The sequence below is a fragment of the Onychomys torridus genome, chromosome 22, assembly GCF_903995425.1.
Source record: "Onychomys torridus chromosome 22, mOncTor1.1, whole genome shotgun sequence".
NCBI lineage: Eukaryota > Metazoa > Chordata > Mammalia > Rodentia > Cricetidae > Onychomys > Onychomys torridus.
The window spans coordinates 42,639,897-42,844,653 of NC_050464.1; the positions used below are offsets into that span (position 1 = coordinate 42,639,897).

Below are 204,757 nucleotides of genomic sequence, written 5' to 3' on the forward strand. Positions count from 1 at the left end.
CTCATAAGAAAACATTAGAATGAAGTACAGCACAACCCCCAAGATGACCATACTAATTGTTAGAGACTTCTGAAACACTGATCAAGTGGTGGAATGGTGTGCCACTGATTCTTCTTGACTATTGTGTTCAACTTCATCCCAATGTTTTCCTATGAGACAAATGAGAAATACTAATATAATTTTTTAAAGTTGGAAAATGACTAGATCTTGACATAACAAGTGTGTGTGTCAACAGCTCAGCAAGCAAGGCCCAACTCAGGAAGACAAAGTACCAACCATTTCCTCTGAAAGCAGTAAAGATCTAACTATTCAATAGCATCTGGCACTAATTTTCAACACTACTCTGCTCTTCTCTAGAAATGAACAATGGGGACTTCTGTTGTCTCTATTATAAAGTTCAATAAAGTTCATCCATACCATGGCACTTCAGGAAGGATGCCTTACATACCCCTATCACATTACAAACTAATGGTTGTTAAAAGAGACCTTCCACTGATGTATAACTGAATATCAACTGTGTTAGAATAAACCAAAGACTAGCCAGTAATCTATCCAGTTCAAGGCCATTGAGGCAACATAGTAAGACTACCTCACAAATATCAATGTGATACACAAATTAATGTACTTTTCCATGAAAATACTGCTTACAGTTTTACTAAAAAGGGAGTTCTGTCTGTTAAGTGATCTGAAAGCACTGTGTAAAAAAACGACTCATTAAACAGTAGAGTATCATACTCTACACACTAGTGATAAAGGTGGCTGAAAGAGAAATGGGCTAACAAGATGAGTCAGCAGATAAAACTCACATCCAATGACTTGAGTTGGATCCCTGTGACCTACAGGCAATAAAAACCAGTTCCTAAAAGTTGTCCTCTGATTTCCACTCAGATGTAAAACTGTAGTCTGTGAAGCTAGCACAAAACTAGCACTTCAATTTTTATTTGAGTATTGACAACCCCCCCCCCAAAAAAAAAACCAAACAGGCAAACAGGTAAGAAAACAAGATCATAGCTGAATATAATGTGTGAATTTTGGTTTCTTTTGAGAACAAAGGTAATCCTTTTAGTATGGCATTGTTTTCAGGTCACTATATTGGCTGTCTTGTACTTATTTGCTTACCGGGAATGAAAACTTTGAATGTAAAGTCCTAAATCTCAATTTCTGATCCATTTATCACATTAAAATAAGCTTTAAAAAACTCTTCAACTCAGAATTTTTATTATTATTATTATTATTATTAATTTTTTTTTTTTTTTTTTGAGAGAAGGTCTCTCTATGTAGTCCTGGCTGTTCTTAAACTTCAGAGATCTACCTGCTTCTGCTTCCTGAGTCTGGGATTAAAGGTGTGTGCCACCATGCCCAGCCAAAATTTTTATGAACAAAAATGAATCTAACACCCATTTTGTAAGCACTGTATGATCTCAAAATCTAAGTTCAGGAAAATTAAAAATGACTCACAAAAGGCACTGAAGTTGGCAAAATCAGTGAATCTAACACCCATTTTGTAAGCACTGTATGATCTCAAAATCTAAGTTCAGGAAAATTAAAAATGACTCACAAAAGGCACTGAAGTTGGCAAAATCAGTGGTATAGTTTTCAATTGGGATTAAGAATGTAAGTAAGTGTCCACAGAATACTACTGCCTGTGAGCAAGCAGGTGCAACAGAGAGCCAGGACCTACCTTCAGCAAGGTGGTTTTACCTTTGTACCTTAGGGTGTGCAGCACACTGTACAGACCTCTTGGGGCTAATAACAAGGGATGGGGGAACGCAAATATTGTAAGCAACTGAAATGACCTCAAATTTCAAGCTTTAAATTGTAGTGTAATGCTCTTTAAGTGGATTCTATGAGATATATTTGTCACGTAATCATGCTCAATGAAGTCTCAGGAAAAATTTTAAGACTAGGAAACTTCTATATTACTTAATTATCATTACACTGACAACTAAAAGCACATGAAGTTCTGAGAAATAACGTTTTAGTTATTGCTGGTGAGTTGTCTGTGATGTGACTGGTGTGACTCCCAATGGCTTTAATAAACTTTTTGCCCCCACAAGAAAGTGTAATTTTTTTAAATCTAGCAGTGTTTTGAGCATTGCTACTGAAGCCTGAGATTGTCAGGCCCATTTGCTTCCTGCAGTCTCACTGTTGGACCGACTAGGATTAAGATTTTTGCCACTGCATATAAGACTGCTCCCACCGAAAGAATGAGACAACACACAATGTATCTGTTTCAGAAACAGTGGCTATACATACAGGTATTTTAGAGCTGCTGCTAATACCACAGGTAGCCAGCCTCAATTAGAGCAACACCTCACTTGCCTATCAACTGACTGTATCTTTGCTCTATTCTAAAACCAGAAATTTTCTCCTGAAGTCTGAATCATTACTACAGCCACACTTTTCAAACAACTTGGATTTGAGTTTGCTTTCATTAACTTCTTCCAAAATAGCAGAAATTTAAATTTTACTCATAACATTGTATATTCTAAAATTCTGGTACCCTCAAAGTGAGGATTAAGAAGTTATTCAGAATACACTTTTTTCATAGAATTTTTACCAATAAACATATCACCCTTCTTTTAAAAACAAAGAAGTAAATGAGACCTAGGAATGAGCATCCTGGCTGCTCTACAGAGCTGCAAGCCGGGCCATGTGGGCCATTCTTTGGAAGTGGCTCCCATGTGCTGGACTGTACCGACCGGGACTGTGAAGGCCAGGGGAGGAGGTGATGTGGCCAGGCTTGCTGGGGCTGCTACCAGCTGGACTGCTTCGCCCTGAACTACAGCTGTGAGAGCAACCAAGATCCATCAGCTCAGTTGTGAATTTCCCCTTCAGTGCAGGACTTGGCCAACTACAGAAACCAAAAAGAGATTTGTTAACACAGAAAAGCACATCTACAGAGTAGAGATTTAAGAACAGAACATAGGCAGGACACCCATCTTACAGAGAGGAGAGGTACTTCTGCATCTCAAACATGAGCATTTTCCAGACAACACCCATGTGACTCCAGCTACAAATCTTGGGCGCTGCCACTCCTGGTGCAGTTTGCCAGGAGCAAGCCTGGCCTCCTTTTCCACTCAATGAACACCCGCCTTTCTGACCACATCTAAATGAACATATAGGCCAGGCTTGCTTTGGGAAGCTGCACAGCTTAGCTTTGACACTATGAGAAAGCCACCCATGCATGATAACCCTGTCAGTCTCTACGTGTTGATGTTCTGATAGTACCTTTGTCTGTCTGAGGGCGAGTAACACAGGACGTTGCTTTTCCATCTGTGGACAGCTGGGTACAGGCCAGGGTCAATAGAGGCACACTCAAGAGCTGCTAAAACATCCCGATCTAGTTTTGATGGCTCTTCTCTAGAATGCAGAACATATAAGATGTAAGAAAAAGTAGAAACACTGAATGAAAAAGCCTGGAGATTTTTAAGGTATCATTCATTGTATATTTAACTCAAGAACCAATCTGGAGGGGCTAGAGAGATGGCTCATCAGCTAGGGGTGCTTGCTGGTCTTACAGAGGACTGGAATCTGGCTTGTAGCACCTGTACTGCAAGGCTTACAACTGCCTGTAACTTTCAGCTCCAGGGAATCTAACACCCTCTTCTGGCCTACACAGGCACTAGCAATCATGTGCACACATACACAAAATAAGTGGAAAAAAGAAAAAGAACTAATCTGGGCTGAGTATATTAATCACCAAACCACCTGTGTTCCAGAAAGCCTAAACTGGAGGGAGGAATGCTGGTATGCAGGGCCAGGGCTGGTCAAGGTAAGTGCTATATGGAAGGGTCAAGACAAGTTGGGTCTTCCATTGCAGTATCATGTGCCCTCATTATTAACATGATTTTGAGTCTTAAATTAAACACAGGACAAATCAAATCATTCTGTTGGTATACCCTCACTGGCACTGGATCAGCAGAGTCCATATAGAAGACCTCGGAAGAATATTCAGAAACTACACATTCATTACAGTGCTACAAGCTTTAACTTACCCAGAAAGGAAGAGCCTCCTGGTGGGATCTCCCGTGGCAGATGAGAACACAGGTTCCAGACTAGCCTGAACTCCAAGCTGGGGGCTGTTGGGATCCAAAGACATTTCAGCCATTGCCTCTGATACTTCACTGTTGGTCCTGACTTGGTTATTTTCAAGTCTCGATATTGCAGGAGGAGGTACCAGTGAGTCACTTCCTACTACATCCTTACTTGAATCCAGTACCTTATTTTTATTTGGTGTCTCAATAAGACTATCTCCTAGGGTCTGCAAATTCAGTTTATCAAACTCTAGAGTCAAAGCAGAAACAGGTAGTGGAAGGGCCTCTTCCCCACAGGTGGCCTCTGGTCCCCCGCTTCCACCTGTGGTCTTGTGGTTCAGAGGATGACAAAACCCATTTCTGTTGTTATGGGAGCAAGATCCAACTGAGGCTTCTCCAGTGTCCACCTTCTGTCCCAAGGGAAGGGAACTACATTCAGAGTTTTGGAATTTATTGGTTGTGGGCTGACTCTGACTTTGAGCTGTATTTTGCTGATTTTTAATTTCTTCCACGCTAATGTCATCATCCCCATTTAGAAATGCTCCTACAGAGATGGAATTGCTGTACTTCTTCTCACTGCCTGTGAGGGCAATAAAGCAGCATATCAGAGATAGAACTGGAAGGAGTCTTCACTCAATGTAAACCCTTCAACTCAAGCGAGAAACGACTAATTCAAAACCTGGTGAGGTTTTAAGACAAGGGCCCTGTGGCCAGTTTACCACAAGGTGACTTGATAAGGCTCTAGAAATATTGTGTAGGTCAAACCCATGAAAAACTGCTTCATGTCTCTATTCTGCAAAAGAAATATATCAACAACTTGAGACTAACACTGTAGTTGCTGTTCCTATGGTACATGGGTGGGACTCTTGACATTAACTAAGTGCTTATAGTCTCATGAACAGTAGGTTCAGAGCTTATGAAGCCACACCCTGGCACTGACTCCCAGGCTTGTATAGCTTCTTCTATAGCCCATGTGCATAGCCTTCACTCCAGCACTATTCTCCAGATTCAAGGTTGTTTCTTAAACTCATTGTGAGTACATATGTACATAATCCATGTGCTGTGGGTGTATGTGTGTGAACAAAGTGGCATGAGACTAGAAGTCAAACCATTTTATGGAGTTATCTCCTTCTACCTATATGTGAATTCTAAGGATTGAACCCGGGTCACCAGGCTTCTGTAGCAAGCACCTCTATCTACTAAGCCATCTTGTTTCTTTCTACATGGTATAGATCATGTTCTTCCTCTTTCCCCACACTGTTCCAGGACATTTAATTTACAAAGTAAATGCTTCATAGGCCCATGGTTCAATTTTAATTTAGAAAGCTTTAAAATACATTTTTTAACTTCTATTTTGGGGGCCCATAGCTCTAGTTATTACAAAGCTTCTACTTGACTTTTCTTTTTAAGACAGGGTCTCCCTACTTTATTCTTAGATTGCCTCTTCTTGTGTCGCTTAAGCTGGCCTCCAACTCACTATACTCTTCCTGCCTCTTGCCTTCAAAATTCCAGTATAGGCATTAACTGCCACACCCAGTAAAATTTATTTATTTGAGACAGAATTTCACACAGCCTGCCAGCCTGGCCTCAAACTTACTGTGTAGCTGAGGTTTGCCTTGAACTTCTAATCCTTTCTCCCTCTCAGACACTAACATTATAGACACTAATACACTCTGTTAGTGTATAATATGTTTCGTTTGATTCATTTTAATACTTAAGTTTTATTTCTGATTCAGTGAAAGTTTTTCTGAGGTAAAAGTAAAGTGGTACTGTACCAACAACAACTCTAAGCCAGCTCTTCTCCAGGGAGCGTGGCGCTCTCTATGGGAACAGCAGCAGCACCAGGGAGTGGAGGGAAGAACTCAGCTGGAGGACGTTTGTGAAGACTCTTCTTCTAGCTCCCTTCTAGGGCACTGTCAAATTAAAGGCTGGAGAGATGGCTTGGTGGTTAAGAGCCTGACTGCTCTTCCAAAGGACCCTAGTTCAATTCCCAACACTCACATGGAAATTAAAATAAAAAAAAAAATGGGGGTTGGGGATTTAGCTCAGTGATAGAGCACTTGCCTAGCAAGCGCAAGGCTCTGGGTTCGGTCCTCAGCTCTGGGGGGGGAAAAAAAAAGAAAGAAAAAAAAAAGATATATGCTAGTTGTAAAACGTCTGGAAAACTTTCAAGTGAGGTGCAACTAATGTTGCTATAGTCATCTTAATATTTTGAAAATTAATATTATGTGAATATATTGAATTATATAGTTTTCTTCCCCATTAACTGTACACATTGTTGTACACCACTCATTATAATTGTTCACATCATTCACCATTCTTTAAAACATATTTTTTTTTTCCTTTCTTTCTTTTTTTTTTTAAAGATTTATTTATTTATGCTGGGCGGCGGCAGTGGCGCACGCCTTTAATACCAGCACTCGGGAGGGAGAGCCAGGCAGATCTCTGTGAGTTCCAGGGCAGCCTGGGCTACCAAGTGAATTCCAGGAAAAGTGCAAAGCTACACAGAGAAACCCTGTCTCGAAAAACAAAACAAAAAACAAACAAACAAAAAAGATTTATTTATTTATGTATACAGCATGTATTCACCAGAGAAGAGGGCACCAGATGTCATTATAGATGGCTGTAAGCCACCATGTGGTTGCTGGGAATTGAACTCAGGACCTCTGGAAGAGCAGTCAGTGCTCTTAACCTCTGAACCATCTCTCTAGCCCTAAAACATACTTTTTAAAAGCATGATTTTTCTAGCTAAGGATAGAACTACTTCCTCAGCCAATCCTCAACTGTAGGGTGAAGTAAGCTACACTGAGGTTTCCAGTTATGTTGAATAAACTCCCAGCCCAGTCTGTACAGCACCTTTACTTTGGTAAGGTGGGAACCTTTCTACACTAGGATCTTATAATCATGGCTTAGGGTGTTTTAAGGTACTTCTCCCCACCCCCTTCCCTCCCTCTCCTCCTCTTTTTTTTTTTTTTTCCCCCGAGACAGGGTTTCTCTGCCCTGGCTGTCCTGGAACTCACTCCGTAGACTAGGTTGGCCTCAAATTCAGATCCACCTGGCTCTGCCTCCTTAGTGCTGGTATTAAAGGTGTGCACCACCACTGCCCAGCTTGTTTTTACTTCTTTTAAAGAGCATTTTTCTTTTCCCACTTCATTTTGGGGTATTTTTGCCTTTTTCCTTACAATATTAAAAACTTTAATATCTCCTTGCACTGAGTATTGAACTCATGGCTTTACTCATGGTAAGCACATGTTCTACCACTGAGTTATATACAACACACCAATTTTCCCTTTTTTAATGGTGCTGGTGAGTTATGACCTATTTTATGGTTTTTTTTTGTACTCAGTTTAACCTTTTCCAAGCATTCCATTAACTTGCTCAAGGCACCCTAGTGACTGACAAAATACAGTGCCCAGGATTGTGGAACCTATCTTGTCCTTTTCCTGACATTACACATTGTATTCAACTATAAAGTATATCTAGGTCAGGAAACAAAGCCAAAAGCATCAAACTGCTTGCCAGGATGCCACATTTTTCATTTATACCTGTATACACACTTTGCTTGCTGTGATTCTGTATTTTTATGTACTTTATAAGCATACAACACAGTTCATATAGCTGGTGCTCAGACACACGTAGCTTTCTGTGATGCCTTTTTGTTTTTTTTTTAACACAACTATATGCACATTTTCTGACATGACTTGGAGGAAAAGATGTGCTTTACAGTAAAAGCACACTAAAAAAGAAAAGGAAAGCCCACAGACACCTCAGACCTGCACTTGCTTACCAAAAACCAAGGCTCTGTCCTGAAGGCAGTCTTCATTTTCTCCTATTTCTTGTTGAGACTTTTTGTTTATTTCCTGTTGGGTAAGGTATTCTTCTAGTCTTTGCAAGCCTTCCTGGGAAGACAGATCAACAAAACATCCCAGAAACTCCCAGTATTCAACCCAGGGGTACCCCAGCTCATGAGCTAGCTCCCTGTAAGAAATAAAACACAATTAACCAGTTGAGAAAACAGGAAAAAAAAAAAAAAACCAAAAAAATACCCCCCCCCCCAAAAAAAAACTGAGTATACAGAAAATAGCACTTAATCTTTGAAGTACCAAAACTAATTTTTGAGTATTTTATTTTACCCTAAACTTGGGACATTTTCTAGCGCTCCCCTATTGCTAAGACCCTGCTATGTCCTTTGAGGAGCGACTCTATGATATATCAAGTGACTTTCACTCATGGAAGCCTACTGTATACTCATACCAACTTCACAGCAAAAAGTGACATGCAAAGCCTAATACATGTCCTTGTTTTGGCAAGGTCTGTGGCAGGGTCAAACTGGTACATACTTTGAAAAAAGGTTCTAACAGCTCCCAGTAAATCCATCTGGGAACTGTTACATTTCAGTATTCACAGTTAATATTTTTCTATCATCTATCCACAACCACACAGCACACTTTGCTCAGCTGATCAGTCATGGTCCAGCAAATACCTTCCCACTCTCTCAATGCCTCGTTCTGGGTCAGACTTTCTGATGTTGTGGAAGAAGCCTGCTTTCTTTCGAGGTGGAGTTTTCCATTGCTTTCGAAAATCTTCAGCCTAGAAAAAAAAAAAAAAAAGTGGAAGACAGGCTGTTTCATGTAGCTCACCTGAGACTCAGAACCACCACTACAGACTCAATGGCTTTCTACCACTTTACAGATTCTACAGCTATTTCTACTATATAGCCAAGAGGGAGCATGACCTAACAGGATCAGGGGAAGGAGAGTTGGTTGTGTGACTTTTCCTAGGTAGATGTTTGTTTACAACTATCCAGGAAAAGTGATACAAAGGAGAGGTGCCTTTCTGTACTGGCCCACGTTGAGGTATTGTCTACCTCCACCTCACTGGTACATGTCCCATTTCCTCTACATATAGAAGAGAAGCTGACATCAATCTGTCATGAATAATCCTTCTTGGAGTTGTATGTTTACTGTAGCTCATTTATGAGACTGACACATCACCTATTACACTAAGAAGGCATAGAATAATGCTTTAACCCAACTGTCTGACATCACCTACCATGCTAACAAGGCACAGAACACAGCTCTGATCCCAACAGTCTGACATCATTTGGAACGGCTCCATTCTTGTGAACTATTTAGAAAGTTGTTTTGTGACAAGGTCTGACTATATGTATAACCCAGGCTGGTTTTCAAATTGTGGTACTCCTGTCTCAGCCTCCCAAGAAGCTGGGATTATAGCCTGTGCCACCATGACCAGTTTATTTAGAGTTTTAAATAATAGTTTACACATTGTTAGTGAGGTATTTCACTGGAGAAAGCCATCAATTTTAAATCTGGCATAAAAGCATGTATAATCTGTGATCCAGAAACATCATCATTATAAACTTCCTGACCATCTTATGTGTGAACAGAGCTCAACTGGCTGTGGCCTCAAAGAAATACAGGTATATCACAGGAACTCAGGAACATGAAGGAAGGAGTAGAAGTTCCAAGTGTAGGAAGCTCAGTCTGGAATTTGAATTTGTAAATGTGGAGCTCCCCAACTCACAACAGACTGGTAAGGGACAAAAGGGGCTTGCCCAGGAAAACACCACTATGTTGGGAGACCTGGGCTTCCAATACACCTTCCCTGGCTACATCAACAACAAAAAAACACTCCTTATCACTTCATCAGAGGTAGTCTCAGATAAAGATGGCCTTAGCCTTTCATGAGTTGATCTCCAAAACTAAAACAAAACGACACGGCTGGAGCACCAAATCCTAAAATGTAGAGATAGCCAGGACAGTCCCAAAGCTTTCTTCCCTGACCACTCACCTTGGATGGACTTAGAGGCCCCACGAAAGCTCTCAGTGTCATCACAGGATCTCTGGGGCTACTTCTACAGTGGTCAGCATTAGAGGCTTCAGCTCTCTGGTCTGAGGACCACAGCTCCCCAATGACAGGAGAAGAAGTGTCTTCTGCTCTCAGAAGTGGCACATAGTAGTGACCTGAAGAGGAGATAAATGTTAGCCACAAGCTTCTACTTGTGTGATCTGAGTGTGGGTCTGGGGGAACAACAAGGCAAACAAAGACAGAAGAGACCAGGTAATACTATAGGTTTGGGCGCCAAGACCAATTTGTGCCAGCAACTACTTAGCCTCATCTCCATTCTCTACTAAAACAGGTTTTTGTTTTTTTATTTTTCCCCTGATCCTTGTTTTCATAATGGAGATGATGACACATCTTGCAAGGCTTTGAGATTACTAGTGAAGATGCATACTTAATGGTAGGTATTCAAGCTCTCACTTCTACATGAGCCGCCAAGAGTACATGTTTGTAAAAAGAACTATGAGCAAACAAATAGGTCAGTAAGACTTAGACCCATCCCACATTGCCTCTAATTAATGTTCAATTTCCTGTTTTGTTCAATTATTTACCAATGTTATTTTGCCAAGACTTCAAATCTAGAAGGCATTATGTAATTCTTTAAAAATTATCCAATCTATCACTACTTTTAGACAACCCTACTTTGTGGTAAAACTTTTGGAGTCAAACTATCTTTTCTTTCTCCTACTGTTATCCTATGGTCTTCATCTCTCTTACCACAAAAAAAAAAAAAAAAAAAAAAAAAAAAAAAAAACAACAACAACAACAACAAAAAACCCTCTTTTTTGTATATCCATCTATAAAATATACCATTGAATTTTTGTCCTGAAACACACTGAATATAAATAAAACAAAAAAACACTTAACAACAAAAGTAAGGAGAGAAGGGGCAAGCAGCAGACGCCCAAGGAAGCTAGAAGTCTGGAGCCAGGAGTCTGATTAGGACAAAGAAGGAACTTAGTACACACAGAGGTCACATTTCTTTCTGCCCTGATTCCGTTTCTCATGTGTAGAAGAGGTAAGAGGTGTGCTGGAATATCAGCCTGTCATGCTGCTCACCATTACCTGGGAATTTTTTATTTCAAGTGCTTTATAATAGCTTTTATATCTTTATTTTTCTACTTAAAGGAATGTTAACAGAGCATAGTAAAAACCACAGCATTAAAATATGTCTAACATTTCTTACTTGCCTAGCATGCCTGAAGCCCCAGGTTTAATCCCGAGCATTACCTAACACTGGGTATGGTGGTTTATGCCTATAATCCCAATTCTTGTGAGGCCAAGGGAAGAAGATCAGAAACCAAGGTCATCTTGAGTTTAGTGAGTCTGAGACCAGCGTGGTGGGCTACAGGAAATTCTATATCAAAAAGCCAAAGTGGGTGATAGAGATAGAAATCAGCAGTTAAGAGAATTTGCTGCTTTGGCAGAGTACAAGGGTTTGGTTCCCAGTATCTACATGAAGACTTCCAACTGTCTAGTTCCAGTTGCACTGAGTTTAACACCATCTTCTTACTCTCTGTGGGCACCAGGCAACTGATAAGGCATGCACACACATGCACACAAAACACTCATGAACATAAAATGAAAATAATTTTTTAAAAACAGGCCTTTAATCCCAGCACTCTGGAGGCAGAGGCAGGCTGATCTCTGTGAGTTTGAAGCCAGCCTGGTCTACATAGTGAGTTCCAGGACAGCCAGGACTACATAGTGTGATGCTGTCTCAAAACAAACAAAATCAACCAGAGAAATGTATTTATTAACATTTCAATATCTGAAATTGTGACTAATACCACATACCTATGAGATAAGATTTTTATAAATGACAGATTTCTAGCTGTTTCCCATTTCATGGATTTTGAAATAATGGTTGTCTTTTAGAAAGGGAGTGAATGCCAGGTGGTGGTGGTGCACGCCTGTAATCCCAGCACTCGGGAGAAGAGGCAGGCGGATTTCTGTGAGTTTGAGGCCAGCCTGGTCTACAGAGCTAGTCCAGGACAGGCTCCAAAGCTACAAAGAAACCCTGTCTCGGGGGGTGGGGGGGGGACGGGGGGGACGGACACGGGACGACGACAAACCAAAAAACCAACAAAACAAAACCACCCAAAAAGAAAAAAAAAAGAAAAAAGAAAAAAGAAAGGGAGTGAATGGGAAGAAGGGGAGGAAGGGAGAACTGTGGTTGGTATTAAAATGGAAAAAGAAAACTTTTAAATAAAGAAAAAAATTAATGTATAACCTACCTCCTCATAAAATATGGTTTATTTTTCTTTTGAATATTCAAATTCTTAAATGTTTTGGTGTGTGTGTGTGTGTGTGTGTATAACGCCTAGGGCTTTGTATACTAAAACGTCCCAGGAATATACTCTTGCTTGTCTGTAGAGGGCTGTGGGTAGACCAAAGTAGAGGTGTCCAGCATGCCTGAGGCCCTGAGTTCAGTCCCCAGCGCTTTGGAGAAAAACACAACACTTCATCAACAAAACTGGATTCATGCCCTTGATGGGCTTGTGTCTAGTTTTTTTACCCTATTGATCTCCTTAGGATCTTGTGTATTCCTTCCCTCTATTTATCCAAGTGTGGGTCTCTTCTGAATGATGGGGCAGCATGCAGTAATGTAGTCAGTCTCCTTGAAGCATTAAGCCTAGAGTGTGAACGCCACCACGAGACAACTCCTGAAGCTCTTGCCTGGGCTTGAATCACCCTCAGCAGCAAACAAGGAAGGTGTGCAAGACATCACAAGGCTGAGTAACAAAAAGGAACAAGGATGCAGAAATACCATGCTTACCCCCCAAAAAGCTAGGGGACCTGATCTTAGCAGCAATTAAGCTATATGATCACATGCTCGGCGGCGGTGGAGCATGCCTTTAATCCCAGCACTTGGAATGCAGAGCCAGGTGTCTGTGAATTTGAGACCAGCCTGGTCTACAGAGTGAGTTCCAGGAAAGGCACAAAGCTACACAGAGAAACCCTGTCTCAAAAACTACAAAAAGAAAAGTGTTTATCAGCAAGACAGCAGCTTCACTGATTGTCCCGATCCCCATGTGACCTCAGGCCTTTCTTAGGGTGAGCTTTTGAGCACAAAGAAACATATCCTTGGTTGACATTCTTCAGTTAGCAAGTACAGTTGGCCAGATACAGAACTACAGACACCAAAAGGCAAGGTTAGTATATTTAGAAACCTTCCTAGAACTATAAATTTGGATGAATTGGTCTTTGGCAGGTGGTGCTATGTGCTGAGTTTTATGGCCTGAATGGTACTTCCATCAGTCGGGGGCCTGTTACACTTCTCTCCCTTCCTTTCTTCTGGTCAGGAGCTCCTCATTGTGGCTTCTATGCTTTTTTTTTTTAGTTTTTATGAGACAGGGTTTCTCTGTGTAGCTTTGCACCTTTCCTGGATCTTGCTCTGTAGACCAGGCTGGCCTCCAACTCACAGAGATCTGCCTGGCTCTGCCTCCCGGAGTGCTGGGATTAAAGGCGTGTGCCACTGCCTCCCGGCTTAATAAACACTTTCTATTGGCTTAAACCCATGTATGAGTAGTTTTCTCTGGTAGATACCCCACAATTGAAGGAATAAGGAAAGGAGAGAGGGATGGAGGGGGTAGAAGGGAGGTTAAGGGAGAGAGGACAGAGTAGGAGAAAGAGAACGAGGAGAGCAGAGTGATGGAGAGAGAGAATGAATATAAATGAGTATCATAACTCCACAATTCCAGGGGGATAATGGCCCAGACGGGGTCCCCAGTTTTAAAAGGCTGAGCTAAGTTAGCTAGCCTCAGAAGGGCAGAAGAGGGAGGCAGACCCAAAATACACCTTCTTAGAAACAAACTAAAAACAAAAGCCAAATAACCAACCACAAGGGGCTCTGTGTTTCCTCCCTCTCTAACAAAAGTGATCAGAGAAACCTGTCTCAAGGATGTCCCTGAACAGTAATTAAGTAAAAAGAGAGCCTAAAATTAGAACAAGAACGGGCAGTATGAAATGAGGCAAGGAGGTACAGTATTCAGGGAAAAAAAACAATCGATAATTTCAACAGGCTCTGAGGGGAGTTAATAGCTACTTTTTTAGAACTTGGGAAAGCAGACAAACCTCTGCTGTACTGCCCCAAGTTCACTCTTACAAAGGGCTTTCCATGCCAGGTATTGAGTCCACAACTCACCCATTAAGTATTCTCTAATCCTTTCTTTCAGTTCTACAGATTTGTTTTTGCTTCTTTCACAAATTACCTATTTAAACAAAACAGACAAATTGAACATTCTAAATATTACTATATTACATTTCTCGTCAAATAAAATCTTTTTAAAGTTTAAATCCAGTAAAATAGGATAGTATCTTTAAATTTTTTATTATTTATTATGTGTATAGGTATATGTTGTGTGTGTGTGTGTGTGTGTGTGTGATGTAAGTATAGATGCCCCAGAGGTCAGAAGAGGGTGTTGGTTCTGCTGGAGCTGGAGTTGCAGGTAGCTGTGAGTCATCCAACCTGGGTTCTGGGAATAAAGAACTCCAATCTTCTGCAAGAGTTCTTAACCACTGAACTACCTCTCCAGCCCTAGGATTATCTTAACACTAAAAATTTCACCAATCTCATACTCAGAAAACCTGTGCTGGGGGACTAGAGAAATGGCTCAGTTGTTAAGAGCACTGTGGATGCTCTTTCACAGGACTTGGGTTTAATTTCCAGCATCAACATGGCAGTTTAAAACTGTAATTCCAATTTCAGGGGATCTGACAACCTCTCGTGGCCTCCACAGGCATAGACTTAAATGCAGGCAAAACACCCGCACACATAAAAATAAAGAAGCAAACAACAGAAAAAGAGAAACAAAAAGAAAACCTGTGTTCAATAGCACAGCCTATTCTATAAAATCACTGTAAAAGCCCATTGGAACAGGGCAAGAAAACACTCTAGGAACATGGTAAACTTTATCTTTTTCTTCATACAACTTTTGTTTCTGCAAGAAAAAAAAAAAAAAAAACCTTAAAAGTATAAATATCACCAGGTGGTGGCGGCGCATGCCTGTAATCCCAGCACTCGGGAGGCAGAGGCAGGTGGATCTCTGTGAGTTCAAGGCCAGCCTGGTCTACAAAGCCAGTTCCAGGTCAGCCTCCAAAGCTACAGAGAAACCCTGTCTCGAAAAACCAAAAAAAAAAAAAAAAAAAAAAAAAAAAAAGTACACCCTCTCTCTCTCTATTTTTACTGTTGGGTATCTGAACTCAAATAGAGCTACTACATCATATAGAATTTGTGGCTACTGGAATCAACTTTCTGAGCCCCTGGGTAATTACAACAATAACAATACATAAAAGCAATTACTTTCAAATTAAAAAAATAACAAGAAACCCATAAATTTCCACCTTGAGAAAGAACTAAAATTGTGGGCTCAGTTGTAGAGGGCTTGCCTTGCATATTGAGACCCTAGGTGCTGTTTCCAACATTGCATATAAACACACACACACAATAGTCATGAGTTTTAGGCTGGTTATCAGAAAATCATTTTATAAAAATACAGATTAAAAAACTATTTTTCTGTAGTAATTTTTATTATTATTATTATTACTTTCCTTCTCCCTTCCACTCCTTAATACCAGGCCTTATGCATGTCAGGGAAGTTTTCTACCAACTGGGGTACGTGAGTGTCACAAAATGTAGTAACAGCTAAGGGGCCTGAGCCTAAGGAAGACACTCTCACCAGAAGGGTCCTTTAGATTTTATTTCTGAGAGTAGTAGATCTAGGTCAGCCAGCAGCATTTAATGCTTGATCCTTAAATTAGCATTTTGGTTCTTATTAGAGCTAGGTCTGTCTTTATATCACAAGCATAAGATGCAACATAGCACATTTCATTCTCCCGCTCAGGAACACAAAAAGGCTTGCTTCACTAGGCATGAATGCAGCAGTAGGTATCTGGGCTAGCTCCCTACTGTTATATAATGAATTGAACACATCAGCTGAGCAGCAGTATCATCATCATCACTACTACCACTATAACCATCATTCATACCAGTGTGATTACTACGACCACCACCACCGACTGCCATCGTCATGACCACCACCCCTGCATCCTTTTCAATTTGGTTGGCTAATGTGTTTAGAAGGAACATGATAAGACTAAGTTGCTCAGAACACTGATGGCCAGTTTCGGTAAAATCAGCAAGACTAGGTTAGCTCATTCCTTCTTGGCTCTACAGATACGCTGCTTTCACAGAGTACATCATGCTCAGCAGCCAGCATTCTAAATATACCCACAACATAAACACAACTCAGTTACTTGTGATTTCACTAGCTACAATCACAGAATGCAAGTTCATATATTTTAATTTTTAGCAAAACACAGTAATTGCAATTTAAAAGTTACTTACGTCTTCAGGTGTTTTACCATATTTATTCTTTGGATTTTTCACAATCAAAGGGTGTGAAGAAAGCACATTGACTACATCCACATTCCCAAATTTACAGGCAAAATGCAATGGTGTATCAAAGCCCTAGAAAAGGTAGAAAAGAAGCACAATTGTTTACTCAAACTATTAACATGGTTGCTCTATAGTGAAAGTAGGTATTTATTTTAAAAAGAGCTTCTTAACCTTCCTATATTACCCTATAATATAGTTCCTCATGTTGTGGTGGCCCCCAACCATAAAATTACTTTCGTTGCTACTTCATAACTGTACTTTTGCTACTGTTACGCATCATAATGTAAATATTTGCATTTTCTGATAGTTTTAGGTGACTCTGGGGTCAAGACCACAGGTTGAGAACCACTCACTGATTTAAAATAAAACCACAAAGCTGGATACCAAGCCTGACAACCTGAGTTCAATCCCCAGGTGGAGAAAGGGAACTGTGTCCTGTGACATCCACATGCCAGGGCCCCTTCTCACCAGCCCCCCTCTCTGCCACTAAATAAATAAATATGTAATAAAAAATGTGCTTTGAGCCAGGGTCTCACCATGTAGTCCTAGCTAGCCTAGAATTCCCTATGTAGACCACACTGGCCCTCAAACTCAGATCCTGACTGCCTCTGCCACCTGAGTGTTGGAATTAAAGGTATGAGTAACCACATCTGGCAATAAAAATTTTTTTTAACAAAAAAATTAAAAAGCCTCAGGCCTATGTGACAACACTTGACAAGTGAAGGCAGAAGAATCTGGAACTGAAAGTCATTCTTTGCTATATAGTAAGTTTGCGGCCAGCCTGGATTACATAAAATTCTGTCCAAAAAAAAAAAAAAAAAAAAAAACCCAAAAAAACAAAAACCCAAAACCACTGTTTTTATAGTTGGCAAAAGGACGAGGCACGCTAGCATACACTCATTGTATGCCAGGCCCTGCGCCTGGCACAGTAACATGTCACTATTTATTTGATGTTAAGTGACAGGTCCCAAGGAGGGCACATAAAATAAAAGGTATGCAGTCAACCTTAACTTTAATAATTTGGGACCCTTTATACAGTCATGGAACCAATGATCTAAAGTGAGTAAATCAGTTGGGCATGGTGGAACTTGCCTATAACTCCAACATTTCAGAAGTCGAAACATAAAACAGACAAATGGGGCTTATGCCTGATATCTAAGGTGAGGCTAATCTTTTGTGACTAAGCCCTGATTCTGTGGGATCTCAGTACCACCAGAACTGAGCTAGAGACCATCCAGCTGGAGTATCCTACACAATTCTGGTATCAGATGTGTTTGAGAATATGGTGGAAGAAATTTGACTTTATTTATTCCTATAGTTGTTTTTAAATCTATTTCTATAATTTTTTCTTAGCTATCTCTTTAGTTTCCCAATTTACTTCTTCTATCTTAAGTTATCTTTAATTTCACTGGGCCATGGTGGTGCACACCTTTAATCCCAGCACTCAGGAGGCAGAGCCAGGCGGATCTCTGTGAGTTCGAGGCCAGCCTGGGCTACAGTGAAATCCAGGACAGGCACCAAAACTACATAGAGAAACCCAGTCTTGAAAAGCAAAAACAAACTAACAAAAAAGTTATCTTTAATTTCTTTTCCTATTTATTGTTTGAGACAGAGGTTGTATTTTGCTGCTACTGGACTCAACTTTCTGAGTCTCTGGATAATTATAACAGTAATATGTTAAAACAGTAACTTTCAAATAAAAACAAAATAAGAATAGTAACAAAAACTCCCATAAATTTCCACCTTGTGAAAGAAACTAAAGCTGTGGGCTCAGTGGTAGAGAGCTTGCCTAGCGTATCTGAGACCCTAGGGTCTGTTTCCAGCATCGTGTATATGCATGCATGCACGTGAGTCTTAGGCTGGCTACCAGAAATCACTTAAAAACATACATATCAAACTGTATTTTTCTGTTGTAAAATTTTACTCCTTTCTTCTCATTTTGTAGACCAGGCTGGTCTCGAACTTACAATTCTCCTGCCTCTACCTCTCTAGTGCTTTCTTTTATTCCTTCCCCTGGTTTCCTAAACTCCTAGATTTCTGAGAGATTAGTTCTTGGTTCTAACCTATCATTGCATTCTCCTTCATATAAACAAATTACTGAAGACTCACACAACAACTAAAAGCCACGCCTTTGAAATTTTTTCAAAAACATCTTTTATTTAAAATTTTATTTACTTATTTAATGCATATACTGTGTGCACAGGTGCTTATGGAGCTCAGCAGATAACCTGTAGGATTCTTTCCTTTTATCATACAGGTCCCAGGGGTTAAACTAAGGTTGTAGGTCTGCAGGCACAAGCTCCTTTCCTGGTTGAACCATCTCCCTAGTCTAGTATTTTTTTTCTTAGTGGTGTCAGGGATCAAACAAAGCCCTATGCATGCTAGGTAAGCACTCTTAACAAACCTCTTTGGCATTCTTTCTAGTCACAGCCTCGCTGACACCTTTCTTGAAAGAACCCAGGCCACCTCCTAGAGAACTCCACCCACCTACATTCTGACTGTAAGTCTGGCTGACAGCAGCCAGAGGCTCTTTCACTCTTTTCCTATGGGATCTCTTTATTGAGTGTCACTTTCATAACCACAAATTTCTTGTATTTTTGTTGTTACTTTAATTATTTTATGTGTGTGGGTATTTTGCCTGCAATTATGTCTGTGCACAACCTGTGACATGTATTCCTGGTGTCCATGGGAGTCGTCAGATCCCATGGAACCAGTTACAGATGCCATATAGATGCTGGACTTGAACCCAGGTCCTCTGGAAGAACAGCCAATGCTCTCAACTTCGGAGCCATGTGTTGTTTGTTTTAATATACAGTCTCATATAGCACAAACTAGCCTTAAACTCAAAATAGCTTTAGGAAGTCCCTGAAACTGACCAGATTCATTAGGCTCCTTCCTGCCAGAGTAAACAATAAAAGCAGAGAACAGCCCTCAGACGGAAGGAAACTGAGCACAAAGAAAACTTGGAGACAGACCATGTGGTGGTTTGAGTAGGAATGGCCCCTCAAAAGTGCATAGACTTGACTGCTTGGTCACCAGGGAGAGGCATTCACTATTAGGTTTGCCCATGCTGGAGTAAGTATGGCCTTGATGTCACTAGGGGTGGGATTTGGGGGTTTCAGTAGCCCTAGCCAGGCCCACTGCTTGTGGATGGAGATGTAGAACTCTCAAGCTATTTTTCTAGCACCACGTCTACCCGCAAGCTGCCATGTTACCTGCCATGAAGACAATGGACTAAACCTCTGAACTGTAAGCAAGCACCAATTAAGTGCTTTCCTTTATGTGCGTTGCTATGGTCATGGTGTCTCTTCAGAGCAATAGAATACTAGGACAGAAGTTGGTACCATGGACTGGGGTACTGCTGTGATAGGCCTGACCATGCTTCCCCCGCCCCTCAAGACACAGTAGCCTTGGCTTTCAAGGCACCCACCCTGTAGACCAGGCTGGCCTCAAATGCAAGAGATTCTTCTTCCTCCACCTTCCAAGTGCTGGGGTTAAAGCCGTGTGCCATCATCACCCCTGAGCATGCTTTTTTGGGGTGTCTTTTAAGCTTAAAGGGGCTGTCCTAGTTAGGAGCATGGAAGACAGAGGTGCTGAGAGGAAGAACATCATATATGGATGGCCCAGAAACCATTCTTGTGATATTTTGGCAAAAATGTGGCTGCTTTTTGCCCTTGTCCAAATAATCTGCCTGAAGAGTTTTGGATTAATGACATTGGCAGAGAAGATTTCAGGGCAGCCTAGCTGACTCCATTGTCTTATTAATGGTGACTCTTATGCAGATCTATAATGAAAAAGAATTAAATTGATTGAGGAAAACTACAAAATATACCGTTTGAGGAGAAATGGAGCACCAAGAAGTGTAACAGAGCTAAGTCCAGCATGCAAGGAGATAAAAGGTTTAAAGAAAAGCCTGATCCTAAATGAACTAAAGGGAGTGGTAACCTCACAGAAAGACCCCACCCAACTAAGTTTCCAACTTGTGAAAAAGAATTAAAGAAAAGCTTTAATCCCTGCATTCTGGAGGCAGAGGCAGATGGATCTCTGGGTTTGAGGCCAGCCTGTTATACAGAGTGAGTTCCAGGAGAGCCAACCTTAGGCAGAGAAGGAAACCACCAAAAACAGAAAGCTGGTGGAAATGTATTTTAACTAGGGGGCCATGTCTCAGCCCTAGCAAGCAGAAGAACCTGGCAGCTTTGACCATGTGTTCTGGCTTTAGAGTCAGGGATGTAAGAAAGGAGTTGTGGAATCTCCCTCTATGGCTAAGCTGCTAAGTTCAGGCAGATGTCAGGCATGTCTCCCTGCATGGAGACCCAAAAGGCTATTGTGTGAAGCTGTGAAGGTGAAGCCTGGATTTCCTTGGGAATCTTAAGATGTTTCCTGTCAAGGAAAGCTGCAGCCCAGGTATGACTAGCCCAAGAAAGAGAAGTTTGTTACAACCAACAAAATTTAATGGAACTGGACATCTGAGGAGCACTTTGACATCAGACACGGAGATGCAGAATTTGGAGTTTGCCCTGCTCGTTTCTGGTCTTGTTTCAGTCCCATATTCCTCTCTATGCTCCCTTTCCTCCTCTTTGGAATGGTAATGTATATTTTGTGCCCTTGTATGTTGGAAGTATGTGATCTGCTTTTGTTTTTTATTTTACAGAGACTACAGTTAAGCCATAGCCCTGAGTCTCCAAAAACTTTGAACTTTGGACTTTTGAACAGTGTTGAGAATGTTATAGGCTATGGGGATTTTTGAAATTGGACTAAATGAATTTTTGCATTATGATATGGCTACAAGTCTATGGGGGCCAGGGAGTGAAATGTAGTTTGAATAGGAAAAGCTCCCTATATATAAGAGTTGCCACAGTCATGGTGTCTCTTAACAGTGATAGACCAGCTGCCTGAAGAAGCAGAAACCAACAGAGCTGCCTGGAAGAAGTTTAGATTAACAGAGGTACCCAGAAAGGATACTCTCTAACCTGTTGAGCTGCCTGCAGGCTGTGCAGTGTGTTCCAGATTCCCAGCTTTGTGAGCTGTCAGTTATGTTAGGGTGGTCCTTGGTGATGCAACTGTCTTTGAGTCATTTCTGCTCCTGTAAGTAACCTCTTACCTCTATACCTATAAGTAACCCTAATAAAACTCGTTGGTTCACCAAGTTGGACTTTGGTGGTATCTGTACTTTGGTCTGTCATGAGTTCCCTATCTAGAGTTCCCAACATATGTGTTGCATCTCCTGAAGAAAAGTTTTGTTGTGGAACACCTCCATAACCATCTTTCTCTCTAAGTCAATAAGCATTTGTGTCTTCCTAATATTCCACAAGCCTTGCACACTGATGTAGCATAGAGAAATAAGAAATACTTCTACATATCAGGAACCTAAACCTCCAGCAGACAGACTAATGAGGAACACTCACCACTTTGTCAGGAGTATTCAGATAAAGGTCAACAATGTAGAGGATGCGCTTCAGCAGCATGTCCATGTTATCATCTGGGTACATCAGACGCATAAACTCAGGGTTCTCCAGAGTCTCTAACATCATCTGGCACATAGAAGCCTGATTCTCTTTGGCAGCAACATGCATGACATTGTACCTACATCCCTCCTAAAAGAAAGGATGAGTTTTGTGTTTGTTAAAACACCGAACTTCATGATTATTAAAACACAGGGTCACTGGTCAGGAACAGTGACTAGGAGTGATGCTGAAGGCATACTTACTTGTACAATCGTTGGGTTGTCCCCAGAACCAATTAGATATCGGGGATTATTCCAGATAAGATCAGAAAAGGTGTGTTCTTCCCCTTTCTCAACAGCTTTCCGAAGCTTGGCAGTGAGGTCCTGTGTACGGGGATTTTTATAACTGTTTGCTCGTTCTTTGTTTACTGTTTCTGATTCAGCCAGGCACAAACCATCTGCTATTAAGAGACAGAATTGAAGAGCACCATCTCATGAATATCTTCTTCTCACTTAGTCTGCTGTGGTGAAAGGCTTAGGAGCTCTTGGGAGTGATGGGTAAGGAATGACAATGGTACAAAGCACACTACAGTACTAATGCAGTGCTGAGCTCAATTAGATGGCTGAAGACTGAAATTAAGACATCATTTTGTGTGCTTTTTTTTTTTTTTTTTTGAAACAGGGTCAAAATGTGTAGCTCAGGCTGGCTCCAAACTCAGAGCACATCCACCTACATGTGCTTCCCAAGTGCTGGCAGTAAGAGCATGTTCTACCATGCCTAGCCATTTAGTGTACTTTGAAGATAAGTCAAGAAACTGAGTGTGGTGGTTCAAACCTAGAATCCTGGTACATACTCAGGGGGTTGAGACAGAAGGACTACAAGTTCAAGGTCAGCCTGGCTTGACATGATTAAGACCTTTTCTCAAAAACCTAAAAATGTCAATTCTGTTAAGTGGACAAGAGATTAACAGCCACTACAATTCTCTCTCAGAAAAAAAAAGGAGTTCTACTCATAGCTTCTAAAGGTTTAATCAAAACCCGAGAGCTTCTTGAAAAAATTTCCTGCATGGGCACTTTCCCAAGCTGGAAGGAGAGACACCTAAGTAAAGGAAGAGTAGAGGGCAGTAGACAGCAGTCCACCTCAAACAACTGTAGGGAAAAAGGATGTGAATCATGGTCAAGCCTCTCCAAACGGGCTTCTGGCTCTGAGTCATATAGTGCATGTAGATTTCTAGCTCCCACAGAGAGACTGATTCTTGCAGATCCTACAAGTAGGTGGACCTTCAGGTGGAAACACAGATTGTTGTCAGCATCAAAATATCCACACTCAAGCAACAGCTAGAGCCACAAGATGACAGAAGGTATTCCCTTTGCTGCTTCAGTGGTCCACATGCTAAGACTCGGCTCATCAGCTTCAGGGCCTACTAGCACCAGACTCCATTCACCTTTATGTCCTCAAACCTTCCCAGGGCAGCTCCCTAGTCCTTTTCTCTTTTGTTGGTCTACTGTAGGGCCCCTCAGCTCTCCACCTCCTCCTACACCAGATTTATCTCATAGATGAAGAAATATCAAAGAAAGAGAATAATAGTGGTAAATAACAGTAATGACAAGCCAGCATGGCTTACCTTTCAACCCATCACTGCCAAAGACTGGCACTGCCTTCACAGGAGACAGTGAGGACACATTTTTGTTAGGAGAAGGGAAATAATCACATACTCCTCTAGCAAATCTCTCAGCATCTTCTCTTGTTGTAAAAGCTTTAAACCGGGACCCTTTGATCAATTTGACAGCTTGCAGTGCTTCCTTTTTATCTTCATAAACATGGATCCTTTCTGGGTATGAAAGTAACAAGGGCATGAAATTAAGAGATGAATGGTTCGAATGCTGTATTAATAATTGTGCCCAGAGTTCAACAGTCAATTTAAATTTGTTAACAAATCTCTTGGTTTCACCTTTATGTTCACAGTTCAGATTTTCAATCTTTTATAAGAAATACCTTTTAGGATTAAAAAAGTGTGTATGTATGAGTGTTTATTTTTGTGACTGTATGCACATAATGTATGAGTATCCTTGGAGGCCAAAAGAGGATCAGATCTCCTGGACCTGGTGTTATAGGTAGATTATGAACCATCTAACATGTGAACTGGGATAAGTGCTTTTAATCACTGAGCCATCTTTCCACCCACTCCTCATATTTTATCCTTTTTTTTTTTTTTTTTTTTTTTTTTTTGGTTTTTCGAGACAGAGTTTCTCTGTGAAGCTCTGGAGCCTGTCCTGGAACTCACTCTGTAGACTATGCTGGCCTTGAGCTCACAGAGATCTGTGGTGATATTGTGTTCCCCAAATATTGTGCACCCTAATAACCTTATCTGGGGTCAGAGAACAGAACAGCTACTAGATATAGAGGCCAGAAAATGGTGGCACACACACCTTTAATCCTATCACTTGCAAGGCAGAGATCCATCTGGATCTCTGAGTTTAAAGCCACACTGGAAACAGCCAGGCATGGTGACACACACCTTTAATCCCAGGAAGTGATGGCAGAAAGCAGAAAGGTATATACGGCACAAAGACCAGAAATTAGAAGCTATTGGCTGGTTAAGCATTCAGGCTTTTGAGCAGCAGTTCAGCTGAGAGCCATTGGGATGAGGACACAGAAGCTTCCAGTCTGAGGAAACAGGATCAGCTGAAGAACTGTTGAGGTGAGGAAGCTGTGGCTTATTCTGCTTTTCTGATCACCCAGTGTTCACCCCAATAACTGGTCCAGGTTTGATTTATTAATAAGTACTCTTTAAGATCCATGCTACAGAGATCCACTTGCCTCGGCATCCACCCCTCCCCCAGTGCTGAGATTAAAGGCATGTGCTACCACGGTCCAGCCCTATTTTTATCTTAAAGAGGTCCTGGGCTATGCAGGAGAATCAAATGAATACATTGACGATGTATGTGTGTACATATATATAAGCAATGATACCATATACACCTGCATGTTAACTTCATATCCCAAGATACAATAACTTACTAAAAATGTATTTAAAACGGATTAAATAAAGATCTAAATAAAAATAATTCAAAACTAAATTATTATTCTTGTACTGGATATAATAGCTTATACCTATTATCCTAACAGTCATAAGGAAAAGTCAGAGCTGTTAAGAGTTGAAGCCCACCCTAGGCTACACAGCAAGATCTAGGCTAGTCCAAGTACACAATATAATCCTGACTAAAATAAAATAAAATTGTAATTTTCTTTCATTCTTTTTTTGGGGACAGAGTTTCATGTAGCCCAGGCTAGCATCCACTCAAGTGCTGGGGTAATAGTTACATTCTACCACATCAGGTTTTATGGTGCTAGGGACTGAACACAGGGCTCCATGAATAATAACAGGCAAATGCTCTACCAACTAAAACAGACTTCTAGCCCCAAAATATGACTCCTTGAGATTGAAAATTATTCATTGCTATATTTATATTTATTAACCTAAAACTGTTCAGGTTGTAATGAATTTAAGAGGGGAAGGGAACGCTGGGCAGTGGTTGTCGTACTTGCCTTTAGTCCCAGCACTTGGGAAGCAGAGGCAGCAGGTCTCTGAGTTCCAAGAACAGCCTGATTTACAGAGCAAGTGCCAGGAGAGCCAAGGCTACACAGAGGAACTCTATCTTGAAAAACAAACAAACAAAGAAACAAACAAACAAACAAAAGATATGCATAAGCATAATTTTCCAGGATAGCCAGGGCTACACAGAGAAACTGGGGTGGGGTGGGGTGGGGAGAAGGAAGACGATTAATCAGCAAAATTACTAACAAATGGAAGCGAGCCAATCATTTCCAAGTCAAATCTATCTGACAGAATATTTTCCTAGTAACAAAAACAAAAACAAAAAACAAAGAAAGAAAGAAAGAGAGAAAGAAAAAAGTATTGCTTAGATTTACCAAATTAAAAAAAAAAAAATCAGAGGGTAACAAGTATAAATACTGAAATTAATCTTGGGCGATAAGATTATAGTTTCCCAGTCTGTATGAAGAGACACCACACAGCACATTACCATTTCTCACAAGGCCGTCCTCATATACTGGACACACTCCATAGTACAGAAGTGGCTCCTTAGCAGCTGTCACTCCAGCCTTGTGGCTGTCATTCCTGAGGGGTATTGGGTAGGACTTGGATGTCACAGCTTCATCTTCTGGAGGGTTCAAGCCCACACTGTAACCAAAATCTTTGTCTTCAGAAGAACTGGCCTGCTGAGTTCGTTTCCCTTCCATAGACGCAGGAGTCCTTGGGGTGCTCTGGATAAATGCTGTGGCAGTTACCTCACTGTGATTGGGAAGAGAGGAAGTCAGAAATCCACCTTGCTCTAGTAAAGCCTGAGCTAATTTCTTCTCAAAAACAAATCTTGTGGTTGATGTAATGGGTCCACATTTCAATCCAGCTTTTATAACTTCTTTTCTAAGGTCATCTGGATTCAGGAGTTTCAATCGCGCCAACATGGCATCCATTGTCACTTCACCTAAGTTCAAGAAAGCAAAAATCAACTTGAACCATGGGACAGTAGCTCAGCAAAGCACATGCTTAAGTAGGTGATCAGTTGCCTCACAGGATCCTACCTTAGATACAATATGTGTTCTTATCTTAAAGCTACCCTTTTACCTTTAGTTGTTCAAAGGTTTTGTCTCTGCAACTTAAACATAAACAGAACTTCATACATTACTAACTTCAATCCTAGGATAATTATTGATACTCTAAGCCTCAGTTTCCTCACCTAGATCCACTTGGGTTATAATGAAAAGTAGAAAAAATAATAAATACAAATTTTGTCCCACTGGGTCTGACACTGATAAAATATCCATAAACGTCTGCTACAGCCATTGAGCTGTTGAGGAACAAAGGCTCATTAACCTTTAGAATGAGTAACAGCACACTGGAAAGTCAATTAAAATTAACAAACAAGCAGACAAAAAACTGTTACATACTCAAGGGCAGCCACCTCTGACATATAAGAAACCACAGCTGCTCTCCAAAGAGTCCCTACTAACAAGACAGATGATGGCCATAACTCACCAACTGCACTGGAACTGGAAGTATTAGCACAACCTTTGCAGCCTTAGAAAGATGGATAGATTGATAGAGACATGAGAAATTGAAGTAGGTCTGCAGATTAGACAACAGTGTTCTATCACTGTTCATTTCCTTGTCATACTTGTGGTGTGATTATGTAGCACAGAAAATCTAGAGAATCTAAGCTAATAATATACAGAATTTTTGTTTTGTTTTTTGTTTTTAGAGGCAGGGTTTCTCTGTGTAGCTTCTGTAGCCCAGGCTGGCCTCGAACTCACAAAGATCCACCTGGCTCTGCCTCCCGAGTGCTGGGATTAAAGGTGTGTGCCACCACACCTGGCTCAGGTGTCTTGAGGGGATGAGAGAATGTAAAACCCAAAGGACAAGGTGTTAGACCTGTTGTCATGACTCATACATTTCATCTCTCCACAGCTGTGTACAACAACAGCATTATCTTGACCTTCCTGTTCTGTTTCTTTAGCAAAAATGGAGAAATCAATGACTGCCAAGGAAGGGTTGAGATGTACTTCAACGGTAGAACACTTGCCAATATGTGCCAGACCTCTTGTTTTTCTTCCCAGTACTGCTAAATAATTAAAAAGTGAGGTTGTATATAAGTTCAAAGAGGCAAGTGAAGCCTCAGTCACCCCTAAGATTTTCTTTGGCCCTAGGGTCCTAAGGTGCAGTCAACGGTTTGAAACTTCAGCTTTCTTCTAGAATACCTAGGGGAATTACTGTTTATCTTCCACTAGGAACTAGACTCAAAGAGCAAGAAAGTGTGAGTGAAACATGACTTCTGATAAACACACCCTGGTAAGCACTGGATTACAGTTCAGGGAGGTGGAGTGCTGGGAAGAAAAGAGCTAACTAAGCACAGGGGTGTGGGCTTACATCAGGAGTTCCCAAAACAAGCAAAAAGGACCACAGAACCTGTGGAGGGGCCCCAAAATAGCCTGACCACACAGCAGCCATGACAGGTTTAGGGGCCTAGACACAGCCTCCGTGACAGGCTTACACTGGCAGGCAACACCCAGATCCAGGAAAAGCCTTAAGCTGATACCACCCACGGATCCACCCAGGAGTGAGGAAGTACCCGACATCCCAAACATTCCAACCATCAGATAAGAAGGTGGCCAGATATCCTAGAGTCTAGCACACACCCATTTTTTGTTTTACAGATCCCCCCAGACAATTGTCAGCCAATCTGGGTCCTGGACCCTGGAAATCCCCTCACCCCAACCTCTGCTATGATAAAACCTGCCCCACCTGAGCTCAGGGCTCTCTGCTCTCACAGCTGTGTCGGGCAGACAGAGGATCCAAGCTCCAGAGCTTGAAATAAAGGCTCTTTGCTTTTACATGCGGGGTTCGGTCTCCGTGGTGGTCTTTTGGGGGTCCCCGTGATCTGGGCATAACAAACCCTACAAAATTGCCAACCCCACAGCGCATCAATGAACTCCTTGAAGACTCTTGGGTTTTATTTACCAGACCTTTCCCCAAAACTGGGACATGCATCAATCACCTCAGCAGCTCTTACATGGATGATGCCAGCAGGTAGTAGGGCTCAATTTCCAGCACTGAACGTATTACTCTCAAAAAAACCACAGTAAGAACTACTATTATTCGCATCCTGCTAATGGCGGGGCGGAAAACAGTGGGTGAATGGAATGACCCGCCCAATACTGAGAAGTCCCACAGCAGTAGCGGCAGAGCCAGGAGCAGGTGTGACATGCTTTCACTCCAGACACCAGGCTGCTGCTTAACGCTCACCTCGATCTTAAAGTGACCAGCAACCACCCTCCCATCTCTACTCTCCCAGACCCGACAGTCCAGTCAAAAGCAAAAAACCGAGAACGACATCCCTCCGTTTCCCCTGTCCCGAAATCATGGAGCTACACCTAACTCCATTGTCTCATCCTACCACTTAGTTAAGTTTCACATTCAAACCACTGCGGGAACCAGCTTCCCCTTCTTGGACTCCGACTAAGTCCGGCTCCAGTCTACCGTCCACCCTTTCCGCAGCCCTTGAAAAGCCGCGCCCGGGCAGCCGGGTCTCTCCCCCACAGTGTCAGGAATGCTCCCGCAAGGGAACGAGTTCCGCCTCTCCGTCAGTCAGGTCCCCGCCGGTGGACCCGGGCCGTGACAGGACCCTGCTGTGTCCACAGGCAGAGCAGAGTGAGGCTTCCCTCCCTTACCTGGCTGAGGCGCCACGGCTGCAGACGCGCTGGCCGTGGCAGGCGAGGAGGGGGTCCCGCAACGGTTCCGGTCCCGCGGCCGCTTCTCTAGCCGCCGGACCAGCCAGCGCACGGCGATGAGCAGCACCGAGGCACCGAGGAGCTCCCAGGCCAGCGCCGCCCACTCAACCACAGCCAACCGCTGCCACAGCATCGCCACGGCCGACGCCGAGGCCTAGAGCGGGGCGCCCGAGCGATAGTCCGCGCCGCGCACGCCTCAGGCCCTCCCGGGGCCGCTCGCTTCGCTGCCGGAGCCGCGCAGGCCTTAGGCCTCCGCCCCGCCGCGGGGTTACAGAAGTTACAGCCTGACCGGAGACGACGAGGCGGGGTGCGCGTGCGGTCCGGTGCCTTCCGTTTCCCAACGATCAAGCCAGAACGCCGCCAGGAACCCAGCCTCTGGCGGCTTCGGAGGCAACCGGGGTCCTGACTCAAGCGAGACGCCGTCTGGCAGTGGCGCGGGCAGCATGTCGGGGGCCTGAGTCGGGCTCGGCGCTCTGGCTGGGCGCGGCTTGCTCTTGAGTGCTGTGGGCGCTTCGCCTGGAGTTGTTTCTTCGCCACGGGTCTGCGGACCGGAGAGCCAAGAGCTGGCACCCGGGCCACCCGGGCTGTGGCCAGAGGAGGGGTCAGAGTCCTGGACAGGTAGGTGCTGGGGACGGAAACGGTGGCCGAGTTCAGAAACCCTGCTCTGTAGCCCTGCCCAGTGTTGTAAATGGAGCTGTTTCTCTGCAACACAACGGACCCTCCTGGCAAAATGCCGGTGCCGTCCTGACGGATAACGTGAAAGCCTCCCCAGCACTGGGATCAAAGTTGTGCGCCGCCATGACCGGCTTCTAATTGTAATTTCTTGAAGTCCTTTTCTAACCTCTGTTTTTCTTTTCGAGTCTTGCTGTATACCCTAAACTGGCCTCATGCTGGAGATCTCCCTGCTTGAGCTTGCAGAATGTTGAGGTTTACAAGCATGTGTCACCATAATTTCACTTGTGACTACAAATCACGAGGGCACCGAAGACCATGAGAGCCCGTGATGGTGTAGAGGCTTCTCACATGTACTTTGAACGGTCTTCAGCAAGAAAGGTGTGGGTTGCTTGTTGGTGGAATTACAAGAAGGCAGAGTGGAAGGTTGAGGCTGGGATGCCTCTTCTGTCCAAATGTGCATCCTGCTTTACTGCCAATGAGAACTTGACGGTATGACCAATTCTCTATCAGAAAATGGTGGCCTGAGGCATGTCCTAGGAAGACCTGAGTGGAGGCTTGCAGGTTATGATGCAGACTCAATTTACAAGCTGGACAAGTGTCGGGTGTACACCATTTAAGTCATGTCCTCAGTTAAAGATGTTATTCCTCAAGACAGATTCAGGGAAGCCTGCTGAACTAGATACAAAACAAATACCCAACCAGGTGACTGAGAAATGCTAAGATGAATTTCCAATGATTAAAAAAAATTTTTTTTTTGTTATGTATAGTGTTCTGCCTGCACATATGCCTGCAGGTCAGAAGAGGGCACCAGATCTCATTACAGATGGCTGTGAGCCACCATATGCGTGCTGGGAATCGAACTCGGGACCTCTGGATGAACAACCAGTGTTCTTAACCGCTGAGCCATCTCTCCAGCCCCTCCAGTGATTTTTTTTTTTTTTTAACAGCCCCAAGATATATAAGGCAAATTTAGATATATTTGTTTAGCCGGGCATGGTGGTGCACATTCCAGCACTTGAGAAGCAGAAGCAAACAGATCTCTGAGTTCGAGGCCACTCTAGTCTACAGAGTGAGTTCAAAGACAGTCAGGACTACACAGAGAACCCTTGTCTTAAAAACCAAAATAAACAAAAAATTCAGTTTAATTGTAGACTGAGGCAGATGGGTAAAGTAGTATTAATTCCTTCAAGAAACAAGCCCAGCAATATGTCCTAGAGCATCGGAGAGCAACTTTTGATGTTTTGTCTTTTGCTTCATTATTGTGTTTATTTAAAAAGACCATTGTTCATTACGACTGTTAGAAGCTGGGCGTAGTGGCTAACTCATTTACTTGAAACCCAGGCAGCTGAGGATGGTCTTGAGTTCAAGGTCAGCCTTTCTCAAAGACTTACCAGAAGTGTACTGTACTTGTAGAGATCCAGCCATATCTATACATAGAGAAGAGCCCATGGCAGAGAATTCAGTAGAAAAAAATGGGAACAGCAACAGTGGGGAGCCTGAGATTCTCAGGTGGAGACATGCTAGTTCCATAAAACTGAACTGGGAAAAGCAGCAGGCCAGGAATCCTGGGTCAATGCTCATAGCTAGGCCAACAACAGGCTGGCCTAGCAGGTGAAGGAAGGTTTGGACTTATTTTCAGAATGATGAGGCATTAAGTGTTGAGAAAGTACACTTTGATCAGCCTGATGGAGATAGTACAGTTACGAGAAGGTTAAAGGGTAGTAGAGTACATATGGAAATGCATATTTAATGCTCAGAGAACTTCATGTGAGGGGTGTAAGTCAAGGCTGCCCCTCCATAGAGTTATACTACTGTAGGATATTCATATAGAAGACATAAGACTATTTTACTATGAAAGTAATTCTTGACCCAGATACGTGTAAGAAAAGTCTACAAATCATCTCCTGCAGGCACCTATCTTAAAGGAGGATAAAAGTTGTTTCTCCATGGTTCTACTCAGCTGTCCCCATCCTAGGAGTGCTGGAGCTCCGACTCTAGGGAAGAAGCAGCACTTCCTTAATCTGGGCTGTTGAAACTGCAGCCTAGTAGGTGCCATTTTCAACTCTAACTCTCGTTCAACTATGGAAGAACACAAAAGCCTTGTAAAGGTGGTATAAGTGTCCTCATAGCACATTAGGGAGTCCAGCTGTGCCCCTTGTAAAAGGGTTATCCCAGCTGTGTTTCCTGCCCATTTATATCCCCTCATGAAACCCTCACCTGAATATCTAGCTGCTCCCTACCATCTGTTGTATTTGGAGAGGCTAGAGTATGTAGGCTGGGGAAGACTACTAGGGGTGCTCTATCTATGCTGCTACAGAGAAGCCCTCATCTTTGCAGGGTAAAGGCTTTCTAGGTGTACCCACATTCCTGTAAGTACCCCCTCACCTGTGCTCTGTAAAGAACCCCAATAAACTCATTAATTCCCCAGAATGAACTTCCGTTGTTGTTTACATCTTCCCAGGAAGAAACTTTAGCAATAGGTCACCATTCAGTGTGTTTTGGGAGCCAGGTTCATGCCATTGTAAGGGCCATGGGGATGGAGATAGTGCAAATATACAGAGGAAGACAAAGGGTAGTGAATGGCATAGATTCTAAGAATTCTTCCATATTTAGACCTGGGGACTCTGTAAGACTATCATGGTTACCCATTGTGGTGATCTGAATGAAAATGGCCCCCACAGACTCAGGGAGTGGCATTATTGGAGATGTGGCCTTGTTTGAGGAAGTATGTTACATGGCTTTGAGGTTTCAGATGCTCAAGCAAGGCCCAGTGTCACTCTGCTGTCTGCTGATCCAGATGTAGAACTCTCAGCTACCTCTCCAGCACCATGTCTGCCTATGTGCTGCTATGCTTCTCACCATGACAATAATGGACTAAACCTCTGAACTGTAATTAAGCCACCCCAATTAAATATTTTCCTTTACAAGAGTTGCCACAGTCATGGTGTCTCTTCACAGCAATAGAAACCCAAACTAAGACATCTATCATGGATGGCAGGGGTGTTATATAGCCCATTTTATAGTTCCCTCATAACTTACTTCCTAACACTGCATGAACTATCAGGTTTCAGAGTACCTTAGTGACTTAAATATTGAGCTTTCCAAGTCCTTCTTTTCCATCTTAATTTTAACTATGTGGCTTATTAGTAACATTTAGCTGAAATAGACTTGGGTGATTCGTTGATCAAAAATAAAGGGTGAATAAAAACGACAAGAAATTGCTTGGGATACAAAAATTAACCCAGCAGAGACTAGTCAACTCAAGAGCATTGAGTAGACAGGCCCCCAACATCTCTGATCCCTGCACATGCTTTTGCATGTGTGCTGCTTCCTTATGGTGATGGTAGATGAAGGTCAACATGCTACTTCTGTTGGTCTAACACAACAAGGAGTGAATCTTCCTTTCCTATCTCAAGCTCTGGTAGGACACAATTACATTTTAAAATGGTGTGAGGGCTGGAGAGATGGCTCAGAGGTTAAGAGCACTGACTGCTCTTCCAAAGGTCCTGAGTTCAATTCCCAGCAACCACATGGTGGCTCACAACCATCTGTAATGAGATCTGGTGCCCTCTACTGGCCTGCAGTCATACATACTGTATACATAATAATAATAAATAAATAAATCTTAAAATGGTGTGAAACATGAGATTAAAAAAAGCTACTCCCAAATATGACAAAATGCTTTTACTAAAATAAGCCCTCCCCAATGAAATACGAAAACCTTTACCAAAAATAGTTTATTGCATAAAATGTAAGGAATTCCCAAGCACTCTTATATTTAAAAAAAGCAAAACAAATCAACATGCCTTTTAAAGTTACAGTCTGTTAACTGTGATAACAGTTTTCCTTGGAAAAGAGCCAACATGAAGATTGACTCTTGTGAATAAATTTTTTTATAGAAATGAGAAACTCAAAAACTGAAATTTTGGACCCTCTAAATTAGACATCAACCCAAGGTTCCTGTCAGAACCTAAGACTACTATAGAGTAGATTTGGCTAGAATTCCAAACCACTGAGCATGTTAGGGTAAGACTCAGGATATCTCATACCATAGCATTATTCTTAACATTGAGGTCCTTGGAAGGCTCCACAACTTTTTCTTTTCAAATATGACAGTCCCTTTCACTCCCATAATCTTCACCTGTTAATTTTTGTTTCAAGATACATGAAAATGTTATGGTGAGCCTATAGGCCTATGGCTTTTACAGTATCCAAACACTGGGACAAATTACAGTTTGAAATGGAGAAAGAATTTAACATAAGCTTTCTGATATATAACACTAAGACTACTTTCTGAGAGGGCCAGTCCTGTTCCCTGTACTCCAAACCCAAGTAAACTCAAGTCTCACATCTCAAAATTACTGCCTGCTACAACAGTATAAAAACCTAAGATCATGGAATCAATCTGACATGTACAATAAAAAAAAAAAAAGGAAATCTCATGTTTTTTTGGACATAAGAGAAATAAGTAATATTATAAATATGCAAGCCAAGGTGTCAGCTATAGGACATGATATAGCATATGTGATATATGCACAAATGTTATGCAATGGTAAGCCTCCCTTAGAAAACAATCCTCCAGTTGCCTACAGCTTTTCATGAGTAAACCTAAAATTCGTAGTTTTCCCTACACAAGCAACAGTCATTCAAGCTGTATTTACCCAAGAATAAGCTCTGGAAGGTAAAGTACAATGGAATCCCTTGGAAATAGGAGGAAAAAAAGCAAAAACAACCAACTAAACAAACAAACAAAACAATACCTTAATTGACAGCAAATTTGAAAATTCAACTTCAAGGTGACTTAAGGGACCCTAAGAGGATGCCATCTCCAGTCTAAGAGTCCTCTGAACCACAAATGTGAGAAAAATTACATTGGTGCACAAAGATGGACAGTGAATGGAGCCAAGACATGCCAGACCCAAGGACCTGCAAGGTAGATAACAAAGCCTAGAGGAAGTGCCATTTCTGAGGGTGTACATGCACATGGGACAGCGAAACAATGGAAGAAATATGTTAAGACATGAAAGCAACTTTCACTTGAGTTCAGAATTAGCTTATCCTTTCCTAAGTCAACACAACACAACCCATTTAAAGACCTCTCCACACAGGAGAAAGCAGCTTTGCTGCAGAATAAGCCCAATCCAAGTATTATTTCTTGGTTTTGAAATTTAAAATACAAAATAAATAATGTAAATTACCATCCTTTTCCTAATTTCTAACTTAGAGATAAAGAGGGAACCGGGCGGTGGTGGCACACGCCTGTAATCCCAGCACTCGGGAGGCAGAGGCAGGTGGATCTCTGTGAGTTCAAGGCCAGCCTGGACTACAGAGTGAGATCCAGGACAAGCACCAAAGCTAAAGAGAAACCCTGTCTCAAAAAAACAAAACAAAACAAACAAAAAAGATGACAGTATATTAATATATAATGAAGTTTTCAAGTTGTTACTTTTTTAAAGATTAACCCTGTACAAATGCTATATACATTGTAAAAGTTCCAATAGTTACTAGGGAATATTTTTCAAACACCAGACATCGTTGTGATTACTGTATCTACTTTAACCATATCAGTCAGTCTCCTAATAGGATATTAGAAGAGAACAACGGATTCTCCACAAAATAGACAAATCCACTCAAAGACACCTACCTGGGCTGAGCACTAATATTCAGAACTTACTTTTTCAGGCCTTTCTCTCCCTTCTAACTTAATATTTCAGATCTTTTTTTTGTTTCACCTTTGTCTTTTTAAATCATGGTTTCATGTAACCAAGCCTCAAACTTGCCATGTAGCTGAAAACTGGTTTTGAACTGATCCTCCTCCTGATTCTACCTCCCAAGTGCTGGGATTACAGTCATGAATTACAAAACCCACCTCATTTTAAATTTTCTTCACAGTCTTTCACAAAGGTTAAAGACCTTAACTCCTTTAGTCAGTATATGAAGTATTAGTATATGATTTGGGAAGCAGATTGCAATAAATCCCATATTTAGCGCCAACTTTAAACAAGGTTTCTGCCTCTGGACCTCCTGTCTTTCAAACCACCTTCTCCTAGGTATTCTGGCTCCTAGTAATACCAGCGTTTAATAGAGGTCCAGGGTAGTTCCAGATGGCCACACAGACATTCACAGTGCCCCATTAATACCATCTTTGGGACACAAAGGATACAGCCTATACCTCACACACAGACTAAGGCTGCCTCCTCTCCTGCTCCTTTCTTCTTCCTCTGCTCTCCAAATGTCAGGTCAGCATTAGGAGACCTTGGAGATCTTCCATCCCCTGCTAGATGCCTGACTGGCCCTGCCTGTTGGTAATCCAAAGTGAGTAGAACCACATAAGGCCACAGACCTGAGAAGTCAATGTTAAGAATTCATGAGATGCTGGCAGAAAAGACCCTCAGAAATAAAATGACTAAAACAACTCTTTCTGTGCAAGACTATTTGGTTTTAGGATGCATAGAAAATAAATTATATTTCTTAAAATACATTTTTTTACTGACATCCCTAAAGCTACATGTACACTTTTTCAATATTCAAAAGGCAATCAGTAAGACAATTAGGTCTTTAAATAATATAGGTATATAGTTTTTTTAAAGACTTTCAATATTTATATATACATTCTATATAGGTAGAATAGTTTGAAAAACAAATGAAATAAAAACAAAAGGTGCAAATAAAAGTTCATTTTTGTAGAAAAGTAAAGGTCTTAATGAGTAAAACAGTAAAGACTTCTAGGTGCTGATGCCTACTGCGCCTACTCTGTAGTGCCTGATAGGAACAGGTTCCTGGCAACACCCTTAAATCTGTTTATAGCCACACATAAGATCCTTCCTTCTGCAGGAAACTGTTCAGACAACTTTGAGATTACACTAGTGATCCAAACTCTGATATTTATTTATTTATTTTATTCGATTATTTATTTATTTATTTATTTTTTCCCCCCGCGCCGGTCTCCCCCAAACTCTGATATTTTTAAGATTTGGTTATTTCATGGGAAAAACTAGTTGTTTAAAATGACTTATTTCTTTAATCCTTGCCTCATTCAGTTATTTTAATCCTCAATAAAAGGTAGAGGGAAATTTAAATCTCACCTCTCCAAAACCAAAAAACAACCAGAAGCACACAATCAAATAAATAATATTAACAAAAGAATATTCCTTCAGCAGTCACAAATACTTGGTGATGAGGACAACAGTAGTCATTGGCCCAGCTCTTCTCTGGAAACATTATTTTGACTATGTGGTTTTGTGTCTCCCCTGGGGTGGGCATGCTCTGCAGAGGCAGCTTCCACCTGAGCCCATGAGGACAGGGATTCATGCACAGTGATGGTATGCTCCTCCATCTGGCGCTGCAGACTGTCCATTTCCTGCCTGGGGAGATGAGTGAAGACAGAAGAAGAAACCCTAAGTCATACAAGGACCAGATAGAACCACTAGCCATACCTCTTTCTAACAAGCCACAGAGGTGGGCTTACCACCATATGTAGTTCCCTCAGAGACCAATAAATGTATTTTGCCCAGCAAAATCAGCTGGAGTCAAAGAAGGCAAAAGCTCCTGGCATCTTTTCCCTACTCTGGGCAGAAGCCAGCAAACAATCTAGCATAGGTTTCTTTTTTCTGAGAAGTGCTTCTATCAGAAACATGAGAAAGATATGAAAGCCTGATGCTAATCAAGTTGCTGTCTGGAAACTAACTGAGGCCACTGCCACATGTGACTTCCCCTCATAAGGTCACCTGACAGTCAGGGTCCTCTGTGCTGGCTAAGTCCTAAAGCTAGAAGGCTCAGCCTATAGGGGACAGGTATAACACCTGACCTTTTAAGGGCCCACCAAGATAGATAGTTTACTTAGCTATTTTCACCTTACAACATGGACCTTAGAAGCTCTGCCAATAAAAAGCCTTTACTTCATAAGAGCTTCAAAGGCATAGGCACCCTACAAACAACAGAAGAGATGCCCCTAGGAAAAACATGTCATGTCTAAAGGCTGAACAAAATGGGGCCATAGAAAACAGATCATACTTGAGCTGCTGCAAACAGCTGTTGAGATTCTTGAGGGGTTCCTTGCTCACAGCAGGTGGAGGCCTCAGCAGCTCCTCTAGCAGTGAGGCTGGGACAGGACAGTCTGGTATCTTGATGGGTGTTGCAGGGCTGGATGAGTTGGACTCACTTTTTGGCTCTTTCTTCTGTTGGTAAAAGCACATCATTAGCCTCTCTCCAGCCCTCCTCACCACCCCCATGTCCTCCTGCTGAAAAGGAGACTGACTGAATTGCCAGGTCTATAAAAGTCTGACAGTAAGTCAGTTAAGAAATACTAGCTGGTCCAGCAATCCTAAGCACAAACCACTTGTGCCCTACCCTCAGGAAAAATAGCTAAACACTGCATTGGAGCTCTCTTGTGGGAGTTTCCTGAGATACAAGCCTTGAGCTTCCCTAAGAGATTAGTCAATATTTACATAGATTGTGCAAATAAATAAATAAATAAATCTGCCAGGTATTTGACCCCTCCAACAGGGTGGTTAATAGCATGAAGTTCCCACCTGAGCCCATCCTGAGCCAGTGTCCCACAATGACAGCACAGCAAGGCTGTGTGCTCATTAATTTAAAATAGTATTAAAACAAGATATGTGTATTCAAGAAGAAAAAAATTTGTTGGAAAAGTTACCAAAATGTTTTGGCCCACTTTCCAAGCATAGTTCTCTATGATCTTTGTGCACAGCAATATTCAATGTTGGTTAAATGTATTAGTTGAGCTGTGAATGACTAGAAAACCTGCCAATCTCCTGCTCCAACAAATCTAAATGAAATAGACAGTTAACCTGTAAGGGATGTAACCTTAATCCTACCTTGGCTGCACCACGGCGGAGATCCAGTTTGAGCTGTTGGTTCTGCTGCAGTAGAGTTTTCATGTTGTTCTTCAGTTCAGACACTTTTGCTTGAAGCATAAACTTATCCTTCTGGGTCTCAGACAGATCTTCCTGTACCATTTCCAACTCAGACTTGATAGTCTAAGGAAAGTGATTAGATTTTTTTTTTTTAAAGCTAAAAGATCCTAAATACCTGGCATAGCAAGTGGCACATGCCAATAACCTCAGCAATGGTGAGGCTCAGGAACTCAGGGCCAGTCTTAGGTACATAGCAAGTTTGACATCAGCATGGGATTCATAAGAGCCTGTCTCAAAAAACAAGCACTGTAGCCTGGTGGTGGTGGTGGTGGCGGCAGTGGCAGGTAGATCTCTGAGTTCAAGGCCAGCCTGGTCTACAGAGTGAGAAGGCTACACAAAGGAACCCCATCTCGAAAAACAAAACAAAACAAAAATCTTAAAACACATGTATGTCAGTTTTGAGGACTTGTTTTTTGTTAGGATGAGGCCAAAAGAGGGTGTTGACTTTCCTAGAGCTGCAATTATAGGAAGTTAAGCTGCTATGTGAGTGCTGGAAAACAAACCTAGGTCCTCTGCAAGAGCAGGTAAGTGCTCTTAATTGTTGAACACCACTGCAGCACCCCTGACACTGAACATAGAGCCTTTTCCAAACAGCAGTATCTTCATAGCCACAGTTAACCCCAAGAATCTTTAAAATCCTACAGTTAGCTATTAGACTAAGTCAAACCATTCCTAAGAAATGGTATAACCCAGTCTAATGCCTTGAGCCTTTTTTTGGGGGGGTGGGGGAAGGGCAGTGTTGAGACAGGGTTCTCTGTAGCCCTGGCTGTCCTGGAACTCACTCTGTGGACCAGACTCAGAGATCCACCTGCTTCTGCCTCCCAAGTGCTGGGATTAAAGGCGTGTGCCATCATACTAGGCCATGCCATTTTCCTTTCCTTTCTTTCTTTCTTCCTCCTTTCCTTTCCTTTCCTTTTTCCCTTTCCCTTTCCTCTTCCCTTTTTCCTTTCCCTTCCCTTCCCTTCTCCCCCTTCCTTCCTTCCTTCCTTCCTTCCTTCCTTTCTTTACAAATAGGGAGTATTAGCAAGTATGTCTCTGGCCCTTTCCCTGAGCAGAAAAGACTATTCATTTGAGCCTTCATGGAGAAGTTAATCATAAACTAAGCACTAGACCTAAAACAGCATGCTCCTGGTATACTTCATACAGCTTAACAGAGGGGTAGTGCTTGAGTTTGTCTCAGTTTCTCTTCCATCTAGCTGTATAACCTGAACCAGATAACCATGCTGAACTTCATTGTAAAATGCAGACAGTGTCTTCAGATCATTGAGGTATGATGTGGGAGCCCAGAGGGTAATCCAATTCAATGAGTACTCTTCTAACCCTCAGCCTGTCAGGTATTCAGTAGCCAGGGACTGCACCCCTTCCATTCAGATCCAGGGCTTGGGATAGAGATACTACCAACCTGCAATGTCTGTTGTGTACTCTCTAGTTCTTTCTTGCCATGTTGCTCTGTCAAGTCAAGCTGCTGCTTCAGGGACTGAATTTCTCGTTCTTTCTGATCCAATTCCCATTTGAGATCTTCCATCTAAAAGAAGAAGACATATGACTAACACAATTTTAAAATGGTACCTTATAGTATAAAACAGTTCTAAGGTATTTTAATTCATATTTTAGTATTACATTTAGAAAAAATATAATTTCTGTTTGAACAGACAGGGCAGCAGGGACCTAGCTATCACCTCTTGGCTCCCTTTGGGCTGCTGGCTCATCTGCTCATCCAGCTGCTTCTGTAGGAGCTGGAGCTGGGTTCTAGCTTCTGCCAGCTCAGTCTGGAATTGTGCTATTTCTTGAGAATGCTTTCTCTCTCGAATCCTGGCATTTAAACAAACAAAAAGGTTAAAAATAAAACGACAAAATTCTCTCAATTTGTCCTCCAAGGCTGTCCACGGTGAAGACCTTTTACCATTGGCTGGAGACAGTATAGAGTACTTCCAATGTTCTACTTCCACTAACGCTGCAAAGACAGCCCTCTGTACTCTGGGAGACACAGTCTATTCACAAAACTCAGATTGGGTGTTGTCAGACACTTCCGTAACACAATAAAAAACCTCTGGGGCTGCAGTAGAGGTATGTGGACATCCCTAGGTTTACCCTACCCCTTTCCACATGTCTGAGTTGATGTTGCATTAGTGTGAAGCTACAATGAATCTCTGAATACTCAGGATATCCCTGGATTGAGTGCTTAAATGGAGGTTCTTCCTATTCCAGGAAGAAGTCAAGGAAGAGCTAGGTTAAGGTTAAGCTCAGGCTTCCTGAAACAGAGTCAGTCAGATGACTCTGTTCTTTTGACTTACCCCTAAAGTACTTGGCACCTTAGGGAAAGACAGATGACTCTTTCTGTGAGATTCAAAATGAATTAAAGATGAAAGAAAATCCCAATAGCGCTGATGTGTTCTATGGAAAATGGACATTAAGGTCACCATGGCCAGCCCTGGGGTGTCCTTGTATGCAAGCATCAGGTACTCACTGAAGCTCATCTGCCTCGGCCTGCAGTGTCTGTACCAGGTGTTCCTTTGCCTGCAGTTCCTTCTTCACCTCACTCAGCTCCAATGTAGCTGCCTTAAAGTGGCGGCGGTTGTGTCCAGCTTCTACCCTGACGGCAGCCATCTAGAAGAACGTTGAGTAAATTGACATTACTCACACACAAGTTGTGCCGTGATGAATACTACGAGTCTAATGGAATACCAAGTACCAACACTGAAGCCCCCCAAACCCCCACAGAGCTGGTCTCTCATGTATTTCCTTTCAAGACCAACTTAAAGATGAAGACACTTGGCTCTATGCTCAGCACACAGTGACTAGTGACATACAGGTGACAGACTCTGCTGAATGACAAACTTTACTCACAGTTTTCTTAGGTTTTTGTTTGTTTGTTTGTTTGTGTTTGGTTTTTCCAGACAAGGTTTCTCTGTGTAGCTTTGCACCTTTCCTGGATCTCGCTCTGTAGACCAGGCTGGCCTCGAACTCACAGAGATCCACCTGGCTCTGCCTCCCCAGTGCTGGGATTAAAGGTGTGCGCCGCCACCACCTGTCAGTTTTCTTAGTTTTAAGAGGTTGTTTACTCCTCAACTTTATTTATTATTAGTTAAGTTTATTCCTAATTCTTATATTTCCACCTAATTGTAATAAGATTTAATTCTATGTAATTGGCCTCCTCTGAACATTTGTTGATTTTCAGAGTCAATAATAGATTCTCTCAAGATTTCCAAGCAAACTCCTGAATGCATAAGAAAAAGAATTCCATTTTCTTTTCTAATAATTTAGCAATATCAGTTAGAGAAATAACTACAGCTGGTATCTGGCTGAGTGGTAGAGTTATTGCCTAGCACTTTAGAGGCCTAGGGTTCACTACAAAAGAGAAAAAAAAAAAGAAGGTATCAACAGTATCATCATTAGTTATTCAATTTACTCTATACTTGTATTTTAATGGGCCTTAAAATTGTGTCACAGATTTTTTTTGTTCAAATTGTTTCCATTTGAAAATAACTGCTTTTAAGATGAGAACTAGCTGGGTGGTGGTATCTCATGCCTTTAATCCCAGCACTTAGGAGGCAGAAACAGATGGATCTCTGTGAGTTTGAGGCCAGCTTTAAAATTATTTTTATTTAAAAAATTTTTATTGGGCCAGTGAGGTGTCTCACTAAGGTGCTTGTCACACAAGCCTGACCATCTGAGTTCAATCCCTGGAACCCAGATAAAGGAGAAAACAGAACTGACACCACATGTGTGCCATGACTCACACACACCATGACTCACACACATCATGTACATATGTACACATAATTAAAAAAAATTTTTAAGTTACAATTATTTTTACTGTCTCAGGTGGGCAGTGAGGCATATACCTGTAATCCTGGTACTGTGGTAGTATTGTGTTCCCCAAGATATTGTGCACCCTAATAAACTTATCTAGGGTCAGAGAACAGAACAGCCACTAGATACAGAGGCTAGAAAATAGTGGCACACACACCTTTAATCCTAGCATTCCAGAGGCAGAAATCTGTCTGGATCTCTGTGAGTTCAAGGCCACATTGGAAACAGCCAGGCATGGTGACACACGACTTTAATCCCAGGAAGTGAGGGCAGAAAGCAGAAAGGTATATAAGGCGTGAAAACCAGGAACTAGAGCTGGTTAAGCTTTTAGGCTTTGAGCAGCACAATTCAGCTGAGATCCATTTGGATGAGGACTCAGAAGCTTCCAGTCTGAGGAAACAGAATCAGCTGAGGAACTGGCGAGGTGAGGTGGCTGTGGCTTGTTCTGCTTCTCTGATATTCCAGCATTCACCCCAATAACTGGCCTCAGGTTTAATTTTATTAATAAGCACCTTTAAGATTCATGCTACACAGTACTTTGAAGGTGGGGGAAGATCATGAGTTCACAGTTTCCAGGCATGATGGTACACACCTTTAACCCCAGCATTCAGGAAGCAGAGGCATGTGGATCTCTGAAATAGAGTCCAGCCTGGTCTACACAGCCAGTGTCAGGCCAGCCAGGGCTACATCATGAGACTGTCTCAAAATACAGCAACAAAAAGTAAAAGTTCAAGGTTATCCTCAGCTACACAGCAAGTGCAAGGACATCCTGTGCTACAAGAGACCCTGTCTCAGGGGGAATAAAAAGAAAAAAGAAGTTTGTGTATATAAATTACAGATTGTACACCCACACAACAGTGGCCCCGATTATCTGCTCTGTGCCGGCAGGTGTGTTAGTAGGCAGCTCACATTCTAAAACAGGGGAGTGTATAATAGCCACCATAGGCCTCTGCTGCAGTGATTTACCTGACAGATCAGCAAAACTGGAATATGGAAAGGAGCCAGTCACAAAGACAAGTCTGTATACTTTAAGGCAACATACAGCCATATTTCTTGACTGTTTTTAGACAAGGTCTTGCCATAGAGCTTAGGCTAGCCTCAAATTCACTACATAGAGCTCAAGCTGGCTTTAAAGTCAGGATCCTCTTGCCTCAGTCTTCTAAATGCTGGGATTATAGGAGTGTGCACAAATGGGAAGTGTGTTTATTTAAATCCTACAGTTCTTTTCCTAGCAAAGACTAATGTGCATATATATGGGTGCCTCAGTCTGACCTTCTCAGTCCTTCATTGTTAAAGTCTCTTAATGCCATTTTCTACAAAGAAACAATGTCCTCTGCAGTCTCTGTCATAACAACCCAGTCCTTAGAAACAAACTCAACACGGAAATGGTATCCCCACAGTCTACATCCTGGAAGGCCCTATGAATTTGAAGCTGACTACATACCTGTTCCTTCATGCTGTTTACTTTCATCTTTTCTTTCTCCAATGAGGCTTGTAAGGCTTGGACAAGTTGCTTCATCTGGCGATCCTCCTCCTCTTTGCGCTGTAAAACTGCCTGCACCTATATCACATTATGAAAGGATGAATAAGGAATGATATCAATCCCAAGCATCTATACAACCTGCAGTACAATTTGGGATCTTCTACAGTCAGCCATCATGTGGAGCCCAGTAGGATGGTGTGGTGGTTTGAAAGAAAATGCCCCCCCAAATGGAGTACTATTAGGAGGTGTGGCCTTGATGGAAGAAGTGTGTCACTGTGGGGATGGGCTTTGAGGTCTCTTTTTCTCAAGCTTCCTTCAGTGTGACAGTCAACTTCCTAATGCCTGCAAGATACAGCACTCTCCACTCCAGCACCATGTCTGCCTGCACGCTGCCATGCTCCCCTCTTCATGATCATAATGAACTGAACCTCTGAAACTATATGTGAGCCACCCTCAATTAAATGTTTTCTTTATAAGAGTTGCCATGGTCATAGTGTCTCTTCACAGCAATAAAAACCTAAGACCGATGGTATACATAGTGATGACATCACAGGAAGGGAAACAAGGTATGGGTTAGAAGCCCCTCTCTGGGGCTGGCGATGTAGCTCGGTTGGTAGACTGCTTGCCTAATAGGCACAAAGCCCTGGATTTGATTCCCAGCACTTATGTATAAAACAACAACTGGTATGGCTATAATCCTATGACACAAGGCAGAAGTATTAGAAATTTAAAGTCATCCTTAGCTACCTACTGTGTTTAGGGATAGCCGAGATGTATAATCCCTGCCTCACAAATGAATTAAGTGCTGAAGTCTGATCTCACAAATTGTGTCACATGGCTGTGTTCAAGAACATAGCTAAGAACCAAAAAGAAAGAGACAAATGTATCATACAAGCAAGGCAGCCCAGCAAGAACAGGAGTGGTAGGAACTAGAGCAAAATAATGTAAGTTCAGCTACCTCTAAAGCACTGTAGAACCTAAGGAGCTGAGAACAGAACCTAAAATAAGACACCAAGTTGGGGTTCAAATCCCAGTTCTAAACGATATCAGAACTTATCAAGTGTCTTTTGCACAGGGCTTGGCCTGTCCCACCAAGAGCCTACTATGTAAAAGGGACTCATGTACTTGATACAATGACCACAGGCTCTTATAGCTGAGACATCCATGTTTGTGCCATGGCCAGGCTCCTCTGAGCCTCTGAGCCAGGTGTGGTGGTCCCCTGAAAGTAGCTATGACTCGGTATGGTGAGACACTGACATAAGTATGGTCCACATAACTCTCATGCTGCTCCTGGCAGATAGGTCTCAGCACCTGGAGATTCAGCTGCACCAGGTCAGCTTCCCTCTTGGCTAGTGCGGTCTCTAATATACTGTTGTGCTCCCGCAAAGCTGCATTAGACTGTCCGAGGCCGGTGACCTTCCCTCGCTCATGTTCTAACTCCAGAGCCAGTTTCTTATTTGACTCTTCAAGACGTTTTATCTTCCTTCTGAAGCCTCTGGATTCTTGAAGCTGAAACATATAGGTACATGTAAAAATTTCATGCTCTGGGCAGGTGTAGTGATTCATGCCCATAACCCCAGTACTTGGGAGGCAGAGCCATAAGGATCAGTTCAAGGCCAGCCTGGCTATATCCAAAGCAACACCACCCCCACCCCAGACACACAGATCATATTCTGTTAGATGGAATTATTACACTCAACTAACAGTTGAGCAGTTTTTAACAAGAGCTAACACTAAAGCACAAACTGTCCTTGATTTATCACCTCTGAAGACACTGCTCTTTGGGGTTCACAGATATTGCAAAGGGCCTTGCTAAGCTACTCACTCACAAATGGGCATGGGGCTGGGTTGATCTCAGCATACCCATTTGAGGACAGGATAGAGATGGCTGAATAAAACACCCATCCCTAAAAGTTATGTAATATTCCTGGAGACCCTGCTGTAGCAGCATGGTAGGCAGTGGGGTACGACGGGCTGGTGACAAGGCCCTTAGTGACAGTGATAACACTGCCTGAATATGGCCAATAAACTGCTTCCGAGTCTTCAGTTCTTTGGCAAATTTAATTTGGGTTTGTTATTTACAATCAAAGCATTTTAAATGGGAAAAGAACAGGATTATCTAACCTTTGGACACTGAAATATGATAAATCTGTTAGGACAGATTCATCACTATCCTGGGACTTATGTGGCATACAAGCTATAGGCTAGACATAACCTGCCTTAGAATGTAAGTCTCAGTAGCCATTTTGTAACTGTAAAGTGGTAACTATTGTCATCCTCCCTAGAGTACTGGCAACAATCTGGTCCACCAACAATCACAAGGTGACCAAGTGCCAAGGAGCAAGGCTGAGCATACAGCAGATACAGGTGTTACCTCATCTTCCAGCTCCAGCACCTTCTCCCGGGACTCTTCCAGTTCCTGGCTAGTCATTGTGATCACCTCCTGTAACTCCTTCTCCAACAATATCTTGCTTTGGCCAACATTCTGCAGTTCCACCTCCAGAGCCCGAATCTTCTCCTGAGAGCCAAAATGGGAGTCATGTTTATTCAATGGCCCTTCTCTCCTGCAACTTTCATGGACACATAACTGACTACAGCCTAGATTTTGTAGTCGTTGTTTTAAAATTTTTATTAAATTTTTAATTTATTTTGTGTGTGTACATGTGTGCAAGCACGTGTGTAGGTGCCCTTGTGTGCATGTAGAGCTCAGAGGACAACTTGTGGGAGTCAGGTCTTTCCTTCTACAATATGACCAGGGATCAAACTCAAGTTATTAGGCATGGTGAAAGGGGCCTTTATCCACTGAACCATTTAACCAGCCCGGTTGTTTTGTTTTGTTTTTGAGACAGAACCTCCCTTACTAAAAAGCCCAGACTGGCTTTGAACTAGTGAACCTATTCCCTCAGCCTCACAAGTGTTGGGATTACATCACTAAACCCAACTCGGGAGGCTCTATTCTTTTGTTTATTTGTGATAAGGTCTTGTGTAGCTCATGCTGGCCTAGAACTTGCAACAGCCAAGATTAGCCTTGAAATCCTGATCATCCTGCTTCAGTCCCCTGTATACTGGGATTATAGATTAGAGCCATCATTCCTGGCTGCAGGTTCTATTGTTGACTCTTGTGTATGACTGAGATAAAAGGGTATACAGTAAGTCAAAGTCATTTCCTTACTCCAGCCTACCATAAACAAAACCACAGCTAAAGCTGCTGGGAATATTCTTTTCCTCAGTTGCAGATTCTAAACTCCAGAGCACTCTACTTGCAGGGCAGTGGTGGCACATGCCTTTAATCCTAGTACTCAGGAGGCAGAGCCAGGCGGATCTCTGTGAGTTTGAGGCCAGCCTGGTCTACAGAGTGAGATCCAGGACAGGCACCAAAACTACACAGAGAAACCCTGTCATGAAGAAAACCAAAACAATAAAATAAAATAAAAACACAAAAAACAAACAAACAAACAAACAAAAAAACCCAGAGCACTCCACACCTTGCTGCCTTTACTAGGTGATCCAAAAGATTTAAAATGACAAACAGTGGTCATGGTGACACCACTCAATAGTTTATAAAATAACAGAGTATTTACTTATTCAACTGGATAAGCACATACCCATATAATCTTCTAACTTATAATGATACATCTATAATCTAAGAATTTGGGAGGCTAAGGTTGGAAGATCAAGTCTAAGACCAGCTTAAGATACAAGGAAAGACCTTGTTTCAAAAAGAAAAACACAAGTTTGGCATTGTACTATACATCTGTAATCCAAGTATTTGGGAGGTGGAGGTATGAGGAATAGAAACAAAGTAATCCTTACCTACACAGTGAGTTCAGGGCCAGCCTGGATTACTCTAAAACATCAAGAACAAAAACCATACAAACAGGGAGCTGCAAAGATGGCTCAGTGCTTAAGAGTACTTTTCACTCTTTCAGAAGACCACAGCTTGATTCCTAGCAAGGTGGCACATACCTTTAATTCCAGCACTCGGCAGGCAGGCGGATCTTTTTGAGTTCGAGACCAGCCTGGTCTACCAAGCAAGATCCAGGAAAGGCGCAAAGCTACACAGAGAAACCCTGTCTCAAAAAAACCAAAAAAACAAACAAACAAACAAAAGAAATCCAACACCCTCTCCTGGCCTCCCATGGCATCTGCACACATGTGTACACACACACACACACACACACACACACACACACACACACACACACCTCTTTCCGTGCTGGCACCTGAATCAATGTCCTCGCTGATGCTCTCTAAGAGCATCAACAATGCTGAGAAGAGAGGCAAATGCCAGGTCCTCATCAGGCCCTGCTCCAAAGTCATCGTTAGGTTCCTAACTGTGATGACGAAGCATGGTTACATTGGTGAGTTTGAAATCATTGATGACCACAGAGCTGGGAAAATTGTCATGAACCTCACAGGCAGGTTGAACAAGTGTGGAATGATAAGCCCTAGATTTGATGTGCAACTCAAAGACCTAGAAAAATGGCAGAACAATCGGCTCCCATCCTGTCAGTTTGGCTTTATTGTACTGACAACCTCAGCTGGCATCATGGGCCATAAAGAAGAAAGATGAAAACACACAGGAGGAAAAATCCTGGAATTCTTTTTCTAGAGATGTAAAACATACTAATAAAAAGCCTCCATGGACTGTGAAAAACAAACAAACAAACAAAAACACCCTAGAGAACAGAACTTTCCTAATGAAGTGACATTTGGATGACCTGGATACACATACTCTGTTGCCCCCATCAGAGCTGTGTGGTTTACTGATCTGTTGCCCTCATTCTGTCACCTCTCAGCCACTGCAGCAAATACAACCTGTCTACCTGTCAGAGCTCCCAACTTCACGGTCCTAACGTACAACTATCTACATGAAAGGCAGGAAAGTGACAAGGCTCACTTTCCACATTTACTGTGAGCAAGGCCAAACAGACCCTCTTCCCACTCAACTCCCAGCCTCATGCTTGTCCCCCTAGTACCTCCTGCAATTCTATTTTATTTTTTTCTACTTTATCAGATATTACCTCCTGTACCTTCCTCTCTCACTGCATATCACACCATACTGTCTGTCTGTACCTCTTCCCATGAGTCCTAGGGTTATACAGAGAAGATTATAGGACAGAAATAAGTTATGCCTCTGCTCCTCAGCCAAGAGCCCAATTTCTACAGGTCAGGGAAGCTTTCCAAAGGCACATGAGATAGTACATATATATAAGTCACTAAAAGTTCAATGGCAGACCAAGTCACCAGTTAAAGAAATGTTGTCTATGCCAGATGTAGTGCTGCCTACTTATGCTCCCAGTTACTTAGTAAGCTGCAGAAGAAGAACTACAAATTTTAAGGCCAGCCTGAAGATAACTTAGATTGTCTCCAAATGAAAATTAAAAATTAAAAAGTAGAGGAGGGCTGGCAGTGTTCTCAGTGACATAAGAATTTTAGAGCAAGAAAATGTTGACAGACTGCACTTTTCCTATTTTCAAAAGAATCTTAAGGACTCTAGCCAGATATAGTGGCACATGCCTTTAATCTCAGCACTCCAGAGGCAGAAGCAGGTGGATCTCTGTGAGTTCAAGGCCAGCCTAGTCTACAAATCGAGTTCCAGGACAGCCAGGGCTATTACACGGAGAAACCCTGTCTCAAAAAACAAACAAACAGGGGATGGAGAGATGGCTCAGAGGTTAAGAGCACTGGCTGTTCTTCCAGAGGTCAATTCCCAGCAACAACATGGTGGCTCACAACCACCTGTAATGAGAGATGGCCTGCATGGATACACGCAAACAGAACACTGTATATATAATAAATAAAACTTAAAAAAAAAAAAAAAGACCACAAATAAACAAAAACAAACAAAGCCAAAAGAGTCATAAGGACTTTGACAGGGAGAAATGTGTTTACCTACATGTAGAACAGGGTCACTGCTGCCACCAGTGTTCTGAGCTCTGAGCTGGCTAAGCTCTGCATCTGTGGCCTCCTTGGTAGCCAGGGCCTCCTGCAGGCGGCGGCTAAGAATGCTCACGGCATTCTCATAAGCCTTGTGCTTAGTCTTCATCTCCTTCTGGGCACTGGTCAGATCCGAGCCCAGCCGCTTCATCTTCTGCTTCTGTTCTGTGATGGCCCTGAGACATGAGTGAAAAAGCTGAGTTACCCTCCAGTGCAACCAGCCAGCTCCCTGGCCTGAAACATCAAGGGCACACACTGTAGTTCACCCTCCAGGGCTGGATAGTATCTTTTTTGTTGTTGTTATTATTGTTATTGTTTTTGAGACAGGGTTTCTCTGTGTAGCCCTGGCTGTCTTAGAACTTGCTCTATAGACCAGGCTGGCTTTATACTCAAGAGATGTGCCTACCACCACACCTGGCTCAGAGCAATGGACCCTATTCTGTCTTGCCAGAATCTGGCTGACCCTCAGGAGAACTTGGGCAAGTGTGTTCTTGTTCTAGTTTGGTTGCTGAAGGAGACAAGTTATCCATCAGGAGTCCATGCTAGAGAGACAAGAAAAGCATTGTGAATCCACTAAGTCACATCCACCATCTTCAGGACCTGCCCTTAAAAATGATTCTGTGATGGGTATGGTGGTATACACCTGTAATGCCAGCATCTGAGAGGCTGAGGCAGGAAGATAGCTACAAGCAAGAGGCTATGCTGGACATAGGACAGCTAGGGCTACACAGTGAGATCTTTTTTTCAACAAAACACAATGAATAATCTTAGGAGGGCAGGGAAACAGCACACTCCAACCAAAAAATATCCCCAACATTCTTCCTGAAGGTCAAAAGCAAACTCTCATTAGATTTATGAAGATACTACTAGATGATAAAACACAAACAGCATAGAATATACCATGGAGTAATGAGGTCCCAAAAGGCTGTAATCTCAGCATTTAAGAAGGTGAAGCTGGGCCGGGCAGTGGTGGCGCACGCCTTTAATCCCAGCACTCCGGAGGCAGAGACAGGCGGATCTCTGTGAGTTTGAGGCCAGCCTGGGCTACTGGGCTACCAAGTGAATTCCAGGAAAGGCGCAAAGCTACACAGAGAAACCCTCTCTCAAAAAACAAAACAAACAAACAAACAAAAAACAACAAAAACAAAACAAACAAACAAAAAACCCCCAAAAAAGAAGGTGAAGCTGGAATATCAAAAGTTTGAGGTCAATCTAGGTTATAAAGAGAAATATTGGGAGCTGGAGAGATGGCTCAGAGGTTAAGAGCACTGACTATTCTCCCAGAGGTCCTGAGTTCAATTCCCAGCAACCACATAGTGGCTAATAACCATCTGTAGTGAGATGTGGTGCCCTCTTCTGGCCTCCAGGCATACATGCAGACAGAACACTGTGTTCATAATAAATAAATAAATCTTTAAAAAAAAAAATTTGTCTCAAAAAAACAGCTATTTCAGCACTATTTGTAATCACTAGAACCTGGAAACAACCTAGATGCCCGTCAACTGAAGAATGGATTAAGAAAATGTGGTGCATATACACAGTGGAGTACTACTCAGCAGAGAAAAACAATGACAGCATGAAATCTGCTGGCAAATGGATGGAACTAGAAAATATCATCCTGAGTGAGGTAACCCAAATCCAGAAGGACAAACATGGTATGTACTCACTCATAAATGGTTACTAGATATAAAGCAAAGAACAATCAGACTGCAACCCACAGAACCAGGGAGGCTACATAGCAGGGGAAACCCTAGGATGACTGTGGCTTATAGTAAGTTTTGGTTTTACTCAATCACTGGGCAAGGCTCAATCAAACATTTCACTATTAGGATAAGAATTTGTACTGTATCAAGCTGATAATATAAATAAATAGATAGATAGATAGATAGATAAGAGAAAAAACAGCTATTCTGTCTCAAAAATAAGTAAATATATGAATAAATGAATGAATAAATAAATAAATGGCCCAAAATGGTGTTTGCATGCATGTGTATTCATGTTTATCAGTAGTTTCTGTTAAGGGTCATATTTTAGATTTATGTGAGCATAAAAGGATAAGATGGATGGATATCAAAGTGTCAACCTAGTGAGAGAGCAGGAATGTGAGGATACTAACACCAGTGTGTGTGTGATTATATAAAAGAAGATTATATAAAAGGAGAAGGAGATTTTAGGGATAGGGATGGAGCTCATTGGTAGAGCACCTGCTTAGTATACTCAACGTCCTGGGTTTCAGCCCCAGCTTGGGAAAGGGGGGTGCTTCTGTAAAGGATGCTTGAGCAAGCCAACTTATAAACTCAGGTATGTAGGAAAAAAGTAACTGCCAAATCATGCTGGAATTTTGAGAACCTGTGCTCCAGGCTACCTTTTCATAAGCCTGAGTACAAAAAGAATCTGCTAAGGAACCCAGCAACATCAAGGACTGTACAGACTGTTCCGCTCTCTGCAGAACTGGTGCCCTCACAGGTAAGTGAATGCTTCTCAGACTTACTTCTTGGCCTCTTGCTGCAGCTCTTCTATTTGTTTCTTTAGTGTCTCATTGGCCTCAGTAAGAGCTACCATCTGCTCTTTGTCAAACTGCAAAGACTTTAAAAAGAACAAAGAACAGCCAGTAAGTAAAAAGCCACCTACTTCAGATATTTGTCACTGATGAACCATACTTCAGAGAGGTCAAAAGCTTTTCTCAGGGTTGAAGAGATGAATCAACAGTTAATAATAAGCCCGTTAACTGGCTGCTGTCCTAGAGGACCCATGTTTAATTCCCAGAACCCACATAGCAGTTTATAATCATTTGTAACTCCAGTTCTAAGTGCTTCAATGCCCTCTTCTGGCTTCCATGGTTGGCATGCACTTGGTACACAGATATACACGCATCCAAAATACTTATATACATTAAAAATATTTCTGGCCACTGTGTCCAAACCATTGATACCTTCAGGGCAAGAAAGACAAGCTCAGGTTAGCCCAGACCTTACCTGATACTTTATAGTGATATTTTATTTGTATTGAAATGTGATTTTATTTATATGTTAATAAAGTTGCCTTGAGGTCAGAGCAAGCCAGAGCAGAAACTGGGCGGCAGTGGTGCACGCCTTTAATCCCAGCACTTGGGAGGCAGAGCTAGGTAGATCTCTGTGTGTTCAAGGACACAGCCAGCATGGCAGACACACGCCTTTAATCTCAATACCAACCATAGAAGACCTGGAGGTCTGTACAAACAGGCAGTGACGAGGAGGTCATGTGGCTGGGTTTACAACCAATGAGAAAACAGAACAGAAAACCTGTAAAAAAAGATAGGACACACAGAGGTAGCTCTCTTGCGGAGAGGAAGAACAGCAGAAGCAGTGAAGGGTAAGGTTTTCTGCTCTTGCTCTGACCTCATGGTTTTTAATTCTGCAATTGGTTCTGTGTTTCTTATTTAACAAGCCAGTTACATCTACAATACCTCATGAAAGGAATAAGCAAGGTGCTTCTGGATGAACACTGGACATACCATCTTTATATAAACATGCTGGCCACTTGTCTACCTGAATTTTGCCCTGGACCTCTTAGAGACTTTCAGCATGTCATGTGTAAAATGGAGCCTTTTTTTGTTCTAGCATCCTGCATATCAACTCTCCAAATTCCTCACCCCAGGAAGTGTTCCCTATTTGGGACAGATATCTCTACCCATAAGTCATCCCTTACCCTACCTGGTCTGATCACCAAGCCAGTCACCACACTCATTAAAACAGCAAGACTCAGGGGCAGTATGGCTGTCCAAAGGGCATGGGCAGCTACCTGATTCTCTCAGTGACTGCACCCTGCCTAAACTCAGGCTATCTGCAGAGCACTCTCTCCTTTCTGTCTGCTGCCAACCTGCAGACTTCAAGGCTCAACAATTAGCTCCAAAGACCCTGTCACAGGTGGCATGTTCAGATGCTCACTCTTCTTTGTTTCTTTCATATAGCATCATAACCTGGACTTATCTGATTATTAGCTTTTGGGAAGGCCTTGTCTCTAGATTGTTTTAAAAGCCTTTCTTGGCCAGTGCTCCCTGTTCCATCTTGTACACAGTAAGCCCTCAGCACAATTGGCTGAACCTTCACAATTCAAAAGAACTTATGTATTATATCCCACCTGCAGGTGAGTCTCCATTTCATCTCGTTCTTTCTGCACTGACTGAAGATGCCCCTCAAGATCTGCCATCTGCTGGTGAACCAGGGACATCTCCTTCTGCAGTCGTGAGTGTTCTACTTCCACAGTCTTCTTCTCTCCATGCACTTTTATTAGCTCCTGCCTCAGTTCCTTCATCTCTGAGTCCAGCCGTTTTTTTGTGGCTTTCAGCTCACTAATGAGTTGGTCTTTGGAAGTAGCATCTCGCCGGTAGGCCTCTACCATTACCTTCAGGACAAGACAAAAGTAATAAGCCAGTGCCAGTCAGCATCTTACCCAGGGAATAAGGCTGGCTTAAATAAAAATGTTTACCAACAATTCAAGGTATAACCTCCCTCACCCACGTTCTAGGCATGGAATCCAAGGCTTAGAGAATTAGAGGCAAGTATTCTAACCACTAAAGTACACCTCTAGCCATAGGGCACAGCTTTTTATACAAAAAACAATACATGTTAAAATCTGACACTACTCATTGACAAATACCAATGATGATGGCATGTCTGGATTTCTGTCACATGATGTGACTACGAACTATGTACCCCCCCCCCCCCCAAATCTGAACATTGTATGAAACATCCCATTATCCTCCTGGAATCCTTGTATCTTTTATCTCACAAGGGCTAATCTCCCTTTGGCCGGGGTGCTTGGATTCTGAAAGATAATCCTTTGCATATCTCTGTAATAAACTGAAACACAGCTTATAAACGAGGTCTGGAAGACCTTCCTCTCACAGAACAAAACATTCAACTGTTGTGGGCTACAGAGCAAGGGCTCAGAGCCATTTGTCCACCAGGAGCCGGGCTCCACAAGACAGAACTGTGTCACAGACCGCTCGGGTACACACTAAATTTGTTCTTAATGTTGGGTTAAGGCATAAGCTTTTCACACACTTTATACTGCAAACTCTACCAACACACACTGACAAAACAACAACAACAAAAACGTGTAACACACACAGATCTTGGAGTGATAGTGACAGGGTATCCTGACAGGAACTACATTGGTAGGTATTACATTCAGCCTTGGAGGATCATAGACCCTACCTCAGGGGAGAAACATCATGCTGCCTCACTGACTGCAATGGGGGACAACTTAGAACAAATACAATGCCTTTAAAAAGAATAAGACCTAGATGCTTCCCTCTTTCTGATTTTGTTCCCCTGGGGCAAACAGACTCCTCAGCAATATGCCCGATACTTGTTTTCCATGTCTTACCTTTTGCTGAACAAACTGCTCCTTTACCTTCTGCACCTGTTTTCTCAATGAGGCGGTCTCTTGCTGCAAGTGCTCCACCTACAGGAGAGGTTTGCACAAGGGTGGGTGGCCTGACAGTTCTAGGTCTGTACCCAGGGGCATTTCCTAAGCCGGGCAGTGGTGGCGCACGCCTTTAGTCCCAGCACTTGGGAGGCAGAGCAGGCAGATCTTTGTGAGTTCAAGGCCAGCCTGGTCTACAGAGCGAGATCCAGGACAGCCAGGGCTGCACAGAGAAACCTGAGGTGATACTATATTTGTAAAATGTGATTTTATTTGTATATTAATAAAGTTGCCTTGGGGGTCAGAGCAAGCCATAGCAGAGGCTGGGTGGTGGTGGTGGTGGTGGTGCACGCCTTTAATCCCAGCACTTGGGAGGCAGAGCTAGGTAGATCTCTGTGTGTTCAAGGACACAGCCAGCATGGCAGACACATGCCTTTAATCTCAATACCAACCATAGAAGACCTGGAGGTCTGTACAGACAGGCAGTGACGAGGAGGTCATGTGGCTGGGTTTACAACCAATGAGAAAGCAGAACAGAAAGTCTATAAAAAGAAAACACACACAGAAGTAGGTCTCTTGCGGAGAGGAAAGACAGCAGAAGCAGTGAAGGGTAAGGTTTTCAGCTCTTGCTCTGACTTCTTGGCTTTTAAGTGCAACTGGATCTGTGTTTCTTATTTAACAAGATGGTTACATCTACAGAAACCCTGTCTTGAAAAACCAAAAAGGAAAAAAGAGAGTCAGCACTAGCCAGAGCACAAAAAGTGGCTTTCCATCAGACACATGCTGATAGCCCAAGGGCTGCTCAGGCATAACCAGCATCCCCTCCTTGCCACTGAAAAGTACAAAGACAATGTGAAGGGCAGAGGAGTGAAAGAAAGGGTGAGGCAGGGGATGCGATGCTCTCGATTAGATAGTCGTAAGCCCTTCCTGGAATAGCCAGAGAGGAAATTGTGAGCCTCAGTCTGTTGCAGCTTCTCAGCTCTGGTCTTGCAGCAGGAAAGCAGCCAGACAGTACATAAAAGAATAGAGTGAGGTTCTAGTCCAGTGAACCTCAATTTACAACACCCCATATCCTTGTGACTTAAAGCATACCAGAGACCAGCCCACCCCTAATATCCGGAAGCTTGTAGAAATTGCTGTCTCAGGCCCCAGACTGAGACAGATCTGCACATAAAGAGCCCCAGGGACTCAGGAATACATGATATATTGGAAGGGTTACTCTGGTACAGCAAAAGGCCTTCTACTGCTTTGTTATTTCATGTGAGAGGAAAAAAAAAAAAAAAAAGATTCTGAGGGCTGAACCCTGATGCATATGAGGCAAGTATTCTACCACTAAGTCATACCCCAAGCCCAATAAAAAATGCTTTTGAACAAGCCAGACACCCTACCTTATAGCACTCTGCATGATACATCTCCATGATACATGGCAGAGATACCCAGACATAAAACATTCTTTTAATTATTACATTCTAAAGTGTCAGTGAAATCATGCTCACCTGACAGCAGTTAAGAACACTGCATGTGATCACCATCTTAGATGGTGGAAACTGAGGTCAGTAAACCCTGGAGCCTTGTAGGGATAGCTTTTTCTCAGAGACCCTTGAGGACATGTGTTCATTCTAACCAGCCAGGTGGGACAGCCAGCACCTGGGCAAGGGAGAGGTTGAAAGACAGCAGTTTCCCTGTAAGGCTGTCAATACACCCCCACCTCTCAAGTCAGGAAATAGACTTCAGAGCTCCAGCCAACATGCAGAAGAACCTCACTCCATTATGCTGTTCCATCATTCTTTAAGGAAATCATAATCCAATACAGTAAAATTTCAACATGATAAATACTGTCCAGTGTCAGTTGAGATCCCTCTTACAACTCCCTCTAAATTAATGTCTCCAAGAGAAACAGACCAGGATCCTGATTCTTTGTCCTTACAGAGTGGAATATTCAGGCATAATCATTCGGACTCTAGTTCCATTTCCTGATCATCTTTCTTTACTATGTATTTAGCAGGGTCATACTGTTAGCACACTGCTGTTCCCCATATATGGCCATCCCACTGGGCCATGCTTTTATATACCAGGACACTGGTGTTAAAAGAAAGAACCTACTATGAGCTATCTGTCCCACCCTGAACATATCACATCATGACTAACTTGCCACAGGTAGGAAGAGGAAGCAAAACCAAGTGTACTACAGCTTCTCCTCCAACTGAAAGCATGACATCAGCAGCAAAAACTGGTGCTTTCTTGGCAGATAACATTTAAAAGCTCCACACAAAACTTGTTCTCCCAGTACCTGGTTCCTCCACACCCAGAGGCCAATGGAGGAAAGGGTTATAAGAACTACTGGTTATCTGCTTGAGAATACTCTTCCATTGATCACTCACATTTGTAACAGAACACATGCCAGAAAAGAATCAATCTATGGTCCTTCAAAAACAGCTAAGACAGTGTTACCTGGTTGGACTTGACAGCCAATTCTTGTCTCAGTTGTTCCAATAGTCCTGATGTCTCCTCAGTATCTTCTTCCAAACGCTGTGCTCCTCTGTCAAGTTCCTCCTTGTCATTCCTGGCCGAGTGTAGAGCCACTTCCAAAACAATCTTCTCATTCTGCAGGAAGTGAATTGTGTCCTCCCTGGAGTCAGCCTCTCTCTGCAGCTCCTCCAGCTTTGCTTGTAGCTCATCATAGCGTGTATGCAGGTCATCAAGAGACTGCCCCTTGGACTGTAGAGCCTCCTGCGTGGCGGTGAGCTGCTTTATCACATCTAGGTGCTCCTGCTGAAGTGCTGCAAGCTGCTGGTCTCGCTGGAACAGTGTCAACTTCACCTGAAAACAAGTGATAAACTTCACATGCTGCCTTCCACCCTGGTACAAGAATTTATACATTTTTGATGTTCAGGATTTAAATACTTTTGATGGATTCATTGAAGAGTCTTTTTTATGTAAAATTTTAGAGTAGAAGAACATGAATAGAAGCAAACCTGGTCAGGCTGGCAACAGAACAGTGTGATAGTACCCTTCAAATATATTCAACAGACATCCCCAAACAAACCTGAACTACCAATATAGCCTGATGCCAGAGATCACACACAGGTCACACATGAATGGCACAGAGACATATATGTCAGGCAAAGCCCACATCCAAATAAATCTCTGTGAGCCTAGGGTCTAGGAAGCAGCAGTTACTTGCCTGTTCCAATTGTTGCTCCAGGGATGCTGCTGCATCTGCCACTTTCTGTAACTGCTCCCGTTCACCTTCAAATTCTTCCAGCCTCCTTTGGAGGTCCTCCTCCACCATTGTCTTTGCCTCCTGAATCTGTATAAATGCTGCCTCCTGATCCAACATGTCAGCCTGAATAAGAAAATGTTGCTTCTTTTAAAGTTATTGTGTGTATATGAGTGTCTTGACTGCGTTTATGTATGGGTACTACCTGCATCTTTAGTGCCTATGAGGCCAGAAGAGGGCATTGGATCTCCAGGAACTGGAGTTAAAATGTGTGTGAGCCACAGGGTGCTGGAAATTTAACCTAGATCCTTTGAAAGAATAGCAAGTGCTCTTAACCACTGAACCATCTCTCTAGCCCTAGAAACAATATTTCTTAAAAAGCAGAAAAATTTGATCATCAATAACAAACTTCAAGTCTCATCCTTTATAGAGAAACACACACACACACACACACACACACACACACACACACACACACACACTTGCTATGCAAGAAGATCCTATTTATACCTCCATCCTGTCTATGAACTACAATCTGACAGGCCCAGAATCAGTGGCTGGTACCTACTCACTTACCACAAGGTATAGGCAATGCCAGGCTACTCAGGACTCTTTTATCCTAGCTGACTGAGGTCCATACCAAGAGAGGACTAGTCAAACAACCCTCCTAGCTTTTTAAGAACCTGAGGATTGCTTAAGACAAAGTTTAAGCCCAGGTAGGCAAAAGAAAAGTAATCGAATTGAGCTGGAGATATAGGTATGCACAACCACCACCCAGCTAAATATGGCATTTCTTAATAATTTGACTATGTAGGTAAAACCTGACATTGTGGTACTTTAAAAAAAATTTTTTTTAACATACAGGCCTTTTAATTATATTGTATATAAGGGGGAAAGATACATACACACATGTGGAGGTCAAAGGACAACTTGTGGGAGTCAGTTCTCTCCTACATGTTGGTCACAGGGACTGAACTCAAGTCATCAGGCTTGGTGGCAAGTGTCATTGGTTCTTTACATTACTAGTTACTCATTATGGCTTTCAACATGGTTGTCTTTCATTATCTGAGCACAAATGGCTGTGTGCTCCACATGGAAAAAAGAACAGGTAGAAAGCTGAAAAGATGAGAAATCAGACAAGCCACCGGAAAGCTGAATTCTTATGAAACTATCTATGAAAACTCAGGATCAAAATTGACCCAGGAACGCAATTCACAACCATTAATGACTAGATTTTTTTTTTAAATAAAAATTTATTTTTTTATATTTAGTATGTGTGTACATGCAGGTGTTCAAATGCACTTGAGAGCATAGGCACACAGACCATGGTGCCATTATGAAGGTCAGAAGGTAAGTTGCAAGAGTCAGTTTTTTCTTTTACCATGTAGATTGCAGGGATCTAACTTAAGTCAACAGGCTTGGCAGCAAGCAACTTTACCATCCTGCCAGTCCTTGACTAGATGCTTTATGGTTTTTTCTTTTTTGCTTTTTGTAACCAGAATAAAAATGGATAGATATTGTGGCTGGGCAGTGGCAGTGGTGGCACATGCCTTTAATCCCAGCATTCGGGAGGCAGAGCCAGGTGGATCTCTGCGAATTCAAGGCCAGCCTGGTCTACAGAGCGAGATCTAGGACAGGCACTAAAACTACATAGAGAAACCCTGTCTCAAAAGGATATTGTGGGACATGTATATACTCATAATCCATAGGAGAAAGAGGCAGGAGGTTAAGAGTTCAAGGTTATCTTAGTTATAGAGTTTGAATCCAGCCTGGCTACATAGTCCTGTCTACATAGGATAAGGAATCACCTAGAGCAGCAGTTCTCAACCTATGGGTCGAGACCCCATTGGGAGTCTCATATCAGGTATTTACATTACAATTCATAACAGTAGCAATTGGAAAGTTATGAAGGAACTGTATTAATGGGTTGCATTGAGAACCACTGATCTAGGGTGTTATAGAGAATGGGATTTGGATCCAAATCAAACACACTACATTTCCCATCATAATCTAGAGATGGTCTGTAGAGACAGCAGACCGTAATGAAAATGCCTGTGGGAGAGCAGTGGACACTGGCGGACTGAAAACACATTGAGTGCTTACAAACAGATGGAAACCACTATTATCACTAGGCCTGGAAATACTGTCTGATATACAAATATACTTAATCTCCCTTTCCCCAACCATTCTGTGGCTAGCTCTGTCCCCAAATGGCAACAATGCACTGGTAGGAACTCAGGTTCAAAGGAGGGTTTAAAGAGGAACTACAAGGTCCCAAGGACACTCAGACCAGACAAGAGGTGGAATTCCAAAATGCTGAACGGCTATCACTGCACACTGCTCAAAGGGATTGCGTGCATGCGTGAGCTATATACTTTTGTGGTACATGTACATAAACATGTGGGAACACACATTCATGCATGTATATATACAGGCCCAAAGAAGACATTGGGTGTCTGTCTCTTTTTCTCTCCATCATACTACCTTGAAGCAATGTCTCTCACTGAAGTAGTAGTTTGCCATTTTGTCTAGGCTAGCTAACCAGCAAGCTCATAGGATCCTCGTCTCAACCTCCCACAAATGCTAGGGTTGCAGGCACATATAGCCATGTCTGACTTTCATGTAACTCATGTCCTCATTCTTGTACAGCAAGTGCTCTTACCTACTAGGCAATCTCTGTAGCCCAAAAAGAATTTTTTGAAATATTACATAATGTAGAAAAGTACACATATTCACAAGATACATTTATGTTCACTATAGGTATTTGGATTATATCTGTGTATGTTTTACACTTGCTAGCAAGACCCAAAGTCAGATAAAAATGATCACTCCACCATCACCTCAGTTCTCACCTCAATGCTCTGGAGCTGAACAGCTATTCGCTCTTTTTCCTTGATGGATCTATGCTGAGTTTCTGTCAGCTGATGGGACAGGGACACATTCTCAAGCTTCAGGTGCTCCAAAAGGCCTGCTTGGGTCATCTGTCCAACCTTCAAAGAAAAATCCAGGAGGTAAAAAGGAACTTTAAAGTGTGTAGACCAGCCTATCCTTTGTCACTAAGATGTTCTCTCTTTGTTAACAATGGCTACTGGCTGACTTTCTAAATGTCCCCCAATGCAGGGAAAGCTCCTGCCCTTCTCTTCCTTCCCAGGACTTACCACCACAAATCCTCTGCCAGCCTACCTTGAACTGGAGCCATGTGGCTCCTGGAAGGGTGGGGGCACCAAGAAATCAGACCTTCACACCTGAGATCATGCAGTTTGGACATGACCTACACTGGAGTTCCCATTTAAGGTACATCTATAAACAAATAACCAAATCCCATTGGATCACCACTTGTTCCAGAGACAATCAAGGCCTAATTTGGCTCTCAGTGTCTTCAGGAGAGGAAAGATCAAACTCTGAGAAGGACTACCTGCCAAATTCTCTGTCATACAAGAATACCACAGGAATGATTCAGAGCACAGAGGACAGGATGGGAGAGCTTCAAGCCCAGTAAAGGTCAAAGGAAGATTTACCCTTTGGTTGAAAGGAAGGCATGAGAGGCTCTTGTAGAGGAGGGGTGTGGCTATGACGTAATCAGCAGATGCTAAACAAAAACATATCTATGAAATCTAAAACCATGAACACCTTTTCCCCCTTTTGGTAGCTCTGAATGTGTGATCCTCTTGTCTCAGATTTGGATGCCATCACACTCAGTGTAGAAACATCTTTGTAATGCAGGGGAAAGCACATACCATATACCTAAAAGGAGTTTCCTGCACTATACCTGGATGTGGGCCACCTCTCCCTGCAGCCTGACCCTGGCCTCCTGGGCCAACACAAGCTGCTGTTGGTACCACTGCCGGGCATGCTGCAGAGATGTGATTTCAGTCTGTGATGCTTGTAGCTTGCTGGTCAGTGTTGTGCGCTCCAGCTGTACTTGGTGGAGTTGACTCTGTAGGGCTGCCATCTGCTGCCGAAGGTCATGCACTGAAAGTAAGCAAGCAAAGCCAACTCAGACTAACCAGCACTAACAAAAGCCACAGCTGAGTGGTCATATGACCTGAAGTTGAATTCTACAGAAAGAAGCCTGCAGTTGATGTTGGTTATGCACAGTGGCCATGTTCTATAGCGTTACCACAAAAACAGATAGGGGATTCCTTTGTGTCCCTATGTAGAGAGCTGTTTGCAGCCGCGCCTTAAAGATGGCGCCGGCTTCCGCTCTCCGCTTTCCCGATGGTGAGTGCTCTCAGTGATAAACAACTCCTTAATTGGCTAAGGCTGAGAATCTGGCTTGCTTACGTGCACCTGGACCTACTGGTAGTGCCCACGTGGCGTATCAGGGTTGGCTACCCAGTGATTACTTAAGGCTGTGAGCGGGTTTCCCCGGGGTCAGAAGATTGTTCAAGGTTCCTGAGTAAACTGCTGAAAGAAGAGCTCAGTGTTGCGTCTTCCTTGCTGGTCGAGGCGGTCGCGACATCCCTAGACACAACAGTTCTATTAGATGATGATTATATCTGTTCATTTACCTGTGATTCTGGTCAAACACACCTTATTTAATATCTCCTGAATTATTTCTCTATTATCTACTAATTATTCACTCATCTGTCTTTTTAATATTATTTTATATTTATCTTATATATAATAATATATATAATAATTATCTTAATTATTATGAATGACTACAAAGCTCATGGCCAGCAGCTCTATGTAAGTCAGCTACCATGCCTTAGCGAAGTTTCTGTAATAAACTGTCTTCGCCACAAAATAGCTCAGAGCCTCCTCACATACAGAATATCAGCATTTGGAGCCATTTTAAACAGCAAAACTACCCTCAAAGAAAGCCCAAAATTGGACATGTGACAGTAAACAGACAAAAAAAAGGACAGCTGTTAACAGTCTGAGCAGAGGGTAAGACTGAGGGTAAATGAGATCCGAATGCTACCCTCTTCTACAGAGTTGGAAGAACACACATTAAGTAACACAAATCTTTTTTCTTTTTTCTTTTTGAGCTGAGGATCAAACCCAGGGCCTTGTGCTTGCCAGGCAAGCGCTCTACCACTGAGCTAAATCCCCAACCTAAGTAACACAAATCTTAATTAACCTGGCCATGTCTGTGAAGAATCATGAAAATCTTTTTTTATTTTGGTTTTCGAGACAGGGTTTCTCTGTGTAGCTTTGCGCCTTTCCTGGAACTCGCTTTGTAGACCAGGCTGGCCTCGAACTCACAGAGATCCACCTGGCTCTGCCTCCTGAGTGCTGGGATTAAAGGCGTGCGCCACCACTGCCCGGCAAGAATCATGAAAATATTATGAGTAAACCTGGAATTACAAATAAAGTTAAGCTGGGAAGAAATTCTTTATAGAATCTGCAATGACCAAAACCCAACTATGTATCCCAGAAACTGCCATGTCGCTATGGTTCTCATTTTGAATACCCAATGACATCAATTAGCCATAAAGAAACAACACTGGCATCATATGGTTAGTTCTGCACAACTACCTACTGGTCTGCCACATGGTCAACTCAGGATGAGCAGGGTAGGAGGAAAGTAAGATGGGCAGGCAGGAAATCAGTTGCCAACAACACAAATAAATTACAGTACAAACAAAACCAGACATTACGAAATTTAAATTATATCCTGAATTTAGGAAACTACTTGTCTTTTGAAGATATTTTCTTTCATTTCTTTATTTTTATATGGTTGCAGGGACTTGCTAAGTTGTCTGGGATGGCCAGAGCTTTTGATTTCTTTGATTAGCTTTCAAAGTAGCTGGGACTAAAGTTATGAAGTTATGTGTCACTAAACCTGGTTTAAATATTTTATATGAGAGAGAGAGGGGTAGGTGACAAGTTTGCTGGATAGTTTTATGTCAACTGGATACAAGCTAAAGTCATCTAAGAGGAACCTCAATTATTCCAGCAATCAGGAGGCAGAGGCAGGGGGATCTCTGTGAGTTTGAGGCCAGCCTGGGCTACAGAGTGAGTTCCAGGAAAGGCTCCAAAGCTACACAGAAACCCTCAAAAAGAGAAAAAAAGAAAATACCTCCATAAGATCAGGTTATAGGTAGTCCTGTAGGGCATTTTCTTAATTAGTGATTGATGTAGGAGGGCCCAGCCCATCAGGGTAGTGCTACTCTTGTGTTGATGGTCATTGATTCTTCCAAATCTTCTTCTTCCTCCCATGCCCTGAGTCCCAGTATATATAGACTTACAAGCAGTAATCCCTAGGCAGTGCAAAACCAGGCTTCCAGGGTCAAATGGAGGGGTGATAAGAATCACATGGAGGGGTAGTAATTGTTAATTATCATTTGCAACTCAAAAGGGAAGTGACTAATAAGGAAATGAATTAACTAAAGGCTAAATTCAGGTAATATCTAAGAAGATGGATCTTAATGTGCTCAACTATAGTCTTAAATGTGATTAGTAGAAAATGTTAAGAATCTCTAAGTTGCTAGGTCCGTGGGAGAAAATAAAACTGCCTTCTTTTATCCTGTGGCTCCTATCTGTCCAAGCTATCGGCCGTTTTTTCTGCAGAGTGGGAAAAAGTGTGCTTGGTCACTAGGCAACCAGTGTACAACTAGATGCCTCTGGTGATAGTTAAAGGGAGATCTGGAACTAGAGGTAAGATTTGGAAAAGGAGGAAGTTAAGCTTAATTGGCACATCCACCAGGCCTTCTCAAACAGCTAATCTGGACGCTTAAGAGAGTACAGAGGTGTCTGATAAGGTACTTTCCTCTGTCTGGGGATGGACCTGGCCGGATGCTGCCAATGACGGTAATTACAGGGAGGCTTGAATGGGGTTCTTGCTGTGCATAGCTGGTAGCGGGAAATGGTACCCAATAAATGATGGAAAAGCTACAATAGCACACAAGAAACTCAGAACAGAAAATGGCTGATCATCAAAAGTAAAATATCATCAAGGCTCCTCGATCCTCAGCTTGACCTTCTGGGATAGCAGCTCATCATTATTCTCCTTAAGGTCATATAGCCTCAAAGCCCCAGCTGAAACACAAAGACTGCAGACATGGTCCTCCACTGCACTGGACAAGAGCCTCACCTAAGAAGTCTGAAACCTCAGGACACAAAAACCACAATCTCCTGACCCCACTTCTCCCTGTCTTTGCAACTCCTGTTCAAATAATATCCTCTTAGTGTCTGTTGGTATCAGGGTTTGACTTAGGTGAAGACTGAAAGCAGGTTATCTCTATGAATGACCTCTAGGTAAGCCCTGAAAGTTACAGACCAACACACTGAACAAAGGGCCACTAATCAATAATATAGGCATCGCTCTTAAATATTTAAGATAACATTTTAAATGAGTAGGAATAAATGTAGAATAAACATATAGCTCAACTACCCCCAAAACACTGGATTTAGGGGGAAAAAAGAGTAGAAAGGATTACTTCTAATGGTCAAAAGTCCAAAGTCAATTTCTGAGATTAGATCACCTACTTTATGCAAAAGCATAGACTCTGAAGAGTTCAGCCAAAATTCTATTTACTTTAGCAATGTAGAGACACTCTGTATTAAATGTTATGCTAACATGAACCTGAAGATTCATGACACCAGTTACGAGATCCAGACATCACACTTGGGTTGCAGACCTTACCTGTGTTGTCCTTGCTGAGGATGTTTCTCTGCATGTCCTCTACTTTGGCCATCAGTCTCTGATACTGCTCCTCTGCCACTTGCAGGTCATTGTTCGAGGATGCCAGGCTATCATTTTTAGCTTCTAGCATGTTCTGCAGGTCAGTCATGGCCCGCTGTAGATCCCAGCATGATTGCTTCAAAGTGTCCACTTCAGAACTAAGGGAGTCCTGCTTCTGCTGGCTGCTGTGGCTGTGTTCCACCTGTGCCTGCAGCCTTGTGCTCAGGGCAGCAAGCTGGGCCTGTAGCTCAGCTTTCTCTTGAAGTGCCTGAAAATACCCCCAAATGACCATAATGGCATTCAGAAAAATAAGTTGCTCTACCCACTGTTTTCACAAGATTGATGAAACTTATTACATTTACAATTAGTGGGACAGAGGAAAATGAGTTTTACTTATTTACCCTATCCCAAAACCAGTCACTTAAACATGACAGTTAGCTGTCCCCCATATCAAATAAATTGGTGGATCCCTAAGAGATAAAAGCAGTCAGATTCTGATTAATGAGGAAAATGGGCTCAAAACATCTCCAGAAAAATACTGCTACTGTAGAAATTCAAGGGGTAAGCCATAACACAGATACATGACTGGCACTGAGTAGTTCAACAACAATGCCACAGGACAGAACATAGAAAGCAAACAGATCCCAGGAGCTACAAAGAACAGTGGTGAGACAAGTGAGGGCTGGGAGTGTTATGCAGTGGTAGAGTGCTTGGTTAGCATGCAATAGGACCAGAATTCAATCCCTAGCACAAAAGGGGGTTTGATAAATAAAAAATTAAAAAGACAAATGAAAGAAAGACCCAGCCACCAACACATTCTATTCATCCCAAGCCTACCTAAGAACATATAAGGGAACTCAACACACTCAAGAAAATTGTGAAGATAACATTTTCAGCAAACAGAACAAACTCCAAAGGAACTGAAATAAAATCTTGTTGAATCTTATTGATTTATTAGCAGTGTTAGGGAGAGACCCCAGGGAGTTATGTATGCTAGGCAAATGCTCTAATCCTGACCTATACTCCAGGTCAAGAGGACTTTAGAGCCAGTATAACTGGCATCCACATAAACTCGAGCTACATGGATCTCTGGCAGTTTTAACAGGACCCACTTCAAAAAAAATTAGAAAACAAAGTGAAGAAACAAGGGAAGGTGCTTAGACCAACCTAAGGACTGAGTATATGGAGGACACATAAATGTAGGTGATGAAATGGTGACATTCTGAGTTAGGAGAGAAAACTGTGTACAACCAAAAATTACTCTTAGAAACCTCCGAAACCACCATGGAAGACTGTTTTATATATAACTAAACTAACTGGCTTCTGCCTAAGGAATTTTTAGCATGACACATGTACTTAGCAAAGCAATTTCATCTCACCACACATGGCTTCTCACACTGTAGTATGTGTTCACAGCCTCAGGTCAGGCCTTCACGGTCTCAGTGTATGTGTATGTTCTCTCTCATAAAACATAAAGCTGAATTCCCCTCAAGAGACTCAGACTAAACTTTTGGCAGAAAGATAAAAATCTAGTTCTCTGCTACTAAGAAACAAACAAGCAAACATATAAAACAAGCCAGGCATGGTGGCAAAGGCCTGTAATCCAAGCCATTGAAAAGTACAGGGATGAAGATAAAGAGCTCAAGGTTATCCTTAGCTCCATTGCAAGTTCAAAGCCAGCCTGGGCCACATGAGAACTGGCTCTAAACAAACAAAGTTTTGTATAAAACAGTAAAACCTGCCAGGCGGTGGTGGGAATGTGTATGTGTGCATACACATGAGAGAACCTACAAAGGACAGAAGAGGGTATGCTAGATCCCCGAGAGCTGAAGTTAGGCAGCAGAGAGTCACCTGTAATGGATGCTATGAAACAACCTTGGGTCCTCTGGAAGAACAGTAAGTGCTCTTAACTCCTGATCCATTTCTCCAGATCCCACCCTCCCATAATGAAAACAAGATATAGTAAATTAGTATCAGACAAAGCAGACCCTGGACTAGCAAGACAGCTTAGCAGGTAAAGTCACTTGCTTCCAAGCATGATGTTTGATTCGCTAAACCAATATGGTAGACAGAACAAACCAACTCATGCAAGTTGTCTAATCTCCACATACATGCCACAGCATGTGCACATCCACCCTTACCACATACACAAACACAAATAAGTAAGTATAATTTTTAAGAATTGGAAAAAAAACTATTAAAAAGTAAATGCAGAATTGTAAAAAGTACTAAGGGGTCAAAATGAAACTTTCACTCTATCAGAGAAATGAAAAGCCACCAGGAGAAATTAACTATCACAGAGTCTCAGGTATATTTAGGACATGCTCTTGGCAAATTCTGATGGAGACAAAGGGAAAGAATGAATCATAAATAAACTAACAACTTTGTATGAGACCAACACACCCTGCAGACAAAATGAGTAACATGGACAACTTGGCTGATGAATTACACTTAAGGGTATCTATAAAATTATGCACAGCAAAGACCTACATATTCTTTTCAAAGATTTGGCTCATTAGGCAACAGTCAAACACTCCTTACCTGACTGGCTTCTAATGACAAAGCCTCCAGTTGTCCTTCAAGTCTCATTTTTTCTTTAAGAACCTGCAACATTTCATCCTGTGTTTCAGCAAGAGAGCTCTCCATGGACACACTAGGGGTCAGAGGTATAAAGTCAGGAGATGAGAACAGGACAGCTGTTAATCCTTTTCCTTCCTTATACTGTCCAATTTTTTTAAAAAAAATTATTTATTACGTATATAGTGTTCTGCCTGCATGCTTGAAGAGAGCACCAGATCTCATTCCAGATGGTTGTGAGCCACCATGTGGTTGCTGGGAATTGAACTCAGGACCTCAGGAAGAGCAGCCAGTGCTCTTAACCTCTGAGCCACCACTCAAGCCCATATTGTCCAATTTCTACATATCCCTTCTGCTCCTCCCGTTTTGTTTTTTGGATCTTTTTATTTTGCTTTTGCTTTTTTAAAAGATAGAGTCCTTCTATTATGTAGGAAATATATAGACCCTCTAAATACACAGGTCCTCATAGGGACCTGAAACTCCCTATGTAGTATAGACTGGCCCTGAACTTATGATTCTCCTGCCTCAGCCCAGTAAGTGCTTGGATCATGCACCACCAACACCCAATATACAAGTAAAAAGCCTTAAGCAGTGAACTGAATCTTACTTTCATGCTCTGGAAACAGGAGTTTGTAAGCACCTGGGAAGTCTTAAGAGATAGGTCTATGTAAACTGAGAAAATGGATGCTTTTTATACCATCCAAATGGTTTAGATCTAACTCTACTTATAAAGTGGTAGAGCTGTGTGTAAGTGAAAAGCTAATGTGAAGATTGGGCGGCATTAGCAAAAACACATGGCACAGCAGCTGTTCAGAGTTCAGAGTCAAGTCTGCTGCCTTACCTGCTGCAGATGCTGTCTCTGCGGCTCTGCACCTCCCCGTTGACTTCCTGGTTCTGATCCTGGTGCTGGGCTGCTGCAGCCTGTAGTACATCTTTAATCGAAGGAAACTGGCCCATAGCCTCAGCAGAAATCTCCTGGCCATCAACCACATAAGCTGCTCCTGGTGTGCCCACATTAACCAGGGCACCCCAGGCCCCTCTTGCAGAGAGGCTGCTGTGTGAGGAACTGTCACTTTCATTTCCATCAGCCTCCGACACGCTATCCCCAGTCAGTGAGGCACTCTCTACACGGTTATCAGTCTCAGATACAACTGACGTGCTGCTTCTACTCTGTTTCAGGGAACCTCCAACAGCATCAGCAGTGGAACCAAGGCCTCCAGAGTTACTTGAATCTTCAGTTCTATAGTCAGCCAGAGACCGAATCTTGCTTGACTTGGAACTCTTTTTCTCCTTAGAATGTGCCAGCAGCCCTAAGCTGCCTACCTTGGGCCCTCGAGGAACACTGGTACGCAGGAAGGAGTACTCTTTTGTTACAGCTACAGTACTGGCTCTTGGCAAGTTTTCTGGATTTAACATGAGCTCAGGATCAAGTGTACTAAAAAGTTTCATTTTTGTTGTAGGTTGACTGGACTGAGAAGCAAACAAAAGTATAAAAATATGATTAAGATTAGCAGGCAGTATTCTAAAACTGCCATCCAGAAAGCATGCACAGATGAACATTCTGTCTAGCAATGGCAGTCTGCCAGGCCCTTAGAATGTTGGGTGCAGCAGATCTTCTGATTCTGTCTCTTACCACTCAGGTTGCATTGAGTGACCAGACTTGACCATCCCTGGGCCTGAAGCACACTTTAAAACATTTTAAAGCGAGTCACAACAAATCTTGCTCATCTAACTTTCTTAGCAAAACTTTCCTGGCTATTGTCCTGGGTAGCTTCTTAGATATAGAAAAAACATTTTTAAAAAGTCCTGTTAAATTAGATCTACTTTAGTTTTGAAATTATTCAAGAGGTAATGAGCATCTTTATTCATATCTGCTTACATATACCTCAGCAAAGACATATGGTAGCCGGGCGGTGGTAGTGCATGCCTGTAATCTCAGCACTTGGGAGGCAGAGGCAGGTGGATCTCTGTGAGTTCGAGACCAGCCTGGTCTACAGAGCTAGTTCAGGAAAGGCTTCAAAGCTACAGAGAAACCCTATCTCAAAAAAACCAAAAACAAAAACAAAAACAAGAACAAAAAAACCACAAAGACATAGGGTACCCTTTCTTGTGGGGCGAGAAGGATGTTGCCACAAGAGTCTCACAGTCCAGGCTGACCAAGAACTTGTGATCCCCTGCCTCCATCTTGGTACTAGGATTATAACTGTGCCATAAGACCAAACTATGTGGAACTCTTGCTCCATTTTAAACATTGTTTATTATCATTTTAATGCCCAGCTAATTTTACAATTTTTATTGTTGTTACAAATTATCTTTTCCAAATGATCATGGCAGGATAATTACTGATTTTTCCCATTAATAACTAGAATAATAAACGGACAATTTCCTAAAACCAAATAACACCTAGTAATGGTTTTCAGCCGATTTTTCAGTCTTCCAAGGCATCAACCCACACATAACACCAATTCCTCTGTTTGTTAGTGTTTCTATCTTTTACATCATTATACTAGCTAGATATTCCAAAATGGCTAAGTGATATTTGGGATAAACGAAAAATGCCAGCTATGTTTGTCAACATAACTTTCTTTAAAAATTCTTATTTTACGTGTATAAGTGTTTTGCCTACATGCACATCTGTGTACCATGTGTGTGCCTGGTGCCCTTGGAGGCTGGAAGAGGGTGTCGGATGCCTTGGATGTGGAGTTACACAGGACTGTAAATCGTCATGTGTGTGCTAGGAATCACACCCCTTCTTCTGGAAGAGCAACATGTGCTGTTAACTGCGGAGCCATCTCTCCAGCCCCAGCATAACTTCCTGTTATAGGAACATTTCAATCCTTTCATTCTAGCAAACTGATGTAATCCCTTGGCAGGGGCATGGGGAGGATGACAACCATCCCAAACGCTGCAGTTCAGCATGTGAACAATCACCGCTAGGAAAGAACATAAAGGGAAAGGGTGAGAGATGGAGAAACTGGACAACTCAGATGTGGACAACACACTCCTGACGTCAACAAGGACAGTATTTGTAGAACTCAGACTTGCTCAGAACTCATACAGATCCCGGAGACTCACCCTCTCCCGATGGCGCTTTACTCGGTACTGGATCAGTTGTTCCTCCAGGCACTTCCGGGCCTGTAGTCGGACCTGCTCCTCCTTTTCCAAGGGCAATGAAGAGGCAGTGGAGCCTGCAAGGGAAGTGACCACTGAGAGGTTGATAGGGAGCAGGCACAGAAAACAGATTAGTTGTTTTAAATTTAATCACCAGTATGTTTTAGCTTGTAAACTACACACAGCCACCTATATTCCATGACAATTTCCAGAATGAGACAAAACTGAGAACCACAGCCACTTTGTACAGAAAAGATCTGCCTTATAAGTGATAGAATACCATAATGGGCCCATTCTCATAGCAAAAGATAAATTTCCTTATGAGGCTACATTCTCAGATTACCTCAATTGCTGTAGTAACACCATATAAAAGTCAAGAGCATATTTAGCTGTATTATTCAAACATTGTCTATGTAATAAACAAATGGCTAATTAGTTTTGCTGCAACATGTAGTGCAGAGTGAAGACCAGAAGGCTCTGCTTTTGAGGGCCAAGGGCAGGCTACTCGACTTCCTACAAAAAGCTCAAATCCAGAACTCATACTCAAAGAGAGTAAGCACAAATGGAAACCTTTAAATCAAAAAATGACTTACAATATTTAAAGCCCAACCTTTTAGGGGGTGAGTAACCTAAAGTTATTGCAGTTGCAAAACCAAGACAGCCACTCACACCAGGACTGGGTTTGTAGTTTAATCCTAATAACCAGAAGATGTGTCTGTGAAACATCAGCAGAGGGCTAAGAGGTCAAAAAAAGAGGATAAATGCAATAATTTAACAATCTTTTATATACATCACCCTCTTCAGACATGAATTCTGAAGAAGCAATATTTTTTAAAGAGATGTTCAAAAAAAGTCTGTAAGACATGGACAGCTACCAATTCATTAGGAACCCACCACCGTGGTTAGCAATCTGTGCACTGACTTTTCACAGAGCTACTGTAGTTCAAGTGGCTTGGCCATATGCATGACAAATTCAAGGGTTCCGGCCATTGCAGATGCCACAAATCAGCAAACAGACCCGGGTTCAAACAACACTAAAGCTCCATGACAAGCTGTATAAAATAGAGTGCTAGGTCTGGATGACAATAAGAACAGACCCATACATTGTCACTAGGTGCGAACTCCCTAGATCTAAGGAGATAAGATCAAATATGTAAGCTCATTTTAAAAATGTGTAATTTTATTTATTTGTTTGTTTATTCAGTGGAGAGGTGGGACGTGCAAACTCCAGGGCATGCTTGTGAGGACCAGGAGCAACCTGCACGAGTCGTTTCTCTTTCTGTCATGTGGGTCCTGGGAATTGACCTCAGGTCCTGGGATTGATGGCAAATGCCTTTACCAGTTGTGCCATCTCATCAGACCCTAAATTAATTGTTTTTATTCTCTATGTGTATGGGCAAATATATGTTAGGGCATGAGTGAGGAGGCCAGAGGGCAACTTTGTAGGGTTGGTCCTCCCCTTCCACCTTTACATGGATTCTGGGGAATCAGGTCATCAGGCTTTGCATCTTTATTCACTGAGCTATTGCCTACCTACATCTTAAATGCTGGCACATTTTCAGAAATTTAAAATATACTACAGCAGTGACAAAATGATGCTAGTGAAGAAAAAAGCAAGTAACTCCAAACACGACACTGACAATTTAGAAAAGAATGTGCCAATGTCCAACAGATAAAAAGATGCCCAACTCCTCTGGCAACTGAAGTAAAACAATGAATCAACCTTACCATCATGTATTAAAAATAATGAAGGGTTGGGGATTTAGCTCAGCGGTAGAGCGCTTGTCTAGCAAGCGCAGGGCCCTGGGTTCGGTCCTCAGCTCTGGAAAAACATAATTAACGAAGCACTGGGTACAGAGATGCACGCCCGTGGTCTCGACCTACTTGGAAAGCTGGAGCAGAAGGATCGCTTGATTTAAGAAGAGGGTGCTAAAGGCAGGCAGTGGTGCACGACTGTAATCCCAGCACGCAGGAGGCAGAGGCAGGCAGATCTCTGTGAGTTTGAGGCCAGCCTGGTCTACAACAGGACAGAACAGCCAGGGCTACACAGAGAAACCCTGTTTCAAAAAACAAGACAAAACAAAAAGAAGCAGAGGCTAACCTGGGAACACAGACCTCATCTGGAAAACTAACAAAAGTGGGTCAATTTCAGTGCTTGGGAGCCAGAGGCAGGCGGATCTCTGTGAGTTTGAGCCATTCTCAACTTCATAGATGCTTCTGGGTTGGCTAGGGATACATAGCGAAACTATCTCAAAACAAAACAACACAATGAAAGAACAAAAGTGGAGGCAAGCCTGTAATCCCAGTAGTTAAGAGACTGAGGCTGAAGAATCACAAACTCTAGGCCAGTCTTGCCTATACAGCAAATTCAAGAATAGCCTGGGATACAAAACAAGACTCAGAAAACAAAACAAAACAAAAACCCCCAAAACAAAAAACATCACCAACAAAAAAACAATATCCCACCCCACCCTCCAGAATAACAGTAACACACACACCAAAGAAAAAAAACAAAAAAAGGAAAAGAAAAAAAATGTCTATACATTACAGTGTGGGGCAAGTGTCTTCACCAGATACTGGAAATATGACTATATGGGACAACACTAAACACCTGCTTGACCCACAGAGAAGCAAGTTTAATGGCCCAAGGACATATGTACCTAGATTCTAGCTGTAACACTGTCCATTACAGCCGAGAATTAGAATGTATCAGGAAAGCCAAGTGGTGATAGTCCATGCCTTTAATCTCAGTAGTCTGGAGGCAGAGGCAGGTGAATCTCTGAGTTCTGAGGCCAGCCTTGTCTACAGACAAAGTTCCAGGATAGCCAGAGCCACATACAGAAACCTGTCACAAAAAAAGGGGGGGGAGGGGAGCGAAAAGAAATGAAACAGGTAACAGGGAGCAGCCAACACAAGCTGCCCTGGTAGTGGGGAACCATTTCCACAAGATAAAATCATGTTTTAATCGTGTAAAATTATTTAAACAATAGAATCCTACTTTAAAATTACCTTTTAAAAAGTTTTATTTTTAATTTTGTGTGTGTGTGTGATTTTGAGTGCAGATAACTACAAGAGTGAGAAGAAGGCATCAGATCCCCTGGGGCTGGGATTACTAAACTGTCTGATGTGGGTGCTGGGAACCAAATCTGGGTCCTTTGTAACAGCAATAAATGCTCTTAATTGCTGAGCAGTCTCGAGCCCCTAAGATTCCTGTTGTTTTGTTTGATTATAGGGGCCTTGCTAAGTTGCTCAGGCTGGGCTCAATTTTTCAATCCCCCTGCCTTTCACAAGTAGCTAATTACAGGCATATAAATTTCACTTTTAAAGACAATGATAAAAAGTCTGGCTATGTTTATATAAGCGCGCAAAGGATCTTGTGAAAATCTGGTTTACTGACTTAAGACTAAACCCCTGCCTGTTTGCTGGCCACCCATGTTGTCAAGGAGATACGGGTGCTAGTACTGGATGGAAGAAAGTTCCAACATCCAGATGTCCTTATACTCTTTGAAGGGAAGCTACGCCATTAAGATGCATCCCTCTGCCTCCCCCATTGAGTACTAAGATAAGACAGGACAAGTGAGGACTGCTCACACAGGAGCAGTCAGGCACTGATTCCAAGTAGAAGATGCTGATAGATAGCAAGGGGTGGGAAGAGTCCAGAGGGAATGGATGCTTACACAGTTGCGTTTCTTGCATGGGAAGACTGAGTCTGAGAGACTGCAAAGCTTCTTTTCTAACACTGCCCTCAGCACTAGTTCCCTGAGACTTCCTTAGGTTGTCATGGAAACCATCCACACCTGCAGAGGCATCAGGTCCCACTGGGCTTGCTGTGGGATCAAGAGACAACGGAGGGTCTGGGAACTGCCCGTTCTGACAGAGGGCCTCCTGGCTGGATCTATCTGGGCTTCCTCCTTCCCTAAAAACTCTGTTGTTTACTTCAACACTGGCATCTGGAAAGAGAAAGAAAGCATGTTAGACAGTATCTGAAAAAGTTTAAGTCATTTTCAGACACACAGCTATACATATCCCATACAAGTCCCATGAGCACAGCATCTCCATATTTGATAAGTTGTTTTCTCGGACTCTCAGGAAACAGGTCCCATACTTGTCTTGGGGCAAAGTCTCATGTTCTCATCTGTAAGTTAGCCTCACCCTCCACACTACGACTATGGTATTTAATTCATGGTTCCTCCCCACTTAAATACAAAAAATTAAAAAAACAAAAACAAAAAAACTTTGAAAGTCTATTTTTTTTAAGTGTGTGTGTGTGTATGTGTGTGTGGGGGTGGGGGGGCATAGGCTTAAAATAAAGCTGAGAATTTTTTAAACATGTACAGATGACAGTAGGGCTAATCAGAGTCCACGCTCACATTTTCAAGGGCTGATTTCAAAGTAAATTGAGAATATGTTCTCCAAAGAGGTAGATAATCAAATCAGAGTGATTCTGCAAAGGTGAATAGAATCCAAACTTTGTTTTGGCTTCATGAATAAGGGTTAGGTATTATAAAAACTCTATTCATGGGGCTGGAGAGATGGCTCAGAGGTTAAGAGCACTAACTGCTCTTCCAGAGGTCCTGAGTTCAATTCCCAGCACCCACATGGTGGCTCACAACCATCTGTAATAAGGTCTGGTGCCCTCTTCCGGTCATACATGCTGTATACATAATAAATCAATCAAATCAAAACAAAACAAAACCAAAACTCTATTCACAAGCCAGGTGTGGCTGTTCAGTCCTATATCCCAGCATTTAGGAGATATAAGCAGGAAGGTCAAGAATTCATGATCATCCTTAACTATATAGCAGGTTTGAGGACAGCCTGGGCTCCAAGAGACTGTATCTCAAAAGCATTAAAAATTTTAAAACCTAAGGTTACCCACAAGGACTCTGCTCATGGTCCAAACTCAGCCTCACTCACTGCCATTACTATACAAAGAACTAAAACACAATTCTTCCTCAAAAGATAAAGGCTTCTCAAAATTAAGTCAAATTTAGACTTTCTTCTCCTTTCCTCTGTTAGGTAAACCATGTATCAATAAGGAGATAGGTAGTGTCCATCCTAAGGAATTCTCAGGCTCAATGACCTAAGATCTCACAGGCACTAATATCAATGGGTACCAAGATATATCCCAAGGGCGTGTAGGAAATACCACCCCCACCCCCACTTTTTATTTTTGCTCAAGCCAAGTAAAAACAGGGTTGTTATTTACAAATAAAAGTTCTTGCCAGGCGGTGGTGGTGCACGCCTGTAATCCCAGCACTTGGGAGGCAGGGCTAGGCAGATCTCTGTGAGTTCGAGGCCAGCCTGGTCTACAGAGCTAGTCCAGGACAGGCTCCAAAGCTACACAGAGAAATAGAGAAATCCTGTCTGGAAAAACAAAAACAAAAAAAAAAAAAAAAAAAAAAAAAAAAGTTCTTGCTACTCACTGACATGCCTCCTGAAAAAGAAAGCCACAAATAGGAAGTAGAGCACAGAAATCCTCAATGCCCAAGACATGTTTGTTATAGGACACAAGATGGCCCACACTGTCAGCTTTACTAAAGGGTACAGGGATTCTGGTGCCACACTGTCACCCTTTATTAAAGGCTGCAGGGAATTCTGCATTTCAGATACAAGTTACAAGTGGCTAATACCAGTTTCTGATATGTAGATTGCTAAACAAAATGAGTTTTGAGAAACATATTATACTTTAAACAAAATCTAAAAGCAACAAGATCCAGTATGTATGTTTCCAAATACAAGCTTAAATATATACATCATCATGATTAGTAGACAAAAATGGCTACATCCACTTACTGGATGTTCACTAGGCAGAAGGGATTGAATCAGGGCTTCACACACATCAGAGAAGCATTCTACCACTGAATTACATCCCAGCTCTTTTGGCCCATTATACACATCACTCCTTTTAACCCTCACAACTACCCTATACATAGGTTCTATGAATCTTCCTAAGTGGTAGATCCAAGTGATTACACACATCACTTAACATTCACAACTACCCTTTGCATAGGCACCATCATCTTCCTGAGTGGTAGATCTAAAACGTGGTTCCAGGCAAGAATCCATTGTCTCTGGCATGAATACCAGTACCTGCCTCACCCAATGCATGCTAACTTCTTGAACATCATTTTATAAGTGCAATTTCAGAGAACCAATGCAAAGTAATCTATCTTTTAAAAGTGCATATTGCATTGCTAGTTCCTGACTGCATGGGGTATGGGAATCAACTGAGTTACTAATGATGCACACACAACCCAGCAGCTAACAGAGAAACATGATTCAGGAGTTCTAGACCACTAATCAGTTCCAGTTATTGAAACTTTGGCATCCAGTCAACCAGAAAGTTAGAATTTCAAGCACTAACAATAATTCATGCTTGATCTAAAGTTAGTGCCAAATGAAGATATCTGTAAGATAACTAATACTCAGAGAATGAAAAGTTCATGTCCCCCTCCAAAACACCAGCTGACCACATCTTGAAAATGAAATGCTAGGGTATAGAATGACCTATTAACTTACATTGAGCTCTGTTTGGTTGGTCAGACGGTAGTGTCAGTGAGCCCAATGTCTCCAGTGAGGCATCAGGGCAAGATGAAATATCACTGCTGGACTTGTCTTCCCAAATGTCATCCTGTTTAGCTGATTCACCATCCATGGTCAAGGCAACCCAGACTAAAAAGGCTCTGAGGAGCTAGAAGTGACTCTGGATTAGATTTGGTTTCTGCCATCAGCAACAGCACAGAGCTTCTAAGAAGGATCCTACTCTGTTTTCCATTTTCAGGGCTTAATGTCTCACAAATGGCTTGAAGTCAAACCAAGTAATACCATGATTCCTGATAAGAGGAAGAAAAAAAAAATCCATTATGAAACATAATTTGTTAGATTTCAAGTAACAGTTACAAGGCTCCCAATTTGTACAGAAAACACACACAGATTTCCACACCACAAACAATCCCTGAACACCCACAATATCCCAGGTTTTGAGGGTAAAATATTAAACCAGCCACACCTTAGCCTTTCCTAAGGAACTGAGTGTCTCTCCTGGTGCCAGTTACAGGAAGTTCTGCCACGGATGATTTTCCAAGGTTTTTAAAAAGAGCTTGTAGTCTGTTGTAGTTGAACATGTGCTAAGAAACTGAACTTTAAATTTTATTTAAGTTTAATCCGAATTTAAATAACCATTTGTGGCCAGCAGCTTATAAACGAGGCAGACCTAGCACCTCATAAAACACCTGGAATGGCCGGCCATGCCCAAGGCCAAAGCTCCTACTAGGCAATTCTACCCCTGTAAGCTATGTAACTCAGATCTAAAGGAGTGAAAATTAAAGAAACAGTTGCCGAAGGATGAGGTAATAATATGCTAGAAGAGGAGATCCAAAGGCAGATCTAAGGACACACAGAAAGGCGGCAGCTAACTTGGAATCTGGGCCTGGGCTCTTACAGCAGGCGACCATTCACTTTTCCTTACTGGGGAGATCAGCAGTCTTCCGACCCATATAGTAGACTGAGTTTAGGAAAACACAACTTCACCTTAAATCTGGCAATTAGCTACCAACTCTGAAGTGTGCTGAGGATACTCACTCCTTATCTAAAGGTAAGATTTACATATGAGCTTCCAGGCATACTGTAGGAGTGTTGGTATCTATGTTCTTCAGAATAAGTTCTGTATTATTCTTTCTGTTCTATGCTTAACATGCTTCATAGCAAAATAACCTACATCCTGAGCTCACAAATCACACTGCAGTGGAATGTGGTGGCATATGCCTTTAATTATAGCACTCAGGAGGAAGTCAGGTGGATCTCAGAGTTTGAAGACAATCTGGTCTACGTAGTGAGTTTCAAGCAAGCCTGGGCTAAAGTTGAGACCCTGTCTCAAAAATAAAACAAAACAAACAAAAAACAAAAACAAAATTCATGTTGAGAAATTACAGGTAAGAAGCCTCACTAACAAGGTGTGATGCCAATTCATCAGTAGGGCTAGCATACTGATGCCTATCATTGCAGACACACGTCCTCTGACTCCATCTGTATTCTGTGACTGATGACCACCTGTGAATGAGGGAACTCACCAATGATATGGTCAGCTCAGCCTAGCAACATAGTGAATGACTAGTATAAGTCTAAAATAGGACAAATACAAAAAAGGTGGGCAGCTAAGAAGTCCCAGAGATAATATGCTCAGAGGCAAACAGTGACAATTCCCATAACTTAGACTATCCATAAAGACAGACACTAGCCAAGAATATTAAGTTCCACTGACTATGTAATTTGGGGGCAGATGTATCAGCTTGTCACAAACTAGAAACCATCACATATTCCCCTCTTTATTCTCCTTACTCTGATTTTGTGCTGAGCAAGAAAACTGATTCCTAAGTAGTCCTTCCTCCTTTCAGAGATGGAATGGTACAGCCTTCCAGAACAGAAGACCCCAACTACAACTGACTCTGGTTAACTCACTTAGATGGCTCCTGTTCACAGTCAGCTAGCTCCTCAAGTGGATCTACAGACAAAATTTCTGGATCATGCCAGAAGCCAGGCTTCCGACACCAGTCCTACCTGAAGGGTAATAAACTGACATTTACTGTCTACCACCGGTCTCCTTTGAATTTTGTTAAGCATGACTCATTCATACAGGGTCTCATTACCTCAGACTGCTGACAAAGGCAAGTCTCTGGGCACCGAGAAGAAGAGACGGCAGGGGTAGGGAGAGGCACACACACACAAAAAAAGCTGTTTTCAGTAATACACACTACATTTCTATGTTGTTTTTTTAAAGAGTTCATTCTCATAGTTATCCTTTCGTTCTTCAGTTGTTTGGTCAATTTGGTTCTTTTTGTGCATATGTATGTGCACACCTTCAGATGCCATTCAACTTGTTTTTTTGAGATAGAATCTCTCACTGACCTGGAGTTCATCAATACAAATATGCTGGCTGGCCAGTGAGACCCAGGGATCTGCCTGTTCCCACCTTCCCAGTGCTGGAGTTACAAGTGTACACTATCATACCTAGCTTTCTTACATGGGCATCAAAGTCCTCGTGCTTGAATAGCAAACACTTTACTGACGGAGCTAACTTAGCTAGCTCAATTTGTTTGGTTTGGGTTTGGAGTTTTTTTAAGACAAAGGCTCAATATACAGGCCCGGATAGTCTCCAACTCATGTAGATCCTCCTGATTCTACCTTTGAATGCTAGGATTGCAGTCCTGCGTAACTTCGTCCACAGCTTCATTTTTAACCACTTACACTCCCATTTCTAGATGGCAGAGCAAAGCCATCACTGAGAAAGTCCCAAGATATACCTAACTTCAGCAGTTCACCTAGATTTCACATTGAGAGACTACAATCTCAGAGGCAACAGGCCTTCGAGCTTTTCCCATTAGAGTCCATGAACCTGGTCCACAAACAATAGCTACCCTATTACAGAGGTTATCATCAATTAGACAGAAGTATAGCAAAGAGAAATCAGGGCTTCCCAAAGATGTCTAGTTGATGACACACTATCGAATAATAGCAAATAGCGCTCTATGTAAGTAAAAACCAAAGGTCAGCCTCAGGTACAGCAAGGACAAGAAGTGACAGGTTTTGAGTTAAATATGTTTGCCTCAAATCCTGACTGTTCTTCCACTTGGCTGTAAGAGATCTTGTTAAATAGATTTCTGAGCTTATTTTCTCACCAACAAAAACATTAAGAAAATGAATAAAATAATTTTGCTAGGATGGACTACAGTAAAATATAGGATTTGTTCATGCCCTGGATAAACAGGTATAATTTTTTTCAATAGCTGTTCAAATCGATAGTAAAAGCCAAACTGAAGTTATATTCTCACTTGAGAAAATAACACTACTTAAGGGAATTGGCCAAAACTCAGCTACTTTAAAATATGAATAACATCAGATAACTTTCATTTCTTTCTTTCTTTTTTTTTGAGGGGGGGGGGTTGTTTCAAGACAGGGTTTTTCTGTGTAGCTTTTGCGCCTTTCCTGGATCTTGCTCGGTAGACCAGGCTGGCCTCGAACTCACAAAGATCTGCCTGCCTCTGCCTCCCGAGAGCTGGGATTAAAGGCGTACGCCACCACCACCTGGCTTAACTTTCATTTCTTCTGCTTCTTTTCTTTTCTGGGGAATAGGGAAGAGATGGGATTTTCCCCCAAAATCGTGTCTGTGTTTATATGTTCATAAGGCACAGATGTGTGGAGGACAGAGAACAAGTTATGAGAATGGGTTCTTTCCTTCCACCATGGGGCTTCCATAGAACTCATGTTATCAGACTCTAGAACCTTTAACCACTGAGCCATCTTGCCCATTTTGGATTTTGAAACAGAATCTTACTATATAGCCTGGGCCTCAAGCTGGTGGAGGTCTTCCTGTCATGGCTTCCCAAGAGCTGCTATTTTAGACATGTGAAACTACATCCAGCTTTTCCCTTTTCTTTCCATTCAAGGTACACTGTAGCTGAGAGCTACTAAAGGATTATAAAAGCAAAGGCCATGAGGCATCTGTAAATGGTTTACAGTGTCCCAGTGACAATAAAATACAAAGCTCTTAGCCTAACCTAGAGATCACTTTTATGTGGTTCCTGCTTATGACTACACCCCTTAATTCTGTGCCTTTTCCCCTTACCTGGCTATATTATGCACCCAGGAGTACAGCTGACTCTCCATAGGGTCTCTACACTTATTGTTTGTTTGACAGAGTTTCTCTGTGTAAGAGCACTGTCCTGTAATGCGCTCTGTAGACCAGGCTGGCCTCAAACTCACAGAGTTCCACCTGCCTCTGCCTCCTGAGTGCTGGGATTAAAGGTGTGTGCCATCATGTCCAGCTGGGTCTCTACACTTCTTGATCACTCTGCTGAGACATTACTCTCAACAATTTTGCACAGAAGCTTCTTGTTATGGAGGCCTGCTTTGGGTCAAAAGTCACCTCTTCCGCAGGCCTGACAAAGCTAATCCTCTCAATTTTTTTTTTTGTTTTGAGTTGTCAGTATACCTTCACTATAAAGTAGTGAGAACAGAGACCACAACATTACTATATCCTGAGACCTGTTACAAGCAGGGCCTGTCTTTCCACATACACTCAGAAAGCGCCTGTGGAAAGGTGGTGAGCTGTTCACTTTGCGCTCTCTAGCACTGGCTCTACTGTCCATGTTCAGCAGCACCGTGAAACATCTCTGAGCACCAGAACCGAAACAATAAGTCCCCCACAGATTGAACGACTTGCCACCAAGTCACTCACGTTCGTCATCGACTGCAAAAGAAGCAGACTTCAAACAAGCTGACCCAAGCAGCAGTAGCACAAGCTCTCAGGGCCGACCGCATCCCTGAGGTGCAGAGGGACCCCCTGCGTTTCCCAAGCCGGTACTGACACCAGCTGGGGCAGGCTTCCAGCCTGAGACAGAAGAAGGAAAAGCTGACTAGAGCTGGCCGCCGCTGACCCAGTCTGCGCGACCCTCCCCGGACTCTGCATCTGCCTTGCCGGCGCATTCCTCTCTGCGCGCGGCGTCGCCCGACCAGTCCCACCACCGTCCACTACCCCAATGCCCCGACCCTCCCCAGTGTTAGCCCCACAACCCTCACCGTCGGCGGCCCAGCCCTGCGGCTCCGGTAGGACGTGGCCGTGCGAGGGGCGGGGCGCAACAGGGCACCAGTCTCGGGCAACCCCCCGGAAACAGCCTGTCTGCGCGGATTTCGTTCCGGAAGAGAGAATGTCTGCGGCCAGTAGCCACCTTCAAACTAAGGTCCGTACGAATCTTGCTCCGGACAGAACTGAGACGGACTTCAGAAAGTGGCCTTAAATTTTTTGTGGGCCTTCTTCACCTCAGAGAAACAACTTCCAGCTTACTGGAACAACTCCGACAAAAAAAAAAAAAAAAAAAAAAAGAAAGAAGTTGAGCTTCCGGCGGCAGTGGCGCAAGCGGGACTCGCCACGCTCCCGCCCCTCGCTGCCTTCTGACTGGTGGATAAGATGATCCACGTGTCACGCCCCCTAGGGCGTGGCTCTCCCGCCCCACACCGGTTTCGTGTTATACATGCGATTCCAAGAGTTCGGATGCCTAGTTTGATTGCTAGCGTTATCCTTCGTCGGCCGCTATGCCACGCGACTGCAATCTAGCATAAGGAAGTCTGAGGCAGAGTACCACAAGCTCAAGGCCTGAATGGACTGTAGAGTAAGTTTTATCTTAAGAAAGTCTGGAAAGTAGCTCAGTAGTAGCACTATTGGGTTCAGTCTCTAATATGTCAAGAAATAGGAAGGGAGAAGAAGGAGAAGCAACAATACAGATACCTAACATTAAACTGATGGCACATCCATATAAAAAAAATACTAAGTATAAACTTTTTTTTCGTGCTACAGACTGTCCTGGGCCTTGAATGTTTCCATCACTTTCCCCACCTCCAAGCTACATTCCCAACCCCAAATAAAAATTGCCATAGCTGGGGCTGGAGAAATGGCTCAGAGGTTAAGAGCACTGCTTGCTCTTCCAAAGGTCCTGAGTTCAATTCCCAGAACCCATATGGTGGCTCACAACCATCTGCAATGAGATCTGGTGCCCTCTTCTGGCCTGCAGGGATAGGTGCAGACAGAACACTGTATACATAATAAAGAGTAAGTCTAAAAGAGTTGCAAAAACAAAACAAATCGCCATAGCTTTATTCAAGTATAATTGACATGATATAAAATTTGCCCATGTGTACAATTTGATCATTATTTCAGTAAACTGGTAGCTGTACACAAATTTCTATAATCCAGTTTTAAAGCAATTTCATGGAATTGGTTGTCATTCTCTTCTTTCAGCCCCATGTCATCACTATGTTGTTTCTGGGTGTGCTTGCCTGTACATTGCATATGAATAGGATTCATATACTATGTAGCTTTGAGTTCTTTTTCAAGGTATCCATGTTGTACATGTTTCAGTGCTTCATTTTCATTGCTGAATAATACTCTTATTTTCTGGATATTTCCCTTTTCTGTATTTATCAGTCGATGAACAATTTGAGTACATTGTGCTCCATACTGTTTTGCATGAAAGGGTGTTGGGGTGAACAAAGGAACAAACAGGCTTCTAAATTTATATGTCCATGGAGTTGGGGGCAAAACCTTTAGAAATCAATACCTGGTATGAGCTGGAGTTGCAGAGTGGGAGGAGCTGCCACTTAGGGCAGACTGTTTATTCTCTGAGGACTACTGTGTGCCAAGGTTTTTGCTAGATGCTAAAATCCCTGCTGTCAAGCTTACTCCAGGGTGGGAAACAGTCAATAAACAGACATACAGGACAGGAAATGATGTCAGAGATAAATGGATAGGTGGGCAGGTATTCTGCAATCTTATGGATTATTTAGAAAGGACCTCCCTGGGCTAGTACATGGCTCAGCTGTAAAGATACTTTCAGCACAAGACTGGCAACCTAAAAAAGCCTATATAAAGGTAAATGGAGAGAGCCAACTCTACAAGTTGGCCTCTAAATATCCACACATGCACTATGGCACAATGGCACACTAAATCAATCTCTCTCTCTCTCTCTCTCTCTCTCTCTCACACACACACACACACACACACACACACACACACACACACACACACACGGAGTTTTTAAATATTTATTTATTTACGTTTTTTGAGACAGGGTTTCTCTGCGTAGCTTTGCACCTTTCCTGGATCTCGCTCTGTAGACCAGGCTGGCCTCGAACTCAAAGATCCACCTGGCTCTGCCTCCCGGAGTGCTGGGATTAAAGGCGTGCACCACCACCGCCCGGCAAATATATTTTTAAGGACCTCTCTTATCAATCTGAGCCAGTACCTAAACAAAACATACCTAGAAAAAAGTGCTTCTGAACTTGAGGGTGCTCCCAGGTTCCTGTGAGGAAGTAAGCTTGGAACTTGCCTGAGTGGGTAGAGAGCATGTGAAGATCTAAGAGTGTTAAATATGAGCAGCACAGGGAATGAAGGTCTACAAGGCCAGAGGATGGTCAAATAGGGTCTATAGCAGTGGGAAGTTTCAGAGATGGCAAAGGCTATAGTAATCAGAGGTATGCAATGGCGCAGGCACAAACTCGGGCTGTGGGAAGTGTTGTTTTGTCATATGGAATGCAGTAGCTCTGCAAGAGAGATGAAAGATGATGCCTGGGTTTTGACCCAAGTCACAAGATCATATTTTCTGAAATGCTGAAGACCATGAAGGCAGGCTTTCATGGCATGTCTGGGTGGTATGACGGCATCTACTCTGGAGTATTCTGCCAAAGCAAATCTGAGATGTTAGAAAGACAAGTAATGCACCATCCACTCAGAGACATAAAAACGTACGCACCCCAGGGAGCTTAGAGAGCATGGAGTACAGTAGACTAAGAAGTGTTTAGTCCGAGTGTTTATTCCCTTGGTTTTTAATATAATTTATGTAGTTCTACTGTTATATGACATTTAGATTAGTGTTTGTGTTTAATGGTACTAGTGGAGGTGGCTCTGCGATAGATCACCTGAATTTACTACATGTGGCTAACTATGTCTGTGAGTCTGGCTTCTCCCACTTTGTGGGCCTCTGTTCTCCTTTCTCAAGGTGAGAACCAGCTTGTACATACAGTCTTGACAGTGTCTGAACACTGTTGTGCATCCCAATATTTGAGGGGAGAGAGAAGGCAAAACCAGAGTTATAACTACACTCGATTTTGTGGGGTTTTTTTTGTTTGTTTTGGTTTTTCGAGACAGGGTTTCTCCGTAGCTTTGGAGGCTGTCCTGGAACTCGCTTTGTAGACCAGGCTGGCCTTCAACTCGAAGAGATCCACCTGTCTCTGCCTCCCGAGTGCTGGGATTACAGGAGTGCGCCACCACCGCCCGGCTCGATTTTGTGTTCTTTTTACTAAGTTTCAGTCTCCTGATTCTGGGCTTCTGGTGGCAACAGTTTCTGGGTCTGTTGGCTGAGCCTCACTATAGCTATCTAAGGGCCACCCTGACCCATCACTCCTAGGTTGCCAGACCAACGCAGGGTAGGCTGACACTAGGGTCCCCTCAACTGGCAGAAACCCACATTGGACTGCATCTCTGGTTGAGCTCTGTCTTTGAAGCAAAAGCCAGTTCAGGGTTGGGGAGCTGCTGGAATCCTGGTCTGACCATCCCTCACCCCACCCCCACCCTACACTATCAGGTAATCTAATCAAGATTAAACCTGAGGATTTAATTAGCCCTTTGTAATTGGGATTCTGGCCCAATGAAGTTTTCCTGGGGTCAGCCTGGTTCCTTTAGCACTCTTAAGACCCACTTCTGGTTTGAACCTGGAACCTTGCAAGGCAGGAAGGATTCCTTCTGATATAAAAAGAAAGGGTATAACAGCTGGCAAGGCAGGGATGTAGGCCAAGCTGACCACAACTTCAAACTGGATTACAAGGAGTGCCCCTCACTGTACCAGGAAGCAGAGATACTTAGTCAACATCTACAGAACCCTGCTCTGGGTGTGTTCCAAGGCCAGGTTCAAGAGCTAAAAAGAAAACAGTCTGTGGCAATCCTGTGAGGAAGCCTGCATACCCTATGGGGGTAACAGGCTGCAAGACAACAGCAGATTGTTGGGTTTTTTTGGGTGGAATGGTCCAACTTCCTTAACAACTAGAATGGATTTGAGGTCACCTAGGAGACACAACTCTGGATGTGTCTGTGAGGTTGTTTAAGAAAGGTTTAACTCAGGAAAGGAGATCAGCCCTGAATGTAGGCTGTACCATCCCATGGGCTGGGTTCTCAAATGCAAAGAGAAAGCTGAGCAACAGCAATCATTTCTCTGCACCCTGACTGCAGATTCAATGTGACAAACTGCTTCACTCCCTCCAGGCCTTTCCCACTACAATGGACTATATCTTCAATGGACTGTCAAAATAAGCCCTTCCTTATTTCACACAGCAACAAGAAAATTAGCTAATACGTGAGCTATGTGAGAGTCTAGAGAAAGGAGGTTTAGATGATATAAAGACACTGCCTGAGGCCCACAAACCTGTCTCTATGAGCAGCTCAGTCAAATCACACCCAGGAATCATCACCATGGCCCAAAGCCCCCTTATACTAGAGCCTGACATGTAGGCCTTGTTCTCTACCATGTGTTCATCAGAAATTCTGTGGAATCCCCTCTTCCCCTCTGAAGTAACTCTCAGGCACCATGCTTCCTTAAACAACTGAGCATTAAGTGATTCCCAAGGAGCTTGATGCCCCTCGTGCTTCCCTCTGGAATAGGATCCTGCAGACATGAGCAAAGGTACAGGTCCTACTAACCCAGGACAGATCCTGAATCCTGGGGGGGGGGGGTGGGTGGAGCGGCTGGGGGGATGGATTAAATACTGCACATCACTGCTCAAGGTGTAGATAACACATTCCCACTGACTGGGACTGACAAAATAAAGAGACTGTCCTGTGCCGTGTTCAAAGATGCTCAGGTTTTGAGCCCAACCAGATCCTGTTTGCTTACCTCTTGACGTGATCTATCTGCTGGTGGAGTCACAAGATTGACTAACGGGCAATAAAGTAAATATTATGAGTAGTGAAGAATTAGTGTTGTGAATTAGTGCCACCTGTCTGCATTAGCACGAAACGTTTGGCATCTCACATATGAACGAAACACAAGAAGAGAAACAAACACAGCTCATTTATTAGAATCAAAAAAAGAGAACCTCCCACTAATACAGAGTGCTGCCTCTCAGTCTGTATCAAGAGCAAGACAACAGGTGAAAATTGTATTCCTGAGAAGCAAAAAGTTAGCAGTTTGCAAACAAACATAACAGGTGATTTCAATAAAAGATAAAAAAGCTTAAAAAAATGAAAAACAAAATTTCAAGTATTATTCCAGATGACATAACAAACCTAGTATACCAGGATAGGGGCTGGAAAGTAGAGGCCCTATCAGTCTGGCGCCATCTGGAGTTTCAGCAGGGGTCTGCTCTCAGGGACTGCAGGGTTAAGGGCAGAGGCTGTACCCTGCTGCATAAGAGGCATAGGCCAGCCCTGTGTCAAGGACCTGGATACTCAAGATAATCCTCCTCAGGATTAGCAGTTTTGGACATTTAATGATTTTTTTTAAATACAGAAACATATGCTCAATCTTTCAAATGTCAGACTCTTACCAATTTCAGTCAATTTGTAAATTATAAGTTATAATATTTGTGCTACAGTTTTTAATATTTAAATCTTATTAGAAGATAAGCACCAAACCTATTAAAATAAAAAATATACAAAAGGCTGTGGCTTTCCAGACAGAAGAATATCCTGTACATCCCTGGAGGCTGTAAACTTATGCTTCCTTTCCTTACACATATCTGACCCCTTTTCCCATGAAACTTTTTCATTTTAACTGTAGTCAAGGTACAAGGTATAAAAGATACAAAAGTATAAACCTGCACTGTCACTGCCTACCACACACAGGGGAGAGCTGTCTAGTGGGAGAGAGATCTGTCTGTTGATCTTCCAGCACTGACTAGGAGACTAGTGTGACTAGGAGACTAGTGTGACCAGCTGGCCTCCCACGTGATTGGGGCACACGGAGTGTGTGTGTGTGTGTGTGTGTGTGTGTGTGTGTGTGTGTGTGTGTCTGAAGTTAAAGGTCCACATTGGGCACATGGTGTGTGTGTGTGTGTGTGTGTGTGTGTGTGTGTGTGTGTGTGTGTATGTGTGTGTGTGTGTGTGACTGAAGTTAAAGGTCCACAAAGGGAAAAGCCATACCAGAGTGCCTGACCAGAAACCCCAGTGCTGGAACTGTAAAGGGAGAACTCTAAAAATGCCCTTAAAGTGTCTGTATGTGTTATTTTTAAAAACATAGTGTTATTGCCTCCAGTGCTCTGTAACTGTTTTATGTGTATCCTCCAACGCTCAATTCTTGAACCTTGTCTGTTCACAGATGTGATTGAATTTCCTGCAGGGAGAGAAAACATCAAAGACTACTCAAACTGTGAAACTGCATACTGTAATCACCACATAAAAACATTTGTGCGTCATACATTTAATCTCATTCAATAATTTTTATGTTTTTAAAAAATATATAGTTTTTAAAAGAATTTTAAATTTATGTGTATTTAGATGTGTCTGTTTGAGTATATGCTGTATGTGTACAGGTGGCCAGGGTGACCAGAAGAGGAAATCAAATCCCCTGGAGCTGGTATTACAGATGGTTGTGTGTTATTTGACACAGGTGCTAGGAACCAAACTCAAGCTGTCTGGCACAGGGGCAAGTGCTCTTAACTCCTGAGCCATCTCTCTAGTCCCTCTAACTATTTTTTAATAATATTAAAGACACTACACTCCAAAGGTAGTCTTTTTCTCCTTTTACCTTTTTTTTTTTTTTTTTTGACCTGAGGATTGAACCCAGGGCCTTGCGCTTGCTAGGCAAGTGCTCTACCATTGAGCTAAATCCCCAACCCCCTCTTTTTACATTTTAAGATAAAAATGAAAACACAGTGGGTAATTTATCAGATTAGAAAATAAAAGCTGTGCTTCCTTAGTGTATGTCTTTGCCTATACTTCACCTAGCAGGGTGGAGACAGATGCTGAGGAGACAGTGGCCACCTTCCCCTCTCCACAAACCAGGGGCAAGACTGGAGATAGGCATGGAGAAAGTGGCACATACCTTTGTTACTCATATCCATACTACCATGAACAAAAGTGAGTTAGTTGTGAAATGTCCTTCCTTCCTTCCTTTCTTCCTTCTTTTTTTTTCTTTGAGACAGGGTTTCTCTGTGTAACAGCCTTGGGTGTCCTAGAACTCATTTTGTAGACCAGGCTGTCCTAGAACTCACAGAGATCCACTTGCCTCTACCTTCAGAGTGCTAGAATTAAAGGTGTGCACCACCACTGCCCAGCTTCCTTCTTTCTTTTTTTAAAAGATCCCAGCACTGAGGAGGCAGAGCCAGGCAGATCTCTGTGAGTTCAAGACCAGTCTGGTCTACAGAGCAAGATCCAGGACAGACACCAAAACTATACAGAGAAATCCTGTCCCAAAAAACCAAACCAAACAAACAAACAAATAAGCAAACAGATAGACAGACAGACAGACAGATATTTGTATTACTTTTAGTTCTGTATATGTGTCTCTGTGAAGGTATGCACACCTGTTTGCGGGTTTTTGAGGAGGCCACCGATATCTGATCCACTGCAGCTAGAGTAATAGGTGGTTACTAACTGTCCAATGTGAGTGCTGGAAACTGAACTCAGATCCTCTGCCAAGAGCAGCACACAGCTGAGCCATCTCTACAACCTAAAATTTCCTTTCTTGAAACAGATGGTGCCTACTGTTCATGCTCAAGCACAATACAAGGTTTTACACCACAAAACTACCAATTAAGAAATCATCTCTAGTCTTATCTTTTTCTCATACTGTGGGCACCAGTTCCATTGTCTTAATCTGAATCAAAAATCTGTGTTTAGAGATTAAATACTGGCGAATGGATGGACTAGCAGAGGACCATACCACTATTTGTTTAAAAACAGGAGCAGAAAGATTAGTGCTGAGCGCTGACTTCATAAGGCAATGCAGATGTTGCTATGAATAGCATTTGAAGACTATGTTGAAGACACCACAGTGAGGGTGGCTAAGTTATAACACAACCCCCACCACACACACAATATGAAGAAAACCCCAGGTATTAATCTATCACAAACTGGGCTAGTAACTTTGTTGGCATGTGCTCAGACCACAGCTACTGACCCAGAGAGAACTACCACCGGAAGCTGTCAGATAAAGCATAATGTGACTCCAACCATGAGGACACAGATGAAAGATGGAGGTAGATATTTGCATAGAAGCAGTAACATAAGAGCAGACTTTCTGCGGCAGCATTCCTGCTGGGTACACCTGGCTTGGTTCTGGAGTATTAGCACTTAGCCCTAATCCATCTTTTGTTTAATAGACACCTTTTGTTCCTGTTGTCACCCTATGTGAATTTTGTCTCAGAGTCTCCCAAGGATACAAAGGCCTATGCAAAACTTGGTTCAGGAAACCCGGAAAACTGTAGTACCTGATGAATTGAGAAATTTGCAGTTGGCATTGTATTTTTGGGAGCTTCTTTCAGGTTGTTTTGAACATATGGAAATCAACTGGCCTAAGTAAATATTGAGAAAAATAAAAATACCCTGGGTGAAGGGAAAGTGTTTCAGTCATTGGAGACTGGATCCTCCTGCAGCCAGAAAGGCTAGATTTATTCTTAAGGTACCTCTGAGTCTTCTTTCCATGGATTTGAGTGAACCCACACACCTGTGCCGCAACACTTCATGACAAATTTCTATATGAAAATACTATTTTACACAATGCATGACTTTATAGAAATATAGGGATTAAATTAGCATATATATGTAAATTTGGGGGGTGGAGTGGGATGCTGGGAACTGAACCCAGAACTTTGTATTCTACTACCGAGGATACCTTAAGTCCCCAAATTAATGCATTTTTTTTTTTTTTTTTAGCATATAGTTCACTGTTATTGTTGCCTTCCCAAGCTCTAAGCCTAGAGGACCTGCAGTTGACCCAGATGTCCCCCAGCTTCACTCACATTGCATGGTGAGCCTTCACCTGAGTGCGACAGTTACGGCCCCAGTAGCAATCAGGACGGGATGTTACAGTCACTGGAAAAGAAAGCACATGTCTACATTAGATGTATCACACATTTTTCATGTAGCTAAATGAATTTAACTGGAAATACAGGGAAAGTCCAAGCACAAAGCATCTTTGTCATTTGTGTGTGTGTGTGTGTGTGTGTGTGTGTGTGTGTGTGTGTTCATGTATCTTCATATAGGTGCATGTATGTGGGTACACATGTATGTGTAGAAGCCAGAAGTTAAGTGTCAGATGTCATCACTTACATTGAATTTTTTTTTTTGAGACAAGGTCTTTCAGTGGCCTAGAACTTGCCAATTAGGCTAAGCTTCCTGGCTAAACCAAGGACCTGCCTATATATGCCTCCCCAGTTCTGGAATTATAAGTATGAGCTGCTACAACTGGCTTTTTCTTTTTTATTTAAAAAAAAAAAAAAAGATTTTTATTTTATTTATTTTATGTGTAAGAGTGTTTTGTCTGCATGTACCTAAGTGCATGTACCTAAGTGTGTGTGCTTGGTGCTTACAGAGGCCAGAAGAGGACACCAGATCTACGCGGGTTCTGGAAACTAAACCTGGATCCACTACAGGACCCACATACCCAGTATTTGTTTTGCATTTTTTAGCACAAGGACTGAGCTCAGGTCTTCATGCCAGCACAGCAAACACTTTCCCAAGCTCACATCTTACCTCTCTCTATGATCAGTTTTCATAAATCACGCCAAGATTTTTGGACAAGAAAAACAAATTTACCTGAAAACCAAGTCAAGGGAATGAAGTTGTTCTAGTAGTGTCTTTATGTGGCTTCGTTCTAGAAACCCATGTGTCTCGATCCGGTCCGAAAAGCAAATGCAGCCTCAGCCATCCTGTGTGTCTGTCTTCTGCCTACATTCTACAACTTCTGCTGAGAATGGAGTATAATGCCATGCTAAGAACTGTTGGAATTGAGAAGCCAATACAGACAGAACAGGCTCCTTACCTGGCAACTCTGAAGCGGGAATGTTCTGCCGATACTGGTAGGTCAGCTCTCGGAAGCTGCGCAGACCACAGCAGTAACACAGCACAGTGTTTCCAGTGACTCGGTAATCTGGGGGAGGACAGCCATATCTGGACACAGCCGTTTATCAGGCAATGCCATTTTTAAACAGCAAACAGACATACTTCTAACTAGTAGGAAACTAACACCATAATGAGGTAGAGACAGTGGGCTAAACATCTGGAAAACAATTCCAAAACCAATCTAAATACTAATTTAGCTGTTTTTTTTAAGATTTATTTTTATTTTATGAATGTTTGCCTACATGAATGTCTGTGTGCCACGTGTGTGCAGCACTTGAAAAGCCCAGAAGGCGGCACTGGATCCTCTAGAACTGGAGTACAGATGGGTGTAAGTCACCATGTGGGTGCTGGGAACCTTGTCCTCTCCAAGAACAACAAATGCTTATCACCACTAAACCGTCTTCCAGCCTCACTATAGTTTAGGGTTTGATTTTTTTTTTCCCCCGTTTTTTTTTTGTTTGTTTTTTTTGGCTTTTTGAGACAGGGTTTCTCTATGTAGCTTTGGAGCCTGTCCTGGAACTCACTCTATAGCCCAGGCTGGCCTCAAACTCACAGAGATCCTCCTGCCTCTGCCTCCCGAGTGCTGGGATTAAAGGCGTGTGCCACCACCGCCTGGCTGTATAGTTTAGTTTTTAATAGTAAAATAATCTCATGTGGATTAAAAATTTTAGGGCTAGAGAGATGGCTCAGAGGTTAAGAGCACCGACTGCTTTCCTAGAGGTCCTGAGTTCAATTCCCAGCACCCACATGGTGGCTCACAACCATCTGTAATGAGATCTGGCACCCTCTTCTGTGTACATAATAAATAAATCTTTAAAAAAAATTTTTAAATATTTTTTTAAAACCTCCCTCCCAAAATATTAAGATTGGAAAGAGTATTTTCTCTTGTGCTACATTTAAGTATGGTTAATTAATCCTTATCTGAAACACATAGGATCAGAGGTATTTTGGATTATAGATTGATTTTCCAGATTTGGGGACATTTATGTAACTGTCCCAAAGGATTTTAAAAAAGTATGTATAAGTGTTTTGTTTGCATGTATATATGTATGTATGTATACTACGTATGTGCCTGATACCAACAGAGGTCAGAAAACATTGGATACCATGGAATTGGAATTATGGATAGATGTAAACCATTATGTGAGTTCAGGGAACCAAACTTAGATCCTCTGAAAGAGCACCCAGTGCTCTTAAGTACTGGGCCATCTCTCAAGCCTCCCTATCTGTTTTTTGAGACAGGATCTCACTATGATTCCTTGCTTACCTGGAACTCACTTTGTAGACCAAGCTGACATTGAACTCAGATAGATCCATCTGCCTCTGTTTCCCCAGTACTGAAATTAAAGGTATATGCAACAATGCCTGGTGATTTGTGTACAGGTGATGAGAACTGGGGGACCCAATTCTAAACATAGAATCATTTACATTACCTACACATCTCACACATATTGCCTGAAGCTGATTTCATATGATGATCTATCATAGCAGGTCTGGTATAGGTTTTCTTTTTATGGTATCATGTCTTCAGCTCTCTCTCTCTCTCTCTCTCTCTCTCTCTCTTTTTTTTTTTTTTTTGGCTTTTTGAGACAAGGTTTCACTGTGTAACTGCCTTGGCTGTCCTGGAATTCACTGTGTAGATCAGGCTGGCCTCGAACTCATAGAGATCCACCTGCCTCTGCCTCACAAGTGCTGGGATTAAAGGTGTGTGCCACCACTGCCCGGCATCTTCAGCACTCTTATGGTTACAAATGTTGGAGGCATTTTCAAATTTGGGATGCTAAACTTACACGTGTTGAAAATAAAAATTTAAAAAAATGGGTTTGGGGATTTAGCTCAGTGGTAGAGCGCTTGCCTAGCAAGTGCAAGGCTCTGGGTTTGATCCTCAGCTAAAAAGAAAAAAAAAGAAAAAAGATTTATAATTTTGACTACCTACAACTTAAAATTTGAAATGGAAGTATAAAAACACAACCCATGCAGTACTAATGCTACAGTAAGAACATATTTACAACACAAAGGGCAGTACTATATACTTTAACAAAGATAGCATGTCCGTGCTGCCAGTGACCCTCCCCAAAGAGCGTACGTAGTAAAGTCCAGGATCATAGATAAGCAAGTATAGATGCAAAAAAGGCCTTCAATTTTGTTAACAGTCACACAAAGGCATTAAAATAGTAAGTCATGGTCAACTTCTCTCATATTCACAAAACTAAATGCCAAATACAAAGCCAAGAGGCAGGGGATGCTCAGGCATGCGGGGTAACCTGTACAGCCTTAGGAAGGACAGTGTGTTCATTTGGCAGAGTCTTAGCTTCATGTACTACTGTCATAAAAACCCTAGTTACATAGTCTAAAATGACAACTTTTAAGTGTATAGCATTGCATGCTCAACAGCTATGGCATTAATGTAGTGGAAAACAAGAAATAAATATCCTTTCATGAAGTAGCTAAATAAAGCTATGCTATTAAAACTCTATGTAGGGCTGGTAACATAGCTCAGGTGGTAGAATGCTTGCTTAGCATCTACAAAGCCCTGAGTTCGATGCCCAGTACTGTATAAAACTGGAAATATATATTGATCCCTAGCACTATATAAGACTGGTATAGGCTGCCTTCTGTTAGCACTTAGGAGGTGAAGGAATGACAATCAGAAGTTTAAGATCAGCCATGTTATACAGCAAGTCCAAGCCTAAATGGGGTCATAATCATTCTCCCTAATCTGCCCCCCTCCCCAAACCCTCTATGTAATAAAAATAAACCAAGGCAGGGACGTGGCTTAGTGTGCACAAGAACCCTGGCCAGTTCCCACTACCTCAAAAACAATGCCTGGACATTTCTTGGCAGAAGGGAGTGTGTGATACATGCTGAGTGCAAACAGGACACTAACTAATAGGGTACCATCTGTAATGTAACCCATAAATGGGGCCTCTTCAAAGAGACTGGATGGATGGGCATGAAAAAACTATTCCCAATATTTTTTATTCTTTATTTGTTTATGCTTTTCCAATGCTGGAGACAAAAAGCAAGGCATCACAAATGCTAGGTAAGCAGGCTACTCCTGCCAGTAGTTTAGGTGTGGGATTTCAAGTGAGTTTTACTTTATCCCTTGTTCTTCACCAAAAGCATTTGTATTTCCTTTTTTGATCTTCCTTTTTTTTTGGGGGGGGTATCAAGACAGGGTTTCTCTGTGTTACAGCTCTGGTTGTCCTGGCACTCACTTTGTAGACCAGGCTGGCCTCCAACTCACAGAGACCCGCCTCACCTCTGCCTCCCAAGTGCTGGGATTAAAGGTGTGCACCACCACCATCCGGCTTCTTTTTTGGTCTTTTGAGACAGGGTCTCTCTACAAAGCCCTGGCTATGTAGACTGGGCTGACCCCAGAAATCTTCCTGCTTCTGTCCCTTGAGTGCTGGGATTAAAGGAGTGAGTATACCACCATGTCCAGCCTTTTTTTTTTTTTAAAGTATTTATTTTATTTATATTTGTGCTAGAGTGCATATCCATGCAGGCCAGTAGAGATTTGTCTGTGTCCTCTGGAAGAGCAGAAAGTTACTCATATTTTCTGTATGAGCTACTCTCATTATAAAATTAAGAAATCAAAGGTATTCATAGAAGTTACATGGACTACAACAACAGGCAAGACACACCAGAACACAATCACCAGGAAGTTAAAGAAAACTGTTCACATTTTCCTTAATAAACAGTTAAATATTAGAAAAAAAATTGTTACGATTTCTATAACTTTCCACATTGTGTAGTCCTCTGGAAGAAAGCACAACACCCTCTTCCAATCTGTCCCCCACCTGAGTGATGACAAATCAAGTGACAGATTGGTGGATACTCCCTAAGCCGTGTTCTTACCCTTCCCTGATGGGGAGAAAGGTGCTGGAACATGTGCTACAGGTTTAAGCAAAGCTTTTCAAACCTCAAAAGTGATTAGGCAGGTGTGGCAGCTCCTATCTGTCATCCCAGTACTAGTGAGGAAGATAGGATAAGGAGTTCAGGGCCAGCCTAGGCTACATAGTGAGACTCTGCCAAAATAAAACAAAAGTTTAAAGTGTCTAGACCTTTCTCTATCTTCCTAGGAAGGGTGAGAATCAATGTCATAAATGTAGAAAGCAGACAGATAACATCACAAAGTATGGCCTGCCATGTTCTTATCACTTTACAGGAGACAAAGCCACCCTTAAAAATTAATGCCCATGGCTGGGCAGTGGTGCCACACGCCTTTAATCCCAGCACTAGGGAGGCAGAGGCAGGAGGATCTCTGTGAGTTCGAGGCCAGCCTGGTCTACAGAGTGAGATCCAGGACAGGCACCAAAACTACACAGAGAAACCCTGTCTTGAAGACAACAAAAACAAAAACAAAACAACAACAACAAAAAAATTAATGCCAGTTCTGCGGGGCAGGGCTGGCTAAACAATGCTTACCAGACAGTAGAAATACACCCCGCTGTAGAGCTAGGAGACTCTCCGCCAACATATTTTTCCATGTCAGACCCCTGGTTGCCAGGTAATTCTGTGATGGAAAGAAGTATGAAAAGAAATTCCAGGTGAGAAGGAGAATCACTAAACGAATAAGAGGACACTTCATAAACGGACTCTGAAGGTGGGGGAAGCCCGAGCACAGCTGCCCTGGAGTGGCATTTGCAGAGCCAGTTCTCTCACAGGTCTTACAAGCTTTGTCGAGAGGCTGTCAGCCTCTGGACCTGAATAAGAGTCACTATTCTCTCAGAAAATTCCACAAAGACATTCAGAGCACAACGATGGATAAGACACTGAAGAGGCTGCGTGGTGGTGGCGCACGCCTTTAATCCCAGCATTCCGGAGGCAGAGGCAGGCGGATCTCTGTGAGTTCTAGGCCAGCCTGGGCTACCAATCGAGATCCAGGAAAGGTGCAAAGCTGCACAGAGAAACCCTGTCTCGAAAAACAAAAACAAAAACAAACAAAAAGACACTGAGGAGGAAAAGGAAAGTAGCAAGTGTTAACATTAAATACTATTAAAAGGGACACAGGAATAACAACACAACTCTAAACCATAGTTTTGCTTCTAACATAGTTAAAATTAAACCTCTAAACTACTAACTTCTGCTTTTGTAGACTGCTTGCTGGAGCCCCCTTGTTTTCTGAAAAGGCAGACATATGCCCTTGAGACGTGACAACCACCAATGACCACTTAGATACTGCCTGCCCTATGTAAGCCATGGAATACTGCTGGTCGAAGCCAAATCTCCTTGAATAGAAGAAGATAGAGGTTTCAGTAGCACACTCTAATGAGAATTTTTTCCTTTTAGTCTTCGAGTATTGTTAAATTTCTCCTTTTTACACTCACCCTCACCCACTCACCTATCCCCTAAGGGTGACAAGTATAGCTGAATGCCAGGCCTTTGATTTCTCTGTTTAGACAGTGTTCAAGGCTATTACAAAAAGGTTTTCATGTACCTAAAAGTGTGATGAATGTTCTCAAAGGGAGGCAAAGTTCTCAACATAAAATGCAGAATTGAACATGTTACAATTCTAAGAGCTAAGCTAGCTTCCTCAAACTTGGAAAAGAAAAAGTTCAGAAAAAGGAGCCAGAATTGAGATACCCTCTTTGTAGGATGTATTAACCAATTCATATAGTTTGACAGCATGATCAGCAAACAGGAATTACCTCATTTTAGAATACAAGGAAAACCAAATATATATATATCATGGAATCATATTACACTGGTCAGATAATACAGTGTGTGCTGCCAGTTATGGTAGTACACGTCTGCAAGAAATGCTAAACAGAAAATGTGTCCTAACAGAAACCATAAAAATTACAGGAAAGCTTCATGGTTTTCACTGGATCCTCAGGGCAAGTGTGGAGCTGATACCTTCAGGATGTCTGACTCATAGTTGTTATTGTTCAGCACTCCATCCAAGCACTTGTCCCCCAGGTTGAGCTCTGCCAGAGGAAGGAGGAATGTTATCTTTTTTATAAGGATAATGTAGTATCATCCAAGTATTGTTTGCCTGACAGGATAACCGAATCTTTTTCCATTATAGACTGTAAACTAGCAACAAGCTTAGGAAATGCCTCAGTCAGTAAAATGCCTGCCACATAATTATGCAGACCTGAATTTCAATCCCCAGTATGACTATTTTAAAAAAAAGAAAGAAAGCCAAGTGTAGCAGGGCATATCTATAATACTAGAATTGGTGGAGGAAAGAGACAAGTGGATTCCTGGAGATTGCTGTGTGGTGATATATTGTGTACCCTAATAAAATTTGCCTGAAGAACAGAACAAGCCACTAGATTAAACATAGAGGCTAGGCAGTGGTGGCACACATCTTTAATTCTAGTACTCGGGAGGCAGACGGATCTCTGCACGTTCAAAGGTTTTTTTTTCTGAGACAGGGTTTCTCTGTGCAGTTTTTTGTTTTTGTTTTTGTTTTCAAGCTGAGGATCGAACCCAGGGCCTTGCACTTGCTAAGCAAGCGCTCTACCACTGTGCTAAATCCCTAACCCCTCTGTGTAGTTTTAGTGCCTGTCCTGGATCTAACTCTGTAGCCCAGGCTGGCCTCGAACTTACAAGATCCGCCTGGCTCTGCCTCCCAAGTGCTGGGATTAAAGGTATGTACCACCACTGCCCAGCTAACCAACCACTTTTTAAATTAGCTTTAAGTCCTTCTCATTGAAATGAAACTCCTACCCAGCACTGTTAATGGGGCCAAGAACCTGTCCTAGATAGGCCATGGGCACTAGGGGAAAATATTCTCCTACATGAACATTGCAATAAAACGATTCCTGGTGGAGCCAGGCAGTGCTAGTGCATGCCTTAATGCCAGCATGCACACCACACCCAGCGCTCCTTGAATTTGTGATCCTCTTGCCTAAGTCACTGGAGGGCTAGGATTACAGAAATAGTGTTTTTGTGTGAATAAACAATTTCTTCTGCATAGTAACTGATACTTCTCTTGGTTTATTACTGCTTGCATTTGGAGCAACATGGGTTTTAGACTTCTAAAGTGACAAAACTTTGTAGTGTAGCAGAAAAAGGCAGGTAATCAATCACTTGATGGCTCACAGCAGCCTCATTTTCTCTGAACACAGCAGGTCACAATTCAATACCACCTACCCCAAGTAATCATGAGAACATAATAAAGTCAAAGCAACTAGGCTGAAGAGCTGACATTACCACAGAATGGAGCCAAGCAGCCAAAGCAGCCAGTCCGGGTGCAGCCCCAATACAAATGGCAGAAGGGTTGCAGGCACACTGCACCTGTGGACAGAGGACAGTTGGTCAACTGGGACCTAGAACTGTGCCTGTTCTCATACTTGAGGACATTCAGCACCAGACTCAAGAGCTCAACTCTCTTTGAAGACAGTCTTTCTGAGGTGTTCTCATGGAATTAGGGAGCAGAGACAACACCCCAGATAACATCTAAAATGAAAAGTGACAGAGTTGTTATAATTAAGTTAATTTAAAACCAGTGATCTTAAAAACAGCCTGGTCTGCTGGGTGGCGGTGGCACATGCCTTTAATCCCAGCACTCGGGAGGCAGAGGCAGGAGGATCTCTGTGAGTTCAAGGCCAGCCTGGTCTACAGCGTGAGATCCAGGACAGGCACCAAAACAACACAGAAATCCTGTCAAAAAAAAAAAGAAAGAAAGAAAGAAAGAAAAAGCAGCTTAGTCTCTGACCCCAGCACCCCAACAGTCCTGGTTCACTGTTCCCCAGTCTGAATATGTGACACACTTCAAGTAGCTGCACATTCATGTCTGTAGATAGCTTTTCTACCTACCATGAATAATGTTTTCATATTGTTATCTTGCACATTCTGTGGAAAGGATTTGTGGTATGATATTTTTTTTGTGTGTGTTCTGACAAATAAAGCTTGCCTGGAGATCAGAGGGTGAAACTAGCCACTAGTTAATTATAGAGGCCAGGCAGTGGCATACACCTTTAATCCCAGCACTTGGGAGAAGGAAGCAGGAAGATCAGGAGTTCAAGGCCACCCTTGAACTAGTCTAAAATAGAAACAGAGCCAGTGGTGGCAGTGGTGCACATCTTTGATCCCAGCACTTGGGAGGTGGAGACAGGACCTGACAGCCATTCAGTCTGAGGATTCAGAGACAGGATCCCCCCCACCCCATTTCGGTCTGAGGATTTGTAGAGGTAAGAAGTCTCTAGTGGTTGCTTCTCTGCTTCTCTGATCTTTCAGCTTTCACCCTAATATCTGACTCTAAGTTTTTATTTAATAAGACTAATTAGATTCACACTTCAAAGTGTTTAATACTTGCCACAATGCAATTTCATAGAATATGCTACTAAATAAACCCTAGCTGAAGTTCTTACAGGATTGACTAATTACATCTTTTTAAGGGTATAATCACTTTGTAAATGCCTATATCTATAAAGCACTTCTCTAGACATTTAGTCCAAAGTAAAGACTGCCTTCTTAGCAAAATTTTAAGAACCTAGCCTTGGCTGCCACTTGCTGATCTGTACTTCTAGATGTCAGTATTCTCAGGACTCTTCTATGGATTCTTCTAAATATGCCTAGGGGTCACCCTGGTATGCCTGGAGCTCGTTAGCTGCCCATCCCAGAATGCACACCACTATTGTACTACTGTATCCTCTTCTGTACTGCACCAAGTATAGGCTATGAGGACCACCTCCCCAGAGCAGTCTCCGAGCACACAAAACACTCTCCATCACAGCAGTGGAGAGCCTGTATTGTATCATACATTGTGCCCTTGATATCAAGAAGATTGGCTCAGACACTGCAGAGACTTGTTGATATGGCCACATGAGTTTATGCTTTTCTTCATTTAACAGCAAAAATAGAACTCTGAAGCTGAGGAATATTTTAAAAAGGCAATAGACATGAACAACCATGAACATGAACAAAAATATATTCTAACAGCCATTAAATAAATGAAGAGTTCCATTTGTTTTTGATGTTTTGCAATACTGAGAATGAAACCCAAGAGCTTATACATGCTAAGCAAGTGTTCCACCACTTAGCTATCTCTCTGTTCAGAGACCAGTTTTAATGGTAAGAAATGTAAATTAAAAACAAGGTATTTCATCTATTAGATTTGTAAGTAACACATTATATAATGAATATAGTACTGACATGAGAATGGAGATAGATAGATTCAGATCCCAGAAGGAGGACAACCTACATAAGGAAATGTGGTCTTCACAAGGCAGTGGTATCAATTGGTGGGAAAAAACAGAAAGTTCAGTATGCTCGTGTGGGATTAATTATATGCAGATGGAAAAAAATTACATCTTTGTTTCATAGTCCACATAAAGTCAATTTTATTTGAAAAATCAAGCCATGAAGGATGCACAAGAATGTCCTGCAGTTGGAGGGGGCACCTCAGGGAGACTAACATACTCACACTGCTGAGGAGCAACACTGGAATCCTGCTCACGTTCAGCTCTCCGGTCAGGCATAGGCTGGAAGCAACAGGTACATATGGCGTGGCTTCCTTGAAGAGGGCACATATAATCCTGGGCTGCTGAAGCACACACATATTTAGGTCAGAATATATCTAGACACCAGAAAAAAGTTACATTTAGAGAGGCAACTGTGAAGTTCATAGGAGGAGGGACAGGATCTGGGAGGACTTCAAACTACTTCCTAAGTGGCCAAATGCTATTCTGCCATTTGAAATTTGGGAATTCAATGTCTATAGCTTAGTGAGAACTTGTCTAGCATTTGAGAAGCCTTAGGCTTAATCCCTAGCACCAAAAATACCCATGCACATGTACACATACATACATATATACATAAATAATTTTTTTAAAGTAACTGGACCAAGGGAGTTCAAGCCAGGCATAAGGATATACACCTATAGTGCTATCTATTGAGAGTCTGAGGCAGGAAGATCACAAGTTCAAGGCTAGCCTGAGATATGTACTGAGTTTTAGGCCAGCCTGAGTTATAAATTGAGACTATATTTTAAAAGACCAAAAAATCCATTTTGGGTAGTGGTCAAGTATCTACCTCTGGTTGCTGAGCACTGCTTTGCTGCTCCAATTATGGGTTCTAGAAGTGACTCAAAGGATGGAGAGATAGCTCAGTGGTTAAGAGCACTGGCTGCTCTTCCAGAGGACCTGGGTTCAATTCCCAGCTCACAACTGTCTGTAATTCCTGTTCCAGGGTACTTAACACCTTCACACAAATGCACATAAAATAAATTAAAAAGAAGAAGAGGAGGAGGAAGAGGAAGAGGAAGAGGAGGAGGAGACTCAGAGAACTGAACAATGTTCTAGTAGGGTAGCCAAGAATGTGGCTCTTGCCGGGCAGCGGTGGCGCATGCCTGTAATCCCAGCACTTGGGAGGCAGAGGCAGGTGGATCTCTGTGAATTCAAGGCCAGCCTGGTCTACAAAGTGAGTTCCAGGACAGGCTCCAAAGCTACGGAGAAACCCTGTCTCAAAAAACAAAAAAAACAAAAAAACAAAACAAACAAACAAAAAAGAATGTGGCTCTTAATTACAACCCTAGGTTAGTGGCCTTCTAACATACTCAGGCTAAATACCAGATAAAGGGTCGGAGCTCCTAAGGCAATCTTCAATTTGGCAATGACCACAGTGCCCACTGCAGTAAGAACAGGCAGAGCTAGAACTAGAGTGGCCCATCCTAGGCAGGGAATACTGTTATGCTATCTGCAGCCAGTTCTAATTGCTAGGCTTCAACCCGTAGAGCTAAGAACTTCATGCCCCATGCAAGTGGACAGTGCTCCTTTTCTCTTTCCCTCATCTTCTTTGTTTTCCTTTAAGTTGGGGTGGAACCACATGCCTTGCGAATGCTAAGCATGCCCTCTATCACTGAGCTGTGCCTCAGTCCCTCTCTTGCTTTTCTCGGTGCATCCAGGGACCTATCTGATGGAAATACACAGCTGATGAGAGATTGTTTAGAGGGCAACTCAATGGAGATGCAAGACAGACTATGGGAATTTAGTACACGCTGCAAGAAAGAAGTCAGTCTCTTGTTTGGGTGACAGAACAGAACGATCATTTTGGCTTTGGCAAATGCCTGAAGCAGTAAGCTGAAGTGAGACCAAAAGTTAAAACCAGGACTGTTAATTACCAGGTGTGTCCAAAAGGGGAGACCCTCAAATAAACAGATATTCACTTAATTTCTTTCTTTCTTTCTTTCTTTTTTTTCTTCCTTCCTTCCTTCCTTCCTTCCTTCCTTCCTTCCTTCCTTCCTTCCTTTTCCTTCCTCCCTCCCTCCCTCCCTCCCTTCTCTTTTTTTTTTGAGACAGACCAAACTAGCCTTGAACTCACCGAGATCCTCCTGTCTCTGCCTGGATTCATATTTTCTCTCTCTCTCTCTCTCTCTCTCTCTCTCTCTCTCTCTCTCTCTCTCTCTCTCTCCTGTTTTTTCAAGACAGGGTTTCTCTGTGTAGCACTGGCTGTCCTGGAATTCACTTTGTAGACCAGGCTGGCTTTGAACTCACAGAGATCTGCCTGCCTCTGCCTCCCGAGTGCTAGAATTTAAAGGTATACATTATCATGCCTGGCTCCCATAATTTCCTACCAATACTGGTCATGTCAAGCAAGAGGCTATGAGAGGCAAGAGGATTGCTGATACAGAGGACTAGAAGGCAGAAGAGACTTCATAGAGGAATCACACCATAGGAAACTAGAATAAGAATCACAAGGATGTAACACAATGGAAGGAAAAGCTCAGAGTTAGATACCACTATTTTACCTGCTGGCAAGCTGGCAGATGTTGATGGTGCTTCCCCACCAAGGGCCTGTGCAGCTCCTAGCTCGCTATCTGGGACTGGGCAAGGAAGAGACTGCACTACTTGCCTTCTGTATTCAGGACACTGTCTGCATACAATATATGGCTGACTGTGAAAAAAAAAACAAGCAGAACTGAAGTCACAAAGGAACAGACAGACATCATTGTTATATTATCATCGACTCCCAGTTCCAGCTGTTGGGCTTCTACTCTTCAAGGCCTCTGCTCTACCTCTACTCACCTTCAGCAACACTTCAGAGTGTGTGTTGAAAGCAGCTGATCCCTCCTCTCTGCCCAGCTCCTACCACTGGGAGGACATTACCCATAACCACCTGGAACAGGAATCTGAGAGAGGATAGCATCCACCACATGATAGCTGCTCTGTGTTCAGATACTTTCTTGTTTAATCCCTCACACCCCAGGCTTCAGTGCACTCTACCCTAGACCACCTAGTCCCTACTCAGTAGCACATGGGCTCATAGGCTCCAAGGCCAAGAAAATCCATAGGAGTTGTCTCTTACGGAGATGCTCATGAGGAAAAACTGCACTGGAAGTATTGCTAGCTCACTCAATACAGTATGTTAAATCAGAGCACAGCTTTAATCCCAGCACTGTTAACACTGAGGCAAGAGGGTCCTAGGGGGTTGGAATACAGGTGTCAACAGCCACATCCAAATTCGTTTGGTTTGGGGGACTTTTTTGTTGTTGTTGTTTGTTTGTAGTATGATTGACCTCATGGTCAATTCTCACATGCTAGGCAAACACTCCATCACTAAGCTACACTTCCATAACTTTTTAAATATTTTTAAAATTTGAGATAAGATTCTAAGTTCCTCAGGTTAGCTTTGAACTCACTCTGTAATCCAGGGGAAGTTATTTACCTTTTTTTTTTTTTTTTTTTTTTTTTTTTTTAATATTATAGCCTTGGCCCAAAACGTAGACCTGAAACCAATGTGTCAGCAGGTAAAATTGGGTTTCAAAGGGCTGTGTCCTTTCAGCCTGGGGATTATGCTTTTCCTGATAATACTCTAAGAAATTATAACACTGCCATTTACAGCCAAAGACTTACAGTCTCTAATTACAAGAATTAGGTGAGCTTATGAAGGAAAAACAACACCTAACACTTTTCTGCTATAGCCAGTGAATCAGGATTCATGATGGGGAGCCTAAGAAAATGAGGGTATGGAGGTGGGGTTCACAACCCATTGAGGAAGCTGGGAATGGTGGTGCATGCCTTTAATTCCACTGCTCAAGAGCAGAAGCAGGCATATCTGTGAGCTCACAGACATCCTGGATAACACTGTTAAGTCCAGGACAGTCAGGGTTATATTTAGAGACAAGCAAGCTCCGTATGGTAGCACAGGCCTTTAATCTTAGCACTCAGGAGACTAAGGCAGGTGAACAACTGTAAGGTCAAGGCCAGTCTGGTCTACATAGTAAGTTCCAAGACAGCAAAGGCTACACAGAGAGGCCCTGTCTCAAAATAAATATACAAATAAACAAATTAATTAATTAAAAAAGACCATCAAGGCTACCTGAGGCTCTTAACCTATTCCTGGTTGCTCAGAGTCCATCCACTCTGGCCATACTCCAATTTGAGGAAACAAGCTAAAAACATAAAGGAAACTGACTTACTAAAGTCCTATAGCTGTACACTCTACAATATAGTTAAGCACAGTATTGATGTACTTCTTATTCCCAGGCACATGTCTAACCTGATGTCTGAGGATTCACTATCAACATCTGACAGCTCTAGCAGGTCCTCTGAACTCCCCTCTTCATCAGAGAAAGACCTCCTGACTTTGGGTTGCAGCATATCTTGAGTGATTTTATTCCTTGCATCCATACTTCTCAGATCTTCTTCACTGCGACTCTTATCTAGATTAAAAAGGGCATAGCAAAATTCACTGGCAAGGGAAACAGGACTAGAGAGATAATCTAGACTGCTCAGAGCAGAGCTTGCAGCCCCAGGCCCCTAAAGGGAAAATTAGTAAAGCTGACCTGGGTGCTGAATAAGGTATGCTTCCACAAGGTTGTTCAGGATGTGGTTTTTGCAGATCCGCTCCACTGGACATCGGCAGGTGGGGCACAAAGATGAACGCTCCATCCAGCCAGAGTAGCAAGCCGCACAAAATGTGTGCATACAAGGCTGCAAACTGGCAGAATATGAAGGAACAAAGAATACATTTCCTGACAAAATCTTCCAAAGATCGGCCACTGTGACATTCAGACAAAATCTGCAGCAGGCCTACCCAACAACAATGCAATGAGCCAATTGTGGAGAATTCTATTATCTAACCTATAAATACTTAAGCTCAGTGTTGTAAGATTAAAAAAAAAAAATTAGAACTATATCTCTGTTTTCGGGGGAACAAAGAGCAGATCATAATTCCAGGAACACAGGCAACAGAGACACCAAGTATTTGGGGACTTGGTTGGGTAGGATCAGGATCCACCTCCCAAGTTCCCAAACAAAAGCCAAGAGAAGTTTCTCCCAAAGATAATCCTGGCTCTGGGCGGTGGTGGCGCATGCCTTTAATCCCAGCACTCAGGAGGGAGAGGCAGGCAGATCTCTGTGAGTTCGAGGCCAGCCTGGGCTACCAAGTGAGTTCCAGAAAAGGCGCAAAGCTACACAGAAAAACCCTGTCTCGAAAAAACAAACAAAACAAAACAAGATAATCCTGGGAACTTCATTCTAAGTATTATGTCTTTAGTCAGGAAATGTTTAAAACTCAGTATACTTCACATGATCCTCCTACAAGGCAAAGACCAGGTTTTCTGGGTTATTCATGGCCTGTGTCAGTCAAAACCAAGACTAATCATATCTCATAGATTCTATGGTCCTGGTCTCCAGGTTTGAGAATTTCTCCTTGTTAACAGCACAAGTAAAAGGAAAATGGAAACCTGAGTAGATTCCAGGGCAAAAAGAGGATCAAAGTTTGTTTTATTCATGGTCATTCCCCACACTTAATCAAAGGAGTCAGCACTACTGAATCACCCCAGGCTTATAAAACAGCACACCTCACACAGTCGTGCAGAAGGTCTTGACAGATGATGCAGGTTAGTGTCTCCTCCATCTTGTCTGGCTTCACAGAGGCAACTCTGACATCCTCATGTGAGGTTTGCGCATTTCCATGCTGGTCTGCAATCAATAACTGCAGGTTTAAGTCAAGCTCCCCATCTACAAGACAAAAAGACAAGTCTGACCAGTCACAACCATTTAATCTGAAGACACAGAAGATCCTCAGGTTTCTATTGTCCATCAATAGCACAGGAAACAGAGCCACTTATGTATAGCCACTTTTTTTTTGTTGTTGCTGCTATTTTTTTGAGACAGGGTCTCTGCATGTAGCCTGGCTATCTAGGAACTCACAGACCAGACTGCCCTAGAACAGAGTTGGGGTTCAAGGCATATGCCACCATGCCTGGCTATGTAAAGACTATTTTAAGATGATCCCAAATAAGTCACATGTTCCTTTGTTCCTAAACTTTGGTTTAGAAGAACAGTTGCTGACCTAAAAGAAAAAAAAAAGGGGGGGGGGACACTCAGGATGTGCGCATGTATCCATAACACATAAAGGTAACAAGTGGGAGAGGAAAAGGGATGAGGAGGACCAGTTATATAGTATTTTTGTTTAAACAAATAAAATACGACCCCATGCACAAAGGAAAGTCCAGGAAATAAAACTCTAAGATGGCACTGGCAGTTTTAAAATGTTCTTTCTACTGGAACATTTATATATACATACATGAAGCACCATTACTACTACTACTACTACTGTTGTTTCTTAGATGTTCTCCAGGTGCCCCAATTAGTGTCAAACTCATTATGTAGCTGAAGATTACCTTAAAGATCTGATTCACCTGTTTCCATTTTCCCAGAACTGGGATTATAGGTGTGCGACATCATACCTGGCTCAATTTTTATTTTGTTTTTACAAGTTGGATTTATAGGCTGGGCATGATGGCACATGTCGGGGAGTCAGAGGCAGGCGGATCTCTGTGAGTTTGAGGCCAGCCTGGTCTACATAGCAAGTTCCAGGCTGGCCAGGGCTACATAGCAAAAGCCCATCTGAAAAGGAAAAAAAAAAAAAAAAAAAGCATACAATTTTAAAAGCCATTTAGAAGGAAATAAATGCAGTTATTCTTTGCCCTGGCCTTACCTTTCCTAGTTTCCTTATCTGAGGAAATTATTCAGTTCTTCAGGCCATATGGTTTTATTATAATACTACAGTTGACTTACTTGTTTGCAGTATTGGAATCAAATCTAGAGCCTTACACATTAGGCTCAACCATTGAATTACATCCTTAACAAATTGATTTATCAATTTGAAAAGTTCTCTTAATATTACTGAGCAAGTATTGATTAAACTTCATTTTATGGCCATTATTATGAATATGTTAAGTATTCATTGCTAAGCCAAGTAGCCTAACAAATTTTTCTCTATTATAAAATTTTCTATTTTGAAAAAGATTTATTTTTATTTTTTACTTTATTTATTTATTTTTGGCTTTTTGTGACAGGGTTACTCTGTGTAACAGTCCTAGCTGTCCTGGAACTTGCTCTGTAGACCAAGCTGACCTCAAACTCATAACATCAGGCTGTCTCTGCCTCCCGAGTGCTGGGATTAAAGGTGTGCATCACCACTGCCGACTAATTTTTATTTTTTATATATGTGTGTGTGAGTGCCTGATTGCATGTATGTGTACTATGCACTATCTGGTGCCTGTCAAAGCCAAAACTGGGCATTAGGTCCCCAGAAACTGGAGTTACAGATGGTAGTAAGCCATCATGTAGGTGCTGGGAACCAAACTTAGGTCCTCAGCAAGAGTAAGAGCTTTAAACCATGGAGCAATCTCTCCAGCCTCTAATTTTCCATTTTTGTTAAAATCACCTCACAGTGGAGGTGCATGCCTTTAATTCTAGTGCTCAGAAGACAGAAGCAGGTGGATCTCTGTGAGTTCGAGGTCAACCTGGTCTACAGAGTGAGTTCTACGACAGCCAGGGCTACACAGAGAAACCCTGTCTCAAAAAACAAAAACAAGAAAACAAAAAAAATTATATCATATCAACATATATATTTTTCTTCTCTAAGATAGGGTCTCCAAGCTAGTCTCAAACTCAGAGATCCACCTTCCTCTACCTCCTGAATGCTGGAATTAAAGGCATGCACCACTATGCCTGGCTTAATACATTTTTGAAGAAATTAATATTATGTGAGAGAGAGAGAGAGAGAGAGAGAGAGAGAGAGAGAGAGAGAGAGAGAATGTGTGTGTATCTGAGTGCATATCCACACCACAGCACACAAGCACACATGTGGAGGACATCAGCTCTCGACTCCCACCTTTATGTGGGTTCCAGAGATTGAACTCAGGCTTCACAACAAATGCCTTTTCACCTGTTAAGACATGTCACCAGCCTATACTTACTTCTAAAATATAATTATTGTGATTCTTACCATGATCTCCACAAGGCAATTAATATATTTTACCACAAATATTCAGATAATCTAGTTTCTTCCCCCACAACATTATTTCTAGTGCTCTTCTATCACACTATTCCAGAGCCAGCTGACCTTGAAGTCTAATCCTCCTGCCTCTAACTCCCAAGTTCTGAGATTATATATATCCTGCTTAAGATAACATTTTTAAAGAAATTACTATCCTATCAAAGATAGAGGACTTTGACACCCATTTGTAATTGAAAATGCAGTTTTCAGAACAATAGCATGACTTAGTAGTGAACAGTTCCATTTGAATTATGCAAACAGGAAGAATCCTAGACTTCCATACAGAAAATGCAAGTTGTTATAGTATAAAGCTGAGGCAGATCCCATACTTCTGCAAACAGTGGGAATCCTCTGCAACCAACAGCCAGCACAGCAAGCACAGGGTACAAGAGGCCAAGGACGCACAGAACAGCCAGAATCTAACCTTCTTTCATCCTTTTTTTGGCAGGCTCCAATTCCTCATGGTCTTCAGTTTCCAAAGAAAAGGGTGTTTCTTTGTCTTGGAGAACCGGAGAAAGGCTGGAGAGTTCACCATCTGCAATAAGTGAACTACATTCTTTTGGGGAAATGCCTGTATTCCCAAGTCCTGTGAAAAGGAACAAAGACGACAGGTTGTGATTTATCTACTTCAGAAGAAAGAGTCAGGAAAGAGTCACTGATTTAATAAACACTGTGCATCATGTAGTTAGAGATCTCACATGCATCATTTAAGAATGGTGCATGTCTTATACAAATACTCATCCATATTTGAGTTATACCTTAAATGCACTGGAGCCCATCTTTGCTAATGAAGCTAGAGGCGAGTGGCACATTCACATTTAAAAACACACAGGGAGGTCTGCAATAGGATCGTCCCTAAATACTAGGTCTAAGAGGTACAAGTACACATTCTTGCAATCACAAAATGCATATTATATATATACTAAATATGCCCAAAAAAGATGTGAAGTAGATACACTTCTGACAGAAGTAGGGAGTATGGTAAAGGAAATAACAGCAACTAACAGGAAGAGTTCTGACCTAAACAGATAGAAGCTTAAGCATCACATACATCTTGAATGAACTTGGCTGAAAAGTCAGGAAACTTTCCATTATTCTCTAGCTTATTCATAATATTATAGTACAATACATATCTACTTTATAATATTCAAATGATAAGCACTAGTATTTGGAAAAAGAAGAAACTGGTTTATACCATCTAAAGCAAAAAAAGAGGGGCAGGGGAATTATTTCAGGAACAAATTAACTCATACACTAAAGAAAGAAGAGGAATCTAAGTTCCCAGGCCCTCCTCGCCCTGGAACCTACCCTCCTCTGACCTTCAGAGCCTTTTATGTTCAGCCATAATTTTTATTTGAGGACAAAGATTATATAATGGCACTTCTATAGAAGGTTCCAGATGGGGAAACTGAACATATAAAAGTACTTATTATACCATCTCACATCTAGTAGGCACTAAGTTTTAACGTATAATTATTTTGTTAGTATGAAAATATTTCAGCATACAGATACAAATTTTTCATTTTTAAAAATTACAAAACATTCTCTGCGAGTTTGAGGCCAGCCTGGTCTGCAGGGTGAGATCCAGGACAGGCACAAAAGCTACACAGAGAAACCCTGTCTCCAAAAAAAAAAAAAAAAAAAAAGTTACAAAAGATATGATACTTTACCCATTCTAGGAAATCTGATCAGAAAGTCAGTAGAGCTTTATCAGACTACATGCTATGCACATGGATAGATGGAATAGAACATAAATGTAATGGCAAAGTAGGTTTTCTTTGAATGTTTATGTATGTGTGTTGCTGGAGATCAAACCAAAAAAAGAAAAAATGACCAGCCATGAGGAACAGGGCATGTTAAGACTTTGAAAACATTATGATGAATGAAGGAGCCAGTCGTAAGACCACATATTGCATGACTATGAACACAAAATGTTCAGAACATATGTATAAATGCCTAGAGATACATGAATTTCCTTTTATGTGATAGAATGTTCTGTAATTAACAGTGATGGCCATGTACCTAAAACACTGATGGGTACATTTTAACTGAGTGATATTTATAGTATATTAATTATATTTAGATAAAATTACAAAAATACTATGTTACCATGGTCCTTAACGTTTAGTCTTTCTCCTGGGAATGAAATAAATTAGTACACGTGACTACAGAACACTTACTGATGAATGGATTTACTGTATCTCAAGGAACAAAAAACTGCGACTGTCATTGTGATCCCCATCTCACCAGAGCTAGAGGAATGCTTTTGCCCTGCAGAGGTCAGCTCTGGCTCCATAGAAGAGGTAGAGGCCGTGGGGAAGAGGTCTGATGTCGATGTTGATGGCTGTGGTTCCTCTAAGCATGTTCGAGCCACGGGTGACAATGGTGGAAGCTGGAGGTCATCACCCTGCCCTGGACCTGAGGAATCTTTGGTCACATGGAACATATTTTCTTTATTGGCTTCTACAGGTACAAAAATAAAGAGAATGCATTCGGAACCCAGAAAGACACTTTGGGGGCTGAACGGCCATTCCTAGAGCTCAAAGGCCCTTTCCGACATGCAGGCCTTTGTCCTAAGCTCACTTACCAAAGGACTCTTGAGGCAAGCTTTGTTTTTCATTTAAAGATTCATAGAGGTATGCCACATCTAAAAGGAAATTAATCAAATCAGGGAGCGGTGGCCCCAGTGGAAAGTGAGACCTCCTCACTCCTGCTCATCTTTGATTACATCACAACCTGCCTTTTGATTATCTTCATTTACCATCTGGTAACAACATTCAACAGTTTAAGTGATTCTAATAAAAGCAAACCACATTTTTACTAATCTAAATATAAGCAAGCAACCAAAGGGAAAATGGCCGTAATAGGCAGACAAGGGTGAAAAAGACATGCTTCACTAATAACTGCAAGCCACTAAAAGGAATATCTGAGCTCCTCCTATGAGGCAAGAGGCTGGTTTACTTTAAGAGGACCTAAGGAATATTAGTGCCCTCATTTTTCCTCCTTGCCAAGAATGATCTGATGGTGGCCTTCAATTATTTCAGGGTGACTTTCAAATATTGTTACAACCCTCCTTATCCTATATGGAGCTGGATCCAGTCTAACCTTTGTTGTTGCTTTTTGTAAAGTCTCCAAGAGCAAAACTGCCAATGGCTTCAGGGCCTCCATCTGGATTTTATTCCTACACTCCAATTCTACTGTTCAGCCCAGCCCATTTTCTCCTTCTTGGCTGCCATTCTGAGATATGTAGCTCCTGGTGGCATTCTTGAAGAAAAGCCCTGCCCAAAGAGTCAGCACTCTATCCAAGTGCTTACACCACGAATCTCTGTAATTGCCACTTTCTATGAAAATATCTGCTTCAACGCATGTTCTTTCTGAGGGTGTTTGCCAGCCTAAGTTGGACAGCCGGCTTCTTGGTACAACACCTGGGGAAAGTATCTACACCTGTAAATTTCTCTTACTGTGTTCTGGCTCGTTCTTCCTGTACACCAAATAGATGATATCCCCACTCTGTAAAGGGTAAGTCCGCTTCTTAACAACTTGTAGCTTGTTGATTACTGTTCCATTGGTGCTGTAAAGAAAACAAAAGTGTTGGGCTGGAGAGATGGCTCAGAGGTTAAGAGCACTGGCTGCTCTTCCAAAGGTCCTGAGTTCAATTCCCAGCAACCACATGGTGGCTCACAGCTATCTATCATGAGATCTGGTGCCCCCTTCTGGCCTGCAGGGACATATGCAAGCAGAACACTGTACACATAATAAATAAATCTTAAAAAAAAAAAAAGTGTAAGTCACCCTACTCAAAATAATTAAATAGGGTAAACTCTTTCTACTACCATTAAGAAATCTGCTCAGCATTACCATTTTGAAAATACTCAGAGAGGGCAAGAAACTATTTAACCACCAGCCAGTGGTGGCAAACACCTTTAATCTCAGCATTCATGAGGCAGAGGCAGGCAGATCTCTGTAAATTCAATGCCAGCCTGGTCTACAAAGCAAGTTCCAGGGCAGCCAGAAAGAACTGTTACACAGAGAAACCCTGGTAATACTCTAAGGCAAAAAGCTTGCCTGTCATACCCATTTACTGGCAAATGAGCAACTCTGGTTGTACACACACCACCACCATCCCCACACACACCCACACACACCCACCTACCCACCCCACCCCCACACACAGAGCCTGTGGAGGCCAGAAGAGGGCACTGGAACTCCTGGCACTGGAATTACAGATGGTTTTGAGTGGCCATGTGGGTGTTGAGACTTGAACCTGGGTCATCTGCAAAAGCAGCATGCTTTTGACCATTCTACTCTTTCTTGAGGTCTTCTCCTTCCTGAGCTGCCGACAGCTCTGTCAGTTCTCTCTAACAGTCATGACCCCAGTCAGTTCATTTCATTCCCTGAACCAATCCTTCCCAAAAGATGCATTCAAGACAAAAGCAAAATAAATTTTGGGCTTTCAAGTGGAAGACAGCACGGATCCTGTGCTCAGAAGATGCAGTGACCCAATTATAATCAATCACATTGCTAGATGGGGAGGCCAAAGCCCATGTCCCAGGCCTAGAGTGTGGGGACAGGATTCCCCTGGGAAGAACATTTTGGTGGAGACCTACTGGAAAATCAGGAATTGAGCACACGATGGCCAAAGAGCACAGTACACTGAACACAAATTCAACAACTGAACTAGTCCTTGGCTCTGCAGCTTCTTTCTGGAGGTCCAGCACTGGAAGGAATTTGTATTCACACTTGAACTTTAATTCTCTCAGGTCAAGGAATGATGAACATTTTCCATAAAGCACATTGGCACTAGTTCAAATTCTGTGGTCACAAAGTCTCACTCCAACTACTCAGCTACTTTGTCACTGCAGCAGCCAAGGCAGGACTTAAATATGCAGGCAGGCCCACGTCCCAGTAAAACATGCAGACCACAATCTTGACACAATCCTAACTGGCCCTCTGCAACCAGGCATCTTCCAACTGTCCATCTTCATACTGGTTCTTAACAAATGAACCCCTGCCCTCAGGCTGAAGCCCTAATGCCCTGCTATAATTCCAACTCATCACCTCCACCTACCCCACATGTCCTTGTGCCTCTGCCTGGACTACCTGCTTCTCCAGCCCACCTCTGCCCCAGAAGACAGCACCTCTGACAGGAGATTGTCCCAAGAGCATGCAGAAGGAACTAGCCTACTAAGATGGGGCAGTAGATGGTCAACAGAAAATTAACTCAACTTGTCTTTGAAAGTTCTTTGTCTCATAATATTGTGTCAGGGCTTTTATTTTATTTTTTTCTCTCTTTTAAAAATTTAATTTCATTTTTAAAATTTATTTTTACCCTATATGTCCTTTGTGTGTATATGTATATATATCATATAGGGTTTTTGTTTTATCTTACTATATTACATTTATTATTATTATTATTATTATTATTATTATTATTAATATGCATGTTTTCTAATGAGAGACAGAATGGGTTGGATCCAGATGGAAGGGGAAGTGGAGAGGGACTGGGAGGAGTAGAGGAAGAAGAAACCATAATCAGAATATACTGTATGAAAAGAAATCTGTTTTTAATAAAAGTGAAAGAAAAACCTATAAATATATTTTAAATCTTATTTCTGAGTCATATGAGCTATATTTGGTTTAATTAGAAAATGAGCCAATGGAACTAAACCACACCCAGGATCCCATATGGAAACTAGAGAATGTACATCCTGATGACTTAAGAGCCTGAGCAGCACTTTAGAAAAAGGAAGCCCCTGTACACTGTAACAGCATGTCAGCTTCCTAAGTTACAAAAGGAAAGAGGAAATAAAGTGCTCACCTGGTGTCTTCCAGTGTCACCTGACCAGATTTATCATCCACTCTAAGTTTACAGTGATCTCCAGAGACCAGTTTATTGCTGGGGAAAGAGAGATCACAACCTGAAACAGATGGCAAGGAGACACTGGACATTACTGTGGGTTCTGTGAGTACTACTGCTTTGCTTTTCTAGTCTGTGACCAATTGTGCCTACATACACAAACAACATTAAAGTACTCAAGTGTTAACTTAAAGGACAGGGCCATGGTGTATGCCCCCTGCCTTCCTGAACCCAGTCACCTGCAAGAAACCCATCAAAGCTTCTTTACAACAGTTTATCACACAAACAGCTTAGAAGAGAAATAGATCTCAATTGTAAAAGCAAAACAAAAACCAAAGGGCTTAATTAACTTTTCAATATTTTAAACTAGTTCTTCTTGGGTGGTGGCGGCACATGCCTTTAATCCCATCACTCAGGAGGCAGGGGCAGGTGGACCTCTGCATTCCAGGACATCCAGGGCTACACAGAGAAACCGTATCTCAAAAAAATAAAAAATACATAAATAAATTAATCAATCACTAAATGAAAAGAACAAGCAAGGCAAGAATCCCAGTATTGATGTACCTCACTGGCTAGGGTAGGAAGATCATAAGCTGGAGGTCAGCCTGGGCTATACATCTTAAGACTGTCTCAAAGTAAGTGAGTGAACCAGGAAGAGTAAGGGGGAGACAATGTCCCATATGAAACTACAACATTATCCTGTTTTGGCCTGTGCTTTGATTCCATTACTGACCTATGGACCGGCAGATCAGAAAACTCAATACCTCCCTTCCTTGGCCCACCAAATTTTATTGGCAAGAAAGGGAAAAGCCAGGACCAGCATCTCTCCCTTCATTGCCTACCAGGTGAAACCCTCTGTTAAGAAAAGAAGTCTAAACATCTAATGACTTAGAGGATCTGGGAGATGAGTGTTGTATAACACACTGGCCCTTAACCAGACTGCACCAGCCACCATATGATGTTCATGAGCTGCTGGCACTTTAGGATATCAGCATACATGTTACTCAGATAGGATTAAATGCAGCTGATCATTACCTAGATCTGTACCAACTGGGCTCTAAAGTGGACTTCTGTCTCTGTTAGCATGCCTTCCAGGAAAGCTTTTATGTCAGGTTACAAATGAAGCTATATTTCAAGATTCTGGAAGATGTGTTGTAGGTCAGTAACCTAAGACTTGTTCATGTAGAGTTATGTCATGTGGTAACCACTTCAGAGTTCAGCCAGTCAGTTTGATTGGACGTCAGTTGTTCATCCCTGCAGTTCTTCTCTGCCACAATCTCATATGGTCTTGTCTCTTTAGATCATGGGTTGGTCAATGCCCACAGTAGAATATATGTCCACACCAGCCTGACCAACCACCAGATGCGCTGACTCAAATGGGCACTGCATTATGATGGGTGGCACATGTTTTGTAAAGCCAGGAAGATTGTCCTTTGCCCAAACTGTAGGAATTTCCTGCATCAGCAACTTTTTCTATTCCTCTTCCAGGGAATGTGTTGGATTTTGGAGGAGCAGATATTTCTCACTTATTGGGTAGGTTATAGTTAAAGCCTTAGTAGAGATATTCAACTGCAACCTAGGACAGTCTCCTGAGAAAGCTATTGTTGCCTGGAGCTTGTTCAAGAGGTCCCACCCCAATAAAGGGTAGGGACATTTAGGATTCTGCAGGTATACCAGCTTTTCCTCTAGGCTTACAAACTGTATCTCCACAGTGTTCAAGATCAGTTCACTGATGTTGGTCTTCAGGCTCAGATACAGGATCTGGTCTGATACATCTAAAATATGATTTATTTAGAAATCATCTACAGCTAGACAGGTGTTGTCCATCTGTGAACAAATCTAGAGTTGCCAATGAAGGCAGCAAGAATCTTGTCCTAAAGGTCCTCCAGGGTCTTGGGGTAGTGGTGATGGACATGGAAGGTCCCAAGCCCCTACTTCTGGTATTAGCCTCCTGCTCTCTCTGGTTTGACAAGTCACATAGGGACCTTTTCATTCCTTGCCAGTAGCTCAATAGACCCAGTCAAAGTGCAGGCATAACTTAGTCACTGCAGAGGAGGATGAGGACATGAAAAGGTAGAAGACACAGACAAGGTTTGCCCAGCTAAGGCCCCATGGGTGCTGGGTTCACAGAAGTGCTCCTAGCCCCAAATGTTCTATCCAGGGCCCTGAAGGAGGAAGTATCCGACAACTAGTGGAAGCTGTTGGAAGTCATGGTGAGGGTAGGATGCCAGTGACACTGGCTGGAGGAGATGAACATGGACGAGTTAGAAGATCCTGTGTTATTAAGATACTTCTATTTGTTGGCTCTGCTGGGGCCCCACTCCTCCCATTCCAGACTCCACCCCTCAGAAAGCCCGCCAAGGGTCCAGCTCCTCCCCCTGAGAAGACAAGGTCTCTAGACCTGCCATGTGATTCCTCTCCTGCTTTCTCCCCCAGAGAATCACCCGGGGGTGCTTTGCTCATTAAACCTGGACTTTTAATTTAGCCTGATCTGATTTATTGCATTGGCGGAGAAACCCAGTATTAGGGTATGAAAACCCTTTCACTCTTCTGGCTTTCAGAGTCAATTCCATTCAAAGTCCCATAAAACTTTTAGTGTGGATATCAGAGGACAACCTCCGGGTATTAGATCTAGCTTTCCACCTTGTAGAATTAACGAACTCGTACAATGACCTTTACGTTGTTAGTGATATTAATTAACTTACTGAAAGTATTCCTATGAGCAAGCAGATTTTTGTTTCTTGTTTTAGCATGCAATAGAGTATCTTGATATGCATGTTATAATAATGGGCTCTCTAAAATGCATGTGTGTGTACATGTACATGATCATATGTTTGCAGAGGTAGATGTCAGACATACTATTTTTTGAGACAGGGTCTCTCACTGAACCTAGAGCTCAAGAATTCTGCAAAACTGGTTGGCCAGCAAATTTAAGGGACTATTACAGTCATGTACCACCACACTTAGCTTTTGATGGTGTTTTGAGACAGAATTTATCTGTATAGCTTTGGCTGTCCTGAAACTCACTGTGTAGACCAGGCTGGCCTTGAACTCAGGGATCCAGCTGTGCTGAGACTATAGACGTGCACCATCACCGACTGGCTAGCATTTTTCCCCTAAAGTTCCTGTGGTTTATTTTTTCACCTATCAACTGCTTAAGTGTGGTGTCTAATTTCTACGTAACCTTTCAGTTTTCCTTTTGTTATTGATTTCATTCCTTTGGGGAAAAGAAGTGTACAGTAACAGGCACAAGATTGTATTCTGAATGACATATTTGCAGATCTACTGAGACCCTGTCTCAAAAAATATGTAGCGCCATAGAGGAAGATGTCTGACATCTACCTCTGCAAACATATGATCATGTTCATGTACACATACATGCATTAGAGAGCCCATTATTATAACATGCATATCAAGATACTCCATTGTGTGCTAAAACAAGAAACAAAAATCTGCTTGCTCATAGGAATACTTTCAGTGAGTTAATTAATATCACTAACAACGTAAAGGTCATTGTACGAGTTCCTTAATTCTACAAGGTGGAAAGCTAGATCTAATACCCGGAGGTTGTCCTCTGATAGCCACACTAAAAGTTTTATGGGACTTTGAATGGAATTGACTCTGAACGCCAGAAGAGAGGTAGTATCTTAATAACACAGGATCTTCTAACTCGTCCATGTTCATCTCCTCCAGCCAGTGTCACTGGCATCCTACCCTCACCATGACTTCCAACAGCTTCCACCAGTTGTCGGATACTTCCTCCTTCAGGGCCCTGGATAGAACATTTGGGGCTAGGAGCACTTCTGTGAACCCAGCACCCATGGGGCCTTAGCTGGGCAAACCTTGTCTGCGTCTTCTACCTTTTCATGTCTTACTTTCGTTGTTGTATTGAGAACTGAATAATATCCATCATCAAATAACCAGAGGATCAACTGAACAGACTAACAAGTAACTAAACAGCAGGTCCTACTGGAAAGTCCATTTTGCAGGAAAAAGCCCTTCTCCCCATTCTGACAGTCTCTGTACCACCAGCCCTGTATTTTGCCCACCTCAAGTCCCCTGTCCGCTCCCCCATCTAAGTCCACTTTGATGCCTCGGTCTTCGATGCTGCTCTAGGCCCTCAGTCTCTGTCCGCAGTTGGGTACAGCGTTTGGGACCCTAGCCTTAATCCCTGTCCACCCTTCTGCCCTTATCCTCGTTCTCAGTCCACTCTGGCTTCCGCACCTCTCCTCCTTCCGATGGTCCACTCGCGTTTCCACAGAAGGATTTGAGGTTCGTCCTCCGCGGCGCCCAGACGAAGGAGCCTCCCCCAGGGTTCCTGCGGCGGCTGCGGCTCCTCTTCTCCGGGTTGCTCCATAGGACTCACATCTACAGAGACCCGGAAACCATGGCTCAGGAACTACCTCACAAACTCAGCACCGCCGCCAGCTCGCCGGCCGCCGCCTCCCCAGCCGGGACCCCGCCCGCCCGCTTACCCCCCGCCCTGCGCGGATCCCGGAACCGGCCACACAGCCGCCGCCGCTGTCAACAGACATCTCGGGTGCCTCAGCTGATCCACGGGAGACGAGGGGGCGGGGTTTAGGGCGGGACGCCGGGCGATTGGCTGGCGGCGGGGCCCACAGAGAGCGACGGCTAGAGCGGTGCCAGGAACAGCGCTCCAGAGGGGGCGGGCCGGGGCGATCCGAGCCTGCGCAGACAAGAGGATGCGCACTTGGTTGCCATCTTTGATGCTGGCAGGCCGGCTTCTTCTCCTGCAAAGCTCGGAAGTAGCTGTGGAGGGCGCCATGTTATGTTGAGGCAAAAAGGGCCGAGTAACTTCTAAATTGCAAAGTCCTTAAAGCCTCGCCTGTAATACAGAAACGGTTGGCCAGTTAATCTGTAGCGAGATAAGGTACTGTCTTCACAGATCAGATTACAAAATGGGGAATTTTGGTACACTGGACCAGCCTTTCGCCAAGGAGCACAACTAAGCTGTCAGTTAGAATAGAAACGGGTAACTGATCTCTGAGGGCCGACTTGCGATATCTTTCTCGTTAAATCATGTTTCTTAGACTCTCGTGTAATTCCCGTGTTGCATCCCAAAGAAGGATGCACAAGCATGTTTGTGGCCCTTGGTGAAAGTGAAACATTGGCAAAAACAATGCCCAGGAAGAAGGAAGTCTCTGAAGACAGGGAGGCAAGTCCACATAGTGAGTGGTACTCTAGCTGCTCAGAGGAATGTCTTTGCTGATGAATAGCTTCAAAAAAGTATTAAAAACCGGATTAAAAAAAAAAAAAAAAGACATGCTGGGCGGTGGTGGCACACCCTTAATTCCAGCACTCGGGAGACAGAGCCAGGCGGATCTCTGTGAGTTGGAGGCCAGCCTGGTCTACAGAGCAAGATCCAGGACAGGCACCAAAACAACAGAGAAACCCTGTCTCGAAACAAACAAACAAAAAAGACACATACAAAAACATATTTGTAGATATATGTGGGAATCCTTCTTTGCCAATATCTACAAATACTTTTGAAGGATATGAAAGGAAGTAGCAGTGGCTGCCTCTAGGAACATGGAGTCAGCACAGTGATTAGATTTGCATTCAACATTTATAGCTATTCCTAGCCTTAAGGTAGTGTTCAAAGTAATGCTTCATTAGATGATTTCATTGTTGAGTATCATATTTATAAAAGCCTGGATGGTAGATCCTACTATGTAACTAAGCTATATGCTGTCTATTGTTCCTAGGCTACAAACCTGAATAGCATGTTACTGCACTGAACATTGTAGGCACTTGTAATACAATGATATTAGTGTATCTAAACATAGAAATGAAACAATACTAATACTAGACAACAGGAATTTTAAAGCTTCATTTAATTCTTTCAGAGCCACTACTGGTTCACTCATTAACCAAATTACTATGTGGTGCATGATACTATACTTGTATCATAGAAATAAACTAGTAGATTTATGTTCCCTGCACAGCAAGACCCATAAATTCCATGTACTGGAGCCAGGGTGCCCATCATTTGGTGTGAATTCCTTGATCAAAAGCAACAATTTATAGAATACAATGATGGTGGAATTAGTGTGTAATTGGGCAGAAGCATTTCATACAGAGAATGCAAATCAATATTGTTTGAGTGGGAGCTCCACCTCAACCCCTGGCACCTTGGCATCCCTATACTCAAGAGTCTGGAATGTTCTGGTGGAAGATCTACTTTCTTTCCCCAAACCCACCCCTTCATAGCTCCTCCCCATATAAACTACATCCCTGAAAACAGACACGTGATTCTTCATCCCAGTCTCCTCTCAGAGGGGCTGGGGAATCACCCAGGAATGCTTTACCCATTAAACCTGAGCTTTTCCGGATTCTGATCTGAATTGCTGCGTCAGCAAAGAAGCCTATCAGGGTGCGAAATACTTATCATCTATATGTATTGTCATTCTAGTAAGAAAACACTGCCTCCTTCCTAATGCAATGTTATCAACTTGGGAAAAGGAGCCATATCCAGAATTTTGTGTCAGATTTTGGTACTAAGTAGTGGCTATGGTGGTACAGACATACATACAGGCAAAACCCCCACCAGCATGAAATTAAAAAAAAAAATCTGCTGGATACAGTAATATGTGTCTATGCTTTCTCAAAAAGAGTAATTATCTGTATAAAAATCTTATGGCAGCCTGGAGGTGGTGGCACACACCTTTAATCGCAGCACTCGGAAAGCAGAGGCAAGTGGATCTCTGTGAGTTCAAGGCCAGCCTGGTACAGAGCTAGTTTCAGGACAGCTAGGGCTGTTACACTGAGAAATCTTGTCTCAAAAAAAAATCTTGAGACTTTGCTCCAAAAATCATTTATGGGGACCAGCCATAGGCTCTAAATCATATCCATGTTTGCCACTGGCAAATCAAACACCATGGGTTTTGCTGGATCATGTAGCCTATATGGCAGAGCAGCTTTCGTAAAAGCAGCACCATGGACTGTTTTATTTCAGAGTCTCCTGTGACTAGCTTCATCTCAAATTAACAGTTTTCTTTGCACTAAGTGAATGATCTGGGTTGGGGGAACACCCTCCATACATATCTCAGTGGTAGTATTCATTTAGCATATATGAAGCTCTGGGTATGATTCCTAACATCAAACAACAAACTAGGGTTTCATCAACATAGAAGTATTCTGCTAGAGTAAGACTTGTTGCCTAGCAAGCTGGAAGCCTTAAGTTGAACACCAAGTAAGCTCTGACTGTGGACATTGTGGAAGAGTCTGAAGACTACAGAGCAAAGACTGATAAATACTATAGAGACAAAAGCCCAAATCCCCTACTTTTAGCAGGAAAATTGCAGGAAGCTCAATGGACCAGCTAATCTGGAACATAGCAGTCAATGAGAGATGTTCCTTAAATCTATTTCTTCAGGACTTTTATCATGAAAGGGTGTTGGATTTTGTCTCAAAGAAGGCTAGTACCTGACCTTCACACACACATGCCATGTCACACATCCAAATTTATGTGCAGATGGTCATACACATAAAGAGAAGGGTACAAATTAAAGGACAATTGATGAATATAGATGCAAAAATTATCAGCAAAACACTTGCAACCAAATCAAGAAGATCATTATGATCAAGTTGGCTTTATTTCAGAGATGCAGGAATGGTTCAACATGCACAAATGGATATATGTAATACATTATGTAAGTGGACTCAAGAACATGATAATCTCAATAGATTCAGAAGAGGCTTTTGACAAAATCCAACACCCTTTCATGATAAAAGTCCTGAAGAAATAGATTTAAGGAACATCTCTCAACATAATAAAGGCTATATACAACAGTCCTAAAGCCAACGTTCTTCTAAATGAGGAAAACTCAAAGTATTTCCACTAAAATCAGGAACAAGGTTGCCTACTTTTCCTTCTCTTATTCAATATAGTAATGGAAGTCTTAGCTAGAGAAACAAGAGAAGCAAATACAAGGGATACAAATAGGAAAGGAAGAAGTCAAAATATTGTTTACTGATGATAGGATTCTACATGGAACCCTAACAATTTCACCAGAAAATGTTTAGAGCTGACAAATACTTTCAGAAAAGTATCAGGAAAAAAAATCAGTACACAAAATCAATAGACTTGGAACTGGGGAGATATCTCGGAATCCATATAAATCTGGATATGGTAGAACATGTTAGTAATCTCAGCATTCCTATGGCAATATGGAGAACAGAGACAGGATATTTCTTAGATATCTCCTTAGGAGCCTATGGGTCAGCTAGCCTTGAATATGCAGTGATGAATAAAAATAGACCCTATCTCAAAGTAGAAGGCCAGTAGCAATACCTGAGGTTGTACTCTGATTTCCACTTGATTGTAATGGCATCCACACACCTAAAAATGCACACCTCTCCCTCTCCCTCCCCCCCCTCTCTCTCACACACACACAAAGGAAACAACAACAACAAAAACAACAACAACAACAACAGACATGTAGATCAATGAACAGAGTAGAAGATAAATTCAGGCATCAAGAGCCACATGATTTTTGACAAAAATGCCCCAAACCTAGATCCTTGTTTCTTACCCTGCACAAAAATCAACTCTACATATATCAAAGACTTCAACATAAGACCTAAGTGCTGTGGATATTGCTCTGTATAAATAAAATGCTGTTTGACCAGTGGCCGAGCAGGAAGTATAGGTGGGACAAGAGAGAAGAGAATTCTGGGAAGTGAAAGGCTGGGGGTGGAGAGACACTGCCAGCCACTGCCATGACAAGATGTAAGGTACAGGTAAGTCACGAACCAAGTGGCAAAGTATAGATTAATAGAAATGGGTTAATTTAAAATAGAAGAACTAGATAACAAGAAGCCTGCCACGGCCATACAGTTTATAAGTAATATAAGTCTCTGTGTGCTTATTTGGTTGGATCTGAGTGACTGTGGGACTGGTGGGTGAGAGAGATTTGTCCTGACTGTGGGCCAGGAAGGAAAACTCTAACTACAAATGGCGCCCAATGTGGGGCAAGAGTTTTCACCTAAAACCTGAAAAAAAAAAAAAAGATTCTAAAACAGAGCTAAAAACAACTTCCTAGTTGTCTCTCTCAAGTTAGTGACAGCCTGCCGGTTTGAGCTACTATGGAGGGTTCCTGGCATGTGTGTCTGACCTGCTCTGTAGCAGAAATGAGGAGTCTACAAGCAGCACTTTACTCTGCTATGTGGTAGATTTAGCCATTGCTAGTTTAAAAAAACAGTTTCTCGGCTATGCACTGCTTTGATAGAACTGCTTCTGATAGTTGATGATACACATGGCTCCAGACACAGAGCTGGCGGTAAACTGTACCACCACCATGTTAAAAAACTGAGTTGGGCAGAGCCAGCAGCCACAGTGGTGTTTCAGTCTTATAAAGATGGATATTACACAGAGAATCTGGTTTGTATTGTCTTTGGGATTTTTAACCACAAAAAAAGATTTGATCATAAAAGCTGTTGAGTTAAACAAATGTGTAAATTTTAAAGGTACTTTGACTTCAAAATTTGGCTATAAGGATATGTTGCTTTTGAAAAAGAGTCTCTGCTTTTGTTTCCACAGAAAGTGAGAGGCTGTGGATTTGTTCCAGATTAAGATACATCAAGTTTGATCAGCCAAGACCACCTAAAAGGTCTCCAATAACACAATGGCCCAGATGATCCAACATCCAGAATGGTTTCAAGGCAACTGGCTCAAAGGTTTGCCCTCACGACTACTCCATAATCCTAAAATTTTCTTTATGTCCCCATAAGATACAGCGCCCCCCTCCAGCAAGAAGTAGTAAGAGAAACTACACCCAAATTCCCAAAATTATCAAGCTGGCTTTAGAGATGGAATTGGCTCACTCCTTCTCTAAACCCAGGCATATTGTTAAAGAAAAAGGTTAAGAGATTCTTATGTCCCAAATTAGAAGAGCCCTCTGGTATGGGACAGAGAAAAACCAATATTTTTATTTAAAACAGGTTGATTATAAATGCAATCTCTTTCTAAAGAAGAAAAGGGGATAGGATATAGATATAATAGGATAAAAGGGTAGATTAAGGAACTTCTAAAGAACAACAACTTGTTTAAAATGTTTTACATTGGTATAGACTTTAGTCTATTGATACAAACTTTTGTTATACTGTGTACATATTTCTACTCATGTTTAAGGTATTATGTTTGTATAGCTCATTTTAAATTGTAATGGATAATTAAAAATAGATTAATAATTAGTCATTTATGATAATTATACTTGTAGCCATGTTACTTAGAGATATTTCAGATAGATAGGTAATCTTCAAATACTTTAAAGACCTACAGAATATGGCATTTAAAATACTTTTAAAATTTAGACTTTCTGGACAATGAGACATGTCTGCTCCTGGCAGCACTGTTTTACTTCAGAGAGGAGGATGGGCATTGAAGACACTTCATGTGGAGTTTATCTTCACCTTGACAAAAATAGCCATTTGGACAAGAAACTGTTCTTGCGTGGACTGCTTGATCGACTGGACATGCAGGACCCATAGAAAGGTGACCACTAAACTTTGCTTGACAAAATGGTCCTTCAGGTTCCTGCTTCACAGAGGAAACTGCCAGACATTCTACAGGACACTGAGAGAAGTGACCGAGAGACTCTAGCCCTGTGGGCTGAAGACAAATGCCCCAACTTTACAAAGGAACATTAGGTGACTGTACAGGCTGCCAGCTGTCTCTGTCTACTCTTGCAAGACTCCTGAAAAATGCTTACATCCTTCTCCTGGTTCTCAGGTAATATTATATCCTTCTGAGGTCTTTGATGTGGTTGAAGACTAGATAGTTTTCTCAGTTATGATAAAAGATACGTTAGATATAAAAGCTTAGACTCACAAATATAAGATAGATAGGATATCTTCTTTAATATTGTAACTGTAATTCTTGCTTGATAATTGTTTTGTTATATGTAATTTTACTATGTAAAAGTTAAAACCCTTCCTTTTTAAAAAAGAAAAAAGAAAAGTGGAAGTGAGAGAGATTTGTCCTAACTGTGGGCCAGGAAGGAAAACTCTAACTACATCTAAGTCTCTGAAAAAGTAGGATTAAGATATAATATAGGCGGTGGTACATACACCTTTAATCCCAGCACTCAGAAGGCAGAGGCAGGTTGATCTCTATGAGTTCAAGGCCAGCCTGGTCTACAGAGTGAGTTCTAGAACAGCCAGGGCTGTCCACAGAGAAACCCTGTCTCAAAAAAAAAAATCCAAACATATATCTATATCTAGCTATAGATAGATATAGATATAGATATTTGTGTGTGTGTGTGATAGTTAAGGACTTTCTGTATATGACTCCATCAGGAAATAAGGCTAACAATAAGTAGGACCTCATGACATTAAAAGTTTCACTATAGCAAAGGAAACTGTTAATCAAATGAAGACAGCAGCCAATGGAATAGGAAGAGCATATTTGTGTGATAATGCCAATCCCAGAAAAGAAAGATACCTCCTTAGGAATTCTTAGTCAGATAGATCCCTGGAGCTCATAAAACAATACAGTATATTGCCACTGCTCTTGGTTGCATACCAGAACTTGATGTTCAGACTCTGCTACAGAAGACACCATGTAGTTGGGTTGCAGGACGAAGAGAAATCAAGCAGGAACTGAATTAGAACCTTCTTCCTGCTGGATAGTTTTTGTAGTAGAGTGTCTTTTGCTTCTGCTGTACCTTCGCACGTTTGCCACTATCATCTTTCTCTGGTATCTGACATGGTGTGAATGAGTGTGGGAAGATTCACCATTGCTTATAATGTAGTGTGTTTATCTCATGGAAATATCTCATTCTACTGGGCATTTTTACCTGTAGATTATTATGAAAATGATTTCTTCATAAGCTGTAATGTCTAATTGATAATGATAATATTAGTTTAAATTGAGTTTTGATGATTGGAAATAAATACAAGGAATTGTCCCACAGCTGGGGCCTGAGTTTCACCTAAGGTGCTGCATAGATCACAGTTCAGATTAATGATTAAGGAAAACAGTTGAGTCCCAGGAGCCAGGCTGGCTCAAATCCTTTTCATCTTGATGTTGAAAGATGCATTCACAGGTTTTAGTGTGCATCATACCTGAAACAAAGCCTTAGAACGACCTCAGGTTAGATTAAGATATTTTGATAATAGCTTTGGGGTTAGGGATAAAAAAACAAAAACAAAAACAAAGCATTCTAGTTATTACTAGCTGACATACTTTGCTTTTGAGGATTGGTTGGTGATCAAAGATGGTTATTAATTTCATGTACCCATTTTTTCCCTCAATCTTCTGATATAAACAAAAACTATTAATGAGTGGGTATGCACCCTAAAGATTTAAAGTAGAGCTGACTGATTGTTTTTCATGTATAAAAGTTTAGGTTTGTGATTCCTTTAAGTTTTCTTTTAAAATAACCTTTCGGGTTTTGGATTTAGCTCAGTAGTAGAGCGCTTGCCTAGCAAGCACAAGACCCTGGGTTCGATCCTCAGCTTCCAAAAAATAAATAACCTTTCAAGATAAATAATTAAATGATTGGTCCTTTCTTTGTAACTGCAAAACATACCCTGCCAGTAAAGGAACTGGCTGAGAAGGATACCTTGCTTGCCTGCACTCTGTTAATCTATAACAACAAGTTGCTTGAGTATGAATATACATGGGATCTTGGGATAATTTGTTTTTTACCTGTAATATGTACAATGTTTAATCATGTAAGGAATATGGAAAACATGATGCTTTTTACTTGTCTTCATTGAAATCATTCACTTGAAAAATATAATGTAGTCACACTGTAATTTTTATATTGCCTGAGAGATTTTGCTGTGGTATATAAACTGAAAGGGAAAGAATAAAGGTACAATTAGAAAGAAAACACCAAGAATGACAGAATTAGAAAGAAAACATTAAGAGAGTCAGAAAGAAAACATCAAGAGAGACAGAAGGGACATTTCTGGATAGAGATAAGAAAAGAGAATATAGAACACAGAATAAAGCTTACAAAAGAAGGAAACCATCAAAATAGTGTGTCTTTTCCCTTACACCCTCGGATAAAAAAGTTGTAGCACAGTGCTGTGGAACAATCCTTTTCTACACTATGAATTTGTATTGCTCTCACTGGTTAATAAAAAGCTGACAGGCCAGTAGCTGGGCAGGGAATTAGGCAGGAAAGCCAAACTGAGAATGATGGGAAGAAGGGTGAAGTTGGGAAAGATGCCAGCCAGCTGCCCAGGAAGCAAACATACTAGAAGACAGGTAAAGTCATGTGCCACATGGCAATATATAGATTAATAGAAATGGGTTAATTTAAATGTAGAAGTTAGCTAGTAATAAGCCTGAGCTATTGGCCAAGCATTTAAAATTCATATTCAGCCTCTGAGTCAGTTATTTGGGACCGGGTGGTTGAGACAGGAAATGTCCATTTACAGTATGATGACCCATGGATTCTGTTCCATCTCTGAGCTACTAGAGGCTGGTCCCCCAGGCAGCAGAATAAATGTTTGTGTTAATGTTCATAGATTGCTGCTACTTTCAGTCATCATCAAATAAGCCTCATTTTTCCCCCTAGTGGACAGAAGTTACTACAGAAACTCATAATTTGTCAAAGCACTAAGGTCAAGTTAATCTGAAGTGTGGTATCTGATGAAACTTGCACGGAAAACGTACTCTAGGTATGACTTAGTTGAATTTCATTCTTTTGAACTAATCATCTGTGGAAACCCACAACTGACTCAGTTTCCCAATTTGAATCTGAAGTCTATTCTGAATCAATAGAATTCAAGCTTGCTTGCTCCAGGGCTGTGAGAAAGTCCTGATTAGCTCACAGAGTCTCCTTGAAGGGCTGTAAGAAAGTTCTGATTAGCCTACAGGAAGGAACACACTATCTAGCTAGATGCAGGTTGCTGATGCCAGCCAGAGGTACATCGAGATAGAAAATGAAACTGCCTGCTCCTTGATGCAAGGCAGGATAGACAGTGGTTGAATGCCTGTGCTGTGCATTGTTACCTCTGTCCTTCAAAACTGTATATAAAGTTGTCTGTGAAATAAACTCAGGGCTGTCCAGCATTGACTGGCAGATCTCTTGACTCTTTTCTGTCTTCTTCATTATGTCTACAATCCGCACACCTCTACCCAGCTACACAGCTGACTATTGGCAGTCTCCAACAATCATCAAAGTTACATTGCCTCCTAAATGTAGAAAAACATAAAGTAAATAAAATTTACTAATTATACTCACTGTGGACTCTCCCTTCACTGCCCTGGCCAGCGGGGTTTCAACGGGGGTGACCCACCTGTGGGAGTGAATGAAAGACAGAGGACACAAGAGACGACAGCAAGACAGTATTCTGATGAAGCCGCCAATCTTTATTTTTCTCCACATGGCTTATATAGCATAAGAGGGGAAGGGGCAGGAAGGAGGGAAGGGAAAGGGACATGGAAGGTGTGCAGAACATGGGAGATGTGCAGGTCGTGCAACTGCAAGAAGTCGGCTAAGGTCACTGGTCAGGGGCCATTTGTTCTGTTGCTAGGCTACCTGACCATGGAATGCTCTTTACCTTCGGTTGCCATGGCACCTGACTGTGGAATGTTCTTATCTTTGGGAGCCTCCGGTTAGCAAACAGGTGTTACTGCTCTGGGGAAGGGCAGTGGGCTTATGACTTGTTCTCTGGCTTAGCTAGTACTTTCCATGGTTCATGTTTGGTTCCTGAAATCTTGGTTCCTAACACTTCACATTGTTCCAAATAAGGAAAGCCATAGGAAACTCCCGATTGTGAAACCACTGGAGATGGATCATTATAGTACTATTACCAAGTTATATATATGTAATTCAACAATGATGTGTTCTAATTATGCCTATATACCAAAATACTTAATTTGCTAATTCTTTAAGGGCAAGACTTGTGATATAGATGTTTATCTAGACTAGCTAGTGTGTAAATGGTGCCTCTTTCAGTTGTCCAGACAGAAACTTCATAAAGATCTTCTCAAAATTCAGATTGGACAATTTTTTTTAAAGAGTACAGGTTAGACAGGAAGGGAAAACTTCTATGCTGCCTAATGAAAATTAGTTCTTGCTGGGCGGTGGTGGTGCATGCCTGTAATCCCAGCACTTGGGAGGCAGAGGCAGGTGGATCTCTGTGAGTTCGAGGCCAGCCTGGTCTACAGAGCTAGCCCAGGACAGGCTCCAAAGCTACAGAGAAACCTGTCTCAAAAAACAAAAACAAAAACAAAAAAACAAAAGGAACAAAAAAAAAAGAAGAAAGAAAGAAAGAAAGAAAGAAAGAAAGAAAGAAAGGAAGGAAATTAGTTGCATCCAAGGGGATGCAACATTCTTTAATTAATTCACACAGGCATGCAGGCAAGATCTTGAAGTATAGGCTTAAGCTAGCCTGGAACCCATTATATATTCTAGCTGCTTTGAATATATATGTGGCAATCCTCTTGATTCAGCCTCCCAACTTCTGGGATTATAGGCATGACCCACCACACTCATCTGAAGACAATGTCTGTAAGGCAGATACTTAGGCAATTATAGGGCATGGTGCTGCCTGCACCGGGCCTTTGGTAGTCTGTTTCAAGTCAATTTACTGTTCCATGTCATAATGTCTAAAGCAATGCTAGCTTAGTTTTATAAGAGCTATTTTTCTTTTTGGCATGATGATGGTGATGAGAACTGAGGAGAAAGATCGTTCACTTGACTCTTTGCAGATGACTTCATGATTAATAAGTGAGAGATACACCTAGAGGGGCAGGCTCCTATAAAAATTTACCTTCAAAATATCTTTTATTTAATTTTATGGGATCTGTGGAGGATATCCACAGGCACTCCTGTCCATAATCTTGATTGTTTAAACGTGTTTTATGACCAGAAACTGAGCATGCTTAGAAAATGGCCACACCCATGTGAAAATATGTGGAGGCTCCCTCAATAGAATCCACATAATTCCTTTGTTGAAGGGGAATTTTGGAAATGACTCCTGCACTCTTCTCACCTGTTGCAGGTATAGGATTTCTAGTCATGCCCCCATGACAGTACATGCGCTGGTGAGATGTTTACTCATTTATGGGGCCTTATAGCCCACATAATCTGTGTGCTGCTGCATGATTATGTAATTTGGACATAGTGTGATCTGTAATCTATGTGTATACATGGTGTAGCTACATAAGCCCATATGTGCACGCATGGGTCCATAAAAGGTGGATCCCACATACCCTCCCTCCTCTCCTGTACAAGTCTTTCAGTAGGCCTAAGCACATTTCTTTCTGTCCCTTCTCCTAATAAACTCTTATAGTGGGTTTTGTTGTTCCTTGTGACTTTTCTTGAATAGTAAATACCGCCAGGTAATAACTAACAGCAGGTAATAAATCTTTTCCTATTCTTTTATATTTTAGCTGGGCTTTTTTTTGGCTTTGAACTAACCTAGATGCAAACATATTTAGTAAGTCTGATGACTGAAAAGTATTGTGAAGGTAGAGATCACAAGAGTTGCATGTAATAAAGAATGGATGAAAGAAAACAAGGCTATTTATACAGCACTGCAGTTTTAGAATCATCCTTCTGTTGTTTTTAGTCATGTATATACAATCCCAGCTTTTTTGTAGGTTGCTTAGCTGTCCCAGAAGCAGCACAAGGCTTGATAAACGTTTTGGTTTTGGTTACTGCAGAGGTTTTAGGTATAACTTCCATGTGGCAACAGATTCCAGGGCCATTTACATGTGCCCAAACCATAAAACTCTGGCATTTGTTATTTCTATTGTATTTTTAAAACAAAGAGGAAATAAGGTATTTGGTGAAATTTTTCTCAAATGTTGCTAGGTCCTAACGGCTCCCTCAGGGGAGGGGGTGAGAAAGCTAGGCATCACCAACACAGATACCAGGAGTCAGGTAAAAGGTAAACAGCAGACTTCTTTATTCAATAATGGGGAAAGCCTTAAAAACCTTATATATCCTATTCCCAGGCTGTGTGCCAATCTGGTGACAGTGCATGGTCATCCCTCATTGGCTGGGCACAATCAGGAGCTCTGACAGCAATCTGGTGACATTGCGTGGTTGACCCTCATTGGCTAGGCATGATCAGAAGCTCTGGACAGCACCCCAATCTGATGACATTTTGTGGTCATCCCTCATTGGCTGGGCACAATCAGGAGCTCTGACAGTGCCTGTTGCTAGGCCCTCAGGCAGACTCCAGATTGGCTCATGAGGAAGTACGTTATGTGTATGCCTTGGCAACTGGTTTGAGCCAATTTCCTTGACCCTATGGGTCTGTTCTACGACACACAAATGTCAATCTACGTTCTTTCTATGAGAACATGTATTAGCAACAGAGGTTCATGACTAGTAAATTCTCATTTAACAAGAGAAAACAAATGACACAGTTAAAACATTAATTCCAATAAATATTTAATAGAGACCAAAGAAATAGCTCAGTAGTATAGAGCACTTGTAGCTCTTGCAGTGGGCCCACATTTGATTCCAAACACCCACATGGTAGAATACAACAATCTGTAACTCCCATTCCAAGGGATCTGATGCCCTGTTATAACCTCCACAGGCACCAGCATGCAGTTGGTGCACAAATACACACACACACACACACACACACACACACACACACACACAAACACATATACACATAGGCAGTCAAAACACAATTTTTAAGAAGAACATTTAGCCAGGAATCTACAAGGACAACCCCAGATTATACTAGTAGCAATAGTGGAGAGAGTGCCTGAACTGACTTACCCTAGTAATTAGATTGGTGAATGTAGTTAGAGTTTTCCTGCCTGGCCCACAGTCAGGACAAACTCTCTTACCCGACAGTCCCATAGTTGTTCTTTAGAAGTAAGTTCCTTTTTTAATCTATCTTTTTATCTTATTATATTTATATCGTATTCCCTTTTTTTTTTTAGAAAGAGATCGCATTTATAATCAACCTGTTTTAAAGAAAAATACTGGTTTTTCTCTGTCCCACACCAGAGGGCTCTTTTGATTTGGGACATAAAAATCTCTTAACCTTTTCTTTTAGCAATATGTCTGGGTTTAGAGAAGGAGTGAGCTAATTTCATCTCCAAAGCCAGCTTGATAATTTTGGGAATGTGGGCGTAGTTTTTCTTGTTACTTCCTGTTGGAGGGGGGTGCTGTATCTTATGGGGATACAAAGAAAATTTTAGGATTATAGAGTAGTCCATTAGGCTGAACCTCTGAGCCAGTTGCCTTGAAACCATTCTGGATGTTGGATCATTTGGGCCATGGTGTCATCTGAGACCTTTCAGGTGGTCTTGGCTGATCAAACCTGATGTATCTTAATCTGGAACAAATCCATAGCCTCTGGCTTTCTGTGGAAACAAAAGCAGAGACTCTTTTCTAAAGCAACATATCCTTATATCCAAATTTTGAAGTCAAGGTACCTTTAAAATTTACATATTTGTTTAACTGAACATCTTTTACGATCAAATCTTTTTTTTTAGTTAAAAATCCCAAAGACAACATAAACCAGATTCTCTGTGTAATATCCATCTTTGTAAGCCTGAAATGCCGTTGTGGCTGTTGGCTCCGTCCACCTCAGCTTCCCAACATGGCGGTGGTACAGTTTACTGCCAGCTCTGGGTCTGGAGCTATGTGTACCATCAACAATCAGAAGCAGTTCTATCAAAGCAGTGCATAGCCCAGAAATCTTTTTTTTTTTTTTTAAACTAGCAAAGGCTAAATCCATCATGCAGCAGAGTAAAGTGCCGCTTGTAGACTCCTCATTCCCGCCACATTGCAGGTCAGACGCACACACCAGGAACCCGCCATAGTAGCTCAAACCCGCCAGCCACTGCCATAGTAGCTCAAACCGGCTGGCTGCTGCTAACTTGAGAGAGACAATTAGGAAGCTGTTTTTAGCTCCGTCTTAGAATCTTTTTTCTTAGGTTTTAGGTGGAAATGCTTGCCCCACGTTGGGCGCCATTTGTAGTTAGAGTTTTCCTGTCTGGCCCAGTCAGGACAAATCTCTCTTACCCGCCAGTCCCATAGTCGCTCAGACCCAACCAAGAAAGCACATAGAAACTTACATTGTTTAGAAACTGTATGGCCGAGGCAGGCGTCTTGTTATCTACTTCTTTTATCTTAAATTAACCCATTTCTGTTAGTCTATACTTTGCCACATGGCTTGTGGCTTACCGGTGTCTTTATATGTTGCTTCTCATGGCGGCGGCTGGCGATGTCTCTCTCCAGTCTTCTACTTCCCAGAATTCTCTTCTCTCTTGTCCCACCTATACTTCCTGCCTGGCCACTGGCCAATCAGAATTTTATTTACACAGAGCCATATCCACAGCAGGTGAATGCCGTAACTGTCATCATAGAGCCTTCATCCAGTAACTGATGGAAGCAGATGCAGAGATCTACAACCAAGCACCAGGCTGAGCCCTGGGAACCCAGTTGAAGAGAGGGAAGAGGGACTATATGAGCAAGAGGAGTCAAGGTCATGATGGGGAAGTCTTCAGAGATAACTGAACCAAGCTCATGGGAACTCATGAACTTTAGACTGACAGCTGTGGAACCTGCATGGGACTAGACTAGACCCTCTGCATATGGGACACAGCTGTGTAGCTGGGTCTGTCTGAGGAGCCCCTGGCAGTGGGATCAGGATCCATCCCTGGTGCATGAGCTGGCTTTCTGGAGCCCATTACCTATGATCAGACACCTTGATCACCATGCAGGGGGAAGGGGTTTGGTCTAGCCTCAACTGAATGTACCAGACTTTGCTGACTCTCCATGGGAGGCCTGGAGGGGATGGGGGTGGATCAGGGGGAGGAGGTTAGGAGGGAGCAAGAGGCGGGATAAAAGGGGAATCTGTGGTTGGTATGAAAAACAAATAAAAAAATTTAAATAAAAAATTATTAAAAAACCAAAACATTTAGTCAGGCTGGAGACATGGCTCAGAAGTTAAGAGCACTGGCTGCTCCTCCAGAGGTCCAGAGTTCAATTCCCAGACATGGCTCAGAAGTTAAGAGCACTGGCTGCTCCTCCAGAGGTCCAGAGTTCAATTCCCAGAAACCACATGGTAGCTCACAACCATCTACAATGAGATCTGGTGCCCTCTTCTGGCCTGCAGGCACAATACCGTATACATAATAAAATAAATAAATAAATAAATAAATAAATAAATAAATAAATAAATAAATAAAAAAAATCTTTTAAAAAAAGAATGTTTAGTAAAGGGTTTATTTACAGATATGTGTTCAGAATTCAACACACCAGTGATGAGCACGTACTCAGGGAAATTATCACCCTTAAGTCTGAAAAGTAAGAAGGCATGTTGTTAGCTGAAAGCTAGAGTGTTTCAGCAACATAAGAAAGACTGCTAGCTACACAGAAGTACCAAAACAAAGGCCCAACACAAAGAACCAGGAATGGGACAGATCTCACTTAGTGGTGCCTATGGTTCAAATCTAAGAAGAAGTCCCAGGATATCCATCTCTAGAAGATAGATTCTGAGTTGCTAGACAGAGGTAGAGGGCAATCAGCACAGAACCAGTACCACATACATTTCCTGGTCTTCAGTTGCTCTACATGCAGCTCACCAGAGTTCAAGAACAGGTTACTGACCCAGATGATGCAGTCATAGTTAAACTATTATCATTTAAATGTTATTGAACTTCTAAGAGCCTAGAAGCTTAAAATATGTGATAAGTGCTTTGGTCCTAAATAGTCAATTTATTAAAAAAATCTTAAAACATTTTTATATTTGCCCACAGAGCCTCTATTCCCAGAACTGCTCTCCTATTCAAATTAATTATAAATTTACACTCTGCATTACTTCATGCCCCTTCATCTTCTAACTTATATATCTCTGACCAGCTAACATGCTGCCACTCTTTGTTCCTGTGTATTATCTCTTTCTTTTTAGGTGTTTTAAAATAGTTCAGTTGATGTCTGGTTTTCACCAGTGTGGTGTGCATAACTGAGATTTTCCATGTACTTCAGCCTTGGGTTTGTTGAGCATCCTGTGGGGTTCGCTTTTTTTTTTTTTTATCCTGCTTAGAACATTTTCAGCTCTTCCTCAAATAATCTTTAAGTTTTTGAGATACAGACACTATCCTCCTGTCCTATCTGACAAAGGGCTAAGATTACCTGGCTGACAACACTTTTCCCCTCATTTGGCAGTACAGGCAACTGAACCAGTGTCTCACTCATGCCAGGTAAATGCTACATCAACTGATTTATATACCAGCCTTCAAATGCATTTTTGTTTGTTTGCTTTCTCTTTTTGTATATCACTGGAATAATTGTCACTTATCAAGTTCACTTATTTTCAATGTTTAAACTGCTCTTAATTCTACCAAGCATTAAAAAAACTTCAGTAATGTTTTGAGCCCTATTAGTCCCATTTGAATCTTTAGAAAGTTTTATATATAGACCAGGCTGGCCTCAAACTCAGAAATCCTCCAGCCTCTGTATTCCAAGTTTTGGGACTAAAGGCATGTACCACCATGCCCAGCATTTTCTTGAGTATTTGAATGCCAGATGATTTTTTTTTTTTTTATGTCAGACACTGTGGACCAGTAGCTTTAAAGTAGGAATAATTAGCTCTAATACTGAAACGACCATCTGCTACATGCTGCCCATACTTTCCAAGTTGTTTCACCTCTGACTGGTAGGAACCTATTTCCAGCCTTCAATGAGCCACTAACCTACTGCTTTACATCCTGTGCTTTCTATTCTGGCATCAGGATATTTCCTTTATCAGACAGATGTGCAAACTTTGATTAAGCCAAAGGACTCAAGGGAAATCCTTCAGATTTCTGACGCCCCACCACTTCAAAGTTCTACCTCCTCTAGGACTTTCCTTGGAAAGTATAGATACTGTGAGCTCACCCAAAGTCAAGCCTGTCTTTTTAGTTCAGTATAATTTAGTTTGGTTCTATTCCTGAACACCTGGAAATTGTTACCAGGCAGTAAGCTGGGTAATAAGGTTCACCTCCATTTGCCTGTCTATAATGGGGACTACTAACCTGTGTTTATTTTATGTCCACATCATTGTTACTGAATAGATGGACTCAACTTAAGTGCCTGAACAGAACACGAATAGAAAAAGCAAATGTGTTATGTATACACAGGAGTATTATTCATCCACCAAAGAGAATTTCTGTCACTTTTAGCAATATAGATAGAATCCAAGGAACTTATATGAAATGAAATAAGACCAACAATGAAAGATAAACATTGCATACAGATATTAAACACTAATAATGATTTTAAAGGAGAAAATAAATGTTATTACTAGAACTTTGGGAGGATTTGGAAAGAGAGTGGGTAGAGATAGTTAATGAGTCCAGGTGTGCCGCTTCCAATAACAGCACAGCAATGTAACAGCATAAAACAAAACCAAGTATTCAAAAATAGCTAATAGAAGCCAGGCATGGTGGTACATACCTTTAATCCAGCACTCAGGAGATAGAGGCAGACATTATCAGTGTGAGTTCAAAGCCAGTCTAGACTACATAGAGAGTTCCAGGCCAGACAATGATACATAGTGAGACCTTTGTCTCAACAACAACCCAAAGTTAATGGAGAGGATTTTGAACATTATGTATGTGTACTGAAATGCCATACTATACCCCACAAATACATAAATCTTCTAGATGGCAATTAAAATCTTAAAGTAAAAATATTTCACATATATTTACAGTTTCTAGTTGTTTAAGACAAGAGAGTCGCTGGGCGGTGGTGGCGCACACCTGTAATCCCAGCACTCGAGAGACAGAGGCAAGTGGATCTCTGTGAGTTCAAGGCCAGCCTGGTCTACAGAGTTAGTCCAGGACAGGCTCCAAAGCTACAGAGAAACCCTGTCTCTCGAAAAACAAAACAAAACAAAACAAAACAAAACAAAACAAAACAACCACAAAAAACCAAATCCTTAAAAAAAGAAAAAAAAGAAAAAGACAAGAGAGTTCATCTGGTCCATTACTTCTCCACAGCAGAAACCAGATGTGTTTACAAACATCTGTTTAAAAGAGACTACTTTTGCTGGGCAGTAGTGCTGCACACCTTCAATCTGAGCACTTGGGGAGCAGAGACAGGTGAATCTCTGTGAGTTTGGGGCCAGAGTATACAGAGTGAGGTCCAGGACAGCCAAGGCTACACAGAGAAACCCTGTCTTCAAAAACCAAAACCAATCAACCAACCAACCAACCAACCAACCAAACAAACAAACAAAGACTACTTTTTGTAGTGATTTATATATAATGAACACAACTTCCTCACAAAATCACTTGAGTAGAATCACACTAATTACACTCTTAAAATCATCAGTTTGAACTTATTCAGGGGATCCTTTTGTTAGAATTCTTTAGTGGTCAATGGGTTGTCCTTTTCAGATGAAATCTTTGGCTCACTTGCTATAGTAGCTTTTCTCCTGTTTAATACTTGTGACTTCTCACTGAAAGCTCCAGTGCTATTTCTAGCAGTACTGAAAACATTGTTACCTTGACAACTTATCCAACAGGCAATAAGTTGTGTCTTCTGGGAAAACTACTTTTCATATTGTCTGTGTCTACAAAAAGTCTCTTTTCCGAATTCTTTCTAGTGATTCCCAACTCCCAAAGTTTTTTTTTTCATGATGGTTTTGATAGGAGATTCTTCTATGTATTCTTAAGAAGCATTAAGAGGACATCTGATAGCATCTATCCAAGTTCCTTGCATTTTTTTTTTCAGAGCTGAGGACCTAACCCAGGGCCTTGCGCTTGCTAGGCAAGCACTCTACCAACCCTAGTTCCTTGCATTTATATGGCTTCTATTTATGATTTCTTTGATGTATGATGAGATGTGACTTCCTGAGAAATTTAGCACCAGATTGTTTGCACCCATAGTTTTTATCTCTTGTATGAATATTTTTTTAGATTTATTTATTTATTACATATACAGTATTCTATCTCCACACCAGAAGAAAGCACCAGATCTCATTAGGTGGTTGTGGGCCACCATGTGGTTGCTGGGAATTGAACTCAGGACCTATGAAAGAGCAGTCAGTGCTTTTGACCTCTGAGCCATCTCTCCAGCCCTGTATGAATATTTTGATGCCTCATAAGATGTGATTTTCTAGTGAAAGACTTCCCACATTCACCACAATTATAGGGTCTCTCTCCTGTATGGATTCTCTGATGAAGCATAAGCTGTGGCTTATCAAAAAAAGTTTTTTTCACAACCACTGCATTTATAGGTCTTCTCTCCTCTGATGCTTAATGAGCTGTACTTTTTGGACAAATGCTTTCCCACACTCACTGCATTCATAGGTTTCTCACCTATATGAATTCTCTGATGTCAAAGGAGCTGTGTTTTCAAAAGGCTTTTCTCCAGTGTGGGTTCTCTGGTGATGAATAAGGCTTGACTTCTCACTGAAGGTTTTCCCACATTCACTGCATTCATAGGGTTTCTCACCTGTATGTGGCCTCTGATGCGATACCACGCTTGACTTCTGGAAAAAGGCCCTTCCACACTCACTGCATTTATAGGGTTTCTCCCCATTGTGAGTTCTCTGATGTGTTAGGAGTTGTGACTTTCCAAAGTATGCTTTTCCACGCTCACACCTATAAAGTTTCTCTCCTAAGTGGCCTTTTTGATGTCTTATTAGCTCTGACTTTTTGAAAAAGGCTTCTTCACAATTACAGCATTGATAGTTCTTCTTTCCTGTATGGATCATCTGATGTTTAATAAGTTGTGGCTTTCTGATGAAGGCCTCACTATGTTCACTGCATCCATATGGTTTCTCTCCTGTATGAGTCCTTTGATGCCTAATGAGAAGGGAGTTCCTTTTGAAGCATTTTAACATTCACTACATACATGAGGATCCTTCCCTTTATGTGATCTCTGATGAGTAATAAATTGTGAATTCCAAAAGAAAGCTTTTCCACAATCACTACATTTATAGGGTTTTTCTCTTTTATGTATTTTTTGATGAGCGATAAGTTTCAGTTTCTGAGAGAAAGCTTTCCCACAATCATTGCAACCATAAGGTTTATTTAATGTATGAATTATTATTGCATGTCTTTTTTGTTGTAGTTTTCTGCTGAAGGCTTTTCCACATACACTACTACAAGCTTTGTGCTTCTTTCCAGTATGAATTCTCTAATGCTGAATGAGCAGTGACTTTCTACTGAAAGCCTTCTGACATTCATTGCAACTATATGGTTTTTTTTTTACTGAGTGAGTCCTTTGGTTAATAGCGAGCAGTGACTTGTGTGCAAAAGTTTCCCCACTTCCAATGGGCTTCTCTTTTGTATTTCTCTGGTGTATAGTAAGCTGTGATTTCTTGTTAAAAACTTTACCATATTCCATACATAAATAGACTCTTGACTTTGTTATATGATTTGTAATGAGCCATGATTCTTTACTGCTAGTTTTTATATAGATTTATTAAAATCATGGTATTTTACTTCATCATGGGTTCTGTCAGATTTTAGATAAAATAATAATTTCATACTGACCTTGATTTTTTTTCTTCCAGAGTTACTTTTTGGAACAAAAAAATCAGAAGGATGTTTTAGACTTTTTTCATGTGTGCCACATTTATGAAGTCTCATTTCTTTCTTTCTTTCTTTTTTTTTCAAGACAGGGTTTCTCTGTAGCTTTGGAGTCTGTCCTTGAACTCACTTTGTAGACCAGGCTGGCCTCGAACTCACAGAGATCCACCTGCCTCTGCCTCCCGAGTGCTGGGATTACAGGCGTGTGCCACCACTGCCCGGCTGAAGTCTCATTTCTAAACAAAGTTCATGCTTGACTGAAATATTTCCTCCAATATTTCCATAGCTTCTCCCCATTCTTTTAAGCTTGTCTTGCTTATTTTGAGGAGATAGTTCAGAATAACTTTCTAGCCAGATTTCTAAAAAAGGGGGAGGGGGGAAGAACCACACTAGATAATTTCTTCAATGATTATACTTACAAATAAAGCTTCTGAAATAGAGCCTACTATCCTGGGGAGAAGGTAAGCCCTCGAATAATGTAACCTAATTAGGCTAATTTCTTTTTGTTTTTGGAAACAGTTTTTCTGTGTATCCCAAACAGCCCTCCAACTCAAAATCCTTCAGACTCAGTCTCCCAAATACTAGAACTCCGGGCATTTGTCTTGGATACTGAAACATGAAATTGAAATTTTAATGTGGTAGGAAATATAGAAGAGCCGCAGTACCTAGGCTGTGAGGTAATCTATTATAAATAACAGTGATTGTTATCTGAGATTTATGAAGTTGCTTTTCCTTTGGGGGCTTCAAAACATTTGCATGACCTCAGTTACAAGGCATTCCTGGCAAATCAGAGTTGCTTAAGTGATGAGCTCCTTCAGACAACTCTTAGATCAGATTAAAGGTTCTGGTATTCAGAAACTGACTTTCTAAAAGTTCTTTTGTGTAACAATCAATAAATGCAAAGCTGCAGGATGTAACAGGGTTCTTAGCAGCAAGGAGGACTAAGACTTATTACATCCTGCAGTGCCTCTCTTAGTTCACCAACATTTTAAATTACAAATGTTATAAATTTTCAGTAACCTGTGATTTTTCAAGTATATATCCAGAACATAGATACCACAGTGCACGCCTTTAATCCCAGCACTCGGGAGGCAGGGCCATGTGGATCTCTGTGAGTTCAAAGCCAGCCTGTTCTATAGAGCAAGATCCAGGACAGGCACCAAAACTACACAAAGAAACCCTGTCTAAAAACAACAACAAAAAACAATAAACAAACAAAAAAGACAAACCACAAAAACAAAAAAACAAAAAACAAAACAAAACAAAAAAACAGGTCATAGAAGGCAGGTAATTACCTAAACAAAATATACTAAAATCTAAGACTAAACAAATATAAAAGAAACATTAGAACACACTTTACTTTTGAATGATATAAAGGAAGAAACACTGGCCAAGAGGTAAACAAGTACAGGCTACTAACTTTATATCTGAAAGATGAGAAACATTAATTTTCCATACCATAGTTTCATTTAAAAAGAAAAAAAACTCACGGTTGGGGATTTAGCTCAGTGGTAGAGCGCTCGACCTAGCTAGCGCAAGGCCCTGAGTTGGATCCTCAGCTCAAAAAAAAAAAAAAAAAAAAAAAAAAATCTCAGTAGCTTCTTGTGGTGGCATACATCTTTAATCCCATCACTTGGAAGACAAAGGCAGGCAGATCTCTGTGCATTTAAGGCCAGTCTGGTCTACATAGCCAGGTTAACCAAATCTACATAGTTGAGATCCTGTCTCAAAAATAAATAAATAAATAAATAAAATAAAAATAAATGAATAAAAGAAGGAAGAAAACAATTTCAGAGTCAGCAAGATGACTTAGTGAGTAAAGGTGCCTGACTCCAATCCCTAGGGCACACATGGCAGAAGTAGAGAACACATACACAAAATAAAGATGAAAAAAAAATCCTTTTAAATGATCTCTTTTAATATCATCAACTAAATCACTGACATCAGTAACTTGACCATCATTAAAACAAGTCTTTTGTCCAGGTGGTGGTGGCGCACACCTTTAATCCCAGCACTTGAGAGGCAGAGGCAGGCGGATCTCTGTGGTTTGAGACCACCTTGGTCTACAAAGTGAGTTCTAGGACAGCCAGAGCTGTTACACAGAGAAACCCTTTCTCAAAAAACTAAAACGAATAAAAAAAATGTGTTACATTTATTTATTTGTGTGTGTGTGTGTGTGTGTGTGTGCGCACATACATGCTTGGAAATCATGACAACTCAGGGAGTCAGTTATCTCCCTACCATGTAAGCTCAGGAATGAAACCCAGGGTGCCATGCTTGGTTGCAAGTGCACTGACTGCCTCATCTCACCAACACTTTCGGCTTTTTGAGACAGTTTCATTCTGTAGGTCAAACTGGGCTTGAACTTGTGGTGCTCTTTCTGCCTCAGCCTCTTAAGTTTCCTCTAATCACAGTTTGACAGTTATCTCTTTTCAAGTGAGCAAATAATTGAACCTATAAACAAATACAATTAATCTACATATAACACTAAAATACGAATTGCAAACCACAAGAAAGCTTTCTATAACTTTAGAGTGAGCACAGCTCAAGGTTATTCTTGAAGACTTAAGTAACTTGAGGCCAGACTGGAAGACCATATTCAAAGAAAAAAAAATATTTGTGTAATATTAGGATAGTGTTTTGCCTTTTAAGTGCAATCTTTTCTAGTTTCCACATGACCGTTATTAAATTTTTTTGTTTGACTGGTTTTCCTGTACTTTTGCTTTTTTCTGGCAATGGGAATTGAACCAAAGGCCTTGTGTAAGTCAGGCAATTGCTCTACTGTAGAGCTAAACTCCTAAATATCTTTCACTCTTTAAAGATCAATTTTACTAATTATGTATATGGGTATGTCTAAGTGTGGGTATGGACGTATAGGTGTAGGTGCCCATGGAAGGTAGAGGCATGTGATCGTCTGACCTGGAGTTACAGGTAGTTGTGAGCCTCCCAACATGGGTGAACTCGATCCTCTGGAAGAGTAGTACGCACTCTTAACTGCTGATCCATCTGTCCAGTCCTGTAACTGCTGATCCATCTGTCCAGTCCTGTAACTGCTGATCCATCTGTCCAGTCCTGTCTGTTTCTTTCTTTTTGTTTTTTGAGACAGGGTTTCCCTGTGTAGCTTTGCGCCTTTCCTGGAACTCATTTGGTAGCCCAGGCTGGCCTCGAACTCACAGAGATCCGCCTGGCTCTGCCTCCCGAGTGCTGGGATTAAAGGTGTGCGCCACCACCACCTGGCCTGTTTCTTTTTTTGAGAAATGATCTCACTGTGTATTCTAGGCTTGCCTCAAACTTGTTTTATATATGCTGGACTCAAATACACTATCAAGGCTATACTAGATTCCAACTCACTGTTCTGCTCTACTTCACAGATACTAAGATTAGAAGCATGTGCTGCGACTTTTGGCTTTGCTGAATATTTTGAAGAGGATTTTATTGAATATTTTATTTGTTTGTTTGTTATGAGACAGGGTCTCTCTGTGTAGCCTGAGCTGCCTTGGATCTTCTCGGTAGACTAGGCTGGTCTCAAACTCACAGTGATCCACCTATTTCTACCTCCTGAGTCCTGGAATTAAAGATGTGTGCCACCACATCTTTTTGGAATATTTTTAAATGTATTTATTATTATAATGTATTTATTTATTATATCCCTGCAGGCCAGAAGAGGGCACTAGATCTCTTTACAAGTGGTTGTGAGCCACCATGTGGTTGCTGGGAATTGAACTCAGGAGGAAGAGCAGTCAGTGCTCTTAACCACTGAGCCATCTCTCCAGCCCTTTTTTGAATATTTTAAAGTGGTATTGTAGGTCACTATTCTCTGAGCATAATAGCCAATATAATTTTCATCAAATCAGTTGAGCTCATCACTGAAGATGGTGGTGTTGGTTAGTCTTTTTGTCTACTCAACACAAGCTAAAGTCATCTGAAAAGAGGAAACCTCAATTGAGAAAAATGCCCCAACCTATTTGCCTGTAGGCAAGGTTGTGGGACATTTTCTTGATTGATGATTGATGTGGGAAGGCCCAGCCCACTGTGGGCAGTGCTATCCTTGGGCAAGTGGTCCTGGGTATATAAGGAAAAAAAAAAAACAAAACAACAAAAAAAACCTTTAGCAAACCAGGAGGAACAAGCCAATAAGCAGCATTCTTCCATGGTTTCTACTTCAGTTCCATGATGGAAGGTTTAGCAGGATCTCAAATAAAAAGCATTATTCTTTTTTTTTTCAGGGTTTTTTTTTTGGTAGGGAATAAAGACATTATCTAACTATCAAATATTAGAATTTGAGAGAAGGGACCAACCAGTGTTGCTGATCTGAAGGAGAATGAAATGAAGGCTTGATGTTTCATGAATAGATATGAAGGATAATAAAGTCTGGAGTTTTTTTTGGGGGGGGCTGTCTAGACTTTTTCTCTGTATAGCCTTGGCTGTCCTGTAACTTGTCTGCCTGCCTCTGCCTCCTAAGTGCTGGGATTAAAGATGTGCACTACTACCGCTATCTGGCTTAAGTCTGGAGATTAAAGCAAGAATCACAAGATAAAATCAGAGTCTGCTTGCAGAATTTGTAGCAAGTTATTTTATGAAAAGTTAGAGAAGAAACCATAGTAATTTTGTGTTTTGTGAGTTTTTTGAGCCAAGCTCTCATTTGGCCTAGACTGGCATCAAAGTCACTATGTAGCTGAGAATAGCCTTGAACTCCTTATCCTCCTGTCTCCACTTCCTAAGTGGTGGGAATAAAGGCATATACCACTATGCCCAGACTCAAAGACTGTAATTTAAAAATAACAATAAGGTGCTGGAGAGATGACTTAATGATTAAAAATATTTGTTGCTCTTGCAGAAGGTTTGGTTTCCAGTACCCACATAGTGGCTTACAATAATCCATTGCTTCAGTTCCAGGGGATCTGATACCTTCTGACCTCCTTGAGCACCTGGTACACACATGGTCCAGTTACACACATTCAAGCAAAATACTCACAAATAGAAAATAAATAAATCTATAAATCTAAAAAATAAGATCACAGAATATATTTATTTAATCCCAGCTACTCAGGAGCTTTGCAAATTCAAATCCAGTCCGGGCAATTTAGTGAGACAATATCTTAAAATATAATTTTTTTAAAAAAAGAGCTAGAAGTCAGGCACAGTGGTACATGCTTTTAATCCCAGCACTCAGGAGGCAGAGTCAGGAGGATCTCTATGAGTTCAAGGCCAGCCTGGTCTATAAAACAAGGTCTAGAACAACTAGGGCTACATATTAAGACTCTGTCTAGAAAACAAACAAAAAGGAGTTAGGATGTAGTTCAGTGGCAGAGTACCTGCTTAGTATATACAAAATCCTAGCATTAATTCCTAGTATTGCAAATCTCATATATATATATATATATATATATATATATATATATATAAACTCTATTTCATCTAAACTAGTGAAGTGTATTAAACAATAATGACGCGATTGATTTATATATTTAAAGGTTTTGGTATAGGATTGGTGTTAAAAATAACCTTTAACAACTCATAACCGATACCTATAATCCCAGCACTCTATAGGCTGAGGTAGAAGAAATGCCATGCGTACCAGGCTAGTCTGAGCTACACAGTGAATTTCAAGATACCCAGGGCTTCAAATTGAGAATCTATGTAAGAAAATTGAAAATAACTTAAAGTGGTTTGACTAAATTAGCCTGTTGCTGCTACTGTGTGGGTACATGTATTTCTACCCTTTGTTTCTGCCACAAGATCCTTAGTTCTACCTAGTACTGTCAGTACTACTTCCAGTCAAGTTTGTAATTCTGACTTCAACACAATATCTAGTAATCTTTAAAAATTCTGATAAATTCAAAGTTTTATCATGATTTCCAGGCCTTTGGAATCTTTTACTCTCAAATTATTACTACCATAATACTCTCAAATATTTAATTATAAAGATATTTTCTGCCCTGGGATCTTTGCCACTACAGTTGTCTCAAGATTTAGGAACTTTAAATACAACTTATGAACAACACTTCAAATGTTTCAAATCTGTCCTTAAAACTCTTGAGACTTAATTTTCACCCTTTCTAATAATGTTTGTTACTTCTTACCTAAGAAGTTTTGACTTAGGATTCCTTCATCTGCTACCTGCGAATCTTCTTGATGCAGCTTGACAGCCAAATCAGGTTTGATGGTCTGACAACCTGTCAACTGGAAGCAGGGAATTTGAGCCCAGTTGCTTAAGATGAGAGATTCAAGCATAAAGAACTTTTTATTATAAAGACCATGAAATATAGGAGCTGGAGAGATGGCTCAGCGGGTTAAGAGCATTTGCCTAGGTTCAGTTCCCAGCACCCACATGGTGTTTCACAACCATTTGTAACCCCAGTTCCAGGGGATCCAACCCACATCTTCTGACATCTTCTGTCACCAGACATGTATGTTGTGTAAATGCTTTCATTCAGGCAAAACACACATGCACATAAAATAAATAAATCTGAAAAAAAAAACCTTAAAGACTATGACATAAAAGAGGTGACTAAAAAAAACAACATATATAGAAATGGTATAGAAATGAAGAAATGTAAAATTTATATACAAATCAGTAAACACATCTGAGGGATGGTTGCTATGCACACACTAAATTACAGCAGAAATTCTCACCCAAGAAGACAAGACTGCTGTAGTTTTCCAACATCACATCTCTATACAAGCTCTTTTGAGCAGGGTTAAGCAGTTGCCACTCCTCCCACGAGAGGTCTACAACCGCATCCTCAACTGATATTTGCAAAACACAATCTCTGTTTGATGTGAAATGATTATCACGGGGCCTTGCAGATTACAGGATTGCTTCTCTATTTGTGGCAGACAGCCTCAGTGATCTCTGACTCCTATGATCGGTGTTATAAATGCTTTGCTTTCAAGTGTGAGCTGACCTCACCAGCTATAGGAATACTGGGATGAAGCGATGGGATGCTGTTTCACAGATTAGGTTATAAGAGAATATAACTTCCTTCTTGAAAGTTCCTTCTCTCCTCGGAAAGTCTGGCAGTAACACTGTTAAGTAACCTCATAGAAAGCCACACACAGCAAGGAACCAAGGCTCAGATATTCCTGTGAGGGTATATAAACTAGACCATCTCCTACTGTACCCTGGGATGACCTCAGCCCTTCTGAACATCTGGATTTATGTGTTATTCAAGCCTATGTTCCAGAACCAAAGAGGTAAGTAAGCATCTGGTAAACTGCAGCAACTGTAAGGGAAATGTTTCTTCTTATACACTGAGTGTTGGGACAATTAGTCACACAGAGATGAATAAACATTATGATATACTAATATTGCACTATACTTTCTAGAAGAAATAAAATGTTATTAAAGTTTATATAATTGTGAGCTGGGTGAGTGATTCACATCTGTAATCCCAGGTACCAGGAAGGCTGGGGTTGGGAGCCAGCCTTGGCTACATAACAATACGGTTCCTGGCTGGCAGTGGTGGTCTATACATCAAGCTCCAGGCCAGCCAGGGGTACATGGTGAGACCCATTCTCAAATCAACAAGAACAAAACAGACTGCTTCCCACAAAAAAAGCATTACATTATGAATTTACACATCTACATACCTATCCATTTAATGAGAAACTGAAGAAGGGTGTCTTTATAAGTAAAGTAGTTCTTAAAGAAGGTTTCATTGGTATTTGAGTACAATTTTCAGCTAAGCAGAAATGTCTCATAGGAATGACCTCCAGCATGCCTGGCTTCTGCTTACTGAACATCAGGCATACCTCTCAGCCACTGACAAAATGAAGCCACATGAATACACGGACACTCTCTTCTTTCCTGTCCGAAAAAGTAGGCAGGCATCTTTTAGGTATCTTCTAAAATGAAAATATTGAATGACTAATGTTTCTATAGGAATTGAACAATACAATGCTGAGTAGAAAAAAGTCATGTCAGAATCTTTAGTTTTCCAGATCACTAGCAAATAAAGCATTGTCAGTATGAAACTAGTATACACGGGGATGGGGCAAAACAGGTTGTGCCGGGCAGTGGTGGCGCATGCCTTTAATCCCAGCACTCGGGAGGCAGAGCCAGGCGGATCTCTATGAGTCCGAGACCAGCCTGGTCTACCAAGTGAGTTCCAGGAAAGCCTCAAAGCTACACAGAGAAACCCTGTCTCGAAACTCCCCCTCCCCCAAACAAAACAAAACAAAACAAAACCCAAAACCAAAACCAAAACCAAACAAACAAACAAACCAGGTTGTGAGCACTAGGTATGAGAGACTGGGGTTAGGCAACCTTCAGAGAGAATATAAACAAGGAAGGCAGAGGAAGGGACATTCCAGGAAACTTATGAAAAGACTACAGGAGCATAATACAGGTTGTGAGAGAATGGTGCCAGGGACAATGTGGCTCTTAATGTGAAAGCTAAAGCCTGGAGCAAGCAGAGGCCCGCTTTTCCTGAATTTATGTAAATGTTTAAAATGCTAACACCAACAGGGGCAGAGGATACAGAAGAGAGGAGAAAGATTGAGAGCAAGCCCCAAGAATATAGAGCTAATAGGACATCAAAGTTGCAACACCAAAGGTACAACTTTGCATTTAGATTAATGAAAAATAACATTAAGATATGTAGGGATGGGGTTGGGGATTTAGCTCAGTGGTAGAGCACTTGCCTAGCAAGTGCAAGGCCCTGGGTTTGATCCTCAGCTCAGAAAAAAAAGATACGTAGGGTGTCGCGCCCGCCTCGACCAGCAAGAAAGACGCGACACCGGGATCCTTCTCATCACAGTTTATTCAGACCTTTGATTAATTGCATTGTGTCTCTCTCGCTGGGGCAAGCCTCTCCCAGCACCTAAGTAGGGCTGGGCTGCCAACCCCAAGCAGCCACGTGGGCACTGTCCACAGGTTCACGCATATGCCAGCAACACACGAATCCAGCCACAGCCAAATAAGGAGCTGTTTACCATAAAGAGTGTTTGCCATCGGGAAGGCAGAGGGTAGAAGCCAGAGCCATCTTTAGGGTGCGGCTACACGCGGCTCTCTACAGTAGGGTCAGAGTTCAGTGGCATGTCCAACATGTGCCAAAGCCTATCACTAGCATCACAACAACAATAAACAAAATAAAATGTGTGCACATACATATACATAATAAGATGTATTAAGATTTTGTAAGATTGTCACTCAAGAATCTGTGATAAGAAGATAGATTTTGAAAAAAAAGAAGATAGATTTTGTTTGTTTGTTTTGTTCTGTTTTTTAAAACAGGGTCTCTTTATGTAGTCCTGGCTGTCTTGGAACTCACTATGTAGATAAGGCTGGCCTCAAACTCATAGAGATCTTGCCTGCCTCTGCTTCCTGAGTGCTGGGGTTAAAAGTATGTGCCACCATGCCCAGCCAAGAAGGTAGATTTTATGTGGGTGTATGGGCTAAGTCTTAGGATAGGTATATTTTGTAAAACAAAACAAAACCCCAATTGTTTTGTTTCCTCTTTTTTCTCCCTTTGAGACAGGATCTCACTATGTAACCCAGGTTGGCCTGAGCTCATAATGTAGCCCATGCTAGCTTCAAACTTTTGGTCCTCTTGACCTTGCCTTTCAAATATGTTCTCAGAACAGAATTAGCCAGGGGTTAAGGGCTACATGAAGGTACAAGGGGTATCCTTTTACTAAGGATAATGGTAATGGTAATGGTCCTTGGTCTACGTTAGACCCTCTCTCAAACAAAACAAAGCAAAAACAGACAAAATCTAGACCAGATTAAAAGCTCTAGGGCAGGAGCCCTATTAGCATAACTGTATAACTAATATCTGTTTTTACACTGCAAGTTCCCATTTCCATGTAGGACTGTGGTATTTTGTGGGTATTCTGATCTCATTGATACTATCTCAGCCTGAAGACCTTCAAATCAGCTCCAACTTGCTGGCTGCAATCCAGAGTCATAAATTAGTGCTAGGGGCAAAGTATTCATACAGAACTTGGAAGCCTCCTAGCTCTCTATTGGGATGAAAAATTGTTGACTGGTAATGTACCTGCTAAGACTCATTCAATCATGAAATTCAGGAACTCCTGGTCTTCCTGCCTTATGAATCTCAGATTCTGGGATTACATGTATTAACTGTATCCATCGCAAGGTCATGGTCTTATGCCTTTTTGCATTCCTAACTCAGATGCTTTATTTCTGGTTTCTCTGAGTTCTTCTTCAGGGGCTCATATCAAGATCTCCCTAGGACATTTGTCTTCAGTCTTATTCAGGACCCAGTAGACTTCTCTACTCGCAGCCCTTCTCCAGTCCATATTCTAGGTCTATAAAACTGAAAGACTTTTGTTCAGAGCTCCTTCAGCAGTAAGTATTGAGATATCCCCTCATTTGTGCTAATGGACCTTGCATAAGACCATTCTCGTGGAGGTTGGGAAGTACTTCTGGGGTCTGTGTTCCTGTTTATTCCCTTGCAGAAGTAATAGAAGGCCTCAACATTTCTCTTTGTGGTTTGCTGCTTTAACTTTAACTAACCAGTTGGCACCAAAAGCTCAGCTTGGTCAGCCCATCTGAGCTTTTACTATACAACAAGATCTCAAAAGAAGGAAAAGTCAATGTTATTGAATATTTATGTACACAGTAAAATTCTTAAAAGGAAAACAAGGGAGGAAAGAACAACAGGGTTGATGTTAGCTGGGTGGTAAGAATTCCTTTTCCACAAACAAAAGAACAAGTAACAAAACAGTAAGTAGGGCTGTGGTGGTGCATGCCTTTAATCTCAGCATTTGGAGGTAGAGGCAGAACAAACTCCAGGACAGCCAGAGCTGTTACACACACACACACACACACACACACACACACACACACACACACATGCTGACAAAAAGTAACAAACCAAAAACCCCAGAAGAAATCCAATTGAGAGACTATGAGTATCAGATGAAAGTCTGTAACGACCAGCCTGCTAGATGACTAGTTCTCCTTTCTAAAACTTTAGTTCAAACTAATGTATATTTAAGGCTCCCGTCTTACTGTCTTAGTTTTTATAAAACAGTGGTCCAAGTTTTATTTTGTTTTCAAGACAGGGTTTCTCTGTGTAACAGCCCTGGCTGTCCTGGAACTCACTTTGTAGACCAGGCAGGCCTCAAACTCACAGAGATCCACTTGTCTCTGCCTCCTGAGTACTGGAACTAAAGGGGTGCACTACCATGCCTGGCTTGTCCAAGTTCTTTAAATTCATATTCTAAGCATACATCAAGGAATTCTGTAAGAAACAGTCCTGGGAAATATGTTTTGTTATTACAGTGTTGCTATTTAGGACTTTGTTCACTAGACCATCCATTTAAATAGCTATTAAATAGTTTCTTATTTTCTCTTATTATGATTCAAATCTATTTAGAGTCCAAATGTTAGACCTTTCCTGTTACAGATTCACGCATGCCTCATCAATTCTATGTGGAAAAAAAAAAACCTACCATAGTATGTAACAAATAACTCACCTTTGACTCAGTCATCTTCTACTATGCTTAAGAAATTCAATATGCCACGGCTTCTGTCTGTCCTGATTCCAGAGAGAAATCTCTGGTCAAAAGTCTGGAACCTAAGAATATATTCTCACTCCTAATGCGTCCGTTTGTTTGTCTCACAGGAACTATTTTATTCCTGAGAGTGGTAGCCTGTGGAGATAGCAGCAATGTTATTTTAGTTAATGTCATTAGTTTGGAGGTGAAAATCTTGGTTTTTCCCTTGCTGGGAACTCAGGTAATTTAAAGCCTCAGGTTAGATGTCACAGGTAGTGGGTATGAAAGAGGATGGAGTATGACATCCTGTCATGTCTATCAATTCTGGCCATATCTGGCCAGTCTGTATCACACTCCATCCTTAAGAACCTTGGCTCTGGGCTGGAGAGATGGCTCCTTGATTAAGAGCTCTTGCTTCTTTTCTAAAAGACCCAAGTTTAGTTTCTAGTACCAACATTTGTGTAGGCCACAAGAGCCAGAGTGGTGGCACAGGCCTTTAAGTCCAGCAGTACTCGGGAGGCAGAGGCAAGTGGATCTCTGTGAATTCCAGGCCAGCCTGGTCTACAGAGTGAGTTTCAGGACAGCCAGCCAGGTCTCATAGAGAAACATGGTCTCGAAAAACCAAAACCAAACAACAAATAAAATAAATAAATAAATAAATAAATAAATAAATAAATAAAAAGAGCTAGGAAACTGAGGGAAGAAAAGAAACTTAACCAGTTTGTTTTAAAATCTTTTTGTTGGACTGACTGGTGGGTAGTTCAGTTAACTGTCTGAGGCAAGATAAAAATGGAGAACAGTTCTGTTCAGGTTTGTCACTGTTAACAAAGGAACACAGCCAGACACATCAATATTGTATTCGATGAGAATTCTTTAAAGAGAGCCTCTCCTGGAATACAAAAGGTGGGAGTTGTTTTTTTTTTTTTAATTTATTTTTTATTTTTTTAAAGGACCAGGCAGACACCATAACAGGCCGCTCAGTCTTCTCTCAGAGATCAGGCCTCAATTTCAGTTTCCTGAGACTTGAGCAAGCCATTTCTAGGAGGGCCATGAACAAAAGACATAGTCCTTGCAGTAGCTCCCTTTCTGCATGTGTTCTGACCAATCAAGGTTCAGCCAGTTGTTTACTGTCTGGGACCTCTCACTAACTTAGAGCTACATGTATGAGTCAAGGACAGAGCCTGGGCCATTAAGTCAGCCACCACAGTCAGTATGCACTAGGCCAGACAGTCTCCATGGCAGCTCAAGGACAAAGCCTGGGACTTGTCCAGGCCTGCCCAAAATGGATAACTGTAACCCCCAACTACCCCTAGCCAATTAAAAGTTACTAACATGATTGCCACTCATATAAACCAATCCTGAGTCTGTTCCTATGTATTTTGTAGACCCCAATCCCCCCTTCCTTTAAAAACCCTGCCCCATTGCTACTTGGGGTCTCTCCTGCTCTGCTGCTGCGACAGATAGAGGGAGAGGAATCATGAGTTAACTCATGGTAAAATGACTTTTTACAAGCTGAGCACTCTGGAGGCAGAGCAGGCAGATCTCTGTGAGTTCGAGGCCAGCCTGTAATTCAGAGTGAGTTGGGGGGGGGGCTCTTTGCTTTTGCATTGGATTCGGTTTCTTGGTGGTCTTTGGGGGTCTCTAGGCACAACATTTTTAACCTCTGCTGTTTCTCAGGAAGACAAGATTCTAATGTCCTCACAACATGCTTTCTGGTTAATGAAATCCACAGCACAACTTGCAAATCAATCCCAAAACAACACCATAATCACTGGCACCCAAATGACTGATCATTATTAGAGTTGCGGTTCACTGACAAAAAGATCACACATATCTGCCTCCCAGGACTCACTGGCATACAAACCTCTGGAGAATAGTCCTTCACGGACCTCGCAACTAAACTTACTCTCAGGCTCAAATGGCTGAAGCTCAAATGCTCCTCCATCTAATCCTCAAACGTCCCCAAATTAATCCTAGTCACCCTCCCCGACAGGGGTGCAGCATCAGTAAACACTCCTCCTCCGCCCCGCCCCCCAGTACCCCCAAGCTCCTTGTAGACCAGTTCACTGAAGCCGTGTCCTCTACACCCAGAACGCCCAGGGCCCGCCCCGCCGCAACCGGAGCCTAGACAAGAGCAGTAGTAGGCCCGCCCATCCTGCGCACGTGCCTTGGTGCCTTGAGCCTGTCTAAGGCTCCGCGCTGGCTCCGACCAGTGTCTGAAGGTTCTGGGGTCGCCAAGGACCACGACGGTCCTTGCTGTCCCTTCCCCCGCTTCACCAGCGCTTACAGTGAACCTGACAGCCTCAGGGTGGACGCGATCCGACAGTGGAAGTGTCCATACAGGACTACATTTCCCAGAGTTCCACTTGGAGCAAAAGTGCCTGGAACTGAAGAGTGGGCTTCATCAGCCCCAGAAAACCTCTCAACACAGCCCAACTTACATGCTTGCAGGGAGGCGTTGGCGTTATTTCTGTTCCCTAGTCTCTTATCGATCCTGTGTTTGAATATTCATAGTCCAGTAGCACTGAGCAAAAAGAACGGAAATAAACGAAACGAGAATTTAAGGGAAAATAAAATACAGCTCTGGAAAGAAGAAAATTACTGAATTAGAGCTGGAGATTTAGCTCAGTTGGTAGAGTGATTGCCCATCATGCAGGAAACCCTGGGTTCTATTCCTAGCACCGCACAAATTGATCTAAGCCTGTAATCCTATCACGGGGGATCTGAAGGCAGGAAGATCAGAAGCTCAAGATCATTCTCAGCTACACAGTGAGCTCAAGGCCAGCTTGGAAGACAGGAGACATGTCTTAAGACGGGGAAAAAAACAAACAACAGCAACAACAAAACTAATTATAAAAGCAGACATCAACAAGTTAAAGTGTAAAAAAAGCAAAACATGATTCATTCACATTAAGAAAACAAAAGCTTAGTAAATTGCTTTTACCAAAAGACGTGGAAAAGCAGAAAAACAATACACAATCGTGAAAAAATGGAAGAACGCACAGAAGACAAATGCTAATGAAGTAATATTTTGCTCAATTTATGTTAATAAGTTTTTTTTGTTGTTGTTGTTTTTGTTTGGTTTTTCAAGACAAGGTCTCCCTGTGTAACAGTTCTGGCTGTCTTGGAGCTCACTTTGTAGAAGAGGCTGGTCTTGAACTCACAGAGTCTGCCTCTGGCTTCTAAGTGATCGGATTAAAGGTGTGTGCCACCTGGCATGTTAATGAGTTTGAAGCCTAATTATCAGCAATGGTAGGGACAGAGACACAGCTGCAGTTACAGCCTGAGGCGTTCCCTTCTCTATGTGAACGCTACTCAGGTAAAACTTGACCCTGGTTTCTAATTTCATGATTAGCCAGTTTTAAGCAGAGTGAGGTTTTATGAAAAAGATCTTATTAGCTATGCATAATGGGTTTCATTATAACATTTTCTTACATGTATTTTGGCCATGCTCCTCCCTTACCCACTCTTGTCCCCCACTCCCATTGATCTCCTTCCTTCCCAACTAGTCCCCTCCTACTTTCATATATATATATAAAGCAGACCTGGTTGTCCGGTTCTCCCAGCATACCTCAGTCCCTACATGTTACAGGGTATGGCTGGCACACCACATCCCTACCCTAAACTCTCCAGCCCATCGACTCTTCCCTATATAACCCAGCCATTTGGTTATGCCGGTCCTTTTTACCCTTTTTCTTTTTGGCCTCTTGGACTCCTGGGTCTCTTGTCTCCCCTCCACCCTCTCCTCACATGGCCTGGCTCAGGGCTGTGTTCACTCTGGACTTTCTCGGGTGTCTCTGCTCCTGGCTGTGCTCGCCTTCATATCTACAATAAAGTTTATAACCTCTGTAGCCACAGGCTTTTAAAATTTACACTATTGTTATACAGTATTTATTATTGTTAGTGTGTTGTGTTCGTGATTTATGGAGAAGGATACACACATGCCACAGAGTGTGTATGAGGTCAGAGAACAACTTTGTGGAGTTGGTTTCTACCTTTACTTGAGTTTCAGGGATTAAACTCAGGTCATTATGTTTGCATAGGAAAAATCTTCACTGCTGAACATCTCACCAGCCCAAGCCACAGACTTTTGATCGGGGTTATACTACCAGCCTGAATTCTCTCTCTTGGGGCAGGCCTAGAGTTTAATAAAAAGGAAGTTGTTATTCCTGTGACAGGAAGTTGTTATTCCTGTGACAGGCCTCCTACTATTTCACTAGTGTGCACAGCCTGGCAAGTTGGTAGTTCTGCACACAGGGTCCTGTGGTGATGTTTTGCTTGTGCTCTAACAAATAAAGCTTGCCTGGAGGTCAGAGTGTGCAGCTTACCACTAGTTAGTTAACCATAGAGGCCAGGCCGTGGTGGCACACGCCTTTGATCATCGCAGCACTTGGGAGGAGGAAAGAGAAAGTCATAAGGCAGGCAGAGACAGGAGCTCAGCCCTTTCAGCCTGAGGAGTTGTGAGGTGAGAGGTGACTGTGGCTGGCTCCTTTGTCTCTCTGATCTTTCAGCATTTACCCTGATATCTGGCTCCAGGTTTTTATTATTAAGACAATTAGAATTTGTGCTATAGGGTCCACAATTGACTGTTGGTAAAAATACATTTTTAAAAGAGATTTTTATGCATGATGATAAGAGAAGGAAAGAGATACTCATGAAGAAACATACACCAGAAGTACTGGTCTGGACTTCTCCAAGATGCTCTTTGCAAGGTCCTGGTGGTAACTGTATATAAGATTTTAAAAATACATTATTTATTTGTTCTTGTGTGTTTATGAGCATGCATGCATATGCTATGACATACATGTAGAGATCAGAGGACAACTTGTGGGAGTTGAATCTCTCCTTCCATCTTGTACCCAGAGATAGATGATTCAGATCACTAGGCAAATGTCCTTTATTTGATAAGCCATCTTATCCACCCTGCATTTAGGATTTTGGAAGCTTTTGTCATGTCATTGTTTAGTGGGTTCTCAGGGAACCTCCAGAGCCCCTTCCTTCAGCTTACCTCTATTCCTTAGGGACTCTACCTCTTGGTGCAGAGCCAGGGTTTCCCTGGTTCTTTCCTAATGCTCCTTTCAGCTTTTCCTTCTAGCCCATCTCCATCCCTTTGTGATACCTCAGGGTGACCCACAGAAACACTCTCTACCAAGAACCCCAAAGCCACCACATTTGGCTAGGAACCAGAGCAGGCAACAGCAACACCCACACAACAAAGATGAGATCAGAGATCTCCACCAAAAAACATTTCAGACATCATAACTCCAGATGCTTAGACCCCAAAATAAAAACACAAACTTGCCGGGCGGTGGTGGTGCATGCCTGTAATCCCAGCACTTGGGAGGCAGAGCCAGGCAGATCTCTGTGAGTTCGAGGCCAGCCTGGTCTACAGAGCGAGATCCAGGACAGGCACCAAAACAACACAGAGAAACCCTGTCTTGGGAAAAAAACCAAAAACCAAAACAACAACAACAACAACAAACCCCCCCAAAAAACCCAAAAACAAAAAACCACAAACTTGACTAGCCAAGGCAATATACCTTCTACAGAAGTCAACAACCCTATTGTAATAGGTGACCAGAAAAGCAATTTCGCTGAATCACAAAACCAGGACTTCAAAATAGGAATTATGGATATGTTCAAGGACCTTAAAGGGGATATGAATAATAACTAATGAAGACCATGAAAATACAGTTGATGAACTAATAAAACTTCAATTCAAGACATGAACGTAGAATTTATCTTAAGATTCATTTTGGACAGAGTTTACCTTTCCATGTGTTTTTGTTTTTCTTCACATTCACAGTAGTTTTTCCTTTAATGAAGCTAGCTACTGTTGTTATTTGGTGCACCGATACAACCGTATACAACCTAGTGAGTCACGAAGCGTCCCGTGCTTTCCTCTAACCCCCAATCTATGGTGCTTTTTAATGCATTTATGTCTGCGTCGGCTTCCCCGGGACTTGAGTTACAGACGTGAGCCGACCTGTGGGTGTTGGAACTAAACCCAGGTCCTTAGGAGGAGCAGCCAGTGTTCTCAACCGCTGAGCCATCTTGAACTGTGTATTTTATCACGGCTGTGCTTAGTGTAGCCGCCGCCAGTCTCTTTACCGGTCCGAGAGGCGACTCCAGCGTTGGATTTGTTTTTGTTTGTTTGTTTGTTTTGGTATTTTTGAGACAGGGTCTCTTTATGTAGTCCTGGCTGACATCGAACTCACAGAAATCCTCCCGTTTATGTCTCCCGAGTGCTGGAACTTCAAGGCACGAGCGCGGAAACACGTGGGCTCTTGGGCAGCCTCTGTGAACTAGCCCCTCCGCAGCACGTTCCGCGAAATGAGCTTCTTTCCTTCAGGCGCGTGTGCAGGGAAAGAATGACGCGCTTCTTTGTGCGCCGCGCCGCTGCGCCTGCTCTTCCCCGCAGCACGCTTGCTGGACCGCTTCTGCCGGCATTGGGACCCGGAGCTAACGGTGGCCGGCCGGCTCCGGAGTCCGCGGCCATCCCGCTGCGTAGCTGAATCCCGGCGCAGCGGCGGGCTTGGTCGGAGCCTGGCTGTCCACCGACTCTGCTCTTCAGGATTACTGAGAGCTGGAACTCCGCTCTGTTGATTCGAGCCCGGAGGCCGTACCTCCCACCTATGGCCGCCGAAGCGCGGTTGGCTTCCTTCTGGGTAAGTAGGTTCGCTTTAAAAAAGCTGCCAGGACTCAGTCGGTGGTCGCATTCACTGCTTAAGTCGTGTCTAGACCTTGACGCTCTCCAGGTTCTGGGCCTCCAGAAACGCGCCTCCGTTTACTTGGACTCTGTTATCAAGTGCAGGTGGTCTTAAGGTAATTCTTGCAAATGAAGTCATCCTGCGTTGGACTTTATGCAGCTCTTCGGACCTCATCGAGTAAATCACCTCCTCCGCCCCCCTTTTCACTTGTTTTGAAAATACATATTCATTTAATGTCTTTTGCGTGCCGAGCCCTGAAGCGGGTCTCGTAAATTTTATGATTATTTTTTGAGACAGGGTCACATCATAAAGCTCTGGCTGGCATGGGACACTATGGCTGGCCTCAAACTCACAGAGCTCCACCTGCCTCTGCCTTCCGAGTGCTGGGATTAAAGGTGTGCATCACTGCCTGGCTTCATATTCCTTTTATATATTAGAGTTGACCTGGAACTTTCTATATAGATTAACTCATGGAGATTTGCCTGCCTCAGCCTTTTTGCCTATGGTTCTATCTATTCTATACAACATGTATCCTGGGTCTGCTTTTGTGTATTTGTGTACATGGTTGTTTCCCTCCACAAGACTGAGGCAAAAGTGCTGGGACTAAAGGTATGTACTGCCATGCCTGGCAAGCTATATAACCTCTTAACGGGTTTCTAATCTTTTTTTTTTTTTAATGATCTTTAAAGATTCATTTATTTATTATGTATACAGTATTCTGTCTGTACGTATCTCTGCAGGCCAGAAGAGGGCACCAGATCTCATTACAGATGGTTGTGAGCCACCATGTGGTTGCTGGGAATTGAACTCAGGACCTCTGGAAGAGCAGCCAGTACTTTTAACTGCTGAGCCATCTCTCCAGTCCTTCTGTTCTGTATTCTAAGTGGTGTTTACTGTATGTATCTCTTTATAGTGAGTACAGGTTATCCTCTATACATTTTTTCCTTCCATAATTAGACTTGGCCTAAAAGAAATAGACATTTCTGAATCTCTCTGTTGTTCCCTGCCAGCACCCGTTCCCAATATATGATGATTACTGTTCTCTTAGACTTGGATTACCAGGGCGTGGGAGCCACACAGGATAGAGCAGAAGACAGAAAGCCGTTTTCTGTCCTGCTCCAGTGCCTTTAGACTCCTGAAGGAGGAGGCTGAACTCTTAGGTTTACACTGTTGCTTCCCCCCGTTTTCCCAGGTGAATCTCATCCTTATCACCTCCTGAATTCTCTTTCCATCCCATTACTTTGGGTGAACTGTTTAGATGACTAAGTAGAGCTGAGTCTCGGTGCTTACTGAGAATGGTTCTATCCATTCTGCACAACATATCCTCTGGGTCTGCTTTTGTGTATTTGTGTACATGGTTGTTTCCCTCCACAAGACTGAAAACTTCCTAGTGACTGCTGTCTTGTACTCATCCTAAAATCCACAGAAAACCACAGAGTGTCTGGTACTTTTGTGATTGGGTGGTTGATTTTTTTTTTAAACTCATTTTATGTATATAGATGTTTTGCTTGTATATATGTCTATGTACCATGTGTATGCCTTGTGTTCACAGAGGCAAGAAGAAGGTATTGGATCCCTCAGAGCTGGAGTTAATAGACATCTGGGGATGCATCACTTGCTGTTTGGTTACTAGGCTCCAAACTTCAATCCTTAGGATTGAGCAGCAGATGTTCTCAACATTGAGCCATCACTTCAGACCCAATTTTCAACTCTTTTAAAAAGTAGATGGTGAACCAGGCTCAACAGACCATCTGGAGAGGAATAACTTTTCTTTTGAGTTTTCTGTATTCTTCACATGCTGCCTCCTGTGAGTAGGTCTAGTGCAACAGTGTGTGAATTCTTACAGGGGTTACTGTCATTCAAGGATGTGTCTGTGGAGCTATCAAGTGAAGAGTGGCAGCTACTGGACCCTGCACAGCAGCAGATGTATAGAGAGGTGACTCTGGAGAACTACAGCAACCTGCTCTCCGTGGGTGAGTCCAGCACCTCTGTCAACTCACCTGGAAGTCATAGCCTCCATTCCTTTTTCTTTTGTTATCTGACTTGAGACCTCTGAAGTGATTGATGATTATGAATTTGAACTTTACAGGTAAATGTTCTTTGGTGAATATTTGGTCTTCCTTTTTTTAAATTGTTGTTATTCCCAAGTGCAAATAAGCAGTTTTGTTTTGTGATTTACCCTTAGCAGTTTGGTCTGAATCCTTTTTGATTATTTCATTAACAGGGTGTCTTGATACCAAACCTGACTTAATCTTCAAGTTGGAGCAAGGAAAAGAACCGTGGGTAATAAATGCCAAAATGTCCACCCAGAGCTGTCCAGGTAGGTGATTGAGAACCAGGAAGATAGTATGTATGGAGGTAAATTGGCTGTTCCTTAGGTACTTGACAGTGGGATGGTGGTGTACCTAGAAACTCCTAAAAGTCCTCAACTGATGCATCTGACTTGGGATGAGATTATAGGTTTCTCAAGTCAGGCACTAATTGTCACCCCGAATGTTGGGTTCTCCTTCCCCCTTCAGCTCTGAGAGGTGCATGTGTACCTCTCTCTGTCAGAGTCTGCCTTCTGTGTTAGTTTCTTTCCTTTCAGTGGGCAGTTGGGCCTTGAGAATTTCTTCCCTCTTAATGTGACTTATGCCCCTTTTCTTCCCTGTTTAAAATTTTCTCTTCTGCCTTTGACAGTTAAATTACCTAAGACTTTACCCATGGGTGCATACCTTGCGTCATGTGTATCACTGAGTGATGCCTTCTCTTGCAGGCTATCTGCTGAGGTTCACCCCAAATTCAGCTGTCCTTCTCTGTACTGAAGCTATGGAAAAGCTCTCACAGTCTGAAAATTTGTTTCCTGCTATGGTTCTAAAACTAAAATTCACATATTCCTCCCTTCTCCTCCTGCATTTGGTCCTGGGTTTTATTTATCTGTAGGAGAGTTATGTGCTTTTCTAGACTTCAGTCTGGTATCAGAAATGGGAAAAAACTTATGTCTAAAGTCTCCGTTTGTCCTTGTTTCAGTCTGTTGTTGAGATAAAACATTGACCAAAAACAGCTCTAGGAGGAAAGGATTTATTTTGTTTACACTTCCAGGTCACTACTGGGACGAAAACCAGGGCGGGAACTTCAATAGAGACTCAAAGCAGCATCATATCGGACTGCTGCTTGCTGGCTTGTACAGTCCAGGACCACCTGCCCAAGGAATGTTATTACCCACAGTGGGCTGGGCCCTTCTGTATTAGTTAATAATCTAGAAAAATCCCTCACCGACGTGCCCATAGACCAGCCAGACAAAGGCAGTTTCAGCTGAGGCTTCTCTTCGATGAGTCTGCACTGTGTCAAGCTAACAATCAAGAGTAACCAGGACATCATTCTTTCAGTCTTTCCATTTTTGAAAAGACTACTGTGGTTGCATAGTCAATCCAGCATCCCGGACTCAGTAGGCTTGTTTTGGACTTGTATCTTTTCCTTTGTGACCCTGTCCACTGCTTGTTTCTGTTGGCATTTTGTTCTTTGAGGATTATGTTTTAACACATGTCTTCCTGTTACCCAGTCTAGAACAGTGTCACTGCGCACTTAGTTTACATTCTTAACCGTCTTCAGGAGCTCTTGCCTCTTTTTTGCTGTTGTACTAGATTTGTTTTTGAAAACATCTTATGATTAGTCTGGGAAAATACCCTGGTATTTTAATTATCTGATCCAGTCTAGTAAAATAACAGTATATAGCCTCAAATGACCAGTTGTCTGCTTAGAGCAGTTCTACACAGTGACTGCTTCAGAACTTGGCTGGTATCAGAAGTAGGCTTCCATCTGTTGTCCTCTTGTTACCCTAGGATGTTATGTTCTTCCTTTACACCTTCTTCAGCAGCCTCGCAGGACCCCCAGCGTCAGATACCACATACAGATATGGCAGGAACTTCTGAATCAAGTGGTTTTATTCTCTTTTTAGTTTTATTATTTTTAGAAGATTTTTAGATTTATTTTATAACTTTATGTGGGTGATTGTTTTGCTTGCATGGTGTTTTACCTGCATGTTTGTATGTATATGCACCATGTGCATGCCTTGTGCCTGAGGAGATCAGAAGAGAGCATTGGATCCCCTGGGATTGGAATTACAGATGGTTATGAGCCACCATGTGGGTACTGGGAATCAAACCTGGATCCTCTGAAAGAGCAAAAAGTTCTCTTATCACTGAGCCATCTCTGGAGCCATGTTATTTATTTTTGAGAAAGGGTTTCACTGTATAGCCCTGGATGGCCTGGAACTTCCTGTGTAGATCAAGCTGGTCTCAAACTCAAAAAAATCCTCCTGCCTATGCCTACTGGATGCTGGGATTAAAGGTATATGGCACATCTCATGTCTATTTCTTTTTATTTTATATATATGGGAATTTTGCCTGTGTATGTACCATGTGCATGCAATGCCTTTAGAGGCCAGAAGTGGGCATTGGATCCCCTGGAAGTAGAGTTAATAGTTGTTAGCTGCCATGTAGGTGTTGGGAATGAACCTGGGTCCTCTGCAAGAGCAGCAAGTATTCTTAACTGCTGAACCACCTCTCCAGCTCCACATCATTTATCGGCAAGCTCCATTTCAATGGTGTCTTGATTCTTTTGAAACCAGAAATCTGCCCACACATTTATCATTTATTTCCTCTCTCCCCCTTTCTCCTTTTCCCTCCTCTCTCTTTTGGTTCTAATTCTATCCCTCCTGTCTTTGCCCCTTGAATGGTGGGATTACAGGCCAGTGTCATCATGCCCAATTTTGCATTTTTAAAAATTCACATCTGTTCGAACCAGCCATGGTAAAAGGGGTGGATTGGCCTTCCAAGGGTAGTGACCTGCCTTCCTGTCCAGACCATTTGAATAGGAGGATGGCTATCTTTATCTATTCAGAGCTGCTGTGCAGAGGGTGGGGGGTATAGCTTGGGGGTAGATTTTTGGATATTAAGCATAGAGTGCCTTCTTTTCATCTGCATGTATAAAAAAATGCTCTTATATGAAATATGAGCATCCTTTCAGTCAGTACATATTTGGAGCCATAATTCAGCTTCAAGTCCAGGATCTCTTAGGATATTTGTGGTCCCATCTGATAGGTATGGGTGAAACTCTCATCATCTGAGTGAGTATAGTTAAGGTATAAGATGTCTATTCCAGGCATACTTAGGATTGTAAAAGGAGCTAGAATTTTTTTTTTTTTTTTTTTTTTGCCTTTTGAGACGGGTCTAACTATGTAGCCCTTGCTGGCCTAGAGCTTCCTATGTAGACCATGCTGAGATGCTCTTACCTCTGCCTCTGGAGCACAGGAATTATAGGTGTGTGATTCAGTGTACATCTATGGAACTAGAACCGGAAAGCTGTAAGAGAAACTTCTCACAGAAGGAAAGAAGATAACAACTGTCTTTGGTCAGATATACTCCCCTTTAGAAAAACGTGAGGAGCTTTCTCTTCATTGATATTGAGAACAGTTTCCTTAATGTCACAGCTTCAGGCGCTGCACTTTGATTTTTCATTCTGTCAAAACAATTTTTTTTAGAGAGAGAGAGAGAGAGACAGAGAGAGAGAGAGAGAGAGAGAGAGAGAGAGAGAGAGAGAGAGAGAGAGTGTGTGTGTGTGTGTGTGTGTGTGTGTGTGTGTGTGTGTGTGTGTGTGTGTGTGTGTGTGTGTAGGTACCCACAGAGGTCATCAGCTGGAGTTTCAGGTGTCTCTAAGCTTCCTGAGGTGGATCTTAACTCTGGTCCTCTGGTAGAATAGACTGCTAAGCTGTCTCTTTAGGCTTGCTATAATTTTAAAGTATTGAGAGTTAGGTGTCATAGACTGCTAGTAGCCTAGCCTTGAGGTTCCCTTTCATACTTAGCAAATTTCCAGTCTGTGTTTGTGTTTTGTTTCTGACCAGTTACGTTAAACCAGTAACTCAAAAAGTTAGCCAGACATGATGTTATGCCCTAGAAGATTTCATTTCTTCTAGCCATTGTTTTTTTTTTTTTAAAAATTATTGTTATTGAGTAGTCCCGGTTTTTAACTTATTCTTGAGTTTGGTGGCTTCATTTTTTTTTTTTGTTTGTTTGTTTTGTTTTTGTTTTTTGAGACAGGGTTTCTGTGTGTAGTTCCTGGAACTCACTTTGGAAACCAGGCTGGCGTTGAACTCACAGAGATCCGCCTGGCTCTGCCTCCGAGTGCTGGGATTAAAGGCGAGCGCCACCACTGCCCGGCGGCCTCACTCTTAAGTATAACCATAATCATTCCCTCTTCTCTCATTGGGATGAGCATATTTAGAGAAAAATTACATAGTGGGAAGAAAGCTGCTAAGCCAACACTTACAAATTCTTGTAAAGCATTGGTAATGTAGAAGGATATTCTCATGCCTCAACCTTTTGCTTGATTGTTCTAAATTAATTACTTGTTTCTGTTCATTGCTGTCCGTATAAGAATAATGTTTTGGTCCCAAAAATGAGCTGTGGTCTTGTTTCCTGAATGGTCTCATCTATAATGTCATTTTATACTTCCATAGACTATTGACCTACTTTTCACTGAGTACTGACTCAGATCTGTTTACTTATTGTTATCATTTGGATGTTACTGTACTCTAAAATGTAATAATTCCATAGCAATCTTTCATTTTCTTTCAGGGTATTTTTTTGCCAAGAGCAGCAGTACTTTGTAACTGGAACTGTTGATCCCTCTTCTCTCAGTTCCACATCAGCTCCATCCAGTTCTTTTTTCAGTGCATTCTAGAGCCCTCAGCTCTAGAGGTAGAATCTAATAATTATAGTGTCATGTGGGGCTACTACTACAAGGGCCTTCTAATGTGTTTCTGCTCATATTTATTTAATTTTGTGATGCTGGGTATCAAACAAAGGGCCTCATACGTGCTAGGCAAGCACATTATCACTGAGCTACCCCCTCATCCCCTTTCCTTTTAGTTTTATTTATTTTATTTCTTTTCCTTTTATTTTGAGACAGTGTTGTATTAATCTATCTTTGAAGCTCAAATTCTAGTTCAGTCTTCCTTTTAGCCTGCTATTGGAGCAGTCGCAGGCCAGTTCCACTAGGCCAAGCTCTGTTCTTTTCTTATTTATTTATTTATTTATTTATTTATTTTTTAAAAAAGATTTATTTATTTATTTATTATGTGTACAGAGAGGGCGCCAGATCTCATTATGGTCACTGGGAATTGAACTCAGGACCTCTGGAAGAGCAGTCGGTGCTCTTCACCTCTGAGCCACCTCTCCAGCCCTTCTTATTTATTTTTTACATGGCAACCAAACTCATGTTTTAAAAGCACAATAACTAATCAGGACCTTCTCTAATCAAACACCTTTTTTTTTTTTGAGCTGAGAATCGAACCCAGGACCTTGAGCTTGCTAGGCAAGTGCTCTACCACTGAGCTAAATCCCCAACCCTCAAACACCTTTTAAAGCAGAAACTTTTTGCTCCAGCCTAGTGTAGCGTGTTTCCTGCCTTTACTTTGCTCACTCAGTGGGTTGTGCCATCCCCCTCTCCCCTTAAACCATACCAAGCATACCTACTTCTTGGGAATTCTGTTTGGAGTATTTTCATGGTTCATTCATTCTCTTTTTCTCCTTTTTTTTTGTTTGATGTGTGTGTGTGTGTGTGTGTGTGTGTGTGTGTGTGTTTTGCTCAAATTCTATATCTTCCTGCCACCACCTCCTAAGTGCTATTATTTTATATATAGCACCTCTCAGTTCATATTTCTCTCCCTCCCCCACCTCTCTCTCTCTCTCTCTTGTTAGCCCTGGTTGCCCTGGAACTCGCTCTGTAGACGAGACTGTCCTTGAACTCAGAGCTTCGCCTGCCATGGCCTCCAAGTGCTGGGATTAAAGGCATGCATTGCTTGCTGTAGGTGGATTTTTTTGTCAGGACCATTGGCTCCCCAGTAATGACATGGAGACTTATTATTAATTATGAAAGCTTGGCTGAGATCTTAGGCTTGTTTCTAACTAGATCTTGTAACTTAAATTAACGTATTTCTACTAATTTACTTTCTACCTTGTGTCTTTCTTAACTCATCTATGTAGTACCCATCCTGCTTGCCATCTGGCTGGCGACTTCTTTCTTCTTCCCACTGTCCTCAGCCCTCAAAATCCTGCCTAGCTATTGGCTGTTCAGCTTTTTATTAACCAATCAGAGTGACACGTCTTCACAGTGTACAAAAAGGTTATTTCTCAACACACCACCATGCCCAGTTACAGTTCATTCTTTTTAATGTCTTATTGTCACAGATCTAAATGTCTTGTACTTACTCTGTATGATGTAGTTCACTTTTTAACTATATAGAATCTTGTGGCAATAAAATTCAGATTTAACATTTGTATGTATGTTTTAAAAAACATGTTTGGGTTTGGGGTGCTATATGTGCCACTGGACAAATGTAGAATTCATAGGATGACCTGTGGAAGTCAGTTCTTTCCTTCTATCATGTGAGTCCTGGGGCTGAAGTGGGTTTTAGACTAAGTGGCAAGTACCTTGACTCACTGAGCCATCTTGCCAGCCCAGCAAGTCTGTTGTTTTATTTCTTTTATTTGGGGGCAAGGAGTTTGATTTTTGAGACAAGTTCTCACTGTTGTAGCAAGGGTGGCCCAGAACTCAGAGATCTTGTCTCTGCTTCCCAAGTGCTGGGATTAAATGCATGTGCCATCCTGTCCAGCAAGTATATTTGTTAAAAACCCTTTTTAAAATGATTTTCAGCTGGGTGGTGGTGGCGCACGCCTGTAATCCCAGCACTTGGGAGGCAGAGGCAGGTGGATCTCTGTGAGTTCGAGGCCAGCCTGGTCTACAGAGCTAGATCCAGGACAGGCTCCAAAGCTACAGAGAAAACCCTGTCTCAAAAAAAAAAAACCAAAAAAAAAAAAAAAAAAAAAAAGATTTCCTCATGACCAGTTCACTACCAGTAATGAGGGAGGACCTTGTTTGTGTCTGGCTTTATTTACTTCCATCTCCCCCAGGCTCTGCCCACTTTCTTTGAAGTGGTGTCACAGGCCTCTTACCAAAGTGGAAAGATCTCCCACCCCCTGTAGTACTGGTGGTGTAATCCAGGACTTCATGTATTCTAAATGAGCCTCACCCACTAGTTACATGTGCCTCAGCCCATGCATGCTTTTCAAATCTCTTTAATTCTGTATCAGAATTAAAATCAGAACTGTTTTGTTTTTTCTTTCTAGAAGGCTGGAAAAAATGGTACCAGAAAAGTCAAGATGAAAATGTTCAGAGAAACTATACTCGTAATGGGTTTGGAAAACTTTTTACCAACAGAACCCATGTTTCTTCAAGGCAGAGACTCCATAAGTATAGCACACGTGGAGCAAATGTGATACAAAATTTGAGTTCAAGCAGAATTTCTGTAAAAAAGAATCCTGATCAATTTCATAGTTATAAAGACCCATATTTTTTTAAGCATCAAAAACGTTGTAGCTTAGAAAAAAATTGTATCTGTAATGAATGTGGAAAAGCTTTTCGTTGTAAATCACAGCTTGTTGTACATTTCAGAATTCATACAGGGGAGAGACCGTACAAATGCACATACTGTGAAAGAGCCTTCAGTGCCAAGTCAAACCTTAATGCTCATCAGAGAGTTCACACAGGAGAAAAGCCCTACTTATGTAATGAATGTGGAAAAGTTTTTTCTTTTAGGTCACAGCTCATTGTCCACCAAGAAGTTCACACAGGAGAGAAGCCCTATTGTTGCAATGAATGTGGGAAAGCCTACAGTTGGAAATCTCAGCTTATTTTACACCAGAGAAGTCACACAGGAGTAAAACCTTATGAATGCAATGAATGTGGGAAAGCATTTAGTTTGAAGTCCCCATTTATTGTTCATCAGAGAACTCACACAGAAGTGAAACCTCATAAATGCAATGAATGTGGGAAGGCATTCAGGAGTAAGTTCTACCTCCTTGTTCATACCAGAATGCACACAGGGGAGAAACCTTATCAATGCATTGATTGTGGGAAAACCTTCAATGCAAAAACACAACTCATTGTACACCAGGGAGTTCATACTGGGAAAAATCCTTTTGAGTGCAGTCAGTGTGGCAAAGCCTTTGGCCGGAAGGAGCAGCTCACTGCTCATTTGCGAGCTCATGCAGGAGAGAAACCCTATGGTTGTAACGAGTGTGGAAGGTCTTTCAGCAGCAAGTCATATCTTATTATACACAGGAGAACACATACAGGAGAGAAACCCTATGAATGTAGCTTATGTGAACGATCCTTCTATGGAAAATCACAGTTAATTATACACCAGAGAACTCATTCAACAGAAAAGCCATATGAATGCAATGAGTGTGAAAAAGCTTATTCCAGAAAGGCATCCCTTCAGATTCACCAGAAAATTCATTCTGGAGAGAAACCATTTAAGTGCAGTGAATGTGAGAAAGCTTTCACTCTGAAGTCCTCTCTCAGTGAACATCAGAGAGTTCATACACGAGAGAAACCCTGGAAATGCTCTGAATGTGGGAAATCCTTTTGTTGGAATTCAGGGCTTCGTATACATCGGAAAACTCACAAGGCAAACATCCAAGTGATAAAGTGAATGTTACACTCTTTCACAGGAGCTGGTGTGCCAGAGACCTTAGATGAGAATTCAGTCATAGTACATTTGAGAACAGTTATTGTAAAGAGGCTGCAAAAACTTTCACAAGTTAGGTACATAGATCTTGGCTAAGAAGAGAACTGAGGAATGAGGAATAATAAACATACCAAGTGTGATTGGTCCTGTCATAGAGATTTGTTCTCCCTGTAAGTTTACTAAGTCAAGGGAGGCTGGACTTGGTAGCTCACCTTTTACTCTAGCACTCTGGAGGCAGAGGTAGGTGGTGGATCGTGAGTCTGAGGCTCACCTGGTGTACATAGTGAATTCTAGGATAGCCAGGGCTATAATAGACTGTCTCAAAAAGCCAAAAACAAACAAACAAACAAACAAACAAACAAACAAGGGGATAGTTTTCCCACAGGGAGTGTTACATGGAAAGTTACATAATAAAACTTTGCATAGTAGAGTACAAAGTTCTAGGTTTTTTGTTTTTTTTTTTTGTTTTTTTTTTGTTTTTTTTTGTTTTTTTTTTGTGGGAGGGGGGAAGAGGCAGGGTCACATGTAGCTTAGGCTGGTCTCAAAGTGGATAAGTACTTGAATTCTCAATCTTATATTGTTACAAATGAAAAGGGGATTAACATATTTAAGCTTGAAGAAATAATTATTAAACTTGAAAAGTTTATCAAATGTATCAAAATACATAATAGAAAAGTTAAGTGGAGGAGCTTTAGACACCTGTAGAAATGCAGTTGTACTGATATGAATAGTGGAGTAAACAATGAAGAAAAAGAGCAAAGGCATTGATGTAATTATTAAAAATTACCAAATGATGTAGTTTCTATGACACATTCAGAATGCTCAGTGCACTGGGGATGGTGACATGTACCTGTTGAAAACTTGGGACATGGAGGGTTGAGAATCTCAGTTTTGAAGCCAGCCTGGGTGAGAGCCAGTTCAAGTTAGTAGAAGCTGCATAGTCAGACCCTGTCTCAAAAAGCAAAACTAAACTAGTGAACTCAGGGCTGGAAAGATGGCTCAGTAGGTAAAGACACTCCCCTTTAAACATCGTCACCTGAGTTTAATCTCCAACACCCACATGGTAAGAGAGAACCAACTTCTGAAAGTTGTCTTCTGACCTCCCCATGTGTGCTGTGGCATGCACAATGCCTTCCCCCCCAAATAAATGTAAAAAGTTTCTAAATTACCTAGTGAACTCTATATTACATTAGTGAAGGAGTATATTAATTTACAGGCCAATTAAAAATGCTGAAATCTGGCCGGGCAGTGGTGGCGCACGCCTTTAATCCCAGCACTCAGGAGGCAGAGCCAGGCGGATCTCTGTGAGTTCGAGTCCAGCCTGGGCTACCAAGTGAGTTTCAGGAAAAAGGCACAAAGCTACACAGAGAAACCCTGTCTCGAAAAACTAAAAAAAAAAAAAAAGCTCAAATCTATAAACAAAAGAGAAGTGGCTTGTTGGTTTATCCAGCGTGTAACAGTGTTGATTATCAGCATCACAACAAAATAAAATGGTGATTGGAGTAGATGCTACTAAGTTCTAGAGGAAATAATAAGTCAGATAGATATGCAGGCTTGGGAAATGACTTTGGAGTTCTTGCTGTGCAAGCATGAAGGCTTGACTTTGGATCCCCAACATGTGTGAAAGTGTGCCTTTAACCTCAGTACTGAGGGTGGGTGCTGAGGATATCTGTACACTCACAACCCTTTATACAAAATAAGTAAATAATAATAAAAAACCTAAATACAGTGGACATAAAATAATGAAAAAGAATATATCATATAAACCACAACCATAGGGAAACTAGAAAAGCTATCCTAATGTCAGATAAAATAAACTATTTATTTTTAAAGTTACTTATTGTGTGTATATTTGTGTGCATGAATATGAGTTCACATGTAGAGATGGATTGAAGGAATAAAGTTAAGGCTTTCAGACTTGCATGGCAGGTATTTTTTACTGGATGAGCCATCTGGCCCAACATTTTTCAGTCTCATCTTCTAGGCTAGCCTCAAACTCACTATGTAGCCAAGGATGATCTTGAGCTTCTGATTCTCCTGCTTCTGCTTCTTGGATGATGGAATTACAGGCACTCACTGCCATTCACTGTTTACCCATAGTGCTGAGGATTGACTTATGGCTTTGTGCATGCTAAGCAAGTACTCTAATAACTGAGCTGCATTCCTAGCCCTCTAGACTTTGTTATTTTGTTGGAGGGTCAAACATGGAACCTTAAACATAATGGGCAAATGGTATAACTGAGACACTCACCCAGCACCCAATTTAAGACACCAAAGTTACTAGATAATTCTAGCATAGCACAAGCTTGTGCCCCTCAACATTTCATCATGGATGGGGAGGGGTCCATGAGATACAGTTCCTCCCATTAGCAGTTAATGGTTGCTTGGCGGTGGGTGTCATTTTTTGTTTGTCTTTTTATTTTTTAAGACAGGGTTTCCTCTGTAACCACACTGGCTATCTAGGAACTCACTCTGCAGACCAGGTTCTGGCTTCAAACTCACAAAGATGTGCCTATCTCTGCCTTCCAAAGGAGTGTGCCACCACTGCCTATCTGAGGGAGTGTCATTCTTTCAGAGATTTCACAAGTTGGCCAAATAACTAGCAAAAAACCTCCCATACATGCTTCTATAAACAACCCTAAATTAAACTAAGTGGGACAACCAACAACCGGAACAAGCACGCACGTACACCACGAATAAGAAGGAGGATTAGTTAGGAAATAAAGGTGTCAGCAGAGGAGGGGTAAAAACCATTAAAAAAATCATTACATGCTTCTATGAAACTGTCAAAGATTTTTAAAAATGTGGAAAAAGATATCAGATGTAGAAGAGCACTTTACAGAGAAGTAATACATCAAGGGAATGTAACATTTGTAGTCATGTATTCAACACAGCTCCAAAATACACAAAGCAAAATCACTGATAGAAATGAGAAGCAGACAATAGTACTTTGGACATAACTTTCTGTGAAGCTGTTCTTTGGCTGGTTGGTTTTAGTACTGTAAACTGCTTCTGAGCAAACACGGAAATTTAGCAAAGTTATCTAAACTTGATCCTGAAGTTTTAGAATGGCAAATAAATGTACGATTGTTTACATAACAGCAAAGGCTAAGCAGAAAGTAAATTTCAGTATGTCAGGGTAGAAGCTCTACTTTATGTAGACTTAAATTAGTGTGAGATATGTACCTTCATATTCAGAAATCCGGATGTTTCCTTCATACATTAAACTATTAATAAGCATAACTTGTCTACTTGTGTAATTTAAGCATGAAGTACAATGATGGGGTTATTGGTGGATGTTTCCCTGTGTTAGCTCTTAAAACAGCCGTATTGCTCCCTTTGGGGTTTGTTTGTAGCGAGGCATATCGAAGGAATTTCTGATTTTTCCATGTCTTTATCACATTTGTCGCACTTTCAAACTAATGCACACATCTCTCTCCAGTTTGGGCTCTGTCTTTGCCACTGTTACTAGTGAGCTTCTCTTGCTCAATAGTGAAAACCCCTGGAAAGCTTTTACCACAGTAGCTGCTACACAGAGGTGGAGATCGTCAGTGGCTCAGTGGTTTCTTCTAACCAGAAAACTTGAGACTTTGGAGAAATTTAAAAGCCACCACAGTTCTCAGTAAGCAGATACTGTTTATTTTTAAACAATTTGGCATATTTTATATGGGATAATATTGATTCGTAACATTGGTTTCCTAGTCATAAAGAGTCAACATAAAATTTTCCTTTTTCAAGCAAAAAAACAACAACCAAAAAACCTCTGTTCTTATTGGCTAAATCTGGGACAGTTTGAGCATCCCAACAAGTAATGATGATCGTATAACCCAAAGAATAAGAATCCAAGCTAGGTGTGTTGCCATGCTTCTTCAATCCCAGCAATCAGGAGCCAGACGTGTTTCTGTGAGTACAAGATCAGCCTGATCTACATGATGAGTTCCAGGTCAGCTAATGTCTTTTTCTCTTCTCTTCCATTCCCTCACCTCTTTCCTCTCCTGCTCTTTAAAAAAAAATAAGTTTTTAAAATTTTATATGCATTGGTGTTTTGCCATGGGTGTTTGGTCCTTTAGAACTGGAGTCACAGATGGCTCTGAGCTGCCATATTGCTGGGAGTAGAACCCTGGTCCTCTGGAAGAGCAGTGAGTGCTTTTAACCACTCAGCCATCTCTCCAGCACCCCCTCTGTTGATATTTTGTTTGTGCTTTAACAAATAGAGTTTGCCTGAAGATTAGAGGGTGGAGCTAGCTGCTAGATAACCATAGAGGCCAGACAGTGGTGGCCCAGCAATTGGGAGGAGAAAGCAGGAAGATAAGGAGTTGAAGGCCAACCTGGGTTACACAGATTGATCCAGTCTAAAAGAGAAACAGAGCTGGGCAGTGGTGGTGTACGTCTTTAATCTCAGTACTGGAAAGCACACATGCCTTTAATCCCAGGAAGTGACATGGCTGGGCAGAAAAAGGTATACAAGGCACAAGGAGATAGGAAAAAGGCAGTTCAGCTGAGATTCTTTCAGGTGAGGACTCAGAGGCTGAGCAAACAAGATTGCCTGAGGAGTTGGCGAGGTGAGGTTGGTTGTGGCTTGCTCTGCTTCTCTGACCTGGCCTTTCAGCATTCATCCTAATATCTGGTTCTGTTTTTTTTTTTTTTTTTTTTTTGTAAGACCGTTTAGCAATTCATGTTACACATTTGATTCCCCTCAGAAGACATATGGACGTTTGAAAGAATTTGTTTTTGTTTCATGTAACTAGGACACTCCTCATACATAACTCCGAAACACTGAAATGGAGTATCCTGTTTCTGTTCCCTCTGTCTGTCATGTCTCTGTCTTTTGTGGGTTCATGTCCATCACCCACATGGCAGCTAGCAGGGAGCTGACAGCCATCCATAACTCTAATTTCAGCAGACCCACCACCCTCTTCTTCTGATGAACTTAGGCCATCAGGCCGATTGGCCAGCAGCTTCGCCGTCTGAGCCACCTTACCTGCTTCTGAGTTGTTACGGCAGCACACCCACATATCTTACCTTCTATATTGTTCTGGAAGACATCTTTGGTGAGGGTATTGCCTGACTGCAGAATGGTTCCCGACAGACCTGCACACCCCTTCTGTGAGCCTTCAGTGGATCAGGAAACTCTGGGTAGAACCAACCAGATGCCGCTGAACATATCTGCCAAATGTTCATGACCGATGACTATCTCTTGATAACAGTGACCTGAAGCAAAGCAGGTCTCACTGTGATTGCTTAGTCCCATCCCATCAATAGAGGAGGGAGGGGTTTTCCTGAGTTTACTGATAGTCCTTTAAAAATATCTCCTGGGCTGGGTGTGGTGTCCATGCCTAATCCAAGCATGGAGGAGGCCGAAACAGACCTCAGATTTTCAGGCCAGCCTGGTGTACTTAATGAGTACCAGAAGTGCTGGGGCTACATAGAAAGATCCTGTATCAATCAATCAATCAATCAAACAAACAAACAATCAAACAACCAATCAATAAAAATATAAATAAATAAAAGGCTTCTGGGTTGTGAGGAGACAGGTAGCTATTCATGAGACCAGATTTTTACACATAGTAAGTTCTAGGACAGCCAGGAATGCATACCTAAACTGTATATTAAACAAACAAGCAAACAGATTAACAAATCACACAGGGCCAGTGAGAGCAGACTGCTCTTGGTAATAAAGTGCTTTTACTAAGCCTTAAATTGTGTCTCTAGACACATAACATTTGCCCTCTGACCTTCACATACATGCCTAGAAGCACCCCCTGCACTCATATAACTAATTAAGCAATCAAGGGATCCCAGGACAGTGGGAATGTGCTCTCCATAGCCCTGAATCATGTATAATGATGGTCCCAACTCAAGGTCCAGTGTGATGGTACACGACTTTGACCCCAGCACTCAGGAGGCAAAGGCAGGAACTCCGAGTTCAAGGTCAGCTTGATGATCTACAGTGCCAGTTCTGGGACAGCTAGAGCTACACTAAGAAACTGAATCTCAACAAACAAAAGGAAGGTTGCAATTCAAGGGTGGAATCTAAGATGGTGTTTTGGCGCCCTCTTCTGTCAAATCACTCTTTGCATTTTTCGTGGTGTAATAAAGTGGTTCACAGAGGGCCGGACATGCTATCTATCTACAGTCCTTTTTGTCAAATGTCATTTGTCAATTAAAAAAGACAAACTTAGAATGGTTCCTAGGTGTATACTAACCAGCGGCATAGCACCACTGCTTCCACTTGCCTCCCTCCTGTCATTGGAGTAAGTGCACAGCCATAGTTAAGTCTGGAGGGAGCCTAGGGTTACAGGAATTTCCTTTGTTTGTTAGTTTAAATAGATGGTGTAACACTGGAAGTCATTTTGTTATGGCAGGTGGAATCAAAGAGGTTACAGAAAGACTGAAGTGGAAGAGCTAAGGGTATTAGAGAGCAGCGTGCGGGTGGAGGCTGGAAAGATACCTCAGCAGTTAAAAGCACTTGATGTCCTTTCAGAGCATCTGGGTTTGGTTCCCAGGACCCACACAGATGTTAACAGCCACCTAAACTCCAGTTCTGGGTTAGGCAATGCTGTCTTCTGAACTCCACCCACACCTGGCAAGCATGTGGTGTACCCACCGGTACAAGCAGGCAAAACACTCATAGACATAAAATAATAAAATGTGTGTGTGTGTGTGTGTGTGTGTGTGTGTGTGTGTGTGTGTGTGTGAGAGAGAGAGAGAGAGAGAGAGAGAGAGAGAGAGCGAGAGAGCACAGCTAGGGTACATATCCAAGTTTCAACTAAGGTAAAAAAAGCATTCCTTAGGCAGAAAACCCAGGACTCCTCTTTACTCAACTAAAGCCACAAAATGCCAGAATCATGCAGCCAATCAGAATTGCAAGCAACCAGAAACCACAGAAATGGCCTCATTTGCATGAAAAGAATTGCATGATGGGAAATGATAGGCAAAGTTGCTCATCATAACCGTGAGAAGACTCTTTCCGAATGGACACTCGGGGAATAGCAAACTTCGGAACAAACTTATCTTTAAATGTTATTTCTTCTAGCTTTGGATGGTAGTGATATATGCGTGTATATGTATAAATATGTCTTAGAGACATGGCACACCAGGGCGGTAGTGGCACATAGAGGCAGGTGGATCTCTGTAAGCTCCAGCCTGGTCTACAGAATTAGGTCTAGGACAGCTAGGGCTGTTACACAGAGAAACCTTGTATAGACATGGAACTGATAGGATATTAAAAATAAAAGGACGTTGTAAAATAGTAATAGAGTTTAAGACTAAAGTTGTATTTTTAAACAAATTAAGTGTAGATTTTCTAGCTGTTTCTTATTTGTTTTAGTAATTGTACAGGATCAGCCACATCGGCTTCCAAAAGAACCTATGTAAGGCTTAGTTTTACTCCCCTCATCGCCCCCAGCCCCCTTGGTTTTTCTGAGACAGAGTTCTGTGTGTAGTCTTGGCTGTCCTAGAACTAGCTCTGTGGATCAGGTAGGGCTGGAAGTTAGAGATCTGCCTGCTGGGGTTAAAAGGTGTGTGCCACCATTGCCTGGCTACATTTTCATATTAGTGCTGTAATCACTTCTGTTCTTATCTACCTAGTTGCTCGGGTTTCTGAGTGTGTCATGAATGTTCTCTTGGCATGATAAAGTTTGATCTTACACTCTGTGTGCAGAAGGGACACGCACTATAATATCTGCAATAATATGTTCATCTTGGTTGCCAATGACTGAAAATTGTATTTTGGAAGAGAAGGTTTCTTTCATGTGTATTTAGCCCAGAGCTATTTATGTGGACCAGGATGTTCTGCTTCCTGATATCTGCCTGCCTCTGCCTTCCTCCTTGAGTTCTCCGACTAATAGTGGGCACCACCAGGGCAGGCAGTTTCCTCTCGGTGTCCTACAACCACAATCACATTCATTACAAAATATACTTTTTATTTGTGGGATTCAGGATAATGACTAAATTTCTACCACATCTGACGTGGCTTGTAGAGTGTGAACTTTTAGCTGGGTATCTGGAGAATAGTGTCCCATTTGACTAGACAGAAGACACTGGCCTGAGTTGTCCATTGATATTCAGTGACCTGGGTTCTCTAGCATTATCATGGGCCTGAAAGACCTTTGGACTTTTGCTAGGTAGAGTGGTGAGCATGAATCTCACCAGAAAACAAATATACCTTTTCTTTATGACTAAGTTTGGGTTTCTTTTTGAGAGAGGAAAGTCCTTGTAGACAAAGGCAACTATGGGAGAAGAAACTACTCAGGTGCACTAAACCCTTACTTCAACAAGGTGGCACCCCACACCTTGCATGCACGTCCTCATTTCTGCAGGACAAGCACATGATGACCTTTGGCCAGAAGAGGGCGCAGCAACACCACCTTTCTGTTTTCATACTTCCCCCTCCCCCAACCAATAGCCTAGGAACCTATTGAAAAATGAAATAATGCTGGTCTAAAAGGACAACAATAACAAAACAACAACAACAACAACAAAGAGGGGCTGGAGAGATGGCTCAGAGGTTAAGAGCACCGACTGCTCTTCCAGAGGTCCTGAGTTCAATTCCCAGCACCCACATGGTGGCTCACAACCTTCTGTAATGAGATCTGGCACCCTCTTCTGTATACATAATAAACAAACAAACAAATAAATCTTAAAAAAAGAAATAATGATAAAAAGACTCCTAATGATATTCTGTATACTCATAGATTAATTCCTTGGTCAGCCATCATGAGAAGCTTCCTCCTGCAGCAAGTGGGAACAAATTACAGAGACACACAGCCAGACATTGCAGAGTGGGAGCCCTTGGAACACTCAGCCCTAAAAATGGGGTATCGCCATAAAATCCATGCCCTCAGAGCTCAGGGAACCCATGGAAGAAGAGTTGGAAAATAGTTTACAAGCCTGAGGGAATGGTGGACACCAAGGAAACAAGGCCTACTAAATAAACATTAGCAAAGCTTTTATGGATTCACAGAGACTGAAGCAGCATGGACAGGGCCTGCATGGTCCTTCAAGTATATATTATGGGTTCCAGTTTAGTGTTTTTATGGGTTTCCAGAGTTTGGGAATGCATGAGCCTCTGATTGTTGTGCCTTCTCTTGGGATCTTTGCCTACTGTTGATTTGTTTTTTCCAACTTTGATGTGATAGTTTATTTTATTTTGTTATATTTTTAAAAATCAGTGAATGAATGATTTAATAAGTGAAAACCTAGATACTACTATAAAGGTTAAAAAGTGAACTGTCACTTATACCTGTTGGGAGAGGGATAGTCACTTTTCTCCAATAGAGTGACAGTGAATATCCAGGACAGACCTCATTTTCAAGAGTAATTAATTAACATATAATGAACTCTACATTTTGTGTGTGTGTGTGTGTGTTTTAATTTGGTTACAGTTTGTTTGTTTTCTTTTTGGGTTTGGTTTTCATTTATTTTCTTGGTTTTGTTATTGTGTTTTTATTTGTTTTTTGAGAAAGTACTTGCAGTTGGGTGGGGAATGAGGGGGAGGATTTGGAAGGACTTCAGGAAAGGGAAGAATATGATAAAATATATTTAAATAATAAAAATGTAATAAAAGAGAGAAATAAAAGATGTTTTTGTAAATTGTTAGATTAGATTGCATTCTTAAGAGGCAGAAAGAGTCATGCAAGATGTGATATAGCTTTTCCCAATTTCCTTAATGTTAGCTATCAAGATGTTTGATAAATGTGTATTTTTTAGACTTCATATATATATATATTGAGTCAGTGGTGTCCAGGAGATACCCAAAATAATACAGGCTATTATTCCCTTTGCACTTGATTGCTCACCAGAACCTGATGGTTAGACTCTATTGCTCAAGACAATATACTTATTTGTCATAGGTCTTAGAGAAATCAAGGTGGTACTGACCAGTGAAAACCATGCCTGACACCAGAAACCCAGCTAACTACTCAGTGATAGTGAAGTCATGGTTAATGGTAGAAAATCTACAACGACTAATTCACTAAACAAGAATAATTCTTAACAACAATCTATTAACATTTGTTATTCTACACATAGGTAAGTATTCACTCCTCATAAAGATAACTTCTCTTTGCACCAAACAGAAATCCACAATCAATAATAATTGAGATTTGTAGAACCCACTCCAAATGGTTCCATCTACAAAACTCTTCTGCACTTAAGGCTCAGGGAACATTGTGGAAGAGGGGGCAGAAAAATAATAAGGGCAAGATGATCAGGACGGTTATTTCAAGACTCTGTCTCCTAGTAATATCCCCATACAAGCTCACTCACAGGGCTGCTCAGATGTAAGCTGAATAAGGATCACACCAATAAATATGCCAAGCTGGACAGGAAAAAGCCCACAGGGTTTTAACCCTATACAAAGAACTATCTGCAACAGAGGAGAGTTAAGAGGAAGAGAGATCATCTTCCCCAGGGAAGAGCACACCAATTGATTGGCCAATGCCAAAGGTCATCCCTAAAAATATACAAACAAAAAATAGTATGGAGACTCAACACATATGTAGGAATATATGTATATTCACACACATTTATGCATGCAATAACAATTAGTAAGGAAAAACAATGGATTTGAAGGGGAGCTGGAAGGGGTGTATGGGAAGGTTTGAAGGGAGGAAAGATAAGGGAGGATTGTTGTAATTAAACTTATAATCTCAAAAAAAAAAAAAAAAAAAGAAATGCTTTCAAATATAATGATGGACAAGACCTTTCCTGGGTTGAGAATTTAGTGTTATAAGAAGTGGAATTTTCTCTATGTGACTTAAAATGAGTTAGTCTGTATGACTAGAGAATTTTTGTTGCTGCTTCTCGAGTTTTATAGAAAATTTTTCCTGAAACAAAATAACAGCAGCAATTTTAAAAGCAGCGTTATCAGACATGGCTTCTATCTCATGGAGTGGGCCATAATAGCCCATAAAAATAAAAAAAATTTACCACTGTGTACGAGTATACCATGCAGGCAGCTCTCTGTTGTGGGTTGTAGGAAGGAAGCATCTAGTTGATTATTAGCTCAATTTCTCCATGTCCAGTGACTAAAGTAATTGGTGTCTCCAGCAATAAGGCTTTACCCTCAGGATATGAAGAGTGTGATGGTGAACATTATATTGAGAAGATAATGTACTGTTTTGGAAAAGCCTGTAAAAAACAAAATTGGGGCTGGAGAGATGGCTCAGAGGTTAAGAGCACTGACTATTCTTCCAGAAGTTCCGAGTTCAATTCCCAGCACCCACATGGTGGCTCACAACCATCTGGAATGAGATCTGGCACCCTCTTCTGTGTACATAATAAATAAATAAACCTTAAAAAAAAAAGTCCCTAACTTTATTAAAACAAAAACAAAAACAAAGGAAAACCAAAGAAACAAAAACAAAAACAAAACAAAACAAAAAAAACCAAACCAACCAAAATTGTTCTTGGTTTTTATGAGCCATGAGCAAATTGCTGATGTCTTTCTTGAATATATTCTGTCAGCTAACTTGCCCAAGAGGGACAACTTCATGTAGTAGTTGGGCTATTCTTTTTTTTTTTTTTTTTTTTTTTTTTTTTGAGACAGGGTTTCTCTGTAGCTTTGGAGTCTGTCCTGGACTAGCTCTGTAGACCAGGCTGGCCTCGAACTCACAGAGATCCACCTACCTCTGCCTTCCGAGTGCTGGGATTACAGGCATGTGCCACCACCACCTGGCTATTCTTAAAAACTGCTTATTGTTGTAAAAAATTTCATTGCCTCTGGTATCCTTACAAGGTAATGGGTCATGAGATTAAACAGGCTAACTGCTAAACTCCACTTTTTTATGAAATGCTTGTTTGCTTGTAAGGCTGAGGCACCTGCTGGGCTTCTGTTACAAAGTCGGGCCTTGAGTGCACCCAGACAGGATATGAGTTAATTTGGCTCCCCAAAATTACAACTTGGTGATTTTGCCTTTATAATCCTTGAACTAACAGTAGTTGAGGCCTTTCCTAGAGAACTCTCTCTGGTTCAGTCCTGGCCAGTTTTTTAATAAAAAGCCTTTATTTTACTAAAATCAAAACTTGAGTTAGATTGGTGAGTCTCTGATGACCCCAGACCTACAACAAGAGTGACTAACAGGCTTGGCTATAAACTCAGATATTTGAGGAGGGTTCTATGGAGGTTATAATTATTGCACTTGCTTAATTCTGAGCCTGTATTGGACAATATGCACTTTACAAAGGATTTTAAAGTTATGTCTATTTGACTTACATTTAAATAGTTGATAGACTCAAGTCAAATTAGTGAATAGTAGTTATATGACAAAACTCTTGGTAAGATGCAACAGGTTACTTACCCCAGATAGAGAGTCCACAACAGACCAAAATATATATACTACCAAAGTCCAAATTGGTGAGCCAATGAGTTTATTAGAGTTACAGGAATACTGGTGAGGAGTTACTTACAGGAGCAGAAATGCTTCAAAATCAGTCGCATCATCAAAGCCCACCCCAGTATTGGCAAAAGATCACAAATGTTGGGAATCTGGAGCATACTGCACAGCCTGCAGACAGCTTAACAGGACAGAGTGTCCTTCCCAAGGAACTTATTTGATCTAACTCTATTCCAGGCAGCGGTGGCGTCTGGTTTTTGCTTCTTTCTGGCAGCTGGTCTGGTCTCATTCCTCTTTATAGCTATTTGTCTGAGAGTTTTCTTTGCATCTTGGCTTGTGGGAGAGTGACCCTCAGCAGCTTAGCTTATTGTGTTTACTCTTGAGGAGAAAGGGCTTAGTAAATCTGGTCAGTCTCAGAGACTCTTGAAGCTATTTTGAGTTGTTTACCTCCTGCTGAAGGAGATTTTCTGCAGGATGGAATGATTCAATCTCAGAGGAAACTGTTATACAATAACAGTGTGAAAGTAGAAGGAGGGTTATCTGAGGTGTCTTGTGTGATGGTGCTTTAGAAAGGATGAACCCAAGTTACTAATTTAAAGAAGAAGGGCAAAGAGCACAAGTCCAAGCTAATTCTGAGAGAAATTTCTTCTTGTATAACCACATAGTGCACTGCCATTGATTGATAGGTAGAAATCATTTCTGAAGTGATGAGGGAAGAGTTGTCACAGTCCATTTTTATTTAAGATATTTTCTCTAGGTTTCTTAGCCCCTTTGACATATTTAAATGAGATATGAAGTATGCACATTTGTAACTGTCTACAGTGGGGTATCATTAAAAAAATAAACTATTGCTGTTAAATTTTTAAAAAGTGTACACACATGATTTTAACAACAGTTATTTGCAATATCTTCAAACTGGAGGCTGCCACAAGTCCTTCCATAGTGAAATAGTTAAAATGAAGTAGAGAGGGACATTGACAGGATGTTTATTTCATAGTCTATGAGTAAGCCTCTAAATAATATGCAATAATATGAATCATTAAATGAACCTCCACTTATGATTACTAGAAAAGAAAATCCAAAAGCCCCAATACAGCTTATGTTCCTCAATATACCATGTTCTTTAAAAGGAACTACCATAGAAATGGATTATGGGTAATGGTTTGATCGCTACAAAAAGGATGGTCAACATGAAAGGTCAATTGTTGTGACTGTAAAACCAGTACCAGGCATGAGAATTTTCTTTTCAAATCATTGGTTAGGGCAGTGTAATGACTCCCCAAGCAATATAATTTATTGGCATGTTTGTTGTTTTCCTCTCAGGGACTGATGGGCCTATATTGCTAAATATACCACACACTGTGAATATAGGACTCAGAATATTCAAGCTGAAACTAATCTGAAAGCCACTTCCTGTCATCTACTCCATGGTTACAGAGAATACTATGCAAATTTCCAATGGAGGGAAGGAAATACAGTCCTAACTAGCTACAACATGCATGGGCCATGGCAATTAGCAGCACAAGACATGCATGAAGGTGTAAGCAGTGGGACTCAGACATCAGTTGATTCCCACAACTGTCTAAATTGGACTTAACCAACTCAAGAGGAGGCAAATCATATCCAGTATTAGAATCCTAGTCAGCTTCCTGAGGACCTTCAAAAAGTATCTATTACCACTACTTTGATAGATTATCATAATTCCTTACTGAGTTCTAAATTTTATCTTTGTACTCACAAGTAAGTGTAGTTACACTCTTTACAGCAAATGGAGACCATCACAGAAAGCCACAACTGTAAACGCTATAGGTATCACCAAATCATGGGGTTCCCAGCTCCAGTGAATAGATCTACATCACAGCCCCTGCATCTGTGGCTGAAGGCTGTGATTGTCCCTTGAACATTTTGAGGCAAGTTCTCCTTATAGCATAAATTGACCTCAATGTCAGCTTCCTGCTGCCTCAACCTCCTGAGTCCCAAAACCACAGATGTGTGGCACCACACCCAGTGGTCCCCAGTATTTTTTTCTTGAGATGGGGCCTTGATCCATAACCCAGGCTGTCTGGGAACTCACTCTGTAGTCTAGATTGCCTCAGGATCCCAAGTGCTACAGTTACACCTGTCATCATCAATACTTATTAGCTGTAACATACTTTCCTCTACATTAATTTATTACTTATTATCTCCATGTACATGTGCACTTGTGCTAAGGCTATGTGAGTGTGGAGGTCAGAGAACAACTCTCAGGAGTTGGCTCTCTTCTTCCACTAGGTGGGTTCTAGAGATGGAACTCAGGGCTCCAGGTCCAGGGGCAGGTGGCTTTACCTGCTGAGCCATCTTGCTGGCTCTGTAACACACTTTTAAGTTAAGGAACATACATTATTTAGACATAATGTCATCATATACTTACCCAAACTGTAAGCACAGTTTTTATATGCATTGGGGAACAACAGCAGCAGCAGCAGCAACAACAACAACAACAAAATCCACATGACTTGCTTTAAGGTAGTATTTACTTCTGTGATTGTGCTGCCTAGTTTTATGTCAATATGATACAAGCTAGGTTCATCTCAGAGAAGGGAGTCTCAATAGAGAAAATGCTTCCATAACATTGGGCTGCAGGCATAATGTAGGGCATTTTCTTAATTAGTGATTAATGGGGGAGGGCCCAGGGAGGATCCATCCCATTCTTGTTGGGGCCATTCCTGGACTGGTGTTCTTGGGCACTGTAAGAAAGCAGGCTGATCAAGCCATAGAGAGCAAGCCAGTAAGCAGCACCCGTGGCCTCTGCTTCAGTGCCTGCCTCCTGCCCCATTTGAGTTCCTGTTCTCACTGCTTTTGATAATGAACTGTTATATGGAACTGTGAGTGAAATAAACCCTTTCCTCCCCAAGCTGCTTTTTCTTTTGGCCATGGTGTTTCATCATAACAATAGTAACCCTAACTAAGACAGTGGTGATCTGAATCTACAACCTCCAAGGTCTGCCTTGCATTTAACAAACGCTATCAAACATATTGTTGCATGGTTTGCTACTTATGGAAATATTATTTTTTTTTTCAAGACAGGGTTTCTCTCTGTTTCCCTGGCTGCCATGGAACTTGCTCTATCTCTCAGGCTATCCTCAAACTCACAGAGATCACCTGCCTCAGGCTCCTGGGTGCTGAGATTAAAGGCATGCACTACCATCATACAGCTGGAAATACTATTTTTATCCCTGTCCAATTGAATGCTCAGATTGCTTCCACTGTTTGGCTATTTAATGAAGATCACTTTGACCAAGCTGGTATATACAGCCTGGGCTACAAGTTTGACAACTTTCATGTCATAGCACAGCTACATGATGATGCTTGTGGACCTTCCTAGTTAATGTTCCCTTGACATTCTTGGATGATATTCCCTGGTCCTTCCTGGATGATGCTCCCTGGACTTTCCTGGATGATGTTCCCTGGATCTTTCTGGATGATGTTTCCTGGTCCTTTCTGCATGATGCTCCCTGGACCTTCCTGGATGATGCTCCCTGGACCTTCCTGGATAATGCTCCCGTTTCTAGTGCATGGAACTCAACTCAGGTGCTCTCCATGGGTGACCTGTAAGTCTTTGTAATATGAGGGTGTTTATTCTGCATTGCCTGGACACTTTTCCACGCGTCCACTGTTCTCATTTCAGTTTTGCTGTCTGAAGATCCCAGAAGGATGTAGGGATCTTAAGGAAAAAGCAGATAAGAGGGTTCTGAACAGGCAATGAACCAAACACCCAGGAGAAGGACAGAGGCAGCAGAGACTGCAGTGAATTTGAACACAGCCAGCCAGCCAGGCTGCAAGCATGGCAGCATTCATTTGCATATGGTGGCCCGCTGTGCACAACTCACCTGGGGATCAATCAACCTTTTCTAGCTCACAGTGACCCTGGACAACAGGAACTCCTCACTACATCACCTGCATGAGCGTGTCGTCCTTGGAGGGGTACCCTACAGGGAGGAGTAGAGCATGGGAGGAGGGGCAAATGATTTCCCTGAATAATTGAAGGGTTTAGTGACACTAAGGAGCTGAAATTCCCAGCCCGTAGGTGGGCAGGGAGCTCGAGTGGCCAAGACTTCCAGTGGCCCCAACTCCCAATACAGTGCTTGCTCCATGGTGTCCCCGACAGTAGGGACACTGAAAGATGACTAGGGAAGGCCCAAAGGGTAGAAGAAAGCTTCCACTCCCCGTGCTGGAGGGACTGGAGTGGACAGAACTTTAGCCACTTCTTGGTTGGAAGGAAGGGTTCTAACTGTGTTCCTGAAGTTGGGACAATGAATGTCTGGCAAGGCTTCTAGAAATTGACAGTTCACCTCTGCCCTAGATCCCTGCTTTCCCCCAACCCCTCTGTAAACAACAACAACAACAACAACAACAACAATAACAACAACCAACAAGGATAATCACACTCTGTACCTTGTACCTAGCTCATCACAAGGGGAACAAGGAGGTGTCTGGGCTGGGGTTGGGGTTCCAGGGAAGGGTGGGCTCCAGAGATAGGTCTTTTACTGTATATCTGCTATTGTCCCAATAATTGTCAAGTCCCTCCCTCCTGTGCTCCTGGGAACCTGTCCTAGTGCAGAGCCTGGGCACCTGCAGAGTGTTCATGGGTCACCTGCTCAGCCTGCTGACGACCAATTCTAAGGAGCAGAATGCCCAGGAGCTAGATTCTACAGTTGGAGACCCTGCTGACTGGCTGTCCAATGTGAGTAGCAGGGGTTGGAGGACTGCTGTGGGGAGCTGGAGCAGGGCAGAGCCCATCTACTCTCCATTCCAGATTATCTTGTCATGTAGAGCAGACTCTATGTACAACCGTGATACTGGGGCAGCTGCAGACACTTAGCACCCTGCAGTGTGACCTAGACCTGGTGGACAGTAGAGGATATGGGAGAAAGCTTCCCTAGGGCTAGACCAGAACTCTGTGTATCTGGACTCTGGTGTTTTCTTGTTGCTTCTCTCTGATTGCTCCTCTTACTATATGACCTTTCTGAGAATGCTCAAGAGGCCACTGGACCAGATCTTCCAGGAGGACTTATCTGAGGATGAGGAGATATTGCTAGCTGTGGAGTACCTCCAGCAGGTGTCTCAGTTCATCCTCCTCACCCTAAAGGTGAGGCTGCAGATCCCCACTCCTGCATTCCCAGCTCCTTGCCTCAGAGTCCCACCATCAGCATCCTAGAGCTGTCCATTTGGTGATCTTTGAATTCCCATCTCTGCAGGAGGCAAGTGTGAACACTAGAGCATGGATCAAGATCCCTGGATCACATGCTGGGGCTCACTGCTGCCCCAAAGGAGCCTGGGAAGGCTGTGGTCCTCCTGAGCTGCCATTACTTCCTGGGATGGGGAGGTGGAGAATCTGGATGTTTTCCAGGGCAGGTGTGACCACAGCTATCTGCTCTGACCATCTTGGAGAGAGCCCATAGAGCTCTGCCAATCTGGAATCTGAGCCCAGTCAAGGCCAACTCTGAGGCAGCCCTTGTGAGTCTGTATTGGCTTGCTTACAGGGAGGTGGGAAACTGTACTGGTCATGACCCATTAGTGTCCTTTCTAGTCAGAACCAGAAATGTGTACTTCTGTGTCACTGGGGCTTTGAACACTTCAGGATAAGCTTTGCATACTTTGGTCTTAGTATACTGCTGGCTCTGTAGATTGCTCTGTAGAAGGATGAAGGAAACGTTCTTTGCTTGGCCATTCATGTGCAAGCCAGGCATAGAGGCACATGCATGCAATTATAGTACCCTGTTGGGAACCAAAAGTTGGATAGCTGTGCCTTGACTTTTCTTGCTTGGATGATCTGGCATAACTGCACCCATTGAATTGCAAAAACAATCACTCCCGGAAAAACTACAAAGTGTACTTTTAGATTAAACATCCTGGAGTATGTTTGATTGATCAGTTGTTCAAAGCATCGGACCAAAGAGACCTCTCCCCAACCCTTTACTAATTGATTGATCTGTTGCTTGAGCTCTGGACCAAAGAGACCACGTCCTGAACCCTTTTCTAACAATTTTTTCATCTCCCTCCTTTCCCCTCATATCCACCAGTATATAAGCTTGCTTCACTTTGCAATAAATGAGACCTTGACGCGACTCAGACTGACTCTGTCTTTCTTTATGCACTTGGTCTCCTTCCTCTCTCATCCCCATTGGTCTTTCAGGAGGTGCCTCCTCGGGTCCGACCTAATAACCTGGCCTGCAGGACGGGTCAGTACCCCCATGGGGTGCTGAAGCAGGAAAATCATGAATTTGAGGTCCAGTGGTGGCAGCTGAGGACTGTCAAAGTGACGCTGGTTATCTTCACTGCATCAACTTCTACCACATCTATTGAATGTTCTGTGGACACTGAAGCCAAGAAAGGCCAACACATTCTTATTCAGTCCTTGCCCTGTGGGAACATCAAGTGCGTACACAGTCTTCTTTCTCAGGCACAGGCTGAGCTGTGACTGAGTGCATGGCATCACATTTTCTTGGAGCTCAGGTCAGTGATAAACACCAGAGAGAACTGGCCTAGGGGTGGCTGTGAGTGGCATTCCCTCAGTCTGCTAGGCATCTTGTTGGGTTGTGGTAGTCTGGGAAGGAAGTGCTACAGGTTCTGGGGCTGGTTGTAACACTCTGAGGTCTATTGTTGGATTAGATTCTGTCCATCCAGCCTGCTCCCAGACTAAGCTCTGTTGTCTGGATCTTGGGAAATATGAACCTGTGGTCCACACTGAGGATCACCTATGATCAGAAGGTCAGGACAGGAAGAATTGGGATCCCTTTGCCTCCTCCTGACAGACATACCCCACCAGACTTCTGGGCTGCATTTCAACACCCTACCCCTACCCATTCCTCAGATACCACAGAAGCCTCAGAACTCAGGCTGTTGGCTGCCTATATTGCAGTGAGTGACACCTCAATCCAGTCCTCCTCCTCATGCTTGAAGCTCAAATCAGTGCCCATGTTGGAGATGAGATGAGTGGCAATGTCCTTGCACTGCAGAGGCAGACATTTCTGCATCCAAATAACAATCATAGTTCATGTGTGTGTGTGTGTGTGTGTGTGTGTGTGTGTGTGTGTGTGTAACCAGCTGTAGAGGCATGCTGCACCAACTCCAATTGTGGGCCACCTAGCGCTCCAAGTCTGCTCTAGCTCCTTAGCTTGGCCTTAAACCCCTCTTTTTTGATTTTGTTGTTTTGTTTTGTACAAGTCCTTACTATGTAGTTCTGGCTGGCCTGGTAGTCACTATGAACTACCTACCTCTTGCCTCCTGAATGCTGGGATTAATGGCATGTAATTCTAGCATTAGAGCCTACTTCCTTAGAATTCTGTTGTGTACTGAAGACCAGTGGAGACATCCAGCCTGATGAAGTGAACAACTACTGGATTCTTCAATTTTTCATTGATAGGCAGCCTTTGTTGGATTAGCTGGACCATACCCTGTGAGACATTCTAATAAATCCAATTTCTTTCTTTCTTTTTTTTTTTTCTTTCGAGACAGGGTTTCTCTGTGTAGCTTTGCACCTTTCCTGGAACTTGCTTTGGAGACAAGGCTGGCCTTAAACTCACAGAGATCCACTTGCCTCTGCCTCCCGAGTGCTGGGATTAAAGGCATGCGCCACCACCACTCGGCTAATAAATCCAATTTCTATATACTAGTCCTATTCATTTAGAGAGCCCTGAATAATGCAGCTGCGTTTTTTTCACCTGCCTTTTGAAGAAGATGTGTTGGCTAACAATAGTGCTCATAAAGACATTCTTCCTAGCTTCATTTCCCTCTAACTAGTCAACTTACCCTGAAGACTACACTTTTTATTATTATTATTTATTTGCCAAGACTTTGACCTGAATTTCAGAAGAAAACTCCTAAAGCAATGGAGCCTTTATCCAGCCTTCTGATGGGAGAAAGATCTATTATTATGCTTTTAAATCTGGTTCCTGCCTTTCTCTCTTGGTTCTCTGAAGTGCCTGTGACTAACAGGTAAACAATACCTTCAGTTCACTGACCTTAGTGTGAAGCCACAGAGCAAACATATCATTTTGTGTCCTAAAATCTCTTTAATTGTTAATATTCTGGGCACTGTTCCACCTGTGGGACAGGGGAATCACTCCATTTTACATTGAGTAAAGGGCTATACAAGCTAGCCACTTTGTATCTGGGAGGAAGAATGGGAAGTGCTTATGGAGTGCAGGAAGATAGCAGGGTCAGCTATTGGAGCTAGAAGCAAGTGCTATCGAAATGTATATTTCTGCAGATCTGTGACATGCCTGGGTCTGCCATGGAAGGCAGGGACAGGAACCACTTTGCTGTGCCTTTAAGCACTCTGTAACCCTAAGGGAGGTGCTCTTGTCACTCAGGCCTCAATAGTCAATCAGAGCCTCCAGTCTGATCTGCCAGTCAGAAGTGGTTCAGTCCTCTTCCAGGCACCAGGCTTTAGGCTTATTTTCCCAGAGGAGCTGGTGTGAGTGGTTTTGTGTGCTGTGCTATGGTTGCTGCTGCAGGGAGTTGAGTAGAGAGCATGGGCAAGCTGGGAAGTCACAATATGGTGAGGGAGGAGCTGCTGTCCCCAGATGGGGAGGAGTGGATGGTGAAGTATAGAAACTGGTGTGGCAGGTCCTCCCTGGGCCTGGGTGAGAATCTGCAACCAGATTCCCTGTCCAAGAGGTCCCAAGCAGTCCTTGCAGCTCTCTGGACCCAGGGATAGGCCTCTGAATAACTTTGCTCTGTGGGCCACATCTGTAGACAGCATTGGGAACAGGGAGCTTTGTGTAGAAACTTATTTGTAGTCAACTTCAACATGATTTTGGCACATCCATGGAAAGCAGTTTGCTAAACTTCCAGAGGCCTAGTTTCTCAAGTATCTTCTAGATGTTCATCACTTTGCATTTAACCTTTATGTGTAAGATCCATTTATAGTTAATTTTGTGGAGGTTGTAAAAGACAGTGAATGTGTTGGGTAGCACTTTACTACTGAGCTGTGATATAGAAGAGTAGAATTGGTGATAAGAAGGATTTACCAATGTTTAGGCAATAGTAAGGCTCACAAAGTAGAATTTAGCTGAAGGAGGGTTGCCTCTAAAATACCCAAAGATAAGTATATGCTAAGCAGGCCTGTTAGAGATTAGGATGCTAGGATATACATTTATTCAACAGGATTGTCCAGATATTTGGCTCCAAATCATGACAAAGGAGACACCCCTGACTTATAACCAGCCACGTGACCCAACCCTATATCAAAGAACAGGCCTCTAAAGAACTACTCAAGGAGGTATCACAGGGTCACAGCCAACATTAAGGCCTGGTGTGTAATAAAGTTCCAGTTGTCTTCTTGAGAAAAACATAGTTAACAGAGGTGGGCAATATGACACCAGTGACAACTATTTGAAAAGAGAAACACTGTTGTTTTAAGGAGTGACCTGATCAAGTAAAGCTTTCATTTAGACCCTCAGACAGGGAGAGGAACATTCTTGATCAAGCTAGTAATGGCCTGTGGCCTAGGCCTTAGGAGCTTTCTGTAAGTGCTTGGTATATTGAGAATAAAATAGAGCTCTTTCTCAAAAACCAGGAATATAGGCTGATACTGGTCAGTAGACAAGGCCTTTGTGAAGTGCTTGCTTCAGATCCCAAGAACCCAACTCTTCCTACCACATGGAGCTGTCCCAAGGCCACTGTGGGATTAGTCAGTAATGTTCTTGAGAAACCCTGTGTTCCCCTTACGCAACATTGTTTGATTAGCTTCCTCCTGAATTTTGTCCCATTGTTTGATAGTTTCTGCTGTCTTCATTGAAGTCTCACATTTTCTTCCATTTCCCACCTACCCCTGGAAGTAGTATACAAGATGCTATTCTTCTTAAGAAGCTTACTTGGCATGAGACATAGCTTGTGCAAGACCTCCCCACCCCAGCTTTTATCTTTTCTACCTTCTACTTGTCCTATCTGTCTCATCCCCTGGTACCTTAACTTCAGGACTCTGTCACTGAAAAATGGCCTGCTGTATCAGGTTATTAAGAAATAATTCTGGGAATATGTTTGCTGTATAATTCTCCTATCTGCCTAAGTGGCTGGACTTACAAGTAGCCTGTCTCTATTTAAATTGTTCAAAGTGTAACCTGGGGCTGGAGAGATGGCTCAGAGGTTAAGAGCATTGACTGCTCTTCCAGAGGTCCTGAGTTCAATTCCCAGCAACCACATGGTGGCTCACAACCATCTGTAATGAGATCTGGTGCCCTCTTCTGGCCTGCATGCATACAGCATATATGGAATGCAAAATATGTCTATGTTGGCTCCTCTTTGAGCATTAGCTAGAGACAGATACATGTTATTATTCAAGAGATTTTTCTTTAATCTCTGAAGTGTGTGAAGTGATTTCTCCCTGGGAAGGCATATTAATTCTAGAACACTGGCGCGCGGGGCCACAGAGGCAGGGCGGCGGCCTAGAAACCAGGAGCTGAGCTGCTATCCGATGAGGAGTTGATGAAAACAAGCTCCTGATCAAGAGCTTGGAACAAGGAAGCCTTTAATACCAACACCTGGGGAAGGAGCCATCTCCGTGGGAGGAGACCAGAATGGATCTGAACATTGTCTGAGGCCAACCCAGGGACCAGCTGCCGATCCTGCGAAACCCAACAACTTGGAGGTGTTACTGAGACTATCCTACTCAGCTGAAATCCATCTGGGAGAGGAATCAGAAACCTACAGTCTGCAGTCTGAGGAAACAAGAACAGCTGAGGGGTTCATGAAAGAGCAAAGCGTGACCTGAGCACACAAAAGAAGGCAACACCCAACCACCGAACCAGATCACCAGAATCAGACCAACAGCACCAATTTAACAAAGAAATCCTAGTGAACCAAGACTAACAATTAGAATAAGAGAGGCACCTTCAGACACAGACACTGCCTGCACAGAACAGGGGAAGAGATGAGTAGACGCCAGTGCAAAAACACAGGCAACAACATGAAGACATATATGACAACATCACAACCTAGTGATTCTACACCTACAAGACCTAAACATACCAAGGCAGAAGAAACAGAAGAAATCAACCCTAAAAATGACTTTAAGAAGATGATAGAGGCCCTTAAAGAGGAAATGAAAAACTCCCTCAAAGAGGAAATAAATAATTCCCTTAAAGAGGAAATGAAAAACTCCATCAAAGAGGAAGTGAAAAACTTCCTTAGAGAGGAAATAAAAAATTCCCTTAAGGAGGAAATGAAAAACTACATTAAAGAGGAAGTGAAAAACTCCCTTAGAGAGGAAATAAAAAATTCCCTTAAGGAGGAAATTAAAAACTCCATTAAAGAGGAAATAAAAAATTCCCTTAAAGAGGAAATGAAAAGCTCCATTAAAGAGGAAGTGAAAAACTCCCTTAGAGAGGAAACAAAAAATTCCCTTAAAGAAATGGAGGAAAAAACAAACAAAAAATTGGAAGAAATCAAAGAAAGCCAAGAAAAAGTAATGAAACAGAGGAAGGAAATAATCCAAGATCTGAAAAATGAAATTGAGACAATAAAGAAAACACAAACTGAGGGAATGCTGGAAATAGAAATCCCAACTAAACAAACAGGAACTACAGAAACAAGCATAATTCTAGAACAGCTGCACTTCCTGCCTTTAAGAAAAACGTTTCTGAGACAAGGTCTCTTGTGTTGACTCAAGTAGTCTTGATCCTAGTCTGTTGCACCTAGAGCAATGACATTGCTGTCCTCTATATTACACCTTCAAATCTGAAATGATTGTACCACCTCAGAGTTTTAAAATTATCATTTGGGTCATGTAGTCAACTACCCATTGCAGTCAAGGATGCAATTTGCATGTAGAGCATGGCTTCTGCCTTCAGACCAGAATAGGAGAAATAGTTTCTTGTGTACACTGCAGGGGAAACAGGGTAGGTAGGCAATCTGGGTAGGCAATCAGCTGCTGGAGTCAGCAATGAAAAAGGCTGTAACACTGTCAGTTTACAGATCTCAGTAGCCAACATATGCACATGGGCAAGGTCAATCAGTCTCTTATTAATTACATTCTCACTATTAAGGAAGGGCCTACTCTTTTTCAAAGTTATACCTAAGTTTTTTTTTAAATCTTAAAAATACATTATTTTTTTAATCGTTTTAAAAAGTCACTTGGTATAATTTCTTAATATTTTCTTTAAGTGCATTACTGCCCTTATCTCTATTTATTTCTGTTTTCATTGTTTCTAGATCATTAATAGTTTCATTCTTTTTCTCTCAAGAGCTGTTGATTATTTATTTCTGTTTAGAGCAGTGTCTCCTGTAACACAGGCTTGCCTTATGCTATTTAATTGAGAATTACTTTGAACGCCTAATCCTGGCTCTGCTGCCCAGTGCTGATAAGACATTCCTGCAACTCCTTCCAGGCTGGGCCTTGACTGGTCAGTGAGAAGGAAAAATAGAACAGGTAATGAGTGTCCTCCAATCTCTCTGGCAATTATTTGGGAACATACAGATGAAGGGGGACCTGTGCAAGGACTGAGTCCACTGACCAACTTTGAAGCTGGTGCAGTGAGAGTGCAGACAGGCAGGGGTAGGAAGAGGGGGAGAGCTTTCCTGCTTTTGCATTAGTTGAGATTTGCAATGTGGAATTAGGTAATTATTTTTCTTTTTTTTTAAATTTATTTATTTATTATGTATACAGTGAGTGTTCAGCCTGCAGGCCAGAAGAGAGCACCAGATCTCTTATTGTAGATGGTTATGAGCTGCCATGTAGTTGCTGGGTATTGAACTCAGGATCTCTGAAAGAACAGCCAGTGCTCTTAACCTCTGAGCCATCTCTTCAGCCCCCAGTTATCAATTTTAGATGATTAATAAATGTCCTGATTGGCCATTATTTGGGATCCACAATCTGGTGCAATCAAGAATCTGGATAAAGGATCAAACTTATTGTGAAACCAAATCACTATAGTTACACAAGTCCAACCGGAACAGGAAATCTGGGTAAAGTGGTGGGGCCCTGCCTGATAGGACCGTTATTTTCCTGGTTTAAGATGTTGAGCTTGAAAGAAAAGGTGTGAGTAATACCTAATATGCTCTCATCCACATTGTTAGTCTATGGAGCACATGGTCTTTAAGCCTGTTTCAACTTTTCAAAAATAATTCTTTGAGATTATATCTTCATCATATCCACAGTCTCTTTCATGCCTCTAAGTCCTACCTAAGCTTTCTAATTCCTGGCCTCTTTTTGCCTTAACAAGAGTAACACAGTAACAACAGTTACAATTTTTAAAAAAGATTTATTTATTTATTATGTGTACAGATATGTTCTGCCTGCATGTATGTCTGTAGGCCAGAAGATGGCCCCAGATCTCATTACAGATGGTTGTGAGCCACCATGTGGTTGCTGGGAATTGAACTCAGGACCTCTGGAAGAGCAGTCAGTGCTCTTAACCTCTGAGCCATCTCTCCAGCCCCAACAGTTACTATTTGAATGTGACTTGTGTGTGGCTGTAGGACTTTCCAGCTATGAAGGAAAGGGTTGGATGAACTGGACATTGAGTGTGTGATGGAATGTACACACAAAGGACCCCATGTCTTGGAAGAGGAACTGAAGTTCTCTGGGAGACTGGAAGAATTTCTACTAAAATAAAATCTTTCCAGTCTAGGACCCTGTCTCCTTGGGTGGAAGGACAGAGCTGGGAGGGCCTGTGCTGTGAGTCATATGATCTCTGCTCACCCAGTAGGGGAGCTGCTAATATCCTGAGGCCCAGATGAGTGGCCTTAGCTAATGAACTTTGGGAATAATGGGACTCTTAACCATCAGGAGTGACAGTGGGAGGTAGCCTTTAGGTTCTTTCCAGGAAAGAAAGGTTTTCTCCTCTGATTCTGCTGTAGGAAGCTATGAGGGAGAACACAAGTAATGTGATGGAGAGTTTTGGGTCCATTGACCCCAGACCAGGAGGAACAAGTCTGCCGAGCTGTCAGAGCTGCTGGGACTGGGATGGATCATAAGCCAGACTGTTGTTCTGTTGGTCTATGTGGTGAGCTGGGCAGTGCTCTTTGGCCTCTGAGCCTGCCTCAATGTGAATTCCCTTTGGAGGGGGAGGCTCTGCAGACCTGGTTATGGGAGGCTGCATTTCTTGTAATATCACCGACCAATGTGTACACTTAGGCATTGCTTTTGATATGTGGTAGGAAGACAGAATGAAAAACTGAAGGTCTGGTTTCTAGAAGTTATGAACATTGCTTCCCACTTTCAGGATTGTCTTATACATGTTACAGACAGTTTAGGAACCAGTAGAAATAGGTGATGTGGATCATCCTTTAGACACACATGATTAAAATTCTTTTAACTTTGTTATCCCCAACCACCATGGCATGATTCAGGTAAGTTCAGTTCCAGGAGACAAAAGGAGTTTCTGAGCTGCAGAGATATTTCAGGTATGCACGGTGTTGTGCAACTGTATAGCACAGATTGTGCCACAACTCACATGGCAGGAAATAGACATTAAATTATTCCTCTACATTGTTTAGTGTGTGGGCATCAGTGGGGCTGGATTTACCTGAAACCACAAAGGGACATGAGAGTTTGCAGAGCCATAGGAGGAGATCATCTCCATTTTCAGCGAGAGCTCTAGAGCATGGGGCCTCTCTGTTTGAAAGAAATATCAGTAGCTGGAGGGTCAGAAACAATTTAAGGGTCACTTTGAGTTAATTCTTTTGGAGTTGTAAAGTCTGTGTTTATTTACTTTCTATACACATAGAATTATAGATAGTTGGATAACATTTGTCATGATCACACTTTTCCTAGGTGAGTTTCTATTGGTCTTTTGATTAAAAGTTGACTATATTTTTCTGCTTTTGTTCTTGGCTTTTTCTCTCCCTCCCCTTTAATCATTCACAAATATTGTACATAGTCTTGATGGTTGTAGCTTTTTGGTATATATAGAAGTCACATTGTGTTGATATGTATACTGTCTTGTCATAATCCTATTACCATTCTGAGAGTTACCACTTTGCATCTAGCTTTGGAACCAGGTATCCTGTTAGAAATTGTGAAGAAGTTTCTTGGGATTGTATTCAATTGATGCTACAAATTTATCATACTCAATATCTTAATATTGATGCATCATGTTCTCAAGGATCATTTCTTTATTTTTCTAAATTTCTTTAGGCTTTGTGTTCTTGTTGTTAATCTATGAAAGACTGTTAGTTTATTGGAAAAAAAGTACTACGGAACTTGGCCAACATCTCAGCACAAATTCTTCTTGGGGACAACTTGTGTTCATACCAACACCCAGGTAGGGAGGTCATAAGCACCTGGTATTCCAGTTCCAGGAGACCCGACACCCTCTTCTCTTGTGTGTCACATGTGTACATGGATGACATTCCTTCTGTCACATATAAACATACACATGAACATGGGGATAAACTTGTTTCCTCTTTTTTTTTTTTTCTTCTTCCGAGACAGGGTTTCTCTGTGTAGCTTTGCGCCTTTCCTGGATCTCGCTCTGTAGACCACGCTGGCCTCGAACTCACAAAGATCTGCCTGGCTCTGCCTCCCGAGTGCTGGGATTACAGGTGTGCGCTACCACCGCCCAGCCATAAATTTGTTTCCTAAAGTTCTTGTGACTTATAAAGTGATTAGAGCAAAGTAAGTTGCTTTAGGTGTACAATATAAATCATACACTATTTAAAAACCTGTTATCTTGCATTTAGTTTGGAAAAGTTTTCATTTCCTCACTGATTCAGACTCACATCTGATCATCAATCATTGGAAACAAATTGGCGTTTCCTAGAAAACATTCTTTTCTTTATCATCAGATAATGAGATCTTTTTAGTAGTCAGAACTATTTTCTACAAAGTTAAAATATTAGGAGTCAAATGAATCTCTCCAATTTTAGTGGAACAGCCCTCCTCACCCAACCCATTTTCTGTTATTAGCAATGGAGAGAACTGGGCTACAAAGAATGAATGATGACCAGAGATTTCTTATAGTATGATTTAGATAATAATGTAGTTCTTGTTAAAGGACCATGATATATATTTGTAGGTGTGTTTTTCTGTCTTATTTTTTTTTAAGTAGTGCCATCTTTATTTTTAGTTTTATTGACATCTAATTATATTGTTTCTCTGGAAAATGATGGACCTTCAACAATTTTTTAATTCAGAAAATTTTCTATATTATGTTATGAGTTCCTTGAGGGTTTTGTTGTTGTTGTTGTTGTTGTTGTTGTTTGCTTGTTTCTTCTATGTGAACTTCCTGTGGAGAAACATTTTTAGTTTTTTTTCATGATCTTAGAGGCTTGCCTAACCTCATCTCTAGGCATATCTATGTTTTCCAGTTGTTGCTGTCTTGATATTTTTTTTTTTTTTCTGTTTGAGTGATATGTTGGTTTAGGGTTTCTAAAACCTTCTGAGATATTATTGTCTCTTTGTCTTAATTAGTTTAAGCTGTCAACATGATGTGATCTAGAGTCTTTGGAGGGAAAATCAGTTGAGGGTGTGCCTGGATCAGAATTGCTAGTTACTATGTCTGTGAGAGATTGTGTTGATTGATGATTAATGTAGGAAGGCTCTTCCACTGAGCATGGCAATACCCCTAAGCAAGTGGGCCTGGGTAGGATAGGAGATATAGCTGAGCAGAAGACAGTGACCAAGCATGAAAGAAAGCCAGTAAAAAAGTTTCCCCATGGATTTTGCCTTCAGTTGCTAGCTTGAGTTTCTACCCTAAGCTCCCACAATGGTGGGTTGTGACCTGGCAATTTCAGCCAAATAAATGTGTTCATTACCTAAGATGCATTGTTGGAAAATTTAATCACAGCAAGAAACAATGTTGAAGATATTAGGACTTTCGAATGCAAAAGCCATAGAAAGCTGTACACAGAGCTTAACCAGCTGTTCTTGCAGGGCTGAGAAGATGGGAGTATTGAGACCAATGCAGACAGTGGATATCGAGGTCATAGGATTTCAGTGGAAAACAGACACCTTGATAAATTTAGCCAGAAATCGTTTGTATATATTTTGGCCCCTTATCATACTTTCTCCATTCCCTGAGAAATTGAGTAAGTTAGAATTAAAAATTAATGGGCTGATTTCTTTGATAAAATACTGATTTTGTTGGATGGTTATTACTGGTGACTCATTTAGGTCTCCAGTGAAAAAGAAACAAAAAAAGAAATGAAAAATTGTATTTCTGGGGGCTGGAGAGATGGCTCAGAGGTTAAGAGCACTGACTGCTCTTCCAGAGGTCCTGAGTTCAATTCCCAGCAACTACATGGTGGCTCACAACCATCTGTAATGAGATCTGGTGCCCTCTTCTGGCATGCAGTCATACATGCTGTATACATAATTTAAAAAAATTGTATTTTTTTTTTTAGAGAAAAGTTTTAGGTAGTTTCAGGTAGCAGTTCAGTGATGAAACAGGCAGGAACTTTTAAGGAGAGTGTCACTATTAAACTGAAGGCTCCTGCTCTACAGTAGAAGCCTATAAAAGTGCCCTAAGGGTAAAACTCTACTAAAAGCTGAACATTCTATTTATGGAAGGAGTAAGCAAAGTGATTCCTGGTTCCAGGAATGAACTTCATAAAGAAACTGCTGCAACTGTAGTCCAAGTATAAGGTCCATCACAACTTGGAACATAATAGCCAAATTTGGGGAGTTTGGGGGCAGTCACCCATGTTGTACTGGTTCTTGAAACAAGAAAGATGCAAAATGTAAAAGTCATGGATTCTTCCTCTGTGGTTTCAATTCAACACTGTTTGTCACGGGTCAGAAACCCAATGTGGAGACTCTGAGAATTCATTGCATGAAGCTATGAAGATGAAGCCGGTATTGTAGTTTGAGACCATTTGATATTGAATTACACAAGCTATGAGATATCTGCCACAGAGAACTGGATACAGGGAGTGGAAGTAGCAGAGGAGAGACATGCATGAACATTTGCAGCCATAGTGCTATCTAAGCTCTCTGAGAATGAAGCCTCATGTGTCTGAGTTAGAACTACAGGACTTGGTGTTTGCCTTGCTGAGTTTTCTGCTTGTCTTGGTCCAATCTTCCCTCCTTACATCCACAGTCCTCTCTTTTCCTTCTTTTTTAAAAACAGTTTTCTTTCATACAATATATCCCCTCATGCAGTAAATTTTCACCTTCTACTCCCTAATGTCCCCTGAACTGCTCCCCTGTGGTGATATATTGTGTACCCTAATAAACTTATCTGAGCATCAGAGGACAGAGCCAGTCACCAAATTAAACATAGAGGTCAGGCAGTGGTGGCAAACATCCTTAATCCTATCACTCAGGAGGCAGAGATCCATTTGGATCTCTGTGAGTTCAAGGCCACACTGGGAACACAGCGAGACATGATGACATACACCTTTAATTCCAGGAAGTAATATGGCAGGACATAGAAAGATAGAAGGCATGTGTAAACAGGAAGTCTGTTGAGGATGGGGATTTTGTAGAGGTAAGAACATGGCTGGCATGTTCTGTTTCTCTGATCTTTCAGCATTCACCCCAATATTTGGCTCTGAGTTTTTCATTAAGACCTTTTAAGATTCGTATTACACTCCCCTCTCCACCAGATCCACTATTCTTCCATTTCCCTTCACAAAAGAAGGCAGCATGAGGCAACCCAGTAGGAGGAAAAGGGTACCAAGATCATACAAAAGAGTCAGAGACACTCCCTCCCCCATACACACTGTTAGGAATCCTATAAAAACATCAAAGCTACATAACCATAACACATATGTAGAGGACCTGGCACAGACCCATGGAGCCTCCATGATTGCTGCTTCAGGCTCTGGGAACCCCTATGATGTCTGCTTAGTTGATTCCTTGGTCTGTGTTTTCCTGGTTTCCTTTTTAGTTAGAAAAAATTTTGACTATGATTGTTTTGCAAATATTTTCTGGGCCAAAGGGCTAGAAGTCCTTTTCCTTCTAGTCATTATTCCTAGGTTTGGTCTTTTCATATTGTTCCAGATTTTCTGGATTTTGTGTTTTAGGAACTTTTTAGATTTAACATTTTCTTTGACTAATACATTCATTTCTTCTAACATATATTCAATGCCTGAGAGTCTTTTTTTCATCTCTTCTATTCTTTTGGTGAAGCTTGATTCTGTAGTTCTTATTGGCTTACCTGATTTTTATTTCCAGAATTTTTTCAGCTTGTACTTTTTTATTGCTTCCATTTCCACTTTCAGATCTTGAACAGTTTTCTTCATGTCCTTCAACTGTTTGGTTTTTCTTAACTTTCTTTAAGGGATTTGTTTGCTTCCTCTTTAAGGACCTCTATTATTTTCATAAAGATGGTCTTTAGGTCTTTTGCTTGTCCTTCAGCTGTGTTGGAATATTCAGGGCTTGCTGTAGTAGAATATCTGGGCTCTGGTGGTGACATGTTGCATTGGCTGTTGTTATGTTCTGAAGCTGATGTCTAGGTATCAATCTGGGTTTGGATTGATTATGGGTCTAGGTCAAGCAAGAGAATGAGGGCAGGGCATATGCAGCTCAAAGACACAGCCCAAGGATGGGGGTCCAACAGTGAGAATGACATCTCAGACCACAGTTGTGGGAAATGGCTAGGGATCGGAAAGGGAAAACTCACCAACGGAAGCAGCCAGTGTTGTGCTAAGCTGTCCTGCAGCTGGGCAAATGGAACAGTAGGCAGTTGTAGATAGAGTAAACCTTGGTACAGGGTCCTGGGTGCAGAGTGCTGGGAGGGCCTGCTTAGTTTCAGCATCAATATTATTTATTAAGTGGCACAATGTTATTCATTAAGCAGTGTGTAATGTATTAAGTTTACCATGTGAGAAAAGCCATGAGGTACAACAAAACCCACTATGAGATTTTATTAAGGGAAGGGAACAGAAGGGATGTGCTAAGGCCTATGGAAATGATTATGTAGGAAGTGAGATGAGTTATAGGTGGAACTCGCTTTTTATAGATTCCCCCCAGCACATGCACATATGAGCTTACATAGCTATACCACACATGCATATAGATTGTGTGATCATGCTGCATGCAAATTATGTGATCACACAGTGAATGGATTACATTGGACGTAAGGCCCTGGGATGGCTAAGAATCTTGTCTGGCTACTGGATGGTGCATGTACAGTCATGTAGCTGGAGGAGTGACTAGAAATTCTAACAGTATGGGGAACAATTCTCCATTGCTTGTGGGTGCAAACTTGTACAACTTTGAAATCAATTTGTTAGTTCCTCAGAGAATTGAGAATTTATCTATCTCAAGACCCAACTATACTACTCTTGGGCATATACCCAAAAGATGCTCCTCCATCCTACCACAAGAACACTTGCTCATCTATGTTCATAGCCACTTTATTCATAATAACCAAAAAACTGCTATGTCTGTGAGAGATTGTTCCTGGTTTTGGTTTTCATAATTTTACAAATTCCATTGAGATGTTGTTTGCTATTCGGCCTGGCTTGGATATCTGTATTTAGTCAGGGATACATTTGAACTCATGATCCTTATGTGTCAGCCTCCTGAGTACAAGTCCAAGGGTAGATGATGTACCCCAATTTGTGCTGTTTTGACAACATGTTTCAACAATGTTAGTGTTAAAATACTTAATAGAAGAAAATATAAGAAACATTAAATACCCCATGTTTGTATCCAAGGCATCATTTTCATCTGTCTGGTACAGATGTAATAATGTAGGATAACCAGCAATGAATTATATATTTTGCTGGAGACCTGCTTGGGGGAGGGAGTTCAGGTCCCAAAGACAATGTGTGGGCTCACCAGGGGTGAGAGAGAAGGAGTAGACTGACATGATGTGAGTGTGAACTGAATGGCTGCCAGCAGCATTTAATTGGAAAAAGTTAGCTTTTATATGTTATAGTTTCATGTAGGATTAAACAGGAGAAAAGAGGGTTTGTGAGCTTGTGTATGGCTTGAAATCATGGATTGAGGAGACTAGCTTTGGACTTGACAATAGGCATCACATCTTAATGAAAGGACCACAAGTTCCTCCAGCAAAAGAAGAGGGGAGTGACTGCTTTAGCAACTGGGAACTTTCCTTAAGCCCTGAGGGAATGGAGACCCTTATCCAAATGCCTGACCTTGTGAAAAGGACTTCTTATGGGGAGCAGACACAATACTACAATTTCTTAGTCTTACTATATGGGCCTCATAATGCTTACTATATTCCCTTCATAATGCTCCCCAAAGGGAAGGTCCTGGTGTCTTCCATTATACCATACCATTCTAATTTCTCTATATTTATTACTGAACTCTTGCCCTTAATTGCCTTAGGCTCTAGATCTGAGAAATAGGCATTTTATCCATGGGATCAGGTGTGTCTAGTAAATCTCTAACTTTCCTGTTCTTGGTGTAATTAGGCACAATGGAATTCCTGGTTCCATGGTACAGGGATTTTTTTTTCTCCAAAGAATTAATTTGTTTAGAGAGTCTACCATTGTACACATTTCTATCCTTTACCAAAACCTGCACAAAATTTTCCAAAGGGAAAGGCATTAATAGTGAGAATTATTAAAATAAAAATAAAAAGGTACTGGAAAACTGTGATTTGTCTGTAATATCGAAATGCTGGAATTTGTCAAGCAGCAATAGTTATCATGTCATCCACACCAATACTTCACAACATAGCTTAACATGATATGGGTATGTATATGTTATTTGAAGTTACAT

General features: G+C 41.9%; 6 protein-coding genes and 2 long non-coding RNA genes across 17 annotated transcripts; 4 read left to right on the forward strand and 4 right to left on the reverse strand.

Annotated features, from left to right (window-relative positions):
- Positions 1-2,227: 2,227 nt before the first annotated feature.
- Ankle2 (ankyrin repeat and LEM domain containing 2) lies at positions 2,228-29,447 on the reverse strand. 2 transcript variants are annotated; one of them, XM_036171773.1, is made up of 13 exons: positions 28,992-29,447; positions 25,790-26,251; positions 23,368-23,574; positions 22,007-22,200; positions 21,705-21,893; positions 16,249-16,371; positions 14,047-14,113; positions 9,849-10,021; positions 8,521-8,627; positions 7,825-8,015; positions 3,999-4,617; positions 3,232-3,363; positions 2,228-2,854 (listed from the first exon to the last, which is right to left on the reverse strand). In XM_036171773.1, the coding sequence occupies exons 1-13, from the start codon at positions 29,182-29,184 to the stop codon at positions 2,632-2,634; spliced, it is 2,880 nt and encodes a 959-aa protein (XP_036027666.1). In that variant the 5' UTR covers positions 29,185-29,447; the 3' UTR covers positions 2,228-2,631. The 2 variants fall into 2 exon arrangements, with proteins under 2 accessions (XP_036027666.1, XP_036027665.1); XM_036171772.1 differs by having other exon boundaries at positions 22,007-22,203.
- Positions 29,448-36,347: 6,900 nt separating this feature from the next.
- On the reverse strand, positions 36,348-83,686 carry Golga3 (golgin A3). 3 transcript variants are annotated; one of them, XM_036171771.1, is made up of 24 exons: positions 83,426-83,686; positions 78,371-78,684; positions 75,646-75,798; positions 71,813-71,925; positions 69,579-70,207; positions 68,702-68,813; positions 66,122-66,428; positions 62,297-62,499; positions 61,380-61,517; positions 58,492-58,653; positions 57,759-58,127; positions 55,269-55,346; positions 54,018-54,281; positions 52,390-52,484; positions 49,858-50,074; positions 46,333-46,476; positions 45,270-45,467; positions 43,920-44,036; positions 41,130-41,269; positions 40,342-40,474; positions 40,065-40,187; positions 38,564-38,725; positions 37,740-37,903; positions 36,348-37,090 (listed from the first exon to the last, which is right to left on the reverse strand). In XM_036171771.1, the coding sequence occupies exons 2-24, from the start codon at positions 78,504-78,506 to the stop codon at positions 36,919-36,921; spliced, it is 4,329 nt and encodes a 1,442-aa protein (XP_036027664.1). In that variant the 5' UTR covers positions 78,507-78,684; positions 83,426-83,686; the 3' UTR covers positions 36,348-36,918. The 3 variants fall into 3 exon arrangements, with proteins under 3 accessions (XP_036027664.1, XP_036027662.1, XP_036027663.1); XM_036171769.1 differs by having other exon boundaries at positions 75,526-75,798; XM_036171770.1 differs by lacking the exon at positions 83,426-83,686 and adding an exon at positions 83,085-83,246 and having other exon boundaries at positions 75,526-75,798.
- Positions 48,168-48,706, forward strand: LOC118572277 (40S ribosomal protein S15a-like). Its single transcript, XM_036171775.1, has one exon. It carries the CDS (start codon positions 48,190-48,192, stop codon positions 48,529-48,531), a length of 342 nt encoding a protein of 113 aa, XP_036027668.1. The 5' UTR covers positions 48,168-48,189; the 3' UTR covers positions 48,532-48,706.
- LOC118572278 lies at positions 51,524-58,904 on the forward strand. The gene is made up of 3 exons (XR_004943483.1): positions 51,524-51,553; positions 54,024-54,121; positions 57,918-58,904. It is a non-coding gene; the product is annotated as an uncharacterized LOC118572278 (long non-coding RNA).
- A 190-nt stretch (positions 83,687-83,876) lies between the features above and the next one.
- LOC118572347 lies at positions 83,877-93,856 on the forward strand. The gene is made up of 3 exons (XR_004943488.1): positions 83,877-84,015; positions 92,265-92,358; positions 93,209-93,856. It is a non-coding gene; the product is annotated as an uncharacterized LOC118572347 (long non-coding RNA).
- Positions 89,453-121,121, reverse strand: Chfr (checkpoint with forkhead and ring finger domains). Of its 5 annotated transcripts, none has more exons than XM_036171907.1 (18): positions 121,035-121,121; positions 120,784-120,927; positions 116,521-116,620; positions 114,164-114,273; positions 113,290-113,349; positions 112,950-113,165; positions 111,127-111,288; positions 108,214-108,373; positions 107,194-107,348; positions 106,908-107,070; positions 105,157-105,302; positions 102,835-102,951; positions 100,620-100,703; positions 99,315-99,385; positions 97,884-97,971; positions 93,373-93,480; positions 92,351-92,423; positions 89,453-89,721 (listed from the first exon to the last, which is right to left on the reverse strand). In XM_036171907.1, exons 2-18 carry the CDS (start codon positions 120,914-120,916, stop codon positions 89,679-89,681), a joined length of 1,989 nt encoding a protein of 662 aa, XP_036027800.1. In that variant the 5' UTR covers positions 120,917-120,927; positions 121,035-121,121; the 3' UTR covers positions 89,453-89,678. The 5 variants fall into 5 exon arrangements, with proteins under 5 accessions (XP_036027800.1, XP_036027799.1, XP_036027798.1 ...); XM_036171906.1 differs by having other exon boundaries at positions 102,835-102,954; XM_036171905.1 differs by lacking the exons at positions 89,453-89,721; positions 92,351-92,423 and having other exon boundaries at positions 92,896-93,480.
- A 19,185-nt stretch (positions 121,122-140,306) lies between these two features.
- Positions 140,307-160,016, reverse strand: Znf605 (zinc finger protein 605). The gene is given in 11 exon segments (XM_036171680.1): positions 140,307-140,407; positions 140,589-140,728; positions 140,730-140,760; positions 140,762-140,822; positions 140,825-140,868; positions 140,870-141,353; positions 141,356-141,932; positions 141,935-142,122; positions 148,132-148,224; positions 148,685-148,821; positions 159,841-160,016. Coding segments are annotated over 11 exon segments (2,016 nt in total). The 3' UTR covers positions 140,307-140,322.
- On the forward strand, positions 159,773-171,117 carry Znf26 (zinc finger protein 26). 3 transcript variants are annotated; one of them, XM_036171763.1, is made up of 4 exons: positions 159,773-160,185; positions 162,074-162,200; positions 162,452-162,547; positions 169,395-171,117. In XM_036171763.1, exons 1-4 carry the CDS (start codon positions 160,153-160,155, stop codon positions 170,759-170,761), a joined length of 1,623 nt encoding a protein of 540 aa, XP_036027656.1. In that variant the 5' UTR covers positions 159,773-160,152; the 3' UTR covers positions 170,762-171,117. The 3 variants fall into 3 exon arrangements, with proteins under 3 accessions (XP_036027656.1, XP_036027657.1, XP_036027659.1); XM_036171764.1 differs by having other exon boundaries at positions 162,092-162,200; XM_036171766.1 differs by lacking the exon at positions 159,773-160,185 and having other exon boundaries at positions 162,131-162,316.
- Positions 171,118-204,757: the final 33,640 nt, after the last annotated feature.

Excerpts from the sequence above, each read along its gene's own strand:
- Ankle2 (XM_036171772.1), bottom strand. The coding sequence starts at position 29,184 with ATGCTGTGGCAGCGGTTGGCTGTGGTTGAGTGGGCGGCGCTGGCCTGG. Across the intron at positions 26,252-28,991 it reads AGCCGTGGCGCCTCAGCCAG|GTGAAGTGACAATGGATGCC; the intron begins GTAAGGGAGGGA and ends TCTTGAACTTAG. Across the intron at positions 23,575-25,789 it reads GGACGGCCTTGTGAGAAATG|AAAGGATCCATGTTTATGAA; the intron begins GTAATGTGCTGT and ends TTTCATACCCAG.
- LOC118572277 (XM_036171775.1), top strand. The coding sequence starts at position 48,190 with ATGTCCTCGCTGATGCTCTCTAAGAGCATCAACAATGCTGAGAAGAGA.
- Golga3 (XM_036171769.1), bottom strand. The coding sequence starts at position 78,506 with ATGGATGGTGAATCAGCTAAACAGGATGACATTTGGGAAGACAAGTCC. Across the intron at positions 58,654-61,379 it reads TTCAGCTCCAGAGCATTGAG|GCTGACATGTTGGATCAGGA; the intron begins GTGAGAACTGAG and ends TTTCTTATTCAG. Across the intron at positions 45,468-46,332 it reads TGCTGGAGCTGGAAGATGAG|CTTCAAGAATCCAGAGGCTT; the intron begins GTAACACCTGTA and ends TATATGTTTCAG.
- Chfr (XM_036171903.1), bottom strand. The coding sequence starts at position 120,916 with ATGGAGCAACCCGGAGAAGAGGAGCCGCAGCCGCCGCAGGAACCCTGG. Across the intron at positions 107,349-108,213 it reads CTTCTGCACGACTGTGTGAG|TTTGCAGCCTTGTATGCACA; the intron begins GTGTGCTGTTTT and ends ATATTCTGCCAG. Across the intron at positions 99,386-100,619 it reads CTGCTTGGCTCCATTCTGTG|AGCTCAACCTGGGGGACAAG; the intron begins GTAATGTCAGCT and ends TTCCTCTGGCAG.
- Znf26 (XM_036171763.1), top strand. The coding sequence starts at position 160,153 with ATGGCCGCCGAAGCGCGGTTGGCTTCCTTCTGG. Across the intron at positions 162,201-162,451 it reads CAGCAACCTGCTCTCCGTGG|GGTGTCTTGATACCAAACCT; the intron begins GTGAGTCCAGCA and ends TTTCATTAACAG. Across the intron at positions 162,548-169,394 it reads GTCCACCCAGAGCTGTCCAG|AAGGCTGGAAAAAATGGTAC; the intron begins GTAGGTGATTGA and ends TTTTCTTTCTAG.